General features: G+C 38.7%; 4 protein-coding genes across 6 annotated transcripts; 3 read left to right on the forward strand and 1 right to left on the reverse strand.

Annotated features, from left to right (window-relative positions):
• Nucleotides 1–65,833: 65,833 nt before the first annotated feature.
• Nucleotides 65,834–69,193, forward strand: TSPYL1 (TSPY like 1). Its single transcript, XM_082633932.1, has one exon. It carries the CDS (start codon nt 65,959–65,961, stop codon nt 67,267–67,269), a length of 1,311 nt encoding a protein of 436 aa, XP_082490058.1. The 5' UTR covers nt 65,834–65,958; the 3' UTR covers nt 67,270–69,193.
• A 10,554-nt stretch (nt 69,194–79,747) lies between these two features.
• TSPYL4 (TSPY like 4) lies at nt 79,748–83,750 on the forward strand. The gene is made up of 2 exons (XM_082633453.1): nt 79,748–81,093; nt 81,493–83,750. Exon 1 carries the CDS (start codon nt 79,839–79,841, stop codon nt 81,081–81,083), a length of 1,245 nt encoding a protein of 414 aa, XP_082489579.1. The 5' UTR covers nt 79,748–79,838; the 3' UTR covers nt 81,084–81,093; nt 81,493–83,750.
• Nucleotides 83,751–89,932: 6,182 nt separating this feature from the next.
• Nucleotides 89,933–216,628, reverse strand: NT5DC1 (5'-nucleotidase domain containing 1). Of its 3 annotated transcripts, none has more exons than XM_082633749.1 (12): nt 216,386–216,628; nt 210,477–210,568; nt 208,768–208,839; nt 206,488–206,594; nt 201,181–201,260; nt 199,459–199,540; nt 114,461–114,635; nt 112,531–112,628; nt 102,784–102,902; nt 101,542–101,694; nt 97,343–97,511; nt 89,933–91,664 (listed from the first exon to the last, which is right to left on the reverse strand). In XM_082633749.1, the coding sequence occupies exons 1-12, from the start codon at nt 216,476–216,478 to the stop codon at nt 91,549–91,551; spliced, it is 1,356 nt and encodes a 451-aa protein (XP_082489875.1). In that variant the 5' UTR covers nt 216,479–216,628; the 3' UTR covers nt 89,933–91,548. The 3 variants fall into 3 exon arrangements, with proteins under 3 accessions (XP_082489875.1, XP_082489874.1, XP_082489876.1); XM_082633748.1 differs by having other exon boundaries at nt 199,459–199,543; XM_082633750.1 differs by lacking the exons at nt 206,488–206,594; nt 216,386–216,628 and having other exon boundaries at nt 199,459–199,543; nt 210,477–210,567.
• On the forward strand, nt 193,100–197,482 carry COL10A1 (collagen type X alpha 1 chain). Its single transcript, XM_082633747.1, has 2 exons — nt 193,100–193,338; nt 195,516–197,482. Exons 1-2 carry the CDS (start codon nt 193,140–193,142, stop codon nt 197,384–197,386), a joined length of 2,070 nt encoding a protein of 689 aa, XP_082489873.1. The 5' UTR covers nt 193,100–193,139; the 3' UTR covers nt 197,387–197,482.
• Nucleotides 216,629–221,258: the final 4,630 nt, after the last annotated feature.

A 221,258-nucleotide genomic window follows, 5' to 3' on the forward strand; every position in this document is an offset into this window, starting at 1 on the left:
AAATACTTTTTAATGGAGACCCCCACACCAGACCAATAAATCAGAATCTCTAGGGCTAACATGTAAGCATCAGCATTTTAAAATCTCTTCCCAGGTGATCAGAATGTGCAACCAGGATTAAGAAATCTTCAGAGGAGGGCTTCCCTCGTGGCGCAGTGGTTGAGAGCCCCCCTGCCAATGCAGGGGACACGGGTTCGTGCCCCGGTCCGGGAAGATCCCACATGCCACGGAGCGGCTGGGCCTGTGAGCCATGGCCGCTGAGCCTGCACGTCTGGAGCCTGTGCTCCACAATGGGAGAGGCCACAACGGTGAGAGGCCCGCGTACCGCAAAAAAAAAAAAAAAAAAAACTTCAAAGGAGACAGTACCCGCTTTCTTTTATTCCCCTTTGCTCCCAGTTTTGCTGTAAATTGACCTGGAGATCTGCTTCTGAATAACATCCACCTCTTGCAAATGGCCCCCCAAACAGTAGGACTCAAAGATCTGCAATCTTGCCCTCTGGGGTCTTCTAGGATGCATTTAGCATTAATTCCACAGGAGAGTGCTTCAATTTGTCTGGATACCTACCAACTCCATCAGCTTTCCCTCATCTTTTCTGAAAGCCCTTGGAAGGTGGTTTACTTTGTCATTGTTCCTCTCAAAATCTGATCCCCAAAACTGAGTTCAAGGTTTTATTCAAATAACACAGATGTTTAACGGCTTTGTTCTAATTACTGTATTTCCCCCAAGTAAATCCTAGGAACTATTATGGCAGCAATATTACCCTATTGACTCCTATATTACAATCTACTAAAATTCTGAAGCAGTAACGTCTTTTTCACACCCACTCCAAAACACTTCTTCCCGAGCCACACCCATTATAGTTTGTTCAACACTTAGCACAATAAAATTTAATATAATCACATGTTAAGTTAGGCCTCTTCTTTTAGCTTATTGACATGTTATGTATCACTGATGTAACTGAGTAATTCTACGTCCCAGCTTCACGTGTTCTGCAAATTCAGTCTGTATGCCATGTCGGCATTCAAGTTCTCATTCTCAGATGCCTTCCACTGCTGACACTGAATTAGCATGCTGTTGATGAATAGTCTCATCAGTTGAGGAACCTCACGTTACTTAATATTTTCTTCCCTTGTCCCAGAGCAGCTAATGCACACGGGTACGTGACATCTTTGTAGAAATTAAAGTACACCATTATTTCCCAGGCTGAGGGATTAGGGAAAAGTGACCTCTTCCCCCAGATACAGCCCCAAACAGCAGATGTGCTTTGTCTATTAGATGTCCTTGCTACATGGTGTTACAACATAGTCCAAAAAAGGAAATGACTACTTGTGAATTCTTGTTAACTTCTGAATTTCTTCCTTTTCTAAGTGCCCAGATATTATCTTGATCATAGGTTTATTCATTTTGCTCAGGATCTGTGACAAGCTCCTTGTCTTGGTTTCAGGAACCGAGCTGCTTCTTTTTTTTTTTTTTTTGCTGTACGCGGGCCTCTCACTGTTGTGGCCTCTTCCATTGTGGTGCACACGCTCCGGACGCGCAGGCTCAGCGGCCATGGCTCATGGGCCCAGCCGCTCCGCGGCATGTGGGATCCTCCCGGACCGGGGCACGAACCTGCGTCCCCTGCATCGGCAGACGGACTCTCAACCACTGCACAACCAGGGAAGCCCTGCTTCTTTTTTTTGAAAACTGGAACTCCATTTGTTCATCCCCAGTCTTTTAGTGTTCATCTCTGATGCTGATTCTAGATGAAAGTCCTTATTTGTAAACTCTCCTTGCTGAGAAGTAATTTTTCTAGGCAAGAGAAGTTAAGCTTTAGAGAGCTAGGTTTTCTTACAAGTTCTTCACCTATCTTAGCTTTCAATCAACTATTGCAAAGTACATTTTATTCTTTCAAGTTGAAGAGTTATTTTTTCCATGATAGGGAAGAAAAAAGGGAGTTAGTTCTGGTTTATCATCCATTTACCTTAAGTGGGTATATCCCTTCTATGATCTTAGAAAATGTATTTTTGTTGTTGTTGTCCTTAGTTTATTTTTGGCTCTAGCCTAATGAACCCCAATCTTACAGGGCTGTTACGAGTATATGGTTTCTGTTCTCTTGTTTAAGTCATTAAAGTCAAATTTGCCCCTTAGGTTTTACTAACCAGCCAGCTGGTCCATGACTGTATACCCACTTCAATCCTTGAAAAGCCTTTTTTCCCCCCTCAGACCAAATTAGTCTATGCATAAAACCACCTTACCCTCCATCTAAAAGATACATCCTTGAGTCACCGAAGAGGTGTGATCATTTTGGTTTGCTCAAACCCTATTGCCCTATACTTGTACTAACTTCCTCAGTGATAATATCCTTCAGCTTCCCCTTCCATCTCTGGGCATTCAGCCCTGGCCAGACATCCACCACCAACTTCTCCAACCTTCCTTTCTCAGGCCTGTCACCTCCCTGGCTCTTCCAGTGCTGACCTGCTCCTTGCCATTGCCTAGACTGTTCTGCTGCTACTGCTTCCTCTCCAGATGATTCAAGCTTCCTGAACTTAGCTTTCATCATTAATATGAAAGGAAACATTTACCCACATTCTTAATCATAATTGAGTTGTAACCCTCCACTCTGTCACAATTTGAGGCGTTTACATATAATTCTTCAGATACATATTTCCTGGCCTCACAATCTTTTAACAGATCGATCATTAAGTGTGCCAGGCACTTCCATCTGTGTCTCATTTTATCCTCACAGGCACTGATGTCAGTATTACTATGTTCATTTGACTGATGAGGAAACAGAGGCTCAGAAAGTTGAAGTGAATTTCCCAAGATGTAATGGCTCAGACCATATATGATTAAGTTTTCTGTTATCAAATCCAGGCTCTTTCCACTAAACCACTTGGCCCATACTAACTTTTCATATATAAAGCCCCACTTACAGTCTGAGTGTCCTGGTCTCAGATGAAAGTTATCCTCCATTTGTGCTCCATTGACTTTTGAAATTGATGATTTTTACATATCCCCTGAGTTACCTTAAACTACTGTTGGGCTGCACCCTGCAGGCCTGCAAGCCTTGTAATTGCCCAGCCTGGAGACCAAAGAAAGAGCCTGGAAACAGTGACAGAGACATCAATGGTTTATTGGACAGGAGATCTTAAGCAAAATGTGCCTGGAGGGGCACCCCACTGCCTACAACAGACAACATGGCAACAATCTTCTCTACTCAAGGGAGGAGGCTACTATTTATAGGTGGAAGTGACATCAGGTGGGCTCATCAGTTACAGGAACTAATTAAGCCTTATAATTAGGAGGTTGGATAGTTGTATGAGAGAAGCAGGGACTGGTCCAGCAGGAGATGTACAGGGAGCCAGAGAACAGCCATCTTGAATGGCCTAACCATACAACTACCCAAGGTGTCCCTTACACCTACCAAACTATAGCACTATTCTCTGAAATTACAAAAATGATTATTAATTTTTGCCACATCAATGGATGGAATTAGAAGTTTGTTCTTTACTCAGAGTTATGGAATGGCTCAAAATTTTAAGCATTTAGTATTTTTCTTAAACATGGCTTTTGAGAATTGTAAAGAAATCTGGACATCACTGAGGAATTTAGAAAATAAATATTTATTGAGGTGTTTTTAATTGGGTGATTCAGGTGCTTGGGTAGTGCTTAATTCTCCTCTTTTTACCAAACTCTGGCTTTTTCCAGAAAAGTACAACTAGGGAAGAATTGTGTTAAGAAGTTTCTGAGAACAGGTTCATGGCCCAGGAATCTGATTGCCAAGTGTCCGTGTATTGTTATGGTCTGTTGTATCAAGAAATAGCCCAACTTCTCTCTTCATACACCCCACTCACAGCCCTGCTGAAAGTAGTTGAGTTCATGCCAGGTTTGCACAAGTTTGGAAGCCAAACCTTATGAGACTTTATGCTCATGTATTCAGGAAGCCATAAGGAGTTATTCAGGCAGTATTCTGTAGTACAACTCTAACCCTAAGGCTGCATATTAGCGTCACCTGGGGGAGTACCTAAAACACAGCAATGCCCAGGCTTACTCTCAGAAATTCTTATTTAATTCTTTCTAGGATGACATCCAGACATCTCATATTCTTTTTAAGATGCCAGATGGTTCCAGTATGTAGCCAAAGTTAGAACCAATACTCCATAGTAGTGCTTCCCAAACTTTGCTGTACTTTAGAACAACCTGTGGGCTTTTAGAACTTCTGATGCCCAGGCTGTAGCCTGTACCAATCAAAGCATAATAACAGGGTGTTTAAAGCCCTGTGATTCCAATGTATAGAAAGTTTGGGAACCACTGGTCTACAGGAGTATTACTCAATGGGCACTTGCATCAAACGAAGCATTAGATTTAGATGACAGGTTTATTTGCCACACTTGTACTGGTTTAATAATGATATAAAATATTGTGAAGATTGGTTTTCATTTATATCAGTTCACTAATATATTTATTTCTAAATACTTTTGTTGGATATACAGTTTGGGGAAGTATTACTTGATTTCAGTAATGGCTGAACTAGTGAAGTTGCTTTCAGATTATAAGGTTTCATTTCACATTTCTGCTGCCCAAGTATTATAAATAATGAATTCCAATAGCCAGGCTATTCAGGCTTTTTCTTCTACTGGTGCGATTAACTGTATCAGGCAATGAAAATCTTGTCTGCTTTGCATTTATAGTATCTTTTAGATAAGGAATAATTGACAGTTTGCTGATATTAAACCTAAGTATGTGATCCGATGGCATTTTTCAATATCTTTTTCTAACCTAATTCCAAATAATACAGACTTGTTTCTTCTTCTGTGTTTTAAATTTTATGACTTTTTAAAATGGTGCAATTTTTGAGTGGCCATTTTTACTCTTTGTGGACAAATGGAAACAAAATTTAAAATCCCAAGTACAGTCTAACAGAAAAACAGCATTCCTTAGAGGCACTTATGATCTATGAAGAAAGGTAAAAAGAAACTTGGAATAATACAAACCCTTTCCTTTTACAAAGAAACTGAGGTTAACATAGGTGGTGATTGTTACAGTTCCTGCTGCTAATTACTGGTAGAGATGAGAAGTCAGTCCTCTTGGTTCCTAGCCAAGCTTCCTTTCTCCCACTTCTCCATGCTGCATCACTGGCCAAGAAAGTACAACTAACTTCTTTTGAGATTCTCATGTTTTACGTGAACTGTGGCAATTTATTTAAAAATGTCAAGATACGTTTTTTTCCATTAACAAAAGGTCAATGTATAAAGAGAAATAAAGGGCTTCCCTGGTGGTGCAGTGGTTGAGAGTCTGCCTGCCAATGCAGGGGACACGGGTTCGAGCCCTGGTCTGGGAGGATCCCACATGCCGCGGAGCAACTGGGCCCGTGAGCCACAACTACTGAGCCTGCGCATTTGGAGTCTGTGCTCCGCAACAAGAGAGGCCGCGATAGTGAGAGGCCAGCGCACTGCAATGAAGAGTGGCCCCTGCTCACCGCAACTACAGAAAGCCCTCACACAGAAACGAAGACCTAACACAGCAAAGATAAATAAATAAATAAATAAATTTAAAAAATAAATAAATAAATAAAGAGAAATAAGCCTTATTTTAGGGAAAATCAAATGCCTACTCAAAATGTACACAGGATAGCATGTTTCCTTTATCATTGTTAAATTTGACGGTGTATATTACTTGTGATATAATTTTCCACCGAGTTATGGGCAAAGTAAGCTCAGCACCACATACTTACCAAATCAAGCTCCTGTCCTTGAGGTGAAAGTTCAGTGAACTTCTACCCATTTTGGTCATTTATCCTCATTTATGCCTGGGATTTTTAAGGCATTCAAGTCTTAAATTTTCATCTTTTTATTGCATGAATCAATTTTCTAAGTTTCCTGCTATTATACAAGAAGCAAAATGCTAGATAGCAGTGTTTCTGTTCATGGTGAGCAAATTAATATTGTGGTGTGAAGGTCAGCCACATGTATACCTTATACATGTATATGTATATATATAAAATATCACTTTCTATTCAGTCTTTAAGCATGTTGCAACAAATAACAACTGTTATGAAGCAGACGAAGGGCACAGACTACAACATTCTTGGATTGTACTATAATGGAAAAGGCACTTAAAGTGAATCTGCCAGAATTAAACAAATTTTAATGTTGTTTGGGGAAAAATGAATGGGTTAATACTGGAAACTGAGAGTGCTGGGTTCTAGCACTGTGTCTTTCAAATATCAGCTGTGTGAAGAAATTATTTTTTTCTCCTATAAATTTGCAAAATTCAGCAATAGCATACATGATAACTTGGGCAAATCACTTAACCTGTTTGAGTCTCAGCATCCTAGTCATAAGTTGAAGAAACTGGTCTTGATCTGTGGTTCTCAATCCTGTCTATACACTAAAATCACCCAGGAAATGTTAAAAAAATAACGACGCCCTGCACTACCCTCAGACAAATTTAAAAAGTTTCTGGGGTATGTGGCCTAGACTAGTGGTACTCAAAATGTGGTCCATGGACTGCTAGCGTCAGCATTACTTGGTATATTAGTCAGCTTGGGCTGCCACAACAAAATACCAGAGACTGGGTGGCTTAAACAACAGAAATTTACTTCTCAAAGTTCTGAACCGTGGAGAGTCCAAGATCAAGGTGCCAGCTGATTTGGTTTCTGGTGAGAGCTCTCTCCCTGTCTCCTGTCTTCTATGCTGTAACCTCACATAGCCTTTCCTTGGTGCATGCACATGTAGAGAGAGAAACAGATCTCTTTCTCTCTTCCTCTTCTTTTTTTTTTTTTCTTGGTACACGGGCCTCTCCCTGTTGTGGCCTCTCCCACTGTGGAGCACAGGCTCCGGACACGCAGGCTCAGCAGCCATGGCTCACGGGCCCAGCCGCTCCGTGGCACGTGGGATCTTCCCAGACCGGGGCACGAACCCGTGTCCCCTGCATCGGCAGGCGGACTCTCAACCACTGCGTCACCAGGGAGGCCCTTCCTCTTCTTTTAAGACCACCAGTCCTATTGGATTATCACCCCACCCTTATGACTTCATGTAATTTACTTCCTAAAAGCCCTGTCTCCAAATACAGTCATATCGGGGGTTAGGGCTTCAACATATAAATTAGGGTTGGTGGGGGGAGAAACAATTCAATACATAGAACTTGGAATTTTTTTTTAATTTTTAAAATTATTTTATTGGGGCATAGTTGATTTACAATGTTGTGTTAGTTTCAGTAGTACAGCAAAGTGAATCTGCTACACATATACATATATCCACTCTCTTTTAGATTCTTTTCCCATACAGGCCATTACACAGTATTGAGTAGATTTCCCTGTGCTATAAAGTAGGTCTTTATTAGTTACCTATTTTATATATATCAATAGTAGTGTGTATGTGTCAATCCCAATCTTCCAATTTATCCCTCCCCCACCATCCCCCAGTGACCATGGGATTTTTTTAAATGTCAGCTCCAAGCCCAGACTCTGGGAGTAAGGACCAGGAATCTATGTTTTAACCAACTCTACAGGTGGTTCTTATGCACAGTGAGTTTGAGGATTACTGGCCTAGACCACTTGTTCTTACACTAGGCTGCACATTGAATCACCTGGGGAATTTTTAAACATTTGATGCCTGGGGCCCAATCCCAGAAATTTCGATTTGTTACAGGATGCTCACTCTAAGTTTTAAAGCTCTGCAGGTGACTCCAATCTGAGAACCTCTGGTGTAGAAGGTCTCTAAGGGTCTTTTCAGTTCTAAACTGGTGTGGATTTTAATACAATGACATATACACATATATATGATATATGTAATATACATAATCTAGATAATGTACAACAAAATGAGGGTGATCAGATAGCTCTTTCTATTTTGTAGTTTCAGATACAAACACATTTGTTAGCCTCTTTTCATTAATCACTTGATTATATGATGCAATAAACAGGAACTTTTTTGAGAATTGCTCTTTTTTTTTTTTTTGCGGTACACGGGCCTCTCACTGTTGTGGCCTCTCCCGTTGCGGAGCACAGGCTCCGGACGCGCAGGCTCAGTGGCCATGGCTCACGGGCCTAGCCGCTCCGCGGCATGTGGGATCTTCCCAGACTGGGGCACCAACCCGCGTCCCCTGCATCGGCAGGCAGACTCTCAACCACTTCGCCACCAGGGAAGCCCGAGAATTGCTATTTTGTTAGTACTATTTTGCTAGAGATATGGTCCTTTATTCTTCATAAAAATCAAAGATCTATTTGACGGTCAAATGTCTTTCCACTGTATAAAACTAAATGAGGGTTTGGATAGTAGCCAGATGTTTATGAGATATTTTAAAAGAATCTTACAAATTTAGAGTCCAGGGGTAATTCTAAAAAAACAAACATAACGTGATTATTTTGTAAATCTCAAAAAGTTTATTCAACCATATAAATAAAAGAAATATGGGTATTTCTTAGTATTAAAACTTATATTCAAATTATATAAACTTATATATAATTTTAAAATCTCTTTTGATACCAGGATATAAATGGCTCTAGGATAAAAACTGTATGCCATTTACCCCCAAAATGTACAATAATAGCTGTAGAAAAGTGACATTTTAAAATATCTCAAATCACCAGAGCTCTGACCAGTGAATTTAATTGTAATACTGTCAGCATAAAAGTTAGCACATAAGGGCCTCCCTGGTGGCGCAGTGGTTGAGAGTCCGCCTGCCGATGCAGGGGATACGGGTTCGTGCCCCGGTCTGGGAGGATCCCATATGCCGCGGAGCGGCTGGGCCCGTGAGCCATGGCCGCTGGGCCTGCGCGTCCGGAGCCTGTGCTCCGCAACGGGAGAGGCCACAACAGTGAGAGGCCCGCATACCGCAAAAAGAAAAAAAAAAAAGTTAGCACATAAAAGTAGAAAAACACAACCCCCTAAAATACTGTCATTTCTCTTCAGGTACATGAATTATTTAAAAACTCCAAATTCATCAGAGAGGAACAAGTAAATAACGAATAAAAACTAATAATCTTCCTAATAATATTGGGGTTTAATAGAAGAGTTATTAAGAATAGTATTTGAGCACTTGGATTAATTATAATTCTGTTCTGATGAGGCCAAGGGGGCAACATTTTCAAACATATGGACATGTTAAATATCCATACTAATGCTCACAAAGCACCTGGGGGAATTAACACTAAATTGGTACATCCACTCAAAAATTCATGCTCTATTAAAAGTGGGATAATGGGGCCTCCCTGGTGGCGCAGTGGTTGAGAGTCCGCCTGCCGATGCAGGGGATACGGGTTCGTGCCCCGGTCTGGGAGGATCCCATGTGCCGCGGAGCGGCTGGGCCCGTGAGCCATGGCCGCTGGGCCTGCGCATCCGGAGCCTGTGCTCCGCAACGGGAGAGGCCACAACAGTGAGAGGCCCGCATACCGCAAAAAAAAAAAAAAAAAAAAGAAAAAAAAAAAAGTGGGATAATGGTGTCACCTTTGTTTACAAGTCCTTCAAAAATTAGCTTTCAAATATTTTCTGCATCTTTCAACAGGTAAAAACATTAACAGGAAAACTACAAATGAAATATTAGAAAACATGTCAAGATGTAACTTCCTTTCCACATGCAGATACATGACAATATTCCTCTCTATAGGCAAGTTTAGAAGTAAAACATAATTTGCTGGAGAACTGTTTGAAAACAGTGCTGCCGTATTACTTTTGCTTTTGTTGGATACCAGTAAGAATACCATGACCTAGCAATTTAACCTAAGAGATCTTGCCTCACAAGTCAAGAGATAGCATTTTATGAAGAAAGCAAACTAAATCAACACTCAGAACCACAGATGAGCTGAGATTAACAAGTGCTTGCAGTGAAAAGGAAGTATTAGAGTTCTGATTTGTAATAGTAGTGCAAAACTCCCAGCTGTTTCCACTTAACCACATCGCCTGTTATCTATATTGTATTGAAATGAAAGATCTGTATTACAGAGTTTCTATTCTGAGTGTGAAAGAATAGTACCAACTTTTGTAGGTCCATGATCTGTCAGATGTCATTCTCTGGAAGCCAAAAAGCTTCTGAACTTCATAGTTCAGGATTAAACTGTATTTGCTAAGTATTAAACTAGTATTTGCTATATATAGGAAATAAAATATATGAATATAGTAGCTTAGCCAAAATTATAGACAGGAAAAAAGATGTATTTAAACTTGATCATGATGGTTGACAATGACTACTGAAATCCATAAAATTCTGGTAATAATTGTTGTTAAATTGTATTTTAGTACTAAGAATCTGGGTAAAATACACTGTTCACTTTCAGTGAGGAAATTGATAAAATGCCACTCTAAACATAAATTTTTTGTTTTATTGAAAGAAGCGTTGTCAGTTACAACTATATGTTTTTTCTTAGTTCAGAAATATATAAGAAAGTCTTATTTGCCAGCTTTACCAGGAACTGACAGCAGTGTCTGTGTCTTCCTTTCCCCAATAAGCAGAATAGTTCTAATGAAGGATAAACCAGAAAATATAAATTATTTTTGGCCTCTATCTTTGTAGGTGACTTTTGTTGCTTAGACATTGAGATGACAAATGACAGCTCTATTATTCTGGATTGACAATCAAAGAAGTGCCAGGTTCTATACCCAGAGTGGATGACTGAAGTGTCAAAATTGCATAGGGAAGCAATATTTCACATGATATCTACTCCTTTAGAAATTATGCTCTGCTTTTCATACCATTATAAAGTTTTCACTTTAAATTTCTGCTTCTGGTTTGGTGTTCCTATTGCTCAGAAGTTTAAACAAGTCTCATTGGCTATTGACCTCCAAGTACATTCATGATATATGATACATGAAAGACTGTTTGAACAGGTGCCTGATTCTTCCACAACCTCTTTCATTTAATGCACCATTGACAGCCAGTGCCCACCAAGACAAAGGCTTCAAGGAGCTGACATTTTACCTGCCTCTTCTGCTGGATGGCATCAGTGAGGAGGAACAGGAGCTGGATCTGGCCCAGAAAGCTTGGAGCCAGGATTCAAAGGCCTCTAATAATTTTTCTAGATGTCTTTAAGAGTTAGTATTAGGGCTTCCCTGGTGGCGCAGTGGTTGAGAGTCCGCCTGCCGATGCAGGGGACACGGGTTCGTGCCCCGGTCTGGGAAGATCCTACATGCCGCAGAGCGGCTGGGTCCATGAGCCATGGCCGCTGAGCCTGCGCGTCCGGAGCCTGTGCTCCGCAATGGGAGAGGCCACAACAGTGAGAGGCCTGCGTACCGCAAAAAAAAACAAAACAAAAAGAGTTAGTATTAATCATTTTTAATGTCCCTACACACAGTTTTAAAGGGCCAAAAAAAACTCCCCAAAACTCCCCCCAAAAAATCCAACATGTAGCTCTGGGAGGAAGAAGTTATAAAAGGAGGACATCATCATATACGCAAACTCAAGAGGGAGTGTTCCCTATTTAGCATACTAAGAAACCATAAGAATTGTCACAGAATCTAATATTTCTGACAGTTCCCACAAAACAGATTTTCTTCAAAATTCTTTTTTAACTACAAACTAATATAGATAGAGAGATGACAGAAAAGAGATGATAGATAATAGACAAGCTAGGTAGATAGATGATAAAGATATAGAAATAGATATGTATAAAACAAAGTTTCAGAAACCAATGTTTACATTTTTTATTTTAGTTGATTTCATTAAAAAAAAGATTTTGATTGCTAAATGGATTTCAAAACTCACTAATGGATTGCAACTTGCAGCTTAAAAACATTGCACTGGGGTTATTGTGTATGTGTAGAGAGAGATTGTTCATGTTTAGTTTCAAAGTTTAAGGATGTAGACCTCTAAGAAATATGAAACTGAAACTGTGGTTTCTGCATTCTTTCTAACCTACGTAAATCTGGAAGATGTCTTGATGCTTTAAATAGATAAGTAGAGACAACTCTGCTTAAAAACAGATACCTTGTGACATTGAGAAGCCTGCTCATAGTAGCAGGAGAAGAAGGAAACAGTAGTAACATAGATAAGGTTTAAAGCAATACACTACCTTTGAGATTTTCCCAAGGGTCACATAGATATTTTAACAGGAAGAGTGTGTGTTTTTGAGGTACATCAAGAAAATTTGCGATTGTTAAGAGCTGTAAGGCACCAGTTTTCCCACACCTTAGAAGTCATCAGTTCATCAAGGAGAAAGTCCACCTGGATGATCATAAGTCATCAATTCCTGCCACTGGGAAGAAGGCTTCCAAGGACTGCCACATCCCAGACCACACCCACCATATTCCTTCACTACCTCATCTCAGGTTTTTTATTACTAAAGAATAGCTCTTCCCCTCAACAAAGCTAGAGACTTTCAAACACTCTTTCCACCTCCTCCATTTATAAATAATTCTATGGTAGCATACATACCAGCATAGGCTGCAGCCTGCTGTTGCAGATGCTGTTGATCCTGTAATCTCTAAACATGTCATCTATTGACTATTATTCTTATTTCTTTTCACAGAGTGACTATCTCTATGGTCAGAAAGAATCAGCGGCAGTGAAAGATATCTATAAGTCATGAGGAAAATAGGGCCATAAAAAGAAATTTTTGCTGCCCTGGACAACACAGGGCTTCGGAGTCAGGGAAGGGGAACATGACTGATTTCTGCCAGCAGCAAGGATTCAACTAAATAGTAATGGACTGAAGTTAGAAATCATGTTGTGACCCAGTTCTAAGAAATTCTAAAACCAGATTTATTTACCTAGCTTTATTTTCCTGGGGCATTTTAATTTATCAGTGACTTGGGTTAATTACTCTATAAATTCTACACTTGACAGCTCAGCTTAAACCTAAGGAATCCAGAAAAAAATACATCAAAATGCAAAGGCATCAGCCAGGTGTTTCTCTGTGTCTTCAGACTTAGACACACACATACACACATCTTGGAACATGTACGTACATGGACCTCAACCAGCTTGGAATCATCTGGGAAAGTGGGTCCCTGGAATGCACCATTCAGAGCAGCAAATATTCCTATTGCAGGGCAATGGATTCTAGAAATATTTTGGATGCTACCTATTAACATTATTTGTTAAAATTTCTCAAATAACTTATTAACAGATGAGAAAGAAGGAAAAATATTTTTTAGCTTAAAAAGAAGTCTTATATAAGCAAGGCTATGTTGATGTCATTTAAAAAAAAACCCCAAAAAACCTTGTTTTTATGGCTAAAGGGCAGAAGCCAAGGAGTGGCTCACCACCCATCAGCACTTGAGCCTTCTGAAGAGTGAACTACTACTGGAGAAGGAACATTGTTTTGTGGATGCCAGAGAAAATCAAGATGTAGTAAACTTTGGGGGAAAAAATTATTAATGGGGCTTCCCTGGTGGCACAGTGGTTGAGAGTCCACCTGCCGATGCAGGGGACACGGGTTCGTGCCCCGGTCCGGGAGGATCCCACATGCCACGGAGCAGCTGGGCCTGTGAGCCATGGCCGCTGAGCCTGCACGTCCGGAGCCTGTGCTCTGCAACGGGAGAGGCCACAACAGTGAGAGGCCCGTGTACTGCAAAAAAGAAAAAAAAAAAAAAGAAAGAATGACTGAGAACTTCCCAAACCTGGGGAGAGATTTGGACATCTAAGTTCATGAAGCTAATAGTTCACACCAAAATTTCAATCTAAAATGATCTTCTCCAAGACACATTTTAACCATCTAAGATCAAAGACAAAGAGAGATTTTAAAAGCCCAGCTAGGAAAAAAAAATTTCTCTCATATAAGGGAACCCCCATAAGGCTATTAGCAGATTTCTTAGCAGAGATCTTGCAGACCGGGGAGAAAGGGAGGATATATTCAAAGTGCTGAAAGAAAGAAATTGCCAACCAAGAATACTTTACCCAACAAAGCTGTCCTTTAGAAATGAAGGCAAGATAAAGACTTTTCCTAACAAACAAAAGCTGAGGGAGTTTATCTCCACTTGCAAGAAATGCTGAGAGTTTATAACCACTTGAAAAAAATGCTGAAACAAGTGGATACACAATATAAAAGTAATTTCTATTATAGGTAAACTATAATATCAAAAACATAAAAGGGTGGAATAAAAGGGTAGAGTTGTTCTATGCAATAAATGTTAAGTTGTTATTAGCATAAAATAGACTGTCATATCTATAAGCTGTTTTATGTAAGCCTTATGGAAACCACAAAGCAAAAACTTATAGTAGATTCACAAAAGGTAAGGAGAAGAGTATCAAAGCATACCACTATGGAAAATTCATAAAGGAAGGCAGCAAAAGAGGAAGCAAGGAACAGGGAACTAGAAAACAGTTAATAAGATGGCATTAGTAAGTCTTTACCTATCAGTAATTACTCTAACTATAAATGGAATGAATTATCCAATCAAAAGACATTAATGGATTAATAAAACAAGACCCAACATCTTTCTTACGAAAGACTCACTTCAGCTTTTTAACACACATAGGCTCAAAGAGAAAGAATGAAAAAATATATCTCATGTAAATGGAAACCAAAAGAAAGCAGGGATAGCTATATTTATATCACACAAAATAGACTTTAAGACAAACATGGTAACAAGAGACAAAGAAGGTCATTATATAATGATAAGGGGGTCAAGTCATCAGGAAGATATAACAGTTATAAATACATATGCACCCAACATTGGAGCACCTAAATATATTAAGCAAATACTAACAGATATGACAGGAGAAATAGACAATACAATAATAGTAGGGGACTTTAATACCACACATTCAACAATGCATAGATCATCCAGGTAGAAAATCAACCAGGAAACACTGGATGTGGAACATATTTAGGGCAAATAGACTTAACAGATATATACAGAACACTACATCCAACAGCACCAGAATACACTTCTCAAGTGCACACAGAACATTCTCCAGGATAGATCATATGATAAGTCACAAAACAAGTCTTAGCAAATTTAAGAAAACTGAAATCATACCAAGTATCTCTCCTGACAAGCATGGTATGAAATTAGATATGAATAACAGGAGGAAAGTTAGAAATTCACAAATATGTGGAAATTAATCAAAACAGTCTTGAACAACCAATGTGTCAAAGAAAAAAATCAAAAGAGAAATTTAAAAATATCTTGAAAAAAACTAAAATTGAAACACAACATATCAAAACCTAAGGAATGCTGAAAAGGCAGTTCTAACCTATATTAAGAAAAAAGAAAAAAATCTCAAATAAACAAGCTAACTTTGTACCTCCAGGAACTAGAAAAAAAAGAACAAACTAAGCCCAATTTTAGCAGAAGGAAGGAAATAACCAATGGTCAGAGCAGAAATAAGTAAAGAATAGAAAAACAATAGAAAAGATCAATGAAATAGATTGAATTTTTGAAAAGATAAGATGGACAAACTGATTAAAAACTAAACTAACTAAGAAAGCAGTCTAAGAAGTTAGACTAACTAAAGAGAGAGAGAGAGAGAGAGAGAGAGAGAGAGAGAGAGAGACTTAAAGGATTAAATCAGAACTGAAATAGGAGACATTACAATTGATACTACAGAAATATAAAGGATCGTAAGAGACTACTGCGAACAATTACATGCCCCCAAACTGGATAACCTAGAAGAACTGGATAAACTCCTAGAAACATAAAACCTACCAAAACTGAATCATGAAGATATAGAAATCTGAACAAATTAATGAGTAAGGAGTTTGAATCAGTAATCAAGAACCTCCCAACAAAGAAAATCCCAGGACCAGCTGGTTTCACTGGTGAATGATATCAAACATTTAAAAAAGAATTAATGCCAGAAAAATATTATCCTTCTTGAGGGGGAAAGAGTGAGTTTCTTGAGCTGCTTCCCATTCTGACAGAGTTCTAACTGAAGTTCTGTAAGGCCTTATTGTACAGCAATTCCATACGCTTCATGGTTCCCTTATTGTGCAAACCTTCCATCCACTCTCTCTTAAAATAAGTTACCCCTTTTCAGATAGCAATGAGAGTGGCAACTCTGTTTATTGCAACTGAAAAAGCCTGACTTGAGAACGAAAACTGGCCTGCACAGCAGCTGTAGGGTCTACATGAGGTTATGTTGTCTAAGACCAAAGCAGCACATAGCACACAAAATGCTTTCAATCAATACATAAAACTTTACTCATTGGTTGGAAATAAAAACGTTTTCCAATCTCCTTAATTTTTTTAAAAAGGGATTTTGATAATTAAATTTATATAGTCTAGGTCAACATTTACTTAATGAATCTCCAATCCTTACCTCACTTCTCAAGGACAAATATGAGGAAGACTGTTCCTGTGTAGACTGCACTAAATATTATATTCATTCTTTTTAAGAGAAGGACTATATATCAGAAAAAATTACCTCTACATATTGCTTTAAATATAGGTGTATATTTCAAAGCTATCTGAAGTCTACATTCTAGAAAATGACGTTACATCACTTTTTAAAAGCAGATAACCATTATGATTCAGTATCTGAAGGCTGCTTCCATATACTCTAAAACCTTTTCTAAGAATCTAAGAAAACGTATCACTATGTTTAGATCGACTCTAAGACTTTTTAAACTTAAAATAATAATTATCAAATTATTTTACATTAACCATTAAAGCTCACAAAAAGCAAACATCTTGATAGAGAAGTTCTCATCAAAGGAGAAAAATTATAAGCCCCACATCTACCCGAGTCCCTCTATGTCACAATGGCAAGTGTCCTATGGATAGAGACAATCAGATCTATGTTCAAGTAACAGCTGTACAATTTATTTGCTCTATAAGCTCAGGAAAATTACTTAGCACCCCCAAATCTCAGTTTTCTGGGGATATTAATGCCCATTGTGCAAGGATATAAGGATGAATGTAAAGTGTTGGACACAATGCCAGACAGAGTAAATGCTCAAAGGTAGCTATTATTATTAATGAAACAAAGTCTATTTAAAGATTTTACTGATAAACATTTATAAGATTTTCTGGAAATTAAGAAGGCCTTCATGAGAAAAGATATTTATTCCCAGTAACTATCCATGACATAAACAGGTTAATTTGGACTACTACAAAGGAAAATATCCTCAAATTTTCCATTAAATATTACCTAACACACACTCACACACGATTCGACACCCCCCCAACACACACACACCCTTAGTAGTCTTTCCATTTCTCAAGAGGAAAAGTAGAACATAAAGTTCCTTCTGCTTAAACACAAATTAAAGGTCATTGTCAGGTCATTTGTAAAAATATCCATCAGTGTTTATACAAAGACAAACCCACAGAGATATACACTTCCATGTACACACATACACACAAACACATTTACTTATATGTATACTTGAACCATAAATTAGTAAAGACCTAGGTTTTAGTGCTTAGATAACATAAATGAGTAAGGTGGTGGGGAAGCCCAAACACTTATGATGACCACAAGACTCATGCCTCTCTTATTCTTAATCGTCCCCAATGAACTTGTCTGACAAACACATTCCACAATCCCACAGATTATTCTGGAGAAGGGGAGAGAGAGAGAGAGAAGGAAGAGAGAAGGAGGAGGGAGAGGAAATGGAGAGAAGGGAGCAGGGAGAAGGGAGGAGGAGGAATAGAATAGAGGGAGGGAGGGAGGAAGGGATGAAGGAAGAAAGAACAGAGGAAAGGAAGGAGGAAAGAAAGGAAGATTCGATGTGTAGGGCATGCGTGTGGGTTAGCTTGGCAAGCCAGGTCAGTTTTGGGAAGCCAACTTTTTTGCCCAGACTTGCCCTAAGGTTATGTTGTAAAACGGGTAGTGATTTATCTTCCAGGCATGTTATTGGAATGAGTGAAGTCCCAGACCTGACTAACATTTTCTTCTTGGCCCTCTTACTTCTTTAGCACAAACATCTGGGCTGTGGTGATTTGAAGTGTGCTCCTCAAAGAATCCCAAAGTTCCTGCTTTTTGTTTCTCAATTTCCTACTACCCAGTTCCAAAGCTAGTGACCTCTACCCTGTCTAGCACTAACCCTGTAGATTTCTAAGTCCTTTTGCCTTTCAGAACCACCATTCCTGGCACAGCTACCTCCATGCAGAGCCTAGAAATTAGGATCAATTACCCATGCCAATTCAGTACATATTGAGAGATTCTTCTAGGGCAGGTACTTTATCATCTGAGGCAGACCTGTGTTTGGGGAACCTTTATGATTGAGCAAAGAAATGGTTCTAACTGGTCATTTTAGTTGAACGTATCCTTGGACATAGTAACGGTAAGGTAAGGTCTGAAAAAACTGGTTGTGCCCAGGAAGCTATGTGTAGATAGATAATGTGTAGTTAGATAATAGCCGACTCACACAAAGTAACATTCATCAAGGCACCACTGTATATTGATACTGATTCCAAGAATATATAAACACCTAAAATCATGAAATGTTACAGCTAGACATCTAGTTTGACCCTTTTGTTTTACATATTTATTGACAGAATTGAGGTCTGGAGATTCTAACTAACTTTTCCCAGATGATGGGCAGAGACTGGAGTGAGCTTTAGTTACAGTCCAGTGGAAACTAATTGTAACCAGGGAGGTTACACACAATTGTAAAGGTTTAATGATGGGACTTAAAAGTTCTCATAAACTAAAAAGCAGCACTCTGGAACAGGAGAACTGCAGTCACTAGAAAGGTGTGTGATAAAATGTAAGAGACAACTCTCCAGGTTCTACCAGAGTTGAGAAGAACATTCAAGACCTTTATCTCATTCATAGCTTACCAGGGAGCTTTCTAATTACAAACTCAAATCCCTAAAGCCCTGAGATTAGAATCGGAGTATACTTGATGACAGAGAGGACTATTTTAATCAGCAGAGACTGATCATTTGAATTAAATTGATAAACCTGTTTCTAAAATTATATACCTGAGGACACTGGATTCATGAAAAATTAATCCAAGATGGTCAATAACCCTTATTCTTTTTCTCTTTTTGTGGAACATTAATAAAAATGTCAGTATATATGTAGCTATTTCATAGGGAGGTAAAAATAGTGAAGTTATTAATAAAGAACAAACATTACTATAATAAAATTGTAGTAGAATGTAGTTGTGATATACTTAGCCAATAATAATAATAATATTATAATCAGCTGTAAAATGGTTCTTAGAAATTTAAATGTTAATAAGGTTACCAACTTAACACTTTCTTAAATAAAAAAATAAAAGTTTTAAAATGTGATATGAAGTATCAGATTTATTTTTATCTTCTACTATACTCAAAACACACAGTTTTCTCCCACAGGTACTAGCAAGGGTTACTCTGTTGCTGCCAGGAGATCTGGGTATGGAACAGCCAAACTGAGATCAGATGACTATTCAGTTAAAATAAGGGTTCTAAGACTGTGGATTCATGAGACTGGGGATTCAGCAAGGAGAAAACATTCACATCTCCGTTACAGGAAAGTTATTAATGGTGTTGACTATTTGGAAGAAAAAAGAAAGACAAAAAAACCTCCAAATTCATGCTCAATCACAGCAAATGTTCTACTAACCACTATGTAAAAACAAACTATAGTATCGGTAATATTAGCCAATTTGAGTAGCTTTTAACACAGGAATAAACATTCTTTTCTAAGACTGTAAGTTCTGTGTAAAATAATACAACACGGAACAGAGACTGGGATGTTTCGTGGGACTTTCAGGGCTTTCTTTCTTTCCTTTTTTTGAACAGAAGATATGCCAGGAAAATCATTATACAATAAATAAAATAGTCTATCTTCATCATGTCTAAAGTCATGAAAAACACCCAGATATTGCTCTACCTTTTTTCTTTACTTGGAGGCTGACAGTAGTGTACGTGTTCAGTGCAAATACACATGTGGAACATAACTCCTCTTTGAGAATACCATGACAACAGTGAGGACTTGCCTGAGGTTTACAGAGCCCTGTACTTGGCTGTTTAAAGACAGTCTTAAATATCATAATCACCAATTGAATACAGTGTAATACCTGACTGGATTCTTTGCTCTCTCTCAAAGAGGAGACAATTGTGTCAGTGGATATGTTTATGATTAATGGGCAAATGATGGTCTGTTTAACACATTTCCCTGAGAAAATGTGGGAGAAGTCAAGACCCTGCAAGTTCTGAAAGTGATTGGCTTATCCAGGCTTCTCTGAAGTAAGCTTTTGTGATATGAAAAAGAGATTCAAGTTCCTTTCTCTGAAGAATGAGTTCTGATATAATGATGCTTCTTTAAAAGAAGTTTATTGCCAGGAATTCCCTGGTGGTCCAGTGGTTAGGGCTCTGTGCTTCCACTGCAGCGGGCCTGGGTTCGACCTCTGGTCGGGGAACTAAGATCCCACAAGATGCATGATGCGGCCAAACAAAAAAGTTTATTGCCACAGAAGTTAGAGAGTGGAAGGTCTCTGCCCTGTGAGGAAGTAAGTATATTGATTCTACATTGACCTTCATGCTAGTCCTCAGCTAATCCCCTTCAACAGTTTTTATTAATGCATTTGAAATGGCCTGATCACTTTACAATTTTCTTCTTATTATTAAATCACTCTGAAATAGAGAAAAAGTAAATTATAAAATTTTAAAATGAAACAGATTTGGGTGACTTAATCTCTTAAAGTTTATGAGCTCAGAGTAATCTTTTAAAAATTTTATTCATGTCAACATGAAACAGAATTAATATATAATCCATTCTTCTTAAGGCAATAAATAGGTGTGGAGCTTCTAGTTATGAACATGTGAGGAGACTGATAAATCCTCTCTCCAAAAAGCAACCATAGAGCTAGATAAAATCGACAAAAACCATCATTGTAGCAGCACTCTGAAAACTGACCAAAGGCATACAACAATCTGTGAAGTGTTTAGGTTTGAAAAACTGCTGAACTTAGAGTAAGAATAATTAGAAGCTGTGCCATTCTGTCCTAAAGCTGCTCCCACCCTGCCCTGCTCTCCTATTCCTCCCCTGCCTCCCACTCTGCCCTCAGTAAGGACAGAAGTTTTGTAGAGGCAGGGCAGCTATGAGGACTGGCAGCCTCTCTGTCAACCCGGAGTGGTGGCAGACAACCACTCCCAGCAGCATTCTCAGTGAAAGTGATCATCTCACTTAGGTGGGTGAACAAAGAAAGCTAAGAGCTCTACCAGTCTGAGCTTGTGGTCATGGTTGAGGTACATTCTTGGCTGTGTATATGTGGTGACTAGAGTGGGCCAAAGATAGTCACCCACTCCTAGCCAACCCTGGAGCTGTGTGCATGCACAGAGGACATAAGAAAAGGCCCAGTGTAAAGTAAAAGCTGGAGCTGGAGCAGACTTGGGAACAGCCTGAACTTTGAATGAGCTCCCCTACACACACAGAGGTTCACTGGCAGAGGACAGAAGTCTTATGGCTTAAGGTGCTGAACACAACCTCTGTCCGATCACTCAGCCATGTAGACAAAAGGACATCCTTAGGAAACCAGGCTTAGAATAAAAATAAGTGTGTGTGTGTGTGTGTGTGTGTGTGTGTGCATGTATGTGTGTGTGTGTTTGGGGGTTGTAGATATACTATATACATACATATATAACTCTGCTCAGTTTTAAAAAATATATATACATACATAGATATGATATATATAATGTATAGATACATATAGATATACATATATATCTATATTTCTATACATATATCTACATCTATATATTTTTTAAATTGAGCAGAGACATCAGCACATGCAAATGGCAGAGGAGAAAATTTTCACAAATTTAGCCCAGGCAAGTTACTAAACAAGCAAACAAAAATCCACAGCAAAAATAACCTTCAGAAGTAAAAAAAAATCAGAATCCAGACTCATTGAGATATATTGTCTAATACATCCAGTTATGTAGGGCTCTGTGGCACCATGGATAGAACACTGGACTTCTAATATGTCCAGTTTTCAACAAAATGATTATGAGATGTGCAAAGAAACAAGAGTGTGTGCCCTATATTCAGGAAATAAAGCAGTCAATAAAAACATTCTCTCATTGTCACCAAATGTTGAATCTTGCAAACAGAAAATACAAAACACTTATTCTAAAAAGCAGCTATTTAGTTCAAAGAACTGAAGTAAACTATGATTAAGAGTTAAAGGAGGGCTTCCCTGGAGGCGCAGTGGTTGAGAGTCCGCCTGCCGATGCAGGGGACACGGCTTTGTGCCCCGGTCCAGGAAGATCCCACATGCCGCGGAGCGGCTAGGCCTGTGAGCCATGGCCGCTGAGCCTGCGCGTCCGGAGCCTGTGCTCTGCAACGGGAGAGGCCACAACAGTGAGAGGCCCAAACACCGCAAAAAAAAAAAAAAAGAATTAAAGGAAAGTATGATAGCAATGAATCAACAAATAGAAATTCTCAGTAGGGGGACAGAAATTAGAAAAAAAGAACCAAATGCATATATTCTGGATTTTAAAAATAAAATAAAAAATTCACTAGAAGGGCTCAATAGCAGATTTAATATGGCACAAGAAAAAAATCAGTGACAGATTGGTAGAAACTATCCAAACTGAAGAACAGAGACCTGTGGGACAACATCAAGTGTACCACCATCCAAGTAGTGGGAGTTCCACAAAAAGAGGAGAAAAGGAAGAGAGCAGAAAAATATTTGAAAAAAATAATAACTGAAAACATAACAAATTTGAGTAAAAACATTAATCTGCATATCCAAGTGTCTCAATCAACTCCAGGTAGATAAACCTTCTGCATGAAGCTCTCCTCCCTGTTTTTTTGTGACTGTGTACTCTCATGGGTCCCCTCACACCTCCATGCCTATTCCTCTTGTGTACTTGTCTTTCTCAATCCTTTTTGTCTCAGTGAATGTATTTTAAAATCCCATGCAACTCATCTTTCTATACTACACACTCTCACATAGAAATTCTATCCATTTTCAAAAACTATCAGTAAAGAGACTTTCAAAAATTATAACTTCTGTATTTCCACCGCCTGGTTAAATACCCCTTCTTGGGTATTTCACTATCTCCCTAACTGCAGAATGGATATTCTTCTGTTGTTCCATATTTCTATAACAGCATTAGCACTAAGAGTGGGCAACAGGCAACCTGAAACCTCAGTTACCTTTGACTTTCCATCTCCCCCAGTTTACTCAGTTGTTAAATCCTACCAATTCTACTGACAATTGTCTCCTTCCTAGTCATTTCCACTACTACTTCCTTAGTTAAGGATTTCATTACTTTCTCACCCAGACTGATCCTACAGCAATAACTGGCTTTCATGACCCTGTTCTCTTCTCTTTAATCCATCCAAAACACAGTAGTCAGATTACTATTTCTAAACCATAGCTCTGATCATTTCACTCCATGTTAAAACAACAAAATGATGGTTTCCCATGGCTCACAAAATAATATCTGAGTTTGTTAACAGAACATTCCTTTCAAAACTATATTTACCACTTCCTTTCACCAACCTCCAATTCCAGTTGTGAAAAAAAAATTTTGGAGACTGTTTTCAATTCAACTGAAATAAACCATGAAGTTTAAAAGAGAAAAAGGAAAGTTTATTTTTGAAAAAAACGTGAAAAAAAGATTATTATTTGTGGGTGAGTGCATGTTCCCTGACAACTTGTAAATGTTCTAAGTTTTATCATTATGTAAGTTCTTGGAAGCAGAGAGTAGCCACATCAGCTATGGGAGAGGAAAAGTTTGGGACACGTGGCCATGGGATATGGTGAACAGATGGATGGGGCTGGGGTGGAGGATCCCATGCTGGGCTTTTTCAGCCAGTTATAGACAAGAAGACCAACTAATTTATCTACTGACAGGAGCAAGTTACTAGTAAATGGATACAGATGAACAGAGATTCTAGCACAGGGCACATGAGACAAATAAAGATTAGAGGAAACATTTCTGGAATACTCAGTTTTGCTATTTGTAATCATAGAGGAACATACAGTTCCAGATGGACCTGGGCAAAGATGTCTAGGAAAGCCCTCAGAGGTCCAGACACTCTTGACAAGGGGAAGTTGGAGAATCTTGATTAACTGGCAAGAAGCTGCTTTGTTTTATAAACATGCTGCTACGTGTACAGTACTTTGCTGGAAAATGGAAAAAGCTTTCTATCACTCTACAGCTGTGTGAATAGAATAAGCTACGTGGATTTTGCAAATGAGGTAACAAAAACCCTGCAGATGCTGGTTGGGTGTGGGTCAAATTGTTTAGCTAAGCTTTCCACTCTCTCTGTACTTATGCCAAAGGCAATTTTTCGTTCAGTTTACGAATTACAATGATTTCTGAATTTATAGGATCAAAATTTAAAACATTTCGCTATGAAATGATGCATATTAATTAAAGATAAATAGAGCCAGAAAAGTAAGGTTAATCAGGACACAAAACAGAAGTGTGAAGAAAAACAAAGCTCTTGTTTTACAGAAAGGAACTGATGAAGTTTACTCTCTGGTTATTGTTGTTTCTCTAACCTGAGAGGATCAATGTAGTTATAAAATTTCTGCTGCAATTGCTGAAGATAATTGTCACGGTTATACCAAATTTTATTATGTCTCCCCAAATTGCTAAGGGTGTTATTGAATACAGGAGTAAAAAGTCTCTATAAATCAGAGCAGACTTAACATATTTGATATCTTCAGAGCCACTTCTAAAAAAAAAAAAAAACCCACCAAATCACATGGGACATTTTAGCTTACAAATAGTGATTAAGAAGTATGTGAAACCATTTTACCATGGGGTATCTGAAATCTCAGACTTCATCAAAGCACAATTTTGTAAATCTTTAGCCTTCATTTGACCTCAGGACTCTCTCTAATCATCAGTAATACCAATGCTTTTCATTTTTTCCAGATTAATTCTGCAATAAGAGCATTTCTAATCTTAAATGATGAATAATGACACTATTGAAAAATTTAGCTAAAGTAAATCCTGCACAAAGTATCTTTTCTTATATATGTTTTCCTCATATATATGAGGTACTGTATAGCATGTCAGTAGGGAGCAGGGGTTTCGGAGTCACTTTATTTAAATTTATGTACCAGCTCTACCACTTATCAGCTGTGTGACATTGAGCAAATATTTATTGTGTGTGCCTCAGTTTTCTTATCTGTAAAACAGAGATAATGATAGTATTTACAGCTCATAGGGCTACTGCATTAACAAAGATAAAAGCTAAACTTCGACATTATCAATGTATCACTATCATTAGCTTATTCTCTTTATAGTCATAAATATTTATATGTATCACATAGCCATTAATGTTTTTGCATCAAAGACTATGAACTTAGCCTAAAATACATACATATTTTGAGGACAATATAACGACACTAATAGAATTTGATGTTATTTTTTTCTTTAAAACATGCAAGTAAATACAGCAGACCACATGTCACTCAGGCATTTTAATATTAGTTTTAAAATAATGTTTCCTTCTTTTTTTAACATCTTTATTGGAGTATAATTGCTTTACAGTGTTATGTTAGTTTCTGCTGTATAACAAAGTGAATCAGCATATGCATACATATATCCCTATATGCATACATATATCCCTATATCCCCTCCCTCTTGCATCTCCCTCCCACCCTCCCTTATCCCACCCCTCTAGGTGGTCACAAAGCACCAAGCTGATCTCCCTGTGCCATGCAGCTGTTTCCCACTAGCTATTTTACATTTCGTACTGTATATATGTCAATGCTACTCTCTCACTTCGTCCCAGCTTACCCTTTCCCCTTCTCATGTCCTCAAGTCCATTTTCGAGGTCTGTGTCTTTATTCCTGTCTTGCCCCTAGATTCATCAGAACCATTTCTTCTTTTTAGATTCCATATATATGTGTTAGTATACGGTATTTGTTTTTCTCTTTCTGACTTACTTCACTCTGTATGACAGACTCTAGGTCCTTCCACCTCACTACAAATAACTCAATTTCATTTCTTTTTATGGCTGAGTAATATTCCATTGTATATATGTGCCACATCTTCTTTATCCATTCATCTATTGATGGACACTTAGGTTGCTTCCATGTCCTGGCTATTATAAAGAGAGCTGCAATGAACATTGTGGTACATGACTCTTTTTGAATTATGGTTTTCTCAGGGTATATGCCCAGTAGTGGGATTGCCGGGTCATAGGGTAGTTCTATTTGTAGTTTTTTAAGGAACTTCCATACTGCTCTCCATAGTGGCTGTATCAATTTACATTCCCACCAACAGTGCAAGAGGGCTCCCTTTTCTCCACACCCTCTCCAGCATTTATTGTTTGTAGATTTTTTGATGATGCCCATTATGACTGGTGTGAGGTGATACCTCATTGTAGTTTTGATTTGCATTTCTCTCATGATTAGTGATGTTGAGCATTTTTCATGTGTTTCTTGGCAATCTGTGTATCTTCTTTGGAGAAATGTCTATTTAGGTCTTCTGCCCATTTTTGGGTTGGGTTATTTGTTTTTTTGATATTGAGCTGCATGAGCTGCTTGTATATTTTGGAGATTAATCCTCTGTCAGTTTCTTCACTTGCAAATATTTTCTCCCATCTGAGGGTTGTCTTTTTCTCTTGTTTACGGTTTCTTTTGCTGTGCAGAAGCTTTTAAGTTTCATTAGGTCCCATTTGTTTATTTTTGTTTTTATTTCCATTTCTCTAGGAGATGGGTCAAAAAGGATCTTGCTGTGACTGATGTCATAGAGTGTTCTGCCTATGCTTTCCTCTAAGAGTTTTATACTGTCTGGCCTTACATTTAGGTCTTTAATCCATTTTGAGCTTATTTTTGTGTATGGTGTTAGGGAGTGTTCTAATTTCATTCTTTTACATGTAGCTGTCCAGTTTTCCCAGCACCACTTATTGAAGAGGCTGTCTTTTCTCCATTGTATATTCTTGTCTCCTTTATCAAAGATAAGGTGACCATTTGTGCATGGGTTTACCTCTGGGCTTTTTATCCTGTCCCATTGATCTATATTGCTGCTTTTGTGCCAGTACAATGATTCCTGTAAAAGTTTTAATTTCTACGTCGAATCTGAATGAGATCCTTGCTGGGTAGAGTAATCTTGGTTGTAGGTTTTTCCCTTTCATCACTTTAAATATGTGCTGCCACTCCCTTCTGGCTTGCAGAGTTTCTGCTGAAAAATCAGCTGCTAACCTTATGGGGATTCCCTTGTGTGTTATTTGTTGTTTTTCCCTTGCTTTTAATATTTTAATTTTTTTTCTTTGTATTTTAATATTTTTTCTTTGTATTTAATTTTTTTTTTTTTTCTTTTTGCGGTATGCGGGCCTCTCACTGTTGTGGCCTCCCCCGTTGCGGAGCACAGGCTCCGGATGCGCAGGCCCAGCGGCCATGGCTCACGGGCCCAGCCGCTCCGCGGCATATGGGATCCTCCCAGACCGGGGCACGAACCCGTATCCCCTGCATCGGCAGGCGGACTCTCAACCACTTGCGCCACCAGGGAGGCCCTGTATTTAATTTTTGATAGTATGATTAATGTGTGTCTCGGCATGTTTCTCTTTGGGTTTATCCTGTATAGGACTTTCTGTTCTTCCTGGACTTGATTGACTATTTCTTTTCCCACGTTAGGAAAGTTTTCGACTATAATCTTTTCAAATATTTTCTCAGACCCTTTCTTTTTCTCTTCTTCTTCCGGGACCCCTATAATTTGAATATTCGTGCATTTAATGTTGTCCCAGAGGTCTCTGAGACTGTCCTCAGTTCTTTTCATTCTTTTTTCTTTATTCTGCTCCCTGGCAGTTATTTCCCCCATTTTATCTTCCAGCTCACTTATCCATTCTTCGGTCTCAGTTATTCTGTTATTGATTCCTTCTAGAGTATGTATAATTACATTTATTGTATTGTTCATCATTGTTTGTTTGCTCTTTAGTTATTCTAGATCCTTGTTAAATGTTTCTTTTATTTTCTCCATTTTGTTTCCAAGATTTTGGATCATCTTTACTATCATTATTCTGAATTCTTTTTAAGGTAGGTTGCCTATCTCACCTTCATTTGTTTGATCTTGTAGGTTTCTACCTTCCTCCTTCATCTGTAACATTTTTTTTTCATTTCTTTTTTTTTTTTTTTTTTTTTGATGGGTGGTGCCGTATTCCTGTCTTACTGGTTGTTTGGCTTGAGATGTCCAGCACTGGAGTTTGCAGGCAGTTAGATAGAGCTGGGTCTTGGTGCTGAGATGAGGACCTCTGGGAGGCCTCACTCTGACTGATATTCCCTGAGGTCTGAGGTTCTCTGTTAGTCCAGCGGTTTGGACTCAGAGCTCCCAAAAAAGAGAGGATAGCATTTTAAAAGGATGTTTTTATAGATATACTGAAAAGAATATGGCGTTGAGAGCTGGAAAGACCTGGCTCTTCCACTTAGTAGATTTATAGATTTACTAAAGATCTTTGGCTTTCCTGAAGCTCATTTTTCTTTTTTGTAAACTAGATATGGTACTTGTCCTGAAGGACAGTTGAGACACAGCACAGGTCAGTGCTTGCCATTTGAATGCATGAATGATATAAATACATGTTAATTCCATTCTCTTTTTATGGACAATTTATCATTTTTTCATTTAACAGTGAATGAGAATTCTTGTTGCTCCATAACCTCACCCATACTTGGGATTATCAGTATTTTAAATTTTAGCTATTCTGGAGGAAATCTAGTAATAGTTAACTGTGGTTTTAATTTGCATTTAATTTAATTTAATATGCATTTGCCTGACTACTAAAGAAATTAAAGACATTTTCTTATATTTGTTGGCAATTGGGGTATCCTATTGTTGTGAAATGCCTGCTCTGGTCTCTTGCTTATTTTTCATTGTGTTGTTTTATATATTGATTTGTAGATGTTCTTTATATGTATGCTGGATACAAGACTCACATATGTAATATATTCTTCTACCCTGTAACTTGCCTACAGGTAATTAAAGGTGTCTTTTGATAAACGGAGGTTCTTAATTTTAACATGGTGTAATTATCAGTCTTTTCCTTTTATTGGTACTTTTCGTGTCCAGTTTAATATAGAGACAATTGATTTATTTCAAAGGTGCATCTCCTTCTGGACTCTGATTTGTGCCACTGATCTTTTTGTCTATTCTCACCCCAATACTACACTATCTTAATTATTACAGACATACAATAAGTATTAATACCTAGTAGAAAAAATCCCCCTACTTTTATCCTCCTATTTGAAGAGTGTCTTGCCTGTACCCGGTCCTCTGAATTTTCATATATATATCTTTAGAATATTTTTAAAGTTCCTTTCTCTCTCTCCTCATATACACACACACATACAAATACGCACACACTAGGGACATCTCTGGTGGTGCAGTGGTTAAGACTCTGCGCTCCCAATGCAGGGGGGCAGGGTTCAATCCTGGTCAGGGAACTAGATCCCACATGCATGCTGCAACTAATAGTTCTCATGCCACAACTAAGGAGCCCGCAAGCTGCAACTAAGACCCAGCTCAACTAAACAAATACATACACACTTAAGCACACATATAAACCTACTTGGATTTTTATTGGAACTTCATTAAACCTAAAGGTCAGTTTCAGGAAAATTAACTTTTCTTTTTTTTTTTTTTTTGCGGTACGTGGGCCTCTCACTGCTGTGGCCTCTCCCGCTGCGGAGCACAGGCTCCGGACGCGCAGGCTCAGCGGCCATGGCTCATGGGCCCAGCCGCTCCGCGGCATGTGGGATCTTCCCGGACCAGGGCACGAACCTGTGTCCCCTGCATCGGTAGGTGGACTCTCAACCACTGCGCCACCAGGGAAGCCCAAATTAATATTTTTAAATGCTGAGTCTTCCAACATGTGAATGTGGCATCGGGCTGCTTTAATTTGTTTTTTATGTCTCTCAGAAATGTTTTGTGCTTATTTCCCATAACTCTTTAATATTTATTGCTAGATTTTAAATATTTTTGATACAATTATAAATTTTTTGTTTTATTTCCTACTGTTACTTGTCATAGAACTGTAATTTTTAAAATCTACAGGTAGATATTAGAATTAAATGAGCTTAACAAAGACAACCTTGTTAAACTCATTTAATTCTAATATCTATCTGTAGAACTTTGGGATTTTACTATATACACAATCATATCAAATAATAGCAGTTTTATTTGTTTCTTTTAGTTCTTTTTCTTTCCTTTCTACACTGATTAGGACCTCTAGCATAAGGCTGACCAGAAATGGTGATAATTCTCATACTTGTCTTATTCCTGATCTCAGAAGGAAAGCTTTCAATATTTCCATGGTGTCTGCTATTAGTGTTTTGTAGATAACCTCTATTAGATTAAAGAAATTTTCTTCTATTCTTAGTTTGCCAAAAGACATTTTTAATCATAAACAAATGCTGACTTTAATCAACTGCTTTTCTAGTAAGATGATCATATAATTTTTTCCTTTTATTCTTTTAATGTGGTAAATTCTACTGATTAGTTTCCTAATGTTAAACTAACATTGTGTAATTACAACAAACTCAACTTATTTGTGACATATTATTGTTTGTACATGTTGTTTGGTTAGCTGAAATTAAGAATTTTGATATATATGTTCATGATTGAGGTTGCCCAGAAATTTCTTCTTCATAATTTCCTGTTCATGTTTTGATGTCAAGGTTATGCTGGCCTCATAAATTAAGTTGAAGAGTGTTACCTTTTTTTTTTTTCTGTTTTCTGAAAAAGCATAAAAGATGTTTATTCGTTAAACATTTGCTAGAGTTAAATAGTGAAACTATTTGGACATATATTGGAAGGTTTTAAATTAGAGATTCAACTTTTTTCAGTTGTTATGAGACATTCATAATTTTTATTTCTTCATGTCTAAATTTCAACAGGCTGTATTTTTTGTATTTTTTTCAACCTACTAAGCTTATACAAAATAGTTAAGACATGAAGCATACATTTATTAGAAATGTAATTATTACCAAAATCTACGATGCATGAGAGCTGTATTTAAGGGTATTTCTATTTCTTATTAAAAGTTTGCCTTATTAAAATGAACTGCTTTCTGGCATAATTTTCAAAAACAAAGTTGTGTTACTGAAAAGATCAAGAATGTGTTTTATTTCTTTTGAGTTAAAATGAAAAGATGGATGCAGTGGCACACCTAGTGTATTTGACACCTGAAAGGGACAATTTTTAACACCTCTCCCCCTAAAATATTTTCAGTAATAATGCAGAAATAATGCAGAAATGCAGACAGTGACCATTTTCATTTATTAAATTTTACATAAATAATAATGCTAATAAAAAACTAATAAATGCAAAAAAATAAAGTTTTAATACGTTTAAGCACATTGATGTGTTTTTTGGAAAAAGGAGAAAAATATTCATACTTACATTTTGGTCCCCATGGTGATGGTGATGAATAACTCCACTGTGCTTTCTGCTTTAAGCCTTCACTTCTGCAAATCTGTCAATGGCTTTGTCAAATTGATCTTCACATATTCATGGTCAATAGAATTGGTATGGCCTCACTCATAGTTGATAGAAGGTCACTATTTTAATTTCAAATGTTTCTTTCACATGAAGAAATAGATACACAAGTAATTAGAAAAGCTTTAAAATAAAGATAAGTTTATCAGAGTTTCATAAAAATCCCATTTCATAGTAACTTCCAGAAACTGCAATACTGTCCATGTCTTTGTTCTTTCGGATCAGCTCTAGCAGCTTTCAAATGTTTCTGCAGTTGAAAAATTTCCACTAAAATACCTTCACCAGAAAATTCATCATAAATTTCTGTTATATCAGTAAAATTCTCCAAAGTGTGTAATGGTTACGAATTATTTGAACTTGCTCAGGCTCAGTTCATATCTCTAACTGCTGTGGTACTATATAATCCTGTGTTTAAACATTCAAACTAAACAATTATAGCACAGTGATAATGAAAATGAAAAAAACAGAACTTGGCTGCTTATTCTTGAAATAAACATGTGTAGCTGAGTCCATGTCCAGAGGAGTTAGGTTTATTTCCATGTAGACTACAATGTTTGTTAAAGAACAGGTAACCAAAAAAATGGTAATTCTCAGCTTACATATATATTATTAAATTTCAGTAATGGGGGCCTCCCTGGTGGTGCAGTGGTTGAGAGTCCGCCTGCCGATGCAGGGGATACGGGTTCGTGCCCCGGTCTGGGAGGATCCCATATGCCGCGGAGCGGCTGGGCCCGTGAGCCATGGCCGCTGGGCCTGTGCATCCGGAGCCTGTGCTCCGCAACGGGAGAGGCCACAACAGTGAGAGGCCCGCATACCGCAAAAAGAAAAAAAAAAAAAAAATTTCAGTAATGGTAGCAGTTGTTTAGAATTTAGACCAACAAAAATTTTTTTTTCAGAGAGAAGTAGTATGATTGGCATTGCTTAGAATTGTCAGTGCATAGTGATAACAAAAAGCAGGCTGGGGCTTCCCTGGTGGCGCAGTGGTTGAGAGTCCGCCTGCCGATGCAGGGGACACGGGTTCGTGCCCCGGCCCGGGAAGATCCCACATGCCGCGGATTGGCTGGGCCCGTGAGCCATGGCCACTGAGCCTGCGCGTCCGGAGCCTGTGCTCCGCAACGGGAGAGGCCACAACAGTGAGAGGCCCGCGTACCGCAAAAAAAAGCAGGCTGGCTTCTTCTTATTATTATTTTATTTTATCCCTTTAAAATTTTCTACACACAAAGCACTCCCTTATTGCCTATACTAGGGGTGGACCACTTGCACCATCCCTGTTTTGGTACACCATAGGATGGATGAGAAAAATAATGAGGGAAACTGACAAGGAACATTTTTTTCCTTTTAACCAGCAGGGCAAATATGTTTTAGAATTAAGAGATTCCATGTAATTATAAGAGTAATAAAGTGGCTTGTTGTCCTATTTCTGGAAATACTCATAAATATACAAATTATATTTCCTTTTGCTCCTTCATTAGGCTTGTTTAAATCATTACACTGCCTCAATATCTTATCTGCTGTCACTGACAGTGAAGTAATAGAATTAATCTGACATAATGGGGTGGATAACTAACTAATATACTGAGATTAAAAATTTTGGTAAGGCAAACAAACCTCTGAAGTATTTGAGGTATTTCCTGGCCTTATCAGTCATTTTCAGATCCCTATTAAAAACTGAAGGGAGGTAAAATTATTCTGCTCAATATATGCACATCCTCTTGGATCTAGAGAGGAAATATCTGGGAAATTTAATTAAAAACTTGAGAATCATAATGTGAATCTCAATAGGCTGCAGCAAATGTTAAGTTGCTGGTTCACAGTTTAAAAATAACTTAAGATGTGGTAAAATTCCAACATCCTAAGAATGTAGTATTGCATAAATTATAGGAAGCAAAATGAAAAACAGCATTAAATCATTTTGCAGTCAGGGTTTAACCAAAATGACTACACCTTTTATGTGTTCTATGCTTTACCGACAAATTTTATTCAAAGAACTAAACTACATGTTTCTTCATAGTCACAAAATAAATAGAAGAAATGTCTATTTGATGCTTCCTGTTTGGTTCTGTTAATGGACTAATGTTCCCTCCTGCTGTAGCAATTGAGGATGTTTGTATTCTTGACCCCTCCCACAGGGAAGCAGGAAAGAATCTGAACTCTGATGACTAGCTGTACTTCTGGCTTTGATATACTGCTCTGGCCTCCCGTGGAGGAGGAACAGACTTGAACTTGTACTAAAAGAAGTGAAAATGCCAATCAAGAGTCTGACTTTAGCAGTCGTGTCTCTAAGCTTCTTGTGTAAGAACATAATTTCTTAATAACACACATAATGGTTTCAATTATCCTCAAAATTAGGCAGATAAAATATACAATAAGGCATTTTCTAAAAACTATGTAAAATGGCCAATGAGGTATGAAGCATACACCAATAATGGGCCCATTGATAACAAATAGAAATACTTACTGGGAGCACTCTGTAGTCAAGTATTATGAGAATGCTTTAAAGTTCTAAACTCTAAATACCCTGTAATCCCAATGATTTCTATCCCTTGGACACCAGTTATGGTTCTTCCAGCAAATCATTTGTCCAAGATCCTGATGATAAAATCCATCTTCCTTGGATTCTACCTTTTCTGGAACCCCAACACCATACAAGATCATTCAGGGTCAGTTATAAGCTCTCCAGGTCACGTCGGGAAGTTTAAACGTTTATTCTAACCCTGTCCCTTAACCTAACCCTCTTCTTTCTTACCTGTTTCACCTTGTGATGGAAGAAAGGGAGAAATCCATGAAACACCTATTTTAATTTTCTACTAGGAGATAATCTCCTGAAGTCTTTGACTCACCTCTTTTAGTACCTAAGAGCTAATAGATAACTCTTTGTGATGTGCTGGGTAACTAGGTAACTGAGGAAAACAGCATCTGTTCTGGAGAAGATGGCACTATACCAGCTGAAGACACCTTTCCCTGACTTTTCCCTGTTCTTTCCTCTTCTTACTATCTGCACTGTAAACCCCTTTAGAATCCACCAATCCATTTTCCCTGGAGTGATAAGGGCTACGTAGAAGGCCTGCATATTTGAAGATCATATAAATGACCTCCAACATGAGTCTCAAGGCTACAGTTTAGTAAATGTGAACCGTCATGAAAATCTAACTGCCTGACTGTCGTCATTCTGAAGAGTCTACTTAGGGTTATATTTCTATTTGGCCTTTCCCTTTTTCCACTGGAGTGGATTTAGGAAAATATATTTATTTTCTCACCTGTCTAGTAACTTTCTGCTTCATTTTCCTCTTACACCCTATTTCCCCCATTTAGATTTAGATATATTTTACTTTTCTTTCCATGAAGTCTCCATCCTAATTCATGCCTCATAGCTCAGCAGTAAATTTTAGGGAGCACCCAATACCTTTACATTTGACAAATGAAGAGGGAATGTAACAGTTTCCTTGGCCAAGCAAGAGAGACAGAGTATGACTGTAGTGAGTCAGGATTTGGTCACCTCAGCATCAGCCAAAAGACACCTAGACTGCCACAGCACTAGATGAAAGTACACGGCGGAGAGTGGGACAGATGGTCAAATGGTGTTATGTTGTCACCATTTAAATATTATCAACAAGATCTAAAGAATTAAGAAGATCACAGTAACATCCAAAAGATTTCATCACTTTGGCACAAGCAGCTCCTAAGATATTTCAAACATAAAGGTTTTTCTTTCACAGAAAGAGTTGAGGAGAACCCTTAGCTCAGATTTTCCTTTCTTCTGTGTAGGCTCTTGCTTCTCAGGCTTCTGCTTTCGTGTCCTCTGAGCTCCTTCAGGATGAGGACTCTCTCCCAGTTACTATAGTGATGGGCCAGGAAAATATGTGAATGCATGCTGTAAGTCAGACAACAAATTATAAATGGGTTGGCATTTGACAAGGCAGAACTATAAAAACAGAATGTAGCGGTCTTTACTGCAAGGCAGAGGAAAATTACATAACACACATCAGAGCATCACACTGTGACAAAACAGAAGTCGTATAAACACCTTAACTTTCAGGAGCCCATCTATCTCCCCCAGTTGCAACACAGTGCATTAGGTTTTATCAAAAATGATGAAAGGGGCAAGGAATTTGATGGAGTGTCAGAGACAGTACCCAGAAGAAGTCATGATTAAACTGAGATGTGAAGGTGGAGTAAGATTTAGCTACTCTATGAAAACGTAGGGACTGACTATCAAGTGCAAAGGCTGGTGAACGGGAGAGAAGGACATTTGCAAGAAGCTAGGGGTTTACCAACATGTCTGGAGTGAAGAAGGCGAAGGGGAAAGAATCAAAAGAGGTTGAGAAGGTAAGCGAATCAGGCAGAGCCTTACAGGCATGTTCAAGGTACTGCATATGCTCTAAGGGCCACAAGAAGGCATTGTAGGATTTTAAGACCAAGATATGATCAGATTTACATTTCACATTCCCCATTTTCCCTCTCCGTTTTCTGTCACGGGCTTTTACCCTAATAAATTTCTTGCACATTTAATCCTGAATTGGCATCCACTTTTTGTATAATTTATACTAACGTAAACTAACAGAATTTTTAGAAGTAAATGAGTTAAGATATCTGCACAGTACTTTTTTTCTTAAGAAGCTCAATCAATTTCACAGGCACTTTTAAACACATTCCTTACCGTAATTAGTTTCAGGAAGTCACCTACAGCACAATCAAATACCAGTCTTCCTGGGCTGGATGTTATTTCAGGTCATTCAGCTCTATATTCGATTGCACTGTTGTGGTAAAGATTATCTGACAAATTGAAGGGATAATGCTTCACCAAAAAGTACTTTTCAAAAATTCTGTTTATCTAGTAGAGCATGGATCATTAATTGAAAGCTGTGTAAAAAACAATTTCTTAAGTCTAGCGCCAGGGGAGGGTTGCTGTCCATTTATTGTTAGACACAGATATCTGAAATGGAAGTATAATCTTGAAAATTATTAATTACTATTTTGATAAGAACAATGATAACATTTTCTGTAAGAACTTTCCTTATCACTGTTACTTTTCTTACTGGGATATTAGAGTAGTAATTTCATTCCTTTGCTGGTGCAAGATTATTGAATTCCTTGTAGACAAGACATAGTATATTCTATATAATAGAGTATTTAGGCAGATGGTTAAATCACTAATGGTTACACCACTGATTTTAAATCACATAGATCATTATAAGTTAATGATCAGCCTACAGTCTCTAGTTATGAGTCACAGGTCAATCTGATGTAACATTTAGGACCAGTTGGAAAGTCTTTGTAGAAAGATCCATGATCTCAACCATGAGCCCAACCATGAGCCAGATAATGAACCTAACTCAGAAGCAGGCTTTGGTCCTACCGTCTTCCATTTGACCTTCTATTTTCCAGACTCAGTCTGAACTACTTTCAGAATAAATTTCAAAGATTTATAAAATTAAGAGATTTATTGATATAAAATTTAAGCATTGAGTCTCAATTTTAGATGTAATTCAGTGCATTTGAAATTTTAAGACAGAATGTAGTGACTCCAAACCCACTAAAGGAGAATCAGAGTGTTTAATGGGGGATAGTGGCATCTGTATGTTTTAAAGCACCAGATATAATTCTGATGTGAAACCAGCATTATGAGACATGGCTTTGGAAGCTATCAGTTACCTAATTTTATGCAGTATAACATAGTGCTTTAGAGTATGGGTTCTGGAGATAAACAGCCTGGGATCAATTCCTCAGTCCCTTTTACTAGCTTCATGAGCATCAGTAAATTACGTAATGTCTCTGTACCTCATTTATTCAATATCCAGTGTATATTTGTTGAGCACCAGGCTCTGTTCTAGAGGTACCAGTGAACAAAACAGATGGAATCCCTTCCCTGTGATGTTTACATTCTAGAGCAAGGACACTTTGGCGGGGAAGGGGATTGAGAGAGTACGTGAAGATTAAACAGATCTTATATGTAAGGTGCTTGGAACCGTGCCAGGCATAAAATGTTCAACAAATGCTATCTGCCATTTCCTTATTTTACCAATGAGGAAACTGATATCCAGAGAGGGGGAGGAAACTGCCCAAGTAACTAAGAGAGGAGAAGACAGGAGGCAAATCAGGCTCCAGGCTACCTTCACCTCACCTCCCTCAGCTCACTCCTAGAAGAATTTCAGTCTGGGGCTGCAAGACAGATGCTAAAACAATGGGGCCAGAACCTGCCTCTTGACACAGATTCCTGTACCTGAATGGAGCTCTTGCTGGTGCCATATGTCAGAAGCAAATATTGCTAAATGCAACTTTTATTTGGCATCCCTGACGACATGGAAGATAAAGGGTTAAAAGAACTCATCTTGTTTGTAGTACCAGCCAATTCTTTAAGAATCCTTATAACAGTCACTGAGGGGCTATCTACTGTTCTCCATTTATATTATGAATCGGAAAAGAATGTCTAAGGAAAAATGTAAAAGGAAACTACAAAATGTATTTTTGATACCATTTAATATAAAATAATAATTATTAAAATCTCCCTCAAATAAAATGGTAATATCTTGTGAATAAAGCATATCTGATAATTTCCCCTAATATATTTAAGCCAGAGCATTACTTTAAAGCATTTAAGAGTCAGATGGAACTTAAGAAGCTTACAGGAGACCAGAAGTCAGGAAAGCAATAATTGAAGATGAGAAAATGTATTATTGGAATAACTTATCTGAGTCAAACTCTTATGAGATGTCCAAACATTTCTTCTAACCCTTTATTAGAATGACTAATATTTGTTTGCATTATAAGATAACTATAAAGATTAAAATCCATATGATGTGACTAAGCTCAAACTTGTTCCCATGACCCTCAAGTCTTAAAAAAAAAAAAACTGAATTCAAATTTAATTAAGAATTAAATTTGAAGTTGAGTAAAGTAAGGAGGGGCAATCAATTTAAACATGTTGCAATTCATACTAGAATCTATTTGAAAAACCTAATTTGTTCTGTTAGAGTCCTGTCTTATGATAACACAGCAAAATTTTCTTTTATCCTTATTATGAAAGCACATGAACTGGAAAAGAAAAAGACAAAATTGTAAACCTTGTTTTAGTATAAGAGATTACATTGACAGAAAAAAAATGGGGAAAAGGAAATCATCAAGGCAGTGGCTGAGAGCCTTGAAAACAAAGATAAGTAAAGCGAAACTTGATGTAAACCATGAGAAAATTGCTCTGTACCTAGAAGGGTTTATGTATATGTATCATTAATTTCTCTATGAATTTTCTCTCTAACTCAGGATATGAGTTAGCAAAGTTATTGGGATAGTAAGTCCTAAATCTGTTATTATAGTCAAGAGAGTAGGTATAATAAATGACCAGATGACAGGCATGTTCATGAACTTAAAGCCAAAAAGTTAGTCTGTGCTTTTTAAGAAAGCAATAACTAAATCATTTGATCGACTATACACAGAAATTAATCCTTCAACTAAGAGAAAAGGAAAAGAAAGCCTATTGAAGCTTGAGCTTTTAAACTAGAAAATGAAAACAGAAGGTCTATGTCTGTATCTGCTGGTTATTCACTCTTTGTGGCTTGAATTACTCCAACTCTGCTTGCAATTAATTTATAAAGGATTTATGTGCAAAGAGCAGTTAAAGACGCTCACACATTTATGGGTGTTATGTAAGCAATCATTATTGCTAACCAACAAAAAGATATAGGGAGAGCTCTAATCAAATTCACCAAGTGCTGCATAAACCCATTTAGAAAGCAGTGTGATGATTTACTACGGTTTGCCTTCATTTAAAAATTGGGTTGTAAAAGTACAAACTATATATTATTTTTCCAGGGCTGCCATACAAAGTACCATAAACTGGGTGGCTTAATACAATAAAAATGTATTGTCTCACAATTCTGGCAGCTAGAAGTTCAAAATCAAAGTGTTGGCAGGACTATGCTCCCTCCAAGCCTCCGGGGAGGATCCATTCTTGCCTCTTCCGGCTTCTGGTAGCCCCAGATGTTCCTTGGCAGATAACTCCAATCTCTGCCTCTGTCTTCACAGGGCTGTCTGTTTATAAGAACACGAATCATACTGGCTTAGGGGCCTACCCTACCTCAGTATGACCTCATCTTAACTAATTACATCTGCAACATTCCACCTCCTAATAAATTCACATTTGGAGGTACTAGGGGTTAGGACATCAACATATTTTTTTTAACACAATTCAATCCATAATAATCTGTAACTGCTGTTTGGCATACATATTCTGTCTACAGAAAAGAAAAAAAAGGTTTATGTATATAAACCAGAAAAACATAAGAGAGTAAGTTTCTCCATTACTGGCTTTAAAGATTTATAGATTGATGTTCCAGTTCCTATTTCCAGAGTAAACCATATTACAGATGGCAATAGGTTTCTCCTCTCAGAGTCTCCCTCCTATACCTGGATTACCCCCGGCCCCCCACCAACCACTCCTTACCCCTTCAATGCTTTCCTGAAATGCTCCTTCCTCTGCACCATCAGATCCTTTCTGTCCTTTAAGGACCAGCTATGTCATCCTTCAGGAAGGCTGCTCTGACCAGTGACTGTGCCCACGGTGACTTACGTTCCTCCAAACCCTTACAGTGTTTATGCCCGAATTACTGAACTGGTTACCATCTTACTGATATTTTTCAAAATGTATTTATGTAGTTAAAACAAAAATGTAATACATTACATACTCCAAAGCTGAAAAAGTACAAAAAAAAAAGTCCTCTCATCCCTGAACCCCACATTCCCTGGACCTCCACACATCACCTAGCTCTCAGCTCAGTCATCTCTTCTGCAAAATCAAAACTTGCACTAGATGATCTCTAAGGTCCTTTTCAGACTGAAAGCACTAAGGTCCTAACACAGAAGATTTTAAGAATGAGGGGTAGCACGTTGTGGTGGTTGATATACTCTAGAATCAAACAGAAACTGACTTAGAAACTCAGTTCTACCTCTTTCTATCTCATATCTTGTTTCTAACTTCCGCCAGCCACTGTTCTAGGCCCTGACAATGCAGCAGCAAATAAGACTGTCAAGGTCCCTGCCCTCATGGTGATTACATTCCTGTAGGAGAGATAAACAATTAAAAAAATACATAAATGTATGAGTAAATAATATGATTTTGGATGATGATAATTACCACGCAGAAAAGTAAAGCAAGACAAGAGATGAATGAGGGGGTGTAAAAGATATTTTAAATAGTTTGTTGGGGTACATTCTCTGGGAAGTGCTATTTGACAGAGAGTGAAAAGGTCTGGAGAAGTGCATTTCAGAGAGAAGCAGCAGCATGAGTAAAGGCCCAGAGACAGGAAGGCAGATGGTCAGAGCACAGGTCTGCTACTTACTCTTTTCATTTTATTTTAGAGATAGGTCATTGTGATCTTTTTCATTCTTTTATACAGGTGGCTTTTTTTCCTATTGTATGCATGTTCCATGAATTTTTTAATAGTTCTCTTTTGATAGGCATTTGGGTTGTTGCCAATCTTGTTGTTACAAGCAAAAAATTACAAACATGAAATTGTCAGCACAGCCTGCTGGAATGCAACAGACTCTGAGCTGGAAACAAAGCTCTGTCTTTCTCTCTCTTTTCTTGTCTCTCTCTTTATTTTGACTGTATTTCACTGACTGTTTTAGGTAATAGGAATATAGCAGTGAGCTAGATGTCCAGGTCCCTGCCTCAGGATACTTATATCTTGATGGGAGAGAGAGACATTATGAAAATGAACATACATGTAAAAAAGATATGGTTTGGGATTGTGACAAATGATGTAAAGAAAATAAAGCAGGACAAGAGAACAGTAAATGGCAAGGTTGTGGGTTCTCTTCCAGATATATTGGTCAGGACAGGCTTTGAGAAGGTGGTATTTGAGTAAGACATGAATAATGTGAAGGGTCAGACATTCAAAAGTCTAAGGAAGAGCATTCCAGACAGAAGGAGCAGCACATGTAAAGACCTGAGGCAAGAAAGGGCTTGGCACACTGGGGGAACGGCCAGAAGGCACAGTGGTTGGGAGCACACCCAGCCAGATGGAAGGAAACTGGAGCTGAGGCTGGAGGCACAGGCAGGGTGGGGCACAAAGGCCCTGTGGCCATAGGGGACACTTGGACTTGCTCTAAGTGTAACGGGAAGCCATGGGGAGAGCCATTGTAAAAAAGAATTACACGTTCTGATTCATGTTTTGGAAAGCTCACTCTGGCTGTGTGTGGAAACTATGAGGGGGATGAGTAGAACCAGAATACGCGTCTTGCTGAAGTCCAGGCAAGAGTTGATGGTGGTGTATCTTTATCTATCTATCTATCTATCTACCTATCATCTATCTATCTTATCTACATCTATAAATAGAGTGAGTTTGATAAATATGGTGAGAAGTGTACACATTTAGGACAAAAAAATGCTGTTGGTAGACTGAATGCCAGTAATAAAAAAAAGAGGGAAATAAAGGATGACTCCCAGGTTTTTTGTTGTGAACAACTGGGTGAATGGACTGAGTCAGGAAAACTGGGGTAGGAGCACAGCTGCAGGGCATGGGTGGGACTACCAAGAAGAATATAGTTTAGAGTTAGAAACCTAGTAGGCATCCAGATGAAGATTTTGGGGAATGGCTGTATATAAGAAGAGGACCTCGACAGTGACTGAAAAAAAAAAAAAGAATTCTTCAGCCTACAGGTGATTCATCAGTGTACTCAAAGCCATTTGAGTTGATGAAGCAACCTAGATAGGAAACATGTACAGAGAAGAGAAGAGGGCAAAGGCCAAGTCTAGAACCCTTCCGTATTTAGAAGCTAGGAAGAAAAGAAGGACTAAACAAAAAAAAGATGAGAAATAGCTGCCTATAAAATAAGGGCAACAACTGGAGAATGTAGTATCCTGAAGCCACCTACCAGTTATAGGACCCAGACTTTGAACCTTGGCTTCCTCATCTGTAAAACAGTACTTACCTATAAGAATTTGTGGGGACTGAATGCAATTATATATGTAAAGTGCCTACCAGGAAACCTAGCCATAATAAATATTCAGTAGACTCTAATAGTTGGCAAAATTTAGAATGTTGTTTATATGCATGACTATTGGGCTATATTCATATTGGAGTTAAGATAAGCAAAGGTGAGTGTGTTCATATATTGATGTTATCTGAAGTCACAAAGTGGCAATAGTAGGATTCGCACAAAATAACAGATAATCTATAGGTAATTGGCCTTCATTTTAGAGTGTTGTGTGTGTATTCAAATGACATATCTAATGACTAAGTATATAAAAAAGTTACTTTCTAGACCATCTTAGAAGAAAGAAATCTTCTTAAATAGAGATTTATGTGTGTGAAGGTTGGGGAGAAGCGAATAAAATGAGTATTTATTGAGTGCTTAGTATATGTCATGCACTACAACAGATGATTCAGATTTACTTACTTAGACATAAAACTTCATAAAACATTATGTGATATTATTAATATGTTCAATTTACTAATGGGTGTTTTAAACAAAATAAAAAATTTGGGTAAAAGCAATAATCAATTAGAGATTTTAATTACCTATCAGTTTCTTATTTTGTTCTCTTGAATTAAAATTATTAATCATAAAAGCTACTGTTTATTGATTATCTACTATGCTCAAGGCACTGGAGCTCATAATTTACATGTATTTTTTCATTTTCAAAACAGCTCCCCAGAAGGATAGGTATTATTATCACCATTTTATAGAAGATATACTTGAGACCCAATGGATTTATGTAAGTTGTTTAAAAAATATAGCTAATACGCCACAAAATAAAAGACTGTGGACTCTGGTCTTTCTCATTAAAAAGCCCTCGTTCTATCCACTATACAAGACAGATTATCACCATAATATTTTGACATTTATTCTTCATGTTCAACCTTCCTAATAGTTTCATCTATATTTTTAAACAAATATTTTCTGTTTAAACAGTTCATTTCAAACTATATTAGAATAAGGAAGGACACATCCAGTTCTACGTTACTTTACACATTTACAAGATTTACAAATCCTTTATAAGAGTTAAGCCAAGATTCAAAACAAAACAAAACAAGCAAACAAAACTCTAGAATTTCTGAGTCTAATGCTTACCAGGGAACAACTTGCTTCTAATGCTGTCAATGTGCAATATGGGGGCAGGCAGTGTCAGCAGATAAATAGTGTGTGAGGCAGCCAGGTTGTATGACAGCCAGTAAAGGAAGTGAATCTACTCTGTTGTGGACTGAATGTTTGTGTCTCCCCTAAAATTCACATATTGAAGCCCTAACTCCCAAGATGATGGTATTAGGAGCTGGGGCCTTTTAGATGGAGATGAGGTCTCCAGAGTGGTGTATTCATGGTGGGTTACTACCTGTATAAAAGAAAGGAAGAGAGAGGGAGTTCTGGCTCTCTCCATGCACACACATCAAAGAGAGGCCATGTGAGCACACAGGAGAGAGTGACGGCCTACAAGCCAGGAAGAAGCCCTTTACCAAGAACTGAATATTCTGGCACCTTGATCCTGGACTTCTTAGCCTGAGGAACTGTGATAGATAAATAAATATCTGTTATTAAAAACCACCCAGTCTATGGTATTTTGTTATAGCAGCCCAGAGTAAGACCTACTCCATAACACAGTTGACATAGAGCTGTAGTAATATGTGATTGAGGACATTCAAAATTAGTCCAGCTGGTCTTCCAAAGAACATAGAAATGGATTGATGGATTTTACAATTGCTATAGATCTCACTGAGTATTCATGGCCATGTAGAGAATGAAATGAAAACAAAGAAATCAAGCAAAAGTGATCTCTGAGTTGATAGGAATTACTACCAGATAACTCAGAATTAAGGAAAATATTAATCTTTTTTTCTTAATTAATTAATTAATTTTTGGCTGCTTTGGGTCTTCGTTGCTGCACACGGGCTTTCTCTGGTTGTGTGAGCGGGGGCTGCTCTTCACTGTGGTGCGTGGGCTTCTCATTGTGGTGGCTTCTCTTGTTGCAGAGCATGGGCTCTAGGTGCGCGGGCTTCAGTAGTTGTGGCACGTGGGCTCAGTGGTTGTGGTGCACGGGCTTAGTTGCTCTGCAGCATGTGGGATCTTCCTGGACCAGGGCTTGAACCCATGTCCCCTGCATTGTCAGGCAGATTCTTAACCACTGTGCCACCAGGGAAGCCCATATATATTAATCTTTTCAGGCTTTTCCAATACTTCCTCCTAATTATGCTTGAACTTGACTAACTAGTTCGTATTTATACAACCTGTCTCCAGCTTTCGACTGGGGAATGATCTTGTGCACACTTCCTCCGTTACACAGCATGGGCTGCACAGTTTTGTTCTGTTTTGAGTAAAATATCTGCTGAAGTGTCTGTGAGTGAGGGGTTGGGGAGGGGACTATATAGGAAAAAGTTTTTTAATTAAAAATGAGCTGGAGTAAAGGTAACAAATAGAGATGAATATTCCTACCCTTGTTTAACTTTGTACTACCTAACGAAAAAGAATTATTCATAAATTATTAATAACATTACTTCATTTTTTTAAAAAACTTTCTTCATTAGTGTAAGCATGCTTTATCTAGTTCATGTTCACATAAAGTATATGAAGGAAAGTTTATTTCTTTTCAGAATAACAGTTTTCAATTAAAATATTCTTTACTAAAAATTCTCACGACCAATGAAATCTATAACTCATGATATAGGAAAAGGAAGGCAGGGCTATATTCAATGCCTTTGCTTCATTAGAAACTGTGTCTCTCTTTGTCGAATGCTAAAATCAACTTGTCACAAATTCAAATGAACTGGCAATGAATCCATACTCAAATAGTAGAGTTAAAGAGTAATTGAAGTGGTCAGGTTTAGATTCTGCTTCATTCATTCAGCCAGCCTGGACTCCAGGGGGTCAGGCACTGTGTTGGAGACAGAGAGATAAGGCACACAGCTGCTGCCCTCAGGATTCGCTTCCTGTGGGAAAGATCCATCAGCAACTTAATATAAGACAGAGTCCTAACTGCTATAGTTTACCTCTATGCAAAGTACTACGTATACACATAGTATACACATATGGGCTGCCATAACAGACTGCATAGCTTAACAAACAGAAATGTATTTCTCACAATTCTGGAGCCTGAGAAGGCCAAGATCAAGGTGCCAGAAGACTGGCTTGCAGAAGGCCACTGTCTCACTGTGTCCTCACATGGTGGAGAGAGACAAGTTCCCTGGTATCTCTTTTTTTTTTTTTTTTTTTTTTTTTTTTGGTGGTACGCAGGCCTCTCACTGCTGTGGCCTCTCCCGTTGCGGAGCACAGGCTCCGGACACGCAGGCTCAGCGGCCATGGCTCACGGGCCCAGCCGCTCCGCGGCATGTGGGACCCTCCCGGACGGGGGCACGAACCCGTGTCCCCTGCATCGGCAGGCGGACTCTCAACCACTGCGCCACCAGGGAAGCCCGGTATCTCTTTTTATAAGGGCACTAATCCCATCATAAAGGTCCCATCCTCATGACCTTATCTTACCCCTTTTCCCTCCAAAGTCCCCATCTTCAAATACTATCACCTTGGGGGTTACAGCTTCAACATATGAATTTTAGGGAACACAAACATTCAGTCCATAACAGGAGGGATGTGTTAACTCTGCCTAGGGTTATAGTGGAGGATAGTGCAGAAATGACTCCTGGGCTTGCTCTCAGAGCAAGCATAGGAAGTCACCAGTGAAGAAACAGTGAAGGCACATCTTGTAGAAGAATAGCAGGAAAAAAACCAGAGAAGGAAGAATGAAAGGTGATCATTTCGTCTTGGATAGAATGAGTACCCATAGGGAAAGGAAACAGTGAGGTAGAAAAGTAATTTGAGACCAGATTATAGGAAGTCCTGAGCATGATGCTGAGGAGCTTAAAATTTCTTTACATGGGCAGCGGGAAGCTGATGAAATTGTGTGTGTGTGTGTATGTGTGTGTTATCAACAAAGTTTGGTGTTTGGATAAAAGTAATACACGTTTAATATTTAAAAATTGAATTTTTATAAGTTTTTAGGATGAAATAATATCAAACTTAAGAGAAAGCAAGAATAGTACAAAGAACTCCTGTATACTCTTTACCCAGATTTACCAATTATTACTATTTGCCACATTTATTTTTCTCTTTTCTTTCTCTGTATAACATATATATTATTTATATAGACATAGAGAAATAGACATATAGATATGCATGTGTATGTATACACACATACACATGTATATATACTCACATGTATATATACACATTTTTTTCTGAACTAATTGAGAGTAGTTAATCCTTTTATCCCTTAATAGTTCAGTGTGTATTTTCCAAGAATAAAGGCATTCTCTTTTATTACCGAATTACAATCTTCAAATTCAGGAAATTTTAATCCATGTAATTCCAATTTTGTCAATTGTCCTAATAATGACCTTTATAATATGACAATTTTTATCTTGTAGAACCGAATCCAGGATCATGAATTGTGTTTCATTTTCCTGTCTCTTTCATGTCCTTTAATCTGCAAAGTTCTTCAGCCTTTATTTTTCATGACATCGACATTTTTAAACAATATGTTAAGAATACTTTATTACTGAAAAATCACTAAGGTCAATGAGAAAGAGGTGGATGGGTAAGAGACAGCATGAAATAAGGGGCAGAGAGGAGACCTGGGAGACAGAAACAGCTTGAGGTGATGAAGGCTTAGTGGGATGGGAGAGAAGGGGGCCCACATGGGAAATTCAACAGCATTTAGAGCCCATTATGTGTGTAAAGTAAAGAAATGAAAGTTTGATTTTAGCTTGGGCCATTCAATGGATGGTGATAAGGATTATAAGTAATAGATTTTGTCCTTTGTTTGATTCTAGGTTGAAGGAGGATAACCAGTTTTGCTTTTGAGTGCTACGTAGATCTACGTATTATGCAGCTGGAAATAAGACACAGAGCTTGGGTGAGATGTCGAGGATGGAGAAGGATTACCTAAAGAAGAATAAACCTAAATAGTCTATCTTCTGCTTAGCTTTCCATCTCCCAACTGAGCCCTGTAACACAGCAGATACTTAGTACGGATTGTAGGCTGACAACCATCTCATAGTAGCTTAAGGGAAAGGGAAGGGGTGGCCAAGTTTTCTTCCAGGCAGATGAGGGCTGGGAGGACTCTGGGGATTTCCCTGCAGAAATGAGGAAGCCCTGAGCAGGTCAGGTCGGCTCCTCCCCTGCTGCTGAGACTCAAACAGGAATTAACAGGGCGCCAGAGGAACAACGCTTTGTACCAGGTTCACGATTCCCCATCCAGAATTTCCAAATCCAAAAACCTCTGAAAATAGTTTTGTATCTCATTTGGCAGCAAAACTTGACCTGAAGTGATCCTGAGGCTCTTGATAGTGTTTATTTATCCCACTCACTGTGAATATTCATATGTTTCCCCACAAGCCTATTAATGTATTTGATAATTAAGAAGTGCTGCCTCAGAACTCACTGTGGGTAGTACTCAATTCATGGTATATCCGTCCTATATATCTCCTTTCTAAAAACCGAAAAACTCTGAATATCAAACTCATGGGACTGTAAAGGTTTCAGATGAGGAAATGTGGAAGTGTATTTAAAAAGTAGGGGTAAATACTTTGCAACCTAGACTGACACCTTTAAATGAACATTCCACCCATGAATATGTGAGTGAAGCTCACAGAAGACTCCCCAGGCTTTGGCACCTTACATCTGGAACTACTGAGGGGACCTTGGTTTCCCCTGTTTTGACTCACTTCTCCTCACTTCAGCATCTTTGGCTCTTTGCTTGATTTTATCCTTCAGCAAACATTACAGGCCTGGCTCACCATTTAATCCAAAGCCCTCACTCTTCTTCAGGATATGGTTTTGGCTATTTGATCTCTGGCCCTCCTGAATTGTAACTGCCTCTAAAAAAAGGGGCTTAGACTTCCCTGGTGGTGCAGTGGTTAAGAATCCGCCTGCCAATGCAGGGGACATGGGTTCAATCCCTGGTCCGGGAAGATCCCACATGCCACGGAGCAACTAAGCTCGTGCATCACAACTACTGAGCCTGCGCTCTAGAGCCCGCAAGCCACAACTACTGTGCCACAACTACTGAAGCCCGGGTGCCTAGAGCCCGTGCTCTGCAACAAGAGAAGCCACCGCAATGAGAAGCCTGTGCACTGCAACAAAGAGTAGCTCCTGCTCGACGCAGCTAAAGAAAGCCCACGCACAGCAACGAAGACACAATGCACCCAAAAATAAATAAATAAATTTATTTTAAAAAAGGGGGGGCTTATCAGCCCCTCTCTGCATCAGCCCTCCTCCACCCTCACTGTTCTATGCCTTATAGGACCCATCACGTACACCTGTCTCCTACTGTCCTGTCCCTCCCATTGGGGGGTTGGGAGGGAGTGTGCAAAAAAGAATCAGACCATCCAGCTGGTCATTTGTTGGCTCATCATTTATTCATTCATTCAAGAAATATATATTGAATATCTACAGTGTGCCTGATGCTGTGCTAGGTTCTTAAAGTTTGGCAATTAACAGACATATTTGATGCCATCACTGCATTTACAATCTACCAAGGGAAACATATTAAATAAATAATTAACTACAATTGTAAGTGCCACAAATGGGGATGCAGAGTGCAGTGACAGTGTATAAGGAGGGAGAGGGCCCGACTTGGTGTAGAGGCTCAAGGACATCTTCCCTTCCTCACAAGAGGAAGACTTGTGAGTTGAGATGACAGGGTGAGTAGGAGGTAGCCGGGTGAAAAGGGTGAGGAAGGCAGAGAGGATGGGGTAGAGAGAATTCCAGGCAAAGTAAACTGCATAAAAAGGACCCAAGGCAGGAAGGAACCCTGCCTAAACGTGGAAGTGAAAGCCTTCACTGTAGCTAGAAGGGAGAGAGAGAGGGCCGGCGGTGAGGTCTTTATCCTAAGAGATAATCAGCCACTGGGGAGGTGTGGAGGTGGGGGGTTGGTTAACTAAGGATGTGAACTAATCAGCTACTACTTCTCAGGTCTCTCTGGTTGTGAAGTGGAGAAGAGATTGGAAAATCAAGGGTGAATGTATGAAGAACAGAATAATACAGTTCTTCCCTCTTGGGACACATAGACATTTAATAGAAGAGGTAACACAGAAACATATTGAATGAGCATGACCCTGAGCAGGACTTGACCTCCCTGCTCCTGAAACGGTGGGTTACACAGTCTAGCTCCACATGGCTAAGGCCAGGGATTTCAGGAAGGCCTGGCCATCTCCAGGGAAGAAGCGGAACAAGACTCCCTCTCCAGGTGGGTCCTCAGGACTGCCTTTGACCTCCAAGGGAGAAGCCTGCCCCAGAACAGTTTGTCTGCTCTCTCTCTCTTTATGCTGGCACTTACAGCCACTCCAAAACCTTTCAGCCTGACCACTTCAGTAATCCAACTACCATTCTACAACCAAAGAATGCTCTATCTCTTAGGACCTTGCTCCATAATTTGTATTTGCATAGTATCTGAATAAAAATCATACTTGGGATGATTTCACCTTTAAGTTTGCTGCCCATAATCACTCATCATTTAACCCAAGAAAAGACGGCCATGAAGTTTGCATTAAGAATCATAATCATATGTTATCATATATAAACTACTTCACTCAAATAGAGCAGGATTTACTCTGGCTTACTTCCATATTCCAAGACTTTAATGCTGCCTGTTGGCAATAGGAACACTGCTGGAATTCATTCTTGAACAGAACTTCTTCTGAACTGGAACTCTACACTAAAAAGCAGTGAAGAAAACTTGTTACCATTCATTTATTTTGGACTTAAGTTCAAAGGGTGGGAGGAATGGGGGAAGGACAATAGTTCTTTGACACTAGCAAGTTAGTAGAAGGCCAAAAACCTCATTTTTAGACTTGACAGCCTGAGGCAGAATAGTCAGGAAAACATCCTTGCAAAGTAGATCTTCAGCAGGAAGGGAAAGATAAGATAAATATATGTAATGAAGTATATTAAGCAATTGCAAATATTGTACCTGGACCCTCTGAATTCTAAAAATTCCCAGCTCTTCACTCATGTGGAATTTGATCAAAAAGTGAAAAAATTATATATTCAGAAGTTAAAGGAACTTGCACATTTGAAGTTGGACTTTTTTGCTTTCATTTTTGCATTTGTATGAAAATAATATTCAAATATGGCATGAAATGAGTACTGTAACTATTAAGGAATATTCAGTATTCCCCAAATAGTAACAGCCACTTAAAATATACTACTTGAAACTTGCTATTCAAACATGACTCTATTACTTTCACTTGTTCTCTAATCAGGACTTGAGGTCCCAAAGGACTGCAGCAACCTCCGTAGTAGTTTAGTCTGAATAAAATGTCTTTCTGGAAGATGTGAAGGCGTGTCTACACTTCCTTAATACTGTACACATCTTCCTAAAAAAACCTACACTTTTTCTTCTGGGCTAAGATTTATGAATAACTGCCAAATTAAAAATAAATGGTTTGAACAAAAGCAAATTATTAGCAGACCAGCAGTTTATTAAAATTCCACAACTCGATTTCCATCTAATGTTCCACATTATGCCTGCCCACAGCCAACCACTGCCAAAACACTAGCAATCTCAGAAAACAGCAAAATGTGCTAACTTTCTTTTAGACCATGTTAATTTTACTTTCTCAACTTCAATATTCATAGTATCCTATGGAATTTATTTCGACATTAATAACTATTAAAGATATCCACTGAAGGATTACCTTGGACCTCTTAGGTGAGAAAAAAAAGAGTTGTGAATGGTTTTGTTCAAATTTTGGAGATTTTATTCGGTACAAGTTGAATGAGAGGAACCTCCCGCAGCTCTCTGTCTCTGTCTCATCTGTCTTTATCTCTACCCCTATCCCTATCCCTAATCTATATCTATCTAGATCTATATATTTATGAATTATGTCTCCTCTGCTTATAATGTCTTCTGACTCATTTAGGAAAAAGGAAGCAACCCACTCACATCCTTAAGTAACTTAAATACATGCTGCTGTAGCTGCTGCATTGGCTAAAAGACTTAATAACACCAAAGAAAACCCCAGGTAAAAATGGTAACATCCCCAAATGATTTTTCCAAAGCATGAATCCAATTATGTCATCCTGACCCTACCAAAAATTCAGAGCTTCTCATCACAGAATAGAATCCAGCTTCCTTACAGCCTTCAAAGCCTTGCATGATCTGCCTACCCCACCTCTCTGACTTCACCTCCTCAGTAAAGTTAGTTCACTACTCAAGACACCTACTCTTTGTTGATTAGACTTGTCTCAATCTTAGCTCTTTTGTTCCTGCTGTTAATAATGCTCTTCCCACCTTCTCACCATTCAGTTCTAACTCAAAAATCACCTCCACACAAAGGCCTCTTCTTACTACTTTAGCCCTAATCACTTTTTTTTTTTTTTTTTTTTTTTGCTGCATTGGGTCTTCTTTGCTGCACGTGGGCTTTCTCTAGTTGGGGCGAGCAGAGGTTACTCTTCTTTGTGGTGTGCGGGCTTCTCTTGTTGCGGAGCGTGGGCTCCAGGTGCGCAGGCTTCAGCAGTTGTGGCGCATCAGCTTAGTTGCTCTGCGGCATGTGGGATCTTCCCGGACCAGGGATCGACCCTGTATCTGTTGCATTGGCCGGTGGATTCTTAACCACTGCACCACCAGGGAAGTCCCAGCCTTAATTACTTTTGAAACTGACATTCTTTAGAGCATTTAAGTCCCCCCGATTATCTTTTTATATGTTTTTATATTTATTGTCTCTCTCTGCACACCAGAAAGTAAATCCCTAATAGTCAGGGATTTGGCCTGCCTTATTCAAAGCTATATCCCCAGTACCTAGAACATACTAGGGATTTCAGAAATATTTCTTTACTGAAAAAATGTTTCCAAGATGGATGAGACTGAATGAAAGGGCTTATCTGTCTTACACATTGTAAGTATAACTCCAATATACCTTGTTTATCATTGGTTTACAATAATCATGAAGAGATGGTTTGCTAAGAAAAAGCAAAACTGAGGAGATTATGGAAAATTTTTCATCAGTGGAGTCCTAGTTTATGGAATTCCACTTCTAAAGAGGTTTCTAATGATAATGTTACAGCTATTTTTAGAATGAAAATAAAATGCAACTTCCAATTTTCTTTTTCCCCTTAAGTAAATCCATTTGTAGCTTTGAGTTAAAATTGTTCTGTTCCTGGGTTTAGTCATGCATTGAAAAATAACTGAAACGAATGGTATCAAAAAACATACCAATTTCCAGGAGATAAATTATTGCTTTCTGAAAACCTAAAAGCTTTTCTTGTTTAAATATTTAAATTAAGGCAGTTATATTTTATTTTCCATGTGGAGTTTCCTGCCTTCCCTTTCTACACACTGGCTAAATTAGCCATTGAATCACATCTCATCTTATATAAAGACCCTGAAATTAAAAAATGTTTGAGATAAAGTCAGCAAATTTTAAACAGGAAAAAATAAATGCATGCTGTCTGAGTTCAATAGGACGCCGATGGCAGAACACAGTACTTCACAGTGAGCCTCAAAGCCCCCCAAATACAGCACAACTCACATTCCAGCCTTCTTCCCTCCCCCTTCTTCCCCCTGCCCATGCCACTCAACTTTGTCTATACTTGCCCATGTCCCATCCTCTCCTCTAACACCTTTCTTCTTCCTTCAAGTCCCAGCTCGTGTCCCCTCTTCTATAAAACTCTCTCCAAACCCCCCAGGCAATCACTAGGTCTTTTTCCTGTGCTCAGCACTCAGTCTGTACTTGGTAAAACATGCCTAACATTCACCTTTTCAAACTGCAGTGTAATGTCCTCCATCCCACTGGATAATCTCTCGAGCAGCAACAGTGTCTTTATCCTGGAATCCTCCAAGCTTACACTTACTTACTGGGAAGTGCTCAATAAGTAGTTGGTATTCAATTCATTTCAGCATACTTCCAGGTTCTGAGAGGGTACGTTCTGCATATATTATTTTATTCTGCATTGGTAGTTGTTAATAAAGATGGGGTGGGAGAAGATTAGGGGAGGGACTTGTTATGCTTCAGTCTCTTTTCCTTATATTCTCCCTCTGGCCTCAAGATGGGGCCAGCGACTACTGAATAGACTTTGGGCTGAGGTTCTGACTTGCTCAACTACCTCTAACACCATGAGTAAGGTATTAGCTCTCAGGTCTTTTCACTGACATCTTACCTCCATTTACGAATACTCCTTCCATCTACTCTCAGTCCTCAAGGACTCTTGTACCCTAAAGCTTTTCAAGTCACCTATTTAGGGCTTTCCTATTCCTTAACACTTCTGTTAATACATTTAGACCCCAAAGTTCAATCTAAGAAGGTTGGTTTACAGTTATTTACGTTACTTTAACTAGTGTATAAATACAGGAGCCTTTATATTTTAAAAGGAATTGGTTACCTGCAATGAAATTCTAATAAATAATTTTTAACTTGGAAGCTAGCTGTGCTTTTGCTAACTGCAGTATCTTGCTTCTAAGCCTTCCATATAAAATAACTTTTTATAAAAAATACATACTTATTAACTATTTACTAACTTGCATATTGTGACAGTTAATTTTATGTGTCTTTTGACTGCACTGCTTGACTAAACATTATTTCTGGGTGTTTCTGTGAAGGGTATTTCTGAATGAGAATAACATCTGGATCAATGAACTCAGGGAAATAGGTTGCCCTCCCTAATGTGAGTGGGCCTCATCCCATCCATGGAGAGCCTGAATAGAACAAAAGGTAGAGGAAGAAGGAATTCACTCTTTTTCCCGGGCCTCATGCTTGAGCTGGGACATCTCATATTCTCCAGCCCTTGGACTGGGATTTACACCATCCACTCCCCTGGTTCTCAGGCCTTTGGACTCAGACTGAATTACACAACTGGCTTTCCTGGGTCTCCAGCTTGCAGATGGCAGATTGTGGGACTTCTCAGCTTCCATAATCATGTAAGCCAATTCCCCCAAATAAACATGTCTATAGCTACCTCCTGATGTTTCTGTTTCTCTGGAGGACATTGATTAACATAGATATATTTTGAAAGATATACAGTACTTCAAAAAAAAATTACTACCAAATAAATCACCAAGGTCACTTCTAGCTCACTGGTTAAAGCAACCAATGCTCCATAATACATAGGTTCATCTCAGCGAATTAAGTTTCTAATTGAGTTCCAGTTGTTTTAAATTACTCTCTAACCTATTATTGGCCTCATCTTCCAAATATAAGCAAAAAAAAAAAAATCCTTAATTTACCTTGAACTCAATATCACATTTTGAGCAAGTGTTTTTGCTTCAGCCTTTAAATGCCAATCCAAAAAATTATCATAGCAAATATGTTAGTTTATGGTGTTTTCTTCTTTTGAGTGAATACTAAACTCTGTATTTGATCATATAAAGTTAAATTATTTCATCATTTTATGAGAGGGTTTTCTTTAATGTTGTTTGAAAAATATTTTAAATTAAAAGTGCAAATGTTATTCTAATGTCACCACCCCTCTTTAAAATTGCAGGAAGCAAGGAGTTAAAGAACACTTTTCGTTTTCTCACCCCCATTTCCCTGGAGACCACCACTGTTGGCAGCTGGGTACACATCCTTTCCAAATATTTTCCATGTTTATATAGATATATGGGTATCAACTTATATTATTTATTAAAATACAATTATGATATTTTTATCTACAATGTTTTTTGTATCTTTCTAATTTAACATGGATACTTTTCGAAGTCACTACTTTGGATCCATTTTATTCCTTTAAAGGTTATGTAATATTCAATTATGTGAACATGCCATAATTTATCCAACTTTTCTTCTACTGACTTTTAGTTTGTTTCCATTTTTGTGTGGAGGGGGGCTGATGCAATGGATTGAATGTTTGTGTCCCCCAAAATTCATGTTTAAATCCTAACCCCTAAAGTGATGGTGTTAGGAGGTGGGGCTTCTGGAAGGTAATTAGGACATGAAGGTGGAGCTCTCATGAATAGTCTTAGTGCCCTTATAAAAGGGACTCCAGAGAGCTCTTGCCTTCTTTCCATCATATGAGGATACAATGAGAAGTCGGCAGTCTGCAAATGGGAAGAGGGCTCTCACCAAGCTCAGCCATGCTAGCGCCCTGATCTCAGACTTTCAGCCCCTAGCACTATAAGAAATAAATTTCTGTTGTTTACAAGCCACCTAGCCTATAGTACTTTGTTATAGCAGCCTAAATGATTAAGACATCTGGTCTATCCCTACTTTAGTAAGGATACATGATTAGGACTTCCTTTAATTCCACTTCTTAGAAACTGTCTTCCTTCAACCCAACATCTCCCTGAATCAATCACATAGTCTTTCTCCTTTTCTGAACTGCCAATTATGAAAGAACTGGCCTCACATACTAGCTATATTTCTTCATTTCTCATTCACTCCTCAACTCTGTAACCATCCTGCCCCTCCACTCTTCTCAAACTGTCCTCCCTAAAGACACCCACGCCCACACGGTTGCCCAGTTCAGGAACTTTTCTTCCCAGTCTTCATCTCACTCAACATGGCTGCATCCTCTTAACCCTGGTTTCCTGAAGTCCATTTCTCCCTTGCCTTCTGGGACAACACTCTCTTCTGGTTCTTCTCCTACCTCTAATAGCTATTTCTCAATTTTTCTCTGCTTGTTCCACCTCACCTGTCTCTCTCATGTCAGTGTTCCAGAGTTCTATTCTTGGCTCTCTTTTCCTCTCCTTCTACATGTCTTTCTGGTGTTCTCATCCTCTCTGATAGTTTCAACTATCACCCATACACTGATGAGGTCCCAATCTACCTGTAGAACACACTCTTCTCCTGATCTACAAATGCCCGAATTTATCTTCCCATATCTCCAAAGGGCCACCTCAGATTGACAACAAAATTCTCCTTGTCTATAGCTGAACTCATGATTTCTCCCCTCTCGTCAAAACCTGACCCTCTGCCTATATTTCATAACTTACATTTCCACCCATCCCTGTGGTCCAAACTAAAACAAATCAATCTTCCTCAACTCCTTGCCCACCTTCATATCTAGTTTTTTTAATCAGTTCTTTTATTAGTTCTCTGAAGTCATCTGTTCTGTTACTACCACATTTCTAAAGATATATTCATTAATCCTTGTCTGAATCATTTCAACATTTCACAACTGATCTCCCAGCTTTTAACCATAAAAACTTCAAGCCGTTTCCTTGGCAATTAAGTTATTATCTGATATAATGTATGTTAGTCCCCTGTTTAAAGACCTCCAATATCCTCTAATATTCACAGGGTTTTAAAATGCATATATATACTATATGCATATAATAATGTGTATTACACACACAAGTATATAAGAGACTGTTAGTCATTAGACTCCATTTTATTGAATTATCACCCCCACCCCCAACTAACTGCCCTCTCTTTCAGCCATTCCCCAAGCTGTCTGAGCTCCTTCTTGAGTCCCAGGTCTTTGCTCAGGGTATTTCTTCAGCCTGAAATTCTCTCTCTCCCTCTTCTTGTTATAATCCTATTTTTCTATTAGGACTCATCTCAAAACTATCTCCTCTGTGAATTCTTACACAGCTCTCTTGTCAATTATAGGAACATAAACTTCCTGTTCTGTGAATCCACAGCCCTTGGCTCACACCACTCTTGCTGCATTTATCATCTGGTATTATAATTTATCTATTTCTCTATCTTCTCCACAATGGCATGAATTCCTAATGAACAAAGTTCACGTCTTTCAGATCTTTGAATCCTATCACACAGTTCTGTGTCTTGCATGTAGTAAACACCAACAAATATGTTTTGAGTTTACAGTTTAGAAAGACAAAATAGAGTGATCAGGTCTCCAATCTATGCCTCCAATCTACTGTGCTCCAAAGACAATGCAGACCAGAATGGTGACTAGAAAATTTAGCAAATTTAGATTGGGTGCTCTGTTTACTTTGTTGTATTAGTAACACAGTTCTAGGATCAGCATTTCATCAGCAATTCCACTGGGGATAAACCCAGAACACTTTCTCTCTTTGGGAGAGAAGAAAGTAGTTAAGATGATCCTGTTCGGTTTTTACAATCAGGGAAATGTTTCCAATAATGAGAGACTATATATGGGCAGATGAAATGCTAAGTGGGAAGGATGCAGATTACCACTCTTTTCTCAGGGTAAGTTAGAATTATTTTCAAACTGGACTTCATGCATTTCCTGATAACAAACCTTTACTTTCAAAATTTCCCCGAGTATAGTACAGTGAAAACTAATGAAATATTTACAGGCAGAGCTCTTTTTACCCTTGAGTTCATTCATTGCAAATGAACTCTTTGAACCCCACCTCTAAGAATCTGGAAATGCTGTTAAGTTACAAATATCAGCAGTAGCAGGCGGTACTGTTTCTTAAATCTGTTCCACATTTAATAAATGCTTCCACTGAGGGCACTTGTCTCCTAAAAGCTGTATGTTCTGTTTAGATTAATACATTACAGTTTCCATGGTTGTTAAAGCTGGATTTCAGTGTGTAATCATTCAATCAATGCAGTCAACACTGTAGGATGATCCTCTGGGTGGTGGGCACTGAAAATATAAATCCTGGAAAAAGCAGTTATCAGGAAAGAGCCAACAGTCCTTGAGTTCCCTGGTTACTGTCAAAGATTTAAAAAAATCAGAAAAGCAACATGGCATAGCAGAAAGAGCTTGGAAGTCAGCCAAACTGGGTTTATAGCCACACTACATTACTTACTAGCTATATAACTTTAGGCAAGTCACTTGACGCCTCTGAGATTTCCTCATCTTTCCAATAAGGTGAATTCTACCTATGTCATACAGGAAGATGAGATAATTTCTATTAATGATCAAATGAATGAATGATGGTCTCCTTCCAAATCAACCATTCACATTTTTAAGACAGAGGTGCATAGAATGGATTGCTTACAAACTCAAGGAAGTTGTAATATAGTCTTAGAGCCAAAGAATTCACAAGGCAGAGTTCTCAGGTAACAGATGAAGTGTTAGGAAAGAAAACCAAAGTATCAAGTTAGACACTATAATACGAACTTTTCATATTGAATTAATTTTTATGTGCAAAGTATAAATGACCTTGATGAAACTTGCTTTAAAACAAGAGGGCTGTTTTTCATCATGACAGTCTGGTTGTTCCAATAAGGTTCTTTGACCGTGGGGCTGTACTTCAAAAAAATTACTGATTTTTTTGTAACTTATATATGAGCTCTGGAGTTTTAATTAACAGCCACAGCACAAATTCATGGGAACAATGTTTAAAGAGTTTATCTAGAAAAGACAAAGAAATATTTTCCCTTGTATGAAATTTCTTAACCTTAGGAGTTTGAGATGCTTTCAAATATAAAAATCATGTTTATTCAATGGCTTTACTGTCGATTTTCAGTATTGTACCAAACAAATCCCTATGATTCATAGTAAAAATTTTAAAATCTACATAACTATTTCCATTATTTTTTTTTCATTTTATTAAAATTTTTTTCATCTTACTAAAAATACAGTAGGAGTTCATTCACCAAGAACACATTTTATGGGTTATTTAAATGACTAATGTAATTATACAAATTTTTCAACTAACTCTTTCTGAATTTGATTCATTTAGCTTCAGTCCTTTCTCTGAAGGGTAATGGCTCACTTTGGTAAGTTATTTTAAATCTGTAAGTTTTATAGTGAAGGATGTGGGTTGCATAATATTTGGATTATCTTTTTGATATTAAGTGAGCCAATAGATAAGTACTTCCAGTGAGAATACTTACTCCCAATATAAACACACACAATTTTTGCTAAAAAAGTTAACTGAAAGCATGAATTTTAATAAATAATTTTTTCTAAGAACTTTATGAAGCATAAGCCTCTCTCTGTTGTATGGCATTTTAATTCTAGCAAGCGTTTTTTCTACCACCTGAAGCTATATGTCTAGTACAGCATTGTCCAATATAACTTTCTGCCACAATGAAATGTTACACACTGTCCAATACAGTAGCCACTAGCCAGATGTTGCTACTGAGAACCTGAAATGTGATGTGACTGATTAAATGAATTTTTTATTTTAATTAATTTAAATTTAAATAGCTACATGTGGCTACTGACCATTATATTGGACAGTGCAGGTCTAGAATGTATGTTGAAATAACTGGAGCAGTGGACAAGTATGCTTACTATGTCCTAATGCCCCATCTCCTTCTCAAGCCCCTTACCTTTTACCCATAGCAGGATACAAGTCAAGTGTCGTTTCTTCCATGAAGCTTTCACTGACTACTTTAATCCACATGGATGTCTTTCTCCTCTGAACTCCTATACACTTATCTGTTTTATAATGCAATTTAGTACCCAGTTATTATACCATGGACAATAGTTTAATGTATGTAAATTTTAGCATAAAAACAATACAAATAATAGTACCAGCTTCTAGTCATTGAAAGCTTATAATGTTAAATATTTTACAGTATCCTATTTCATCTTTTTAATAGGCCTCTAAAGCATGTATTATAATCTCTATTTTATCTATGAGGAAACTGACTCAGAAAGATGAAGTTACTAGTCCAGGTCAAACAGCTAGTTAGTGGCAGAGCTGGAACTTGAAACTGGGTCCATGACTTCTGTAATACAGGGTAGGGGCCTTGTCAGAGTAGGCAGGGTCATATGAGATACTTTGGCCTGATTTGATTATGGGAAGCCATTATAACAAACCTAAGCCTGTGTGAGAAAACTAATTTGTAATGATTACAGCTTAGAGGGAATAAAAGATTATGATTCAATTTCAATTACAAGAGTATTTCATTTATAGTGAGAGACCATTCCAAAGTTCTTCCATCATAGACTAGATATACCACTTTCTTAGAGACGAGTTGCTCCCTCTAGTGAAAAGCGATGGGAATACCGTACCCCCAAGTATTCAAAGGAGAAAATCTCTGTAGAAGCGGTACTTTCCTAAGGGGTCTCTTGGAAATTTGTGGAGGTGAGTTTTAGATATTACAAAGAATGGAGGTTGTTATTGGCTTTCATTAGGTGGGCCAGGGATGCTAGATATCACGCAGGAAGTCCTCATCAACAAGACACTAGTCTATTTCTGGGAGGGAAACCCATTCATATTTATCTATCTGAGCCTGGAATTTAACATCATTTTACATATAAAAACAAAATATGTTTGCACTGTTTTACTATGCAATGAATTTTCCAGGAAGGAAACTATGGCATTTCATCTGACAAAACACTGTCAGTTGTAAAACATAATATTACTTAAATATCACCAAGAATGAGAGGACGACAGAGAAAAGGGAAGAAAAACATTGCCAATTAAGCTATGACACAATGCATTCTTTTTTTTTTTTTTTTTTTTGCGGTACGCGGGCTTCTCACTGTTGTGGCCTCTCCCGTTGCGGAGCTCAGGCTCCAGACGCACAGGCCCAGCGGCCATGGCTCACGGGCCCAGCCACTCCGCGGCATGTGGGATCCTCCCGGACCGGGGCACGAACCCACGTCCCCTGCATCGGCAGTCGGACTCTCAACCACTGCGCCACCAGGGAAGCCCGACACAATGCATTCTTATACATAATTTTATCTCTATTTAAAGGGTTCCTTTAGACATATTTAGACACAAGTCAAACACATCTGGACACATATAAAAGAAAAAAAAAGCAAAATAAATTAAGGTATTTCTAAAACTTCTTTATATTCAGAAAATTTTTGACTCAGAGTTGTCAACATCCATGTTTTTCAAAACAAAATTATTCTCTTGCTATTGAGTATTTTGATGATGCTGTATTTCTTAAAACAGTGCTCAACTCGTGTCCAGGTTTTCTTCAAAGTCACACCAATTTCGTATGTTTTTTGTTTTTTGTTTGTTTGTTTTTCAGTACGCGGGCCTCTCACTGTTGTGGACTCTCCAGCTGCGGAGCACAGGCTCCGGACGCGCAGGCTCAGCGCCCATGGCTCACGGGCCCAGCCGCTCCGTGGCATATGGGATCTTCCCGGACCGGGGCACGAACCCATGTCCCCTGCATCGGTAGGCGGACTCTCAACCACTGCGCCACCAGGGAAGCCCGAGAGGACAGTTTTATGCTCTTATTTTAAGAAGTGACTTCGCATTTTGTTCAGAGAGCATGATCTCTTGAGTCAAACTACCCAGATTTAAATCATGGGTCTATCATTTTGTAGGTAATTTTTTTTTTTTTTTTTGCGGTACACGGGCCTCTCACTGTTGTGGCCTCTCCTGTTGCGGAGCACAGGCTCCGGACGCGCAGGCTCAGCGGCCATGGCTCACGGGCTCAGCCGCTCCGCGGCATGTGGGATCCTCCCGGACCGGGGCACAAACCCGTGTCCCCTGCATCGGCAGGCGAACTCTCAACCACTGCGCCACCAGGGAAGCCCTGTAGGTAATTTTGAGTGACTCAGTCTCTGCCTCATTTCCCTAGTGGGTAAAATGAAGGTCATAACAGCATTACCTCACAGGGTTCTTATGAGAACTAAATGATACAATGGGATGGTGTTTACAACAGTGACTGGTACATCAGAAGCAGTAAATATGTGAAAGCTTCATTAATTACAAGCATAAAATATATCATTCTGCAAAACAAAGATGTCTGAACTTCTGCTAAAATCATTACCATCTGAGAAATCTTTCCTGAAGAATCAATGATTCCTTGATATGTGGAGAATAATTTCATAGTTTTGTGAATGTTTCCTCACAGATACCATATTAGAATATATTAGATTCCTTGGGGGTAGTGGGGTTTATTGCCAACTGCCCAACAACTGCTCTGTAGTGTACAAATACATCTTAGTAATATATGAAACACAACCAAAATATATTCCCTCATCAAGTAAAATGTAAAGCAGTATAGACACAGTGTTAGTTTTTGTAAGATCATCAAGGTTTTAATTTATTCAAATCAACAAATATCCTTAAGAATCTACCAAAATCTCAGCTCCATGCTATGTTGAGTAAATACAAAGGAAGAAGCAACTGGGTTCCTATCTCATGGGATGATGCTGAGATGCTGGGATGATGAGACTGACATGTATGAAACAACCAGGGTCACTAAGAGGAAGAGTATAATTACATCTAAATTGCATGGCACAGCTCATAAGAGTTGCAGGAGTTCAGAGGAGGAGTGGTAGAGTGGTAAAGGAACTCTACCTTAGGGGCAGAGTTAGGGAGAGGGAGGCAAAATGTAGCGTATGACCTTGGTTAGGGCAGTTAACCTCTCAGCATTATTGTTTCCTCTTCTATAATGTTTGACAATTTAATGCATGTAAAATGCCTAGCACGATCTAAAGCAAGAAAGGTTTGTGGTGAGGTCTTACAGAATGGGTAGTATCTGCCCAAATAGAGTGTGTTTCAGAGAGCAGGATAACCTGCATCATATAAAAGAGACACATATCCCTTTTAAGGTTTTAGGTTAAAAAAGGAAGAACTCACAAGGAATAGCCCTACTATAATAAGTACAATCTTCTGTGGCAAATAGCAACCACATTTTTTTTTCCCTGCATGGCGAAGTAACTCCTTTAGCATGTGAGACTTGGGTCAGGTTGAAATCCTAGACAGTTCCTTCTGACAAGCGGACTCTTTCTTTAAAAAAAGAAATGGCGGGCTTCCCCTGTGGCGCAGTGGTTGAGAGTCCGCCTGCTGATGCAGGGGACACGGGTTCGTGCCCCGGTCCAGGAAGATCCCACATACCGCGGAGCGGCTGGGCCCGTGAGCCATGGCCGCTGAGCCTGCGCGTCCGGAGCCTGTGCTCCGCAACGGGAGAGGCCACAACAGTGGGAGGTCCGTGTATCGCAAAAAAAAAAAAAAGAAAAAAAGAAATGGCATAGAACACACATATCTGCTTTTCCTTCCAAATCCTTGCTTCTAGCTGCCCCTTCTCTTATTCAAAAGTGAGCACTTACTCCAAAGTGATCATAACCTCGGCCCTCCATCTTCTATAATAAAGAGTTATAATCATAATCACTTCTCTACTGTGATTTTCAGATAATTAAAATTAGAAGAAATTTAAGTTTGTCCTCATTTCTGATTCATTCAATCAAATAGCCCATATCATGGCCTTTTTCAAATGTACTGACAATAAGAGAAGGAAGGGTTCCCCCAAAGTGTCTCAGTACTCTTGGGGGAAATTACACTCACCACAGTCCTGATTACATTTACACGCACCATCTATCACTGGAGTCTTTCCTAACATTATCAGTTAGAGTACTAATTAATTATACTTTCAGACATCATAATGGTGACTTGGACAAATAAAGCCACATCTTCTAGTACTGGTCAAAGCCTGATACTGTCTTCCGCTCAAAAATAGAAGGCATGTTAGTAATAAGAGCTTCCACTTTAGGCCAAATTAAATTATTCTAGTTCCAAGACAGAGGATGATTTCATAGTAATGAGGAAGAAGTGGGCCTTGTGGAAAATTCCATTATTCATTCTTATCTATACAAAAGTAATTTCAGCCATGCATAACAGGCTCATATCCATTTCTTGCAGACAGAAATGAAGTAAGGCTTGGAATCATTACCTTGGCTTGTTCATAAATGAGAGAAAAATTGGAAGTACAGTGCTGGTGGTCTGAGGCTTTGCTATGTAAGCTCACCCAAATATGTCAGTCCTTTCAGTGTTTGTTTGTCATACAGTGTGACCACACAAATATACATTATTTGTAAAACAAAACTGTTTTCCCTGTGGTTTTTCTATGCTTTCTGAGGGTTTGATGCATATGTCCAAATTCATTCTGACTAGGATTTCGTTACTGAAGACAGTAGAGCAGTCCTCTGGTTTACTGGTGGCTGACAGGGAGGAGAGCAGGGTGACAACCCATGTGCCCCTTACTTCTGCAAGCACCAAGCTTGTGCATCTGTTCCTTTGTTTAACATTCTAATAATCTATGCAACACTGTGGAAGGCAGTGTACCAGGCACTAGGTAAACAGTGCTAAACAAAACCATGACCCTGTCCTGGAGTTCACAGTCTTCTCAGACATATTTTATGGTAGGTTTTGGGTTTAACTTTGCCTTTCTGTGTACGTATTGCCTAAGCATATTTCTGGACTTGATAGCCAAAAAGAGACTCAAGATATGATACATCGTAGCTGTTGGGCAAGACCTCAGGGGAAGCAATGGTGAGGCTGAAGGGGATGCTGCCAGGAAAAACTTGAGCCACACGTAGACACAACCAAACCTCAACCCAAGGAGTGTTCATTTCATACTGTTTAACAAATTACGACAAACTTAACAGCTTAAAACTACACAAATTAATTATCTTACAGTTTTGGAGGTTAGATGAAATCAAGGTGCTGGCGCAGTTGCATTCCTTTGGAGGCTCTACGGGAAAATCTTCTTCCTTCCTTTCCAGCTTCTAGAGTTTACCTTTATACCTTGGATCTTCGTTCCTTCCTCCATCTTCAAGTCTTTTTTTTTCTTCTTTCTCTCTCTTTCTCACCTCTGCTCTGGTCATCACATCTCACACTGACACGCCTGCCTCCTTCTTATCATCATAATTACACAGGGTCTATCCACCCGAATAATCCAGGACAATCTTTCAATCTCTGGCTCCTTAACCGAATCAAATCTGCAAAGTCCCTCTTGCCACCTAAGATAACATACAGGTTCTGAAGGTTAGGACATGGACATCTTGGGGGGCCATTATTCAGTCTACTATACAAGGCAAAGCAAATAGAAAAAAAAAGTTTGTCTCTTTTTCACCTTGAGGCAACTAACTGAAAGCTGGCATTATGCAGTTTCTTTTCTACTTAAGACCATCTTGGTTACCGTTTTAACTGGCTTTTCTTCATAAAAATGGCAGTGGGTGGCCCCTCCACTGGTATTTCTCTGAGGCCTCCTAACTCTCAAACATCAGTTTTCCTCACAAGTCAACAAACTAAAACAACCAGAGACACTGACATCCCTCTTAAAGTTAGCTCTATGAGCTAATTGCCATGAATAGATACTTCACCAAAGCCAACCTTTCCTACCTCCTTGCAGAACTAAACTCGTTAATAGATTAATAGTTTACGGGACTGGAAATAGCTTTTCTATTTCCTGCAGTGAGGGGCCATGGAGCAAGATTTAGCAAATCGATCCTGACTTAATTCCTGCAGACATTACGCAGGACAAGCTCTTCTTTGACGCAGATTATAAAGGTAAGACTAGCAAGGAACAATATGCATCAGTTTCGTGGTGAAAAGTCGCTCAGTAGCTGTTTCTCCCAGTGATGTCAGAGGCCAGAATATTTTCATTTCACTTCTACTTGAGAAAAGGGAAACAATTTGCTATTCAACTTAATTTAAAAATAAAGAGAAGATTTTTGCTCCTGGCCATTATGGAATAACAGGGAGTAGATTTACCTTCTTGCCTAGAAAATACCAAACACCAGAAAAACATGTTATCAGACGACAGCAGGCAGTGTAGTACTGGGATCCCTACAAGCTGGAGGTACTCTCCAGATGCATCGCAGGGAGGGTCCTCACTGCTTCAGCCTCTGAGTGCGAGCCACATTTATTTACGTAAGTCAAACTACCAGTCCACCCGATTAAATTCATAGGAATAAAACTATGAAAGCACGCTCGGATCGCAGGGTACCAGGTAAGCCACGCCAGGACTTGCCAATTCTCGCGGCAGGGTGGGAGCTACAGCCGTGACGTCACCCTCACGGAGACGCTCGCGAGACCAGCGAGTGGGTGACGAGAGCGGCGGGTTTTCGCCGAGCGCGGCTTCTTCAGGGAAAAACAGACGGTAGCGTGACGTTTGTCTGGCTGCTGCCGACATGAGCGGCCCGGATGGGGTCGAGAGGACGCCTCTCCCTGAAACCCACAGTCTCACCGTCCCCGACCGTGCCCCCGGAGACCCGGATTCTCCCAGGTGCCTGAAGCTCCGTGAGGAAACCGAGGCGTCACAGGTGATGGCGGAGACGGGTGAGGGGAGCTTCGAAGCCGTCGCGCTGCCACCGTTCCAGCTTCCAGAGGAGCGGGGCGACCCCGGCGCTGCTCCCGCAGATCCGGTCTGTGACGATAAGCCCCAGATCGGAGGCGGTGGGGATGGCGGTTACGTAGCGCCCGAAGCGGGGCAAGAGCAGGCTCCGCCTCCCAGAGAGAGATTGGAAGCGGCGTTTGTAACCCTGGCGACGGACGGCAGCCGGGGAAATGACGGCCGGCGGGGAGAGCCGCGGGGCCCGGGTCGGGAGAAGGCCCTAGAAACCTGTGGCGCGGAGAGGTTCGGATCTGAGCTGATGGCGGAGGCGAAGGCTGAGGAAGTGAAGACTGAAGAGGGCCCCCTCTTCTCAGTCGCAGTGGATGAGGAGGTGGCGGAGAAGGAAGGAGTGAAGGAGGGGGAGGCAGTGGAGCAGGAGATGGAGATGGAGGAGAAGCCAGTAGGTGAAGAAATAGAAATGGTGGAGAATAGAGTGGTGGAGGAGGCAGGGCACCGGCCCCTGCGGATGGATCTCCGCATGAACCCTCTGGAGGCCATCCAGCTGGAGCTGGACACTGTGAATGCTCAGGCTGACCGGGCCTTTCAGCAACTAGAACATAAGTTCGGACGGATGCGTCGACACTACCTGGAGCGGCGGAACTACATCATTCAGAACATCCCGGGCTTCTGGGTCACTGCCTTTCGGAACCACCCCCAGTTGTCCCCCATGATTAGGGGCCAAGATGCAGAGATGTTAAGATACATAACCAATTTGGAGGTGAAGGAGCTCAGGCACCCTCGAACAGGCTGCAAGTTCAAGTTCTTCTTTCGAAGAAACCCCTATTTCCGAAACAAGCTGATTGTCAAGGAATATGAGGTCAGAGCCTCTGGCCGAGTGGTGTCTCTTTCCACTCCAATCATATGGCGCCGGGGCCGCGAACCCCAGTCTTTCATTCGCAGGAACCAAGAGGTCGTTTGCAATTTCTTCACCTGGTTTTCAGACCACAGCCTTCCAGAGTCTGACAGGATTGCTGAGATTATCAAAGAGGACCTGTGGCCAAATCCACTGCAGTACTACCTGCTGCGTGAAGGAATCCATAGAGCCAGACGTCGCCCAATAAGGGAGCCAGTGGAGATCCCCAGGCCCTTTGGGTTCCAGTCTGGTTAAACTTTGCCCTTGGTAATGTTCCTGCATTAAGTCCCTTTCTGCCCCTTGCTGGACCTGTGCTTGGGCAACAGAAATGGGTATGCCTTCTACTTTTTTTTTCCCCCCTTTCTTTTTCTGACATTTCTGCAGCCTTTTTCCCTTGGACATTCAGTTCTCTCAGCCTCAAGATTGAGACCATCATGACCACGCTCCACCACTTCCACATGTGCATTAATATCACATGCTGCATGGCCATGGTTCACACCACCCCTAAGCCAAGTTTGTGATGCTGTAAATTGCACTGCCTTTGTCTGCACTACTTGGACCCTGTTTGTTCCCAGGGCCTCCGGTCTGCCTCTTATACCTTGAATTCTAGATTTGTCTAGGAGCCCATTCTACCCACTTTGCTCTGCAGTACAGGCATATAGCCTGTGGACAGTTGCGGGCCTTTAATGATATCAAGGGAGAATGGCAGTGGACCACTTGGCCTGTATGATTTATGTGACTCCATTGCTCTTCTTGTGCCTCTGGTCACCACCTGTCGCTGTCTGCTACTGGCTGTGCCCTTGGCTGCTACCTACTGGATGAACATCTTCTAGACCACTGTCAGCCCCACTCTGGTTTCTGGTAAACAGTCTCCAGGTTTCCTGCCGGCACACAAAAGACCTTCCATTCTTCTCCCCAAAAGACCTCTCCTCTATTCCTCACCCCCACCCCCTTCCCTTCACTCCCATCATCCAGAAACCTATTAACTGTCAGGCAAGTGGTTGAGGTGACAAGTTAGACTTGTGCTTGTGGCAGGATGGTCTAAGGCTGGTGTCCATTCAAAGTACCAGGCTTTCTCAGCCTCAACTAGTGAATTCAGCCAAAACCTAGGTACCTCTTTGTGCCTCCTTTTCTCATCGGGAGCGTGATTAAGTGCCAGGGTGGCAGTACACTTTCTCCATTGTCTCTCTCCTGGCTCTTAAAAGAAGTGATAGCTCATAAACAGCTGCAGAATCAGGTCTTTTAGTTTTAATTTGGCTCTCCATTATTTCCAGAGACAGGTTGTCTTGTGTAATAGACTACCAGAGCTCTTATTTCCCTCTGCTTTCTTCCCTATCCTCCACCCACTTTAGCAACATCTAGAGGGTTTAAAGGGAGACAGATTTATTAGATTAAATGAAAAGTGATATCTAGGCCCTAATGGATGGAAGAACTAAAGATACTGTGATGGGTGCCCAAAGCATGGGAAACTAAACAGAAGACCACAGGCAAAAATGAGCCAGGTAAAAATTGGGCCTAAAATTAAGACTGAGAGCCTTCAAGGAAGCTTATTGCTTTGTCAGTGGTGATGAGAGAAGTTATTTTTCTCAGGATAAACATGGGAGAATTGAAGGGTCTTGGAATGTTAAATATGTTGTCTAGAGAAGATAAATTTAAAGAAATGCAATGCAACTTTGAGTGCTTTCTCTCATTTTCATTTGACTGACCTTATGAGGAGGATTAATACTGTGTCTTTTATTTCACTAGTATTTAGTAAATCCTGTTATGTTATTTCTGCTTACTGGGAAAATTGAGCTGTACAGGCTTTATTTTGCTTTCAGTTGGGAACATTTGGAACAGTCTTATTTTCCTGTATGATATAGAGACTTAAATGAATATCTATAGCGGATTTCAACTTGTTTCTGTTAAAACCGTATCCTTAGAAATATAATTTGAATAACTTGTTCTTGTCATATTATTAAGACTTTGGAAATTGTTGTCTTCATGGAAAAATAACTTACTCAAAATGTGTGGCTTAATTGTGTTGATAATTTGCCCAGTTAACAACTTAGTAATGTGTCTCTTTTCCTAAGTAGCATAAATACTTGTGAGGTTGCTCCGTCTCTTTGAAAGTATACCATTGATATATTTGTCTTTCCTTATATGCATGATGGTAAAATAAAAGCATGTTACTCTGCTAGATTTCTTATTTCTCACCCTGCGCATAAACACACATGAAGAAATTGTTCTAGGTGATGGCAGGTTATGGAATTATTAAAGTTCTTAAATAGGATACAATAGGCATTATCCCAAAAGTAAGAAAATGAGGAACACTACTGTACTTTTGGTAGGGAGGTTTGTTGTTTCTGTTGTTTTACTTTAAAATGGTAACAATTTCAACTTCTTACTCATGATTGCATTCTTTTCCATACAGCTTGTGTAACACCATCCCCCCTTTGCTTCCTTAAAGCCTTCATTTCTGTCTCTATAAATGATATTCTCAGGTCATTCAGACTCTCTTTATTCACTTGTGCATTTAGTAAGCAAACATTCATAGAGTTCTTATCATGAGTGATACACTCTTCTATCCTTATACTTTCTTAACTGTAGAAACTTGTTTTCTTCAAACCTCACCACCTTCTGTGTCAAATCCTTTAAGGCCTGTCATATATAACTCTTTTGCCATATAGTTTTTCTATTTTTCTTAGGGAAGATGAAATATTTCTTTTTGTACTTAGTGTACTTTGTAGGGACCTCTGTTCTAGAAAATAACATGTAATAATTCATTATAGTGAGTTCCACAAATATTAAGGCATTTTGTCAGGCCCTGGGAAGATGAGAAGACCATTCCCTTTGTTGTTAAAGAATTGGGGAAAGACTGATGTCCAAATAATTGACACAGTGATGCAGTAAAATAAAATAAAGAGATATACTTTCACATGTTTTTCCCTCTTTCCCTTTCTTTCTAATTTGAAAGCTTTGTGAAAGCAGAGGTAGGGTGTCTTTTACCCTCCTTATTGCATCTAGCATAATGTTTTGCCCATACTTGTCACCATATAAATATTTATTGATGACAAAATGAATAACAAATGGAAAAAAAGAACAAAATAACTTAGTACCCGGAAAAGACTTTTGGTGACATAATGGAAAGAAGAAGACAGTTTTCAAGGCATTTGTGAAAGTGATTGTCAACAAATTTGCAAAACCTTTTCTTAAATTTCTTGTTTACATAATTAGAAAAGGTTTAAACACTATAACTAACTTTTCACTTGCCATTTTAACAGGGCATTAATTTTGGATCAACTTTTATGTGCTTTGTTTTTGTACATTTTAAGGTGACGATCACACTGGATAGAAAGGGGGCTAGCCTCTATAGACATGTTCTGTCTAATACAGTAGCCACTTGTCACCAATGGCTGTTGAGCACTTGAAATGTGGTTAGTCCAAATTGAGATCTGCTAAAGTATAAAGTATATACTTGATTTCAAAGACAGTGTGGAAAAACAGAATGTAAAATGTCTGAATTTTTATATTGATTGCATATTGAAATATTTTTGATATATTGGGTTAAATAAATATATTAATAAAATTAATTTCCCCTACTTACCCATTTTTTAAAAGTGGCTGCTGGTAAATTTTATATAGGACAGCGTGGTTCTAGACTTCTTGATGAATATGTCAGAGCATATAAAATATCTGTAAAAGTTTAACATGTTAATCTTTTCTCCCCATGAAATTTTTTGTGACTTTAGGGCAAGGTTTATCTAGCTAAAATTCAGGGTGCATAAAGTATAGCTAGAAGCAAATGGGTAAAATTATATGTCTTTTTTTTTTTTGCGGTATGCGGGCCTCTCACTGTTGTGGCCTCTCCCGTTGCGGAGCACAGGCTCCGGATGCGCAGGCCCAGCGGCCATGGCTCACGGGCCCAGCCGCTCCGCGGCATATGGGATCCTCCCAGACCGGGGCACGAACCCGTATCCCCTGCATCGGCAGGCGGACTCTCAACCACTGCGCCACCAGGGAGGCCCTAAAATTATATGTCTTTAATCAATTTGTTTTTGAGTACCTAAGATATACTCAGTACTTCGTAAAACGTATTGCGTAAACTAATTTGGGGTATAAGTAAGGTAGATATGGGTGCCAAATTTGCACTGATAGTTACATTGGTTATTTAAGGTAGTCTCGGGCTTCCCTGGTGGCACAGTGGTTAAGAATCCGCCTGCCAATGCAGGGGACACGGGTTTGAACCCTGGTCCAGGAAGATCCCACATGCCATGGAGCAACTAAGCCCGTGCACCACAACTACTGAGCCTGGGCTCTAGAGCCCGTGAGCCACAACCACTGAAGCCCGCGCGCCTAGAGCCCGTGCTCCACAACAAGAGAAGCCACCGCAATGAGAAGCCGGCGCACCGCAACGAAGAGTAGCCCCTGCTCGCTGCAATTAGAGAAAGCCTGCACGCAGCAAGGAAGACACAACTCAGCCAAAAATAAATAAATAAATAAAGTCTCTAACAACGTTTATGACCTACAGCTTCGTATTTTTCTAGAATAAAATGGTCTGTATTTTTTGGTTTACAGATGTACATGAAGCTCAGAAAATAAAATGATTTCAGTCAGTAAACACACCATTTTGTGTATGTTATGTGGGCTCCAAATTTTAACAATTGGCCAGCAACAGAAAAAAAATATCCCAAGCTAGCTTTGGACCAAGTCAATTCAATGCTCACCACTTGAAGAAGTATATTTGATTTTATTTTTTAATATTTATTTTATATTTTTATGTTCTCTGTACCTTCCTGAAAAGTGTATTTTATTTTTGAAAATTAGTGTCGTCTAAAGTGTAGTGAAAATTACAATTTGCAGCAATTATTACTTATTTTATATTGGATACTATATTAAAGATTATATGGGATAAAGTAAAGGTTGTCCTTGCCCTTGAGGAACTATCTCATTAAGGGGGTGCCATTCTTTGGATGTTTCCTCTTCAGCAAATTCACATCCTCAAACTAGTTATGTGCATAAGAAAACTCGGGGGCTTAATGTGGCCAGGAGAAGGTGTCAGATATGATCAGGACCATACCCTCAGGGCCATCTTCCTTTCCCTCAATGTTAGTATATAATTGAAGTCCCAGATTGTATACAAGTGACAGATAACAATCTTTATCCATTCATCAGAATGGGAGGTGTTTCACTTGTGAACAGTACCATCTCCATGTTTGCTTGAAGTGTTTGAGCTCTGTAGGGTCACCTTGATCTATTTCCTCTGACTTTAGAGGTTCTCGAAACCTACAGAAGAATTTCCATGGGGCTACGTTAGGAAAACAATGTCTACTTCTCAGCTTCACTTTTTCAGGATTTGCATTTAATATAATTTCCTTGAGAACAGGCCAGGAAGAAATGGTTCATATTAAAAATGGAAAAGGTCAGTTAGGTAAATTGCTAATTTTTATAAATAACCAAATGTCTTATTAGCAACTTGAAGAGACAGGGAAGACACGCTGGTTTTAAATTGGGATTAACTCAGTTTTACAATCTACCACCTAGTGCATTAGCCAAAGTAAATACCTTCCCTGAGCCTCGGTTTCCTTGTCCATAATGCAGGGATGATAATTTCTTTATTATAAGCTAATATTCTCTCAGGATATATTTGGAGAATAGATTATATGGTTATAGAGAGGATAATAACAGCAACCAATTGGGAGCTTACTATGTGCCAAGCACTGTGCTAAAAGATTCCAAGTATTAACATAGTTAATAAAGGTTAGAGTGTGAAAATGCCAAGCACAATGCCTGGCATATAATATGTAACTAAAAAATACTAATTTCCATTTACCTGCCTCTCATTTTAATTTCTTATTTAGTTCATATCCAGACAAGTAGTCATCTAGCTTAATATTTCTCAAACCTGACTGCCCATTATAAATAGCTGGGGAGCTTTGAAAAAATCCCAATGCTTAGGCTCTCCCTCAAACCAATTAAATTAGATCTTAAGGTGCAGACAGGTTTTAGAATCATGGATAACCTTTCCTTGGACTCCTGAAGTGAGGGAATGCTCACTCGTTTTCAGTTTTGTTAAATTTACTCAGAAATCCAGTGCCTTACAACATCTAGCTACTGCAAAGGGCCTGGCATATAGTTCCCTCACAGCACATTCGCTCCATTATTTTTACCCCTGTAGTCTTGCAGAATGGAATTAGCCTGATTCCACCAAAGAGTTCTAAGTACTTGAAGATCTTCATTACATCCTTCTCAACGTCCCCTCACCAACCTGGCTACATATCAGTTCCTTCAATGTTCCTCCTCTGTTTTGTATGCTAATTAAACAAGATTTATTATGCCAGTGCTCTTACTAAACTCAGTGCCCAGAACTGAACAAAATAACATCCAAATAACAAAACAATGAGATTTTTTTTCTGCCTTTATTATGAATAGTATTATTTCTTTAAATGGATCCTGGGAGAGCATTAGCTTTGGGGGCAGCAATATTACCCTTTTACTAAACCCTTAAGTTTTAAAGTATTCACATGCTGCTGAGTTTGGCTTCACCATCTTACTGCATTTTATTGAACTTTGTGTCCAACACTTTACACGTATCTATACTAAATTTTATTCTGTTAGGCTCATTCTCCTAACTTATTCACATTTGGAGGATTCTTTCTAATGAGTAATTCTCCCTAATTTCATGTCGTTTGCAAATCTAGTCTGTAGCCACCTCATTGTTGAACTTCTCCCTCCCAGGATCTTCCTTTCAGAGTGACATAGCATCTTTAAGACACGATCTTTCCATCAACTGTAGATCCACCTGTTATCGTGTGTGTGTGTGTGTGTGTGTGTGTGTGTGTGGTTTAACTTTGTTCTAGGGCATCAGCAAGCATACTTGGCACCTCTTAAAGAATTAGGGAAAGATGCCCCCTCCAGGCAGAGGGGTTAGAAAAGTGTGCCATTTCCTCCCAGATGCAGTCCATTATAGCAGATGTGCTTTGTCTTTCAAATTTCCTTGTCAAAAAAGAAAATGACTTCTTAGTGATCTTTTTTTTTACCTCTATTGATCACTCTGCTTTTTTTTCCGAAGGCAGTATTAATAATAATTTAATATTACTACTTCAACTTCTGTGGGTTTGAAATTTTTCAAAATAAAGTTGGGGAAATATTAAGAATGATGTTATAGAGCTTATTTTTAATCAGTCATCAAAATTAGAAAACAAATAACTACAGAAGTGCACAATTAAAAGCCTAGTTTAGGACTTCCCTGGTGGCGCAGTGGTTAAGAATCCGCCTGCCAATGCAGGGGACACGGGTTCGAGCTCTGGTCCAGGAGGATCCCACATGCCGCGGAACAACTGTGCACAATTAAAAGCCTAGTTTAGGACTTCCCTGGTGGCGCAGTGGTTAAGAATTCGCCTGCCAATGCAGAGGACACGGGTTCGAGCTCTGGTCCAGGAGGATCCCACATGCCGCGGAGCAACTAAGCCCGTGCACCACAACTACTAAGCCTGCACTCTAGAGCCCATGAGCCACAACTACTGAAACCGGTGCACCTAGAGCCCGTGCTCCTCAACAAGAGAAGCCACTGCAAGGAGAAGCCCGCGCACCACAACAAGAGAAAGCCCGTGCGCAGCAACGAAGACCCAACACAGCCAAAAATAAATAAATGAATAAATTTATGAAAAATAAATCCTTAAAAAAAAAGAAAAGCCTAGTTTATAGACCTGCTCAATTTCCATCAAAGTAATAAAAATACTCATATTTAAAAGATTGTTCTATAATTAGAGACTATAAGACGTAAGTAGGAAGCATATATTATTGTGAAGAGTTATTGGTGAAAGTGGGTTATTTCATACAGCTCTAGATAAGACCCAACATTGCCCCAAATTGACCATATATCTAGAAACTTATTTTGGGATTCATGTACTCCTTTACAAAGTTCTAGAAATATGGGTCTTATTGAGGGCTTCGGCACACATTTCTTGAGGTTGAGGCCCACTGATGGATCAGAGATTGGCATTGCAGAATCAGCCACAGCTACCAAAAGCATGATTTGTACACAGAAGCCTGTGAATGTCTTCATTTCCAAGTCTTCATTTTTTTTTAAGCTTCAAACTCTGATTCCAGAGTTCAGGAAAGCTTAGTATTGGAAAATAGTGTGTTCTCTGCTTGATTTCTAGTCAGTATGCATATCCCATTTGAATCAATTTGCATTTCCGTGATCACATTAATAGTGGTTAACACTGAGTTCCAAATATTTAACCCCTACCACCTCACTGTTGTTTTTGCCTCAGCCATTCTCTCTTTGCTATTTTAAGTGACCAAAGATGTTACCTAATAATAGATTTTGTTTGTTTTTGGTATTTGTCATTGTTTTCTTTCTTAAGGTATGATTTACACACAGCACAAGAATGTTCACAGCAGTTTTATTCACAATAGCTCAAAATTAGAGCAAACCAAATGTCCACCAACAAGTGAATGAATAAATTATGATGTATTCATACAATGGAACACTACATGTAGTGTATACTCAGTAACAAGGAGGAACAAACTTGATTATGCAACAACATAGTTGAATCTCTAAATCGTTAAGTGAAAGATGCCAGATAAAAGAGTACATACTATATAATTCCATATATGTGAAGGTCACTAGCCCAGGAAACTTACCTATGGTGACAGAAATCCAAAAAGTAGATTGGGGAGAGTAACTAGAAAGAAGCACGAGCAAACTTTCAGAGGTGATAGTAATGCTCCCCATCTTAATCTGGGTGATGATAACACAGATGTAACCACTTGTCAAAACTTGTCTAACTGTACACTTAAATTTCGTGCACTTTAGTGTATGTAAGTTATAACCTCAATAAATAGCACATTTTAAAATATTGTTGAGAATTCAAAAACTGGAACTCCATTTGCCCATCTCCAGTGTTTTGGCTTCTCTCCTGTGCTTAAAAGTTGCTGACTCTACTTGCAAGACTATTTGCAAGTTGTTCTCATGCTGTAGTATAATTCCAATTTTGGAATTACTTTTCTTTTCTTTTTTTTTTTTTAACTTTTTCTCCCTTAATTCCAGGCCAAAATAGATCTCTTTGGAGATACCCTTAACTTACAAACTAAGAGGTTCTGTTATCCTCTGGTCACTGAAGAAGTTCAGTCTGCTCAGGGCATATTGTTCTGTAGGTAATACTGATATACTCAATAACAATCTCCCTGGGGGCACCCTCAAGAATCCCCTTGAGCTTCCCATTCCATTTCTGCACATTCAGATGCCTACAAGATGCTTCTCTGACCTTTTAATCACAGTTGAATTCCTTGTCCCACGAGTCACAATTTGAGCCTTGGGGATATCTAGTTCTCCTTCAAGTACACATCTCTGTCTCCATAACCTTCTCCACAGATTGTTAGAAATATCATGAATTTCCATGTATGCTCTTGTTTTAGGTTTCCATACCACTATTCCCATTTACTAATAAATAGGGAAATAGAGGCTCAGCAAATTGAAATGTATTCATCTAGATGTAAGCAGCACAGGCTGCATTCAATTAGGGTTTCTTATTTAAAGCTACGGCACATTCTACCACATTGCAGCAGCCTGCAACTTTGGCATAAAAACATACATAAAATCCTAGTTAAGTACAAGTATCTTGGCCTTAATTGAAAGTTATTCCTAATTCATTCATAAATGGTTTTAAAAAGGATATGTTTATTTATTTATCTTTATATATCTGTTTATCTTCATGTTAAACAGTAGAAGGTATCCAAACCCCATCAGATATCTATTTCCTATATTTTAAAATATAATTTTTGATATTTACTGTCTGAGTTAAATGCTTAGTTTTACTTTTCCTCAGAAGAACAGAATGGGCCAAATGTCAAATGTTTTAATACCATTCTGGAATTTGGCAGCTGAGATATAAAGAACTGTTGATATCACTAAGAAATGTAGAGGATGTATATTTATTGAGGTTTAATTGAGTCAACAGAGTGATTACTTAAAACAGATACTTATCCTTTTCACCAAGCTCTGCCTTCTCTTAGCACGGTGCAATTAAGAGTTGTGATGAGATGGGCCTAAGAACTGGTGGGTACCTGGTAGTCTAGGTACTGTTGTAGTCAACTATTGTTAAGTAATGGCCGAATTTCTCAAGTTTACTCTTGGGTCAGTTTTGCTGAATCCTCTCCAATTAGCTATTAAAGGTATATATTTCGCAGAATTTTTTCCCTTATTGTATAAAGTAATATTATGTGGAAGAATGAGGTAATGCATTTAGTTCCAGCAATAAACTTTTTCTATGAACTGGAAATATACTATATGTCTAGAATCATTTAGAAATAACTGGAACATTGCAGTATTATTACTACATCCTAATGTTTCATGTTTTTCTCAGATTATTCCAATTATATTTACTTGGTCCAATTCAACTCTGCTTTCTTTCACTTACTGCTTCACCCTTTATGGATTTATGGATTTCTTTCATCTTTGAACTGTGATATACTTATTGTTTCATAACAGAATTTGACATTGATTTTGTACTGTCTGCAGTGTATTCAATATAGGTAAAACTTAACATAAAAATAATAAAAATGACCAAGTCAGCTTTTATTTATTGAAAGCCCATTGGGATACTTTACACATATTTCATCTTCACAACAGTCCTGTAAATTAAGTTTTATTATATTCACCTTATATATAAGGAAACTGTGGCTCAGAGAAGTCAAGTGACCTGTTCAAACTGAACAGCTAGTAAGTGGCACAATTGAGATTTAAAGCCAGGTCTGTCTGATTCCAACATCTGTGTCTTTATTTAGCATATTAGTAGGGTTTGCCAGAGAAATAGAGACAACAGGAAGAGACTTATTATGAGGAATTGGCTTGAGTGGTTATGGAGGCTGAGAAGTCTCATGGTCTGCCATCTGCAAGCTGGAGACCCAGGAAAGCTGGTAATGGTATAATACCCATCTGAATCCCAAGGCCTGAGAACCAGGGGAGCTGATGGTATGATTACCAGCCCAAGGTCAGGAGAAGACTGATGTCCCAGCTCAAGTACTCAGGCAGGAAGTAAAAGGGGCAAATTCTCCCTCTACCTTTTTGTTCTATTCAGGCCTTCCTGGATTGGATGACGCCCACCCCGATTGGGGAGGGCAATCTACTGACACTTTCCTGAGTCCACCAATTCAAATGCTAATTCCAGAAAAGATCCTCACAGACATCCCCAGAAATAATATTTAATCTGTCAAATTAACCCTGTCAAGTTGACACACAAAATCAACCATCACACCCAGCATACAAAGGCATGAGGTCACTCAGGTCAGGGACCTTGTCTCTGATTTCCCTTATGATTGGTAAAAGCAAGGCTTTTTTTTTTCTGGTGGGGTGAGTGGCTAAATGCTGTCACAGGGAGTCATCATAACCAAACAAGCTTGTCTGAGAAAATTTTAATTTTGTAACAGTGATAGCCTAAGTAAAAAAAAGATTATGATTCAATTTGAAAAACATATAGAGCATGAAACATTTGTTGAAAACTCATACCTTAGTTCTTTTAATGAATGTATGGTTGGCATAAATTGGCATAAATATTCTCTTTGGAACGGTTTAAACTTTAACACCAACTACAAACTAGTCAGATTATTATTAATTTTTTGGTTCATTATTTTTTTTAAAAAAATAATGAAGCCAGCTATTATATTTAAAATTGTTCTATAAAATATTTTAAATATAATAGATTATTTTAAAGTCTACTTCCTCCCTCTAGTGACCAGGAATGGGAATACCACATCCACAAGCATTAAAAAAAATGATTCTCAATGTGTTTGTGTACCTCCCCCTAGAGGATGCTTGGGAAATTTGCCAGAGTTATTTTGGTTATTATCAATACAATGAATGTGGGTGCTATTGGCATTCATCAGGGGCATTAAGGACGCTAGCATCCTGCAATGTGATAGACAGTGCCCCATATAAACTAATTATCCATTGCTGAATATTCATGTAGATGAAAAATTTATTATTTAAGCCTAGAACCTACCACTATCCTACATATGAAAACAAATTTTTTTCCACTGTTTATACATTCCATTTTTGAAAGCAACTTATTTCATTTACTCTAAAACATTGATTGTAAGATACATCATTACCTAACAGTAAGAGTGAAAAAAACTGCCAATTAAACTCTGACAGTTGCTCTGACAGTTGTCCAGTTGCTTCAAAGGTGTTTGCCAAAGTACATATACTTTAAAATCTGTAAGGCAAATTGAAATAATCCTTTATTATGTCTTCTTAGGATGAGAGAAACTTCCCTTTTAGCTGCTCCTAATTTTTAAAAAATCATCACTTTTAACACGGCAACACTTTTCTTAGAAATCAAAACCTGCTCATCTCAATTCTTCGGTAACAGCAATGAATCCGTACGTTAAAGAAGGGCTGCGAATTGCTGAATCCACTTTACTATATAAGAGAGGCCCCATGAGCTGACCTGAATAGACAATAACTAACCTTTCTTAGCAGTTAAGTATTTTAAAAGACAGTAGGTGCCTTAGAAATTCATTCAGAGCCTTAGAAATCCACATTAACACAGTTCTCACTTGCTCGAGTTTGGTCTGTATCCATTTATGCAAGCCAAATCTTTTCCAGACTCACGAAATTCATAACATCTTGTAACAAAGACAAAAAAACACCCTTGACAGACTAGCATAATCATAAGACGCAACGAACTCTCGCGCGATGTTGAGACGCTACCGCCAACGTCACCGGTTGCCATAGCAGCATCCCTCAGAGCGGAAAAGAGGGGTGGTGCGAGGGGTGGAGCGCGGCTTCGGCGGAGGACAACGGACGCTCTCCTCCTGCAGGTGTGACTTCTACCAAAATGAGCGGCCTGGATGAGGGCGACAACTTCCCTGTCGCTAAAACCTGCGGTCTCGCTACTCCCGACCATGCCCCGGGACATCCGGACCTAAAGCAGTGTCAGGGCGAGGAAACCGGGGCCACCCTGGTGATGGCGGACACAGGTGAGGGCGGCTTGGAGACCGCCGCAGAGGGAGGCGCGCCCCGGGACCCCGCGGGCTGTGGCCTTGCGCTCCGCATTCGGGTTGCTGGGAGTCGCGGCCGCGTAGCGACCAAAGCGGGCCAGAAAGAGGCTCCTGCTTCCACCGAGGGCATGGAAGCAGCCTCTGCCTCCACCTCGGTGGCAGCCGACAATAGCCAGGAAGATGGCTGTCAGCGTAGAGAGCTGCGCAGCCCTGCTGTCGAGAAGGCTCTAGAAGCCTGTGGCGCAGGGAGGTTGGGGTCTCAGATGATACCTGGGGCGAAAGCCAAGGAAATGACGACAAAAAAGTGCGCTGTTTCAGCAGCAGCGGAAAAGGAGGGAGTAGCGGAAGCGGTGGTGGAGGAAAAGAAGGTGATGCAGAAGGAGAAAAAGGTGGTAGGAGGAGCGAAGGAGGAGGCCCGGGCCAGGGCCCCGAAGATCAATAACTGCATGGATTCGCTGGAAGCCATCGATCAGGAACTGTCAAATGTAAATGCCCAGGCTGACAGGGCCTTCCTTCAGCTGGAGCGCAAGTTTGGCCGTATGCGAAGGCTCCATATGCAGCGCAGAAGTTTCATCATCCAAAATATCCCAGGTTTCTGGGTCACTGCCTTTCGCAACCATCCCCAGCTGTCACCTATGATCAGTGGCCAAGATGAAGACATGATGAGGTACATGATCAATTTGGAAGTGGAGGAGCTTAAACACCCCAGAGCAGGCTGCAAATTCAAATTCATCTTTCAGAGCAACCCCTACTTCCGAAATGAGGGGCTTGTCAAGGAATATGAACGCAGATCCTCTGGCCGGGTGGTGTCTCTTTCCACGCCAATCCGCTGGCACCGGGGCCAAGACCCCCAGTCCCATATCCACAGGAACCGGGAAGGCAACACTATTCCCAGTTTCTTCAACTGGTTCTCAGACCACAGCCTCCTAGAATTCGACAGGATTGCAGAGATTATCAAAGCAGAACTGTGGCCCAATCCCCTCCAGTACTACCTGATGGGTGATGGGCCCCGCAGAGGATTTCGAGACCCAGCAAGGCAGCCAGTGGAGAGCTCCAGGACCTTCAGGTTCCAGTCCGGCTAACTCCTGCCCTGTGAGAAGCTCCCGCACAAGTTTCCTTACCACCTCCTCTTGGACCTGTGCTTAGCCAACAGCATGCAGTCTTCCATTTACTTTCTCTTCACACTGGATTATTTTGTCTTTTTGTCCTTCTAAATCCTCAGAAATCAGTGGCAAGATAATCGCTTATATGCCTATGCTCTTCTTCCTCTGAGCCTTCCTGCTGTTCTGCATCGTGTTACATGTTCCAAGTGCACGGCCTTCCACTACTTCTATGCCAAGCACATGATACTGTAGATATGCACTCCCTTCTTTTGCATGCCCTTGGCCCTGTCTGACGATAGCCTTCTCCCAGTTTTTAAAGTGGTTGTCTACCACAAAGAAGCTTGATATACCTTTGCAAATACTTGGCTGGGCTTCATACTTTATGCAGGCGGTCCTCCTGATACCCATGTACTCTGTGGCAAGATCTTTGAGTTTCACTGCTGCAAGATGAAGCTTATGTAGATGATGCCAGTCATCAACCCAAACTGAACATTCCAGGCTACCAGTAACTGGTTTCCAACTGTCTTCCTGGGTCCATGCCATCCACGCTGCTGGTTATCTGGCAGAATCAGCAGCTGGCTGGTGGGTGGCTACTAGGCATGAATGAGGTAATAGATGACAGGTGTTCTGTGTTATCATGTTGGTCTTCTTATGCCTTTGGGCACCCTGCATTGTGATCACATACTGGTGAGTATGAAGGCCTGTGATATGGCCCACCCGAACCCGCACTCAGCCTTCTGGATGAGCTTTGCACAGGCACCATTGCCTTCCTCTTCAGGAACTATCTGTAGACTTAAGCTCCTGGGTAGCACACAGGAACTATCCCCTTCCCTGCCCCCCAAATGGCTACCCATAAACCCAACTGGCTGTCAGGCAGGTTGGGCAGTCATATCACAGCGTCCAAAGCAAAGCTGGTGGGGGGTCCCTTCCAGCAGTCAGCCTTTTTGAGCCCTAGCTGACAAACCACCCTTAATCTAGGCAACTTTATTAGGCATCCCCTTCGCAACCCCTCCCGCACCCATTCTGAACATGACAAAGTTGCCAGGGCAGGGGCACCGACGAAGGTCTTTCTGGTCTGTGGCGCCTGTTATGCATCTGTCTCTGTCTCCGTCTCCCCCCCCGCCCCCCCCATCTCAGAAGCAGTTACAGCTCAGAAACGGAAAACGAAACTGGCAAAGCAGGCTTTTTAATTTGCTCTCCCTTTGGTTGTGTCCAGAAGGAGAAAGGTACTGTGCATCAGACTCCAGATCTCTTATTGCTGTCTTCTGCCCTCATGTCTCCACCTCACTTCCTTTAGCAAAATCTAAACATTTCAAAGGAAAACCTGTAGGTTAATTGCCTACTTATGGGCATTGTTTTTTTGGGCCAACTCTGACAACCCCATCCTCTTCCTCATCCATTTACCAAAACCTTCTGTGTGTTTTCTTGAGCTATAGTGTGAGAAGCTGAGAGGAGAGACAGAAGGGCCTCACAGTAATGGCTTCAAGACAGACCCAGAGCAGGCTGTGATCCAAGGCAATCAAAACTTAGTTTCACTCCACCTTTCTAAGCATGGAAATTCTTTTTTGGGCCTTGGACCACTTAGAAATAACCCCAAGGCAGCATTTTGAGGGTCACTCGTGTCCTCTGTGCTGTTCTTTGACTGCCCTGATGTCCCACAGCCTCCATCCTACTGCCCGGCCTTCTTGGCTCTCAGTCCTCAGATTCTGCATTTTCCTTCCCTGCTTCTGACCTAACCAGCGGGCTGCAGTCTGCACTGTGGGAGCTGCCAAGCCTCCCTCCTGGGGGTAAGGGGGTGTGTGAAAGTCTGCTCCACGGGGCTTGGGATGTCTGGACACAGAGCAGTGGGAAAGGTGTCCTAGGCTGTAGAAACTGAAAGCCCAGAAAACAAATGAGCTTGCTGTGGATTGGGCTTGAGAAGGTAAACAGGAAAGACTGGAACCCTGTAGGGTCAGGGGTAGGAGGGGAGGCCCCTGAGGTTTTTCCCAGGAGAGGTGGGAGAATGAAAGTGGTTGATGTTTAAAGAGTATGGTGGGAGGAGTTACGTTTTCCTTCAGTTTTTCCTAACTCCTCGAATTCACCAGTAGTTTTTTGTACACAAAAATGCAAGTCTAAATGTTTTGTATTATTTTAGAATATGTGAACGATTAATGGTGTATGCTCCTTATTTCACTGTGTTTGAGTAAATTCCTGTTAATTCCTTTCTCCATTTATGCTTTCTGGCAAAATTGACATTTACAGGCATGCTTTTTGTTTGTAATCGAGAATGTGTGCAAAAATATCAGGCTTGTTTCCTATGCAGTATGAAGACTTCTGTGAATATTCACTAATATATCAGCTTGTTCTGTTCTCTCTTCTTATATAGCTCTATTCTTGAAATATAATTGAATGTGACCTTTGAAATTGTGCTGTCTTGTGGAAGTATTCTCAAACAGAAAAACCTAACTGTCCTCTTGATATTTCTTGGCCTAGCAGTAATATTGTACTTGACATCCTATGTTCCTAACCAGTGTAAGTACTTGTAGAATTGCTCTGTCAAACTAAACAAAGATAGTACTTTAGTCTTCTATGTGCTCGAAGGAAAAATAAATCTGTTACTCTGCTGTATTTCTTGTTTTCACCAAATAAAAATAAATAAGGCTTGTCTGTTTTGTCTAGGCTAATAAGTGGTTGGAAAATTAAAGTTATCAAGTTGTCACAGTAAGTATCATCCTGAACCTTAAAAAAAAAAGGCAATAGTGCACCTTCCAAGATTTTTTGTGTGAAAAATGGTAAATAAGCCCAAATGCATACTCATAAACATATTTCCTATACAGTCAGTGTAGGTTTTGGTAATTGAAACACCATGTATTGATTTTTGTCACTCACTTAAAATACTGTTTTCAGTGGAGAACTGTTCTCTATGCCCCATAATAGTTTACTTATATATTTATGTTAACTATGTCCCACCTTGGGCTCATTCTTTTATTTAATGAGCTTAAGATAGACTTTTGGAAGAATTAATCATTGAATATTCTTTAAGTACTACTTAAATTCTTTTCCTACAACAGTGTGGTGCTCTAAAAAGAAAGAAAAACAAGTTATGATAGATATAAAGTCTAGAAACATGATATCAGACATCACAATGTCAATTACCAGCAATGTTTTGCTTTTCAGCAGCTATTACATGAAGGTTTGGGAGATACATACTTCTGCATTCTCTGTAGCAGAAACAACAGTGAATGCTGCAAGGTCTCCATAAATGAATCACTGAATATTTTTAGCCGTCTAAACAAAGATTTGACATAAATGGCCCCAAATTACTGATTTGAATTAGAGATTGTTAATTAAACATACAGTTAAAACAGACTTGCTGGGCCTCCCTGGTGGCGCAGTGGTTGAGAGTCCGCCTGCCGATGCAGGGGATACGGGTTCGTGCCCCGGTCTGGGAGGATCCCATATGCCGCGGAGTGGCTGGGCCCGTGGGCCATGGCCGCTGAGCCTGCGCGTCCGGAGCCTGTGCTCCGCAACGGGAGAGGCCACAACAGTGAGAGGCCCGCATACCGCAAAAAAAAAAAAAAAAGAAAAAAAAAACAAAAAAAAAACAGACTTGCTGACTCTTGGTGCAATATTTATTTGCAAGCTCTATTTGCTGAAGTATAATTTTTCTAGGCCTGGAGAACTTTAAGTATTAGAGAGCTAAGTTTTCTTTTACATGTTTTATACCTATCTTAGTCCTAAATTCCCTATACAATGTTCATTTTACCTTTTCAATTCAGTGATTAATTTCTGCTTTGTCGACCATCTGTTTCAAGCTATCTCTTTATTCTGTTCTGGATATAATCAGAAAATCATTTTTGTTGGTTTACTATCAGCTTTAGTCTAACCAGTAGTACTCATTTTTCTAGTAGGCTGGTGCTACTCGTTTGTTACTGATTAACATGGTTTCTGTTCTGTTTAGTCTAATAAAATTAGACTCAGTTAGCATTCTCTAGGATTCACTTACCACCCGATCGGTTAACTCATGTAGCCCTGCTCCATTTCTTTGCATTGCCTTTTTGTTTTTCTTCCTCAATTCCAGACCCAAATTATCCTTAAATCAGACCTCCAAACCAGTTAAAGAGTTTCTCTCATCCTTTTCACCAAAGTAGTTATTACCATTTTGGTCTGCTTGGGCCATTATTGCCCTATGAGTAATAGTGACATACTTCATAATTTCCCTGGCATCCTCTTCTATTTTTCTGGGTATTCACCTCAGGCCAGACCCCCACAAAGTCTTCTCTGACCTTCCTTACTAGGCCCCCTACTCCTCCACATCACTCCTGCTGCTTTAGCTTCTGCTTTACCTCCAGTTGACTCACGTTTCCTTAAATCAGTTTTCATCATTAAAAACAAACCCCCCATAAATGACCAATATTCCTAATCATTGAGTTCCCAGTCTCACAGAGTCACAATTTAAGCCTTCGATACCCAATTTTGCGTCAGATATGCATTCCCTGGCTTGACAATCTGAAGAGATCTGAGGTGACAGTAGGTACTTCCATGTTTGTTCTTATGTTACCTTCATAATCCTGACAGTTTTACTGTCCCCTTTTAAACAGTTGAGAAAACAGGCTCAGAAAGTTGAACTAAATTGCCTAAGATGCAAATCACAAATTGTGCTTTCAAGCTAGGGTACCTTCCACTGTATCACAGCCATCTGTACTAAATTTGGCATAAAACAAAACAAAATCCCTATTTATATGAGTATTCAATTGAAGGTTATTCTTAACACATTCATGATGGTCTTTGAAGGGTATTTTTTAATCACTTATTTTAATTAATACAGAATTCCATAGTTATAGATTAAAATACTCCTGAAGTTACATATGTAATCATAATGTTTGCTGCATAAATGAATGAAATTAGCAGCTTGCTCCCTTCATTGAAGGGAGTAAATGTACAAAAAGGACTTTTATTTATTAAAAAAATTTTTTTAATTGTGTATTTTATTGTACTTAATTTCTGCTGTACAGCAAAGTGATTCAGTTATGCATGTACATTCTTTCTAAAAAAATTCTTTTCCATTATAGTTTATCACAGGATATTGAATATAGTTCCCTGTGCTATACAGTAGGACCTTATTGTTAATCCATCCTATGTATAATAGTTTACATCTGCTAACCCCAACTCCCACTCTGTCCCTCCAACACACCTCCACCCCTTGCCAACCGCAGGTCTGTTCTCTATGTCTGAGTCTGTTTCTGTTTTGTAGATAAGTTCATTTGTGTCATATTTTAGATTCCACATATAAGTGATATCATATGGTAGTTATCTTTCTCTTTCTGATTTACTTCACTTAGTATGATAATCTCTAGTTGCATCCATGTTGCTGCAAATGGCATTATTTCATTGTTTCTTATGGCTGAGTAGTATTCCATTGTATATGTATAAACCCAATCTCCTTTATCCATTCATCTGTCAATGGACATTTAGGTTATTTCCATGTCTTGGCTATTGTGAATAGTGTTGCTGTGAACATAGGGGTGTATGTATCTTTTTGAATTATAGTTTTGTCCAGATAAGTGTCCAGGAGTGGGATTGCTGGATCGTATGGTAATTCTTTTTTTTTTTTTTTTTTTTTTTTTTTTTGCGGTATGCGGGCCTCTCACTGTGGTGGCCTCTCCTGTTGCGGAGCACGGGCTCCGGATGCGCAGGCTCAGCGGCCATGGCTCACGGGCCCAGCCGCTCCGCGGCATGTAGGATTTTCCCGGACCGGGGCACGAACCCGTGTCCCCTGCATCGGCAGGCGGACTCTCAACCACTGCACCACCAGGGAATCCCAGTAATTCTATTTTTAGTTTTTTTTGAGGAAACTCTGTACCGTTTTCCATAGTGGCTGCATCAACTTACATGCCCACCAACAGTGTAGGAAGGTTCTTTTCTCCACACTCCAGCATTTGTTTGTAAACTTTTTAATTCTGACCAGTGTGAGATGATACCTCATTGTAGTTTTGCTTTGCATTTCTCTAATACCGCCATTGAGAGTTTTTTCATGTGCCTGTTGGCCATCTGCATGTCTTCTTTGGAGAAATGTCTATTTAGTTCTGCTGCCCATTTTTTGATTGGGCTTTTCGTTGTTGAGTTATGTGAGCTGTTTGTACTGGGTTGGCCAAAAAAAGTTTGCTTGGGTTTTTCTGTAAGATGTTACGGACTTTTTGGCCAACCCAATATATTTTGGAAATTAAGTCCTTGTCAGTCTCACCGTTTGCACATATTTTCTCCCATTTTTTAGGTTGTGTTTTGACTGTACTTTCCTTTGCTGTGCAAAAGCTTGTAAGTTTGATTCTGTCCCTTTATTTTTGCCTTTATTTCCACTGCCTTGGGAGAATGACCAAGAAACACTGGTATGACTTACATCAGAGAATGTTTTGCCTATGTTCTCTTTTAGGAGTTTTGTGGTGTCATGTCTTAAGTATTGAAGTTATTTTGAGTTAATTTTTGTGTATGATTGATTTGCAATTTACAATGTAAATCAACTGATTTACATTGATTTACATGTAGCTGTCCAACCTTCCCAACACCCCTTGCTGAAGAGACTGTCTTTTTTCCCATTGTATATTCTCACCTTCTTTGTCAAAGACTAATTGACCTTAGGTGTGTGGGTTTATTTCTGGGCTCTCTATTCTGTTGCATTGATCCATATGTCTGTTTATGTGCCAATACCATGCTGTTTTGATTACTGTAGCTTTGTAGTACTGTCTGAAGTCTGGGAGGGTTATGCCTCCTGCTTTGCTCTTTTTCCTTGTTTTGGCAACTATGGGTCTTTTATGGTTCCATAAAAATTTTAGGATTATTCTAGTTCTGGGAAAAGTGCCATGGGTAACTTGACAGGAATCACATTAAATCTGTAGATTGCTTTGGGTAATATGACCCTTTTAACAGTATTAATTCTTCCAATCCAAGATCATGGGATATCTTTCCATTTTGAATCATCTTCAGTTTCCTTTATTAACGTTTTATAGTTCTCAGCATATAAGTCTTTCACTCCCTTGGTCAGGTTTATTCCTAGGTATTTTTTTTTTTTTGATGGGATTTTAAAGGGGACTGTTTACAATCCCTTTCTGATATTTCATTCTTAGTGTAAAGAAATGCAACCAATTTCTGTATGTTAATCTTGTATCCTGCTACCTTGCTGAATTAGTTTATCAGCTCCTGTAGTTTTTTTGTTTTTTTTTGGTGGTATGCGGGCCTCTCACTGTTGTGGCCTCTCCCATTGCGGAGCACAGGCTCCGGACGCACAGTTTCAGCGGCCATGGCTCACGGACCCAGCCGCTCTGCGGCATGTGGGATCTTCCTGGACCGGGGCACAAAGCCATGTCCCCTGCATCGGCAGGCGGACTCTCAACCACTGCGCCACCAGGGAGGCCCCAGCTCCTGTAGTTTTGTGTGGAGTCTTTAGGGTTTCCTATATATAGTAGTATGTCATCTGCATGTAATGACAATTTTACCTTTTCCCTACCAATCTGAATACCTTTTATTTCTTTTTCTTGTCTGACTGCTGTTGCTAGGACTTCCAATACTATGTTGAATAGAAGTGGTGAGAGTGGGCATCCTTGTCTTTTTCCGGATTTTAGTGGGACGGCTTTCAGCTTTTTACCATTGAGTATTATATTGGCTGTGGGTTTGTCATAAATAGCTTTTATTAATGTTGAGATATTTTCCCTCTATACCCACTTTGGTAAGAGTTTTTTTTTTTTTTTTTTTTAACATTTATTTATTTATTTATTTAGTGTGTGTGTGTGTGTGGGGGGTACGCGGGCCTCTCACTGTTGTGGCCTCTCCCGTTGCGGAGCACAGGCTCCGGTCGCACAGGCTCAGCAGCCATGGCTCACGGGTCCAGCCGCTCCGCGGCATGTGGGATCTTCCCGGACCTGGGCACGAACCCTCGTCCCCTGCATCGGCAGGTGGACTCTCAACCACTGCGACACCAGGGAAGCCCCTGGTAAGAGTTTTTATCATGAATGGATGTTGAATTTTATCAAAAGCTTTTTCTGCATCTATTGAGATGACCATGTAGTTTTTGGTTTTTCTTTTGTTGATCTGGTGTATCACATTGATTGATTTGCATATGTTGAACCATCCTTGTGACCCTGGGATGAATCCAACTTGGTCCTGGTGTAGGATCCTTTTTCTGTGTTCTTGGCTTTGGTATGCTAATATTTTGTTGAGAATTTTTGCATCTATATTCTTCAAAGATATTGGCCTGTAATTTTCTTTTTTGGTAGTGTCTTTGTCTTATTTTGGTATCAGGGCAATGGTGGCTTCATAGGCCTGTATGCTAATATTAAATTTAAGTCCTCTGTCCATTAACACAATTTTCCTGCTTTCTTATTTCATGTAACTTTATTAAAGAATATACAGCTTTTCTTCTCTAATATCCTCTTTTAAATTTTAAATATACCATTTTTGATGATTATTTTTACTCTTCATATACAATTAGAAACACTTTTTAGAAACAAATAAAAAATTTTTAAACTCTAATTACAGTCCAACAGAAAAACGTTCATTAGAAGCACTGACTGACTCTGCTAGAAAAGTGGGAGGAAACTTGGATATAAACTCTTAACCATCTTTTTGACAAGATGGAAAAAACTAAGGTCAGATTAGTTGGTAACTTGTTCAGATTTCTTTGGTAGCTACTGGTAAAAGTTGGACTAGAACTTCTGACTTGAGTGAATTTTTCACTCTTCAGTGGCCAAAAAAATGCAATTAACTTACCTTGGAGTTCGCATTTTTCATATTAACAAGAGCAGTTTATAAGCATTTAAAGATGTATTATTCTTTGCCATTGACAAAATAAACATGCATAAGGAAAAACAGCTTTATTTTTAAAAGAAATCAAATGTCTACTGAAAGTATACATGAAACAGCATCTTTCACTTAAGCCCTAAGCTTGATTATGTATGCTCTTTATTATATTCCAATAAGATTTTGGAATTCAATTTCAAAGACAATCACATTTATTAGTAGATACTGAAGAAAGCTACTGACTTTGAGGAAAAAAAATCAGTAACTGTTGACCTACCCTGAGATACTCATCCCCACAATATATTTGGGATTATTTGAACACTTAAAAATTTAACAAAATACTTTTCATTGCATCCATCAATATGTTAAATTCTCTGCTACAGTCCAAGTAAAATGATGGTGACCAGTGTTTTCTGTTATGTCCATGATGGAGAGGGTAAAATTACAGCATAAAGAGTAGCCAAGAATTTATATTGTAAACATTATCTGGGTCCAAACATCTTGCAACAAACAGCTACTAATATGACTATACGTTAGCACATCGAACACAATAATCCTGGATTGTAGTATAACTATAAAACCTCTTAAAGCAATTTTTTCTCAACCTCTCTTTTCATTATCACCCCTCCCTGCCCTAGGAGAAAAATATTTAATTTTTAATTTAACTTTAAATTACATTTCTCCCTAATGAGAGAAATTAATACTAAGGAATAAGATTTTATTGAGTAGGGTTGAGATATGGAGGACCATAATCCATTGCATTATACTAAGATTTTTTTCACCCCAAGAACCAATTTTTGCCCCACTGAGAATACATGCCTTAGAGTGAAGTAAGCAGCCTTTAACATTATTAGGGAGGAAAAAAACCCTAATGGGTAACATTGGAGGCTGAAATAGTTGGCTTCTCTATCATCCCTGTCCCATTATGGCTGTGTGGTCTCAGAAGACATCATGTCTACTTCCTTGCTTTGGTAACCACAAAAATAGCATAGTTAAAATAATTTAATCTTACTAGACTTGGTGTTCTGAACTGTAAGTTGAAACAACAGGTGTAGATCAGTTATTCTCAATTCTGGCTGCATTTTCCTGGGACATATTAAAGACATCAATGCTCATCTGTATCCCCAAACCAATTAAACCAATGTCTGGAGGTTATGGTCTAGTCAATGGTTCTTAAACTTTAGTGTGAACCACACTGTAATTAAGCACAGATTGCTGGGTCCCGTTCCCAGAGTTTCTGATTCTGTATGTCTGGGATGGGGCCTGTAAATTTGCATTTCTATCAAGTTTGCAGGTGCTGCTAGGCTAGTGGTTTGGGGAACACACTTTGAGAACCACTGGTCTAGGCAAATGTGTAAATATGCATGTGTATGTATATATGTATATGTGTATATATATCCCCAGGTGATTCTAATCTCAGAACTGCTAGTATAGAAAATATTAATAAGATTCTTTTCAGTTCTAAGATATTGAGATTTTAACACAATGAGAGTTGTTGGGTATCAAGATGATCTCTACAGAAAGGACACTTATGGAAAAACATACCAATTTCTTGGTCACTTAATTAAGAATTTGTTTCTATAAAGCATTTTACAGTAGTCTTTGAAAAGTAACATTTTTACAGTACATTTGCTGTATATATGGTTCTTCACTTCATTTTTCAGTAAACATAAGTTTATTTGGTTGTCAGTTTCCCATCATTTGATAAGACCAATGGAGGGTTTGGATAATAGCCTGCTGTTTTTGAATTGTTTGAAGAGAAACTTGTAAATTTGTAGTCCAGGGGTAATTCTGGGGAAAAAAAAAAAGATTCTGCAGATTTCAAAAGAACTTTCATAAATATAAACAAATCGAAATTTGATAGTCATTGATAATAAAACATTTTTAATTTCATAATTTTAATATTTCTTTTGTCACCTGGATAGGTTGCATGATGTAACTGGTAAATGAGAAGTAATAATCTTCATAGCCCTTAGTAATAGTTACTAAGAATAATCTTTGAATGCTTAGCTAAATAAGAATTCTAATATGCACAATATGTCAACGTTTTCCATATGATAAGCATCACACACACACGCAAACACACAGCCACAAGAGGGGGGAGAGAACATAAAATTCATACTTTATTGATGGTGGGATGTTGTGACATCTTCAATATAAGTATCTCAAAAGCTAGCCTTCAGATATTTTCTTCCCAAGCTTCTTCAAAGAACCATTACCAGAAATATTACAAGTGAAACGTTATATGTCATGTAATGATAGTCATTCCACATGCAGATACTGGGTAGTCATCCTTATTTCACAAATTTCACAAGTAAAACATTATTTGGTAGTACTCAGTATTTTGAAAATGATACTAACATAAAAATTATACTTTATATTAAATACCAGTGAGAGTTATTAAGACCCAAATAGTTAATCCTTATGAGGAGAAAACTAGTGCTAAAGATTGGGCAGAAGGAACACTGCCTTTCTGAGGCCAGAGAAAGCTAAGATTACTATAAACAGAAAAACATTCGTATTAGTGAATTTCACTGGTCTTCACTGCTTCAAGTTAGCTGGAGCATATTTTGAGCCATTAAAAAGGCTCATTAAAAGGCATTGGAAAGTACATTGATAAAACTGAGTTTCTAAAATAGTGCATCTGAGGTCCTCGATTTCTTATAAGCCACAAAAATGATACAGGCTGCGAGCTGACCCAGCCACCTCTTTCTCTGTCTTTCCTACACACTTCCTAAAGTAAATGTTTTAAAAGCTGTTATAAGGTTAAAATGATTACATTATCAAAATGCTTATAAACCAACCATCATGGTAATATATATTGCAAACTTTTATAACATCTATAAAAATACCTCCTAAGCATTTAAATGTCAATGAGAGAACCACATCTAACAGAATACTGACGAATAAAGAAACATTACGTGAATACAAAAAAGGTTTTAAGAGACAAAGGGGGAATATCAGGTTTGTTTTTCATTTCCTATCTCATTTAAAACAAAAATTTTATTCTCTCTCCCAGGTAGCAGAAAAAGTCTACTAAGGTTAAGAAATCTGGGTGTGGAATAACCAAACTGAGATCAGATTACTACTGTGTTAAAACAAGTACGTCCAGATTGGGGATTCAACAAGAGGGAGACATTTGCATGTCTTAGAGAAGTCACTGTTGGGTGCTTTTTAGAAGAAAAGAGAATGGTAGGCAAAGAACCAAATTCTTGTTTACCACAATGGTGTTCTATTAAACTCTGTGTACTAAATACACCATAATATCAACCACATTATCTAATAATTAAATGAAGAGAACCAAAATGAACAAATATTCTTAAACAGTAAGTTCAATGTAAAACAACACAGAAACAGAACAACTCTCGGGACTTTTTAAAAAGATACTGGCAGGATAACATTTATATAAAGATCCTATCTTCAACATGTCTAAAGCCATGACCATCACACCATTTTTCTTTCAGCCATTTTTCTTACTTGGAGGTCAATTACACAGTACTATCCAAATTTACTAAATATGTTACTGAAATAATAAGTTTCAAATTCTGTGTGAGATGTAATTTCCTTATGAGAATGTGATCATAAGCAATGAGTGCTAAGTTAAAGAGAGACTAACACTTTGCTTTTTGAGGCAATGTCTTGGACATCAAAATCGACAATCAAATATAACTTACCAACTCTCTAATTCTCCCCCCCCACCCCAAATCGAAGTCTTTAGCTTTGTTTGACTACTGGTGAGTCGAAGTATTTTGTCCTAATAAAAGTTAGAAGACAAAGGCTCTGCCAAATTCTTTTCTAGGATGCTGAGGAGGAAAGCTTTTGGAAGGTGAAAATGGGAGCCACACTGATGTTACTACTGCTTCCTTAAGGAGAAGTGATTACCCCAGAAGACACACAGGGGATTATTTTCCCATTTTTTGAGAAATATTTAAATCCTGGAATAATGGAGAGTCACTTTTCCTTGACTCTCTTACCATTTCACAACCATATCCCACTGAACAGTTTCTATCCAGGTACTTTAGAATAATTCAGTGACTTCCATTATCACACAACCCTACTCTCTCACTATAAATTTGAGTCACTTTGAAGGAAAGAAAGAGTGAAATATAAAAAATTGAAAATAATAGTTTAGTCCTGGGCCAGTCCCTCCCTTCAAGTTACAGGGTCCATTTCTTTAATAGGAAAATTGTATGTGAAAAGAAGAAATATATTCTTTAATTTTATGTGTGTAAGCATGGAACAAAATGAAAAAAAATCAATCTTTTGAAACTGGTGAGAATGAGATATTATTTCAGTGAGTAAGATATATTGACATATTGGATTTGTATAATGGCATAGAGAATGGACCTTTTGGAAGGTCACACATATCTTAGGGTCATCATCATACTACCAATAAATATCAGATACATAGCTTACTTTACTTTCTCTCATATCCACCCTGTGAGGGTGGTATACCCAGTTTAAGGAAGAAGAATCTGAGGTTCAAAAAAAAGTAGACTTCCACTTCTGAATTGGAGCTGAGACAACTAGAAAAGCTGGATAAAATAAAAACATCAGAGTGAAGTTATTGGAGAGTTGAAGAGGCAACTAAGACCTGAGGACAAACACTTCCTGGGAAGGAACAAGCAGCAGTGAAGTGAGCCAGCATTCTGCCACAGCTTTTCCCTTTAGGCACCAGAATTCTGGCTGGGGGCGGGGCAGGGGCAGTTACTAGCAGCAGAAAAACCAGAAGAGATTTTGGCAGTCTTGAAGGGCTACAGAGACAAAAAGTGAGGGGCTGGAACCTGCTATAAACAAAGGGGTGGAGAACCGGGTTCTAGTCTCAAGCCCTTCGCCAAACTCTGCAAGGGAACTTCAGGAAACTAAGAAGCAAGCAGAAACATACCCCTCTGTAAAGCAGAGTAGATTTTCCAGCAGTTTCTTGGTATTGAGAAAACAGGCAGGGATTAAATTCTGACCTGAGAGAAGAGAGGGTGAATACCTCGGACTTTCAGTGATACTATTTCTGAAACCAGAATTTATTATTATGAAGTGATTCTCTTTCATGTTCAGGGATTTTTTTTCCTTCACATTAATAGAGCTAACTCTAACTTTCTTTCGGTTACCATTAACATGGTATTGTCTCTTTCTATCTTTTGATATTCAAACTTTCTGCATCCCTTTCTCCCCATTTTTCTCTCCATTTTTGTTTTTTTTGGGGGGGTTAAAATGATTTTACATAATTAGTTCGGTATATGTATCATTACAGTGCTTTTGGTAGTTATCTTAGAGATTACGAGTTGCATTTCTGACTTAATATCTAACATACTCTCATCCTTTGCCACATAATAAAACATGTTAGAACACATTTAACTCCAGCTGTCCTATTTTGTGATTTATATGCTATTGGTGTCATATGTCTTAAAATTCTTTATTTAAACCCCATAGGACTTTAAAAAATTGTTTCTAACGGTAAATATTCATTCTAATTTATTCACACACTGGAATAATGGAGAGTCACTTTTCCTTGACTCTCTTACTATTTCACAACCATATCCCACTGAACAGTTTCTATCCAGGTACTTTAGAATAATTCAGTGAAGTATATTCACTTCTTTCATCTCCAGTCTTCCAAGAGGGATCATTCTCACTTTTGCATGAAGAACAAGACCCTTTAGTATTTTCTATACAGTGCAGGTCTTCTGGAGATACATTTTTGTCTGTCTAAAAATATTTTTCTTTTATTCTTTAATGATATCTTTACTTGGTATAGAATTCCATCAAGACTGACAAGCATTTTCTTTCAGCAATTTAAAGATACTATTCTACTGTCTTTTGGCTTCTTTTGTTTCTGGGAAGAGTCAGATGTCAGATGTCTAACACTCTTATGAAGTACTCCTTTGAAATCAATCTGTCTTTATTCTCTGACTGCTTTTAATATTTCTTAATTATCTGGTCTTTAGCAGTTAACTTTGGGATTTCCTTTTATGTATTGTGTTTCAGTTCTTTGGGCTACTTAAACCTTTGGCTTATTTTCTTTCATCATTTTTGGAAAGCCTGTTGTAGTTATTGCTTTTGGCTTATTCTCATCTCCTAAGATTCTAATTATAGGAATCTTATTCCTTCTCATTATATCTCCTGTGTCTCTTAGTCCCTCTTCTGTATCTTCCATGCTTTTGTCTCTTCAGGCTTCATTGTGGTTGTTTTCTTTTGGCCTATTTTCCAGCGTACTAATTCACTTTTCCTGTGTCTAATCTTCTGTTAAACCCATCCATTAAGTTCTTAATTTTTACTTTTTAATATTTCAATTTTAGAATTTCCACTTTTTACTAGTTTTTATATAGCTACCAAATTTCTCATTCCTTTCTTTTCTGTACTTGAACTTGGTTATTTCTGTTAGTGTAGTCTCATACCCTTGTGTACCTGGTTATTTTTCATTATGTGCTGAACCTTGTATTCATTGTTTTTTGAAATAATTTGAGTCCTAGAATGATGTTATCTTCCTCAAAAGAGAACAGTCATTAATTCTTACCAGGTGCCTTGGGGCACTACCAATCTAGAATCTCCTCAATCCAGTTTTAGTGATTCAGCTGATTTAAAGATGAGCTTCAGTTTCCTGTGAATGCCTACTTCTAATTCATCCTTCGGAGTCTCAACAGAGATTGAGAGAGTCCACCAGGCCCACCCTTCCTTTGGCAGGCCCTACCTTCCACTTTCTACCCCTGCAGGTTCATGAAACTACGAAAAGGCCACTCACTTCTTTGAGTGCCTTCTCCTGAGTTAGCAAACGGGGGGAAAAGCAGCCCCCAAAGTCATGTTCACCTTACTTGGCTTCCTTAGCATCCTGTCCTGGTAACTCTTCCCTAGCTTTCTCCTATGACTCCAGGCAGACTTAAAAAAAAAAAAAAAAAAGTACAGCATTTGTAGTTGGCTCCAGCGGACAGGCAGGTCTTAATTACCTAAACTGCCATATCTAGGTGTTACCCAAGAAAAATCTATAAATTCCATGGGAAAATTTTCTTCTTTTAAAGAAAAGAATTCCAGGGCTTCCCTGGTGGCGCAGTGGTTAAGAATCCGCCTGCCAATGCAGGAGACATGGGTTCGAGCCCTGGTCCAGAAAGATCCCACATGCCGCGGAGCAACTAAGCCCGTGCACCACAACTACTGGAGCCTGCACTCTAGAGCCTGCAAGCCACAACTACTGAGCTCGTGTGCCGCAACTACTGAAGCTCGCGCGCCTAGAGCCCGTGCTCCACAACAGGAGAAGCCACCGCAAGGAGAAGCCCGTGCATTGCAACGAAGAGTAGCCCCCAATCGCCACAACTAGAGAAAAGAACGTGCGCAGCAACAGACCCAACACAGCCAAAGAAATTAAAATAAAATTAATTAAAAAATACCTAAAATTTAAAAAAAGAAAGAAAAGAATTCTACTACTTCAGGTCATTACTGTCCAGCAACAGGGAAAGCTTTATAAGTATTATCCATCTTACCTGCTATTGCTTCAATACTTGGAATTGCAATAGTGCTGTAAGCACTGATTCTCTTACAAGACCATGTATAAACCAAGGAATCTTCTGTATTTTCCAGTCCGGAAACTGAATCAATAAAAAAGGAGCCCCATTTTTTAGATAATCTATTTAGAGGCTTTGCCTTTGGTCCCTGAAACAAGAAATAGAATAACGAAACTGTGATTAATTAGTGTTCAACCTCATTATAAGTTTTTCCCACCAATAAGTAAATCAAAATAGAACTGTGTAGGAATCTCAGTTGTTTAACTTTAACCAGACTATATACTATATAAAAAGTAAAACAAAACTTTGTAGTCCTTTAATGTATTCTCCTCTGGCTTTGTTTGGGAACCCCTTTCTCATCCTTTGGGATCTGGCTTGGATGCCACCCAGGATATTTTCCTTGATTTCCCACAGTTGGGTTGGCTTAGGTCACCTCCATTTTCTCACACTCTGAGTTTATCCCTAATATGGTACTTCTCATACTATTTTGCAATTATCATACTATTTACTTTTTGCCCTGGACAAATTATGAACTACAGAAGGTTAGGAACTATCTCATGTATTAGTGTATCCTTAAAGGCTTAGTGCCTAGGACATAGCAAGCACAGAAATGTTGTAGACTAAATAAGACTCATTCAAAAAATACTTCTCAGTGTTTTATGGATGTAGTATAAAACTAAGAATGGAAAAAAATCCTATCACGTCCATAGTTGGATTATAAAATCTGTCATCCTTTTCTGATGAAAACTTCATTTGAAGCAGCAAAGAGTCCCAAATATGCCTTTAGATTCATGATTCTTTGTGCTGGAACTCACTTTGTGAAGCAAGATGAAAATATGTGTTTTTCAGATGATGGTGTTTAGAAATCACTTAGCAAGAATCTATCTGGATTTCACCAAAGATATTTAAGAGCAGTATGGAATATAAATATCTATGCTTCTGTGTGTACATTTAAGGTGTATTTAGATATAATTTCTCAAGGTGTAAAGAGAAGTTTATAGTGTCACTTTTATTTAGTTCACTGTCTTTTCTAAAATAATGTGTGAGAAGAAATGACTCGTATCACACAGGCTATATGTAGATAATGGTTCTGCCAACACTGAGTGGTAATCTGGGCTGCACATTATTCTTTTGAAAAGAGGAAAACAGACCTGTTTACCCTTTCTGGTTCAATGTATTATGGATGCTGTTATTGTCTAAATGTTTGTGTCCTTCCAAAATTCATATGTTGAAATTCTAACCCCCAAGATGATGGAATTATGAGGTGAGGCCTTGAACAGGTGCTTAGGTCATGAGGGTGGAGCCCTCATGAAGCCCTCATGATTAGTGTCCTTATAAAAGAGATCCCAGAAAGCTACCTTCTCCCTTCTGCCATGTGAGGGTACAGGGAGAAGATGGTGGTCTATGAGGAAGTGGGCCCTCACAAGACAATCAATCAGCTGGCACCATGATCTTGGACTTCCCAGTCTCTAGAACTCTGAGAAATACATGTTTGTTGTTTGTAAGCCAGCTAGTCTATGGTATTTTGTTAGAGCAGCCAAAATGGACAGATGCTAATCTTTGTTTATTCTGATGCTGAAGTTTTAATGACTCATTTTCTCAAATATAAAATATATATATCACTAATCAAAAGAATCATGCCATTTCTTGAATATATCAACAAGGAGCACTCCTATTTTCATTGAGCCTTTATATCTTATAGATTTCACCCCTTAATGGTAAGTGTTCTCACCAAGTTTCTATCTTCTCTTCTTCTCTCTCTTGTCTCTCTCCCTTAGACATCTCTCAATTTTCCTCGCTTATCCTAACCTATCTCCCACACCAGTTTGATCTCATCCTCCAGCTATTTCAAAGAAATGGAATTCAACATTAAACCAATCACATCTCTCTCCTCACAAAACCAGGTCTTTCTCATGACTTCCGTATTTATATGAATAAAACCCATCAATTCCAGTTGGCTGCGCTTGAAAACCATCGATGTTTTGTGTCTCAGCTCCTACCATCAGCACCCAGCTAGTTGTGCCTCCAGAACAGCCGCCATGTACTCTCTCCACCTCTTTCTCACTAGTGCCCACTGTTCATGTTTGTATCACCTCTAGTCTGGGCTGCTGGGACAGCCCGCCACAGCATCCCTTCTTCCCATGTGCTGAGCCCATCCTTCACACAGCTGCTAAATGAAAGCTTCGCCCCTGTTGCCTGCACATTCAAAAACTGCTAGTGATGCGTTTGGCTGACAAACCTACACATCTGCTATTTTACGGTCAAGACTGTGTATTGTAGCCTCTACATTACAATCTCTGTACACTTATTCATGTTACTTCCTGAACCAAGAATGTTATTTCCATCAGGCGAAAATGTACCTGTCCTTCAATGTTTACCTCACATTCTACATTTTTTTATAAAATTTTCCCTAATTCTCCTCAATGAAGTATCCATCCTGTCTTGTTTGTAATTCTTTTTTAATTTGTACCCTCTGGAGGCAGTTATGCTTTATTTGTATACTCAAGCTCCCTGACCCCTTTTATCCACAGACTAATATTTTCTGTTAAAAGGATCTGTGTATGATTCATTTATAAGTCCCTGATATTCACAGTAGGGAGGCTTGCACAAATTAAAAACTTAGTATATGTTGAACAAGACAATGGTGTCAGACTGGTCATTTAATGAGTGGCCTTATTAAGATATCTCTGCTAATCCAATAAGCTCTTACTTATGTCTGATAGTTGTGATGAAAGTTTTGAGTATTGTTCTGAAATATGTGTATGTGTGTGTACACCCAACAGAGAGCTACCAAATCCTGTCTCTTCAGTCACAGTGGGTGGATTTATTAAGGACATATATGTTCAATGGAGCAGGGCTGGGGTGGGGAGGTGGAGTGTGATGGTAAAGGAACATTATTTCAATTCTATCTTGGGAAATAAAATCTTCAAGGCTGTTGATTCACTGTTTGCTGTCGAAGAGCCAATTATTAACTCTTTGTTCATGATGTGTTTATAACTAATTAACAAGAAAAGGGGTCTGTGGGAGAAGGATGGAGCTACTGTTTTTGTAATGCTAAAGGAAACATTCCCACTGATTCTTCATTTCCTTATTACTGTCTGTGCATTCTCAAATCATTTTGAAGAAACCAAATCTCCTTATTTCTCTTTAGGGGAAACCTCCTCCCAAATCCCTCGGGTTAGAAGGCCCACCTCCTGGAATTTTATTTTAAAGCTCTTTTTAACTCAGTCCACAGAACTTCCAATGTCACACTGAAGACCACATGCTACTCAGTGGAAACCTTGTAGAAACCTGACCCCTTTTTTCTAACATTCAGTTGCATCTACTTATAGCTATCTTTTTTTTTTTTTAAATAAATAGACTTTATTTGTTAGAACAGTTTTAGGTTTCCAGATAAATAGAGCATCTCCTTCCCCCCTGAGCCCTGGGGCACCCACTGTTCTTTTCCAGAATGTCATATAGTTGTATACAGTATGCAGCCTTTTCGGAACTGGCTTCTTTCACTTAGTAATATGCACTTAAGTTTACTCCATGTTTTTCCATGGCTTGATAGTTTCTTTTTATTGTTATTTTTGATTGGACATTTGTTTTTTGACTTGTGTTTTCCCTTCTTTTTAGATTGTTCCACTGGAATGAATTTAGGAAAATGCATTTTATTTTCTGACCTTTCTTCTTTTCTGCTTACTTTTGCTTTTATACACTATTTTCCCTTTCTAGATTTATGACATATTTTACTTTTCTTTCCCTCAAGTCTTTACCTAAGTTCATTTTGGGTGGCTCAGGAGTAAGCTTAAGGGAGCTACCAATTTTGTTAAGTTAGACCCATGAAGTGAGAGCACAAGGGCTTTCATGGCCAAGCAAAAGAGGTAGAGTATAACTGCAGTGAGTCAGGATCTGGCCACCTCATCGTCAGCCAAAACACGGCCACGGTGCCACAGCACTGGATGAAAGTAGAGAACTCGGAAGACAGACATTACAGACCATTACATTAATGGTCAACAGCATTTATCTTGGCATCATTTAAAAACTATCCACAAGATCAACTGTAGAGCTGAGATGGCATGAAGATCACAATAAGTGCCAACAGATTTCATCTCTCTTGGCACAAACAAGCACTTTCTAAGATATGTGAAACACAAGGTTTTTCTTTCAAGGAAAGAACCAAAGGAGACCCTTACCTCATATTTTCCTTTCTTCTCTAGAGGCTCTGAGTCCTCAGGCTTCCCGTCTCTGTCCCCTCTGAGCTCTTCCAGGATGAGGACTGTCTCCCAATTACTATAATAACAGGCTGGGAAAATATCTGAATGCATGCTGTCACCAAAGTAAACAACCTGTAAGTCAGATAGCAAATTCTGTTTGAGACATGAGAACTGTGAAAGAGTAGTGTTCATTTTATAGAAGGCAGAAGAAAATCCCTCAACAGGTGAGTAAGTGATATAAAAGTTGCATAGACGTCTTAAGTTTCCTTGAATAACTTCATAGGTGACCTGTCCTATTTGATTCACAAGGTGTCAGGTTTAAGAAGTTACACAATTCATTTGCAGGCAGAAGAAAGGCAGAAGATAAGTGAATTCAACTTGCTGAAATGAAAATTAAAGGGCCCATATGTTTACAGTTAAACCTGCCTCTGGAATTGAAGAGCTGGTGAGATACTGGAGACAACCTGTTACAGAGGGTTAGATTAGCAGGAATGCACAACACAACCAATTTACCAGTTTCTGGGCGCCACCCAGACCTGCTGAAACACAATCTCTGAGAGTGGGTGGGCAAGTGGACTCTGGGACACTTCCCAGGCATTCTGAGGCAAAGCCTCATTGATCCAGTCCATGTCTCTTAATTTACAGATGAGGAAACAAGGTTAAGGGAACATGAACTAGAACCTCCAAGGCAGGAGTCCCCAGGGGGCTGTGACAGTGTACGAGCCAGTGGAGTAGGGCTCAGTGACCCACTGACCCTCCTTCTCATGGGGCTCCTGGCAAACGTGTTTTAGAAGAAAGCATTCTGCTGTTTAAAATATACCAACGTCCAACATCAACAATGTGGCCAGGATGTTAAAAGCTAATGTGTCTTCAGTCTATAGTATAATCAGTTACTGCTTGTTTTACACATAAAAATGTTCCTGATGGACAGTCATCAGGATAACATTCCTCGGTAACCCACACACTATTCCATTGTATCTCTCAGGTCTGTGGCCTCCTGCTTGGAATATCTGCCTTTCTCTGTTACAGAGAAAGACCCAATGTACATCAACAAAGGAAAGGCTTATTTAAGCAGAAGAGGTAGGCAAGGAGGTTGGCAGACAGGCGGAGGCAGATGATTCCCTCACAGATAACTATGCTGAATGCATTTAGAGTTATGGTTTTAGTTTACAAGGGCTTATATCTCCAAGCCCTTGTAAACTGGGCTCAGTCAGAAAATACCTTGGGTTCAGGTTTGCCAGTCATTTTCTTCAGAAGTTCATAAAGGTGGACCGCATTCCCTTGGGAGTACCAGCCAGGTTTATCCAGAGATGGCAGGGCCTCCTGCTCCTCGTCATTCTCTGAAAGCACAGTTGGACAATCATATACTTTATAATCAAGTGATAGCACCCAGCTGGACGGACCACACTCTGGCATGGCTGTAGGACACGTGTAAGAAGGAACCATGTGGGGATGGGAGCTAGCATTCAGTGATCACCTATATATCATGAGCACTTCATGGACATAAATATATATACTTTTCAAAGATTTTTTTTTTAAAGAGCGGTTTTAAGTTCACAGCAAAATTGAGAGGAAGGTACAGAGATATCCTATACACCCTCTTCCCTCACAAAGGCAGTCTCCCCCATTGTTGGTGATAAAAAATGAGTCAACATATCACAATGATATGAGTGAATTCCTCCAGAACAAGGAATTCTAAAAACACATTTACAGATAATTAAAGCCATATCACAGCAACTTCCAGCTTAAGGTCAAGAGATATTTATGCCTATTTGGTTGACATTTCAGCAGCCATTTTAAAATTCTTCTACACAATCAAATGAAAACCCTACTATTCTCTAAAGCGTAGTTAAAAAACCAACCATGTATTAGCTTAACATTAAGAGTCTAAGAAGACTCAGCATATTCCTGGAGAAACACAGTGAAAACCAATTATTTCTCATGTCTGTCTGTCTGTCTGTACTTAGCACAGAAGGTCTTACCATGTAAATAATGTGGGTTTGATGGCAACTGGGAAATGAGTAATTTACGCAAATATTTTTGAAAGCAAATGTACATTTGATATGTAGAGGCCCACTGTACAGGAACCATGGGAAGGGCATCTTTCCATTGCTTATTAAAAACAAATCTACAGAATCATAATTTCTCACATATTGGGACTCAGTAATTAACAAAAAGGAAAAAAACCCTTCTTTATACAAAGACCAAAACAGAATACTCACTTTACACAAACCCCTCCCCCTCCCCCTCCCCATTTCCAGCTCCCACACTGGAAGCTGCTCTGCAGGGTACTAATTCATGCAGGGCAGCTTCCAGGGCTCTGGGAGAACTTCCATAACTGGGAAGCTGTGGGACTCAGAAAACTAATAATTCCAGCAATAGGGAGCCAATGTGGGCTGTGAAAGCATCAGAGCTGAAGTGGAAGCGATACAATCCAAGGGAACAAACTCAAGGAAGCTTCAAGCACAATCTTTATAAACCCAAACATTTTCACACTTCTTTTCATGGTCTATGGGAAACAGTTATATGAACTTTCATTTTCACATAATATAAATAAATGTGCCCTGCAAGCAGTACAATGATGACACTGATTTGAAAAAGTTTACTTAAAAAGTATATTAGAAGATAATAAATACAATAGAAAAAAAACAGAGGAGGGCAAAGGGGATAAGAGAGTGACTGGGATTTGTTTCCTCAGTTTTAAAATGGGGATTATAACAGTACTTCCCTCATAGAGTGAGTGTATAAGTGAATTAATACAGATGGAGCACATGGAAGAGTGTGGGCCATGTAGTGTTGAAGAAGTCTTAGCTGCTATCCCTTCAATTCACAGGCGCAGAAACTGATATCTGGAGAAGCTAAGGAATCTGCCCAAAGTTACCAAACTGCTACAATCACCCCTCAAAGGACTTCAAATTAGGGCTAGAAGACAAGGAGTAAGATAAAAATCAATTAAAGCAAATAGTAAATCAAACTAAAACTCTTTTGAAAACTATAATTTGCTTCTGGATACAGCTGTGTTTTACAATAACAAATCTCATTTTTTAACTGTAAGACCATATGGACAAGTAAAAACAAAAAAACAAAACAGTACGCTTTTAGTCAGCATAATAGTTACAAAATTAATATGGGGAAATGACAGTCAAGGCTATGGCTGACAGCCTTGAAGAAAGCAAGCTCCACGACTCAGATAAGACAGAGAGCCAGAGAACTCACGTGCCTGGGCCTGACTGGTGTGACGTCAGAACTGGCTCCTGCGGCAGCTCCCAGCAGCTTCTCCCAACTCCCAGAGCCTTTGGTGTTACTACCTTACCAATGTTTTAAAAGTATGTATTTGTGTGATGTTTTTGAATCAGTAATACATTTAAGTTTTTTTTTTTTTTTTCCCTCCCGGACCGGGGCACGAACCCGCGTCCCCTGCATCGGCAGGTGGACCCCCAACCACTGCGCCACCAGGGAAGCCCCATTTAAGTATTTTTAAAAGACGCGATTTTGAGCTCAACCTGCTATGTGCTCACCTCTTCTGCAAAAGGTATCATTCTTTTATGCATATAAAAGCAAATATAAATATATATTCTTTTTCTCCACTTTTGAAATACATTTATTGAGGTATAATTGACATACAATAAACTGTGCATAAAGCATACAATTTGATTAGTTTGGGCACATGTATATATCTATTATGAGCTGAACTGTGGTCCTCTCAAATTCATATGCTGAAGCATTAACCCTGTTCCCCAGAATGTGACTGTACTTGGAGACAGGGCCTTTAAAGAGGTGACTGAGTTAAAATGAGGCCATGGGGTGGGCCCTAATTCAATACTATTGGTGTCCTCATAAAAAGAGGAAATTAGGACACATAGTTAGGCAATTAGGACACAGAAGAAAGACCATGTGATGCTACAGGGAGAAGATGGCCATCTATAAGCCAAGAAGAAAGGCGTCGGAAGAAACCAATCTTTTTGACACCTTGACCTCAGACTTCTAGCCTCCAGAACTGTGAAAAAAGAAATTTCCATTGTTTCAGCCACTCAGTCTGTGGTATTTTGTTACAGTAGCCCTAGCAAACTAATGCAACACCCGTGACCCCTCCTCCCTTTTAAATGCAAATATCAGCATATTCGGCACACTGTTCTGCAACTTAATTTTTTAAAAACTTTACTTTATTGATAATACATTGTGATCTGCCTGTTTTTTTAAATTCCATGATTTATTTAATAGTCTTTTTTTGATAGACATGTGAAATGTTGTTACAAGGAAAAAGTTACAAACATGAAAGAATTCGCCTGGTGGGGTCAAACAAAATCCCACCAGGATTTCTTTCTTTTCTTCTTTCACTCTTTATTTCAACAATCTTTCACAAACCAATTTACGTATGAGGGATATGGCAGTGAACTAGATGGTCTGAGTTCTTGAGCTCAAAATGTTTATTTTCTAGGAGCAATCTCTGACTTGCTAGGGGTTTACTTAACAGTGATTTATGATTAAAATATATTTATAATTGTTTTGATTTCTAGGACTCCTTCTTATATGAACTTCACTGAACAGTTCAAATTTACTTTTATACATCCCTTCTTCAATTTTGAGCTAGAAAAATTTCTCACCAATTATGGATTTTCATACACACTTTCTCCATGGTTTTTGGAATGGCCAGTAAGATACTTTTCAAGTGAAATACCTCCTAAAATGCCTGCCTGTGTTGGGGACTATAAAATGGAAATTATACTATTAAAGGAAATGAATACTTTACCAGTGAGCTGGAGCAAATTTCATAGAACAGAAAGTGAAACTCCTACTCTTACCCTTTATCTACTTTGGCTTTGGTCGTTTAGTTAAATATGCTTAACTACCTAGCTCATTTCCACACCTAAAATGATAGGAAGTTTATTTCTTTTCAGAATAACAACCTTCAATTAAATGTACTCACTAAGACATTCTCTTGGTCTTACTAAAAAGTCCGTCTTGGTGATCTGACCAGCAGCATCTGTTTCAACAGAAAATCTGTTTAGAAATGCAAATCGAAGCCTTTTGCCCAGCCCTACTGGATCAGAATCTCCATCTTAACAAGATCCCTAGGTGATTTGAGTATAAAGTCTGAGAAACACTGATGTAGAAAGAACAGCAGGAAAACAAAACAAAACAAAAACCCGATAGAACAATAAAAGGCATTCATTTCACCAAGGAGGGAGTAATGGGCACCTGTGGGGAGCAGTGAGAATGAAGATGAAAAGGTAACCTAGCAACCAGATTTAGCCTTAGGGTGCTATATGGAGTGGGGAGCCAATGAGATTCTGTGTGTGATAAATATATTAAATATATTGTAAGTCTAACAGTAATAAGTGAGCAATACAAAATATACTGAAATTAAAAGCAAGTGACAAATAGAAATCTATGCCAATGAAAAGTATTTGAGGGCAGTGGGCAAGAGACAGAAATAGAGGTATAAAGGGAGGCGGAGGGACGAGGTAGAATGGGGAAGAATGATCAAAGCTTAACGGGAAGGGAGGGGACGGCAGAGATGAGATATTTCTGAGGTAGATTAAACAGGACTTTATGGAAAAAACAAGACAAAACAAGAAACAAACAAAACCCCCCAGGACTTGATGCACAGCCTCCTGGATGTGAAAGGGTGAAGATGATAAAGGTTTCCGGCTGGGTTTATTCAGCGGCTGGTGAAGTAATGAAGGTAAGGAACACAAAGTGACCAGCATGTTTGGTTGGTGTTTGCTTTCAAGGTGGAAGGAGAATCAAGTTTGATTTCAGAATAATGGGTGGAGGTGTCTGGTGTACAAGACAAAAAATATGGTGTGAGGTTCTGGCAAAGACAGCTGGGGCAACATCTGGGAGTCAGTGGACAGGTGAAAGCTGAGGCCAAGACACCAAAGACAGCAAGTTGGGTCATGATTCCCAAATTGGGCGGCACGGGGGAGGGGTAGTTGGTAGCAGGACACTGACGTGGTCCCTCTCCCCACTGAATTTACAATCTTGCAAGGTGGACGGGCTCCCTCCCCACACCAAGCCTTAGCTCTGGTGAGGAGCTGAGTCGTGAGATAACAGATTTTGCCTAGAAGAGGTTCCCCGCCCCCAAACAGTCCTTAAGCTCCTGTAGGGATCAAGCTGAATGGAGCTCAGCACCCCCACCTGCCGAGTCCCCACCCTCCCTTTCGGCGCCTCCATGACAACTGCTGCCATCAGTCCTGTACGACTGCACAGAGGATGCTGCAGCGCTGGGGTCTCTGGGATTGGCTCACCGTGCCTTCCGTCCCAACAAGCTTCTTTGCCTTAATTTTACTTCTAACTTTAATCATTTGGAGCAATGATCTGATTTACGAAGACACTGGACTGTCACATAAGGGGCAACTGACGTGACTTGTGCAGTAACATTAACTGCCGTTATGTGGGATGTTTGGTGGGTTACAAGGCTGAGAGATCAGTTAAGTACTGTAATAACCCGGACCTGATGTAATACTGTGCCAATTCATACAAGGGATGATGAGGGAGTGGCAGGTGACAAACTTGAGAAAACTGGAGGATAGGTTAGCTGTTAAGGGGAGAGAGGAGCTGAAGATGACAGATTTCCCTAACTTGGGCAAGATCTGTGGTTCGAAAAGTTATAACAGAGTTATGGAATATGGGAAATGAATAAGTTGTTATAGGTATGTCAAGTTTCATGTGATGCCAGGGTTCTGGGGCATGGAAAGCTTAGAAGACAGATAGAAACAGGCCTCTGTAAGTCAGGGAAAAGTAAAACCAAGAATTAAGGAATTAGGAGTCATTAGCGAACAGGTGACAGTTAAAACCAGAGGGTGGTAGAGAGCTGACAACAGCAGGAGAAGAAAGGAGGGTCAATGCAGAACGCTAGAGAGTAGCGACATTTAACGAGAAAGGTGAAGGGAAACCAGCAGTGGAAACAGAGATAGAGCAGTTAGAGGCAGAAGAATCAGAATCAGCAGCAAAATAAACACTACAATAGAACACAATGGATTAGAGATTCTTTAATATGAGCAGTATAAACCTCTTATTAATAATAGTTCTGGCAATCATTTTGCCCTCTAAATGTGAATAAACTATTTTGTATCAGCTCCAGAAACTGCAGGATTCACTGTGTCTTACACCAAAATATTTTAAATCAGAGAACCAGAAAACTAAAGCTGAAAGTACTTTAGAGATCTTCTAGTCTAATCCCTTCTGGATGTGAAAAAACTGAGACAAGCTCTATATCTATATAAAAGCATGAAATCCCATACATTCTGAGGTCCGTAGGCATTTTTTTCTAATTATTATAGACAATGGTGATCGGACTTTGGGTCCTATTTCATCCATCCAGACTTTTCAACTCTTAGAGTTAAGACTTATAACATTTTCATACTTTAAATTCAGCCAAGGTGACTATCAAGTCTTTTAATGAATATAATATCTGAAAATATAGTTTGGATACATTATTATGTCAGTCCTCAAATCCAATTTGATAGTGTAAAACCAAAAGAAAATACTGCACAGAGGTTATAAGATAGATACCTCTACATGGTTATAGTTTTTAAAAGCTTACCATTATATCTCTGAATACTCTTCAATTAAATAGAAATACTACACAAAGTACAGTAGTTTGTCAGCATAAGTTAATGCCTTTGTGGTCTCCAATATGTTAAAAAATTTGGTATATTTTTAATGTGCATTGCTTTCTGTTACTGGTGTTTGTGAGTAAAATTTTAATAAAAACCTTGGTGAAACAGCGTAAGTACTACTGTAGGTATAGAGCAGACACGGATTTTCTTGGAACAAAATATGAAAACCTTGAAGATAAAAGTAAAAATAAACATCTATTGAGTACTTAATGTACTTAAATATAATTTTGTGAAGAAGGGAAAAACATTGAATTTTTTTTCCTGGTTTAATACAAAGAGTCCTATTTGATGCCTTGATTATTTCTTTTTTTATAATTTAATTTTTATTTTACATTGGAATATAGTTGATTTACAACGTTGTGTTAGTTTCAGGTACACAGCAACGTGACTGAATCCCTGATTATTTTTTTAACACCAAGGATTTATGTAAGACATCGAACCAATATATGAAAACCACCATCGATCCCTGCCTTTCCACCAGGCCAGGGTTTCTTAACCTTGGCACTACTGAGATTTGGGGCCAGAAAATTCTTTGTTGGTGGTGGTAGGGGTGCTGTCCTGTGTGCTGTAGGTTGGTTAGCAGCATCTCTGGCCTCTACCCACTAGATGCCAGTAGTATCCGTCCTCCAAAGCTGTGACAACCAAATGTCTCCCCAGACATTGCCAAAGTTGCCCTAAGAAGCAAGACTGCCACAGTTGAAAACAACTGTTTTTCATCAGCATAATGCATATTCGAGTATCTTCAGTTAAAAACAATAAACTACAGGTCTCCCTTGATTTACGATGGAGTTACAACCCGATAGAACCAGCATAAGTTGAAAATATCTTAAGTCAAAAATGCCTTTAAGGGCTTCCCTGGTGGCGCAGTGGTTGAGAATCCGCCTGCCAATGCAGTGGACACAGGTTCGAGCCCTGGTCTGGGAAGATCCCACATGCCGCGGAGCAACTAAGCCCGTCCGCCACAGCTACTGAGCCTGCGCGTTTGGAGCCTGTGCTCCGCAACAAGAGAGGCCGCGACAGTGAGAGGCCCGCGCACCGTGATGAAGAGTGGTCCCTGCTCGCCGCAACTAGAGAAAGCCCTTGCACAGAAACAAAGACCCAACACAGCCAAAAAAAAAAAAAAAAAAAAAGGCTTTAATACACCTAACCTACCGAACATAAGCCTAGCCTACCTTAAACATGCTCAGAACACTTACATTAGCCTACAACTGGGCAAAGTCATCTAACACAAAGCCTATTTTACAACAAAGTACTGCATACTTCATGGAATTTACTGAATCAGTATTCAATTAAAACAGAATGGTTGTATGGGTACAGCATGGTTCTAAGTGTACTGGCTGTTTAACCTCATTATCTGAGGTACTGGCTGACTGGAGCTGTGGCTTGTTGCCCATTCCCAGCATCAAGAGAGAGTATCAAAAGGCATATTGCTAGCCTGGGAAAAGATTAAAATTCTAAATTTGAAGTACAGTTTCTACTGAATATGTATTGCTTTTGCACCATCATGAAGTCAAAAAATCTAAGTTGAAGCACTGTAAATCGGGGACCACCTGCATGCCCTTGATCCTACACTGTCTTCCACCTAAAGCCTCAATTGTTTGACTATTTTTTTTTATTAGTTTCTGCTTTATAACAAAGTGAATCAGTCATACATATACATCTGTTCCCACATCCCTTCCCTCATGCATCTCCCTCCCTCCCACCCTCCCCATCCCACCCCTCCAGGTGGTCACAAAGCACCGAGCTGATCTCCCTGTGCTCTGCGGCTGCTTCCCACTATCTATCTACCTTACGTTTGGTAGTGTATATATGTCCATGCCTCTCTTTCGCTTTGTCACAGCTTACCCTTCCCCCTCCCCATGACTATTTTCATAGCTAAAATTCTAGAAAGAGTTGTTTACACTCAGGGGTTCCACTACCTCCAATGAACTCTTCAAGATACTGCAGTCTGGTTCTATATCTATCAGTGCTCAAGACACCAGTGATCTCTGTCTTGTCCACTACAATGGACATTTCTCTTTCCAATTGACTTTCAGTAGCATTTGCCCTAGGTGACCACTCTCTCCTCTCCTCACTGGTTTATGAATGTTGTACTCTATTTCCCCCACTATAATCTGTCTGCTCCTACATTACACTCTTTCTTCTCTATCCTTAATGTTAGAGTATGTCAGAGCTTGGTCTGGGCCTTCTGCCTATCTGTATTCTCCCTCTATGTGATCTCATGTAAGCCCAAGGCTTTAAATACCCTTCTATGAGCTATGAATCCCAAATTTATATCCTGAACCTACACCTGTTCTCTTGGACTCCAGGCTCATTTATATACATTTCCTAATTGAGAGCTCCAGTTAGATCATTCACAGTCATTTCAAAATTAATACGTTGAAACATGAGTTCTGAATAGTTCTATTAAGAACCACCCTGCACAAACTTTTCCTCTGTATTTTTCCTCATGGCTGTAAATGGTCCCACCATTTACCCATTTGCTCAATTCAGAAAAAAGAAAACTCAGCAACCTGAAGTCATTTCTGATTCACTGCCTTTTCATCTGCTGCTTCTAAAGCATCACCGAGTCTTGAGTGTCCCATCTGCACAACGTATCTGACACGTGTCTACCTCCCTCCACTTCCAGTACCACTGCCTCAGACCGAAGCATCGCAAGGTCTCGCTTGCGACATTCAATTGCCTGGTCTCCCTCTTTCTCTCTATCCTTCCCCACATCCAATCCATGACCCACCCAGCAGCCAAAAAGGTCTCTATGTCACTCATACATCTCCACTGAATAGCTTCAGGTTGCTTTTGGAATAAAAATTAAAACCATTTCCACAGTGTATGAGGCTGCCTGCCTGCCTAATGTCACCCCTTCTCTGCCCATGACTGTGTGCCAGAATCACAGGTCCCTTCTCTGTCACAGGAACGAGCCCAGACTACCCTCAAATGGAGGCTTTGCATTTGTTTGTCCCATTGCCAGGGATACACTTCCTCAGCTCTTCTCATTACTCATCCCGCAGTTCCCGCCTGGCAAGTTACCTCATCTGACCTTTTCAGACAGGCGTCCCCTGGCCGGGCACTCTAAGGTGGCCTCCCAGTCTACTACCTCACCAGGCAGTCATTTCCATCTCAACAGGTAACATGACCTGTAATCCTATCCCAGGCATTTACCAACTTGCTTATGTGCTTGTTTATGCATCCCAATGAGGGAAAAGAACACCTGCTATCTCTTTTATTCCCCTTGCTGCATCTAACACAGAGCTTTTGTACATGGTTGTCAGCCAACAGGTATTTATTGAGTAAGTGAATGAACAAATCTTAAATAGGAGAGTAAAGATACAAAATGTTAACTTACCAAGTGTCCGGAAAGGCCTCTGACTTGGTAAATGGGAGAAGAAACCAGGCTTCAATGCATTTGTAATCACAATGTCAAAAAGATATTCAAAATCATTCCTAAAAAGCAATGATATTTTTCATAAATTTATTTTAAGGAATTAGAAAAGGTCCATATAAAACAGAACTTAATCTTTGCCTATTTGACCACAGCATCATTTCTGATCTTTTGATTAACTTTTCTACGCTTTCTATACATTCTAAGGTGAACCTTACACTGGAAATAGCAGGTAGTCAAGCACTAATCATCCTGACACCACCCTGAAGTATCAATACAAACATAAGGGGGAAAAAAAGCATATTAACTCATTAACTCTAGGTGCTAAGCTGGTTTTCTCACTATGGCAATAATTATAGTGTGTAAATTCAATAGTTTCTAACACATAAAATACTCACGAGCTATGTTTTCAAATTTGGGGCCTGAAATTTGTCTGGATTTATTAGCATCAAGAGTTATTAATAATTTTGTGTGTTACATGGATCCTACAGAAAGCTAGCATTATAACAAGTCAGATGACATCTTTCAGAGAGTGGTCAAAATGTGAACATACCTTATTTTGAAAATCAGGGTAGTATTATAATATGGTAATTTTTAGGCAACAATAATAATTGTTTTTTAGTCTGTATTTAACACTATATTAAGGACTATTTGGGACAGCAAAGGAAAGATAGTCCTTTCTCCTGACAGACTCACTATTACACTGGGGAGATAATATTTACCCAACATTCCAGAATACTTTTACACAGCGAAATGACACTGCAGAGGAATTAAGATATGAAGGAAAAGTTTGGTAATCTATGCTAATGAAAAAGAAATTAAGACTCCCAAGTGTTTATTCTGAAGCATGGTCCCACTACCAGGACAGCAAATGTCTCTATAAAAGGCACTTTCCAAGGCATCCAGGGCTGCAGCCTTAATTCACTTCAAGGATCCCAAACCTATACATTAATCAGAAAGCAGAAAACCACCGACAGACTGTAAGTACACCATAGGCCAGTCTGAATCCACATGTGCTGAGGAACATGGAAATGAGGAAGCTAAACAGGTTGGCAAGAGGTCAGTTTTGAGGCTAAAATTTGCTTCATACTCACGGCAATTCAGTACAGTATCTGCTAAAATTTGAGGAAACAGTAGGGGAGATCTAACAGCTCATTTTAGAATCTAGCTCTGACCATGGATATTCCCTAGCATTGCCCGTAAGAATGCCATAGATAAGTATTAACACTTGCTGAGACTTACCAACTACTCTCATACTTTTACCTGTATTGTGCCATTTAAACTTCCTGTCACGCCTATGAGATATTACTGTCCCATCTTTAAGATGGTGAAATTGAGGCTTAGAGAGGTCATAGAACCTACCCTAGGTCACGGGGTGAGTTGCAAGGCAGGGCTTGAGCCCACGGCTGTCTTACTTTAAGTCTATGCATTTAAGCTGCCTCGATGTTCATGGATGTCAGTCCCACCCCTGGCCGTGTAAATGGGGAAGTGCCTGGCTCCACATGGAAATGGCTACAGAGGGATTGTATTCCAGGTAAGTGTCAGGGGCTATAATCTACAACTCAGTGTCCCTCAATAATCATCCAAAGCTGAGAAACCAAATTCACGGAGGACTGCCCGAAGGACGTGCAGTCCATCCACCTTTCAGAAAAGCTAAAGCCCAGACTATGAACGGGCTCTGAGCACACTGACCCGGTAATACCGCTCTGCTACAATGTACTTGGGGTGTGTTTCTGTCAGGAGATGTTAAGGGCTGTTATGAGAAACAACCACTTGTCACTCAGCATTATTTAATATAATGATATGGTCACGGCTAACACTTTTTAAAAAGCACTGGTGTAATTTGTTACCAGCATTTTATAAGATCATGAAAATGAAATGACTTGTCACTTACCCAAGGATATATTCACAGAGGAGTCTACAGTAATCACTGTGAGAACTGGTAATTAACATAAGAATTTTCCCAGCATTTTTTAGCTGTTGAAGCCACTTTTTAACAGATTCCGGACAAGTGTGTAAATACCTGCCTGGATCTCTTTTTATTTCTGGAAAATATATTCCACAGTTTTCTGAAAAATAAAAATATCAAGGAGGTTTTTCTTTTTAAAATTTTTTGACTCAGTGTATTCTCAAACAAGTTCCTCTCTCTCAAAGCTATAGATAAAACTAAAAGGATAAAAACTAGGTTCGAATAATCCAGCAACGACGCCATTACTAAATTGCTTTTTAAGAATACTTCTTGTTCTTAAAAACATGATGATTGAGAATGTCAGTTGAAAATATTTTTTGGTTATTTGACAAGGACTGATAAAGTGTTAAAACAGATAACACGATAACACAATACATCAGCATTTTCAAATCAAAGAAAACCTTACTGCATTTGAAATGTCAATTAATAAATATTCTTTCAATCATTCAACAAATATTTGCTGAATACGGATAACAAACAAATACATATTCAGATAACGCACCAGGAACACGTCTTTGGCATGATGCAGTGGAGAAGGGAGCTGGGTTCCTGAGTCAGTGTTGTTTCAGATGAAACTGAGACTAGAGGCCCTGGTCTATTACAGCCCCTGGGAGGTGATGTGATGTTAAATGGAAAAACAAGTCATAAAAGGCAGGAAGGGGACTTCCCTGGTGGTGCAGCAGTTAAGAATCCACCTGCCAAAGCAGGGGACACGGGTTGGAGCCCTGGTCCAGGAAGATCCCACATGCTGTGGAGCAACTAAGCCCATGCGCCACAACTATTGAGCCTGCGCTCTAGAGCCCCCATGATGCAACTACCGAGCCTGCATGCTGCAACTACTGAAGCCCGCGTGCCTAGAGCCTAGGCTCCACAACAAGAGAAGCCACCGCAATGAGAAGCCCGAGCACCGCAACGAAGAGTAGCCCCCCCGCTCGCTGCAGCTAGAGAAAGCCCGCACAAAGCAATGAAGACCCAGCGCAGCAAAAAAATAAAAATAAAAATTATTAAAAAATCATTAAAAAAAAAAGAAAAAGAAAAGGCAGGAAGGCAGTGCAGTTGACAGTGAAAGCCGAAGAACCTGAGTCACTGAGCTGGGCTTGCCAGCTCTGTCCCTTTGCGTCTTTAGAGTTCAGGGGGTCAGCCTGAGCTCCGAAGCAGCTGGTACCAACATTTCCAGAAGTCCTGGTCAGATGCACCCACTATGTTTGATATGATGCCTTAAAAGTTATGAGTACTTAGGCACATAATTGCAGATTTGGTTGAAATGCTACTAGATTCATAAAGCACTTTAGAGATACTGTTCTTTGGGCATGATAGCAGTAGTAAGCAAATAAAGAGAACCTGAGTTCCTACTTTCCTTAGCTGCTAGGAAAAAGACACATGCATAAACGAAACAAGAAGTGAACGAGCTTGTAGTGAATTATAAACTCTGTAATAGATACAGGCTATAACTGTAATTCTGTACAATGTCATGCACTTGAAATAAATGAAATGAAAGTTATATATCAAGAATGTCAGGACAGGACAGAAGAGTCTCTTAAGAAAAAAAAAAAAGAAAGAAACAAAAGCAGAAATGGTAGCAAATACTGTTGTCTGACTGCCCAAATCCACTCCCCTCCTTCTTTGCTAAAGAGTATTCTGATTGTGTTTGAGGTTTCATTCTCCTCTGAGGGGCTAGGTGCTCAGGGAGGGTGGGTGTCTACCAGTCTAACCTAACAGGATAATTCCTTCCCATGTCCTGGTCATGTAAAACAACCCAATTTAATGAGCTTAAACATTAAGGATATCTATTATTTGCAGCCTACAGCATCTCTGTTCAGAAAATAATACATTGTAAGAATTAATCATAACCAGATTAAAAAAAATACTTAACAAAATAAAGAATATGTTACAAAATGAGAATAATATTCAGACATCAGAACACCAAGAACAAAAACAAAGTTTGTGCTCTTGTATTTTGCCCTACAGAGAACACATGTATAAATCTCTAGGATCTCTTAATATCCCAGAAGCTATGTAATGGCCCTTAAAAAAATTAAAATATGCCTTGTTTTTCAGGGAAGAGGAGGTACTAGTAGTAGAGGACTAATTTAAGGAAGACAAAAGAATAAAATTAAATAACTAAAAATGGAATAGGTTGATGAGTGAGTGGCTATCACAGCAATGGCAGAAGCTGTGTCTTTCCCAGAATTTATCTAAAGGAATCATATGTAAGATTATTTCACCCAGAAGAACAAAGCTTTTGTAGCAACAGTAATATTATGGGCTGGATAACAAAGATTTGTAGTATGTAATACTGAGAACATTTATATACTTAAGCATCTGTATTCAAAAACAATCGCTGAGAAAAGGCTATTTTTTCCTTAGCTATATGTGCTTAGTGCCATCTAGTGATCAAAATATAAGTTACTGTTAAAACGCTACTATTTCATTTCCAAATGAATAAAACATATACATTTAAATACTATATTTAAAAATTCTTGCCTAGATTAGTATTAGTTTCCCTTAATAAGCCTAATCTAAAAGAGTGCAAACATAATAGCCTAGGTGGAGAAAATTACTCTCTGAGGAAATAATGGGGATGTCCTCGTTTTGTTCACAAGCCAGAGTGAAATGAACAAACTAAAAAAGACAAGTCCTGTACAAACAGATACCCCATGGCAAGTTATGGGTCGCTCTTGCTATAAAAGATCACTAACTGTTGTTGGGTAAAATATTTTCATTCCCATGTAACCTTAAATCATTAAAGAAATAGGAGGTATATTAATATAAATATACTCATCTTTTTAAATTTTATTTTTATTGATATAACTGACATATAAACTTACTATGTAAGTCTAAGGTATACAACGTGTTGATCTGACACGTACATATTGCAATATGATTACTACTATAGCATGAGCTAACACCTCTATTATGTCACATAATTATCATTTCGTTTTTTTGTGGTGGGGACAAAAAGATCTGTTCTCTTAGCAATTTTGAAGTTTATAATTTAGTATTGCTGTCTCTAATACACGCTCATATTTTGTTGAAATAAATCAAGCTAGTAAACCAAAGGAATTTATGTTAAACATACTACACTGGAATAATAACTGCCTATTAAGTTATTTGCCTAAAGGTAGGGAGTCTGCCTTTTTGTTCAGCAGGGAGCAATCATTCAATGAATGAATACTTAAGTTAGTTCAGGGACAGACACAGGAACATTTATGTTTATTTAAAATCAAAGTAATAATATGATTTGTAACAATATTACCTGTGACAAAAAACTGTATCATTCATGTCCTATCAAAGTCATGCTATCTAAAGTACCTTTTTTTACCCCTATTGATAAAAATAATCATGTTAATTATATTTTTATACTGATAGAGTAACACTGAATAGACAAGACAAGGAATTGAGACCTAAGGTGGAAAGAAAGGAATGGTCTTGTTTGTTCCCAACTCACAAAGCAGACTGTGTTTTCACTTAACCTCAAAGGAATTCTACTTCACTGCCATTTTATGTAACTCATTTTCCTGGCCTTTCCATCCCTCTTCTCTCCTCAGATACTGGTATTTTCTGTATCCAGATGGGATTAAAAGTATAATTTTTAAAAAGCTAGTTCTAAAAATAAAAGTTTTGTCCTTTTATATTAAAAATTGGGTTAATATAGAGTCATGGAAATAACAGCAAAGTGTTGCGACAGTCTGACAGGCACTGAAAATGGCCTGCATGTATCAAACATGATTAAGGATTGAGGGACCTCTAGTGGTAAAAAAAAAAAAAAAAAAAGTACAACTTGAATAATAAAAATACCTTTTTTAGTCTAATAGGTAATCGTGCCACATCACGATTTCTATCATCATGGCGTTAGTAAGCATTTTCCTCACTTACTGTATCACTACTGTTTGTGTGATTTGTGGCTACAGTTCTCAAAGCTGTTGTGCAGGGGGATTAGAGATGCCAGGATGCTAATAACACCTCCACCATCAGCCTCCAAATAAGGTCTGTTATTTCCATTGCAGAACATAATTTAGGAGAGACTGAAATATTTACAACCTTTACAGGTTATAGAAGAGCATGCTAGTGAATAGCTAAAATGTTTAGCCATGAACTGTTTAAATGTACTTGCTGTAAGAGATGATATAATTTTCTGAAATATACATATACTATATGATTTTTTTTGGCCAAGAGATACTGAAATAGTTTTTGAACGATGAAGGAGATAAACAATAGATTAAATGTGTTCTAGATTTCATTTGTTTATTTATAGAAGGCAAAAGATGAAACTGAAATTTAATATTAAAACAGATTTCTTGTTTATGGTTCCTGTATGATTTGTTTCTACCTAATATATTTGTAAATTAAGAAATATTGAATGTCTAGATTGGGTAAAGTGAGTATCTATGTGCTAAATATAATGCTTGGAAAAGGACAACAAATAAGAATTGAGAAATGAAGTATAAAATGTACTGAAAAACACAATTTATAACATTTTACATTAATAGTATTTGACTTTCATCTCTGTATCCGTTACCTACCCCAAAGATTCTGATTTAATTGGTCTGGGCTGGGGTGATGCCACTGATATTTTTTTTAAAGCTCCCCAAGTAATTTCAATGTACAGTCAGGATTAAGAATTATGGCTCTAAGCTATAAGAACTAGAACTTTTGCTATTATTATCTGTATATCTTGCATGTGTCATTGTATATCACTGGCTCTCAGAGAGCAGGGATTTCTTAATTTTACAGTGTCTGATTACCTAACATACAGCTTTATACATAAGAGGCAACCAATACATATTAATTACTGTTGATGTGCGATGTCACACATGGGCATGAACACGGAAACTATCTTGAAGTAACATTAAAGAGATTAAATTATTGCTCTTCTTAACAAATACAATACATTCCTGCTATAGAAAATTCACTGTATTGGGTTTACTATCTCTGGATAACAAACCACCTCACACAGAGAGGCTTAAAACAGTATATTATCGTATCATAATTCTGAGGTTTGACTGAGTTTAGCTGGGCGGTTCTCCCTTGGGGTGTACCAGTCAGATGTCACAGTCTGGCACATGGGGCTGGGATGGCTGGAGCAGTGAGGGCTGGTAAAACATCTCTCCACTTTGCTAGCTTGGGCTTCCCCATGACATGATGGTTTCAAGGTAGCTTGATTTCTTAAATGGCAGTGGGTTTCCCTCCAAAGCAAGTGTTCCAAGACACTAAGGCAAAAGTTGCAAGGATTCTTATGACCTTGTCTTAGAAGTCTGTAGAGTCACTTCTGCTGCATTTTACTGATTATATGGGGCCATTTCATTTTCAAGGAAAAGAAAACAGAAGGGTAAAAATTCTGGGAGGCACACTTCATTAAGAACTATTATCTTTTCAGACTAGCTACCCAACACACTAATATTTTGGTGTGATTCTTGCCAGTATGTTTTCTATTCATATATAACTATATGGGAATTTTAAGTATACCACATACAGATTTTTACCTGTGCATTTTGTTCAGTGTCATATTTGAGCAATTTCCTAAGCATTAACAGTAATTTTAAAACATTTTGATAAATTTGCCTTAGTATTTTGAAAGGATTATTTATAATAATTATCTTTACTTATAGTAATAACTGACATACTTTGAGTGCTTATTTCTGCCAATAACAGAATTGCCAACGTAACTATAAGAACTTTACAACTATTCATGTATTTAATCCTTCTAACAACCCTGCGAGGCGGGTCCTGCATTATTCCCATTTTGCAGTTGAGGAAACTGAGATACAAAGAGGCTGAGGAACTTGCCCAAAGTCGCAGAGAGAGAATGTAGTACAGACAGGATTTGAATGCAGCCCGTCTGCTTTCAGAGCCTGTGCAATACCACCTCTCTACTGATACAGCATTTAAGTACTGTAGAACAACTTCAAGGATACCATAAATCCTTACTTTTTTTTTTTTTTTTTTTTGCATACGGTGCATTACTAAATAGTATCATAGTTCAGGGACTTTGGGATTGACTGGAATTAGAATAAGTGAGAGTTTGAAATTTGGACAAATCAAATTAGATTTCTGCAGAGGAAAAAGTATCTATCGATATGCACTCTGTCTACTTTTGTAGTCACAGCATCTAGAACTGGAAGGGGCTTTAGAAATCATCCACTTAAATGCTGTCCTATTAAAGATGAATTTGTAGAGACCACAGATTTTGCACGCAACTATAAAGTTAGTAATAAACTTGGGAATGGAATAGAGTGCTCGAGAATCCCACCCCACTAAACCTTACATAACCTCATATGTAATCTTAGCAGTTACAGGAGATATGTAACCTCACTGTTTACATGTCTAAATCTTTGTGTTTTAAATCTAACTTATCTGGTGATCAGTGTCTGTTAAAGAAAAATAATGCATTCAGAAGAAGCAGAAGTCAAATGCTTTAAATGGTATACCTATTTTGCTCTGTAATTACTGAATAATGTGCTTTTCCTCAGAATGTCTACAGAAGTTTTTTGTAGTGACTGAGGTCATGTTATATATGCTATTATCTGGGAGCTGAGCTTTTTTTTTTTTTGCGGTACGCGGGCCTCTCACTGTTGTGGTCTCTCCCGTTGCGGAGCACAGGCTCTGGAGCTTTTATGTCGAGACAGGCAAAAAAACCCAGAATAAGTGTCTCACATTAAGGTGTAAATATTATCTTCCTTCCTGGAATGCACTGTCCTCTCTTTGCTGCTTAGAAATGTTTGCGGCTTGTCTGTGGAGCCCTCTTCAACCCCCTTGCCCAGTCACACCACCTCTGGACATCATTCATCACACTACACGATAATAAACACTTGTAATAAGTGTGTTTACGTATTTTTCTCTCTCCTGGGACTGAGATCTTTTAGGAAAAGAACTGTCTTTACATTCGTATTTACATTCTTGATGTCAGGCAAATGGTAGAGGATTAATAATTGCAGAAGTAAGTGTGAGGGGAGAGCTACCAAACAAGATTTTACCAGGTGATCATAAAAACCAGAGGTTGGCAAACCACAGCCCTCAAGCTAAGATAGGTTTTTACATCTTAAAATGGTTATATAAGTATCTACATAAAGCCTATAATCCTTATGATCTGGCCCTTGGAAAAAAGTTTGTTGATTCCTGATATAAACATAGTATTTCATAATTATAGGACAGTAACAATAAGCAACAGTTATAACTCAGTTTTAGAAAGTGCCAACAAGATTAATGAAATTGTTCATTTGAGAGATTCTGTTTAAAGGTTACGCAGTCTCTCAGCAGAGTGAATATTAGAAGATCATTTGTGATAAAACTGCTTTTTGAAAGACAATATAAATACTTTCATGTATTTTGTTCATCACAGTGGGTCCCCAGCCATGATATACTTGCCCCTCAGTTATCCTCTGGCCCGGGTCTTCTAACAGTCTATTCTACGGAGCCAGAAGAGGGTTCTCATCACTTTGCCACCTTGCTAAAACAAATCTAAATCTGCTTTTGCCATTGCCTTTATGACTCTGATACACTTTATTTTTAGTCTCTGAATAAGATGTTTCCAGGCTCATTTGCTCTGCTTGCTGATAGAGCAATAATAGCAGGGGCCACAGCAAGACACTGCAAGTCCAGGCTGAAAGCTAACAGTTGGTAGTATTTTCTCTTAAGGTCAGAGGAAGTAGAAAGATCCAAAAAATGCACATGATGACATCATCAGAAGGACCTAAAGAGCTTGTAGCTTGGGATGAATAAAGGCACTATTGCCTAAACACACTCTTACATATTAGCTGCACAAGAAACAGGAATGTTTTCCTTGGTATAGCAAACCAAAGATGCCTCCAGGTAAAACCTCGGACAAATTTTAGGGGTTAGCTTCAAAGAGATGCACTGTAAATTTTGTCTCAAAATAGTTTTTAAATGTATTTGCCAGGCACAAAACCATCTTGCAAGGTTTTGTTTTCACCAGAGGAAGTGGGCCCACATATTATCCTGACTTGAAACCTCCCACCTCCTCCAGAAGAAAGAAGCTGGAAAAAATTAGAAGAACTAAAACGGGATAGTTTGGGGCAAAGCAGGCTCAGAGAGGTGCCATTGCTTACTCCTTAAAAAGAAAGTTATAGTTGACTTCTCTAGCTCCGAGGCACAGAGATCAGAAACAACAACAGGAACAAAGCAGTCAAACACCAGACATTAGGGATCATTTACCATAAATGTCTTAAGGAAACCTGCCTCCTACTGAAGACTCAAATGCTCAGTTATTTAACAATTCTTTAAAAAACAAAAAACCTGGAGTAGAACTTTCACTGAGTTTCTACCAACCTGGGTTTTCTTCCAGAGTCCACAGCTTAACAGAATGCCAAGAGAGCATTTTAGCATGTACACACTATGCTCAATTCAGCTCCCCACAAAAACATAAATAACTAAAAAGATCCATTATGGGAACCCAGTCCTCATTCGACAATAATCCATTATGAGGCAGAAAGTGGAGAAAGCCGGGGTGGCGGGGAGGAGGGGGTACAGCTGTCCCGGCCTCAGTACCTAACACAGCTTGCAACCTCTGCATGGAGTGGGCCGGGTCTCAGGTAGAAAACGGTGGGAATGGGCGGGAAGGGTTCCTAGCTGAATAATGCTACGTTCGGCTGGCTTCCAGAGAATATTCTATGTTAAGCAGGGCTTCTAATCTTCTCAGTTTCTCTTTTTTCTTCTTTGGCCTGATTCCTTTCACCTCTTTCACTCTGCCTCCTTCTAATTTGCTAATACAATAAGTTTACATATCTTGGGTATTTTTTCTGAACTGATAAACATACAGTCATATTAAGATGACAATCGTATGCATTTGTAAAATACTTAAATATGAAAGACTTCTAAAACCAAAAATCAAAAAACAACTCTGCCGGGTTAACATGAAAAATCTTAAAAATAATGTTAAAAATTCAGTAAAATATATATAAAATTAAAGATTTTGAAAGGAAGGTATTTTTCTGCTTTCTCCATCCCACTGTCAATCTTAAGCCATTACCTCAAAACTGATTCCTTCTCTGCTTTTCTAAATTCTACCCTGCTTTTAGGGGTCAGCATAATTTCCATTTTTTCTAGTTTTCTCTCTCCTTTTGAATATGCCAACTACTACATGCTAGTTCACATACTCCAACTCTTGTTCATATATTTTTCTATATAGTTTATTAATTGCATAAGAGATTTTTATCTTCTATTTAAGCTCTATAAATCAAATTTCTTTGTGCCATTATAGTGATTAGCATTACAACGATTAGATTCTGGGCATAGAACACATTCAAAAAAGGTAATGTAATTAAACTTTCTCTTAAGGATGTTAAACATACTTGATTGAAATCTCGGTGACTATAAAGTACTACATGGTTTAATGAAATAAACCATCTCTTCTGTAGTCAAAGGTGAATTTTATTTCTGCTCAATCTAAATGAGGTCTACTTATAAATTTTAATTAAATGGAACCTCAAGGCTAAAGTTCTTAGGAGCAGCAGTGCATATCTGATTGTTGGTGTATATTTAGTGAACATCTTCAGTTTTTCAGAATAAAGCACAACAAACCCACTACATGCATACAACAGTTCTAGTTATTAAGGCCGGGATCCTACAAGTTCCCAAAAGACCTGAATAAAACAACACTGTCATAATCAAACTATTCATTATGAAAAATTATATTCTGACTTTCTTTTGCTCTAAGAAGAAATTTGTTAAGAAAGCACATGACACAAATGATCAGACTATTTCTTTCTAAAGGAAAGGAGCTGGCAACATAAATCCAGAGAAGCTGAAAGCTTGGAACTACTCAATAACCAAGAATGAAACATTCAAAATTCAATTTAAGTGAGGCAGATATCTGCATTTTACTCACAGTGTTTAGCAAATGTTAGCAATAAACACCAAAATGAGCTATGTGTACTCAATGAAGAAAAATGTGAATGAAAAGGAAATTGCACTGGACCTTATAGATGCCCAATAACAGTTCCATTTTTCTGAAAACCAAGACAAAGAAAATGTTCTTCCCTCCAGATAAGAACTCCATTTAAAACTTCAAAAGGAGTTAGTTAATCTAAATGTCTCATGCCAGCAAATTAAATCATTATAGAGCAGAGGAGGGAAGGGAGAAGGGAATTCGTGATTTGCAGACGACTTCATTAAGGAATGGCTGTTGCTACTGATGTGAGGAGAGTGGCTACTCCATTCATGCTGAAAAACCTTCAAAGGACAGAGAAGGGGACTTCCCTGGCGGTCCAGCGGTCCAGTGGTCCAGTGGTTAAGACTCTGCTCTTCCAATTCAGCGGGCACGGGTTCAATCCCTGGCCGGGGACCTAAAATTCCACATGCCGCGGTGCGGCTTAAATAAATAAATAAGTAAAGCAGTTCTGTGTGGAGCACATATACATACATAAGCACATTACAGGATGCAGTCCTGGGTGATCCTGGGTGGCCTGAATCTGGATCAAACAGTCCTGATTCAAGTCTCAGTTGTACAATTTGCTTGGGCAAGGGTCTCAGTCATTCAGACATTTTGTTGGCTTATCTGTGAAATGATGATAATAGAACCCATCTGATAAGATTACTGTGTGGATTAGACACAATAATGTACGTGAAACACTTGCATAGTGCTTGGCACATAGTAAACACTCTCTGTGAGTCGCCCTGGCTTAAACACACACAGTTAATCAACTGTGAAATCACCCTATGGGCTACACTGCATCAGGAAATTGCCCAGCAAGGGTTCAAAATGCAAGGCTTCACTTATCAAAATGGCACTTAACTTCAAAACATATTTGGAAAAAACTTCAAAAGTTCTACTGAGGGAGATGCAGGGAAGTGTCTCTTCTTGTCACTTCCACGGAAAAAACGCAGGGCTGGATTGCCTACTGCTCCATTATTTAACGTTTCTCACAGCACTGGGCAGAGAACCTTGGGGACCACAAAACCCCATCTCCTCACTGTGCAGACGTGAAAGTGAGGCCTAGACAGGTTGAGTTACCTATCACCACACAATGACGTTATTACACCTTGCATGCCCCTGTCCACTAATCAAGTAGAGGATCTTTATTAGTCACCATCTTTCATTCCTTTTGCAGTTCTATAATATCCAAGGTTGGGAATGAAGCACTCACCGAAGGAGAAAAAAAGTCTGTTGACTCCAACTGGGTGAACTGAGGGCTATTTATGTCAAATTACTTTATTATAAAAATTCAGCAAACCCACCTGGAGAGCACTTGGCAAATTCGAGTATCATTAACTCAAGTATTTCTTACTCCACCAAAAGCCTGTAGGCTCACATCAGTGCATCATTCTCTCTCTCTCTTTTTTTTTTTTTTTTCTTTTTGTGGTATGCGGGCCTCTCACTGTTGTGGCCTCTCCCGTTGCGGAGCACAGGCTCCGGATGCGCAGGCCCAGCGGCCGTGGCTCACGGGCCCAGCCGCTCTGCGGCATATGGGATCCTCCCAGACCGGGGCACGAACCCGTATCCCCTGCATCGGCAGGCGGACGCATCATTCTCTCTTATCCAACTGTTTCCCTGCAGGACCAAAGGCCACTGTCTTCAAGGTGTTTTCTGGATGGGCCTACAGAAAGTTGCAAGTGGGTACGTTTGATGATCACTCTGTGTGTGTGTGTGTGTGTGTGTGTGTGTGTGTGTGTGTGTGTGAATCTAGGTGTATCTGTGGCATAAAACTATTGAGCCAGCTGCTCCCTACTGGCTTTTTCCAAAAGTTAAATTATGATTACCATTATAGATATTAAGTGGTCCCACCAAATCCTGACAGTATCATGTATTGGTGAGGATACTGAGAATATAAAGTATCTGGAACTCTCTGACACTGTACAAGTATTTTGGAAAATTGTTTGGTAGATCTACCAAAACTGAACACACACACACACACACACACACACACTTACCCTATAATGCAGCAATTCCACTTCTAGGGATAGATATAACAGGAGCATGTAAACAGGTACACAAAACACATGTACATGATGTTCATGAAGCATTATTTGTGATAGTCCCCAATTTAAATTTACCCAAGTGTCTATCAATGATGTAGGATAGATAAATAAATTGTGACAGAGCCATATTGTATACTGTACAGTAATGAAAAGGAACGAATTACTGTTACACTCAACAACAGGGATGAATTATAGAAACATAATGTTGAAGGAAAAAATAGCCAGATATAAGAACATACAGACAGCCTAATTCTATTTATATAAAATTAAAAATCAGGCAAAATTAATCTATGGTGTTAGATATTCCTCCAGGCAAGGGATGTTGGCTGGAAGGGAGAATGAGGAGGGCTTCTAGGGGACTGGAAATGGTTCTGTTAGCTGAAAATATGTTCATGTTTAACAGTATTTAACAACAGTAATTATAAAGAACTGACACAATATTTTCATGGCCATAAAAATTAATCCAAGGAATTAAGTAGAGATAGGTGCTAAATCAGAAATTCAAGAGTCACATCAAATGAGAATCTATGTAACCCAACATTGTAAGACAGTTCAGTATAGAAAAGCAAGCATTTGGTAAATTAGTTTGTTTAAATTTTCATTAAATAACATTTTAGATTAACTTTACTATTTCCTGTCTCCCAGCACAAGAAGTGTTTTTCTAATATCATAATCTGTGGGAGACAGTTGTCTATTAAACTTAATTAAAAAGTGTTGTATTAAGAAGTCAAAAGCCATGTTATAAGGAAAAAAACTTCTAGTAAGATAGGACCCCACATTTTTGAGCATTTTATATTACTCCTAATAATATCTGTTACCTTTGTACTTTCCTCACTGAGAACTTCCAGCCAAGGAACTGTCAGGTAATCAAGAACTGTCAATCTTTCTAATTTTCTCTATGGAGCTTCTGAATTTATTTGTTCAATTCAACAACAGTAGTAATGAAAACAGCTGTCACTGTTTTAATATTTTAATGTTTATCTGCAGTGCATTTTGAATTTATAAACAACAGTTCCCCTTTCCCAGACTATAATCTCAGAATTCCATTCTTAGCTTAATGGAAACATCATGTCACTGGATTTTTGTCTGGCTCTGTAAATATCACTCAATCCTGATTTAATGCGTCACTGAACTTTGCAGGCTTCAAATAACAGATTTGTATCTGTAAAAGAAAATAGTTCTTTGTTTTTAGAATTAAAGAAATAAACCTCTTGCCAATAATAATTTTCTAAAGGTTCAGACTCTTAAAGGTAGAATCAAGGACATATGGGCTCACTCTCTCATTTCCCCCAAAAGAATATGGTATACTAAAACTCAGTGACTTTTACTTTTTTAGGGTTGATTTAAGATCTCATAACTTTCAATTTAAATGGGTCAAAATTTAGTAGGAACTTTGTTCTGCCAATGGTTATATATTCCAAGCATCCTAAGCACAAGAAAAAAAAGGTTCTCAAAAAATAATTTTTCTCTAAAAGAAGGGCCAAATGTGCACAGCAACTCTGAGAGCTAACATATGAGAAGAGCCTGCATCAGAATGGAGGATTCCTATACTGTCTAGACCTGTGCTGTCTAATATGGTCATTAGCCACATGTGACTATTTAAAGTTAAATTAAATAAAATTTAAAAGTCAATTCCTGCAACACCCTCACCACATTTCAAGCGCTTGACAGCAACATGTGGCTAGTGGCAGCCACACTGGACAGCACAGATATAGAACATTTTTTATCATGGGAAAGTTCTATTGGTCAGCACTCCTCTAGGTTAACTTCAGCCCATGATTCCTAAAATTATCAGCCGTGGCTGCATAAAGCTACCATGTGGCATTTGAATCAAAACAGCAAGCAAATATGATCTGGTCCAGAAATAGAGTATTTAAAAAAGCAGAAATAATAATTATAATCATGAAACCATGCCAAGGCTGCAGTGTGGGCTTGTAGGGTAACAGTCTGCCCAGAATCAGGTGGCTCAGGCTTTACACCTGCATTTCAGCTGTGTGTCCTTGTCCTCACATGTCAGATGGCAGTCTTATGTTACCTTCCCTACTTCCTGGGTGGGATGGATGACAAACAAACCTAAATGATGGGGGTGCTTTGGAGAGTGGTAAACACTTGTTGTTTTATTGCTATTTTTATGTTAAACAACACTATTTATTTTATCAGCAGTAAACTTGACTACAGCAAATGTTTAGCTCACTGAGGTACTTGAAACCAAAAAGGATTACTGGGGAGATTTCATAAGTCAGTGGTCATATTAGGGAAACTTGATGGATCAATTATTTAATACTAAAAGATTACACAACACTGCTCTCTATATAATGGAATGATTCTGAATTCAGTATTTATAATGAACCACGTTCATATATATACCTCTACACAGTGCTACACGCCCAGAATGAATAAACAATACTGTTCACTGAAATAAAGATGGAGTAACTTCCAATTACACAGTTAAGTATCATGGCTAAAGCTGGAAAGGTGAGTATCACAGAGAAACTAGGCACCTACATTAAACTTTTTTATCTTGTAATATAGTGTCTCTCCAAGGTTTTACTATTCTGAAGGATCTCCCCATCTCCCATTCTTATTCTGCACACATCCAGGTACATTACCTGCTGAGCAGGTCTGTGCTTCACCCCATAGCTGTAAAGGGATGCTGCCATGGACCTACTTTTCCCATTCCCCTTTGAGAAAATAGAAACCAAATAGGGAAACTTCCAGACCTTGGTTAGAAGAAAGAACCTATAAGCTGTAAAGGCAGCTGTATCTCTGACAAGGTGAGGGAAGAAGGGAGCACATGTGGATTTCCTCACAACAGAAAGTGAACCTGGTCTGCCACAGGATTTATGCCAACACACTGAAGATCGTTATGTGATACATAAGTATGACTGATGAGGACATTAAATATCACTGTGAGAATGATGTCAGGGAGAGACTTCATGAACAGACTTTTAAAACTAAGAAAATCATATACTAGAGCCTGATAATATCCTTCTGGATAAAATAACCATTGTTTATAATAGTGCCTTAACTCTATTTAGCTATACTTTTAAAAATAAGCTTTAAACTTCAGAATAATTTAAAATCTACAGAAAAATTGCAAAGACAGTACAGAGAATTCCTCATCCTTTACACTCAGTTTCCCCTATTATTAACAGTTTACAACATTATGATACATTTGTCACAATGAATGAACCAATATTGATACATTATTACTAACTAAAGTCCACACTTTATATTTCCTTAGTTTTTATTTAATGTCTTTTTTCTGTTCCAGGACCCCATCCAGGATCCCATATTACATTTAGTGGTCATGTTTCCTTAGTCTCCTCCCTCTTGGCTGTGACAGTTTCTCAGACTGTCCTTGTTTCTGATAACCGTGACAGTTTTGAGGAGTACTGGTCAGCTATTTTGTAGAATGTACCTCAACTGAGATTTTTCTGGTGAGACTGGAGTTATGTATTTTTAGGAGAAAGAGCCCAGAGTACAGGTGCCATTCTCATATCATATCAAGGGTACATACTATCAACATAACTGGTCACTGTTGGTGTTGATCTTGATCACCTGGCTGAGGCAGTGCTTGTCAGGTTTCTCCCCTGTAGTTACTCTCTTTTGCCCCTTTCCATACTGTACTCTTTGGAAGGAAGTTACTATGTGCAGCCCTCGATTAAGGAGTGGGGAGTCATGCTCCATCTCCTTGAGGATGAAGCATCTGCAAAAATTATTTGGAGTTCATCTGCACAGGAAAGTAGTCTCTTCTCCCCATTTATTTATTTGTTCAATCATTTATTTATATCAATAGACTCACTGATATTTATTTTATACTTTGGGTCTTTGGGTTATAATCCAACACTATTTTGTTCTTAAACAGTTCCAGCTTTGGCCATTGGGAGCTCTATTATTTGATTCCTGTGTCCTTTTGACATACCCTGTCATTATGTTTTTTTTTTTTTTTTTTTTTGGACCACTTCCCTACTTTCTGGCACTACAAGATGCTCCAGGCTCATCTTGTGTATTGCCTACCCCAGTCCTAGAGTCAGACATTTCTCCAAAGAGCTCTGGTTCAGATTATTGGAGAATGATCTGGGCACCTTTTAAAAAGTTTTTAAAGGTGTTTTCATACACACACTTCTCTCACATCCACAGCCACTCTGATAGATGGGTAAACTAAGGTTCAGAGTAGCTGAAGGATTTGCTCAAGATCAAGACTAATAATGGCAGAGGTGGGATAAAATTCAGTCTTCTGATGACAGTTCAGTGTCTTTTCCATTATGGGTGATTTCTGGATGAGGACCTAGCTTCAAAGACCAGATTCACAACTTGTAGGAAAAAGGAAACAGGCATTTCTAGAACAGTCTTTCCAGGAGGGAAAATATATAACAGAGGTATGTGACAGACTCTATCTATCCAGAAGAAACAACTGGAGATTCTGTCTTCTAGGGAAAGAGGTCTCTAACTATATTACAGCAGTGGTTCTCAACTGGGGGTGATTTTTCCCCTCTCCCCGCCCCCCTCGAGACACTTTGCAATGTCTGGACACATTTCTTGGGTGGGGGCGTGCTGTACCTGGCATCTAGTGAAGAGATGTTGCCAAACATCCTATAATGCGTAGAAGAGCGCCCACAACAAAGAATTATCCACTTCAAAATGACAGCAGTGCTCACACAGAGAGACCCTATAGCCGGAGACCACTGGAGAACTTCATCCAGTTTTACGCTGTTTCTACTCTTGCTGAATTTTTTTCCCTTTGGTGGCTGTGAGGGATAATCACAGAAGATTCTGGGGGATTCTGTGACCTCATGAGCTGGTCTATTAGAAGAAAAAGCCCCCCATTTTGATTAAGGAGTGTGGCTCACAATCAGATAAAAGAGACTCACCTGGTTCTCATGTGTGGGCCAAAGAGCAAGAAGGGGCGCTCCTTAAAGTAAGCTGCCTGAATCAAGCAGGGCATGAACAGAGCGATCATTTGAGCAGGGTGAGCATAGTTCTATGTAATCAGCCAGAAAAGGGAAGGCCTAGCTCCATATATGCCATCATTTACCGGCCACGCATCTGCCGTCTTCTAGTTCAGGAATGAGTTGTGCAGACCAATAAGGTGGCTTGGAAAACCTGCCAGTAATTGGTCAGGCTTACTAAGTAGATGGCGGTTACCCAGAAACTGTTGCTCACAGCTCAGTGACCTCAATTTGGAGAGGAAGTAAGTGACTGAGTCCCAGTGACCACCCAGCAGTCTGACAGAAGAGAGAACACTTTTTGTTTACCAGGACCTCTCTTGCAAGCTTTAAAAAAGCTTGCTCACTTTTGGTACTAACAAGTCAATGATGGACATTTTCTGAGCAAAGCTAGGTGTGTCCTGGGACCACCAACTGCCACTGCCCTCTATGAAAAAATATAGAGAGCTTACAGGGGCAGTATAATTTGGGGTGATCCTATTTGGAGAGATCCTGATAATGCAGATATGTGTATGTAAAAATACTCAATGCACCATAATGTCTGGTACACAGTAACTTTTGTCAGTGGTAGCAACAATAAAAGACCAAATGTTTACTTAATGTTTTCTAAGTGTCAGGTCCTGTGCAAAGTACTTTACACATTATCTCGTTGAATACTCATAACTAGCCTATGAGATAAGTACCACGATCACTACCTAAGCCATAAGGAAGTCAGATGCTTATGGAATACATGATGGGTAAGGGAAGGTTGAAACTGTCCTTTCGTGAGACAATCTGACTCCTGGAGATGACATGAGGTCAGGAGATCACAGGGATAAACAAATGTCAGGTTTAGCTCCTTAACGTCCCCACACTACCAACCACAGTCTTACAGTAGGTGCTGAAACAAACACTGGATGGACGGATGGAAGGATGAATGAGTAAGTGACCAAAATGCTTGTTATTAAACATGGTTATAGAGTAGAGACTCTCTCTCTTCCAATCTCAACTTCCCCCTTCTCAAATTATGGTTCAAAATTACTCTTTCCAGTCTCTCTGAAAGTTAGTGCTAGAAAAGATCTCTCTTGGTCTTCATCCGTGATGTCAGAGTCAGCTCTGTGCACATCCCATTTGTTTAATCACTATTACTTGCTACTGTTGCTCTAAATCTACCTGCACTTTCAATCTTAGTCAATGAATACATTTGGCTGATTAACAACAGAGTCTACTGTTTGCTAAAGATGTGCCTTCTTCAACCAGAAATCTGGAAGACAGTTCTGACATCCATCTCTCTAACCCCTGATTATTTGGAGGAAGTGGCAGGGAAAAATCTAAGCAATAATTTCAAATGTGCTCATATCTAAAGGCAGAATATTTGGATTATATTTGGCATCCTTATAGTGAACTATTCTTAAAAATAAATATTTCTGGAATGATTTGGTCAAAATCTGGCCATGTTCAAGCCAATCTAGTACACTACCACTAATTCTTTAATAGAAAAAAATGTGAATTTAATAAAAATTTAAGATAAACAATAGAAATATACTAGAAAATTTTAAAAAGTGCTTCCATAAAACTGCTTATATTTTGGACAATCAACATACTCCTCTTCTGCAAGATTTTTATAGTGAAATCTTGGTATAAAATCCTGGCAAGCCATTTTCTAAGCAGCAGATATACTGTTTCACTTACTAACATATACTTGCATTGTGCATTGAATCTGCTTTGTTTTATAGAAACTTACTATCCTGACACTTCAGTGAACAAGATAGCTAAGAATTTCCACTGATGATATAACATATAGTATGACACAGGCTAACTCTAGGTTGCAAAGCAAAAACATTCCATGCTACCCAGGTATAAGAGCAGGACACAGAAAGTTTAAAAGGAGTGGTGAGCAGGAATAACAGGGAAGAATGATGACTTCAGGCTTGACGAATTACAGTATATCTTCTAGATTTGAGGGTGAAAATGAGATATGCCACAGCCTCCATGCACGGCTTTTTGCTATCACTATATTTTAAAAAATGCTTTAATCAAACATGGACATGGTCAAAAACACTAATTAGAAAAGATATATGCACCCCTATGTTCACTGTAGCATTATTTATTCATTGTAGCCAAGATATGGAAGCAACCTAAGTGCCCCAAAATAGATAAGTGGATAAAGGTGTGGTATATCTATCAATTGATCAGTCTATCAATTTATCTAGTGGAATATTAGCCATAAAAAAGAATGAAATCCTGGACCTAGAAGGTATTATGCTAAGTGAAATAAGTCAGCTAGCAAAAGACAAATACTGTATGATTTCACTTATATGTGCAATCTAAAAAACAAATGAACAAACATAACAAAACAGAAATAGGGTTACAGATACAGAGAACAAACAGATGGTTGCCAGAGGGAAGGGGGGTGGGGAGAGGAAAGAAATAGGTGAGGGAGACTAAGAGGTACAAACTTCCAGTTGGAAAATGAATGAGTCACAGGTATGAAATGTACAGTGTGGGGAATACAGTCAACAACTATGTAATACCCTTGTATGGTGATATATCATAACTAGACTTACTATGGTGATCATTTTGAAAATGTATAAAAATAACAAATCACTATATTGTGCACCAGGAACTAACATAGTGTTATAGGTCAATTATACTTCAAAACCAACCAACAAACAAACTCACAGAAAAGAGATCAGATTAGTAGTTAACAGAGGTGGGGAATAGGGGATGGGGATCGGATGAAGGCAGTCAAAAGGTACAAACATCCAGTTATAAGAAATAAGTACGACTGGGGACTTCCGGGTAAGATGGCGGAAGAGTAAGACGCGGAGATCACCTTCCTCCCCACGGATACACCAGAAATACAGCTACACGTGGAACAACTCCTACAGAACACCTACTGAACGCTGGCAGAAGACCCCAGACCTCCCAAAAGGCAAGAAACCCCCCACATACCTGGGTAGGGCAAAGCGGAGAGATCCCCACGCAGAGGATCGGTGTCGAGCGGCACTCGCCAGCCCGGGAGGCTTGTCTGCTCGCCCGCTGGGGCGCGCAGCGCTGGAAGCTGAGGCTCGGGCTTCGGTCGGGGCGCAGGGAGAGGACTGGGGCTGGCGGCGAGAGCTCAGCCTGAGGGGGGCTGGTGTGCCACAGCTAGCCGGGAGGGAGTCCGGGAGAACTCTGGAGCTGCCGAAGAGGCAGGAGACTTTTCCTTCCCTCTTGGTTTCCTGGTGCGCGAGGAGAGGGGATTAAGAGCGCTGCTTGGAGGGGCTCCACAGACGGGCGCGAGTCGCGACTGAGGGCGCGGAGCCCAGAGGCGGGCGTGGGACGCTGGGGCTGCTGCTGCCGCCGCCAAGAAGCCTGTGTGCGGGCGCAGGTCACTGCCCACGCCGCCCTTCCGGGGGCCTGTGCAGCCCGCCACTGCCGGGGTCCCGGGATCCAGGGGCGGCTTCCCTGGGAGAGCGCGCGGCGCGCCTCGGGCTGGTGCGACGTCACGCCGACCTTTGCCGCTGCGGGCTCGCCCCGCGCTCCGTGCCCCTCCCTCCCGCCCGGCCTGAGTGGGCCGGAGTCCCCGAAGAGGCTGCTCCTTTAACCCTGTCCTGCCTGAGCGAAGAACAGACGCCCTCCGGCGACCTACACGCAGAGGCGGGGCCAAATCCAAAGCTGAGACCCAGGAGCTGTGAGAACAAAGAAGAGAAAGGGAAACCTCTCCCAGCAGCCTCAGAAGCAGCGGATTAAAGCTCCACAATCAACTTGATGTACCCTGCATCTGTGGAATACATGAATAGACAACACATCATCCCAAATTGAGGAGCCCGGAGTCAGTGCTGTGCCTCTGAGGTGGGAGAGCCAACTTCAGGACACTGGTCCACAAGAGACCTCCCAGCTCCACATAATATCAAACGGCAAAAATCTTCCAGAGATCTCCATCTCAACACCAGCACCCAGCTTCACTCAACGACCAGCAAGCTACAGTGCTGGACACCCTAAGCCAAACAACTAGCAAGACAGGAACACAACGCCACCCATTAGCAGAGAGGTGGCCTAAACTCATAAAAAGTCTGCAGACACCCCAAAACACACCACCAGACGTGGACCTGCCCACCAGAAAGACAAGATCCAGCCTCATCCACCAGAACACAGGCACTAGTCCCCTCCACCAGGAAGCCTACACAACCCACTAAACCAACCTTAGCCACTGGGGACAGACACCAAAAACAACGGGAACTACGAACCGGCAGCCTGCAAAAAGGAGACCCCAAACACAGTAACATAAGCAAAATGAGAAGACAGAAAAACACACAGCAGGAGAAGGAGCAAGATAAAAACCCACCAGATCTAACAAATGAAGAGGTAATAGGTAGTCTACCTGAAAAAGAATTCAGAATAATGATGGTAAAGATGATCCAAGATTCTATTTCCCAGATCCAAAATCTTGGAAATAGAATAGACAAAATGCAAGAAACAGTTAACAAGGACCTAGAAGAACTAAAGATGAATCAAGCATCGATTAAAAACACAATACATGAAATAAAAAATACTCTAGATGGGATCAATAGCAGAATAACTGAGGCAGAAGAACGGATAAGTGAGGTGGAAGATAAAATAGTGGAAATAACTGCTGCAGAGCAAAATAAAGAAAAAAGAATGAAAAGAACAGAGGACAGTCTCAGAGACCTCTGGGACAACATTAAACGCACCAACATTCGAATTATAGGGGTTCCAGAAGAAGAAGAGAAAAAGAAAGGGACTGAGAAAATATTTGAAGAGATTATAGTTGAAAACTTCCCTAATATGGGAAAGGAAATAGTTAATCAAGTCCAGGAGGCACAGAGAGTCCCATACAGAATAAATCCAAGGAGAAATACGCCAAGACACATATTAATCAAACTGTCAAAAATTAAACACAAAGAAATCATATTAAAAGCAGCAAGGCAAAAACAACAAATAACACACAAGGGAATCCCCATCAGGATAACAGCTGATCTCTCAGCAGAAACTCTACAAGCCAGAAGGGAGTGGCAGGACATAATTAAAGTGATGAAGGAGAAAAACCTGCAACCAAGATTACTCTACCCAGCAAGGATCTCATTCAGATTTGATGGAGAAATTAAAACGTTTACAGACAAGCAAAGGCTGAGAGAGTTCAGCACCACCAAACCAGCTTTACAACAAATGATAAAGGAACTTCTCTAGGCAAGAAACACAACAGAAGGAATATACCTACAATACGAACCTAAAACAATTAAGAAAATGGGAACAGGAACATACATATCAATAATTACCTTAAATGTAAATGGACTAAATGCTCCCACCAAAAGACACAGATTGGCTGAATGGATACAAAAACAAGACCCATATATATGCTGTCTACAAGAGACCCACTTCAGACCTAGAGACACATACAGACTGAAAGTAAGGGGATGGAAAAAGATATTCCATGCAAATGGAAACCAAAAGAAAGCTGGAGTAGCAATTCTCATATCAGACAAAATAGACTTTAAAGTAAAGACTACTAGAAGAGACAAAGAAGGACACTACATAATGATCAAGGGATCGATCCAAGAAGAGGATATAACAATTGTAAATATTTATGCACCAAACATAGGAGCACCTCAATACATAAGGCAAATACTAACAGCCATAAAAGGAGAAATCGACAGTAACACACTCATAGTAGGGGACTTTAACACCCCACTTTCACCAATGGACAGATCATCCAAAATGAAAATAAATAAGGAAACACAAGCTTTAAATGATACATTAAACAAGATGGACTTAATTGATATTTATAGGACATTCCATCCAAAAACAACAGAATACACATTTTTCTCAAGTGCTCATGGAACATTCTCCAGGATAGATCATATCTTGGGTCACAAATCAAGCCTTGGTAAATTTAAGAAAATTGAAATTGTATCAAGTATCTTTTCCGACCACAATGCTATGAGACTAGATATCAATTACAGGAAAAGATCTGTAAAAAATACAAACACATGGAGGCTAAACAATACACTACTTAATAACGAAGTGATCACTGAAGAAATCAAAGAGGAAATTAAAAAATACCTAGAAACAAATGACAATGGAGACACGACGACCCAAAACCTATGGGATGCAGCAAAAGCAGTTCTAAGAGGGAAGTTTATAGCAATACAATCCCACCTTAAGAAACAGGAAACATCTCGAATAAACAACCTAACCTTGCACCTAAAGCAATTAGAGAAAGAAGAACAAAAACATCCCAAAGTTAGCAGAAGGAAAGAAATCATAAAGATCAGATCAGAAATAAATGAAAAAGAAATGAAGGAAACGATAGCAAAGATCAATAAAACTAAAAGCTGGTTCTTTGAGAAGATAAACAAAATTGATAAACCATTAGCCAGACTCATCAAGAAAAAAAGGGAGAAGACTCAAATCAATAGAATTAGAAATGAAAAAGGAGAAGTAACAACTGACACTGCAGAAATACAAAAGATCATGAGAGATTACTATAAACAACTCTATGCCAATAAAATGGACAACCTGGAAGAAATGGACAAATTCTTAGAAATGCACAACCTGCCGAGACTGAATCAGGAAGAAATAGAAAATATGAACAGACCAATCACAAGCACTGAAATTGAGACTGTGATAAAAAATCTTCCAACAAACAAAAGCCCAGGACCAGATGGCTTCACAGGCGAATTCTATCAAGCATTTAGAGAAGAGCTAACACCTATCCTTCTGAAACTCTTCCAAAATATAGCAGAGGGAGGAACACTCCCAAACTCATTCTACGAGGCCACCATCACCTTGATACCAAAACCAGACAAGGATGTCACAAAGAAAGAAAACTACAGGCCAATATCACTGATGAACATAGATGCAAAAATCCTCAACAAAATACTAGCAAACAGAATCCAACAGCACATTAAAAGGATCATACACCATGATCAAGTGGGGTTTATTCCAGGAATGCAAGGATTCTTCAATATACGCAAATCAATCAATGTGATACACCATATTAACAAATTGAAGGAGAAAAACCATATGATCATCTCAATAGATGCAGAGAAAGCTTTCGACAAAATTCAACACCCTTTTATGATAAAAACCCTGCAGAAAGTAGGCATAGAGGGAACTTTCCTCAACATAATAAAGGCCATATATGACAAACCCACAGCCAGCATCGTCCTCAATGGTGAAAAACTGAAACCATTTCCACTAAGATCAGGAACAAGACAAGGCTGCCCACTCTCACCACTCTTATTCAACCTAGTTTTGGAAGTTTTAGCCACAGCAATCAGAGAAGAAAAGGAAATAAAAGGAATCCAAATCGGAAAAGAAGAAGTAAAGCTGTCACTGTTTGCAGATGACATGATACTATACATAGAGAATCCTAAAGATGCTACCAGAAAACTACTAGAGTTAATCAATGAAGTTGGTCAAGTTGCAGGATACAAAATTAATGCACAGAAATCTCTGGCATTCCTATATACTAATGATGAAAAATCTGAAAGTGAAATCAAGGAAACACTCCCATTTACCATTGCAACAAAAAGAATAAAATATCTAGGAATAAACCTACCTAAGGAGACAAAAGACCTGTATGCAGAAAATTATAAGACACTGATGAAAGAAATTAAAGATGATACAAATAGATGGAGAGATGTACCATGTTCTTGGATTGGAAGAATCAACATTGTGAAAATGACTCTACTACCCAAAGCAATCTACAGATTCAATGCAATCCCTATCAAACTACCACTGGCATTTTTCACAGAACTAGAACAAAAAATTTCACAATTTGTATGGAAACACAAAAGACCCCGAATAGCCAAAGCAATCTTGAGAACGAAAAATGGAGCTGGAGGAATCAGGCTCCCTGACTTCAGACTATACTACAAAGCTACAGTAATCAAGACAGTATGGTACTGGCACAAAAACAGAAAGATAGATCAATGGAACAGGATAGAAAGCCCAGAGTTAAACGCACAGACATATGGTCACCTTATCTTTGATAAAGGAGGCAGGAATGTACAGTGGAGAAAGGACAGTCTCTTCAATAAGTGGTGCTGGGAAAACTGGATAGGGACATGTAAAAGTATGAGATTAGATCACTCCCTAACACCATACACAAAAATAAGCTCAAAATGGATTAAAGACCTAAATGTAAGGCCAGACACTATCAAACTCTTAGAGGAACACATAGGCAGAACACTCTATGACATAAATCACAGCAAGATCCTTTTTGACCCACCTCCTAGAGAAATGGAAATAAAGACAAAAATAAACACATGGGACCTAATGAAACTTAAAAGCTTTTGCACAGCAAAGGAAACCATAAACAAGACCAAAAGACAACCCTCAGAATGGGAGAAAATATTTGCAAATGAAGCAACTGACAAAGGATTAATCTCCAAAATTTATAAGCAGCTCATGCAGCTCAATAACAAAAAAACAAACAACCCAATCCAAAAATGGGCAGAAGACCTAAATAGACATTTCTCCACAGAAGATATACAGACTGCCAACAAACACATGAAAGGATGCTCAACATCTTTACTCATTAGAGAAATGCAAATCAAAACTACAATGAGATATCATCTCACACCAGTCAGAATGGCCATCATCAAAAAATCTAGAAACAATAAATGCTGGAGAGGGTGTGGAAAAAAGGGAACACTCTTGCACTGCTGGTGGGAATGTGAATTGGTACAGCCGCTATGGAGAACGGTATGGAGGTTCCTTAAAAAACTACAGATAGAACTACCATATGACCCAGCAATCCCACTACTGGGCATATACCCTGAGAAAACCATAATTCAAAAAGAGACATGTACCAAAATGTTCATAGCAGCCCTATTTACAATAGCCCGAAGATGGAAACAACCTAAGTGTCCATCATCGGATGAATGGATAAAGAAGATGTGGCACATATATACAATGGAATATTACTCAGCCATAAAAAGAAATGAAATTGAGCTATTTGTAATGAGGTGGATAGACCTAGAGTCTGTCATACAGAGTGAAGTAAGTCAGAAAGAGAAAGACAAATACTGTATGCTAACACATATATATGGAATTTAAGAAAAAAAAATGTCATGAAGAACATAGGGGTAAGACAGGAATAAAGACACAGACCTACTAGAGAATGGACTTGAGGATATGGGGAGGGGGAAGGGTAAGCTGTGACAAAGTGAAAGAGCGGCATGGACATATATACACTACCAAACGTAAGGTAGATAGCTAGTGGGAAGCAGCCGCATAGCACAGGGAGATCAGTTTGGTGCCTTGTGACCGCCTGGAGGGGTGGGATAGGGAGGGTGGGAGGGAGATGCAAAAGGGAGGGGATATGGAAACATATGTATATGTATAACTGATTAAATTTGTTATAAGGCAAAAAATTAAACCCCCCCCCCCAAAAAAAAAAAAAAAAGAAATAAGTACTAGGGATGTAATATACAGTATGATAAATCTAATGAACACAGCTCTATGTTATATATGAAAGACATTAAGAGAGTAAATCCTAGGAGTTCTCATCACAAGGAAAAAAGATTTTTTCCATTTCTTTAATTTCGTATCTATGAGATGATTTATATTCACCAAACTGTGATAATCATTTCATGATGGATATAAGTCAAATCATTATGCTGTACCCCTTAAAACTTATACAGTGCTGTATGTCAATTATATCTCAATAAAACTGGAAGAAAGAAAAAAACAAAAGGTTCTAGCCCTATACATGCCCCTCTTCAGTCCTGTGCTCAAAGGTCACCATCTTTAGCCATTTGTTCTTAACTCTTCTGATAATTTACATTCACAACTCTAAGTAATATACTTAAGTTCTTAGTTCATAAGCTTTAGACAATATCCACTGACTTCTTACTAAGAAATGAGGATTTACTTAACTCACATTATCCTTTATTATCCTTCTCCTTTCCGTTTACAATATTTATAGTTATATTTAGTTTTATTCTTTTACTGGTCACTTTTTAAATACTGCACTTCAAGCTCTTATTTGTTGTTCCATCAAATTTTAACTCCCCACAATGTAAAACAAGCTATTAGTGACTCTGCTTCCCACCAACTCTCCAACCTCCTTCTACATCCTAACTTCTGACCATCATCTTATTTTTTTCAAATTACCAAGAAATCTTTCTATGCTTTGTTTATGAGTTGTTTCTAAAAATTAAAGGTAAATAATCTGTGTTTACTGTATTGTGATCTATAAATATTATTCATAGAAGAAACAAGTAATGTTTTAGAATTACATTTCTATTTCCAGAGATCCATTTTTATGAACTGTCATTCAAAAGAACATGTTACTAGAATAAAGGTCAAATAGATTTCTTTTTCTTAGTTTTAATAATTGCTCAAAATCAAGCCACATTTTTGTGGAATTGTGATTGGACAATGACCTTATTGTACACTTTTTATCTGGAGTTTCTAATTGCCTTTACTTTTCTAATGTTCATCAAATCATCAAAAAACAGCAAAATTATGTTTGGGTCCAACACATAAAGATGAAATTTTCAAAGTTTATTGTAGCAGACTTAAAATGAAAATAAACTTTTGAAAACACTATTTTGTTTTTAAATACTTAAAGATAACCTTTTGCTTATGCGTCCCTTAACATGAAGATGAGATATATTCTATGTATACTAATAAGCTCCATTTATATGGTACTGTCAGTTTATAAAACACTGCTTGCACATATTATCTTATGCTCTCAACCCATGAAGGAGGCAATATCTTCTCTATTTCACAAACACAGCAATTTAACATCAGAGAGACCGAGAGATTTAGCTAAGATTGGACAGCAAGTAAGCTGCAAGTTCCAAATTTGAAAACAAGTTTTCTTTTTTTTTCTTTTCAAAGTCCAATGTTTTTTGCTTCTACCACAGCTGCCTACTACATGGGCTATTTCTACCTTTTGTTTAGAAATAAAACATCATGATTTTTGGTTTAGAAGTTTTGTTATCAGTTAGAGCACTCCTATGGAAAGCAACACAGTACTTTCACTCCTTACTTATTACTAGATTTTTGGGGCAGGAATTTTGTAAATAAACAATGGAAAAGCTGGCAGAACTAGGAGAAAAACACAAATAAACCAAAAGGACATTACATAAAGAGATGCTACAATAACAAACTGAATAGTCAAGGAAGGCCAAAGATTCATAAGCACTAGCTTTCTCAAGTAATAAATGAGCATCTATAAGGCACTGGAGTTACTACTCCAGCAATATAGCATTGTTATAAAAATGGACATTGATCCCAATCATACTCTGACAAACCAAGTATATCTCACACAAATAGCTTCTTAGGAACGACTCTGGGTACTGATTCAGAAAGATCAAGGGCAACCAAGGAGGAGAACTGGGGTATGGAGAAGATGCCGTGTGAGGAACCAGGGGAAGCTGAGCATAGAGAAGTAGGCTCATGTTACAGTCATATGAGCACAAAGAAGCAGGTTTCAGCTTAACAGCAGGAAGATTCCAACAGAGGAAATGTGCCCTCAGAAACAGACAAAATATTATTAGTATTTGGACCAGGTGGATTTCTGTTAGTTGAAGCTTTATAGACTCTCTACACAGGTATAAGGCAAAAGCTGAAAATTCAATTTCAGAATTTTGAATTTCACATTTACCTTTTATAATAAACAAAATAAATATTCTTTAATGTTATTTAAGATCTTATTTTTGACTTTACATCAGAAGAAAATAGTTCAGGAAAAAAAAAGTTTCTTAAAACAAGAACCTACTTAAAGATTAACAAAAACACAGAATGCAATTTGAGCAAGAAGAAATGTCCAGGCTTTCATCTGTATATGCTTAAACTCTAACATGTCAACTTTCTTTTTTCAAACTGATGAGGAAAAGTAGTCCAGTTTGATTCTTCTGTATGCAGCTGTCCAGTTTTCCCAACACAGTTTATGAAGTGACAGTCTTTTCCCCATTATATGTTCTTGTCTTCTTTGTTGTAGATTAACTGACCATATAAGTGTGAGTTCATTTCTGGACTCTCTATTCTGCTCCATTGATCTACATTTCTGTTTCTGTGTCAGCACCACATGGTTTTGATTACTGTAGCTCTGTAGTATAGTTTGAAATCAGGGAGCATGATACCTCCAGCTTTGTTCTTCTTTCTTAAGATTGTTCTGGCTGTTTTGGGACTTTTGTGTTTCCATACAAATTTTAGAATTATTTGTCCTAATTCTATGAAAAATGCCATTGGTATTTTGATAGGGATTGTACTGAACCCGCAGAATGTCTTGGTTACTATGGTCATTTTAACAATATTAACTCTTTTTATTCATAAGCATGAACTAACTTTCCATTTGTTTGTGTCATCTTCAATTTCTTTCATCAGTGTCTTATAGTTTTCTGAGTACAGGTCTTTCACCTCCTTCATTAGATTTATTCCTGGACATTTTATTCTTTTTGATTCGATTATAAATGGGTAGTTTTCTTAGTTTCTCTTTCTGATAGCTCATTGTTAGTATATAGAAATGCAACAGATTTCTGTATATCAATAATGTATCCTGCAATTTTACCAAATCCATTGATGCGTTCTAGTAGATTTTTGGTGGCATATTTAGCATTTTCTATATATAGTATCATGTCATGTGCAAACAGTGATGGTTTTACTTCTTCCTTTCCAATTTGGATTCGTTTTTTTTTTTTCTTGTCTGACTGCTATGGCTAGGACTTCCAGTACTATGTTGAATAAAAGTAGTGAGAGTGGGCATCCTTATCTTGTTCCTGATCTTAGAGGAAATGCTTTCAGCTTTCACCACTGAGTATGATGTTAGCTGTGGGCTTGTCATATGGCCTTTATTATGTTGAAGTTAAGTTCTTTCTATACACAATTTGTTGAGAGTTTTTATCATAAATAAATGTTAAATTTTGTCAAAAGCTTTTTCTGCATCTATTGAGATTATCATATGATTTTTATTCTTTGCTTTGTTAATGTGGTGTACCATGTTCATTGATTTGCAGACACTGAACCGTACCTGCATCCTTAAAATAAATCCATATAAACTCAAAATGGATTAAAGACTTAAATGTAATACCTGAAACAAAACTTCTAGAAGAAAGCATAGGCAGTATGCTCTCTGTTAGTCTTAGCAATAGTTTTTTGGATATGTCTCCTCAGGCAAGGGAAACAAGAGCACAAACAAACAAACAAACGGGACTACATCAAAGCTTTTGCACAGTGAAGGAAAGTATCAACAAAATGAAAAGGCTGCCTACTGAATGGGAGAAGATATTTGCAAGTGATATATCTTATAAGGGATTAATACCCAAAATACACAGAGAACTCATACCACTCGACATCAAAAAAAACAAGAACAAAAACAAACAAACAACCAGATTAAAAAATGGACAGAGGACCTAAACAGACATTTTTCCAAAGAAGACACACAGATAGGCAGCAGGCACAGGAAAAGATGCTCAACATCACTAATCATCAGGAAAATACAAATCAAAACCACAATGAGATACTACCTCACACCTGTCAGAAGGGCTATTATCAAAAAGATGACAAATAACATGCATTGGCAAGGATGTGGAAAAAAGGGAACCCTTGTGCACTGTTGGTGGGAATGTAAACTGGCGCAGCCACTATGGAAATGGTATGGAGATTCCTCAAAAAATTAAAACTAGAACTACCGGGCCTCCCTGGTGGCGCAAGTGGTTGAGAGTCCGCCTGCCGATGCAGGGGATACGGGTTCGTGCCCCGGTCTGGGAGGATCCCATATGCCGCGGAGCGGCTGGGCCCGTGAGCCATGGCCGCTGGGCCTGCGCATCCGGAGCCTGTGCTCCGCAACGGGGGAGGCCACAACAGTGAGAGGCCCGCATACCGCAAAAAGAAAAAAAAAAAAAAAAAACTAGAACTACCATGTTATCCAGCAATTCCACTACTGGGTATTTAGCCAAAGAAAATGAAAACACTAATTCGAAAAGATATATGTGCTCCTATGTTCATTACAGCATTATTTACAAAAGCCAAGATATGGAAGCAACCTAAGTGCCCATCAATAGATGAATAAAGATGATGTGATATTTATATATACATACACACACATACACACACACACACACACATATATATCTATATATGAAATATACAGGGGTTTGGGGGGGATGAGAGAAGCAGGTGAAGGACAAATTTCCAGTATAAATGAGTTACAGGTATGAAATGTACAGTGTAGGGAATATAGTCATTAACTATGTAATATCTTTGTATGGTGACACGCTATAACTAGACTCTTTTTTTGTGGTGATCAGTTTGAAATGTATAAAAATACCAAATCACTACATTGTGCACCAGGAACTTACACAGTGTTGCAGGTCAATTATACTTCAAAAACAAACTCATAGAAAAAGAGGTCAGATTTGTGGTTACCAGAGGTGGGGGTTGGGGGGAGGGGGAACTGGAGTAAGGGGGGGTCAAAAGGTACAAACTTCCAGTTATAAGTAAGTACTAAGGATATACTAAGAATATAATGCACAACGTGATAAATATAATGAACACTGCTGTATGTTATCTATGAAAGTTGTTAAGAGAGTAAATCCTAGGAGTTCTCATCACAAGGAAAAATATTTTTTTCTTTTATTTTGTATCTATAGGAGATGAAGGATGTTCACTAAACTCACTGTGATATCACTTCATGATGTTTGTAAGTCAAATCATTATGCTGTACACCTTAAACTTATACAGTGCTATATATCAATTATATCTCAATAAAGCTGGAAGAAAAAATTCAAATGATAGGGGGAAACGAGTATAACTCTCCAAAGCAGAAATATATTTCATAAGAATAGTTGATTACATGCAAAAAAGGGAATCGTCCCTTTCATCAATAATAGTATTAGCTGATATTTATTGAGAGCTCACTACATGTTAGGCACTGTGTTTAACACATCATATGCATCATCTCACTAATAATAATACAATTTATCCCAATTTTAAATATTCGCAAATGAAGATTTATAGGGGTTAACTTGCCAAAGTCAAAGACGTAAGTCCAAGCTCACATCCATCTCTTAAACATCACATACACTATCACTAACTACCTAATTCAGTGGATCGGAAGTCCATGTGATAAATTCTTACCATGATATTAATGATTATCAATTTTCATCTGAGTAATGGGCAAAAGGGAGATTAATCGGATGCATTTCATAAGCCCAAATTCTCATTCTCATGTTTGTTGATAATTTCTATTATGTTTATTCTGTCCTCAAAAAAAGGAAAATCAATGTAGCTCAAGAGTAGCAAAACCAATTTGAATTCATCTCTGATAATGCTTCACTCTCCCTTGCTGGTGAGGACATTAATAAACAATGAGAATCTGGCAGCCTTAAGGTCTAGGGAGTACAAGTATACAAATGCTGCATATTGATGATATACACACTTTTAAGAGATAGGTCTTAGGAGAAACATGTCAAATTTTGATGTTGATTGCAGAAACTTATCTAACCTACATTACTACATAATAGTTAAGACAATTTTGTAGAATATTTTCAGCAATAGGAAGATTTTCTTTACAGATAGTATAGACCAGCAGTCCCCAACCTTTTTGGCACCAGGGACTGGTTTCATAGAGGACTATTTTTCCACGGACCGGGGTGGGGGAGGGGGGATAGTTCAGGTGGTGATGCCAGCGATGGGGGAGTGGCAAATGAAGCTTCGCTGGCTCGCCTGCCGCTTACCTCCTGCTGTGCGGCCCAGTCCCTAACAGGCCACAGCCCACGGCGCGGTAACGTTCCACCGCACAGGGCTTGGGAACCCCTCGTAGACAGACTATTTTCCTACTGCCTTTCATTCCATGTACCATGCAAACTGAATAATCAAGACATGGTTATTCTTATGTATAATTAATCAAATACATAAAAATCTTTTTGAGTTAAGACAGTGATTGCTGAAGGCTATTTCATCTTATCAATAAACTATAATCTATCAGTAAATATTTATGAAGCACCTATGAAGTGGAAATCACTTGCACCATAAGACCTTTTTCTTTCCTCTTCTTTCCTTCCGCAGAGAAACAGGAGCTATGACAGTAAGTACAGCAGGGTTTTTTGTTTACTTATGGTTAACATTTTTTGAAGACCTCAGATGCTCTTCCTTGTTTTGTACCTTGAAGCAACTGGTCTTGTTTCAGGTCATAGGCATAAATTCTTGCTAAACTACAGAAGGAAGAGCCGGAGTTGTTTATTTTCTTTCTTTCTTTCTTTTTTTTTTCTTTACCATATTGACTTTCAGGACTGAGTAACATTTAAATGGGTAGAAGCACACATTACATTTCTAAAGAATGGTTTCTCCTATTATTAGCATTTAGCCCAGGAGTTCAGAGACAGGTTGTGGCCCTAGTTCTAACACTTACTCACTGTGCAGCTTTGGGGAAGTCACCTTAAGGCCTCTCAACCTCAGTTTCCTTGTTTAAAACAAGGAACTGGAGTTGGATAATTTCTCAACTCCATTCCAGCTCTGTAATCTTAGCATTTCCTTGTACTGGTCTTTATAAATAGGGGTAAACTACTAATGAGGACCTGTGTAGAAGCCCCACACAGAACCCAACCCAATGAAACTGAGAACGCATCTCTGGAACTTCCTCGGATTACTGGAATCCAGCAGACCTGTCACTTGCTCCCCAGCAGAACGACTCTTTCCATACCACATGATTCTGGCAGTTCAGAGACCACCACATTTTTGGCAGCTGTGCAGGCCTAAAATCTTTCCTATTTGATTTTATTCAAGACCCAGTAAAGCAAAGAATTGTACAAAGTCGATGCTTTCTGCGCTGGGTGTGTATCTCTATAAACACCGTCACTTTTATGGCTCTTAAACTTAGCATGTAAAAACAGCCACTAATGTGATGGGGTGCTTGTGTGTTTTGTTTTCTCAAGATGCAATGCTACTAGCTCCTGTATCCTACCTACTGTCTCCCTGAACTCTCACCCTTCCTCCAAGGAACTATCCCTAGCTCCCCCTTGCTACATCCACCAATGTAAGAACCATCAGAAATTACTTCCTTTTATCTGGTAGCGACAACCTCACTTTTCAAGGAAAAATCCCCAGTATTTCACCTAATAATGAAAGAAAAAATAGGAAGATAATTTTTAAAAATACTGTTTTGGCTCAGGGAGTGCTGGCTTTCCCTCACTGAAAATGCGGTGATAGGAAAAGAAAATAAACATATACTATCTACTACGTGCCAGGCACTTTATATACCTCATCTCATTTAACATCCACTACCACCTCTGTGACAGATACTGTTACACTCTTGTCACAGCTGAAAAAAGTCCTGAGGTTGAGTCAGTGGGATGAAATAATTTGCCCATATTTAAACAGAGGCCATGCAGTTTCCATTATATCATGCGGCACATATTACTCTGACACTCTCTGAAAACTATTAAAAGAAAAGCATATATTTCATTTCTCTTGTGAAATCAGTTTAAAAATCTTGAAAGTCAAATGCATAGATACAGCAAAGTATACAATAAAATAATTATGTACTTCCTTTGAAGGGATGCTAATAAGCACTTAGCATTTAATTAAGTATCTGCTCTGCCTACCATCACTTCATATTCCCTACCTTCTGCATATGAATAGATTTTTGTATCCATCTCTTTAAGGATACAGTTTTATTAAAATCATTTTATTCACCCTTAAAACATTTTACCATAGCCAACTATAAATATTTACTCTCACTTGACAAACAAGAGGCTTTCCAAAGGAGAGAAAAATAGTCTGCACAGCTGGTTTAAACTTTTGAACTCGATTTCATCCACAAGAATTATAGAGAACCAGCAGTCTCATGAGCACAACTCCATGTCATCCAACATGAGTTCATCTGTTTGTATGTACATTCATGTGTCCTCCTTAACGTAAAAAGGATCTCAATTACTTGCACAAAATGTTTAGGAATAAGATAAAGATACAGAAGACAGAATAAACATCACAACCAGAGGAAGTCAGAGTAAAATGTCAATACCAGAAAAAAAATAAAATAAAACGCACACATCCAACAATACTGGACTACATATAAGTCACCAACTGAACTCTGAACTTACTGGCACTCAAAATGGGGAAAATTACATACACACAATTCTAATTGTCTATGAGAGAGAAAACTTCTAGTTAATCGAGGTAAATCTTTTACCACAATTTACACCTGAAAGAAATTTCTGAAGAGTGAAACTAAAAAAGAGAGCAAAATTTAAGTAGAAGGGGATATATGTATACCTACAGCTGATTCACTCTGCTGTACAATATAAACTAACACAATATTGTAAAGCAACTATATTCTAATAAAAAATTTAAAAAAATTTAAGTAGAAGAGATATTCCTAAACATCCTATTTCAACCAGATTCAATGAATCTTTGGAAGAGTCATTGTAATGATGAGTAAATTGACAGGTGAAGACTTTGCTGTAAGTTGAGAATATGCAAGGCTACAACTTCTAGGATTTATAAGGTCTGTTTTAAATACAGTAAAGTTCTACTGTCTGAATCAATGTTAATGTTTTATTTATCCATTGCAATTACAAACTTAGACTCCATACTTTAAAATGATAGAGCTATTTAATTAATTTTAAACAAATAAAAACAGAACAAAATGAGAAACAGTTCTGTTCTGATTACATATTTATTTCAAGAATTCAAATTGGGAGCCAAAATAACTAGTTTAGAATGTTTTCTGTTCAAAGTATACCACATGTCTTAACTTGGTTATGTGAATTAAATTATGGTTATGATTTCCTTGTTATAACAAATTCTTCCTCCAAAAGAGATATCACTTTTCTACACTTGTAATTACATAAATATTTCCCAAAAGGAATCCCATGAATGATACTAAGATGTATAAAAAATATTATTAAACTTGAGAAAGTCATTAACACCATGGTAAACCTATTAGCAAAAGATATTAGCTTTGTCTTATATTGCATGGTGAGAGAACTTCATGGTGGAAGTTCTATCTTAGAGCTGCACTATAATGTTTAGTATAGATCTAAGGAGATTCTAATATATATAATTTTCCTATAGTAAGTAGTTCTTAAGAAAATATCCAAGGAAGAATTCAAATAAAACAATGATTCTGTTAATATCCAAAGATTAAGAATGAAATGACCAGAAAAAAAGGATCTACCTTAAAAAGCCACTCCCTCTTACATACTACTTTAGTTGATAAAAAGTAAGCAAAAACTAAAAATAATAGAATATTTTAGAATAAGTACAGTATAATAAATTAATTTTCCTCATGACATACCTGAGAGATACTGATGATCAGTAAAATATGAAGGCAGAAACTACAGGGAAGTTTCAAAAAACAGCACAGATGAGAGGGAGTAAATCCTCTTCTTTCACTAAGCCTACTGTGCTTAAATCTGCAAAATTCTTGCTCTTCCTCAAAACACTATAAATCTTGCAATACTTATTCATTAGAGAGCTCCTATCCAATTATAATAAGAAAATTAATTTTATGTTGCATCATAAACACTGAGTAGGCATTTTCTAAGAATCCACATAATTTGCAAATGAGTATCTTTATTTAGCAGAAAACTTTAGGCAAAATATGGAGTAGCTGAAAAATCAACATGCAAGCTCTGCTTCTGGTCTGGATGAAGAAGGATGTGGAAGACCTTTGCTCCTGCTGAAAGAACAACGAATCCCCAGATAAACCTCAACACATTTCTTTCCATAGAAGAGCTGCGAACACACAGAATGTAAAAAGAAATGTTAAAGAACTAAATGGGAAGAGGCCACTTTCATATCTTGGACCCATTGCTGAGCTTGGAGAGGTGAGCCCACCACAGAAGGACAGTTTGTCAGGCAAGAAGAAACCAGACAGAATATGGATGTATCTGTGGAGTTACTGTTAGGATTTAAATCTGTAGGGGCTCCAAATGCAAAGATAATCCTCTCTGCTAAGTCACTGTCCTACACACAGGGATTTTAAGAATCAGCAGAGGTTGGGCATAGGACACATGAACTAGCTCCTTGTGGCACCGCATTGGAGGAAAGGGGTCAGCCACAATGAAAGGTGGTAAGAAGACACTGGCTACAATTTTTAAAAGCTGCCCTAGCTAAATGTGGGACAGCATGTCAGCCTGAAATAGCTCAGAGCACCTGACAGCAGGGGTCTCTGGATTCACTCACAAGGCTTTCCACAGGCCTCCACCAGGTACTCATGACAAGATTGGGGGTGGGGCAGGAGACCTGACAGAGCTTTGGTACAACAAAAGCAAAATACAAAGCAAAAAAGTTATGGGAAAAAAAAAAAAAAAAAAAAAAAGTTATGGGAGCTAGAAGCAGTCCAAATTTATCTGGATAAAAATTCAAGATGGTTTTCATTAAAAACAAAGACAAAAAAAAGCTAACTGAAAGTCATAAAGGGAAGAAGCCAGAATTCTCTAGTGTGTCTATTCGTCATACAAGTTCCATCACTTCTATCATGAAAGCAAGCAAGAATAAGGAATACTTTATTCACTAAACATTTGTATCTGGTCATGGGCATAATTTGAGTTAAATGTTTCACTGAACATGCATAACATGTTTTGCATCAGGAGAGAGAGAAAAAATTAACATTGGAGAAGAGTCCTATTAGTAGCGTCAAAAGAGTCTGTTTATAATGTTCTTACAGAAGAATTCCAAATTAAGTATATTTTCCCCTGTTCCAAGCAGGGGAGTTTAATTCCTGTCTCCCAACCTTGCGTGTGGGCTGGACTTAGCGACTTGTTTCCAAAGAACAGAGTATCAAATGGGGAAAAATAGCAATTTTACAGTAGACAAACCTGGAAAATGCTATGTTGACTATCAAGGTTAATATCATCAGTAATATTACATTGATAGTATATATCCCGGATATGATGTGATGAGAATACCTTTTCACCTCTATGGGAGTTTCTTCCAAACCTGAAACCCCAGTCTAGTCATGGGAAAAAAAAATCAAACAAACCCAAATGGAAGAACACTTTACAAAATACTTGGCTAGTGCTCCTCAAGACTGTCACGGTCATGGGAAATAAGGAAAGACTGAGGAAGTGTCACAGCCAGAAAAGACTAAAAATAAGATATGATGACTAAATGTAATGTGGTATCCTGGATGGGATCCTGGAACAGAAAAGGACATCAGTGGAAAAACTGGTGGAATCCAAATGAAGTCTGGAGTTTAGTTTGTAGTAATGTATCAATGTTGTTTTCCCAGTTTTGACAAATGCATCGTGGCAATGTAAGAAGCTAATATTTAGAGGAAAATGGATGAGGGCTATACGGCATCTCTTCATATTATCTTTGACACTTTTCTGTAAATCTAGGGATTATTTTTAAAAGTTTATAAAACAAAAAAAATTTTTTTTAAAACCCACAAAAAGGGGCCTCCCTGGTGGCGCAGTGGTTGAGAGTCCGCCTGCCGATGCAGGGGATACGGGTTCGTGCCCCGGTCTGGGAGGATCCCATATGCCGCGGAGCGGCTGGGCCCGTGAGCCATGGCCGCTGGGCCTGCGCATCCGGAGCCTGTGCTCCGCAACGGGAGAGGCCACAACAGTGAGAGGCCCGCATACCGCAAAAAGAAAAAAAAAAAAAAAAAAAAAACCCACAAAAAGTAGTATGTCTAGGAAAAGAGAAGACCAGGGGATTTCTCTGACCTGTGCCTTGCTTCCAGGAGCACACTTGCCCTCATACACCTTTCCTGTCACTGTTGCTGGAATGGAACACTCCACATGAATGAAGCTCACTTCTCTAAAGTGGACTGACAGACTGCCTATCCCCTCATACCACAGCACTAGAATATTCTTTTCTGTTATCTAAAAAGCACAGAAGTAGAAGACACCTTCAGTGTTTTCACTAATGCTCCACATCATTCCACCACCATCCCAGATAGGTGCAGGTATTTTGGTTTCAGGCTGTTAAAGGCAAATGCACCAATTTCTTCCTATTTTTTAATCATAATTTTTAAAGTTTCAATTTTGTTGCCCTTTAAAACAAAATTTTGAGAGCTTCAATGTGTATTTCAAGTGAGTGGTAATGAGCAGCCTTGAACAGTTACACAATCAGTTGATCACTCAGATGGACACTGCTAAGGGCTATGGTGTGACACTTACATAGTGTCTTTAGTTATTTTTAATACACTGTGTTTAATTTACTCACATAATGGGCCACTGGAAAAAGATCAGAAGCATAAAGACCACAAATTTTGAACTTTAACAAATTATGGAAGACTGTAAAAATGACTAATTCTAAAGGCTCACCCCAAAATAATAATAATATCTATGAACTACAGTCATCTGGTCAAATTTCTTATGTAACAAATCAAAATATCTCTGGTATTTCAGTAAAAAATGTTAAAAGAAACAATATAAAGATGATTTTATCCTAATTGGTTATCCACACCTGCATGAGAAATTGTTCAAAAGTGCTTACAAATAAAATCCTGAAACATTCTTTCTTATCTCATCATTTAGAAACAAAATAGGAACAGAGATTTTCCTAAAGGTCAAAATTCAAGAATTCCAAACATCCAGATATGAAAACAGTTTTTGACTATTTTTGATGTCTTAACACATAAAAAATATAATAAACACTTTAAAAGTTCTCAACAAATAATTGTTCTTACATTATAGTATAAACATTACCAAGGATTATCTTAAAATGAACTTTACAGTATAATATTTAATAGTATGCTAATCTAATATAATTTTTAACTTTAAATCATATCCTACACCATGTAAAAATGAAAAAATAATTTTCAAAATTTCTATGAGGGAATCAAGGAATCATTACTTAGGAAAGGGTTCACAAATACACAAAAGGCTACGAAATGTTCAACAAGTTCAATTATCTTGATTTACAGATGGAAAAAATTAACATTCAACATTTGTTTAAATTCCTATAGAGTTTGGAAGAAGGTAGTGTTCAGGCAAGAACTGACTTCTCTCTGTTCCTCACAATCTTTCCACAAATAACTTCTCCTTTAAGAAACTGCAGCGTTCATCTGGCTGCCATCCATCAAAAAGATCCTCACCGCTAAGCAAAGTGAGTCAGAAAACTCTCCCATCCTTGGACTTCACTGTGTGTCGGAACTGGATTTAAAAACTCTTTAAGCACCTTGCCAACATCAAAACACAAGGCTTAGAAAATATACACTCATACCAATGGTTATCCCAAGGCTTCTCACTGAACCCCAACTGCCCAACACAGCCCCACTATTCCCACCATGGGAGGAAAGCTAAAAACTCAGAGTTCTGAAATGATCTGTAAAATCAAAAGCAGAATAGAAAATAGCAGAGAAAAGCAGAGGGGTACAGAGGATCTCTAACAGAAAATTCAGCCAAATCAAATGTGGAATAAGCTTTCTTCTTGCTTTGCCCTCCTTCCACCTCACTGCCTGGCCCATTCCAGGTCCCTCCCAAAAGCTAGTTCTCAAGTTACATGACATTTATGATTTAAACAAGTATTTTGTAAGTACAGGTCTAAAATCTGATTAGTATGATAATCATCATCTTCACTACCACTACCACTTGCACAGAATGACTTGTTTTTGAAAGCATATTCCAAATTTCTGATAGCTAGAGCATAAATGGCCTTTTAGAACAGGGTCTATTTGTAATTCCCTTTCACAAAATGATCTTCTAAGCCAGAGCAAAAAAAACACATCTTTATTTGATTTTATGACTTGTATTCTTTGTAAAATAATAATCTTGGCAAGTAATTAACAAATAAATCAAGTGATGAAAACACTAAAATATGCAAAACCATAAAAGTGGTGGCAACTATATTTTAATGGTTCACTCACACATCTATTAATTTATTCAACAATCATTCATTGAGCACTTACTATGGCTCGAGGATTGTGCTAGGGATAAAAGAAGATGAATGTTCACTACTTTTAAGGATATTACAGGGCAGTAAAGAGAGACAGCTGTGGGAACCAACAAGTTCAAAGAAGAGTGGTAGGGTAATCAGTGGGTAGAAGGAGGCCGTCGAGGAGAAAGGGTAGGGGTCAATCACAGAATTACGTGGGACAGGATAAGTGTCAGGAAAAGCCTCAGGGAGGGGGTGACCCTGGAGCTGAAGTCTGAAAGATCAGTTGGCCCTGGTTGATAATGAAGATGGGATACCTGGAGGGTCGGGGTGGGATGCTGACCTTCCGAGCTGATGCACTGAAGTACAGCGTAGAGTTCTATGAAACACACTGGAAAACAGCAAGCAAGCAACTCGGCAAGGCTGGAATTTGAGGGAGTGAGATCCAGCAACATCCAAGGCTTAGCTCTTGTGAAGAAATATAACTCTATCCATAAATTGTTCTTAATTGTTTCTGAACACAGATCCTTTCCAGAATTTAAAGGAAAATAAAAAAACCAACAAAAACAAAACTCAAGAGCTAAAGCGTACTGATCACTTACTATGAGTCAGGCATTTTACATACATTTCTCATTTAATATTATATTCTCAACAATCCTAGGAATAGGAATGATTTAATTGTTTCTGAACACAGGTATTTTTCAGCATTTAAAGGTAACAACAACAATAAAATTAATAGCCATAGTGTATTTATTACTTACTATGGGTCAGGTACTTGACATACATTTCTTATTTAATTTTATATTCACAACAACCACAGGAATAGGAATTATTTCTGTCATTAATGACGGCTAGGTAATTCGCCCCCAAGCACCCAATTAAGTGGCAGGGTGGACTTCAATCTCAGTTTAACCTAAGCCTGTGTTCTTTGTGCTCTTGGGACACTCTCTCTGAATAACAATTTTTAAAAAGCACATGTATCTACACCATTATTTTCTTCTTCACGTTCAGACTGAACTCCCAATCATGGGGCAGGGGGGTGAGATAATCTCCTTTGATTTCACATCTTCCTTTAGCTACCACTCCCTTTTACTGCTTCACAGCAAAACCAATAAGAAGTTGTCTACACTGGTCATATCCATTTTCTCACTTCCTGTTCTCCTTTCAAAGTAGTCTTCTTGCTGAAGAAAGTAGGAACCTGTTCTGGACAATCCCAGCTACAGCCTCCATATTGCTAATTCAATGGCCAACTGATTGTCCTCATATTACCCCACAGCTCAGCAGGTGATTACTTTTCTTCTCTTAGCTCCTGGACACCATTCTCCACTATTTTTGTTGTTTTCCTTTTCTCCTTACCTTATCTGCCCTCTTCTCAGCAGCTCTTCTGCCCTCAGGAACTCTAAATGTTGGACTGTCCCTTGCTCAGCCCTGCATTTTTTCCCTCCTTTTATGAAGTTAAATACCATCTATATGCTGATAATCAATACATTTTTTTAATTCATTTATTTATTTTTGGCTGCATTGGGTCTTTGTTGCTGTGTACGGGCTCCTCATTGTGGTGGCGTCTCTTGTTGCGGAGCACGGGCTTCAGTAGTTGTGGCACGTGGGTTCAGTAGTTGTGGCACACAGGCTTAGTTGCTCCGCAGTATGTGGGATCTTCCGGGACCAGGGCTTGAACCCATGTCCCCTGCATTGGCAGGCAGATTCTTAACCACTGCACCACCAGGGAAGCCCTAATCAATACATTTTTATCTTTAACCCTGAGCTCCAACTATTTGTCCAGTTGTCCACTCAGCATCATTTCTAGGATATCAAATGGGTATCTGAACATCAACAGAACTTAAAAGAACTCTTCACTCTTCATATTTTGTCCATTTAAAAAAATTTCCCAATGGAAAAAAATAAAGCTTAGCATACAAAGATACTACACCCTTCCCCATGGCTAAAGAGGTTATGCAGTGCTGCATGTATTCCATCAGTATGCAATATGAATAGCCAGAATGCCCACAACTGTGTTTAGATATATATGTTCCTATCATGTATACATTCATATAGGACTTAGGGTGCCTATCATGATACTCTGGATAATCACTTTGCTTATTGTACTTACAGAAGTGGAAATTTAATAAGCAATGGTTATATATCAATAATCTTAAACAGGAAATTATAACATGGTTTATTTTTTTTAAATGTTGAGAAAATTGGTCTCCTGCTGCTCGTGGTGGAAGACTATGCAATTTGAACCAAGAGGATAACTAGAAAAATACGACAAAGTTTAAAAAATATATGCTGAAAGGCACTGGAAAGTCAAAAAAATTCAATGAAGATTTAAGGGTGCAAGATGAGAAAGACCAGAGAGGTGAGCCTGATACCTGGGGCCTCTTTCCAGAATTAGGGGCAATGCCAATTCCAAAAGATGTAAAGGAAAGCCTAAGAAGTCTCAAGAAGCTTGGGAGACAAAAAAATTGAGTCTAGTGCTTATCAAGGTAGAGTGACCCAAAGGGCTACACACTATAGGAGTTAGTGTGAACCAGACACAGTAGAGTTCTCAATGGCCTGAAGCACACTTTAAATTATCTCAATCTTTGAAAAATGAACTGAAGGTTATCTAGGATTACTACTACCCTAGCTGCCTTCCAGAAGCAAAAGTAAGTTCTCTCTGTAGAAAGTTAACATAATCATAATAGGCTGTTAAAAAAAAATACAATAGCTGATTCAATTAAAAATGATCAGACACACAAAGAGACAATATAACATGAAACAAAATAAAATAAAAATAAAAAACCAAGAGGGAAAACACATTACAGAACAAGATCCACAGGGGCTCCAATGGTATTATGAGACAGACTTTTAAAAAAACTTAAAAAAAAAACCAACTATGCATATAAATTCAAGGAGCTACAAAATAAAAATTAGGATTTTGTCAGGGAACTAGAAAACATAAAAGGAACTAAATGGAGTTCTGGATCTGAAAAATATAGTAACCAAAACTAACAGTTCAATGGATAGGTTTAAAACCAGATTAGACACAGTTAAAGGGAGAACTAGGAGTGAGATACGAAGAAACCTAACAGATAACAGAAGAGAAAATACTGGAAAGAAGGTAAGAAACATAAAGAATCAGTAAAAACATCTTCTAAAATATGTGTAACTGAAATTTCAGAAAGAGAGAAGAAAAGAAAAAGGGCAGAAGCAATATTTTTTACAGATGATGGCTCAGAATTTTCCAAAAACCAAACAATGGTATTAAGCATACATTTGAGAAACCCTGCAAGTCCCAAGGGAGATAAAGAAAAACTATACAAAGGTACACCATAATAAAAGGCTAAAAACCCAAGACAGAAATTTTTCACTGTAGTCTAAGCCAAACAGATTACCCTTTAAAGAACAACTAGATTAGAACAACCCAACATAAATAACAGAAACGAGAAGATAGTTCAGAAAATAACCACTAACTTATTTAGACTTCTGTTCCTAGAGAAAACATCCTTCCAAAGAAGGTGAAATAAAAACATTTTTAGAGAACAAACACCAAATAAATAGAGTAATTCTTTTTTACATTTCAGCTGAGTTAAATAATCATATCTACTCATCACAACTTAAGGGCTATGCAAGGTAATTACTCAACAATGGCCACAGGTATTGTCTTTTCTTAAAAAGCTCTATTTTCAAGATACTGAAGACAAATATTGTTTATAAACAATTCAAATCAATTTAGAAACTGATGGGAGGTACAAGAGCTAAGAGAGGAAGGAAAGAACAACACTCATCAACTTATAAAATATGTGAATTTCATCAAATGAAATCAGTATAATTAATCACTGTCAAAAGTATTTATTTTTATTGCCTTAGAAAGTTGTTTTATTTGAACTAATTTTATAAATGCTTTTAAAGTACAAAGTATATCACTTTTACATCTGACGCATTTCATTACACATACACAAATCATCCGTGATAAAAGCCTATGAAAGATTCTAAAGCAGTTGAGTGGTCTGGATAGTCTGAATGTGATTTGATTTTCTTGAGGGCAAGACATATTTCTCAACTATCTTTATAACTCCGAGAGTGTGCCTAGCGCACAACTTTGCATACAGTAGGCTTCCCAAAGTAATCTACTTAATAAACAAAATTCAGAAAGACAAGAAAGGCAAGATACTTTACCAGCTCCTGAATAAGAAAAAAAATTATTCTCATTTCAAGGTTAGAATAGGCATACTTAAGAATTGCAGTCCTTTCATCTTTAAATAGAAACCACTGTGATGACTTCAGGGAATCATTTTCATCTTTTATATATATTTAAGTAAAACTATACATAAGATGAAAGAAAGTTCCTTTGAAAACTTAGTATAAGTTTCCCATGGATTTAGATTATAACTGAACTACTCTCCAAATATATTACTGACCTGATTTCAAGAGTGTTTTGTCTTTAACAGCACCCCAGTGTTATGTGTGATCCAGGGAACATAAAGAAAATACAGGCCATATCTACAGCAAAGGTTAAGTTGGTAAATTAATTATTTACATGATGATGTCAAGAAAATCTGACAGTCATGATGGTGAAAAAGAGTCTCCAACAATTAGGACCTTCTATAATTCATAGTACTTGGGGGAAATAAAAAACAAAGGAATAGGCATGAAAATGAACAATCATATATATGTAAATTGTCCAATTTGGATAATTAGGCAGAAGCATGTGAGTAAAAAAAAAATAGGATTAGTGATTTGGTAAGTTGTCTCTTTTTTCTCTTTATATAAAAAGGTTATGTTTCTCTGGCTTTTGATAAGAATAAACACACAGCTGAGTCAATTTTAAAAAGAAGTAAGAATAAAAATCAAAGTCACATATAATTGTATATTTTTAAAAATACTGCTGATCCCAAAAGAATGGCATAAGAAGGCAATCTTCTGTGTAAATCCCTAACATTGTTGGTTAATAAGTACATACAAAATAATTTTCCTTCTAAAATGCACACATCATTTAGATCTATTAATTTAAAGCTACTGAAGGATTTGTTTTTTGAGCCATCCCAATGCTAGTGTTTCTTGCATTAAGATAAGGGATCAAACAAATGGAATTCCCCAGTCCCCATCCACATCTCAAAAAGTCACCAATTGCTGGAAAACAACAGAAATTTATTCTCCCCTGGAAATGAATCAGAAGGCAGACCATCATTTGATAGCCAGAATATGATTCAGCAGAGGTTTGTATAAAAAGTATAAAGTTCAAAACGACCCAAAAGGGACTTGAAAGTAGTGGACTGTTTTTACTCTTCCTGGAATCACTGCCGCCAGCACCTATGAACTCCTGACTGTGTGTAACTGAAGAACACACCAGGATGACAAAGTAGTGACTTTTAAAGAGCAGCCGAACAACAAGCACTTAGGGACCATTTCAGCAAATACAGGTAGGAAAAATGCAAATGTATGATAATAGGTTTATAAGGCCAGTAATGTGATTAAATGAAAAACAGGGTATGAACATTGCCTGTGACTATTCAAATAGTTTCTCAGAAGAGATAATAAAATGTATTTACAGAAAATATAATACTTTTTTCTGAGTCTCATAAGATTGCTCTTCATAACTTATTGTCTTCACTTAGCAATGGTTAAACAAAAAGCAAATCATTTCCAAACTCAGTATTTTTTTATGCATTTGAAGACATGTTGGAATAGGCAATTTAAACAGGAGGAAAGCATCCATACAGATGCACAGAACTAACATGAAAGCTAGTGTTTGATATTTCATGTATCTTCAAATGAGGTATCATCTTTAAGGTACTCCCAGATCCTTTGTAATCTTCTGCACCCACTTTAGTAATACTAAAAAATCTCCTGACAATGAGAGACAATTAGTATTGTTAATTAAAAGTTTATTATGCAATAAAAACTTCAGTAGAGCAATTTGCACTTATCACAGCTATCAAAACCATAAAGTTCTTGGGAGTTCAGAGAACTGCCTTGTTTTGATCTCAAGCTGCCAACATGTGATGCTTTTTCTCTCTAAAAAGGGAAAGCGTCAAAGAGAAGATGGGAGACTGAAAAGTACAAAAAGATCTAATTGAAATATATGCTTTTCATTTTTCTAACTGTTCTTTTAGTATTTGTAAGGCATTTTTCTTTTGTACTTTAAGAATGCTTTTAGTGTCTACAAGATGCACAACTCAAGGACCCTAAGGCTTTCAGGAGAAGCCTTAACAGAGATGGGTCAGGTCAGCTACTGGTCTTTATGATTTCCCTCTTAAAGCCTCTGAAGTAAAATGTGCCTTTCATCTCTCCATCCATGTTCACTTCAACATCCTAATGCAGTTTGACTTTTTTGTCTTGTTTTGTTAAAAAATGGGCCCTAGTAAGGGGAGGACAGGGAGATACCCTCTCTTGTGGTTCCATATGCTTTTTTGTTGTGGTCTACTGAAAAAGAGTAACTTAAAAAAACCCTGCAGTTTCACATACACTTGATCTCCCTTTGGAGTCAAATCTCTCCAACAATTCACGTCAGTACTTTTCAAATGTGAAAAAATATTTAGTTTTAAGACTTCAACAATGGTTTTCGGCAGACAGCTTTTCAACATGGTTTCAACTCTTTGAACCTGTCCCCAGAGTTCACTTCCACTGTCTGGGCTTCCAAGATAGCAGTGACTAAAGGATTTAACTGAGTGTGGATGCCCATAAAAGTTATTTGTCTAGGGTTCCCCTATACAAGTTACACTAATAACTGACTGGTCTCACACAATTTGACACTTTTACAGAACCTTAGAGCACCGCAATTAATTCAAGAGATGGAGTGGGGGGATCCTCATTCTTAGACCAAATTAATCAAGAAACCATGAGACAAAGGGAAAAGGGGCAAAATATCTGGGATACAAATAAGTAAAGTTTCATTTTGTTTTTCCCCACCCCACCCCAAATAATCCAGGTAATTGCAGCCCAAGGTTAATCTCCTCCCTTCCCTCTCTTATTTGGTTAGAAGGGAAGTGGTGTTATGGAGTGAGTATACTTAGGCAAAGAGAAAAAAACAAAACAAAGCAGAATGAACAAGGTGTAATGAGGAGAGATGCAGCAACTGTCTTCTCAGGGAGTAAATGGCTTCTCCGTGGACCAGGGGCTAGATGCATAGATTGGGGTCCTGAGAACACAAGGAATTGTGCTGTGATAGGAGACTGGAGTGGGGTAGGCTGGGGAGAGGACTGGAAGCACAAAGTCACTGTCATCTAACCTGTATTATCTTCATATCCATAGTCATCTTTGATAACAATTTCAAATGTAGTTTTTACTCAAGATATGCTGACTGTTAAAAGCAAATATTATCAAAGGGTCATAAGAATATCTTTAGTGTCATCCTACCTGACTCACCCCACGCCTCTCTAGTTGATCAAATTCATCTCTCAAGGCAATTTTAAATTACCACTGCTTCCAGGAAGGCTTCCTTATGCCATCCTCATCCATCCCCAATTAGGAAACAGTAATCTCCCCCTCTCTTACTTTACCCACATCTTCTTTATGACAGGTTCCTTTCTGCTTTGTATTATATACATAGCTTGATACTCCTTTAACAGACAGACTACAATAAGCTGATTTAATACTTCGGGATTAAAAAGCAGAGATCACATAATACTTCTTTTCAAACCCCCAAATCAAAGCTCATTAATTTTGTCAGAAACTTAGAGGGACAGGGACTAAGGAACACACTACAGAAAGTAAGTGTGAAACAGGAAAGCAAGAGGCAAATGGAAAATACTCTTTATTTTACTTATTCCTCCCCAAAATAAAGGACAATGGGGAACAAGGGGCCAATAATATTGTTTTTTCAAAGTAAACAAATATTATTGACCTTAACATAACTTCAAGATTTTTATGCAATGGCATAATCAGAAAAGTATATTGGCCACTATTATGAAATTTCATTACAGGAGTTAGTTCATTTCTCAACTTGTTTTAAGTCAATGTAATTTTTTCTAGCCTATTCCCAACCCTAGTGCCTTTAGGTAATTGCTAATTTTAGTTTCTTGCATATTCTTCCAGTTTTTAAAAAAATAAATACTTACTTGTCCACCCTCTACTTATGTTTATACAAAAGATAGCATAAAATATATACAACTCTGTATCTGGCTTTTAAAAAACCTTATGTATCCTGGAAATCCTTCCATTTGAGTACATGCAGAGCATCTTCCTTCTTTCCCTCTCTCTCTCTTTTTTTTTAAGAAGCACATTATTTCTCTGTGTGGATGCACTGTAGCTTATTTAACCAGTCCCTTTTATGGATACACGCCTTGCTTCCAATCTTCTGCTTTTATGACCAATGTTGTAATGGAAAACCTCATTTGTATGTCCTTTCATTGATGTGTAGAATACTGATAGGTAAATACGTTGGTAATTTTTGATTGATTCAAAATCATTTTAAACTGTTCACTTTAGCCTTTAAAGGACATATTCAAACTTCTTAAACTGGATTTAATGTATATTATTTAATCCCCAAATATGGTCTTGGGCAAAGGCTGACTTACAAAGTCTTTTAGGTGACCTAAGCAAGTGCCACTGATTTCCAGAAGAGTTGTCTGTGCTGATAAGTGACAAGAACTATAAATGCGCTGGTAAGTGACAAACACTATAAAATGAAAACTACCACTATAAAGCACTAAATGAAAGACTGTTATCTTTCTCAGATTGTCCCAGACTGCATGGAGAGGTTTGGAGAAGTTAGGAAACTCCATAATATATAGCCATCATGACTGTATGTTTCCTATAGCTCTGAAGCTTATATGTTAAATATTTGTACCCTTAACTAATCCAGATGGAGAAATATTTCAGTGCCATATTAAGTTGGCCACATATAAAGTCTATATAATCCCTATCTAAATGAAGTTCTATTCTATCATAACAGCCTCACTTCAAACCTGCACAGGGAGTAAAAACAGAACAGATAAAGAATGATGTGACTGTAAGTTTCTTTTTTTAATCCTGAATGATGTTTTCTATTTTTATCTCATAAAGAAATATTTTATTCTCAAAACAATTCATTATTTTTCCTCATTTACAGGACATTATAGCCAAATCAAGAAATGTAATAAGATGCTCCTGCTAAGAAGTACCGCTTAATTATTAATCCTGACTTAATAAAGCATATCAAACATTGCTTTATTTTTAGTTTGATGGCTAAAATAAAACAGAATATGGAATTATTTAATTCCATCATCAAAAACATTCAAATACTTCTCAGGGGGGATCTCTCCCTTTCATAATTAAATTAACCTGTAAGTTTACCAAATAAACACCATGAACAGGGTACTTTCAAATGGTTATAACACTGCCTCACTGTCCTAGCATTTTTTTAAAAAGCAAATACAAAGTTTTGTGTATTTTTTAAATCAACATTTTGTTGGAAGACTTAAAATAAGGTTGACATAAAAATTCCAAATCACCAGTCAGATCACCTGTAGCAAGGAGTACAACATGTTTGGGTGAATCTGGTGTCAGAGTTCAGGGAAGAAAACAAGGCCCAAGCATGCCTGCCCTGAGAGGAAATTGGGTTACCATGGACAGTGTTAGGATATAGGAATAGGAAGAGATTCAAGGCCTCAGTGGCAGCAAATTAATTTATCCCAAAACAGCACTTCAGATGTTTTGCTCTTTTGTTAAAGTATTAAATGTATTTACCAACTATTTAAAATTTTCATATATTTTAAATGTTAACACTACCACTAGGTAACCAAAAATAAAATCATTAGAATATTATATTAATTTTATTCCAAGGGAATAGGGAGAAAATACACTGCAAATCAATGTTGATCTGAGACCCATGCTTTAATATCTTTTTGGTTAATCACTTCAACTAGCACATAACCAAAACAAACCTAGAAATAGTCCCTTTAGACATGTATTGCACATCCTAATTTCAAAGATGCACCCTGCACTTTCTGAGTGCAATAAATATAACTTTACACTAAAATGGTCCTTGGAAACTCTCTTTGGCATTTAATAAGATCTACTGTCATCCTGAAGCTCTGTGCCAAACTGCATTTCTGTGCATGTATCTTGTGCAAAATCCCACAGAGAAGGTGAAGAAATAATCCTGTCAAGGTCACACCTTTCATTTACCAAGGCTTAACAGCCCCCAAATGACAGGAACTATTCAGTAATGTATGAAATGTAAGAAATAAAAATTACTGGGAATTCCCTTCTCTGGTGGTCCAGTGGTTAGGGCTCCACGCTTCCCCTGCAGGGGGCCCGGGTTTGACCCCTGGTTGGGGAGCTAAGATCCTGCAAGCCATGTGGCGTGGCCAAAAAAAAAAAAAGAAAAAAAAAAGAAAAAAATTAGATTGAACTACATGAAACTGCTGATATTTGACTGCTTTTGATATACAAAAATGGCAACTTCATGTGGTTCAACTTAATATATTCCTGAACCCTGACCAAAAAGAGAGACCAAGACTTGACTCAAGGAGACTTAAAAATTGGAACAAAGTGTTTTACAACTTAAAATTTAAATGAAGACATGGAATATTATTTTTTTGTTTCATCTTGAACTCTAGTTGAACACAGACTCTACAAAAAATATAAATTGAATATACTCACCTGACAACAGATATTACTGAATATTTCTCTAACAGAGCTAAATTCACTTTCAAGGTATTTGTGAAACTTTTAGAGCTGATGTTTGTGGATATTCTGTGCAAGGATATGATTTTAAAATATACTGGCCTTTTAAATGTCTTACCAAAATATAACATTTTATAAATTAAAGCTAAAATCATACAAGGTCATCATTTTTACAAGTTTTTAAGAAACAATCCTTAATTCCAATTAGGTCGACTATTCAAGATTAAATTCTTTATGTGTATATATGTATGTGTGCATATGTGTAAGCGCATATACATACTTATGTACCAGACACATTGTATTAAATATTACATATTAGGCTACTTCAAGGGATTAAGATTTTACTCCTTTTCCAAAAGTAATGTAATTCAGCCATCTAGTGGTAAAGTATAAAGCAATCATTTCTCTGTATTTTATTATGCTATGAAAATAAGACTAGCAGTATGGAGGGGGATTATAGGTTATTTAGATTTGCTGTTTCTTTCCTCTGGTGAGGCCACATAGCCTAATCAAGCAGTCAGAAGCATTTTCTTTGTAGACCTTAAAATGACGTTTAAACATTAACATGGCAAAGCATCAACTTTTTTTTTTTTTTTTTTTTTTTTTTGCGGTACGCGGGCCTCTCACTGTTGTGGTCTCTCCCGTTGCGAAGTACAGGCTCCGGATGCGCAGGCTCAGCGGCCATGGCTCACGGGCCCAGCCGCTCTGCAGCATGTGGGATCTTCCCGGACCGGGGCACGAACCCGTGTTCCCCGCACCGGCAGGTGGGCTCTCAACCACTGCGTCACCAGGGAAGCCCAACAAAGCATCAACTTTTATTTTTTATTGTACTATAATGAGCCACATCTTTATAAAATATTCTACCAAAAATTCTATTACTTTGACAAGTAGATTTGGCCTAAAACTTGCTGACACAAGTCTTAAGGCTATAGAAGATACAGTCTAGTGGGAATGGGATATATGTGTAAGTCACAGGAAAACGTAGTAAGTGCTAATGTGAGGCTCTGTGGGAACAAAAAGGGAGAAATGCTTTTAAACTTGATTACAGTTTCTTTGTGGAGAGGTTACTCGAGCTGAATTTTGGAGGTTAAAACTGGAATTCACTTGATGGGCACAAGTGACATTAGCCTTCTCTTCACCTTCTGTGCTCTGTGTCCTCTCTCATGTCTTCAATGTCCACCTACAGATGGGTTCCTTCCAAGTCCATTATCTCCATATCAGATCTACCTCTGGAACTCCATATTCACACAAGTCAAACGAATAACTGAAGCCCAACAGGTACTTCCAACTCTACGTGTTCAAAGATACAACTATCATCTTTGAAAGCCTTGCTCATTTTCTCGTATTTTGGGTGCTAATGAATGGAGCCACAAACCTTTAAGTGACCAAGCCTAAAACCTCAGAGTCATTCCTTCACTCCCACTATCCCAATCAAATGGAACATAAGATCCCGTAGATTCCACCTCCCTACTATATTTTGTAAACACCTCACTTCTGTATCCCCTCTGAGACTCTTGAGTTTTGTTTCATACATCTTTTATCAGGATGATTACAACAGTCTCCTGATTCCTAACTCTCTGTATCTAGTAAGTTTCCAACAAGGATGTTGGAAATGAGTCTGGAGAAGAGGCCAGAGATCTTAAGTAGAGACCAGAAAAGGGAGAAATAAGCATCCAAATAAATGGTGAAGTTATGACAATGAGTGTGGCCATCCAGGTAGCCCCTGCAGTATAAAGAAGAGGACTAAACATAGAATCTTTAGGAATCCCAACATTCATGGGTTGAGCAAAGCAGAAGAAAAAAATTAAGTAACAAAGCAAAGAAGAAAGTCAGAATTGATGGGGGAACCAGGGAGAGAGGTAGTAAGAAAGTCAAGAGGAGAGGGTTTTGAGAAAGAGTGATTTATAAAAAGTCAGATGTTTAGAAGGTAATACGACTACTGAAAATAGATCACTGGACTTAGCAAGTGGGAGTTTCTTGATCTTATTAAGAACAGTGGAATGATCTTATTGATCTTATTAAGAACAGTGGAATGGGGCCAAGAATTGTATGTGTTGTAAAAGGAAACAGAAAAGTATAGAACAATTATCCAAGAAGTATGGCTGTGAACGGAGAGAAGGGAAGAGAAGAGAAGGAATTGTAGGCTGTAGGAAGGTTTCTCTTTTTATTTCATAGCATTCAAAGTCTTGAATATGTTAAGGGGCTTCCATAAGATGACAAAGAATAAATGGCAAAATAAAAGTCCCATTGAGATAGAGGGAGATGAATCCAGTATATATAGGAGTTGGACTGCCCTGGAGAAAAAGCAAGGTACCTCATTCGCTGACATGGTAGTATGGGTTATTAACATAATAGAAGAAATTAAAGGTAGAAGAGTTGAAAAAGTTGTTATCTAATGTTTTCTCTTATTTTTGAGACAAGAGGCAAAGGGATCTATCTCATGGTGTAGAAGCAGGGGCCAGGATAAAAGGGATGGAAGGTAAGTAGTAAAAGAAGCTGAAGAGTCAACTCCTGTGTGTAACTTTAAGGTGATAAAACCCAAATCATTAACAGACAGAGAAGAATCAAACAGTTCCTATATTTGCCAATCATATATGCCCATTTCAAGTTCTGAATCATCAAACTAGTTTAACATTTGCATTTCAGAAATTAACTGAACTGAAAGTATAATGAAGACAGTGTTTCCTTTTAAAGAAGATTACGAAACACAAACCTCACAAACTCTATCTCCTCCAAAGTTTCCATTTCTCCTTCTCCTTTGCAAGGAATAGTGTACCAGAATAAACCAGGTCACTGTAATCCTGCATCTTAGTCAAAGAAGTAGCTTAGTAAAATAAAATAGGTGTTTTCGATTAAGTTGGCATCAATTACTGCCCAAATAACATGTCCTTATAAAGCTTCAGAAGCCAAAATAAACTCCTCAGTGCTCCAGAAACAAAAGAATATTTGATGAGACAAAATGATCAGATTATGAATGTTTCAATAATCAAGAAAAGAGCTGTTATTATTCACAGGCTACAGTGAAGTATTTTATTGCTGCCTTATTATTATTTAAAGTTTTATTTGCTGTGCTAGACTAAACTGGTATTTATTACAGAAAAGCTAAAATGGTCAGACTTTATTCCTATTATAAATGGGAAGTAAAAATAAAAAGTAATGTTTTCTAACATTTATACTATCTATATACCTAACCCTAAATTTAACAACCTAATGTCACATTTTTCAATATTTACATGTACTGTTTTCTTGATTAACACTGTGAATTCTAAAAGCATACCAAGAGACCACATATAAATTATTTACATTTCATAGCCCTATATTAACAAACTTAAATAATGAACAGCATGCAAGAAAGTAAGGTGATGGAAAAAGATCTCTCATGCAAATGGAAATGACTAAAAAGCAGGGGTCATAATACTCATAAGAGACAAAATAGACTTTAAAACAAAGGCTATGAAGAAAGACAAAGAAGGACACTATATAATGATAAAAAGGAACAACATGCAAATGCTCAATATATTTCAAGTGAATAAGCAAATTAATGGAATAAAAGCCTGTTCTACAAGGCTTTTAATCATATGATAATTCTGGAGGGCATAAGCCCAAAACAGTGTAAGTTGAAAACATTTAGGATTTTCCTTCTTGTGTAATTTATTCTCAGAAAAAATTAGCCAGGAAAAATATGCATAGTAAAAGTGTATTTGCACATATGAATGGGGTTTATGATGGCTGATACACTCACTGACACGACAATCCTTCACTGTGTAGGGGGAGGGGAGAGAGAAGAGGGATGGTGCAGGCACTCAGGGCAGTGGGAAGATGGGCAGGATACTGTACAGAAGCAAAAAAAAAGGGATGAGCAAGCGATACAAATTACAATTAGGAGATGCAAACCCTACTCCCTGATCAAATTCAGAAACACAGGTAAATCCAGAGATGCCAAGACTTCTGTAGACAAAAGATAATTTTTTTTTTTTTTTTGCGGTACACGGGCCTCTCACTGTTGTGGTCTCTCCCGTTGCGGAGCACAGGCTCCGGACGTGCAGGCTCAGCGGCCATGGCTCACGGGCCCAGCCGCTCCGCAGCATGTGGGATCCTCCCGGACCGGGGCACGAACCTGTGTCCCCTGCATTGGCAGGCGGACTCTCAACCACTGCGCCACCAGGGAAGCCCAAAAGATAACATTTTTAAATGCCGTAAAAAGTTGTCAAATGTCATGTTATCAAAAATCCTAAAATCACATATAACCTGAAACTGTTTTATTCATAAACTTTAAGTGCCAATCATAGTACCCATATCAATTTATGTAATATTTAAATGAGAACTCTGTATATATTACATATAATTTTAAGTGATATTCCCAAACTCACCATATTTGATGTTTATTAAATATAATATTCCAAGACTCTCCAGTTTCCCTACTGATATTATATTAAATGACAAGAATATATGACAGAGAACTACAATAGCAAGCAACATGAATAAAAATAAGCTTATCAAATACTGCAAGATTACACTTCAATCTCTCAAAATTAGCATTTAAATATCACTTTTACCCAGCTACTTCACTCCAGCCATACCACACCATTCTAGTCCAAGACACCCTTTTCTTAATGACCTCCCAGTGACCACTGACTCCCCCAAATTCTGCATATTGTAGCCAGAGTAATCTTTTAAAAACACATATTTAATAGGTCACTTTTCTGCAAAAAAATCCTTCAAGCCTTGGCCTCTCACGGCCTTTGTCAAAGACCAAGCTCTTTGGGTCTTCACAACTACATGATCTAGCTTCTTTGCTTCTAGTCTCATCATTCATGGCCCACAAGCCTTCTTTCAGGTCCTTAACAGTAGTTTGGGGGCAATCCTCAAAGGGAGCTATCCTAGGAAATAATATCCCTGTGAGGGGGATACCAGACTTTAGATAAAAAGCCACGGGTCCTAATCCTGATTCTCTGTATAAATCAGATTCCTTCTCAATATCCTCATCTCTAAAGAAAGGAGATTGGTCAAAAAGATCTCAAAGAATCTTCAAGCTCTCCAATTCCATAACTCTTTCACCACTTATTTTACAGAGAGCAATTATTTTACAGAGAAATTGCAGACTCAAAGGTTCTACCCCAATCTCTATACTGATTTGATGCATTGAGATTAAGTTCAACTATTTCCTTTTTAATTCAGTGACTGTACTAAGCAATGGGACTCTTGTGGAAAACAGTTCTCTCTCCAGTTACAAGTCTAGCCACCCTTTTTGACAGCTGTCCTTTGGTTCACTTCTGTGAAAAGCAACAGTGCTATATATTTCACTATTCAAATAGCACTGTTTGGAGAGCTCCATCTCAGACTCAACTTACTTATCCTACTAGAGCAGCTTTGAATAGGTCAGTGTTCTGTTAATATTGGCAAGGAAATAATTTAGAAGACTATAATCCTAAAATGCAAAGTCAGTCTAGTATAGAAACACACTGTTTATTCGATTTCCTGTCACACACAGTGGGAAGAAACGTAAGTTAGTATATAGAAGTGGCTTATAAAGCTCTGAAATTTTGCAGTGACGAACACAGCTATTTACGCTTTTAATTATGAAAAAGTTCTTAGTTTAATATTTTAGAAGTCACTGAGTAATTTAAATTGTGTTGAATATGCTAATAATATCACTTACACCTTCAAATTCTGACCCAAATGTATAATTACCCTAAAATGTCCTGCCAGGAAAAAAATATTTTGAGAACTTTGTTGGTTCGCTGTCCACCTGTGTTTGTCCATGGGCAATGTACCTGTCTTATAATAAAGAAAGAAAAATTTAAGAAACTTGTGAAATAGACTGAAAATCCAAATGTCTAGGAAAGTCTGAGAAGAATGGTCAATTTCCATCACTTATATTTTCAGTATGTTCTAGTGATAAAAAGGATTGTCTCCTTCAAATAAGCTGTAACTTATAAATCCATGTCATACATATTTATTGAAAATATTTCTTTGGCTAGATTCTTATTTTCCCTGTTATGCTTTCAGTTTGATTTACTTATAGAAATGACTGCCTATAAAGGTACCCACTCAAAATATGAGTTTAAAAAGTCAGTACATTTAAGTATATCTTAATAGTAAACATTATTTTCCTAATTATTTTGCTCAGTTTTCCCACAGAGAAAAACAAACAAAAATCTCAAAATTTAGTTAATAATGACTTTGTTATATGAACCATCTAACTTCTAACCATTTCTTCCTTAACAAAAAAACTAATGTACTGAAAAAATACATATAAAATTCTGTTATCATTAATACTTCTATTAATTAACATGTCCATATTTTGAGAGTACAATGAAAACTGATATTCACAAGGATGGTCCTAAGGCAATGTAAGATTCAGTAGTATTAGTAAAAAAAAAAAAATTAACTATAACTTTAGGATTATTGTTATCTACTACTGTATTCAAATGCTCAGAAATGCAGGAACTCTTTGGATGGCATGTACAGTAAATTCAATGAAAACAAATGCTTCATTCTTTTCTCTTTTGCTTTTTGTCTTTTTAAAAGATGTATTTTGGAATATATTATACTTTTACATGTTACAACATTCAAAAGGTAAAAATGGGCATACAATGGAAAGTCAGTCTCTCTCCTACCCCATCCAATTCCCCTCCCAAAAGGCAACCACTCCTACTAGTTTCTTGTCCATCTTACATAAAGCGTGAGAGATAGTCCGTGATACATATACAACAATTATATGTACTTTACACAAGGGCTGTTTACCATATACTCTATTCTATACACATTTTTTTCTACTAAATATATTCTGGCGGTCCTTCCATATCAGTCCCTAACAAGGTGGCTCCATCTTTTCAATGACTACTTAATGTTCCATTGAACAGATCTATGAAATTGTAGCTAGTCTTTATTAATGAATATTTGAGTAGCTTCCTTCTTTTGCTATTACAAACAAATGGTGTAACAAGTAACCTTATATATACATGTCCTCTGCACACATGGTATTATATCTGTAGGATAAATTCTTAGAGACGGAATTCTTGAGTGAAGGTCATGTGCATTTAAAAAATTTAAAGTATGTATTAATTTACACGTTGTGCAGCAGTTTCTATTTGCAACTTCTTGTTATGAATGAAACTGAACATCTTTGCACAAGTTTAAAGCCATTTATATTTCCTTTTCTGTTAACTGTTTATATCTTTTGTCCATTATTGAACTTTTTTTTAGTATGTTTTTAAAGAAACTTTTATATTTTAAGACTATTAGCACCTTGTCCATTACATGAGTTGGAAATTTTTCTCCTGGTTTGTCATTTGTCTTTAATTTTGCTTGTATTTTTCTTCACATGCAGAATGTTTTTTAAATGTTATCAGATTCATACATCTTTTCTTTTATGGTTACACTTAGAAAGGTTTTCTGACTCCAGGATTTAAAAAAATACATATTGGCCTTACATTTTTTAATGGCAATTTAATGATTTCTTTTTAATGGTCAGACCTTTGATCTCTGGAATATATTTTGGTGTCAGATATATTTGGAGGTACGGCACAACTTTACTTTTCAGAAAGCTAGCCATGGGTTAAATAGCATTTATAGAGTAAATCATTTTCCACTGATTTGAACTGCTTTGATCGTATACTTAATTTCCTAATCCTTTTGGGTCTATTTCTGGACTATCTATTCAGTTTTAATAATACTATGATTTTTAAAAAAATATAGATCAGGAAGAATTTATAGTACACTAAAGCTTAAGAAATATGCTATGTTGTGTCATAATTACAGGAAACTATAAGATACAGATAGTATAAATATTCTTCTTAACCCTAATTCTTACTTGTTAATTCATTTATCTTTCTTCTCCTCCCGGCAATTCTTTCTTTCTTTAAGGAGAAAATTTTCAAGTGGCCATCTGAGAATGTTCCTGGCTTTAACCCAAAGGGATTTCTTTTCCCCATCTTGAGTGAAGCAACTCCAATTATTTACTTATGCCATATAGCTGCACAGATATTCCCTTCCCCCCCCCTTTCTGTGCAAGTATTCGCTGCTCTTAAATACTGTTGAATAAATGTTAAAAGAAGGTGAGAAGGTACCAAAAATTCTATTTGGTTGGTTTACAAATAGAATTTTCAACTCAGCCACGTAACAGCTACTGGTAAAAATGAAATCGTATTCTAAATAACAGAATGTTATTTAGAAAATAAAATATAAAGTGGGAAAAAAAAGAAACAAACCATTTTCATATTTTATTGGATGGAAGACACAAATTTGATTTTTAGATAGATCTCTGGCAATATCTAAGAGAAACCTCTGAAACATTAAGAGTAGAAGAATGTATAAAATGGTAAATAAATAAATATTGGGTAAGGGATGAAGAGAAAATAGTAAGATGACAATGACAGGACTTGTAATAAAGTAACAAAGAACCCATTTTAATGTCTTAAATGAATGTGAAGCTTGTGGATTTATTCTCAAGCAATGATGTAACCAGTCTCCTTACTAAGAAATAATAAAGAACAGAGAAAACTGCATTTTGAAAATCAGCATTCCTTTTTAACCATCAATTTAATACTATTGTTTAATTTTTTTTAGAATCTCACAATGGAGAGTTATTGAACTCAGATCTTATGATGTAGAAAATCCAAATATTTTGTTGCCGACTCATTTCATCATATATCATCTTTCAAAACAAATTCATTTGGAGACATTTAATGGTAAGCAGTTATCAGTATCCTTTGTATTACAACACACTTTGCAGAGGGAGGGGAAGATCCTAAAGAAGCTTCCAGTCTATTACAAAGCTTCAAGCCCATAGGAAGCTTTTACGTCCTATTACTTTGCTCACATACTAGATTTAAAAGGCACTCCATTTCTCATGTGTCAATCTGATACAAGAATCAAACCTAAGAGTTCATTCACTGAGAATATTTCAGCATCATACTCCAGCTGAATCCTTTTCCCTTAGATCACGTCCCCACTGCTGGCAACTAGCACATTTTAAAATAAATCCAGTAACTTTCAACAGAGTCATGCAGACAAGTCAATGCTGTCAGTCTAAGATCCCTGGGTTAAAAAAAGTCTCATTTTGAACTATATGCCAAAGAGAGGTCTTATTCTCCTATCATGCATATTTGTGACAACTAGCTCAAAGTTGTCAGAGACAACTGCAATCACACCCAGTCCCTCTAAAGACTGTATTACTGCTGTGAAGTCTAAGAAATAGTCTGGTGTGTCCCAAAGTCTGGTGTGGATTAAAATTAGCTCTAAGAGCCCATTTACTAGCTTATTGGAAATCAATGTTAATTCAAATACACCCAAATATTTGAGTTCTAAACTTAGAATCCTATATTTAAAGTAATATAGAAAACTAGAAAAGACAAGTTCAACAAACATATTTAGCAGCTCAGTGTATATGAATGGAAGTTGGTGTTCTGTAAGTTTACATTTTAACATTGTAACAAGAATAAATGTTCATTTTCATATTTTCTGTTATAAAAATGGATTCCAATTATATAAAACCCTAGAGGTTCAATAATGTTCAAATGTAGAATGGCCAATACTAGGAATAAATTAGCTCTGGATATCTTCATCATTAAAAAAATCAACGACCATACTTATTTGGCAATGACTGTGAAAAATCATAATGAAAAAGCTCCAATCTCTCTATAATTTTCCCCAAGTTGTAAAAAAGGCTTAAGACATCCCATTCACACCTGCATTTTTATAAAGGGTTAAAAACTTCTTACTGTTATAGATTAAAATCTAGTAGAGAAAATACATCACAACCAAACACTGATATAAATTCAGCCATGTTGCAATTAATGACACAGTAATAATCCTTCTTGATTTGATTACAACAAAACAAATCATTACAGTTAATTTTTTAAGTAAATGACTTGCTTCCTTATAGGCTTATCCATAAAATGATCACTTGTCTTAGGAAAAAGGGCACACTCCCATTCCTTATCTAAGGCTAACAAGGATAGTGTAACTTGTTGGCAGTTTTCATAGGGAGAAAAAAACTATTAGTAGAATTAATTCATTCTAAACAAAAAAATCAGAAAAAATGTAGCAGAAAAATGTAGCACTATTCCTTCTAATGTTATTTATGTTGGTGGAAATTCCTTTAATTATTATCTATGCCAGAGGCAAATTTAGTATGAGTAAAGTATCAGGCATTTGGATATTACTCCTAAATATTATACAAAATAACAAAATCATGTCTCTGGAATTTCACAGTAATAGCAAAATGTGTATGACAGAAGCACAGCCTTCTTCCAAATAAGATAAAACCATAATATCTATGTTTTTATCTACCAATTTTCCCACCATAAAACATAAATAGAGAACGTTAACCCAGGTTTTTTGAGGCATTTGCTTGATTTCCACGTATTCAGACTGACACATGTGTTTAGAGCTGAAGCATCTGGAACAAAGGCCTTTGAATAAGAAAATATCTCCTAGAGCTAGTAAATACAGAACCTTGCATCTTCAGCATCTGAAGAAGACAGGTGACAAGAAATGAAAAGAAACAAGAAAAGCAGTGCCAAATTATTTTTCAAGGTTTGAAGAACACTATATATTTATTTCACTGATTCCACTGCCATGAGCCTCTTTGAGTTATCATTCTATCAAGACGCCCAGATCGCTAAAGACATTTCTTACTATAAGCACAAACGTTAGTTTTCACCACACACTATAATCTCATTTTCCTGTATGTGTTTGTTCTCAGATTCCAACAAAATTACGGGAAACAAGTTACAAGCTCATCAAACATGTTTTAAGAGTAAAAAATGAATTTGAGAGTGGAATTGGCATTGATGATATATAAAATCCTTAAATGTAAAATATGAAACCTGAAACTAAGCAGGAGGTACTTTTTCAGTAGACAAATTAGGTTGTGGTTTTGATTTTTATGTTAGTAAATTTTTTTTTCAACTCAATGCAACCTTAACTACTTTTTCCTAAGAATTTTCCAGGTAATGACTTTTTTAGGTTAAAAAAAAAAGCAAAAATGATGTTTAATAAAACAGAGTTTGTGGTATTGTCTTTTAAAATTAAATTGCTAAAATCGGTGCCCAAAATTCTAAAAAATAAAATGGAACACCTGTGAACTGTACTAACATTAGTTTCATATTTTGAACGGGTATCCATTTAGCCCCCTTAAAATGTTTTATAATTCTATTTGTATCATGCATTACAAATCAGCTATGAAGTGAAAATAACATAATATTTTTTTGATTTTTAATCCAAGTAACTTCAAAATTTTCCTGTAAAAGGAAATCCTCTTTATTTTTCTAGACTACAGATATACCACATTTACAGTATTTTTCTCAGAAAATCACTTACTAACAATTAGGACCTGTATGAGGATTTTCGGTAATTAAATGCTGATCATAATCCTCAATCGGAAACATTTTCCTGTTGGAAACTCCGATAACACAAATGTGGTACTAGTTACTATTGCATGAAAATAACTTTTCCTTGAATTCATATGTCGAATATAAACTTTTGTTAATGATTTATGTAGAACTTTTTCAAGTAAGCCTAGAATTTCAAATTCTGTAAAGAAAATGATCACCTATCTCTATTACAGAAAAGAAAGTCATCAAAAGAAAAATTTAGTGAAACCTTCTCTACCATCATTCAAAGAGATGCCAGGTCTTTTCTTGAATATACAGTGGCATAGAGTCCCACTGGAAAGTTGGGAAAAGAATAACAACAATTAACTTACTGGATCTCAATGAGCTATTTTTTAAAATAGAGTTTTTCTTGGCTAGATAGCTGTAGACAGTATATAAGATGCCATATATCTGCAAAACACATAACTAATGAAAATCAATATTCAAAATATGGAAGGAATGTCAAAAAAAACCAATGACAACAGACAACTCAATAAAATATGGGCAAAGATACAAACAGGCATTTGAGAGATGAGTAAACAGAACCAGCCAATAAACATATGAAAATATGCTCACCCTCATTAGAAATCAGGAACATGCAAATAAAAATCTAATGAGACAGCATTTTACAACTACTGATTGATAAACCTTAAAATTTAGATGGCACCACGTGGTTGTAATTCTTATGCTCTGCTGTAAAACATAAAATGACTTTAGCAAACAATCTGGCATTATCTAGTAAAACAGAAAATACGTATATTCAGTATCATGCTCCTAGTGTACTCCCTAGAAAAATTCTTTTGTGGGTAGCTAGGAAATATGTAAAAGAATGTTTAAAGCAGCATGATTTTTAACAGCAAGCAAATAAAAATACGCTAACTATCCATCAGCAGACGAACAAATAAATTCTGATATACCACGGGAAACTATATAGCAGTAGAACATGAACAAACAACAGCCACACACATAATATAGACAAATCTCAAAAATCATAATGTTGCATCAGAAAATCAAGTTGCAGAGGCTCAAACACAGTATAGTTCCTTTTAAACAGAATTTAAAAACATGCAATAAAAAAAGTTATTGTGGGCTATGTATGTGTGTGTTTTGGGGGGTGGGATGTGGGAGGCTATCCTTTCTATGACGACAGAGGAATAACAGACACATAATTCAGCAGAGTTACCTACAGGGGGAACACAGGGAATAAGTCAGGGAGGTAGGCACAGGTGCTTCAAGAGTAGCGATAATGTAGGTTTCTTTAGGTGGGTGGCAGATACATATATGTTCACTTTGTTAATATTCTTTGCTTTTTGTATAAAAGAATTATATATACTATATATTCAAAATTTTCCCAATTTTAAATATTAAAAAAGGGGTCCTTGTTCTTGAAAACTGTGGAAAGCAATGATGGAAGGCAGAAAGGGGAGACAGGCATAATGTGGCCAGAAGAGCAAAAGAGTTGCTTCTACCCTGAGAAAGTACAGCAGCCAAATGATGTAAAACTGCTACATTAGCATTTCAGCTAGCTTATAAGGGATGGAACTTTAGCATAAGTTGATTGATTTAAGTAACCATCAGAGGAAATTAAACAAAAGAGGAGTATTTAAAAATACATGATTGCATGCTCTTGTGGAAAATGCCAGTGTAGCATCTGAACCTGGTGTCCAAACTCTCTGCTCTGCCACCTACTGGCTTATTGAACCTGTGCAATTCCTTCACCTGCTGGGCTTCAGTTTCCTTATGTTGGAAGAAAGAGTGATAATATCTGTCACATGAGGTTCCGTGGGTCAAATGAGAAAAGCGAAGTACATGACACACATAAGATACAAAACAAATTCAAGGCCAATCTGACGACAAAGTTGAATCAGATCTAATTAGAGTGTAGATCAGGGAATGCTATTTAAAAAGGGACTGACAAACTCTAGGGCTTTACTAGGGTCTCACAGACAGACAACATTTATACAAATGGCCCTTACCTTGAAGAAGATGACTTAATATTTATAATGTCTCTTAAGAAAAACAAAGTTAAATTCTTATTTCTCACTTTCCTCCCATGACAAGAAATATCTAAAGAACCACAGCTCATTAAAGTGCCCCACATATGCACTTTTCAGTTGAAAAATCAGATCCTAAAGTGCTATGAAGTTAAATTTAAAAAGACATATGGGCTCTTTACTGTCATATGCAATGTTTTAAAAAATTATGATAAATTTATCAACACTGCAAGTCAAGCAGTTCAACACTGTTATATTGTAGCACACAATATGCATTAAAATGTACGAGAATTTTGATGTATCAGTACTGAGAGTAAAATAAAGTCTAAGTATAGATGGCTCTCAAATACAATTATTTCTCAACATTACTGTGAAGTCAGCTTTTATTTTTTTTTTTTTTTTTTTTTTTTTTTTTTTTTTTTGCGGTATGCGGGCCTCTCACTGTTGTGGCCTCCCCCGTTGCGGAGCACAGGCTCCGGATGCGCAGGCCCAGCGGCCATGGCTCACGGGCCCAGCCGCTCCGCGGCATATGGGATCCTCCCAGACCGGGGCACGAACCCATATCCCCTGCATCGGCAGGCGGACTCTCAACCACTGCGCCACCAGGGAGGCCCCCGAAGTCAGCTTTTAAATGGTATTATCCAAAACATAATAATTGTATTACCCAAAATCTACATGAGTGTAATCAACATTTGTACCAGACAACAAAATTTTAAGTCTTTAAGTTAATCACTCACAAATTGTTACTAGTAGACTGAGCACTTTTTCCCCCACCAAAAAACATACAGTATTTCGTAAGGTTGGTTGTTTCCCACAGGCCACAAAACTCTTAACATTTCCTCCTTAAGTTCTCCTATCAGAATTTTTGCCAAATAATTCTTTTCTCATTATACCTGTATTTTTTATTGTTGTGCTACATAAGCATACATCTATTTTTTGTAACTGTACTATTTTATCTGTCATCTATGATCAATATGCCTTTTACTAAATTAATCTTTAAAAGCTTTTCTTGGTTACAATACACAAATCCTACTGGTTGCAAAGTTAAAAAGCAATTATAAACTAAATTTACCAATGTGAGAAAGATAGGTTTATGGGGAAATCAAGCGAAAAAACTGGAGGCAAAACAGAAAATACCCCAATATCTACTCTTACTCTCAACATCACAGTTGCAGTCAAGTGCAATCCCCCATCATTTTTACCTCAGGCTAAATAAAATGTTTTATACAAATATGAAGATCAAAAAATGAACTTCTAAACGTATCCTATTAGAGTATGTAAATTAGTGTGCTCTTTGCAAAACCAAGCATAGATTCTAATGCTACTTCACCAGCCCCACTCAAAAATTATATCTAAATATTAAATACAAATAGTGAAACTGCTATGAACTCAAAATTAAGAAGAGGCGTTATATCAATGAAACTGTATACTGGAATACAACTTTCTATATACACAATAATGGACTTACCTAAATTTGAAGAAAAAAAGATTATTTGATGAGCATGTTATTAGTCCCAGTTCAAAATAGGGTAATACTAAATTTAAAATGTATTTTAAGGTTTCTGGCACCAATACAATCACATGACACTTGAGTTCTTTATGTTGTATTTGACAACTCAAAAATAATTTTTCCATTTGAAGGGCAGGAGTGAACTAAAGACAGGACTTCGGTTAAGCTTTAGCTCAGAGTTGAGTTATTCTGAGCATATTAAATCTAAAGAAATAACAGCATTTGAAGAAGTAGGTCACCGGTCACCTAGGATATATCAAGAGAACTCAAATAGTAAGTCAATTCATAAGAAGCTCTCTGCCTTTTCTTTTCAAAACCATCAAACTCTCTGAAGTTGAGAATCCCGCACTAAAGTTTCCCCATTTCAGGGTCTCTTTTTACAGAACAAAAAGCCCTCATAACTTTTATTACAGCTTATCCATTGTTAGGATTAAAATATTAGTAATAATTCAAACATCTCCCAAAATATTGAGAATTTTTTAGTAATGCCACCCTGCCTTTCAACCATTATAAAAGACCATGATGGGCTAAAAATAACTATATTAGACACTTCTTCAGGATAAAAGCAAACATATTAACATTAGCACTATTTGCTTTTTAATTAGCAAATTCTAAACTAACCAATTCTAGAACTAAAACAACATGCTCTTTCAATGGCAAAGAATGAAAACAGTTTCCTTAAATTTGAGAAGCTGATCTGGAAAGCAAGCATAATGGGATTACACTGTCATACAAATTCTTGACAAAGAACAGCCAACACAGTAGTTCTGAATTAAACAGTGCTATACTTAGAATTATGCTGGGTCCCTTGTAAATCCTTAAGAAATATATCCATAGAGAATAATAACTTTACCATCACCTACTGTGTGATCTTGGCTAGGATGCTTAACCTCTCTGGGCCTCAAGTCTTCATGCCTAAAGATGGGTATAATAACAGTACCTACTTCATGGGGCTGCTACAAGGAGTAAATGAGATAAATAATGCAAAGTTCTTAGAACTGTATCTAGCACATGATAAAAGCTTAATATATGTTAGCTATTCAGGTGGACACTTTCTAACAGATTTCAAAATTCTAAAAGACACTTGATCCTCCATACAAATTTCAGGAACAGTAAATAAGAGTATTTGTAAAAACATGACCAGGGATGAGCGTAGAGCTAAAGCAGTGCCTGAAGCATAGCTAAAAAATATCTTTCAACTGAATTAAAGTATAATGAAGCTAGAGTAAATATTAAGTATAACTTGTGGAAAATATGTTTGGTAATATAAGTTATATTACTAAAATCATATTACATTGTTCATTAAATAATGAAGTGATACATTACCTATGGTTTTAATGGAAAAGAGTGAATTCTGCTCAAACATACCTTTGCTAAATACAGGTGTGTGTGTGCATGTATGTGTGTATGTTACTGTTACCCAGAGGACTTAGAGTCATAAAAAATGGGTTTATGTACGCTTCAGACAAAATTTAAATATCAGTTTCTGGTACTTACTAAGATTAGCATTTCTTGCAGCTCAAATATTCATTTTTTTGTGATACTGAATGTGATTCTCAAAATTTTCATCTTATAAACTCTAATGTTCTAAAATATCTATCCAGTGCCCACCTTCCAAATAATAACTTATTTTCCCTTTAAAGGTCACATATTTCCATTCAGAAGAGAAGACGCTAACAGGTAGTTTGGGCAGGGAAAGAATTAATAAATGCTGTCAGTAGTCTATGAGCCCATTTGTATTTGGCATATGTGTTTAATACATTGAGGATTTGAATGAACTGATATATCAACAAGTAAATGAGGTATGAATGGGTGAAGAAATTTGGAAAATGAAGCACAGGCTTGTCTAAAAAGTTATTCGTTGCTCTAAAATTGTACAGTTCGAGTTTCTGAGACATTTAAAGAAATCCCTTTAAATTCTCGAGAGTATGGGCTCCTCTTCTTTTTCTTTCTCTCTCCATTCAGCCCCTCTCTTGACCTATCCACTTAACTCTACACCTCCAACCATGGCTACCTTGAGAAACACTGTCTTTGGAAAATCTTACTCTGAAATTCTAAGTCGATTACCAATAGGACACTGGAAGGTACATAGTCACTAGAACAGGAGCCACAGTCTCTTTTGTGAAATGGCTTTGGGAAGCAGTTGTTGATGCTGTGACTTCTGCAAGAATTCCGAGTTATTTTAAGGTAAGACACAGACTGAAAATACTCCAATTCAAACCAACACTGCGCAAAAGGACCCATCCCTGAGTGCCCACAAGTGTGAGGCAAAATGCCCACACTCAATAAATATTGAAACCTGGTCTCCTAAAGCTCTTAATTCGTTCATTCAGCAAATATTTACAAGGTCCATGCTTTGTACTAGTCACTACCTGTACAGAGTGGAGTTTCAGTGGTAAATAACCAACAGTCCTTGAATTATATTCAGGAACAATTAAAAAGTGTGGTAAGAGGGACACCATTGATGATTTGAAAGACGGTTTCACACCAGAATCCACGACTTCTGCATTCTGAAGAAGCCAGAGTGTTTAGTATCTGTCTCCTCCATTTCACTAAGATCACCAGTAGCAGGTTAGCAGCATCTAACCCAGCAAATGGCACACAATAGAGACTCAAAGTTCGTCAAACATTTGGGAAGACTGGCGCTATAAAGAGATTCAAGTATAACGTCAGAGGTGTACACTCCTTCAACATCATGGTGGCCATCACCATCACTCACATTTACTGAGCATTTCCCGACACTGTTCTACCACTTCACATATATCTTATTGCATCTTCCAAGGTTCCTAACAAATAAAAATAAGAGAAAACAGGACAGGACCATAGCATGTCTACATTTCAGCCTTACTGGTATCAGAAGTGGCAAGATTTATTTTGACATAGGTGATTAAAGATAATTGATAGAAGCTTAGCACTAAACAGATCATTTGCAGGGAAAATACCACTATTAATAGTTATTATACCTCCCTGGTGTATAAATTTTATTTTCTATTTCCTACATTTTCTCTAAATAGTAATTACTTTAAAAATCTGAAAGCAAGTAAGCAGGCTTTAGGGATTTTACTAATGAGGAAACCAGGTGTAAGAAGGCAGGAGCCAGAGATGGCAGGAAGAGTAACCCTTTAGCACTGGTCCACAGTCAGGGGCAGAGGTCTGCCGGCCAGGTAACAGTTGATTGATTAAAGGTAAGTAGACTGGGGACCAGCATTAATTAAACTAAAAACTCCAGGATGTATTTTAATTGTTAATATGAGTAAGTTACACAGCTACAGGGCATCAGTCTTGAAGGAAGGTTTCTTGGTGGTCTGGTTGCCACCCACAGAAACTGTGCTTCATACCCTCTAGGTAGGTAGTGATCGTGGAGGTGTTCTATGTATTATAATAAGCAGGGGGGCAAAGAGATTTAAATAAAAAGCATCACCCCATGACTACTCCAATTAATACTTTAATTCTCTAATTTCTCCTTCCAACTTAGCAGACTGCACATGAAAAGCTGAACTTGTTAATAAAGTAGGAATGTGTCTGAACGGCCGAGACTCTGCTGGATGGCCAAGATCCTTGAAGACCTTAGGTCAAAGACCCAAGAAACTATCTCTATTTTTTTTTATTCTTTTTTTTTTTTTTGTGGTACACGGGCCTCTCACTGTTGTGGCCTCTCCCGTTGCAGAGCACAGGCTCCGGACATGCAGGCTCAGCGGCCATGGCTCATGGGCCCAGCCAATCCACGGCACGTGGGATCCTCCCGGACCGGGGCATGAACCCGTGTCCCCTGCATTGGCAGGCGGACTCTCAACCACTGCGCCACCCGGGAAGCCCAAGAAGCTCTATATTTTTAACTTGGCAGGTTACTATGGAAAGATGGTGATGTCATTAAGCACCTGAAGCACAAAACTATGAATTCTTTAAGTAATGTGGCAATTTATTGTGCAACAGAAAATAGAACATAAAGCCCTTGTTCGAACTTTCTAAATGACTGTTTTTCTTGACGTGGCCTGAAGTTTCAGGGGTTTTCATCAACACCTGTTTTTTGCATGAATTTCTCCTTTCAAGCCCTCAGCAGGTATCTAACCACTAATCCACATTAGGTTATTTACACAAATAGATCATTTTTAGCTCTTGGGTTCTGTAATAGCACCTACAAATGTTCTTTTAAAACCTTTTCAAGAGGAATGAGGTGCAGCTAGGTGGTGGTGGAAGCTGTGGGCCTCCAAGTGCCCTAACTAAATTTCTGGGCACCTTCCTCATTTCCGCTGTTAAAGACTGAAGGATGATTGCGACAGCAAAGTCGGTATCCTGCTGGGGTAAGGAGATGAACACATCAGCTTAGTCTGTGGGGTTTTCCCTCAATGCGCTCCCTCACCAACAGCTCTTTACTTCAGAAATTTAACTCAATTAAACATTAGGGAATGAGACATTCATAACAGAGGAACTAGTTTCCTCCTCTGAAGAATGAAATGATTGGGCTTCCCTGGTGGCGCAGTGGTTGAGAGTCCGCCTGCCGATGCAGGGGACACGGGTTTGTGCCCTGGTCTGGGAAGATCCCACATGCCGCGGAGCGGCTGGGCCTGTGAGCCATGACAGCTGAGCTTGCGCGTCCGGAGCCCGTGCTCCGCAATGGGAGAGGCCGCAACAGTGAGAGGCCCGTGTACCGCAAAAAAAAAAAAAAAAAAAAAAAAAAAAAGAATGAAATGATTGATCCAGATAATCTTTAATGTTCCTTAGGGTTCTGAGTCTGAAAGAACAATAACATTCTGAATCAATAGTTTATGTACCTTAAGAGAAAATTTTAAATGTTAAAAAAAACCCTCATGGGTAAACTAAAAAGACAAATGACAAACTGGGAAAAACATATGCAAACTATATCGTAAAAAAGAGGTTTGTTTATAGGATACAGAACACTTCTAGGAGAAGTGGGCTAGAAATAAAGTCTTAACTATATGAAAAGATGCTCAACCACACGCTTAGTAAGAGGAATGAAAATTACAAGTAGACCAAGATTCCAATTTTCACTTCTAAAATGAGCAAAAATCTAAATGTTCAACAAAAATGAGCAAAAATCTGAAAATTCAACAAAATCTAAACAACACATCCTGTTGGCAAGGCTGCAGGGACAGGCACTCTCACATAGTGCTGGTGGAAATGCAAAATGATACACCTATGGAGGGAGATTTAATAATATGTAACAAAATCATATATGTATTTACCTTTTGACTCATGAATCCCAGTTCCAAGAATCTCTCCCAAAGATTCAGGCAAATATATATGTATGTGTATGTATGTATGTATGTATGTATGTATGTATGTATGTATGTATGTATGTGTGTGTGTGTGTGTGTGTGTGTGTCTACACATATATACATACAAAGTAGAAGGAATTGTATTAGCAAAAAAGAGGAAATAACACAGATGCCCATCAATAGGGAAATGATTGAAAATACTACAGTACATTCATATAATAGAGTACTACGCAGCTGTAGAAAGGAATGTGGACCATCTTTAGTTAGTCAATGATCTTCAAGAAAAACTGTTACATAAAAAGAGGTTAAATAAAGTATATATATTAGGATGTGACTTATCAAAGAAATTGGAAGGGGATATGAATGAGTACTTATTTTTATTTTATTTATTTGTGTGTGTGTGTGTGTGGGGTGGGGGTACACGGGCCTCTCACTGCTGTGGCCTTTCCCGCTGTGGAGCACAGGCTCCGGACATGCAGGCTCAGCGGCCATGGCTCATGGGCCCAGCCAATCCACGGCACGTGGGATCCTCCCGGACCGGGGCACGAACCCGTGTCCCCTGCATCGGCAGGCGGACTCTCAACCACTGTGCCACCAGGGAAGCCCGAGTACTTATTTTTTTTTTTTTTTTTTTTTTTTTTTTTTTTTTTTTTTGCGTTACGCGGGCCTCTCACTGTTGTGGCCTCTCCTGTTATGGAGCACAGGCTCCGGACGCGCAGGCTCAGCGGCCATGGCTCACGGGCCCAGCTGCTCCGCGGCATGTGGGATCTTCCCGGACCGGGGCACAAACCCGTGTCCCCTGCATCGGCAGGCGGACTCTCAACCACTGCGCCACCAGGGAAGCCCTGAGTACTTATTTTTAAAAACAACTGAAAGATAAACCAAAAACTTTTTTTAAAAAGAGGCTTACTTACAGAAGGAAGGTGAAACACAGGGTGGGTAATAGGTCAGTAATGGAGACCAGATTTCTCTGAATATTCCTTGTTTTGTAAATTTGACTTGGGAAATATGTAATGCATGTTGGAGCTGGCTTGTACTAGCTCTTGGTAAAGGTTCAGGTGTTTTGTGAGCTGGTTGTCTTTACCCTTGTAGCTTGCAATTGGCCATGGTGGGAGTATCTACACCATTGATTACAGCACACAGACCTCCCTAACCCCCAAGAAACATTTATCAGCACACTACAGGAACTTTAGGAAATTATCAAACAAAATTAAATTAAAAAAGAGCATTCCTAAAAATTGAAAGCAAAACAAAACAAACCTAACAGTGAATTGACTGGGTAGCATTACTACATTGAAATGAGCCATTTCAAGGGACCGTAAGGCACAGTGATTTGACTATACAGCTATAGTGGAAATACCAAAATAATTAAAAAATAATCCTAAACCTTTTTCAATATTGTGGTGTGAAAGTTGGTATTGTCATTCTAAGAAGTCAGAGTGTTAAGGAATAAAAAGCAAATAAATAACTACATTACTGTCATGAGAATGAGATTTTTAGTGTAGTACTAAGGAGCTAGAGATACAGGTTGGAGGTCACTAAGAAAACACCCTGTGGTCCTCAATCTGAATTAGATGTATTAGTATGAAGTTATGATGTCTTATATTTAATTAACATTACATGAATGAATCCCCTAGCTCTCTCCACTGAAAAAGCCCAGAAACAATCATCAAACCAGGAACAATGCAAACCCTTAGGACCCAGGCACCCAGATTGTGGTCTCCAACTTCTATTTCCCACAAAAGGAACCAAGACTCCCCAATTACAGTTCTGGGTCAGGGAAAGTACAAAATATTGGAAGGAAAGAAGCTATAAAAGACTCCTTGATCACACCAAAAGGATTCAGAAGCCAACATGAAGAGGTTCCTGCTGACCAGAGATGGAGGAAAAATCTGAGCAATAATAAGAATAACTGCCATGGACTGAAAAACATAAAATACATTTAAATCCATGAGTTTATAATGATATTCAAACACCTCACTGTGCCACCTCTGGAGAATGCAAGGAAATAAGCTTATTGTTTTATACACTGGTAAAGGTATCTATCCTGCCTTTTCTATACAAACTGTACTTCAGGGTAACCAAATAGTTGGGGTATTTTTCTTTACAGAAGTATGCTAGCTAATAAGCAAAGGAGCAATGATAGAATTAGGTTACCTAGGCAATGATCATTCCTAGTAATATCACAAAGAGAAACAACGAGCAATAAAAGGTCTCCTGATTGAAATACACCATACCACTGTCTATAAAGTATTATTGGCCAAAAAGTATTTGTGTGTGTGTGTCTCAAACCTGAATCAGATTAAACCTCTAGATCTAACTACCAATTTACAGGAAAAACAGGATACAGAGAAGCATGTTAAGTGACAACAAAATCCACATTATAGGAAACTGTACAGGAAAGATGACCCAGTTTCTCAACAAATAAGCTGTAAAGGGAGAAAAGAGACATGGATAAGAAACCTACATTAACAGGGACATATCAATTAGGGGAAATTCATGAATTTAAGTTGAACAAACAATAAACAATCAGTAAAAAAGTATGAATATGTATGTATGCTACACATGTGCTTGTGTATCTCTACATATGTTTGTGAGTATATATGTGTATATATATGTGTGTATATATGTGTGTGTATATACACTTACGTGTGTGTGTGTACACACATAATTGGGGAAATCTGAAGTGAACTAAAGCATCTGATAAAATTAAGAAATAACTAATTTTTTATGTTTGATGAAGATACTATTTTAAAGAAAAAAAACTTACCTTCTGGAGAAATATACTGAAATTTCACAGGTAAATTGGTACAATATATGGGATTTAAAAATATGGGGGGTGATGAATGGAAGAAGGATTGAGTGACAGTGACTTGAGATTAGTTTAAGTTGGGTAGTGGGCACAAAGGCATTCACTGTAACCATTCTCTCTACTTCTATGGATAAGACTAAATTTTTCTATAGTAAAGTTAAAAACCATATGAACAAAAACAACAAAAATTACGTATCTAATATTAACAAGCTGGTAATAGAACACTGATAGCAGACGAAGACATTCCAACTTAGAAGTCCCTCATGATCACCTGAGAAGCTTTTTCTAAATATCGTCTCTGAACCACCATGATCTTAATGAACCCCAAAGACAGAAGGAACTGTGTCATGTACCCCAGGACTGCGCAAAGAAGGTTGAGAACCACTGTTTAAACACTGTGGGGGGGGGGGGCGGCTGTACATCATTCATCCAGTTTTTTTATCTCCATGCCTGACATGTAGAAGGTACGCAAGAAATATTTGGTGAATTAATGATACCCTGGGAAGTGAAAATGAACATGTGAGCTTAATAGCAGCTAAATGCTAGATGTGCAAAAAACACTGATATTTGGGCCTCCCTGGTGGCGCAGTGGTTGAGAGTCCGCCTGCCGATGCAGGGGATACGGGTTCGTGCCCCGGTCTGGGAGGATCCCATATGCCGCGGAGCGGCTGGGCCCGTGAGCCATGGCCGCTGGGCCTGCGCATCCGGAGCCTGTGCTCCGCAACGGGGGAGGCCACAACAGTGAGAGGCCCGCATACCGCAAAAAAAAACAAAAAACAAACAAAAAAAAAAACCCACTGATATTTGATATTAAAAAACCACTTAGGTTACTGAGCTTAAACAGCATGACTTTCTGTTCTTTAAGTAGAATGGGTTTTCATCATAAAGCCACAGACTAGTCACTTCCAACAGCTACAAGTAAACTCTTAGAATAAAAATAGTTTTAAATACACAATTGGGTGGAGTGAGGCTAGCAAATATTCTGATTCTACAATCTGTTTTGGACAAGACAGTGTTTCTTATGTGACTAACAAAGCAAACAGCAGTCAGATTCCTTGTGCTGAAATAAGTACACTATTTGCAAAAAGGGTTGAGCATCCAAGGCTTATTCAATAAAGACACCACATTTTCCAACGTTAAATGGGAATATAGAATGACAAATACCCACATATATTTACATACTCCCAAAAGAAGGCATATGACCACTTGGTATGGATTTTGTCTCATAATTACTAAATGAAGCCAAGCCCGCTGTCTCACTCCAGGAAACAGCAAAATACCTCAAGCACAAGAATAATCTAATTTTAAAGCTGGGAGGAGTTTAGAAACCTAATACAACCTTTTCATTGTGTTGATGAAAAAACAGACACCTAGAGAGGTTAAGGTGAAAAGTTCTGGAAATAGAGTAACCACAGAGGAACGCTTGGTCTACACAGGTGCACAGAATGAAGGGCCAAGAATTAATCTTTGAACTTTCACATGAGTGATGTCTAACAGGGTAACAGTCTTGATTACAAACAAATAAGTGTATGCGTGTGTCACCATATATGCACACACAAATACTAGAATATGCACTTCTAATAAATACTTTTAAAACAAGTTCTACAGCCTAGTATTCAAGGGCATCCATAATGTTACCTCACCTACTTTTTCAAAATCTTTTCCAAATGAACCATAGTAGATGGAAGGCAGCCACTTCTCTCACTTATCTTTGTGGTCTCTTACAAATGTAGTAGAGTAATAGTGTAATTACAAAAGCTATTGCATAGATCATTTTCAATGATGAAAGAATGATGAGAATATACAGAATGGATAAACAAGTTCTTACTGTATAGCACAGGGAACCATATTCATCATCTTGTGATAAACCATAATGGAAAAGAATATTAAAAAAGAATGTATATATGTGTATAACTGAATCACTTTGCTGTAAAGCAGAAATTAACACAACACTGGAAATCAACTATACTTCAATAAAAAAAGAATGATTAGAAAATAAAATCTTTCCAATTCTTCTGTAAATCTGAACTGATATAAAAGCCATATTTCATATATATCTGTGAATATTATACAGAGACATATAGGACATTGTAAATTTTTAAATATGGCAACCAATAAAAGGTTTAAAAGTGAGAGAAGAAAGGAAGTGAGATGAGTTATCCGCTTACATTTCTACAAGGTGCTATACAAGTCTTAGTTCAAAATATATACAGAAAATTATATGCAGGGGAGGAGGAAGGGAACAAAAAGAACAAACCTTATTTCACTTACTGGTCAAACATTCAATTATTTCAATTATTGATCAATCCTGAATCCATACCACTTCAATTCTGCAGAGATTTTTAAAAAACATGTATCTATACTTATTATGGAATTTTCCTTCTCACCTACTTTACATGTACAGTTGATGTGATTTAGCTCCACAATGATGAAATTTAGTAAGAATCAGAATTTGGCCTCTCAACTTCCTGTTATTGGACTTTTCAGGATCCTAAAAACTGATTTAAAGAGTCTCCTAACATTGTTAAAGAGAATACTAACCACTGAAAATTACAATGATAACATTTACTTTCATCTTTGGGGGAAAAAACGTTTCTAATTGGGCTGATTTAAGATCCCTGAACGAAATTGTAAGGTAAACCAATAATACTTTTAAAAAGCCAAAATCAAAGTCTGAAGATTATTTTTCTTATGAAATGAATACAGCAACCTTATTTAAATGGACATGATATGACCTTATCAAGTTAAGGGTTTTTGTAATCTCCACTGCAACTCTAAAGTAAAACCCAAAATTAAGCAATAAAATCTGAAGCCATTTACTGAACACAGTATAGTGTTGTAAACAATGAATTTAAATCCTTCAGGGTGCAATACAGCAGCTTCCCACTAGCTATCTATTTTACACATGGTAGTGTATATATGTCAATGCTACTCTCTCAATTCATCCCACCCTCCCCTTCCCCCCATGTCTACAAGTCCACTCAGCTTGGTGCTCTGTGATGACCTAGAGGGGTGGGATGGGTGTGGGGGGGAAGGGAGGCTCAAGAGGGAGGGGATATATGTATACATATAGCTGATTCACTTTGTTCTACAGCAGAAACTAACACAACATTGTAAAGCAATTATACTCCAATAAAAAAAAAGTCACACACTCAGAATAATAAATAAATTCTTCAGGGTAATTATTGCTAACTCTACTATCAAATTCATGGATATCTTGCCTCTGTCTAAAAAATTTTAAATAGTATGCAAACACTGAAACATTTATATGCTAACATTTAATATTTCTCTTATTAATGGCTGAGAACTTATATTAAAATTCTGAAATACAGGACCGCATATCTACATTTTCACTATTGTGTTTCTCTCAAGCCTAAAAATAAGAATTGGAGTAAGCTATTTTCATAAAAATTTAGAAACATTCACGGACACATTAATGGCTTCATGTAATAACCGAAGTAAATTTAGATGATGGTTTAAATCCACACTCCCCTCCAAAAGACTTCTTCCCCTACTTTATATACTACCAAGTATTTTCAACCAACTAACACAAGAATGTGCTTTCTAAAAATATAAAGGGGATAGGACCATCCCATTATGAACTAACCTAAACATCTGAGTAATAACTTCTAAAATAAAATCACAGAAAAAGATGGTGCATGGTTAAAACTATTAATATATATTTAAGACAAAGAGTTTATTTTTCAATAAGAAAACAAGGAAAAAGAGAGCCCAACCTGATCTTGTATGCCTGCCCAACAGAACTTTCCACCATAACTTGTGCTTTTCACCTCTGGGGCAGGGGGAGGAGCTTAAACTCTGGGTAACCTCATGTAGTAAGGGAAAAGCAGTATAAATACTGCAGGACAGCTCACCCGGGCACAGAGGAAGGCACAGAGAGCTGGTAAGAAACCAATTCCAGGAACTTCCAGCATCCAGGTAAGTCTATGACTGGTGGACTTCCATGTTAGCTTATTTGGAAACAAGCTTCAATTAATTATTTGTTTTTTTGTGATGTAAAAAAATGGCTTTCCACTGAAGTGCACTCAGAAAGTTTAATTTGAATCAGTCTATAAAAAATAGTCCTAATTAAACTATATTTGTAAAAACATGTCCTAATCTGAATTTCAGTGTATTTGAGACTATTAGTAACTTCGGTCTATATCAAAGATCTTGAATTATTTAATACAGACATCCAATTACAGTTTCTGTGTTTCTTTTATTCAAATAACTTTATTTTCACTTGATTACCTGAATGTAGTTTTCAAAAACAACTAAGACATATATTTGTATAATTAACAAAATTATATCTCTCATTAATTTATGGAATATATTCAGAATATATAGGATAAGGTTAAAAAAAGTAGATAACTATTTAAAGAATTCATCTGTGAAACATCAGAAAAACAAAACAGGTCAATAATGAAGCTATATGAAATTATTGTTTTTCAGAATCCATCTGAGAACATGCTGCCACAAATAGCCCTTCTGCTGCTAATATCTTTGAACTTGGTCCATGGAGTATTTTATCCTGAGCGATACCAAACACCTACAGGCATAAAAGGCCCACCATCCAACACCAAGACACAGTTCTTCATCCCTTATGCCATAAAGAGTAAAGGTAAACTGAACTATATGTTTTGCTCTCTTAACTAGTGGGTTTTTGTTTTCTACAATCTTAATGATCTCTTTAACAAAATGTAAATTTTATTTGGCGTTATATTTATCTTCAAACTCCTCAATTAGCCCAAAAGGATTTATGGAAAAAGTATTTCCTCTCTACTTTAACAATTAAACAGATTTCCAACCAGACCAAGACAATTATTTTTAGTACAGACATAATCTTTATAAGATTCTGAAGTAAATCCCAATTTAATATGGTTTGCATTTTTTAAAATGTCCTATTTTATTCTAATCATTAAAAGAAATCCTTTATTCATTTATTCTATTTGCAATGTATCAATGCTCATTTATACATACAGACATATCATATATGTACACTAAAGTCAACCAACAATACATGTGTAAATACATAGTCTTTTTCCTGATGTCATTTTCTTAAAATCTATGCGTAAATAAAACTCCACACATTTGTTTGCAAAATGAAATATAACTTCTAGTTAGTACAAAATATAAAGATACCCAAATGAATTTCCTATTTCAGTATATCTGTTTTAATGATTCTGCTCTGTATTTTGTTTCATTTGTTATCAAATGTTTTTCAAATATCAGGAACACCTCTACCCAAGAGTATAATATTCTCAACTACTGTTGGCTGACTACTTCTTACATGCCAGTTAATTAATATGAAAGATTTTAAATGTGCTAACAACTAATAGTTAAAAGAAACTATACCCATAAAAATACATTTTCAAAGGCAATTTACAATTCAATTCATTAAATATTAATTCCATTTTAGTCTTCATTTTGATATTTAAAGCCATTAAAGATTTAGTTAAATGGAGTTTAAGCATATTACTACTTTCTGTACAAAAAAGATGTAGCTCAAAAGTCACAGTTATAAGTCATTTTCAGGGTTTTGACCAAACTATTTGACTATTGCGACATCTACTAAAACTAACATTACTGTGAACTATTTTCTGACAGCATAAGAATCTAAATAGTATACACAGGCATTCTAACTATATTTCTGAAAATTTATTAAACAGAAAATGAATTTTAATATAAATCCTGCAAGTAGATATTTAGAAACATAAGCAATTTCATTACCATCTTTGCTAGCTATCAAAGAATTTCTCTGAGAAAAAAAAGACTATTTTATCTAGAGGCTTATGATAATGCTGCCTAAAGATTCTTTGACATAGTAATGCTTCCGTAATGGTATATCCTAATGCCAGCAATGTCTGTTACATCCCACCTTAGATTGACTAAAACTAAAACCCTGGACACCTCTTAAAGCACTTATCAGATGGACACTTGTTTTATTCTCTTTGTGATTAAAGCTCTTATAGGAGGTGTTTTGAGCTTTTCCTATACTTGTCGCTCAATAGCATGCTTCACATCACGGCACTGAATAAGTAATTTTTTAGTTTAAATTTATTATATCAGTATAAGTACTTAGTTCAAATGAACCCACAGATCTATGAAATCAACAATATTTGCATTAATCAAAGAAAACTTTATATAAGCACTTTAACACTACTGTATGCACCTTGCCCATTAATTCTCTAATTCCTTGTTTCAATGTTAAGTCAGTAACAGAGAATGTACGAGCTCACGGTATGTACTGAGGTTAAAAAAAAAAAAAAGTCATTCTAAATCTAAACTGTTCAGCAGGGTCATGGCAGACGTAAATTAAAACAGACTGCATTTCTCCCTTATCTTATAGGATAGCTTTTTTGAGGGAAAGTTGTTATAGTTCTTAAACTTGTTCCCATTTACTCTGTACTTGCCTTTTTCTGTCAAATGCCTTTCTTCCCCCCTTCCTTTCTAGGTAGATGATTTTCCTAAAATAAATGTGATAAATTTACCTCCAATGCACTCTTATTCTAAATGAATTCTTCAATCCCAGCTTATTTTCATGGATCGTTAGGATGCAATGAAAGTACTATGGTAGTACTTTCACAAGTACATGATCTTGTGAAATCATCTTCTCTGGAGGTGTTTTTTAAAACAATATAAAATGTATTGTCAAACCATTTAAGACCAGTCTGCCAAAATGGTCTGACTGACACTGCAATGTCCTGTCCTCATTTATATTTTGAGAAGCAATGATTCCTTAGCATTACTAACCACCCCCCACCCGGACCCGGTATGTGTACTGGGCATGTCTTGTAGGTATATCAGTAAGAGGAGAGCAAGGTATTCCTGGTCCACCAGGCCCTGCTGGACCTCGAGGGCACCCAGGTCCATCTGGACCACCAGGAAAACCAGGCTATGGAAGTCCTGGACCCCAAGGAGAGCCAGGGTTGCCAGGACCGCCGGGACCATCAGCCACTGGGAAGCCAGGTTTGCCAGGACTCCCAGGAAAACCAGGGGAGAGAGGACCATACGGACCAAAAGGAGATATTGGACCAGCTGGTTTACCAGGACTACAGGGCCCACCAGGGCCATCTGGAATCCCCGGCCCAGCTGGAATTTCTGTTTCAGGAAAACCTGGGCCACAGGGACCTCCAGGAGCCCCGGGACCCAGGGGCTTTCCTGGAGAAAAGGGTGCACCAGGAGTCCCTGGTATGAATGGACAGAAAGGGGAAACGGGATATGGTGCTCCTGGCCGCCCTGGTGGCAGGGGCCTCCCAGGTCCTCAGGGTCCCATGGGACCACCTGGCCCCCCTGGAGTGGGGAAAAGTGGTGAAAATGGGTTTCCAGGACAGCCGGGTGTCAAAGGTGATCGGGGCTTTCCAGGTAAAAGGGGGTCAACTGGCCCACCAGGTCCCCAAGGTCCTCCTGGGGAACAAGGACCAGAAGGCACTGGAAAGCCAGGAGCCCCTGGAGCCCCAGGCCAGCCAGGGGTTCCAGGGACAAAAGGTCACCCTGGGGCTCCAGGAATAGCTGGGCCCCCAGGGGCTCCTGGCTTTGGGAAACCAGGCTTGCCAGGCCTGAAAGGACAAAGAGGACCTATAGGCCTTCCGGGGGGTCTGGGTGCCAAAGGGGAACAAGGCCCAGCAGGTCATCCCGGGGAACCAGGTCTGACTGGACCCCCTGGGAATATGGGACCCCAAGGACCAAAAGGCATTCCAGGCAACCACGGGATCCCAGGCCCTAAAGGTGAGATGGGGCCAGTCGGGCCTGCAGGATACCCTGGGGCTAAGGGAGAAAGGGGTTCCTCTGGGTTAGATGGAAAACCAGGGTACCCAGGAGAACCAGGTCTCAGTGGTCCCAAGGGTAACCCAGGGTTTCCGGGCCCTAAAGGTGACCCTGGAATTAGAGGACCTCCTGGCCTCCCAGGCCCTACGGGCCCAGCAGGAGCTAAGGGAGTGCCTGGGCACAATGGTGAGGCTGGGCCAAGAGGTGCCCCTGGAATGCCAGGTACTAGAGGTCCCATCGGGCCACCAGGCATTCCAGGATTCCCTGGATCCAAAGGGGATCCAGGAACTCCAGGTCCTCCTGGTCCAGCTGGCATAGCAACTAAAGGTCTCAATGGACCCACTGGGCCACCAGGTCCAAGAGGGCACGCTGGAGAGCCTGGCCTCCCAGGGCGCCCGGGGCCCCCAGGCCCCCCAGGCCCCCCAGGCCAAGCAGTCCTTCCAGAGGGCTTTGTGAAGGCAGGCCAGAGGCCTTTTGTTAGTGCCAACCAGGGAGTAACAGGAATGCCTGTGTCTGCTTTCACTGTTATTCTCTCCAAAGCTTACCCAACTATAGGTACTCCTATCCCATTTGATAAAATTTTATATAACAGGCAACAGCATTATGACCCAAGAACTGGAATCTTTACCTGTAGGATTCCAGGACTATATTACTTCTCCTACCATGTGCATGTGAAAGGGACCCATGCTTGGGTGGGCCTGTATAAGAACGGCACCCCTGTAATGTACACCTATGATGAGTACATCAAAGGCTACCTAGATCAGGCTTCAGGGAGCGCCATAATCGATCTCACAGAAAATGACCAGGTGTGGCTCCAGCTGCCCAACGCAGGGTCGAATGGGCTATACTCCTCTGAGTATGTCCACTCCTCTTTCTCAGGATTCTTAGTGGCTCCAATGTGAGCATATTCCCACCAAGCTAATATGAATCTGCTTGAAAAGGCGTTCCCCAACTCCACCCCACCCCACAAAATGCATATGGAGGTAGGCTGAAAAAACGTGACTAATTTTAGTTTTCCAAAATACAGATCTGAGCTTTCAGACATAGTGTACAATGTGTGAAGACCCTCTCGAGTTTCTAGTCAGGAATCCTAAGTCTCTTTAAAGTTTTTTGTGAACTCCTTCAGTATTTAAAAATTCTACCATAAAAGTACTGCTAAGCTAAAAAAATAAAATGATCTCAAAAAATCCTGAAATGTGATGCTAAATCATGTTAAATTTGATTTTAGAAATTCAGCACTTCCTTTTAAAATAAGCCTGTTTCTAACGATTAACAAGAGAATTTCTAGGAAACATTCAGGAGGTGTCATGTATCTTTATAGGACTTAAATACTTAAATATCCAAATTTAAAAGACATTGTATACCCTAAGATCTTTCTGATGGCGCATCACTCAAAGGCTTACATGGTCTCCTTCATCAATATCTATTCAAGTATACAGGTGCATATAGACTTTTTACAGCTCTCATAAAAAACCCAAAATATTATGTTAAAAATAATCTGAAGTGCAAGGTGCTTTAGTCATGAACCTTTTCAAACTTTTCTGTGATTGAGGAAAGCTTTCTGTATACCCTTCACAACTTGGGTAGTGAAGGGTATACAGATGATGTCTGTATGAATAGGATAGGTCAAACAAATGATGTCTGACCTATTCTATTTATTTGACAGAAGTGTATTAATTTGCTTTAATTCCTTATTGAGTCTTATGTAATATGATTTTGTGGGTTTACAGAGCATTAGCATATGTACCTTGGGCCTTCCATTCCAGTGAAATTATAACTGATATAAAGGATTTCAAAATGTGACTAGAAATGAAACGATGTTATTTATTTATGCTCCGTACTGTATTTTTATGTTGCTGTTTAAAACTTTTAAGCTGTGCCTCACAAAATGTTTTATCTACACCTTATTTACAATGCAATAAAATAACATGAATAGATTATTATGCTGAATTTATCTGATACCAGCAATTTGCTATTCTCAACCATTTTTTTAAGGCTTTTCATTTTACAAAGTTAATAAAAAGTAAAATGATAAAGTGGTGGGTAGCTTTTATAGGTGTCATGGTTATGCCCTCCTACCGGAGATGGGCATTCCCACACACCCAAGCACTCAGTGTGGACTGTGAAAAGCTATCAAACAGAACCACATGTGATCTACAAGCCAGGGTGAAGGGCTGGTGGCTGGGATTAAAAAAGTAAGACAATCACCCAAACGTAGTGATGTTCTTCTGGGAAGGAAAGAAGCAGGCAGCAGAGAAATATGTAGTCTGAACAAATATTCTGTAGTTACTGTTTATTGCCTTGACATGTTTTTAGTCATAATATTTAGGATTATTTTGATGGCTTACACTACATTAAAAGGAAGGCAAACAATTTTTATGTCAATCAAAAGGCGACATTTTTCTCAGCTGAAAAACACTGCTCTTGAGAGTCCATTGGCTGAATTAGGGCAGTCTGGTTCAAGTCATCAGGGTAACATACTATAAAGGCATCTCTTAATTCCTTAGAAGCAATCTCTCTGTGTAACCCAAGCAAACCTGTGGATGGAACCGTAAAACCCTAGGCTTGGGTTGGTGATATCTCTGCCCCCATTCTAGGTGAGCCGGTCCTGTTTTTAAGCAATAAGAATAGAATTTTCATTTTCCCTATCTGTCTATAATGACTATACTAATGATTGCAAGTGTCACCAACCTTCATTCCCAAGCCAGGAAACAGCAAATTCTGGGGAACCCACAAAATGACCCTATTGGTAAGCATGTAAAAGACTGCATATCTTAGGATATCGGCCATTATGGCCATGAAACAGACATGAGTAAAAGAACCTCTTAAAATATAACCAGTATCAACTTTACGGCAATATTTAAAACCAAATTAAATCTTAATTAAGGAACACAGAAAAGAAGGTAACTTCTAAGTAATTCATTAGATACACAGCATTTAACAAACACCTAAAGTCTCTCTTCACGTTACTCACCTTTAAAAGCTGACATTTTATAATTATGTTGTATACCAGCAACTATGTCCTTCCAAAAATCAAATGGTTTTTGACCATTGTTCTGCTAAAGAAAAAAAAAAATCCAAATGTGATACATGTAATAATTTTGTTTTTAAGCATAACAGAAAACACCTGACAAACAACAATAATATCACTGTATTCTAAAATAGGGATTCATGTTTTAGAAAACATAACAGATAAAAACTTCTCAGTTTTCTAAATGTGATTTTAGAAAGAAATCTTCCATGAAAATCACTGATAAGAGATATATACATATGACTAAATATTAATATAACTCACATAACCCAAATAAAATAAAAATTTCCACTCATTATAAAGTCTAAACATTATAGACTATTTTTAACACATTAGCAAATCTACAATGTTATAGCCTGTGAGGTACCAGAATGTGTCACTTCATGTACCATGGCATCAGTGGAGCTAAGAGACCTGAAGCCTTAAAACCTCAAAAGCAGGTTACTGTAGAATTCTGTTCACATTTACTTGAGTTTCAGTATAAAGGAGGAGCAAGTCTCTATTATTAAGGAGGTTCCTAATCCAAAATTCAAATCATTTTTTTTTTTTTTTTTTTTTTTTTTTGCGGTACGCGGGCCTCTCACTGCTGTGGCCTCTCCCGCTGCGGAGCACAGGCTCCGGACGCGCAGGCTCAGCGGCCATGCCTCACGGGCCCAGCCGCTCCGCGGCACGTGGGATCTTCCCGGACCGGGGCACGAACCCGTGTCCCCTGCATCGGCAGGCGGACTCTCAACCACTGCGCCACCAGGGAAGCCCTCAAATCATTTTTACTAAGATTTTTTTTAAACCAGAAAGCAAGTAAACAGGAAATTATACAATGTTATAACCCTGTGCTTCCTTGGAAACATTAACCAGTGTCCTTCTATCTAAACAAAGACCAACTACCAGATATTATTAAATTATATAAAGTCCAATTTAAAGACTGGTGCATTTGTATATAATCACTATAAAATGAGAAACTGACTCCATCTCATAATAACTTCTATAAGCCAGAACTATTGCTCAACAGAAACTTTCTCAAACATACAAATTAATTCTGATTCAAAAATAAACCATTATCTAGTCCTATCAGAAACATTATCATTGTGATTTTTAAAGACAACACATGCAAAAAGGAAAGTGATTCTGCCATAAAACTAGTTTATGTTCATAGGTCCTGAACTCTAGGTATAAACTGATATAACCAGAGATCTATTTAATCCTGATACATAGGACAAGGAAAAAGTCTACATGCATTAAACTATGCCCAGAATGATGAATTTTAAAATTTCATCTCATTTTTCTGGTTTTATACTATTTACAATGCTTAAAAAGACACTTGGAATTTCCTTAAATTTCTTTTATTTATTTTTAAAAATTCTGCTAATGAAACCAAGAAATATTTTTTCCATACGCAAGTTTGGTATTTTCTTTTTCTAGACTACCGCACCCCCTGCTGCAGAACAGGTTCATTATTGGTGGGGTCGGGGAGGGAGAAGGGATGGTAGCTATTTAATTTTCCAAAAAGATTTTGACAAAATTCTCTCTGTTTTTCCTCCTTAGTTACTTCTGAAACCACAAAGAGGAAACTAAGTAAAATCTCAACTCAAAAGACATATATAATTAAGTCCTCTGATTTATAGCTAAATACATTGTACAGTTTCTAAAAAATGAGTCCCCACTCACCTTTGTTAAAGAGTCCACCACTCTGGCACACAGAAGAGCTCCAGGCAGGTCAAAGTAGTTATCATAAAAATAATATTTTCCTAAAAAGAACAAAAATTTAAACTGGGAAAAAATTGATGCTTCGTTTATGCGACATACACAGAAACTTGGCTGAAGAGAGACTAGATTTTGGTTTCGCTACTTAAAGGGGCTTTTATTTCAATTCAGAATCACTCCACTACAGCTTATCATCACCTTTTAAAGAAGGCTTCAGCTACAAAGCTACTACAAGAAAGTTAAAAAAGGATATCCATAGTTAAGCACTTTATTAAAAAATATTTATTTTTTTAAATGTGAAAACTAGACCATATCCCAAATATGAAATAGATTATGAAAAAGTCACAATTTAAATTATCAATGTCACTGAATTTCAAAACCATCAACCTAACACTGGAATACCACGAAGGGCTCCACACAACAGTGCCTTTGCAAATCTGTGCTCTGGTCCCCTGGACTCCCACATTCAATCTTCATACAATTTCAGACAAACTTCAGTACAATGTTAAGAACAGCCAGGGTGAAGAGAAGAATAAAAAAATCAGATCACGTGAGGACACAGTGTGCTTATCTTAGAGAAACTCGGAAGCACAGGACTGGCACACTCTAGGGTCTCTGGGAGAAGAGGGATTTGATTTATCCTGTTTGGCCCTAGGGTAGAATTAAACTTGAGCCCTTCCTTGGCACCGATGTCATTTTTGACTCTGTTGTCCCTGGGCAGACACTTTTGAGGACCCATGTCACATCCCCTTGGTCCGTGGCTGATCCCAGCCACAGCTGTGCTAAATAGCAGCATCCTACCTCAAGCTCACCTGTGCCATTCCCTTTCTCTGAGAGCCTCTGGAGCCCACATGCAAGCCTCAGTCAATAGGGTCAGGAGCCAGTGAACGAATGCCCCAGCCTCCTGTCCCGGGAACTGACAACTCTGAGAGGTGTTCTCTGCACTTCTCCTCAGAAGTCCCGGTGGAATCCAGCTCCTGCTGTTCTTTCCTGCCACGTCACACCCTCACAGCTATCTCACTCCCACATTCTGCGATCAGGAGCGACCACTCTGCTCTGAGGGGGAACGTAACCTCAGAGTCCTCTAGAGAACCCCTGGTACAAGGAGGAATCCAACGGAACCAATACATGGAGTCAGATTTCAGTTTAAGGTAAGAAAGTACTTTTCAAATGGTCATAATTACTCTTGTGCAGAGTATTGGTAACTGCCTGATTCTGAGTCCCCACTCCTCCCATTTGTAAGCTGTGTATGAGGTTATGCAACACAGCTGCCTTGTTCCTTAGTGTCCACTAAGCACAATGTCCAGCATATTGTAGGCACTCAATAAATGTTTGTTGAATGAATGAATGATCTAAAACTAGAGTGGATTACGGTCAACCCTTGAGCAACATGGGTTTGAACTGCATGAGTCCACTTACACATGTATTTTTTTCAATAGTAAATACTATAGCAGTGCATGATCTGTGATCTGCAGTTGGTTGAATCCACAGATGTAGAACTTCAGATAGGGAGGAACCCCAGGTAGGGAGGGCGACCATAAAGTTATACTCAGATTTTTGACTTCACAGGGGTCAGTGTCCCTAACCCCTGAGTTGTTCAAAAGTCAACTATATTTTGGAATGAAGAAGTGTCACAGGTAAATCAGGAGAAAACTCTCTGCAAGGGCCAGATGTCTATCCCTTTAAATGCTATTTAATGCCCCTCACATCTTCATGTCAAATTATTAAGGATATATAAGGAATAAAGTCAAAGTTCTGTTAATTCACAAAATGGTTGCGTAGGTTTGTATGTCCTTTCCCTCAGTTAAAAATATTTTGGTTAGCATAGTCTTCCTGTTTTTTACTCTTTCACAGCTGAAATTGTTGTGGGAACATCTCAGACTCATTTTCATTCCTAAGGTTAAGATGTCTTTGTCAGCGTGAGGAAAAGCAGGAATTTGGAGGAAAGGGAGAAGCTATTCCATGTACGCTTCTGCCCACACTGCTATGCTATGAGACCACACAACACTCCAGTGCTGCAGGGACCAGGACAGTGGGCACAGGTTCCCAAGGCTCACTAACCTGCACTGTACCTAACCTCTTGGCCTGTGACACCAGAGTGACCTGCCTGAACCAGACAGCCAGCTGTCTTGGGCACTGTGGGAGCAGGAGGTGTGTCATCGTTGTACCCGTGCTTCTCCCCTCCCCTTTTTCTCCTTTTGTGGGCATTAATAGATGAAATTCAGTTTATGAGTTGAAATATGGATTATGAGCCTTGGTTGAGGATCTAATCAAATAGCTCAGGGGTTGGATAAGAAGGACTCATTGACTTCCACCCTCAAGGCAAGGGGCTAATGTCACTCGACTATCAAAAATGAGCTAGATGACCACCGCGTGGACATAACGGGGTTTGTGCAGCTGTGACATGTTAACAGTGCCAGGCTGTTCTCGACGCCTCTCCCAACATCAAACTCACAGACTGTGCTCATGAAAGCTTTGGCCCTCCACCTCTTTACAGGGCAGACAGCTCACTGGGAATGAGGTGATTACTGAGTTTAGTTCAAGAGAAAAAGCCTCTGAATCAAGATCGAGTCCTATAATCATTAAGCTTTACACACAGAAAAACTGTTCCACCAAAACCCACTGCCAACACCGCAGCCTTGCAAACCTGTATACTCTTAGTGATGATGGAACAAAGGCATATGAATGACTGAGGGGAAGAGAACAATTCATGATAGTGTAAGTTCCCACTTCTCCTGCAGACAAGTGATATCATCTCCATTTAAAGATAAGGAAAGGGATGCTAAGAGTGGCTTAGTAACTGACCACATCACTTTATCCAGCAAGTAACAGAGTTACTACGATCCAGGACTGTCTGGCTCCAAGCGCCTTGTGATTTCCATTAGACCAAGCCGTTTCTGCATAATCTACCAGTATGGGAAGAAAAAGATCAAAAGGACTTGCTCTCTGGAAACTGGCTGGTAAGAAAAACCATACTCATGCCAAGGCAACCACGTGAAAAGTGCTTATCAAATAACTTGTCAATAAAATGTTTGTGTCCATCAATGCTTCAAATTCCCTAAGTGTACTGATAGGGATTTGTACTTTACAACTCTCTACTTAACTCTGAACGCGAATATACTCAATGTAGAAGGAAGTAGCCCATAAAGAATCAATTGGAGTTCCTGAAAATAAAGGCCTTATTTGGCAATAGTTTAAACTCACATACCCATAGAGCAATTATATTTCTAAAAACTTACCCTGGATATATTTACAAAAGTGCAAAATATACATGTATGAAAACGTCACTGCAGGCTCGTTTGTAATGGTTAAACACCACTCACAACATAAATGTCCAATGTGAGGACACTGATGAAATAAATCATGATATAGGCGCTGGATGGCAGAGCATGCCTGAATTGAAAAGAATGAAGTACGTCTGTGTTTGTGCTATTGTCACGGAATCTCCAAGATGTAAATGAAAAACAGCAAAGTACCGAAGAAGTATGATCCTTTCTGTATACTTAAAAAAATAAGCTTTGGGGAAAGGGGATTGTGGGGGACAGGGGTTGGAAATAATTACTCTTCATTTTATTTCTTTCTATAATATTTACATTTCCTGATCATATGCTCCCATTATTTTTTTTAATGTAAACAAAGTTTAACTGGAATCACAGGGCATTTTTTCCTTCTTTCATGTCTCTACATTAAAAAAAAAAACTGTTATGTTTCAAAGGCATTAGCTTTCTCTTACTATTTTGCAGAAACAGTAGGCTTCTACTATGTGTCACAGCCCCATCACTGGGCACCTGGAGTGGAAACAGTTCCCTAAGCAGCCCAATTAGGAGTAAATAAACTCCAAGACCATCCTCAGAGCGAGCGCTCCTGGGTAAATTATGCATCACAAGGAAGCTTTGGATTCTAGGAGGCAGTGCTCTCTAGCGGGCAGAGCAGTGGGTAAACAGGCGTGTCGTGTTGGGTGAATGCTTTCTTTTGTAGCTGGGAAATACTTTACTTCTTTAAAATACTCCCTATTTCTGAATGGATGTCAGAATAAAACACTTAGCTGGGTGCCTGGCTTTTCTGGGAGAAGGCAAGAGTTTATAGTTAACCCATGAACAATGGAGGGAGGGGAGGTTCGTGGCTCTGATCTCCACACAGTCCAAAATCTGAGTATAATTTATAGTTAGCCCTCCTTACCCGCAATTCCGCACCCATGGATTCAATGAAGTGTGCATCGTGTAGCACTGCAGTATTTACTATGGAAAAAAAATCCACGTATAAGTGGATCTGAGCAACTCAAACCCGTGTTGTTCACGTGTATTTACAACTGCCTACATCTGGACAACAGGCGTTCTCTATCACTTGAGTAAAAGTGATACTCCCATCCATTTAACTTCCTAGCTATTCTAAGTTGAGATGTGTGAAAACATTCTATACCTAACCTCAAGGTGAAACCTCAGTTTTTCCTATCAACTTAATTTATCAAGATAACGCACATTTCCTGACATTTTCATCTCACTACAATATAAAAAAAAACAAAACCCAAAAGAGAGCAAATGTAACAAACAAAAACACAACAGTAATAAGGAATAACTCCAACTGTTTTCTGGTTACTACATTTTCTAAATGAAAATAGGTGCATTTCAAAACTGTAGTGTAGGAGAAAATGGCAAAAAAAAATTAGAACGAAAAACTATCAGGACTTTTAATAAGGTCCATCTATTTATAATAATGTTTTAATGATTCTTTACTAATTTATGCACATCTGTGTTTATAAATAATTTTTGAAAAATCTTTTCCTGTTTGCTCATGGTGAAGCTCTTTAAAGAGAGCTGGAAAAATGTGTAAAATCACTTGAAGTAAAGGGGGAAAAAAAAACAAAGGCAGAAGGTACTAGAAATGGCAGTAAAGAAAAGAATTCTAGAAAACAGGAGAGATGAGTAATGTGGGGAGAAGTGGGGGACAGAGAAACAAAAGTAAGGATTGTGCATGTAACAAACTGATAAAAATACAGAATATGGAATGTATTATTCCTTGTTCTTTACTCCAGAACAAGTGCAAGTAGAAAGGTGAATCAACAGAACGTTAAATAAAACAGAACCAATTGCCAAAGAGAAAATCAGACACGTGGGAAAAAAATACATCCTATTCCTATGAAACCACAGCAGGTCCTTTGTGGGTCCTGCCCAGCAGGGTGCAAGGAGGGTCTTCTTTGTGTCCTGACATCCCAGGCTCAGGGTCCAGAACAACAGGGGAGGGAATGGCAGTGCTGCCCCACACGACCCATACCTGAGCGGCAGGCCATTCCCGGGTCTGGCATGAAGTGCTTCCACCCCTTCCTGCCGTACTCCTCCGCCAGCACCTCTGGAGCCAGCATCTTTGTGCCGTGGCTTGCCCTGGTTTGGGGAGATGACGCACGTGACTCATCAGTGGTTCTCCTGAACTCCCCCTCCTCCAGCCTTGTTATTGTTAATTCACCCTGATACTATGAAAGGTTTTTTACAAAAAAGGTTTTCAACTGGATGACTTCCCCATTTAGGATCCTATACGGCATTTCTCTTGACAGCTCTTATTCTTCTCCACGTCACCCATCAACCAGCAAAGTGATCAGGGGCAGCTCACTCTGAGGTCAACGCTGTGGCAGTTGCCCTGGACCAATACTATAAACCACAATTTCTCTGGGAGAAATATGACGACTTCTTGCCTAAGATGCTGTCAATTAACTATGCAGATAAGATTAGCCTAACTGGAACAATGAGGAAACAACTGCAGGGACTGGGTGGGAAGCTGGGCTGGCAGCAGGAGAGAAAGAGCAGCAAGTCAGAGCATGAGCTGCGTCAGGCCCGCAGGAGCAGGGAGGTGCCTGGCACCCAGGGCCGGTGGCTGTGAGCACAGGGGACTTATGAAGATGAAGATGGGGCAGTAACATGCCACTCAGGGACACCACATAGCTAAAAACACAAATGGGAAACAGCAAGACGAATGTGGCAAAACTTGGAACAGGAAGACAAGAAAGTAGCTATTTTTTGTACTCGAAATACTGCTTTTGCATCCGTTGGGCCTGGCTAAGAGAATCTTACCCTGTAGAGAAACAGTTGATATTTTGTGTTGTTTACTTTGAGAAATTACAATGGTAGGGAGTATTATTAGTCTTCTCTTGGTGTTATATTGTGGTAGCAAAGCAAAATGAAGGAAAAGGAAATGAAATAAGAAGGGCAAATGGAGGAAAATCATAATCGGGATCCTATTTATAAACAGATTAATATTTACATAAAAGCTATATGTAAGGGTGGAGGAACCTTGAGTAAGAAATAACGATCAGAAAAGGAATCTACTATATTGTTTGAAAGCAGGCATCAAGGACATAACCTTGTAAATTCAAGAGAAGCTGCAGGTTGGCCAGAACTTGAATGGAGACGGTCAGACCTTGGGAAAAGGGTATTGGGAGTGGGGACCAACAGACAGACATGACAGTAAAAGAAAGAAGCGAAACTGTGGAATGTTTTCTATTCTTTTAACCGTGATTGAAGACAGCCAAGTACACTGTAAGAATCTGAAAGTGGCATTTAAGGTCATGGTCAAAGCTGCATTGTGTGTGTGTGGTGTACACACACAAATCGATACACACACTCTACCTCTAGTTGCCTGAGAAAAAAACATGCAAATGAATTATAAAATAATCAGAAGTGGAACCACAACTGGCCTAGCTAGCTACACCTTAGGGGACGGTCTGGGGTAGAGTGTGAGTCTGTACTGTGCAAAAAGAATGATGTACCCAAAGGGAGGGTATGTACAAGGGGTAACCTGTGCTGAGCATCCTCTTCGTGAACTCTGACCATGTCAGCATAAATAATAAATTGTACAACTGCACGGCCACGTTAACTGCCTGTACTGTCAGTACTGGGGGAAAAATAGATGCTCACTCCATGGTACCCTCTGTAAGACTAAGAGCAGCGATGGCAGCTGCTTCTCAAATGCTTGCCCTACTCTTACTAATACTCAAAGTGTTGGACTCACCCTAGGAGGAGGGAAGGAAAGGGAGTCAGCACTAAGTTTGGGAGGGGGGAGATACTTATGAAGGTTGGAACAATCTAGAAACACTTCCAGAAGGAGCTGAGACACAACATGGGTGCTGCATGATGGGGGCGAATTTGGATAAATGGGGGAAAAAAGAGCGGTGTGCCTAGACCACCAATCCCCACCCAACATCCATTCTCTCCTTCTTCCTTAATAAAGACAGCTTCAATTTTACTCCAGGTTAGCACAATATAATTACCAGGCTCTGTGGTCAAAGAGATAAAGCAATTTATTAACATTCTACTGTATTTCCTGAAAATATTTCTGATGAGCTAAATTTAAAGAATTAGACCTTTCAATCTAATGCTTCCAGATTTATATTTAAATGGCTCAAACGATGCACACAAAGACATGCAGGCACACAGATAATCTGCCATCTGACTGACTAAAGTAATAATCTTCTTTAACCCATACCTTAACTATCAAATGCTATATGGTAATAAAATGTCCTGGAAAGAGTAAAGTTTTGACTTCACAACTAAATTTTATTACCTGAGCACGGTGCCATTATCTGCAAGTTTAATAAAGTTGCCGTCTTCCAGATCCAATGCCAAGCCCTTGCAACTGAAATAGAAAATTCTGATTACCAGTCAATTCACATAGTTAACTAACCCAAGAAATAAAAATTTATATTTAAAAAAAATCACAGGGCCTCCCTGGTGGCGCAGTGGTTGAGAGTCCGCCTGCCGATGCAGGGGATACGGGTTCGTGCCCCGGTCTGGGAGGATCCCATATGCCGCGGAGCGGCTGGGCCCGTGAGCCATGGCCGCTGGGCCTGCGCATCCGGAGCCTGTGCTCCGCAACGGGGGAGGCCACAACAGTGAGAGGCCCGCATACCGCAAAAAAAAAAAAAAAAAAAAAAAAAAAATCACAGTGCTAAAAAAGGACTCTCCCACCCAAGTGAATGATATGTTAATCAAACAAGTAAGAATATCAATTCTAAAATTAAATATCATCCTCAGAGCAAGTACATAAGGAAAACTGTTATGTGGGCAAACCAAGGACAGCATATTCAGTGTCTAAAATCTTTGAGCTTTTAAAAAGAGAAAGAAAAAAACTCACAGAGAACAAAAAATGAACACCATTGTATGCCTCTGTTAAATGTACAAATGCTTTCCATTAAATAAAACACACACACAAACACACATTTGTATTCTACAAGTTAAGATCTTAGCCAGAATCTTTTCTGAACTCTTTAGAATCTGCCTCAATTTAGGTTGGGTTATAAGAACTAGCCCTCTGGACTAGGCATACTATTGAAAACCACTAAAACAAAGTCAAATACTAAGTTTTGGGTTCTTCACTGTAAAAGACTTATGGGATTTGGGAAGAAAAATGGGTACAGATTCATTATCATGAGTAATAAAAGCAAGAAGGTAAAACAGCCACCAAATACCAAGAGAATTAAAAAGAAAACGACAGGTACTTTAGAAGCATTATTTACTTTGGTCTGCAGTAAAATTTCCGGAGTCGGCGGTTTCATACAGTAAAATATTTGTTTTTTCGTTTGCTAAAAGGGATAAATCAGAAAGGACTAACCAAACATTGGAAGAATGTATAACAGATGAACTCTGTTGGTCTAGAATTATTTCTGTATGTATTTTTCATGCGTTTCAGGACTACTATTATTTTTCAACCGAACAATTTAAAGTGGTTTAATAGGACTTTTGTTTGTTTTATTGTTTAAATGAGGAAGAAGGACAAAGGAACCCTTGGAAAGTTGAGACTCCTGAGCCAGGAAGGGAGTAAGCAGTCAGAGTCTCAGACATAGGAGTATCTACCCAATTACAGAAAAACAAATGTCCCAATTCAGACACTTATTCAAAACATGATGATTTCCTCTTTTCTTACAGTTCTGTATTTGAAGGGCAATAAAAGAAAAATTTTTTAATAAAAGATGTAAATTTTAGACAGCTCTTAATAACCTCTCAAACTCTTAATAACGACAGACTTAAACCCTGTAAAAATACTCAAATTAGTCACACATGCTCTTAGCTTATTTTCATACTTAATTAAACAAGTCTTAAAGTAGAAAGGACTTTAATTCATCAAACATAAAACTTTTTAGTACAGAAGGCATTTTGTCCTTTGACTCAACTTCACATTTCACTTTCTGCTTCCATAGAAGAGGAAGCATTAAAATTTTATCCACAATAATTAAAAATCAGAAGGAAAGTGCTGACCTTAAAAAAGCTGCTTACCAGAAATCCCAATCCTCTGGAGTCACAGTGAGCAATTCCTTGTCATACCCTTTCTCCTTGACCAGGAACTGAGCAAAGCTATTATAAATGAGCTGTTAATAAAAAGAAGGAAAAAAGACAGATTAAATGTAAAATTCACTATTCATTCTTAGCTTCACAGACCTGAAAACCTAATGGAATCAGTCATGAGACAGGTGGTAGGGAATCTGTACTATCTGTAATTGTAAAGCTCTGCAGGTTAACACTCCATCCCAAGCAATTTACCCACTCCTGAGAGCTCCAGGTAGCTGCTGTGTCGTTTTTATACCATCAGTATACAATTATACCACCAAGGACAATTATTAATCTTATTCCCAAAACCTAATGGGTTGGAGATCATTAAGACTTGACAAAGCTTTGTAAACTGATTTAACAGATCTCCAGAGGATAAACATAATGACCACTCTATCATCACATCCATCCTCCGTCCGCCCTTGCTAGAAAGGCCCCATGGCGGCTGATAATGCTAATTTATATACTGGGCCCCACAAAATGGAGGCCGCCCCACTGGCCCAGCTCTGGTCACAAATCTAAACCTAAGACAGTGTGCGCTTACAGAAAACCCCTGTCAAGGAGACCTAACATACACCAATCACAATCCTCCACGTCAGCTTTAGCTCGCTTACCTCACCCTAGAAAACAGGACCTTCAGTGCCCATCAGGAAATCCCCGACCTCCTAGCCAATCATGCCCTATTTCTGTGGTGCCTCTTCTAATACTCTATAAAACACGGTCTTGCCCCAAATCTCTGGGGGAGAGTACTCCACTGCTTGTGGGGCACTGCACTCTCCCAATCTGTGGATTATCTTCTCCAAAGGAAGGACATCAAACTCATTACTACCTTATTTTAGTTTTGTCATCTGACACAGGGGAGTCTCAAAGAGAAATACACATAGGGACCAGGCAGGTAATCTAAAGAAGGAATCATGGTGCCTCCATCAGACCAAGTGAGTATCTTTTTTTTCCCACCATAAGAAAAGCTAAGGAAACAGGAAAAAGGAAGCCTCTGGAAGCAAGCACAAAGATAAATGCTCTGCTGATGGCTGACAGATCTTTTCATTCTCAACAACAAAATGACAGGTTTTCTGAGACTGAAGAGTGTCCAAGGAGACACACTGAGCAACCTGATCCTCCTTCTGGAGATGTTAACTCATGACAGACTTTTTTTTTTTTTTTTTTTGCAGTACGCGGGCCTCTCACTGTTGTGGCCTCTCCCGTTGAGGAGCACAGGCTCCGGACACACAGGCTCAGTGGCCATGGCTCACGGGCCCAGCCGCTCCGCGGCATGCGGGATCCTCCCGGACCGGGGCACGAACCCGTGTCCCCTACATCGGCAGGCGGACTCTCAACCACTGCGCCACCAGGGAAGCCCCCATGACAGGTTTTGATAGCACTGGAATGGCGCAAGGGGGAAGCGAGAATAGATACAGCAAGAGGAGTAGGAGAAGGCCTCCCTGAGGGGGTGATGTACACACTGACACCTGCAAGATGGAGCAGTTAGCTGGGTGAATCCAGCAGGGAGAGGGCAATCCAAGTCCAGGGGGCACACAGCTGAAGTTGGGGATTGGGGTTACGAGTGTTAGGAGATGAGTGTGGAGAAAGCAAAGGCTCCTTGTCAAACAGAGCTGTTCTCTGTCGTAAAGTTAATGAAAATGGCTATACATGTACCCCCATACAATGCAATGTGACCCTGATCCAGGTCAGTTGTCCACAGAGCTACAGTAAGTCAACACTATGTATCCACAGTTCTCAACCCTGGCGGTAGTCAGAACCACAGATGATGGTTCTTAAAGCCACCCAGAAATTCCAAGCCTACAGGATAGGGTCGGGCCCCGACAAAATTCCTGAAACCCCGAGATGACTGAAAATCATTGACTTCTACATTATATGAATTTTCATTCAAACATAAAATGTACTAAGTCACTCAGGTACAAAGTACTGTGGACAACAAAAAATACACATCATGATCCTGCCTGCAAGGAACAAGTGCCCTGGGATTAAGAGATGTAAATCCCATGCTAATGAAAATCCTCAGATGCTTAGAGCAGTGCATGGCATACAAGTAAATTCAATTTAAGTACTGCTATTATTATCAGTCGGGCGCTGGTTAAAAAAAAAAAAAGGACCTGACTTGTAGCATCTGCTCATTTCCATGGTATAGTTACCCCAACCTTGGCCAGTTTCAAGCTACCAATGGTTACTGCCCACCATCAGACTTGCCTCTGGTCAAAGTATTTACTCAACCTTGGACAACTGGAGTGTCTCATCCTTTGGCAATACTGATTAACATATGGGCATGTGATTCCAATGAGGTCAGATTCCTTCCCAAGAGAAAGGGCCCTTTCTAGCAGGGATGCCACCGGGGCGTCCAGAGCTGTGTTCCTTACCTCTCCAAGGAGATGGTTCTGTAATAGGAGAGAATGGGGTCAATGTGTAAAGAGGAGCAGAGAACAGAGGTGCTGAGAATAGCAGGGAATCTGTGCCTTTGAAAGCCCTCTTCTAGCCCCAAGGCCTTGGTCCTTGAAGCTCTTCCTCAAATTATGTTGAGTCACCACAGAAGCCTTCATGGCACAGGGCCCCCACCACCCGCCCCCTTGCTCTCCCAGCCTTAACTGCCACTTGCTTTCTCAACAGTCTCACGTGACTAATAATCACACACAATCCACAGCGGGTGCAAACTGGTGCCCTGTGGGTCCTACGCAGACCACAAATTACATTTGCTTCCCACTGAAGGCTGCCAGATAAAATATGAAACACCCAGCTCAATCTGGTTTTTGGCTAAACAACAAATAATTTTATAGTATGAGCTTATCCCATGAAATATCTGGAACACCCATATACTAAAAATGTTTTACTTGAAATTCAAATTGAACCGGGTGTCCTGTATTTTTCTTTGCTACATCTGGCAAACCTATAATCCTGCTGTGTTCGAAAATGAGCTGGCGTTTAAAAATTGAAAGACTTCTCATACAAGCTTAGATTTCTAATTTGTCTTGAAAGAATTAGATCTGACAAGACTGAGCCTCTACCTACGCCCCACAGCAAACGCTGGCAGGAGTTGAGCACAGCTGCGCCTGAGGAGGGGCGTGTGCGCACTCTCCCAGCCGCACGTTTAAGTTAACTGCCTGGGTCCAGACACTCCAGAGTCAGCAACTCCAGGACAGCACAGGTGTCATCATTTCTACGATGCTTTTCCTGAGCCCCCCGGTGAGGCGACGCACCCAGTTTCACGTTTGCACGACACTGTGCACTTAACTAAATGCCTATGAGACTGATACGAGAGGCACGCGCAGTGATCCATGATGCAGCGCCACTGCCATCTCCGGCATCTTCTCCTGCAACGCCCCACCTTCTGCTTGACACCCAGCAGATCCAGGCGCTGGTTCTCACCTTTAGGTCCTTGCCCTGGCCATATTTCCTCTGCCAGAAATGTTCCTCTCTGCCTACTCACCTGCCACTTGTAACTCCTGTGCTGGGACCCAAGCATCACTCACGCCAAGGACTCTCCTCTGGGATTTGCAGCACACATAAAGCCTGGTGGGAGGTAGCAGAGACCTGCCAGCTGGACCACCTTGCTGGGTGACCCTGGATAAGCTACTTATCCTTTCTGTGACTCAGCGTCCTCATCTCTAAATGACGATAATAACATCTAACTCACATGGTTGTAAGGGTCAAACCAGTTTATACAGCAGAATGCTTATTAGAATAGTGGCTGTTAGTGCTATTTTCAGTTACTAAAATACCTCTTATTTATGCAATTGTTCCACAATTATTTATTGAATCCCGTACGTGCACGCAGTCAGCTTGGCACACAGAACACACAATCAACTGTCACAGATACTGATGTCAAGGGGTCATGGCTCTAGGATCTAGGGAAAGATTCCAACAAGTAAACAGGGAAATTTAATGCAGTGTGTAAGTACTGTGAGAAATTAAGGTTTTTACAGAAAACTGCAGATGGGATAGGGACAGAAAGGTAAACTTTAGGGGGCCAGGCGACTTAAGATGAGACCTGCCAGCTGAGGAGTTTGTGTGATGAAGGGAGGAGGGCTCTAGGCACAGGTAACAAACAGTCAGCAGCAAGGACCAGGCAATGCTGCCCTCAGCACAGGGGACCAGAACTAACCTTTCAACACCTTTACCCATTACAAGGCCACCTGAAGACCTGTGTTATCTCTGTATCCCTAACTCTATTATGGTGCTCAGCATATTGTTGGTACTTAATAAAAGATTTCTGAACCAAACAGGATACAAAACGCACTACGTTAATGTTTTCAACCTTTTAATAGCTCTTATATTCGAGGCTTATAGTAAAGAACTCTTGTCTTTTAAGGATCCTGTATTCTGAAATTTTATGCTCACACATGCACAAAATTGGCTCTAATGACAATGGTTTTAACAATATTTCCTTCAGATGAAGGTGGCTAGGGAGGAAATGCAAGAAAATGTTACTCAGGAGAAGATTTGAAAGGCAAAGGGAAGGTAAATATGAGTCAAAGACCTAGAGGAACCAGTGGCCAAGGATCAAGAAGTAAAGTCTCCTCAACTCTCAGCATGACTAAGGAAACACCTGTACAGTAGGAAAGCAGGAAGTATAATAGAAGGAACAGTACACTTCTTTTTTTCCACCATCTGTACATAGAGAACATGAGTAATTCAGACACTGTTTTGACCTTTGAGGGGTACCTGAACTGCTGATTGGAGCACTGACCTCACCATACTGAGCAGCAGCCCTGGCTGATGCCCGTGCCAGTGGCCAGGAGCTCTATTCATAAGTGGTCAGGCTGGGGAATGATATGGGTGGTGACTATAAAAGTAAACACTTGTTTGTGTCCAACACAGCTCTAAGCATTATACATCCTTTACCCTTTTAATCCTTTCAACAACCTTTCCAGGCAAATCCAATTATTAGCCCCATTTTACAGATAGGGAAACTGAGAATAGACATGGGTTAAGTAACTTGCCCGAGGTCATAGAGCTAGGAACAGAGGAGCTGGTGCCCTCTGGCTGCAGAGTCCTTGCTCTGACTACCATAACCAGCTTATTTCGCTTGGATACTTACATATTTGACTAAAAAAAAAAAAGTTAATTTTTCAAAATTAGTTTCCTTGTGAAACCAAAGGAATGGGGGAGGGAGAACAATTCACTTCAGGGTACGGGTGTGGAATCATACACACCCCACTTCCCCCTCCCTCCCTAAGTGCAGTGAGGACCCAGGCTGTTGTCAGGATTAGACCTTACTCAAGGTGCATGGAGCACGCAACAGGTGAGCAAAATTTATTTCCTTCTCTTGGCAAAAGGCAAAATTAGGGCTAACATGTTAATGACTCTTCGGTTAGTCTTCCAATACACCACACAATTTCTCCCGGACTGCAGTGTTTAAAAACTGACAGGCTGTCTCATGGACGTGCAGAAGAAAAACGCAGCCAAAGAAAATACAAGTCGTCAACCAGGTGGCTGTATCGACGCTCTGCTGGTGGCTAGAACGATTCTCTGAGAAGTTCCAAGGCCGGGGATATGCAAAGGACACCCCGAGTTCCCCTAGCCCCGCCCTTCCTCTGCCCCAGGAACCGTTTCCCTAGCCCAGTCTTGCACGACTTGTCCCTCCTTCGCCCCTTTTCTTCCCTACCCATCTCTCAAACTTGGCTAAGGGCTGGGCTAAATAAGCCGGTACCCATAGCACGGGCGGGGATGGGGGGGATGCACACTTCCTTCCGCCCCGCCTCGCCGTGGGAGACCGAGTTTTGCGCAAAGGCGCGGCGGCTGCAGGGCCCCGGCGACGCTCGCCGCCGCCTAAGCCGGGAGGAAACTAGAGCCCCAGCCGCCATGGAGGCTGCACACCGTGCACCCCGGCAGCCCGCGCCACTCACCCGGGCGCTCTCAGGCAGGTTGTAGCGACACAGAGTGTGGTCCAGGTCGAAGCCGACCACGTCGCAGGCGGCCAGGGAGAAGTGCTGAGCCATAGCTGCGCGCGGAGCACCAGCGAGCGCCTGGACCCCGAGAGGCGGTGAAGAGCACGCGGGTAGGACGCTGCGGGACTACGGGGCAGGACGCGGCGGGGCGGGGCGGGGCTGCGGCCGCCCCCTGGACGCCGCACCGCTGCCCCTCGCGCTTCCCGCGCCCGCTAGCCCCGCCCCCGGCCGCGCTTCTGCCCGCCTCTCGCGGCCGGCCTTCCCCGCGCCCTGACTGGCCGGTTCTCTGCCCGGCTTTCCGCTGACACTCCCAGGCCGGCTCCTGCCTCACTGTCACCACCCTGACCCCCGCCCCGAAGTCCCGAAGGCGGGATGTGACCAGGAGCCGCTGCTGCAGGAATTGGAGGCGGCACTAAGCCCCTGTTGGCGCATAGCCTTCGCCGCAGAATTAACCGGGCCTCCCCTTGGCTTTCAAGGCGCCAGAGAAACCAAGAGAATGTCAAGGTACACCTGACCCTTTACTCTTGTGTGCGAAATAATGTAAGATTATGGAGAAAATGTTATCCACTAATATTCCCCTGGCCCAATTAGCCTATAATTTGGATGAGTTTTTTTGCCCATGAGATCTCTAACTACGGATTCAATCAAAAACTTTATATTCTTTAGTAAATTCCTAAGTGTATTTTTAAGTAGAATGGGAGACCTTTCAACATTTCACCCCATGGACCGCGTTAGAAAATAAATTTATTAGAAATCGTGAAGGACCATTTTGCAAAATGACAATGATTAAGGAAACCAATATTTGTTGTTATTTGATTATCCTATTTTTTATTGTAATGCATTTTTTCTATGAAAGAATATTAGAAACTTCATAGAACATACTACAGAAGAGAGAACTTTATGCAAACAGAAAGATTTAAAGTTTATAGAACACAATAATTTGAGTGACAGTGTTCTCAATTCTCTCAAGGACTGTTTATAGCTAGTATCATTTTAGATGGATGAAGGGCTAGGACTGTGAGACCTTTAAAATAATTTAAAAGAGAAAATACAGGGCTTCCCTGGTGGCGCAGTGGTTGAGAGTCCGCCTGCCGATACAGGAGACACGGGTTCGTGCCCCGGTCCGGGAAGATCCCACATGCCGCGGAGCTCCTGGGCCCGTGAGCCATGGCCGCTGAGCCTGCGCGTCTGACGCCTGTGCTCCGCAACGGGAGAGGCCACAACAATGCGGAGCCCGCGTACCGCAAAAAAATAATAAAAAAAAAAAGAGAGAAAATACAAATTGTTTGAAAGAGAAAATACAAGTCATTTACAAGAGAAAATACAAACATTGACGTTAAAAAGAGAAAATATAAATGTATTATCTTTGTACTGCTTCTGTTTTCAATTTAAAGGAACACTTTACCCAATAGAAAAAAATCAATAGTCATGACATAATGAAAATATAATTGGTTAAGAATTCCATTTAACCCTTACAAATACTAACACTTGTGGGGCTAATAGACCAACCAAGGAATAGATTTAGTACAATAAATAGTTCAATATAGTAGGACACTTATTATACCTAGTGGACCCATTTGAATAAATTGATAACTTGTTCCATTATGACTTGTAAAAGCCCAAAACAAATCTCTCTGGAAGAGGACAGGAAAGAATCCTCAAGAAGATTGAGTGGGGGACTTTTCTGGTGGCCCAGTGGTTAAGAATCCACCTGCCAACACAGGGGACAGGGGTTCGATCCCTAGTCCCGGAAGATCCCATGTGCCGTGGAGCAGCTAAGCCCGCGCACCACAACTACTGAAGCCTGGGCACCACAACTACTGAAGCCCTGGTGCCCTAGAGCCTATGCTCCACAACAAAAGAAGCCACCGCAATGAGAAGCCCCCTCACCGCAACGAAAAGTAGCCCCTGCTCGCCACAACTAGAGAAAGCCCATGTGCAGCAACGAAGACCCAATGGAACCAAAAAATTTTTTTATTAAAAAAAATAAGATTGAGCTGTTCACTGATTAGAGCCCAACAACCATGTCTTTAATGTCTGTGAATCAAAAAAGACAAAAGCTGGATTGTATCATAGCTTGTACCTATTTCCCTTTTGTGAGTCTATTGGCCATAGAACTGACCTTAGCATTCCTCTTTGGCCCCTGCAGTAGAGTGCCTTCCAAGGTCAAACTTTCAGGTAGACTACACATTGAAGGCCATAAGTCTCCTTGGAGGATATCTTGTTTTATTGTGGGATTAGGCACTTTAGGGACTTCCCTTAGTAATGTAAATATACAAGTGCACTCATTGTTAAAAGGAAGAGTATGAAAGGATGTTTTTTTCATGGCGTAAGTGTCCCTTGGATTGGAGAGTTGGCCCTTAGACCTGAACATGCTGAACAACAGTTGTATCTCTGCTGAGAAACAACTGTTATACATCTTATATTCCTCACGGTCTTGTGCTAGACAGCCTACAACATTTACACTTTGTAGGAGGGTTTAGAAAATAATCGGATCCCATCATCCTGAAAGATCTGCCACTCCTCCTGGAGCTCCACTCTCATTTCTTGGCCACTAACCTCAAAGCTCAGTCTAATTCCTCTAAGAACACATGGAATGGTTTCCCTCTTTCCCTTCACTCCTTGCATAACCCTGAACTTAAATACAGACATTAGCTTTGTTTCAGAGGCTTATTTTCAAATGAAGATACTTTCTTTTTTTCTGTACATTAAACTTTTATCAAATGTAGTGGTATATCACACCTCTTCTATTGTCAACCAAAAATTCAATGTTCTACTCAGATTCCAATTAATTTCTGTTTCTTTGAGTGATATATAAAATATGCCAGTGTTAGGGACTGAACTGTGTCCCCAAAAGTTCATATGTTGAAGCCCTAAGCCCCAGTATGACTACATTTGGGTATATGGACTTAAGGAGGTATGTATGGTTAAATAAGGTCATGATAGTGGGGACCTATCAATATGGCTGGTGTGATTGTAAGAAGAGGGAAAGACATAAGGGATGCACATACACTAAAGAAAGGCCACGTGAGGACATGAAGAAAGTTCAGCTTGCAAGCAAGAGGAGAGGTTTCAAGGGAAACCAGGCCTACCTACACCTTGATCTTTTTTTTTTTTTCCACATCTCTATTGGATTATAAATGCTCCACAACACTGCGTCAGTTTCTACTGCACAACAAAGTGAATCAGCCACACGCATACATACATCCCCACATCCCCTCCCCCCAGACACCCCCACCCTACCCACCCCATCCCTCCGGGTCCTCACAAAGCACCGAGCTGATCCCCCCAACATCATGCAGCAGCCTCCCACCCTACACCCAGTAGTGCACATACGTCAATGCTACCCTCTCACTTCCTCCCAGCTTCCCTCCCCTTCCCCCCCTCCCCTACCCCACCCCCCTCAAGTCCTTTCTCTACGTCTGCGTCTTTATTCCTGCCCTGCAACTAGGTTCATCAGTACCCCTTTTTAAAATTCCATATATATGCGTTAACATACGGTATTTGTTTTGGGGATTTTTTTTTCTTTTATTTATTTTCCCAGAATTTAATTAGGCTTATTTTTTGTTGCAACAGCTTTCAAATTCTTTTTTTTATTCTTTTTTTTAATGGAAGTATAGCAGATATACAATCTTATATAAGTTACAGGTGGACAATAGTGATTCACAATTTTTAAAGGTTATACTCCATTTATAGTTATTATAAAATATTGTTTATATTCCCCGTGTTGTACAATACATCCTTGGAGCTTATTTTATACCTAAGTTGATTTGCTTTTTTTTTTTAAACATCTTTATTGGTCTATAATTGCTTTACAATGTTGTGTTAGTTTCTGCTGTATAACAAAGTGAATCAGCTATATGTATACATATAACCCCATATCCCCTCCCTCTTGCATCTCCCCACCACCCTCCCTACCCCACCCCTCTAGGTGGTCACAGAGCACCAAGCTGATTTCCCTGTGCTATGCAGCTGCTTCCCACTAGCTACTTTACATTTGGTAGTGTATATATGTCAATGCCACTCTCTCACTTTGTGCCAGCCTACCCTTCCCCCTCCCCGTGTCCTCAAGTCCACTCTCTACATCTGCCTCTTTATTCCTGTCCTGCCCCTAGGTTCTTCAGATCCTTTTTTTTTTTTAGATTCCATATATATGTTTTAGGATATGTTATTTGTTTTACTCTTTCTGACTTATTTCACTCTGTATGACAGACTCTAGGTTCATCCACCTCACTACAAATAACTCAATTTCGTTTCTTTTTATGGCTGAGTAATATTCCATTGTATATATGTGCCACATCTTCTTTATCCATTTCATCTGTCAATGGACACTTAGGTTGCTTCCATGTCCTGGCTGTTGTAAATAGAGCTGCAATGAACATCATGGTACATGACTCTTTTTGAATTATGGTTTTCTCAGGGTATATGCCCAGTAGTGGGATTGCTGGGTCATATGGTAGTTCTATTTTTAGTTTTTAAGGAACCTCCATACTGTTCTCCATAGTGGCTGAATCAATTTACATTCCCACCAACAGTGCAGGAGGGTTCCCTTTTCTCCACACCCTCTCCAGTGTTTACTGTTTGTAGATTTTTTGATGATGGCCATTCTGACTAATGCACCTTGATCTTGGTCTTTCAGCTTTCAAAACTGTGAGAAAATAATTTCCTGTTATTTAAGCCTCTCAGTCTGTGGTACTCTGTTAAGGCAGCCTCAGAAGACTAACATATAGATGTTGTTGTGTCCAATGTAGCAAATAATATGTGTTGTTTGAAAGATCTTTGCTTAAGTTTTTTGCTTATTTGTTTTTAAAATCTTGGTACTTTTATTTGT

The sequence above is a fragment of the Mesoplodon mirus genome, assembly GCF_964341445.2.
Source record: "Mesoplodon mirus genome assembly, chromosome: 10".
In the NCBI taxonomy this organism is placed as follows: Eukaryota; Metazoa; Chordata; class Mammalia; order Artiodactyla; family Ziphiidae; genus Mesoplodon; species Mesoplodon mirus.

Coding starts and splice junctions, on each gene's coding strand:
- TSPYL1 (XM_082633932.1), top strand. CDS start 65,959: ATGAGCGGCCCGGATGGGGTCGAGAGGACGCCTCTCCCTGAAACCCAC.
- TSPYL4 (XM_082633453.1), top strand. CDS start 79,839: ATGAGCGGCCTGGATGAGGGCGACAACTTCCCTGTCGCTAAAACCTGC.
- COL10A1 (XM_082633747.1), top strand. CDS start 193,140: ATGAAGCTATATGAAATTATTGTTTTTCAGAATCCATCTGAGAACATG. Junction 193,339..195,515: donor TTATGCCATAAAGAGTAAAG/GTAAACTGAACT, acceptor CATGTCTTGTAG/GTATATCAGTAAGAGGAGAG.
- NT5DC1 (XM_082633748.1), bottom strand. CDS start 216,478: ATGGCTCAGCACTTCTCCCTGGCCGCCTGCGACGTGGTCGGCTTCGAC. Junction 199,544..201,180: donor TGGTGGACTCTTTAACAAAG/GTGAGTGGGGAC, acceptor TTTTTTCTTTAG/CAGAACAATGGTCAAAAACC. Junction 112,629..114,460: donor CTCTGTGAATATATCCTTGG/GTAAGTGACAAG, acceptor ATTGCTTTTTAG/GAATGATTTTGAATATCTTT.